The 220,722-nt window shown below is 40.3% G+C and overlaps 2 protein-coding genes across 3 annotated transcripts; one reads left to right on the forward strand and one right to left on the reverse strand.

The window, feature by feature from the left end:
- Positions 1-5,965: 5,965 nt before the first annotated feature.
- stx (ubiquitin-like domain-containing protein stuxnet) lies at positions 5,966-138,771 on the forward strand. 2 transcript variants are annotated; one of them, XM_019041819.2, is made up of 7 exons: positions 5,966-6,399; positions 38,025-38,112; positions 55,549-55,605; positions 69,224-70,279; positions 127,917-128,004; positions 130,809-131,081; positions 137,719-138,771. In XM_019041819.2, exons 1-7 carry the CDS (start codon positions 6,164-6,166, stop codon positions 138,006-138,008), a joined length of 2,088 nt encoding a protein of 695 aa, XP_018897364.2. In that variant the 5' UTR covers positions 5,966-6,163; the 3' UTR covers positions 138,009-138,771. The 2 variants fall into 2 exon arrangements, with proteins under 2 accessions (XP_018897364.2, XP_018897365.2); XM_019041820.2 differs by lacking the exon at positions 38,025-38,112 and having other exon boundaries at positions 6,269-6,399.
- Positions 138,772-160,496: 21,725 nt separating this feature from the next.
- LOC109030723 (uncharacterized) lies at positions 160,497-218,808 on the reverse strand. Its single transcript, XM_019041821.2, has 6 exons — positions 218,551-218,808; positions 203,762-203,867; positions 172,511-172,649; positions 167,507-167,649; positions 166,819-166,992; positions 160,497-163,585 (listed from the first exon to the last, which is right to left on the reverse strand). The coding sequence occupies exons 2-6, from the start codon at positions 203,856-203,858 to the stop codon at positions 163,335-163,337; spliced, it is 804 nt and encodes a 267-aa protein (XP_018897366.2). The 5' UTR covers positions 203,859-203,867; positions 218,551-218,808; the 3' UTR covers positions 160,497-163,334.
- Positions 218,809-220,722: the final 1,914 nt, after the last annotated feature.

A 220,722-nucleotide genomic window follows, 5' to 3' on the forward strand; every position in this document is an offset into this window, starting at 1 on the left:
TTCCTTGCTAAGGTGTTCCTTTCCCTGATAGCTTGATCCGTCCTTCCATCCTGGGTCAACCGCACTCCCAAGTACTTGAAGTGCTCGCAGCATTTGATCTGCTGCCCATCCTCCAACTCAATGCTTTGCTGATCACCACCAAAAGTCATCTTCTCAGATTTGGATATGCTGACTTCCAAACCCCACTTCCGATATTCTTCTACTAACTTGCGCATCATGTACTCCGCGTCTTCTTGATCTTGAGCAACCACCACCTGGTCATCAGCAAAGCACAGAGTGAACAGAGTTTCAAGATCACCCAAGGGGACACCCATACCAGAACACTTCCTTTTCCATTCCTTTAGCACACATTCGAGGTAAATTTTAAATAATGTTGGCGACAAACAACATCCCTGTTTTAAACCCTTAGTCACATAAAATCCCGCTGACAACCCCCCATGATACTTAATTTTGGTAAAACTCCCTTTATAAAATCGCTTGACAGCATCGATCAACCCCCCGTTAAAATTCGATTTTTCCAAGGCCTCCCAAAGTTTCACCAACGGCACACTGTCATACGCTTTCTGGAGATCCACGAAAATTAAATGCAGCTCCTGAGCTACGGCCATTTTCTTCTCAATGACCTGGACAATAACAAAGAGGTGATCTATCGTAGACCTGCCAGCTCTAAAACCAGCCTGCTCCTCTGCTTCGTGATCCTGCCATTCGTCCTCGATCTTCGCTTTCAGTATCTTCCCGTACATTTTGCTTATTGTCCCGGTCACTGAGAGCCCCCGGTAGTTGTTACAGTCGTCCTTCCTTCCCTTCTTTTTGTAGATGGCCTTGATCCAGGACTCCTTCCACTCCCTTGGTACCTCGTCACCCCTGATGCATTGCTGCATCAGTTTCCTGAGGCACTCAGAGCTTGGCAGTCCCGTACTTGACCAACTCAACAGGAATCCCGCCAGGACCCGGCGCTTTATCATTAATTAGCTCTTTAACCGCTTTAATTATGTCACAAGTGTGAATCTCCAAGTTGTTCATTCTTCCGTTGTCCGTGCTGCTGTCTCGAAACTCTGGGCGCCTTTCCGTCAAAAGATCTTTAAAATGATCCTCCAGTTTTTTAAGTGATATCGGAGAAACGATGTCGCGCTTCATGTCTCTACGTAAACCTTTAATTAACTTCCAGCTCTCAGCACTTTCTCTCCCCCCTAGGTAGGTGTTAATTCTAGAACAGTTCTTCCCAAGCTTCATTCTTCTTCCGTGTTATGAGGCTCCTAACTTTAGACTGAGCTTTCCTGTAAGCAACTTTATCTTCAGCCTTTTTAGACGACAGAAATATAAGATGTTTTTGCCTCTTGAGATTTATCTCGTCTTCAATTTCTTCATCCCACCAGTAAGGATGCTGCTTTTTATTACTGGTTTTGCAAATACCTAGGCTTCTTTAGCTGCAGAGTGGATACAATCTTTAATGAAATGATATTGCTCTTCAGTGGTACCCGAAAGCCCATCCCCCAACTTCTCATCCAAGCGTTTCCGATACAGAGCCTTGACACTAGGGTGCTGCAAACTTTCGATGTTGTATCTTACCTCACGCTCTTGCATCCCCTGTCCCTGCTGTTGTTCAGGCACTGGTTCTACATCCTTAGTTCCTTTAACGGGAAACGCTATATCTGCTCGGAGGAAATGATGGTCACTGCCGCAGGAGAGTCCCCTGCACACTCTAACTTGCTGCAATTTCAGCTTAGTAGAGTGCTTAACAATCACATAATCGATGATGGATTTCAATCCTCGCGTTGGCTGGACCCAGGTATATACTTATGGATGTCTTTGTGTTGAAAAAGCCATTCAAAATTCTCATCTCAGTTTGAGAACAAATTGAGATGAGCCGATCACCGTTATCATTAACAGCATCCTCCCCAAACGGTCCAACAACTTTACAGTTTACTCGTCGTCCCGTTCTGCTGTTCAAATCACCCATAAGTATGACTTCCCTGCCAGCACCAACGTTCAGAATTTCATCATTCAGATCTTCAAAAAATTGGTCCTTACACGCGACAGTGGCATCATCATTTACACCGTACACTCCAAGCAGCGTGATCTTATGTCCGTATAGGTTGAGGTTCATTCTGATAAGTCGCTGGTTGACGGCCTCCCAGGTGCCCACAAACTTACGTAGGCTTTTCCGCATGAGTATTGCTACTCCTTGCTGAGCACGCTGATCTTTGGCCACGCCGCTGTAGAATAGATCATAGTCACCGTAATTCTCTGACCCGTGCCCTTTCTTCTTGGTTTCAGTAAGAACAGCGACATCCACTTCAAGCTTCTGGATCTCCGATATCACTTCCGGTAGCTTATTCGAAATGCCTTGGACATTCCACGTCCCAAATATCAATGTCCGTTTTCTTAATTTTTGTCGACGTGTCCGTTTGTTTCCAGTGGTACCGAGGCTTGTTACGTTAGGTCTTTTGTCAGTGAAACCTTTTACAAGTACCGGGGAGTCAGCCCGATGACTCAACCCCCAACCTGGAGGACCAGGGTTTGATTTTGGAGTTGCCTCTCCTAGACAGGTTGCTTTCACTTCAGCTCAGAGCCCTGTCTGCCCTTCTAGCAAGTGGTTCATACGCCCAGAGGCCGGTGACCATCTCCACTATCCCCTTTAAGGCAGGGGCTACCAGCTGGGGTCCGCAGGATTGCTATACCTGTGACAACAGTCCCCCATACGGTAGCCCAGTGGCCATACTCTCTTAATATAGGTACTCTACCCGCTTTTATTCTCTTGGTCAGGGACCAGTTCTATAGGACCCTGGACTCCCGTAAGAGTCAATGTAAAAATTCGTGAGCAGGTACTAGTGCTGCTGTCTCGCGTAGGATCCTCGCAACTCACTGCTGTTATCAGTTGTTGGACTTCATTAAAATCCGTAGGATCGCGTATAACTGCAAAAAATCGAATTTTTCACCGTACTACTTCACGGAAAAGTATCGAAAGGGGTCGAAAAACGCCAAAAATAGACTCATTTTTCAAAAATTTAGCCGCCTTATGTGTTATTTTTCAATCTTCGGCTTAACCTCACTTTTGGAGCAGGCGATGGATGAGTCGAGGTTCGGGGGGAAGGATCCACTGAGTTGACTAGGATCCTACGCGAGAATGCGCTGCAATCACCCGCTCACAACAGAACGGCGTCCTATAGAACTCGTCCCTGTCTTGGTCCACGTCCGCGCCTCCACACCCGACTCTAATAGAGTACCTGTATAGGGAGAGTAGCGACAGATCTGAAACTCCGAAAGTCCATCAGGCCTTCACCGATGCCTCCGCGAATAAAGGTAGGGCCCAAAAGGGCAGCCAACCTATGAATTTCGAATGTCCAGAGCGATTTACAAATACAATTGTTACGAACCGTCGTTTAGAAAGCATGTATTTGGTTTACTTTTTGCATAAATTTACTTATTTTTGCGAAAGAACGCTCATTTATGTACATTCTTAGCCATCTTGGTTAGAATTGAAATCTGTAGGCTGGCAGTGAAATTTTGTGTGTTAGAAGTTGCTCAGAAGGGTGGCTGCACTTTTGGGCCCTAAGCCCTCCATGAACCGATCTGTCGCTACTCTCCCTATACAGGTACTCTAGACTCTAAGGACCCTGGACTCCCGTAAGAGTCAATGTAAAATTCGTGAGCAGGTACTAGTGCTGCTATCTCGCGTAGGATCTACGCAACTCACTGCTGTTATCAGTTGTTGGACTTCATTAAAATCCGTAGGATCGCGTATAACTGCAAAAAATCGAATTTTTCACCGTACTTCAACATGTGGCGAGTCTACCCTTGTTGTAAGGAGTCGAAAAACGCCAAAAATATACTTATTTTTCAAGAATTCAGCCGCCTTATGTGTTATTTTTCAATCTCCGGCTTAACCTCACTTTTGGAGCGGGCGATGGATGAGTCGAGGCCGCACAGATTAGTCCAGATCGCTAACATCGGCGGAGGAGCGTGAGTAGTTTTGTGAGCGCCATTGGCGGGAAAATCCATGGGCATTTAAAACTAGGAACCAAAACTGAAATTTTGGCTATTTTCAGCAGATTTTCGGCGGGAGAATACTTCTTTTTCAGATTTTTGTGGGATGAAACGTTCCGAAGAATTCAAGAATTAGTTTCTCAGTAGAATTTATGTGGTTCAATATTTCCAGATTAAATAATTAAGGTGGAAATAAATAAAGAAGGAGAATTAATTAAAATACGAGTAAACAAGGCTAAAAATTATTGAAACACTAAAAGGTAAGACGTTTCGAGCTGCTTCCAGCTCATTTTCAGCTGCAAAAACACATAAAAACAAGTAAAAAATTGAGTGGCGACCTGACCTCAGTCGTTATCACGTAACCACTCATAACAACGGCTGGGGTCAGGTCGCCACTCAATTTTTTACTTGTTTTTGCAGCTGAAAATGAGCTGGTAGCAGCTCGAAACGTCCTGCCTTTAAGTGTTTCAATAATTTTTAGCCTTGTTTACCCGTATTTTAATTAATTCTCCTTCTTTATTCGTATAATCGGGCTATGTTTTTGTGCTTTATCGGTGGAAATAAACAAATCAGAGTTCATCAGTATACTGAGTAGATAACATTATTGAAAAAATTTGCAGATTATAATATATCATATTTTTGAAGTTTAAAGCCTTAGAAACCGAAAATTAAAGCAAAATCCTGCCAAAATGAGACTTTTGGTTCCTAGTTTTGAATTCCCGCCAGGCCCCCATGAGAGCAGTTAATTGCTACCAACTGTTGTAAGAATATTGGAACAGAATACTTAGCATAACAGTACTTGATAAAATCTTATTTGATCAAAAACCATTATTACACATTACTATTTATACTTTTTTCAAGCTTTATAATCAGATTCAATAGGAAATTTCTCTCGATCTGGTCAAGTTCTTTCACTACTGGTAGTGCCATCAATTTTCTAAAGTTGCCTAACCTGTAGCAAAAATTACTCACGCTTCTGAAGCATTGGCTAGATTGGATGTTAGCGATCTGGACTAATCTGTGCTAGAGTCCCTTTATAACCCAGAGTTAAGACAACTCGATTATCAGCTGACTGGCAGCCGGCCTTGGCTGGCCATGGAGGCCGAAACGAGTGCACTCAAACGAACGATATTGAGGGATAAGGATAAGGAATCCTCCGATGTCTGTCATCCAAAAACAACAACATCAACAAAAACTGATCAAAACCTTAAAATTAGATTGATTAGTGGATAATTTCTTAATATATTTTCATTTTGGTGCGATTAAAATAACAATTCACTCTTGATAAACCACAATTTAGTTATATTTTCATTACTTTTGTTCACATTCGAGGTACCGCCATCTTGGTGCACTCGTTTCGGCCTCCATGAGCGAGAACCAATCAGAATTGGATTTTTTTTTAGGCCACTTTCAGCCTAACCAAAAGTGAGTTGTCTTAACTCTGGGTTATAAAGGGACTCTAATCTGTGCGAGGCCGTAACTAGTCAGTTCTGTGACGTCAAGCTAGTAGATATTTACCGAAAACAACAAGCAGCTCCGGGTCATCAGTGCATCGATGAGTGAGGCAGTCGCTGCGTGGACCAATCAGAGTGGCTCTCGATCGGCCGAGGTTGCGCGAGCCCGTTTGAATCTGAGTGGAGTAACGATTTTCGGTATTACGCATTCATTTCCTCGATATTTAGACAATGTCACAAATGAACTAGTTAGTTTTCTAAAGTGAAATTTCATCTTCTTTCTAAACGGTTCTTATGAAATTTTGCGTCAGATCAACCCTGAAAGAGATATCGGCGAGAAATCATCGCGCGGCAAGCGTTCTCCCATAAGAACGCGTGTTAAACCGCGGCCGAGTTTCATCTACTAGTGTGACGTCACAGAATCGTAGTTACGGCCTCGGGGGGAAGGATCCTCTGAGTTGACTAGGATCCTACGCGAGAATGCGCTGCAATCACCCGCTCACAACAGAACGGCGTCCTACTCTATTTCCAATGAGTTTCAGTTGAGTGACGAGTCTCCGCGGGAGAGCACTGTGCGATGCGCGAGTGCGTTGTCGACTCTGATGTGGGCCGAATTATCAGCGTTTTCTCGAGGTTCCCATCTGTGACTATAGTCGTTTCTTCTTTCGCGTGGTGATAAACTTAGTGGTTGTTATTCAAAGTGTCGTGTGATTTCTCGTACGATGGAAAGTAGCGAATGCAATGTTACGTCTGAAAGTACTCAAAACGTCAGTGATGAAAATAGCGCTTCCGACTCAGGGTGTGGCTGTAGTTCAATCACGATATCAGTCTCTCCCACGACTGGGGGACAGTTCGATTTAGCCGTCACTAAAAATGACACCATCGAAAATATCAAAAGAGTTATCTCAAAGCGACTGAAAGTGTCGAAGGAAAGGATATGCTTGCTGTATAGAGAAAGGTGCGTTCGTCCTCACTTTCTTTTCCGTCCATCGTCTACTTTCGCGGGAGCATCTCCTCATATACTGTGTCATTTTTTTATCCACATGAAGAAAAGGCTTCAAATTCTACGTTGTCAATTGCATCTCTACTTGAGTGGTATCACTTAGTCTGAGATGCATCATCATGACCTCCCAAGGCATTTATTCATCGGCATGGGTTGCACCAATTCCTACGAAGTCAGGTGGTATTGGATATGCCTGGTTCTCAATATTTTATCTTGAAGTGTTCCGAAATACTGTCATAGAATAAATGGACTCCATCAACAGAAGCGAAAGCTCTGATAGAACCAATGTTAACATTTTTCTTCCCAGGGTCGGTCAATCTTCTTCCTTAAGGGCTTTTTTATCCGAACTGCAGAGGAACGGTGTTGAACGCAGCACTTTCTTAACCCGTTCCACTGGCGCGTTCCAGTGGCACGCTTGGACCAGTCTCGCAAGGTGGGTTGAGGCTGCGGTTAGGCCAATTGAACCAGCCCAACTTGGAAAGATCCCGATCCATCGCGTTCCACGGATAGAAAAAGCTGCTTAATGAAACCTGCTTTGAGGGTAACCTTCAAATACAAAGCTGGAAAGGAACATACATTTTTAAGCAACTTTACAATACTTTTCGGAATTTCTGGTAACTAACAGGGTGTCTAGCATCAGGGAAAACTGGAAAATATCAGGAATTTTGGCGGATCAGGAAAAAATCGGACGTTTTATCAGGAATTTTTCTTACGCGATGCTCCTCAGTGGAGAAGTCTTAAGTACTGCTTTTTGCCCACCGTGTCAAGAGTCGTTGCACCGTCTTTGTTTCCAATCATTTCTCACCGGTAGCGCTCATGTCGCATAGGTATAGTGAAGGCCTCATTGCAATGTCGCCGTCTTTGTGAAATCAAAATTTTCCGTCCATCTTCAGCGCCTGTATTTTATTTGAAATAGTTTATATCAGTCTTTTTTTTTAAATGTGCCCTGTACTCCAACAAATCACTATTTTGATCAAAGTCATGAAATCATTTTTATTTTGTTAGCATTTTGTGCAAGGACACCACACAATGGAATCTATCGACAGTTGGCAGTAGTATCTTACGTTAGGAATCTTTCCGACTGGCGACTTGGGCGGTCAACCGTTGGAATTCGGCAGTTTACCCCGAATCTCCACCGCGGCGGTGCATGTTCGGGGATTGAGCACCTCAACGTTTTCCTCTAAACAACTAAGAAGGCGGCGCATATTGCGCGGGTGTTTTGAATTTACGGATCGCGGGCAAGATCCACACCTTGAGCGGACTTGAAGCAACCACGTACTTAATTAGCATTTACATTTAAATGTTTTTTCATGTTAATATTAATTCCTGATAGTCGAATCAAGGAAGTTTTCTCCCGTTAGGACAAAAGCTGCAATGTCGCCGTTTATCATTGCATTATAGGAGAGAAAAAGTAGCAGCCAGAAGTATGAGTCATGAGCGACAATCCTCAGCATCCATTCCTTCTTTTCAGAGATTTTTTGTCATCACTTATCAGAGATGCAAAATGAAATTTAACATGATATGAAAGTTCACAGATTTCTGAGGAGGAGTGTACACCACCCGTAAAATTTATCTTAAAATAAAATTAAGAGTTTGACTCTCATTTTGTTAAATATTGAGATTTTACTGATTCCACGGCCTACTGAGCCTATTGCAGAAGTTCCACTTTCATGAAATTTTACCGTATATGAAATTGCATGCGATTTTGCATCTCTGTTCATTATGGAGCCCATTTAGCAGGCTATCAAGACTGAGGCTGCTTTAAAAATGTAAATGGTGCAAGCAAGAAAGGGGTTGGGCCTCCAGGAGGAACATATTTTTTCAAATTAAAATTTATCACAAGGGTGAAAATTCTCACACATCAGGCAAATAGGGATTGTCCCCTCCCCCTTATTCAGTGAGAGTACTAAAATTTTTCTGGGACAATTTTGGTCAATTTCACTGTGAAGTGTGAGTGTCAGCAGCGCCCAACTCCCTCCCCGCAGGCACAAGACCTCTCCAGTTAGATTCCCCGGGTCCAGCTGAAATAGCACAGCTACATTTAATCATTCAATCTAATCTTTCAAATCTACGTTTAGTTGTACGTTTATGGTAGACTTCAGACTTCGATACTTGTCTGTTACGCATTTGCAAACATTTGTTTTTTTTTGTAACTGTCTTCCAAACACCAGCGTCATTGTCCGGTGGATTTTCCATCAGAGTCTACACACTTAGACTCATCACTGACCAATTTCTCCGGAATATCTAGCATAAATGGTAAAAATGTAGATTTCGCTTTGCAGATAAAGTAGCTGGGGGCCTAAGAAAAAAATGTTCACTTATGTTGCATCTCTGTAGCAACGTCAATGAGCTCTAAAGAAGTTCAATTTTCTCTCTGTATTCCGGCTGTTTATCTCATGTAATTAATTGTTCTTTAAATAATATTCTATCTTTATTATAAGTATAATTTATTTTTATTGTTGACTCAACAAAATGGTGACCCCGACGTGATAAAATATATATAATAAAATACAATTGAAGAAAAGTTATTGACAAGGTTATGTGTAAAAAATTCGTATCATCATATGAAATTGTTCAGTGCAGTTAGTGTGCGCTTCCACTCAATAATTTCATTGATTATGGGTTGCAAGTTCATGTAGTTAGCGTGCGCTTCCATGACTTGCAAAAGAGACCTTTTGAGGATTTAAAACCTTTGCAGTTAGCGTGCGCTTCCAAAGGGTTAAATCCTAACCTTAAATTCTATAATCCTTGCAGTTGGCGTGCGCCTCCAAGGTACAATACTACAGTCCTATTTATTACTGGAGTTAATACCATGCAGTTAGCGTGCGCTTCCATGGTTTAAATCCTGACAGAACATTGTGCTCCGAAGGGACAGTGGCAATTTATGCCTATTAAATTTGGTAGGTAGCGTTTCGCTCCCCCAAATCATGCAGACTCTACTTGCATAAGAAAAAAAAAAAATGTAATGGCCACATCGCTTAAACATTGCGGAGGACGCTCCATAAGACAATGTACAAACTTGAATTTCAACTTTCCTGAACAACAGCTGTTTTAGGCTGTGTTGCCATTCCATCATTTTAATGACATTTTATATGGTTGCAGAAGAAATTAAGCTATGGAAGAAGATGAAGGAAATTTGAGGTTGGCAAGCCTTGATAGCACTAAGCGACAGCTGGAACTTCAATTACAATGTTTCAAGCATGTTTTGGAGCAAGACTCAATAGATGTAGACGCTTTGAAAACCAGATTTGAATCCTCAAAGGGAATTCTAACTCAATATCTATGGGTATTTCAAGAATTAACTACAAAAAATCCAGCAGCATACCCGATTGATACTGTTTTAACATTTGAAAAACAATATTACGAAATTTTGGCTCAAGCAAACGCCTTTATAAATTCAGTGGATCCTAGATCTAATATGCCAGGTACTAGTTTGGAAAATCAATCTGTCGCAAGTCCATTCCCGGTAACTGACCAGTATATGATGAAATCATACTTAAAACCACCTAAAATTCCAACTTTTGATGGTAAAAAGAGTGAATGGCCTGCATTCATACCAGTGTTTAACTCCTTAGTGCATAACTAGGGAGCTACGCCCCCTGGCCGCTACGCGGCCCAACCCCCTGAAGGCGCTCCGCGCCACCAATGGGCCGCTTCGCAGCCCTATTTTTACCCTTCTATCAGTGTTAGTTTTATTTTTCCCCTAAAAAATTACGATATGAGGTATACTTTACTTTCAGAATTAAATAAGTTTTGGTTTTGATGGATTAAGAATTGTTTTTTTTAAGTCAAAATGACGCGTTTTGGAATGACTGCTTGATGAAATATTGCAGTAAAACAACGTACCATGTTAATCAGGTAATAATTAAGGTAGTCAGGAGTTGGGGATCGAGCCCACACCGTGATCATAGTGAAGGCATCTGACGTCTTAGACGACTCGGCCACCGCTCAAATGAAGATAAGTGGCGCGAATCTTACGGAGATAAGTGTAGAGCTGATGCGCAGGCTACACAGCTACTGCGCAACCTCCTTAACCACTGCGCATCCTCCCGCGCATAGCGGTAGCAGCACCGAAGCATTCTGTAAACTCACTCACTTTTATAACGTGATTTTAAAAAAACCTGGGTCCTTTTTCCAAAATCTGATTAAAGCGGGCTCATCTAGGGCCTATTACCTGTCGATTTACGCAAAAATCATGGAAATCGGCCCGGTAGAACGCTCAAACGGACTGTGACAAAAAGTATAAATTTACATTGTTTAAATGGGAGAATTTGCAACTTTACCACGTAATATAAAAAAACCTGGGCCATATTTTGAAAATCTGAAAAGAGTTGGCTTATCTAGAGACAATTGCCCGTCGATAGCCGCAAAAATCATGAAAATCGGCCCGGTAGAACGCTGGAACTAAGCGTTACCAGTTCCGCAAAATTAGGAGGTCTTGGAGCTTATAGTATAGATAATACTGCTTTGTCAAATATCTTGAAGTTTCATTACTTAAAAATATCTTTGTCTGGTAAAGCACTTGATTTAATAAAACATTTGAAATTCGTAGAAAACAATTATGCAGCAGCATTAAATACACTGAAGGAAAAATATGAAGACAAAAAAGCTTTGTTAAATGTATACATGAAAAGTTTACTAGATTTTGATGATCCATTTCAATGCAGAATGGACCACTAGACAAGGTACGAATTTAAGCGATCTGATACATGTTTCTTAACCAGAATTTCACGTAGAAAACGATTCACACAACGAAAATTGCGGAAACCAACTCCTAACGAAGATATTAACGTTTTTATTTCACACTAGCAGGAAACCCGTGCTACGCACAGGAAAACCCCACCATCAGCAATCACTGTGATTAGTGATCAGATACTAATTGTATTTCTGAATTATTATCTACTATTTCAAGATTGGCGAGACGCACTGGTTTGATTAAAAAGTAGAGATTAGTAGTATGCTGCTATTTTGGTCCGTTCTGCAATAAGCTCACATGATAATTATAATAATAAAAAATACCCAATCAAAAGTTGGTTATTTTCATGAAGATTTGTTACTTTTGTCAGTTCAATGTTCAATTGAAGTTGGCTGGTGAGTTTCAGCAGCGAAAATTACGGGATTTAGCCAGCGGTTTCGTTTAATTCACAGCAATGGCGGGTGTGTCATCTACACCGCGGAGAAAACTTGATTTTTCCAGGGATTTTGGACAACAAATTAGAAATTACACGATAATCACCACGGTATCACGGCAAATACGTCGTGTTCCTAGCGAATTTTCAAGATCATTACAATTGCGCGTTATTCACATCAATATCGTGGCATACACGCGAATTTCTGACTCAATTAAGACTACGTAAATGTGCGCATAAAACTCATAAACATCTGTTACTTGAGATGGGCGAAAACGTATGATTTTCCTTCAATTTTGTATGATACCACATAGCTACTCCGGAGTTCAAATAGTTGCTCGCTTCAATTCTGCTTGTTAAAAGTGACGAATTGGAAGAATCCAATCTAAATTTCACGAGAACTATGGGATGTAACCATCGGTTTCCCTATATAAGATTTAATGTTTTGAAATTATAAAAAAAAAAAAAAGAGCATTAGCGATGATTTAAAATTTTGCAAGTAAGACTCATGTGTTTCGGTTCCACGATCGGAGTCAAATATTGATGAAATGCGCGCGAAACCTCCGCTTCTCCTCCGATTGAAGCGTTGCACACCGTCTTTATGTTCCATTTTTATTTATTTATTTTATTAATGAAGCCAAGCAACAGCTTCTCTCAAAATTTCCCGAGAATTTGCCTTAATCATTTCAAAACAAGATAAAAGTAACAGAAAGTAACCCCAGGCGTTGTGAAGACTACTTAAATCACAACAATTTTTTTTACTTTCGAACTTGAGCAGGTAAATTTTCTCAAAAAATAAAAAAACAAAACGAAACGAAAGGTTCCGCGGAGCACATTTTTCACTAATCTTGCAAAAAAAGAAACGGAAGGAAACTCGAACCAATCGCGAAAATTGCGAACCAATGCCGTAGAATGAAGAGACTACGCCAGTCTCTTTATTCTATGCCGATGCATAGACAGATTTTCCAAATTTTCACATCCCTGAGAGAGTAGCCCGGCAACGGATGCACGAGTCGGAGCTCGCAACAATCATGGCGCGGCGTTTCCAACAGCGCGACGCCGAACTCGTTCCATCTTCCTCGCACTCGTTGGACGCTTAACCCCTTCCATCTTCCTCGCACCCGTTGCGCGTACCAGAAGAACACGCGTAAAATTTATCAGCTGTCTTCCAGCGCGAGCGGCGGAACTTGCTCCATCTCGCTCGCACTCTCTCTCGCACCCGTTGTCCTTACGGGAAAATCGACACACGCGGACCGCGATATCCCGCGAACCGGCGGGCGGATCGCGAAATCCTCCCTTATCCGGCGCCTCGGGGTAGAGAGGGATCCCAGTGCGGAATCTCAGGGTCACACGGCCTCCCGTTCACGAGATCCGCTGATACGTGAGTGAGTCAGTCAGTCAGTGAGTGAGTCAATCAACGTGAAGTCTGCTTTATTAGTATAGACTAGCAGGAAACCCGTGCTACGCACAGGAAAACCCCACCATCAGCAATCACTGTGATTAGTGATCAGTTACTAATTGTGTTTCTGAATTATTATCTACCATTTCAAAATTGGCGAGACGCACTGGTTTGATTAAAAAGTTGATATTAGTAGTATGCTGCTAGTTTGGTCTGTTCTGCAATAAGCTCACATGATAATTATAATAATCAAAAATTCTCAATTCATTCTCAAGTTGGTTATTTTCATAAAGATTTGTTACTTTTGTCAGTTCAGTGTTTAATTGAAGTTAGCTGGTGAGTTTCAGCCGCGAAATAATTACGGGATTTAACCAGCGGTTTCGTTTAATTCACAGCAATGGCGGGTTTGTCATCTACATCGCGGAGAAAACTTGATTTTTCCTGGGCTTTTGTAAAACAAATTAGAAATTACACGATAATCACCACGGTATCACGGCAAATACGTCGTGTTCCTAGCGAATTTTTAAGATCATTACAATTGCGCGTTATTTACATCAATATCGTGGCATACACGCGAATCTCTGACTCAATCAAGATTACGTAAATGTGCGCATGAAACTCATAAACATCTGTTACTTGAGATGGGCGAAAACGTATGATTTTCCTTCAATTTTGTATGATACCACATACCCACTCCGGAGTTCAAATAGTTGCTCGCTTCAATTCTGCTTGTTAAAAGTGACGAATTGGAAGAATCCAATCTTAATTTCACGAGAACCATATGGGATGTAACCATCGGTTTCCCTATATAAGATTTAATGTTTTGAAATAAAAAAAAAAAAAAAAAAAAAAAAAAAAAAAAAAGAGCATTAGCGATGATTTAAAATTTTGCAAGTAAGACTCATGTGTTTTGGTTAAACTATGATAGAAACAGAAAGCAGGTGAAGAATGTCGAAGCGATGTTCTAGTTTTGCTCCGCTGTCAGCACCGCGTCTGCAGGCGCACTGCGCAGTGTGACCGAGCCGTCATCACAGTATAGAACGCCTTCAATCTAGCAAGCGGCAATTTGGACATCTTCCGTGGTGAAATAGTTGTATCAAGAGCGCCCTCCACGATCGGAGTCAAATATTGATGAAATGCGCGCGAAACCCCCGCTTCTCCTCCGATTGAAGCGTTGCACACCGTCTTTATGTTCCATTATGATTTATTTATTTTATTTTTGAAGCCAAGCAACAGCTTCTCTCAAAATTTCCCGAGAATTTGCCTTAATTATTTCAAAACAGAAGATAAAAGTAACAAAAAGTAACCCTAGGCGACGTGAAGCCTAAATCACAACAATTTTCTTACTTTCGAACTTGAGCAGGTAAATTTTTTCAAAAAAAAAAAAAAAAAAAAAAAAAAAAAAAACGAAACGAAAGGTTCCGCGGAGCACATTTTTCACTAATCTTGCAAAAAAACGGAAGAAAACTCGAACCAATGCGCGAACCAATCGCGAAAATCGCGAACCAATGTCATAGAATGAAGAGACTACGTCAGTCACTTTATTCTATGCCGATGCATAGACAGATTTTCCAGATTTTCACATCCCTGAGAGAGTAGCCCGGCAACGGATGCACGAGTCGGAGCTCGCAACAATCATGGCGCGGCGTTTCCAACAGCGCGACGCCGAACTCGTTCCATCTTCCTCGCACTCGTTGGACGCTTAACCCCTTCCATCTTCCTCGCACCCGTTGCGCGTACCAGAAGAACACGCGTAAAATTTATCAGCTGTCTTCCAGCGCGAGCGGCGGAACTTGCTCCATCTCGCTCGCACTCTCTCTCGCACCCGTTGTCCTTACGGGAAAATCGACACACGCGGACCGCGATATCCCGCGAACCGGCGGGCGGATCGCGAAATCCTCCCTTATCCGGCGCCTCGGGGTAGAGAGGGATCCCAGTGCGGAATCTCAGGGTCACACGGCCTCCCGTTCACGAGATCCGCTGATACGTGAGTGAGTCAGTCAGTCAGTGAGTGAGTCAATCAACGTGAAGTCTGCTTTATTAGTATAGACTAGCAGGAAACCCGTGCTACGCACAGGAAAACCCCACCATCAGCAATCACTGTGATTAGTGATCAGTTACTAATTGTGTTTCTGAATTATTATCTACCATTTCAAAATTGGCGAGACGCACTGGTTTGATTAAAAAGTTGATATTAGTAGTATGCTGCTAGTTTGGTCTGTTCTGCAATAAGCTCACATGATAATTATAATAATCAAAAATTCTCAATTCATTCTCAAGTTGGTTATTTTCATAAAGATTTGTTACTTTTGTCAGTTCAGTGTTTAATTGAAGTTAGCTGGTGAGTTTCAGCCGCGAAATAATTACGGGATTTAACCAGCGGTTTCGTTTAATTCACAGCAATGGCGGGTTTGTCATCTACATCGCGGAGAAAACTTGATTTTTCCTGGGCTTTTGTAAAACAAATTAGAAATTACACGATAATCACCACGGTATCACGGCAAATACGTCGTGTTCCTAGCGAATTTTTAAGATCATTACAATTGCGCGTTATTTACATCAATATCGTGGCATACACGCGAATCTCTGACTCAATCAAGATTACGTAAATGTGCGCATGAAACTCATAAACATCTGTTACTTGAGATGGGCGAAAACGTATGATTTTCCTTCAATTTTGTATGATACCACATACCCACTCCGGAGTTCAAATAGTTGCTCGCTTCAATTCTGCTTGTTAAAAGTGACGAATTGGAAGAATCCAATCTTAATTTCACGAGAACCATATGGGATGTAACCATCGGTTTCCCTATATAAGATTTAATGTTTTGAAATAAAAAAAAAAAAAAAAAAAAAAAAAAAAAAAAGAGCATTAGCGATGATTTAAAATTTTGCAAGTAAGACTCATGTGTTTTGGTTAAACTATGATAGAAACAGAAAGCAGGTGAAGAATGTCGAAGCGATGTTCTAGTTTTGCTCCGCTGTCAGCACCGCGTCTGCAGGCGCACTGCGCAGTGTGACCGAGCCGTCATCACAGTATAGAACGCCTTCAATCTAGCAAGCGGCAATTTGGACATCTTCCGTGGTGAAATAGTTGTATCAAGAGCGCCCTCCACGATCGGAGTCAAATATTGATGAAATGCGCGCGAAACCCCCGCTTCTCCTCCGATTGAAGCGTTGCACACCGTCTTTATGTTCCATTATGATTTATTTATTTTATTTTTGAAGCCAAGCAACAGCTTCTCTCAAAATTTCCCGAGAATTTGCCTTAATTATTTCAAAACAGAAGATAAAAGTAACAAAAAGTAACCCTAGGCGACGTGAAGCCTAAATCACAACAATTTTCTTACTTTCGAACTTGAGCAGGTAAATTTTTTCAAAAAAAAAAAAAAAAAAAAAAAAAAAAAAAACGAAACGAAAGGTTCCGCGGAGCACATTTTTCACTAATCTTGCAAAAAAACGGAAGAAAACTCGAACCAATGCGCGAACCAATCGCGAAAATCGCGAACCAATGTCATAGAATGAAGAGACTACGTCAGTCACTTTATTCTATGCCGATGCATAGACAGATTTTCCAGATTGTCACATCTCTGAGAGAGTAGCCCGGCAACGGATGCACGAGTCGGAGCTCGCAAAAATCATGGCGCGGCGTTTCCAACAGCGCGACGCCGAACTCGTTCCATCCTCCTCGCACTCGTTGGACGCCGAACTCCTTCCATCTTCCTCGCACCCGTTGCGCGTACCAGAAGAACGTACGTAAAATTTATCAGCTGTCTTCCAGCGCGAGCCGCGGAAATCGCTCCATCTCGCTCGCACTCTCTCTCGCACCCGTTGTCCTTACGGGAAAATCGACCCACGCGGACCGCGATATCCCGCGAACCGGCGGGCGGATCGCGAAATCCTCCCTTATCCGGCGCCTCCGGTAGAGAGGGATCCCAGTGCGGAATCTCAGGGTCACACGGCCTCCCGTTCACGAGATCCGCTGATACGTGAGTCAGTCAGTCAGTCAGTGAGTGAGTCAATCAACGTGAAGTCTGCTTTATTAGTATAGATTGGTTACGAGGAATTTGAACTGCTCGCTCACAAGAAACTCAAAACTCTACGTGAGTCAAATCGCCCACTACAACGGTTTCAGCAAGCTTCTCAATCGAGCAATGTTCATTTCCCATCATGTGTTGTTCAAACTATTAGCAATTTGCTCTAACTGAGCCAAAGCGTCAAGATTGAGGTTGCCAGATTTTTATATCGCATAGACTGTCATGATAACTGTTGCATCTCTATAGCAACGTCAATGAGATATATAAAGAAGTTCAATTTATCAAATTCACTCTCTCTGTACTCCGGCTGTTTATCTCATGTAATTAATTGTTTTTTAAATAATATTCTATCTTTATTATAAGTATAATTTCTTTTTATTGTTGACTCAACAATAACGTTTAGCGCGCGATGTGAATCACGTAGAGCATTGAGTTTTTATGAGTGGGTGGTTTGAATTCACGCATTAAGAATCATTAAATATCTTCGTAAGGAGTTGATTTCGGTAATTTTCGTTGTGTGCATCGTGTTTTACGTACAATTTTGGTTAAGAAACATGTATAAGAATGCTGAAATTCGTACCTTATCTAGTGGTCCATTGACTCAAGATTGCGGGCAAAAGACGTTGAAAGAATCAACAATAAAATTACCCAGACATTAGAAGCGTTGGTAATAACGCTGGAAATAGATACGACAACGTGGGATCCTTTCATCATACATGTGGCAATGTCTCGTTTCGACAGACCAACACTGGCTGAATGGGAAAAAGTGACAGCACCGAAGGAGCTTCCAACTCGTAAGCAACTACTAGATTTTCTCAAAAAGCGTTCAAGAATTTTAGAAGCGGTCGAAACACATGGTTCAAAGAAATATGAACATACATCAAGCAAGGATAGCAGAGGCACGTATAAAAGACCAAGTAAAAAAGTACGACAAACGACGTATAAAAGTTGAAAAGAAAATCAACGACTTTCAATCTTGTACATGTCAATGACAAAATGAAAAAGTCAGAAGGAAGAAAATGTCAATACTGTGATGGACAACACAATCTTTACTCTTGCCTACGCTTCAGAAAGCTGACTTATCCAGACAGAATGACCATCGTAGAATCAGAAGGTGTATGTGCTTTATGTCTTCGACGCCATCCAGGCAGGTGCTCATCGAGTTACAAATGTGCTGAGTGTCAAAGCACCTCCCACAATTCTTTGCTGCATAAACCAGCAAATGGTACAAAACACATCAAGAATCAAGAATCAGCTTCCAAGAATTCTGGACCTTCAAAAACACTGTCAACGTCATCAGAGTCCAAATCGCAGCATGGTGGACCGGTGTTGTCTGACACCATATGACTATCAACGGTGCAAGTTCGAGTATTCCATGTCAATGAAGTAGTTGTATGCAAGGCATTGTTGGACAACGGCGCGCAGTCCTGCTCAATATCAAGCTCGCTTGTGCGTCAACTAAAATTAAAAACCGAACCATTTGAGTGCATGGTATACGGCATAGGCACAACCTATTCAGAAGAAAAGACCAGTATTATAATTGCACCATTGTGGGGCGAACTGCGATTTAAAATATCATGCGTCATACTGGATTCTCTTCCAATTGACTTGCCTCCTTACAACAAATTATCAAGATTATCAGAAAAAGTGAAAAATCTGAAACTAGCAGATCCAACCTTTGAGAAAGGCGGTTCAATTGACCTCATTCTTGGATCAGCTATATTTTGGAACTCTTTACTCGAAAACCGAATAGCATCCAACTTTACTCATCCTACATTACAAGAAACAATATTCGGATGGGTAGTGGGAGGCTCATGCAACTCTAATTCTGATCTGTTTGATTATGAGCATATGCAAGAAATGAATCAAATTCATGTAAAATTTGTTAAAGAAGCAGAAATTCATAAAAATTTGGAAAACTTTTGGAAATTAGAAGATATGAGAGATTTCGATGAAGCTGAAACTCATGTATGCGAGACACTATTCTCTGAAACCACTTACAAAAGTCCTGATAATCATTTTGTTGTCCAATTACCTCTCAAAGAAGATCCTAGTGTTTTAGGCAATTCAAAGAGATTAGCATTAAAACGTTTCTTCCTGATGGAGAAAAAGTTGCAGAGTAACAAAAAATTGAAGGATATGTACATTGACTTCATGAAAGAATACGAATCCTTGGGTCATATGGCAGAAATACCAACGGAACATGAAGACGATGAGCCTTCTTACTACATTCCACATCTTGGCGTCTTACGAGAAAATCGGCTTACAACCAAATTACGTGTTGTGTTCGATGCTTCCGCCAAAACAAGCACAGGGAAGTCTCTAAACGATATTTTACATGTCGGCCCAACGATTCAATCAACGTTATTCAGTATACTAATAAGATTCAGAGAGTATCCGGTGGTTGTTGCAGCAGACGTGACAAAAATGTACCGAATGGTTTTAATTCACCCTGATCACAGGAATATGCAAAGAATTTTTTGGAGGGAAAATCCAAGTCAACGAATCAAAACATATGTCTTGAACCAGTGGCGTGGCGTGAATTGCAATAAATCGATTGTTGTGTCATTTAAACCTATGGTAAAGAATCGATTATTAAGGTGTTCGCTGCGAACACCTTGTTTATCGATCCTTTTCCAAAGGTTTAAATGGCACAACAATCGATATATCGCAAAGCACGCCACGCCACTGTCTTGAACACTGTCACATACGGCACTTCCCCAGCACCATTTTTGGCCATCAGATCTCTACGAGAAACATCAAATGGATTTACTGCAACGCTACCCCTTGGAGCTTGCCACTTAAAAAAATCATTTTACGTTGATGATTTTTTAGGAAGTGGAAAAGACGAGAAGGAAGCGAAAGCAGTAAAAATAGAGACAGAGACAGTTGCATCCTCAGGAGGCAATTTTAAACTTCGAAAATGGACGTCAAACGTTCCTGCTATACTTACAGATGAACCTGAGCATGCTGAACCACTTTATATAAACGATAGTGAAGAAGTGAAAACTCTTGGTATTGAATGGCATCCAGTTCCGGATAAATTTTGGTTCTCTTCAGTGCCCAATTTATCAGCAAAAAATAGCAACACAAAACGCACAATTCTGTCAGAATCTTCTAAACTGTTCGATCCGCTAGGATTAGTCAGTCCAATAGTAATACGTGCAAGGTTGATAGTACAAAAAATTTGGCAAGAAAAATTAGAATGGGACCAAAATGTTCCAACTTCAATCAGTCAAGAATGGTCTATTGGTCTATGTCTTTTGAAGACATCCAGAATCTAAAAACATGCAAGATCCCTCGACACTTATTAACGTCTCCAGATAATCAAATCAGAATAATAAAGCGTTTGGAGCATGTATCTATGTTGCAACATTTGAAAGTAACAGTTCAAGAACTGAAGGAGCATCAAGACTCATTTGTTCAAAATCACGAGTTGCGCCATTAAAACCCCAGTCTTTGCCTCGATTGGAACTATGTGGAACTAAATAGTTGTCTGAACTAATGAAAAAAGTTATTGCATCATTAAAGTATAAGCCACACAAAGTATTTCTTTGGTCCGATTCATCAATCGCACTACACTGGATTGCCAACTGTCCATCAAAATGGCAACTCTTTGTAGCAAATACAGTGACAGAAATAAAAAAGATAATACGCGAAATACATGCCAATTGGAATCACGTATCGTCAACTGATAATCCTGCTGACTTAATTTCTAGAGGAACAACCGCCAAACAATTAATCAATGACTCCTTCTGGTGGGAAGGTCCGAATTTCATCAAATTGAACGAATCTATGTGGCCAAAACCAGCAGTAAAAATACCAGAAATGAAAAAAGTTACGTTGGTGGTATCCGTGCAAATCACTTTACCGTTTCCTTTATTCGTAAAATTTTCTGATTTAGAAAAAATTTTAAGAATTGTCAGCTACTGTTTACGATTCGTTTATAACGTACAAGAAAAAATTAAGAACAACAAAAGTGGAGCAGAAACTACTTGCAATCTTCGTACCGGACAACTCTCCTCAATTGAACTCCACGAGGCATTGAAATTTTGTGTGAAAGCAGTACAAAATGAATGTTTTCAAGAAGAAAAAAACCATTTATTGCATTCTAAAGAAAAATAATTTTTCAAATCAAGCACTATTAGAACGTTGCACCCGTTCATAGACGAAGAAAATATAATAAGAGTTGGTGGACATCTCCAAAAATCGAAACTTTCGTATGAGCAAAAACATCAAATGCTACTACCAAAAAATCACAGGTTTACAGGTCTAGTCTGTAATCTAGAGCATCGAAGACTTTTACATGCATCCCCGAAACTACTTTTATCCAGCGTAAGACAGCAGTTTTGGCCAGTTCATGGTCCAGCCTTAGCACAAAAAACAGTGTCAAAATGCATTACATGTAAAAGAGCGAATCCAAAAGAATTTTCCCAAATAATTGCACCTTTACCATCCGAAAGAGTAATTTACTCCACCTTTCACTTATGTAGGTCTAGATTACACTGGTTCAATATCAGTTAGAACTAGTGACAGACAGAATGCAGCAACAGTAAGAAGTTACATTGGAATCTTCGTCTGCTTCACAACAAAAGCAGTTCATCTTGAATTAATAAAGGATTTATCAACAAAATCATTCTTGAAAGCACTGCAAAGATTTGTGTACAGAAGAGGAATACCATCTTGCATATTTTCCGACAACGCAAAAACATTTGTTGGGGCGAAAAATGAAATGCAGAAAACCTTTGATAACAAGCTTCAAGATCCAGACATTATAAACTACTTGACCAAAAATCGAATCGACTGGAAGTTTAGCCCTCCACAATCACCACATCATAATGATCTAGCAGAAGCAGCAGTTCGACAATTTAAACAAATTTTCTTGAAAGTAACCAAAAATCACATTTTTGATAAAGAAGAAATTTCAACTTTAATAATTCAAATTGTAGGCATTTTAAATTCTCGACCATTAGTGCCATTGTCTTCATCTCCAGATTATTTTGAAGCATTGACGCCCGGCCACTTTTTAATCGGCAGAGCATTAGCAGCTATTCCTATACAAGAAGCTCTTCTTCGAATAGTAAAACACCCTTCTCCATTGGCCCACTATTCTGAATCAAAAAAAATGTTTGCAGACTTCTGGGAAAAATGGAGAACCGAATATCTAAATGAATTGCAAGTATTTAGAAAATGGCACTCTCAAACAAAAGACTTAAAAGTTGGAGAATTAGTTGTGGTCAAAGAAAAATTTCTTTCGCCCCTCTTTTGGAAATTAGCACGCGTAGAAAAATTACACCCAGGGTCAGATGGTAGAACTAGAGTTGTAACACTGCGAACTTCAAAGAAAACCTTCGTTCGAGCAGTGTCAGAAATTTGTTTATTGCCAGTATTTGAGAATCACTCATCTTGAAGTGTTTCACTTCAACCGCACCAGACTGTTGCATCTCTATAGCAACGTCAATGAGCTATAAGGAAGTTCAATTTATCAAATTCACCCTCTCTGTATTCCGGCTGTTTATAATCTTTATTATAAGTATAATTTATTTTTATTGTTGACTCAACAACTTATATTAACTTCTGTTAGGAGTCAATTGCCTGCATTAATTAGGGTTTAAGATCTTTACAAATCGAATATTATTGTAAGATTTCACAAGCAAACGCATCGTACGTTCAGCCTAATTGACTGCTAACCTTAAAAGAAGCATGTGGACTTTAGGTCTGGCTGTGTTATGAGAGGCTGCGCAACGGAATTAAATGATTCTCTTGAGATAAATTCCTTACCTCTGAACTAGAAAAGCCATTAATTCAGCTTTGTTCTGACCCCAACACGAATAAAACAATCCGCCCAACAGGCAGCAAGCGTCAAGAGATATTTATGCATTTATCCTCTCTGTTATTTGCACTTGGTCAGGAAAATACTGAAATAATGGTTCATACAGCTGAGAGCAATGGAATTTGTTGAATGTTCGATGTCTTTCGCAAATATTGACACATTACGGCAAGAGGCCGGTGTTACCTCTGATGCATCAACGAAGAGGTATCACAAACAACTCCGAAGTTAAAAGTTACAAGATCAAGCAGCGCTACTACATTTAAATTTGAGAATACTAGATATTCATAGCAATTAATCAGAAACGTTTGGAGACTTTTATACGTAAATTCCGGTGGAAAACCCACTTCATGAAGACATTAGAACAATGAACAAGTGGAGTGAAACAGTTGCAAAAATTGAACAAATACTTACGTTCGCGTAATGGTGAGCTTAGTTTATTGAGGCTAAAATGGAACGACTGAAACGATTTAAATTAAATTTATTAGGAATTATTATACTATAATCGATCAGCACACGATGCTTGGGCATGCGACCGAGCGTGAAAGTGGTAATGATAATTTCGTAAACAAATATGGCGGCATTCGGTCACAACGTTGAGAGTGCCGAACCCCCGAAAACGCACCGCCGCGGTGGAGATTCGAGGTAAACCGCCGAATTCCAACGGTTGACCGTCCTAGAGTCCCTTTATACTGAGAGTCAAGACAATTTGAATCCATTTCTGATTGGTTCCCGTATTTTAGGCCTCCACAGTGTCACAAACGGGAATAAAGATTACATTTTCACCGATTGCAAAGATTATAATCTGGAATGGACCAGGGAATTATGGGTTCGGCAAGGAACAAACGGAATGAGAGGAGGAACGGAGAAAGGCATTTGAGAATGGGCCGATCAAAGATTACGAAAAACGTTCAATTTCTGTAATCTTTATTCCCGTTTGTGACATCCATAAGCCGAATTGTCTTGACTCTCAGTATAAAGGGACTCTAGACCGTCCAAGTCGCCAGTCGGCAAAACCCCTTACTTTAGACATTTTTCCCTCTCAATTTTTATTAACCTCAAAACTCAGCCACAAATATTATACGGAATTTCGAAGTAGCCGGAAGTGTAGCTGGAAAGCTAGAGGTAACAAATACGAGTAATCATGTCTGGTTGATAGACGTTTACTTGCATTTTTATCTCTTTTTATTAGTTTCCAATCACAAGAACTTTATCAGAAAATTTAGTTTCCGCATGCATTTATGCAACAAGTATAGTTTTTATAAGAAAAATCAGGAATTTTCAAAATGATAAAATCAGGAATTTTTTATAAAATATTAGGAAAATATCAGGATTTTTCAAAATTAAAAAATACTTGATACCCTGAATAAGTATAAAATAATCTCTTTATATTCCTTAAACCGTACCTATGCATCCTTTATCATTTGACCTCTCCAGAACGTCGACATGCTGCAGGTGTAAACAGTACTTATTGAAGTTGCTTCCTATCGTTGACGTCAAAATGAGGGTGCCACACACAGGAGACATGAGGTGACCAAAAGTGAGGCTCTGGTGCACATGCAGTTCACATATTTGGAGCTTTTATACTAGAGTTTGGAGTCAAGTTAGCTGTGACACAGTGTCGGGTTGTTTACAGTCAATTTGAAAGTAGTAAATTTGTCAATTCTTCCCTTTGAAACTCTTCAAAAATGTCCTTAAATGATTTATTACACTCTAAATCAGTAAAACACCCCTTCAACTAAACACTAATTTGTGTTACTTTCGATGGTTTCACCTCTTGCAGTGAGAAACTGAATGGCTGAGTTTCTGAGCCTGCTCTTTGGTTTGTACAACGTCCTAAATGGATGATCTCAGTTATCAAAATCCTCTTTGACTGTGGATAGAGTGTAATTTTGTCTTGACAGCAATAGCACCATAGCCCTTCTCACACGATCAATCTGAGCTATCAATATGGCAAGGTCATGAATGCACACGCAGCTTTTTCTATCAATATGACTTTTTACTTCGTCACACGGTATCAATATGAACAGTTATACCAACTTTCAAATTTCGTATTTAGCATTCACGAAAAACAAGCTAGAATTTAAAAATTAAAAAGTCTCATAATGAGGGGAATACGGTCAAAATTTTAACAATGAAAGGCTCTAGAGTATCCTCATTTTACTGATATTTTTCAGATTAGTATAATAAAAATTACGTTCTCGAAGTTGGCAAACTTGGAAGCGTGCCATAAGGTCAATTACCGCTCTCTGATTACCGCGCGCATGCTTTGGATTTAAGGTTAGGTTACTTTTAAATTCTAAGTGAAAATTAATCCAATGAAATAAATAATCCTAATAGAGATGATTATGAAATTTTTTTAATACATTTTATTCAACCAAAGAACTCACATTTTATTCAACAACAACACAAGAAAACCCTGAACAGGCTCACACTAAAAGTACGACCAATCACAGCTCTTCGAGTCATCAATATAGAACGGCGGCGCTCTCCACGTCACGCTGCTAAGGCCTTGTCTCCACGGGACATTTTCTATGGAAGGTGATCTGTCCAGAAACCTAACTTCGTGAGAGAAAAAAAACTTGGCCAGCGAAAAGGAAACTTGGTCGGAGAAGAAAAAACTTGGCTTGGGAAAAAAAAAAACTTCGTAAGAGAAAAACAAGAATCTGGTAGAAGAGACATAGACTTCTGCTGAGAAAAATAAACTTGGTCAGAGAAAAAGAAACTTGTGTAGGGTGGATTGAAGGAAATAAGGCAGGTGCCCAGGTTTGAGGTTAGATTTTACCATGTTGCCAACAAGTCTTGAAAATTATTGTAATATATTGTCTTTTAATTATTGTATTGTAATGGTCTCGGGGATGGGGAAATAGCCCAACTCGCGATGATGTCTTGAATGCCCTAAGGTGGCGATCACCGGCAAGTACGCATGTACGCAACTGACCAATCCTTGACCGCGTGGCCGCCGCTATGTAGCGGCGCCCAAAAGCTCTAACCCTGACGCGGCACGCGCCAACCAAAACACCTGCCTGCGATCACCTCGGAAATACGCGATCTCTCACGTATGTCCGAGGTGCTCCTACGGCCTTGTCTCGACGGCGCAACTGTTGAGGGAAGCTGGCGCAACTGTTGAAGGAAGGAAGTGTCTCAAAAATGTTTCACTTATAAGAGAAACTTTCAAGGTCAGAAACCTGGAACCTCAACAGTTGTTTACCTTCTTAGTATTTTGAATTGATAAACGCTGGTTACACGTGAAGCGGGAGTTTATTACGGGTGTTTTATTCTGGAGCGGTTATTACTTAGAAATATTTGTATACATTTCAGTATTAATTTTATATTTTTGTTTGTAGCATATCACTACAGCAAGAAAATAAAATTTTATCGAATATATTCCAAATCTGTGTTATGACATTGTTTTTTGTTTTATACCTGGTCGAAATAACGCAAAATATTCACCTCCCGTTCATAATTATCAGTTCAGTTACCTCAATTGACATCGTTTAACCTAAAAATATTAATGTTGTTCAAATATTCCCGCCTAAAAGTCCCAGGAACACATGCCTGTGCGTCGAGACAGGGAACTTCGGTTGGTGCAACAAACTCGTAACAGTTGCGCCGTCGAGACAAGGCCTAACAGAGGCGTACTCTCAAGCTAGAGTGTGTCTCTGCTACAGTATTATTAATTTAATATATTTAAGTGCTGTTTTATGTACAGCACTTAAATATTACTAACTATATTACTTTATGTATAATATATTATTCTATCTCTCCTTCTCTATTGCTAATAAATGTTAAAGCCAATTTTCTTCTCCGACGAGAGAGATGGCGCGAATTGAAGTTTATGTAAGTTTACAGTTACACACCGCTTCTTCCTCTTCTTCCTGCACTTGTTAATAAATTAAAATTAAATAGACACTTGACAACATGATGAAATAACTGATGCGACCGTTGCCATCGTTGAGAACATAACCTCAAACCTGGACCCAGAAGAGTATTTTTCTCCCAACCAAGTTTCTTTTCCTCTGAAAAGTCATTTCCGCTCCGTACAAGTGTCTTTTCCTCCGTTGACCTTCCTCTTTCTCTAACCAAGTTTTTTTTTCCAAGCCAAGTACTTTCTTCTCCGACCAGGTTTCCTTTTCGCTAGCAAAGTTTTTTTTTTCTCTCACGAAGTTAGGTTTCTGGACGGATCACCTTCCATAGTTTTCATGGGATTTGTCCCAAGTTCGACTCGCAAGAATGAATCTTCTGGGATTTTTCCCAGTTACCGTCTCCACGGGACGAGGCTCATACGGTCCTGCGACTATTTTGCGTGGGAAGATAAATTGGTTAAAGTCGAGTATTTAACCGGGATTAAAATAATAATTGCACTCAATTGACAAAAGACACATTATTTTAACGAAACCAACATGAACAATGGAGTAATCGACAAAATATCGCACAATTCGTTCCTCTCTCAGCGGGTCCCAGGGGTACAAGGTCCAAACTTGGTACTGGGAAAAATATTGATTAACTCAATATTTTTCCCAACGTCGTAAGTGGGATTTTTCCTTGGGACAAATCCCGTGAAACGGCCCGTGGAGACAAGGCCTTGTGGGAGAGAATTTCGTTTTAAATTACGTTTTTATTTTAACTTTTCCCGAAAGGACTACGTGCAAAACGGGCCATTTGGGGCTCCGGGCGGATACCTTTGAGGCTTGCCCTATTCTTTCTCCAAACAATGCCCCATCTTTTCCCAAAGTTTCAAGCCCCCCAAAAATTTTAGGGAGACGCGGCGGGGGGGGGGGGGGGGGTCAAAGTTAAAAACCGGCAAAATTTTCGCGAATTTATTACTCGAAAACAAGAAGTTTTGGAAAACGCGGTTTAAACGAGAGCTTTCAGAAAATTGATAACATCATGGGGTTTTGTTAACTTCAGCTTGAGTTATCGCCTCCGAAGCGCCGAAACGCTCAAAAAAGACCCCTTATTTTTCTACGTTTGGGCCGATTTAAAAAAAGCCATTTTTTCATTTTGATGAAAAACTGATATGTTGTTCCTGACTCTCTGTAGCCCCTCTAGCTCTTTACCGCATGCTGGGGAAATATTTTGGTCGCAAGCTATAAGAGCGGAAAGGAGCGAAGGTCGGGAAAATCGGCTATTTTAAACAGCGCGCGCGGCGTTGATCGGAAGGAAAACGTCCCCTCCCATTCTGATCGGCGAATCACACTCCTTTGCGGACCTCGCATTGATGCCACATGTCTCCTGATCCGTCGCGGCGTGCAGTTTAAAATAGAGTCCCTTTATACCCAGAGTTAAGACAACTCGATTATCAGCTGACTGGCAGCCGGCCTTGGCTGGCCATGGAGGCCGAAACGAGTGCACCCAAACGAACGATATTGAGGGATAAGGATCAGGAATCCTGCGATGTCTGTCACACAAAAACAACAACATCAACAAATTGATCAATTAATAAGAAAATGGGATTGGTTTGTGAATAATTTCTTAATCTATTTTCATTTTGGACCGATGGAAATAACAATTTACTCTTGATAAACCACAATTAGGTAATATTTTCATTATTCTTGTTCACATTCGAGGTACCGCCATCTTGGTGCACTCGTTTCGGCCTCCATGAGCGAGAACCAATCAGAATTGGATTTTTTTTTAGGCCACTTTTAGCCGAACCAAAAGTGAGTTGTCTTAACTCTGGGTATAAAGGGACTCTAGTTTCTAACAGCCGATTTTCCCGACCTTCGCTCCTTTCCGCTCCTATAGCTTGCGACCAAAATATTTCCCCAGCATGAGGTAAAGAGCTAGAGGGGCTACAGAGAGACAGGAACAACATATCAGTTTTTCATCAAAATAAAAAAATGGCTTTTTTTAAAGCGGCCCAAACGTGAAAAAACAAGGGGTCTTTTTTGAGCGTTTCGGCGCTTCGGAGGCGATAACTCGAGCTGAAGTTGACAAAACCCTATGATGTTACACATTTTCTGAAAGCTCTCGTCACGCTGAATACGCTCGTTTAAGTAAACCGCGTTTTCCAAAACTTCTTGTTTTCGAGTAATAATTTCGCGAAAATTTTGCCGGTTTTTAACTTTGACCCCCCGCCGCATCTCCCCAATTTTTTTTTTTGGGGGGGGGGGGGGCTTGAAACTTTGGGAAAAGATGGGGCATTTTTAGGTGAATGAATAGGGCAAGTCTCAAAGGTATCCGTCCCGAGCCAAATAGCCCGTTTTGCACGTAGTCCTTTGGGGACTTGCCAACGTAATGTTGAACTGATTTTGACCTTACTGAGATAATGTGGAGGCAAATCTAGGGGAAGTTGGCTTATTTCGCGGGATAATTAAATGGCCTTAGAACTGACGTATTTGGGGGTCCGAACCTCCCCTCCCCCCTGTAACGAAGAATTTCATTCTTCGTTTTAAGTTTTCCCCCTTCTTTTCTAGACCAAAATAGCGACAAATGTGTCACGGCTTGGCGACACCGCGCCGCGACGCCCGGTGACGGTACATCAGCTGTTTGAATAATGAGAAGAAATGGAATACTGTTTCTCTCCTTTTTCTCTCCCGAAGATGCTCATTGGACTGCGAAATCAGGGTTTTCCGTAGATTTACCCAAAACGTAAAATTGTAAAAAAAATTCTAAACTACTATAAACTTCTGTAGGAAATTTTCCTACATCCATTTCTGTAAATTTTATATTTCAATTAATTTTTCTTGTAACAAAAGTTTTGCAACGAATGTCGAGATCATCTTCCAATATCTTCAAATCAATCTGTGGGCCTATAAGCCAAACATCGTTCATCACCCTTTCCTTTCCGGAGGGTCATCTCCTCTCTCCTCTCTCATCTATACTAATAAAGCAGACTTCACGTTGATTGACTCACTCACTGACTGACTGACTCACTCACGTATCAGCGGATCTCGTGAACGGGAGGCCGTGTGACCCTGAGATTCCGCACTGGGATCCCTCTCTACCGCGAGGCGCCGGATAAGGGAGGATTTCGCGATCCGCCCGCCGGTTCGCGGGATATCGCGGTCCGCGTGGGTCGATTTTTCCGTAAGGACATCGGGTGCGAGAGAGAGTGCGAGCGAGATGGAGCGATTTCCGCGTTTCGCGCTGAAAGACAGCTGATAAATTTTACGTGTGTTCTTCTGGTACGCGCAACGGGTGCGAGGAAGATGGAAGGAGTTAAGCGTCCAACGAGTGCGAGGAAGATGGAACGAGTTCGGCGTCGCGCTGTTGGAAACGCCGCGCCATGATTGTTGCGAGCTCCGACTCGTGCATCCGTTGCCGGGCTACTCTCTCAGGGATGTGAAAATCTGGAAAATCTGTCTATGCATCGGCATAGAATAAAGAGACTGACGTAGTCTCTTCATTCTATGACATTGGCTCGCGATTTTCGCGATTGGTTCGCGCATTCGTTTGAGTTTTCTTCCGTTTTTTGCAAGATTAGTGAAAAATGTGCTCCGCGGAACCTTTCGTTTTGTTTTGCTTTTTTTTGCTTTTTTTTTTTTTGAAAAAATTTACCTGCTCAAGTTCGAAAGTAAAAAAATTGTTGTGATTTAGTCTTCACGTCGCCTGGGGTTACTTTTTGTTACTTTTATCTTCTGTTTTGAAATGATTAAGGCAAATTCTCGGGAAATTTTTAGAGAATCTGTTGCTTGGCTTCAAAAATAAAATAAATAAATCATAATGGAACATAAAGACGGTGTGCAACGCTTCAATCGGAGGAGAAGCGGGGGTTTCGCGCGCATTTCATCAATATTTGACTCCGATCGTGGAGGGCGCTCTTGATACAACTATTTCACCACGGAAGATGTCCAAATTGCCGCTTGCTAGATTGAAGGCGTTCTATACTGTGATGACGGCTCGGTCACACTGCGCAGTGCGCCTGCAGACGCGGTGCTGACAGCGGAGCAAAACTAGAACATCGCTTCGACATTCTTCACCTGCTTTCTGTTTCTATCATAGTTTAACCAAAACACATGAGTCTTACTTGCAAAATTTTAAATCATCGCTAATGCTCTTTTCTTTTTTTTTTTTTTTTTTTTTTTTTATTTCAAAACATTAAATCTTATATAGGGAAACCGATGGTTACATCCCATATGGTTCTCGTGAAATTAAGATTGGATTCTTCCAATTCGTCACTTTTAACAAGCAGAATTGAAGCGAGCAACTATTTGAACTCCGGAGTGGGTATGTGGTATCATACAAAATTGAAGGAAAATCATACGTTTTCGCCCATCTCAAGTAACAGATGTTTATGAGTTTTATGCGCACATTTACGTAATCTTAATTGAGTCAGAGATTCGCGTGTATGCCACGATATTGATGTAAATAACGCGCAATTGTAATGATCTTAAAAATTCGCTAGGAACACGACGTATTTGCCGTGATACCGTGGTGATTATCGTGTAATTTCTAATTTGTTTTACAAAAGCCCAGGAAAAATCAAGTTTTCTCCGCGATGTAGATGACAAACCCGCCATTGCTGTGAATTAAACGAAACCGCTGGTTAAATCCCGTAATTATTTCGCGGCTGAAACTCACCAGCTAACTTCAATTAAACATTGAACTGACAAAAGTAACAAATCTTTATGAAAATAACCAACTTTTGATTGGGAATTTTTGATTATTATAATTATCATGTGAGCTTATTGCAGAACAGACCAAAATAGCAGCATACTACTAATATCAACTTTTTAATCAAACCAGTGCGTCTCGCCAATTTTGAAATAGTAGATAATAATTCAGAAACACAATTAGTAACTGATCACTAATCACAGTGATTGCTGATGGTGGGGTTTTCCTGTGCGTAGCACGGGTTTCCTGCTAGTCTTTTCTAAATCTTTCTCGACTTGAGGTGCACGTTAGTGAGTGGCATCTCGTCGAGCCCTCTGTCCATTCACTTTCCTCTTTTCTCTTCCCCTGTGCTGAGGTGCACGTTAGCGAGTAGCATCTCGCCCAGCTTCACTCCTCCTCTCCTCTTACATGTATCCTGGAATTTGAAGCCTTGAGGTGCACGTTAGTGAGTGGCATTTCGGCTTCCCTTTTGTTTCATTTCCAGAATTATGTATCGTAGATTATTACTATCATAATTTTGAGTGTAGGATCCTCACAAATTTAGCTAACGAAATGACATTTTTTCGAAAGTTTTTGTAAATAAACCAAGAACCCTAAATTTGAGACATAAGATTTTGATGATTCTTCCTTTTTCAAACTCATTTTAAAATTGGCGCCCGAATTCAGGATCCCGGCGAGCTCATTTCGGCACCTCCAGTAACGTTGGTAGATCTTATACCAGAGTACGTATTTGCCTCTGATGGCCTGGAGCTGCTTCGCAGAGAAGGGGGATTTGCCTCGTTACACCCCCTACCCCTTAAAATTAGTTCGAAGTGATTTCTGCAATTTTTACTTAAAAGCGAACACAATTTGGTAAATTTTTCCGTTTTACTTTTTTCTTTACGATAATTTGAACCGGAGTTATGATTTTTCGAAAATAGGGCAAATTTGACCTTTGACCTACCATAACTCGGTCAAAAATTAAGATATTGATCTGCGGTTTGCGCCAAAATTCTTAATTTTTTATGCTCTTTCGAATGAGGTATCCTCAAGATAGGGGTTGCTATTTGGAAAAAAAAGCTGCCCCCCCCCCCCCGAGGGGGAGACCAAAATTTTGATCCCCCCCTCCCCCCAAAGGATGGTCCCCTTTGAGATAGGTACATTCCCTTAGTTTCATTTCCCTAGCTCAATTCGTTCAAAAGTTAGGAGGGGTGGGACAGACGTTTGTTACACCCTGTATAAAAAACTTAGGTCCTATTTCCAAAATCTGATTAGATCGGGCTCATCTAGGGCCTATCACCTGTCAATACCCGCAAAAATCAAGGAAATCGGCTCAGTAGAACGCTTAAACGAATTATGACAAAAAACATAAATTAACATTATTTAAATGGGAGAATTCGCAACTTAACCACCTAATATGAAAAAAAACCTGGGTGATATTTTAAAAATCTGAATGGAGCGGGCTCATCTAGAGACAAATGCCCGTTGATAGCCGCAAAAATCATGAAAATCGTCCCAGTGGAATGCTGGAACTAAGCGTTACTAGTTATGGAAAATTAGGAGGTCTCGGAGCTTATAGTATGGATGCTCAAATACATAAACCAAAGAATTAAAATATTCAAGGTTTTTAAAGTGATGAATGGGAGTCAAGAGAAATCTCTTTTTTGCCTCTGAGAAGATACTAAAAAAGACCAAAATGAAATACGTCTTACGAGATCTTATTCTGCCATGAAGAGAGTCTCTGAAAATTGAAGGCCAAAATTTTGCGTGGTTGCCAATTCATTCAAAAACATTGGCAAAAATCGCTGAAAAGTCGATAAAAATCGTGTTTATTGAAGGCCAAAATTTTGCGTGGTTGCCAAGTCATTCAAAAACATTCGCAAAAATCGCTGAAAAGTCGATAAAAATCGTCTTTTTCTGTGTTCGCAAGGGCTCCACGGAGGCCTAAAAACATTCCCTGGCAGAAACATTTATTATCCCCTCATTTTCTACGATAAAGAGTCCAAAAATTGAAGGTGCGATTTTTTACATGCTTGTCAAGTCGGACAAAAAAATGCGAAAAACCAGTAGTAGCCAAAGTTGACGCTCAGATTAGGGCGGCGCAGCGCGGGCGCTGCCGTTTTTTGACCGAGAAGAACGATTCTGGATTCTGGAAGAAAATTCGGTCCTTTTCAAAATGGCGGCGGTCAAAACGGCGCCCTGGAGCGGTAAGAGTTTATATAGGCTGCTTATCGGTGGGTTTGCATTAAACTTGGTATCCGGGGGTATTTCGACACGAGAAAAGCGAATCTTTCATTGAATTTTTGAAAATCTGAATAACTGCAAAATGCGCCGAAAAAATGGCGGAAACTTTGTATTACGGACGTTTATGGTTGGAATTGCATGAAAATCGCGATCTCGTTGGTTTCTGGTTCGACAAAAATGACTCTCTTGCATTACATTTCTAAAATGTTTAATACTCTCAAAATCACGCCCAAGTTTCATTCGAATCCATCCGTAAACGTCCGTAATACCAAGTTTCCGCCATTTTTTCGGCGCAATTTTGAAGTCAGTCAGAATTTCAAAAATCCAATGATAGATTCGTTTTTCTTGTGCCGAAATACCCCCGGCTATCAAGTTTCATGCAAATCCACCGATAAGCAGCCTAAATATGTTGTTACCGGCCCACCTCGACGTTTTGACCGCCGCCAGAAAAAAATATTTTTTGATTTTGAAAAGGACAGAATTTTACGGAAAACTGATGCTAGAATAGTTTTTTTCGTCTCCAAAATATCCCCCGATACCAGATTTTGTCCCTATCCGTCAACAAAAAGAGGTGTCAAATTTCCGTCACTTTGAACGTTGACCGGCCGCCATTTTGTTAAAAATCAAGATTTTGATTGGCGATTTGCGCCAAATTTTTTCTTATCCATCCACTTCCGATTGATTAGTCACAAGGGGGGGGGGGGGGGGAGAGCTTGCCATTTGAAAAAACATTTTGGGTTCGTAGCTCCTCTTCGTGGGGGCCCTACAAGCAGCTAATATTGATCTATGAACAATGAACATCCCCAAAGTCTCGTTTCAAACTATTAATTTGGTACAATTTTAGAGAGGGTGGAAGGGACTTTTGGGACACCCTATATGACGCATTATATAACGCAATTGAAATCATAGGTTTCACCCGACACAAAGCACTTGCTGCTAATACCCAGGAGTGTTCCGTCTCCTGGTCCTTGATGCCACCTTTCAAAGAATTAAAAGCATTTTTTCAAAATCTGCAGCCCTTCATAGTGAGCTGTTAGTGTGATCGCGCGGAACGGAGTGCCCTTTTTTGTGCCTCGTATCCCTTGAATTTTGAGTTTAGTCCAAAGATCTTTTACGGACTTACGGCTCGGTCGCTCGGTGCTCAGCTCAGCCTAAAGCGTCCAGCCCACGTACAAACTGGGGCTTTCAAACTGGCACTAATTCTTCTATTTCTCAGCCATTTCTGCACGGAATGCCTTGAAAATTTCAAGATCTGATCTGTGATGTATCCCGAACACATCGGTTACCCTCAAAGATCGTCGGCCCGACGATCTTTGAAAGGCAACAGTCAACAGTTCCATCGATGAGCCTCTTTGAGGCCCCTAGTTTGTAGGTGGGCTGGACGCTTTAAAGAATGACCCAGGTTGTGCTTGATGTCTACTTTCAAAGAATTCATGGCATTTTTTCAAAAGTTAGTCTTTCAAAATGAGCTCTCTGTGTGATTTTGCTAAGAATCATGTTTGGCCTCTACTCCTTTCAAATTTTAGCGTACCCCAAAATCACTTGCCGCGCTTAAGGAGACCGTAGACATGGTCCCTCATGCAAATTATGAATGAAATTGAACGAATAGATTTTGAGATACGGCTGTACACAGATTTGGGGTACGCTGGACGGACGGACACACATTTTTTTCAAAGGTTCTTTTTACACCAGGCACCTTCAGACGCCTAGAGATGATGAATTTTCAACTTTTTTTTTTTTTTTTTTTTTTTTTTTTTTTTTTTTTTTTTTTTTTTTTTGATGACAATACTTCCTCTACCCGCCAGAGGAAAGTAAAAAACATTTAATACAATGGTATGTCCCAATATTTTGGTATGGGTGACAGACTCGGCCTTGCCAACATTCATGAAGTCGTTAATAGAGAAGCATTTTAGGTATCCATGAGGATGAAGGCGCATAAGAAGTGCAATAATACGGCAAGGTTAAGGAGCTTGAAAGTTGTAGTTATGTGTGAATACATGATGATTTCAAGAAGGGGCCCTCTTCTCGACAATTATCATTAATTGTTAATGCAGATGCAAGAGAGACGATAATCACCCTCTCACCTACCACCTGTATGTACGGCCGGCCTGCCTACTCCTTTTTTCCCCTTCAATTATTTTTTTTTTTTAAATTTTACGACGGTTTTTTGTATCTTTAAAGTAAAAAAATTCATTACAGTTTTCAGATGGACCTCTTTGATATCTCAACAAGGAGGTGTACTAAGGGTCGAGTAATGATCCGTGTCTTATAAGCGATGAGCCAGAAGGTTTCGAGGAAGTTTGCTTCAGGGTAGGCATATTTCAGGGAAGTTCGGCCGTTTTGAGTCACTCCTTTAAAGCGATGGATCAAAACATGTTCAAGGCCATCATACGCACCATCCATTTTTTTGGCATGAATGGACGGCTTATTTGAAGCAATAAATATTTGCCACATGGTTTACTTTTTACGCAAACTACTGCGTTGCCATATTCACTCGTTTACTTGCCCGGTACGATCATTTTACAGACCTAGAGGGCTGGAAAAAATAGAACTTCAATTTTTTTGTTATAGATGGACGGCAAAAATGAAGTACTAAATCTTTGCCACGCGGCATATGCTTTTAGGTAGATTTCGAAGAAATATCTACCTATTGCAGACGGTGCGACCTCGTAATTTTCGGGAATTTTCGCTCAAAGAGCATCGATCCTGAAGCCCTGAGTTTATATATATATATATATATATATATATATATATATATATATATATATATATGATCTAACGAACCTTTGCGACCGTTTTTTTTCCGGAACTATCCACACGATCAAAACGAAACTAAGCATGGTTCTTCACTGCTATGAGGTCTAGATCAAGTTTCATTTTTGGTGAAAATCGGCCCATCCCCTAGTTCAGTGACGTCAAGATCACTGGGGGATGATTTTCCGAACTCGTCCGATCTTAGTCGACGATACCTCAAAAAACTCGTCTCATCGTGACCTTCAAAACATCCTATATTAACCTACCCTCTAAAACCACCCCTTATCCAGAAAATATAAAGTTCAAGGGGGACGATTTTCCGACCTGTCAGGCTCAGTAGGCGCAACTGTTTTCATAGAAACGATTAGTCCAAATCTACCTCTCGTTTCCACTCTGGCTGGAAAGCGTTTTTTTTTTCGATCACATCGTTCGGCTCTAAAGAAGAAATTAGAGCGCTATCGTGAAATAAGCTGACCAATTGGTTCTTTGGTGACATGTCGAAAATACTTGAGCCCTTGGTATATTTTTAGCGCAACAATTATCACAAATGAAGCACAAAATATTTCCCTCAAATTTGAAATTATGAATGTCGGCCTACCAATTCACACACAGACAAACCAAGCAGCGCCAAGGTGGCTACACCTGTCCCCCGTATGTACATACGACAGGGTTGCCACAGTCAGGGAAAACCGGGAAAAGTGAGAGAATTTTAAAAAGTTAAGGAAAATCTGGAAATGTCAAGGAAAAATTGTCCAGTCACCTTTATTTCCTCTCTAGAATAGGTTTGACGTTTCGAACAACAAATATCGCCTGAAAACGATTTCAAAACATGTCTTTTTGAGCGTCTGACATACTCTCAGTTGTCAGGGAATTTCACCAGAATGGGTCAGGAAAATCGGGGAACTGTCAGGGAATTTCCTTTTCTAAATTCTGTGGCAGCCCCGATACGAGTTCTCCATAGCCTCATGTCTTTGCAAGCGACCACCGTGTGGTGCCTTGTATAGTAGGGTGGATTTGTATCGACTTTGAGAGGAGGAACGCGTATCATCAAAAAAAAGTCGCCAAATGGGCTCCATGTGAAGTGCAAAAAATTTCGTTGCATAAAATTGACCTCCTGCTACCGCAAATAAGCCTAAAAGGCCTTTTGGAATACCTCTTATTAAGTGTTCAAATAAATGTTTCCTTAAAGATGTTGACCCATTGTTGCCTTCCAGAGCAAAAATTTCATCCATTTTGACGTATCATGAACGAGTACAGCACAATTGACCCCATAAGTAGCCGGAAACGTCCCCCCCCCCCCCCCCCGCCCCATGGCGCATCTGCAATAATTTCTCCTACGATTACTTTTTTACGATTCCGAAGACGAAGACTTGCGCCGCTTTTAGACCTGTGTGTGTTAGAACAGGGTCAAATATTGTGCAATTTTGTAGGATATCATAAGTCTAAATGGACAGGCAAAGTGTGATAGTATCACTGTGCGAGCAGAAAGACTTGTATCAGAACCTGCTCCGTATCTCATAATTTGCTATTATCAAATTATAATCATAATATAATATAACATAATATAGTTGTAGTTTCCGATTTTCTCATTTTCCTCATAAATGATGCATTCCTCACGTTGTCGTTGTTTTTTTATTTTTTTTGTGCAGACAACTCCGAAATGGCACTGTCCATGAGAATCAATTAGTCGAAGGAAGTCGCTTAACCCTATTGCCTAGCGTCGAAACCGGTTTACTGGTAAGTTATTAGTTTTTCTATATCTACACATCAATAACCAAAAATCGATTATTTTTTCAGGTCAATAGAGTGCATATTTTATAGCAATATCTTTAAAATATTGCTGATTTCCAGGGAGGGGTCTAAAATTTGAGGCTTATTATGTACTTATGAAAATCAAGATGAAGAATATCACTGGAACAACAATGAAATGTACATGAAAAGTTCCCTCGGGAAAGATGTCATATCTTGCTGATAACCTGATTTTCATCTAATTTTGCACAATATTCTCTGCCAGAATTTTACCACAGGAGAACGCCTCATTTGCACGTCATTAATTTGCTTTGTCTACGAAACCAGAATTTTAATCATTGCACAAACCATCGCCACAACAGTTGTGAATTTTTCAAAAATTGATGTTAAAACATCAGTTTCTTAGCACGATTCAGCGTATTTCGCAAGGAAACTTTTCAAAGCTAGTTAACTGAGTATAAAGTGAAGAGTTTGGAGGGGACAGAATTTGGGGAGAGTTCTCACTCTGGAAGTTCTATCTGGGGGAACTTTAGATTTAGAGATTCCGGTTCCAGAGACTTTTTTTAAAAAAATTTTTTACATCTCTTTGTAGAGTTATTATGGCCATTTTGGAGACTTTAATTTTAGATACTTAATCTCAAAGGCTCTGCCTTGAAAAAACGCCCGGAAATAATACGTGTAAATCCTCGCGAACTTGTTTCTTTCTTGCTCCATTGCTGACTGTCTGGACATAAAAGAGTGTACCGAAATAAGAGCACATGTGAACTTTTTTCGATTTTAAGCTTTTTGGTGCGAAAAATTGTGTAGGAGTAAAGTCATACATTCAAGAAGTTTCACACCCAAACTCCGCCGAGTAGTGCTTCAAACAGTCCACGAAAGTCCGGGAAAATATCAATCAATTGGAAAAAGGGCACACATACATTTGGTTTTTGGTCATTCCTTATGATCAAGGGCAGAGGGCAGAGCGAGGAGAAGTGCGGCCACAACAGAGCTAGTAAGGGAAGGTCTCCCCCCTCCCCCCTCTAACCTCCACCACTACCCTACTCCTCTCAAAGTGTAAAATATTCAACAGATAGTGATCCCAGATGAATATCTTAACATTTTCTGTAATGAAAGGATAGTAACCTTTCAAATAGGTACCATTATTTACCATTGGGAGGGAAACCCCACTTCTTCCCTTCCCATCATCCACGACTTCCAGAAGCCCAAGCGTGGTGGAATATTGGGAATTCTCTCTGTTTCTTTTTGTAGATATCAATTTAACTGTCACACCTTCTTGTTTTCATTCAAACTTAATTAATCTTTTGCTGCTACTTACATTGACCAATGGAACCGTCTTTTTTCATTGAAGTACGTTGGCCTCATAATTCTTCCGGAAGTAATTAATAAGCTCTATTTCTATTAGAGCTTAAACCATGAAAGTTCATGCGTATCAATTTTTTCTATTAGAGCTTAAACCATGAAAGTTCATGCATACCAATTTTATATGATACCTTTTCCTCTCGAATTGTGCCGAAGTACGATCTAACATGATTCAAAAGTGGATTCTTCCATCTCTTGTAGTAAATAACACCAAAAAATTACTAGTATTAGTACTAGTATTACTTAGTAGTATCTTGAATTTTTTTTAGCACAGAGTCGCAATAATCCTAGCTAAAGCTGGGGAAAAAGTGATAAACTTGAAAAAGGGAATATCTCTACGTTCTTTCCCATTTTTTTAGGTGTCCATACTGAGGTGTCTCAAAAATTCTTTTCGAGCCGCCTTACTAATTATATAGGGTGTCCCAAAAGTCCCTTCCACCCCCTCTTAATTTTTTACGTAATCAATATTTTGAAACGAAATTTTGGGAATATTCATAGATCAATGTCAGCTACTTTGACGTCCCCCCCACCCATGGAGAGGGGAAATGGACCCCGAGTTTTTTGCTCAAATGGCAACCCTCCTTTAATTTGACACATCAATCGAAAGAAGATGAAAAACAATTTTTTTTTGGCGCAAACCGCAATTCAAAATCTTGATTTTTGACAAAATGGCGACCGGTCAAAATTACGGAAATAACGGAAATTAAACCTTTCTGTATTTGCCGACAGATTGAGACGGAACCTGGTATCTGTCAGTTTTTTGGGACGAGAAAAACGATTCTGGCATTAGTTTTTTTGGAAAGTTCTGTCCTTTCCAAAATGGCGGCGTTCAAAATGGTCACCTAGAGGGGTAACAGAATATTTAGGCTGCTAATCGGTGGGTTTGCATGAAACTTGGTAGCCGGGGGTATTTGAGCACGAGAAAAACGCATCTTTCATTGAATCCTTGAAATTCTGAATAACTTCAAAATCGCGAAAACTTGGTATTGTGGACGCTTACGGTTGCATTCGCATGAAACCCAGCCGCCATTTTGAATGTATTTAACAAATCGGGAATGTATATAACAATTTAATGTAATACGGGAGAGCCATTTTTATCAAAGCAGAAACCAATACATTTCCGAGTCTCATGCGAATCCAACCGTAAACGTCCGTACTACCAAGTTTCCGCCATTTTTCCGCCACCATGTTGAAATTTTTTCGAAATTTAAAAAATCCAACGGAAGATTCATCTTCCCTGTGCCGAAGTATCACCAGATACCAAGTTTCATGCAAATCCACCGACACGCAGTCTGAATATCCAATACCCTCTCAAGGTCGCCATTTTGAAAAGGACAGAATTTTTTAGAAAACTACTGTCAGAATCGTTATTCTCGTCCCAAAAACATCAAGGTTTCGTCCCAATTCGTTGACAAAAGCAGAGATGTCAAAATTCCGTTATATTGAACTTTGACCGGCCGCCATTTTGTCAAAAATCAAGCTTTGACTTGCGGTTTGCGCTAAAAATTGCCTTGTTTCATATTCTTTCGATTGATGTGTCACACGGGGGGGGGGGGGGGGGGGGGGGGTTGCCATTTAAAAAAAAATGTTGGGGTCCGTATCCCCCCCCCATGGGGAGAAAAATGATCTGTGAACATCCCCAAAGTTTCGTTTTAAAATATTAATTAGGTAATATCTTAGAGGAGGTGGAAGGGACTTTCAGGACACCCTGTATTGTGAAACTAGATACATTTACTACGTGGTAGCATTGTGTTTTGTGAAATCTAGGTAGTTGCTTGTCCCTCCTGAAAAATAGCAGTGTTTCACATGTGCCTTTTTTCCGGATGGTCCTCTATAGTAAGGTGGGCCGAAAGAAAATGTTTTTCTCGGAATAGTTTCGGCTAGTAGAGACATACTTCTAAGGTAAAATTGATTAACATTTTTCCTAATCTCCTTACAAAATTTTAATTTCTGGTGTCCCTAACTGAGAATTTTCTGTTGATTGTAATAAAAGAACACTACGAATCACTTCTATGACTTTTATTATCAAAAAGACACTCTCATATTTTATCATATAAAAACAGCTGATAAGATTATAGCCTACAATCCACCCCTTAATTGCAATCAGGTGTAGATAAGGCGCAGCTAATTTCGCGAAAAACAAAACCGACGATTTTGACACAATTATCCCCCCTGAAGTTCAACCCCTAATTTTAATCTTAAGTTCTCAAATTGTGGGGTTGGGATTCCCTTTGTCAAAATATCCGCTATTTGCGCATTCGTTGGCACATACTCGATTACAACTGTTTTGTTCTCTACCAATTCACGAATAAAATTATATTTGATGTCAATATGTTTCATCCGTCCATGATTAATTGGATTTTTAGCAGCATTGTCTTCTTTTACAATGATTTTTTCAACTGGTATTTTAAAAGAATTCATTAGACCTTTTAGCCACAAACCTTCACTAGTTGCTGTGCATAAAGTAACTTATTCAGCTTCTGTTGATGACAGAGCCACTGTTGTTTGTTTCTTGGTCGCCCATGAAACGCAATTTCCAAGAGAGAAAAAAATATATCCGGAAGTTGAGCGCTGGTCTACTTTATCATTACCCCAATCGGAGTCTGCATAACCTGTTAAGGGTGTAGCGTCATTTTGTTTGTAAATTAATTCATAATTTTCCGTATTTTTCAAATACCTCAAGACACGAGTCAAATGATGCCAGTGCAAAATTGTGGGATGACTCTGAAATCTACTGAGATAGTTTAAAGGGAAGCTCAAATCTGGGCGAGAGCCTAGCATTAAGTACATAAGTGATCCCAACAACTCTCTGTAAGGCTTATCAGTTTCTTCCTTGTCTAATTCTTTGCCTAGATTTATTTTTACCTCTATCGGCGTTTTCATGGGCTTACAATCTTTCATTCCATATTTAACTAATATACTGAGCAGATATTTATGTTGATTGATTGTCATAATTTTATCCCTTCTATTTCTGACAATGTGTAGCCCAAGGAAATTTTTCAATTCCCCCAAATCTGTCATTTTGAATTCTGAACTCAGAACATGTTTGAAGTCTTCCATCACTTTTAGACGATTACAAGCTAAGATTATATCGTCAACAGAAACTAGCAAGAAAAATTCGTAGTCTGTAGTAATGATAAAATACAAACAAGGGTCAAGCAGAGATCTTTGAAAATTCTGACCTATTAAAAATTGATGAAGCCGTTCATTCCATTTCCGGGAAGCTTTTTAGATCGTAGATAGAACGATTTAATTTACAAACAAGATGTGTGTCACCATCAGTAAAACCTAATGGTTGTTCCATATAAATTTCTTCGTCAATGAATTCATTTAAAAACGCAGTTTTAACATCCATGCTATGTAGTTCATAGTTTCTGTCATTAGCTACACTTAATAGTGTTCAAACAGTTTGCAATTTTACTACTGGAGAAAAGATTTCATCATAGTCTACTCCATGTATTTGTGAATAACCCTTAGCCACTAGCCTAGCCTTATATCTTTGTATGTTACCTAATTCATCGGTTTTTATGGTGAACACCCATTTGTTACCTATTATATGTCTACCCTGTGGCTTATCTATAAGGGTCCACGTCTCGTTTCCAGCCATAGAATTCATCTCTTCTTCCATCGCAGCCATCCATTTATCTTTATCGGGGGAGTTCATCGCTTGATTATAATTTTCTGGTACATTGTGAATTATATTTGCTGCTTGGAACGCAAAGACAGCAAAATCTTCTATCGGTCTTTTAACGTTATGCATCTTTCCTTCAATTTCCTTCATTTCTGTAGAACCTCTGTTATCTTGCTCTTCCTCGGTTGCTTTTATCGCCTTCAAAAACTGTTTCTTTACCGAGGACTCGTCGAACTTAATGTCTCTACTAAAAATAACTTTTTCATTTGCGAGATCCCATAATTTGTATCCGTGTTTTACATATCCTAAAAATATACATTTCGTTGATCTGGCATCTAATTTTGAGCTTTTTTGTTTAGGAACGTGTGCATAAGCTTCACAACCAAATATTCTAATGTGTCTAAGGTTTGGTTTACTGTTGTACCATATTTCTGCTGGTGTTTTATGATGTTCAAGCGCGCAAGTTGGTAATCTGTTTACTAAATAATTTGCAGTCAAAACTGCATCTCCCCAAAAGATTTTACCCATTTTTGAATTATGCAGTATGCATCTAGCTTTTTCTAGAATTGATCTATTTAGCCTCTCAGCAACTCCATTTTGTTGTGGAGTATAAGTCATGGAAGGAGTAATTCTAATCCCTTTATTGTTACAAAATTTTTTGAATTTTTCCGAGAGATACTCTTTTCCATTATCACAAATTAAATTTGAAATTTTAGACTGAAACTTAGAAGTAACTTCTGCTTCATATTTAACAAAAATATCATAGACTTCGCTTTTATGAGACATTAAATAAATTTGAGAAAAGTGACTGAAGTCATCAATAAAAGAAACAAAGTAACGTTTTCCATCATGTGTTTCTGGTGTTACTGGCCCAAAAATATCTGTATGAATTTTTTGTAAAATTCTTGTACTTCTTTTTGATGTCCCCTTTTCAAATGGTAGGCGAGTAAATTTTCCTGTCATGCAACTCTCACATAAGGTCTTAGAGGTCTGTTTGAAATCATTAATAGTTAAGTCTAACCCATCAGCCATATCGTGTCTGATCAATTTCTTTAAATTTTCGTCACTAGGGTGGCCTAACCTCGCATGCCACAAATCAGCCCTGCCTAGTGCACAGAAATGTTTCTCTTGGTTGCCCTTCACATTGGAGAAAATGAGTTTGTACATTCTACCTCGTAAGTTACCCGCGACCAGTAATTCGTTTTTACGCAAAATTTTTACATGATTTTTATGAAAAACAACATTCATACCTGCTTCAGTAATTTTAGGTACGGAGAGCAAATTTGCTCTTAAATTTGGAACAAGCAAAACATTTTGAATAGATAATACCTTTCCAGTATCAAGTGTAACAGAAATTGTGCCAATGTGAGATGCAGACAAAGTTTGATCATCCTTCGCAATTGCAATTGAGATGGGAGGATCCAGTTTTTCCAAAGTTGTAAACCACCTTTCATCATTGCACAAATGTTCTGTAGCCCCAGAATCGAGAATCCACGTCATGCCCACTTCTTCCTCATTGTTGAACGCACAAACAGATGAAGTGAACGCTACATCTTGACTGGAGTCGCTGTCTTGATCTTCTATATCAGATGAATGTTCTATCAACGTTGATCCATCTTGAGAAAGATGTACTTGATGTTTATGTTTTGATGAGTTTTTTCTTAGGTAGCAATCCGCCCATTTGTGACCTTTTTTCTTGCAAAATCCACATTTGTACACGTTTCCTTTACTCTGAAAAGCCGCCTCACTCGAACAGGAAGGTCCATTTGTCTCTGACATTTTTAGTTCGAAATTAAGGAGTTTTTCTTTGAAAAAAGATAAATTTAATTTTTCTTCGTCAACTGTTTCCAACGCAGTCAAAATTGAATCATAACTTTCAGGTAAAGACAATAAGAGGTGACTGACTTTTTCGTTCTCTGTGACGTTGCCTCCAGAATCTTTTAATTCTCGTATCAATGCATCATAACACAGGAAAAAATGATCCAATTTTTCATCGCCCAATTTGAGGTTAAGAATTTTCTTCCTACAATAAGTCTGAGACAGTATACCCTTCTTTTCGAACTTATTCTTCAAAGCCTCAAACATTTGAAATGCCGTTTCCTCGTCTCGCACATATTCCAACATATTATCGTGTAGGCTTTGAACCAGAAGGGATTTGCATTCCCGCTCCTTTTTTCTCTTTGTAGTTATAAGAGATGCAGAATCTTGTTCATTTTTTCTTTGAAGTAAATCATTGATATCGTTTTCTACATAAAGAAGTAGTTCTTTCTCTTCCAAAATCAGTTTCATACAAAACTTATAATCCGCTAAGTTTTTCCCATTGAAAATGGGAATTTTCATTTTTTCTAAATTCATACTTGACATTTTGAGGTTAAAACTTGTAGGTTAAATATAACTCACCAAAAAAAAACAATATAACTCCTAGAATTCGGAATTTTTTCGGAGAAAAACTCAAGAGCTGGAAAACGCCTTTCGAAACTCATGTTCTGGGCCCATAACCATTGTTGATTGTAATAAAAGAACACTACGAATCACTTCTATGACTTTTATTATCAAAAAGACACTCTCATATTTTATCATAAAAAAAAACAGCTGATAAGATTATAGCCTACATTTTCATTTGCATCCTCTCAAATTTCACCGTTTTTTGACGATTTTAGGATAGGTAGAAATCATATTTTATTCTTACCCTTTCGGGTTTATAAAGGGTATCCGTGAAAATTTCCAGTTTAAAATGTCCAACTATACAAATATCCAATAAATAATACCCACTGTTGTAATGTCCTCTTTTTAATGTCCATTGTCCACTGAGCAAAAATACCCATGTTATCTAATGGCCAAAGTACTAAAAAGTCCTGTAACTGGAAATGTCCCAATCCAGGTGTTCTAATGTCCAAAGTAATAAAATGACATTTAACTGCAAATGTTCACAGTATTTCAAACGGCTTTATCAAAAGGATTCAAAGCATTGTTTTGGCGCACCACGTGAACGTTTGGAGATTCATTGACCACCGCAAAGCCCAAGAGCACGACATTGAATAACTCGTCGTCCAAATGAGTGGTGGTCATGATCAGATAAAGCACCCGATTAGCTGTAAAGCATCACAAATCAGCAAAGAGCGGAAAACATCGTTCAGAACCATGAAACATATAAAGAAGACGACAACATTGACATTTATTTGAGAGCATTGACAAATCTGTTAATGAAGCCTGCTGTGGAACGTACTGACGAGGAGGGAAACCCCTAATTATGTCAATGTTAGAGTCAAAGTTGTTCACTCTGGGCAAAATCAGTTAAATGCCATTTTAGCGTTATGAATATTAGATTCGGAGATTGATGACGGTAACATACGGAACTGTTCAAACATGTTTTTAAGGACCTCTTAAAAGGGAGTGATATATCTCCGCGGGGACAATTTTTCGTGCAATTTTACCATGCGCATCGTCATTCTCGTATGGAAAACCTCAGGAATCGACTTTTCGCAGGCAAATCCCTCCCGAGCTTGACTGACTCTTTCCTAATGTTTTGTATATATTTATAGCGTCGGCTGACGCTTATCGGCATTATGCGCGTGTGTATGATTGCTGCAGTTGTGTTTGATGAGTTTTTTGTTCACCTTACACTAGGTTTTGTTTAGTTGTAGCACTTGCCTTTTAGTCCAGGCAAATAAGCCAAAAAAGGGGCCATTCCCTGCAAAAATTCCGGGTAGCAATGTTTTCATCAATTCCTATGTAATTTTTGACGCTAAATCCGAATGTCAACTTTGCACCAAAAAATTTGGACCGGAAAGTTGCCAAATTTGGCAAAAATGGCCTAAAATCGGCCTTTTTCCGGATTATGACCTGTAACTTGCCAAAAATTGATCTGACGATAAAATTAGTTATTTTCAGAAATAAAGCTTGTTAAATTTCCTATAAAAAAGTTCATATACACTTTCTTGCTCAAGGCAAAATCAAGCGCGCTGGCGGGCTCCAATTTTTGTGAAATGTGCGAAAATTGCGCACACTGTAATGTGTTGGGTTATCCTTATTATTTACATCAATTCATTTCACTAAGTGTAAATTATATCATCTTCACTTAATTTATCCAAAAATTACTCGTTAGACGATTAAAACAGGAGACATCGGGCAAAAACCGCGAAAAACACAATTTTTGCTCATTTTTCAAAGTTCGGAGCCCGCCAGCGCGCTTGATTTTGCCTTGAGCAAGAAAGTGTTTAGGAACTTCTTTGTAAGAAATTTAACGAGCTTTATTTCTGAAAACAACTAATTTTATCGTCAGATCAATTTTTGGCAAGTTACAGGCCATAATCCGGAAAAAAGGCCAATTTTAGGCCATTTTTGCCAAGTTTGGCAACTCTCCGGTCCGAATTTTTTGGTGCAAAGTTGAAATTCGGATTCAGCGTAAAAAATTACCCAGGAATCAACATAAACATTGCTACCTGGGATTTTTGCAGGCTCTTTTCCTTATTTGCCTGGACTATTCATATGTTTAGCTTGGCGGGGAGATATGTCGATCTCCGTGATAACTTACCTTCGACTTACTCCGTGGAACCCTAACCTGTGGAACGAATTCGCCCAAACTGCGCTCGTGTGGACAAGGGTAGGAACTTGTTATTATTTCCGTATAACTCATACCCCGATATCCATGTTCGTTGAATAAAACGCGAATTGCGCTCATATGGACAAGGGCAGGAACTTGTTATAATTTACCTAGTAGTTATTCTGTAAAATTTCAGTTCTTGGAACTAATTCACCCGAACTTCGCTCACGAGCGAAGTCCACATGGGACAAGGCCTAAAACTCGATTGTTTTCTGTTCAGTTGTAAGTACCGCAAGTTGTCAGCGCGACGGCAGGTTTTTCGGACGGTTGGCCTCCGTCGCACAGTGCCAGCTTGGCCCCTCCACTCGCGCCTCCCTCGAGTTACATGTAACGGTATCCCGATTCGGTACTCCAGCAACGTCTGCCCCAACCAGTCGCTCTCCCCTCCTCTCTCTCGGTCCATCGGCTCAGCTTCCCACTCCTGCCGTTCCCGGCCAGCACATTTTGTGTGAGACTCGCTCCTCGCCGAATAATTACTCATTGTATCCGCCGACATTACGATAATTACGGAATTGTGTCACTGGCACGTACGGTACGGTACGCAAGTGAAGTCGTTCATGTCCTCTATTTTTCCTTCTCCAGACTTAGGCTTTCTATCGAGTCGAAGGCCGCCCCTATTACCTTTTCTGGCACACTTTAACATCGTGTAACAACAAAACTTTTAAGGGATTTCTTGGGAATTCTACGGCTTGTATGACACATTTTATGGTCCAGATGACATTCTCGGCGCTAGTAAGACATTTTTGATGGTGTTAGCGGCCGTCTCAAGCTAAAACGGGTGTTACCTGACACCGGAGTTAGCGCCGTCCTGACACTGAGAGATAAAATCAGCCCTAAGAGTCCTAACTTCTGGCTCAAATGGGCCACTAGACGAACATTGTTTGCCTTCCCCGGGCGACATGAGCTAATGAGTGCGCTTCAAATCGGGCTGCGGCGTCCTAAAACTTAGGTTCTCGCAAATTTTTGCTTCTCAATCCCATCCGACAACTCTCTTAAATTTTGCAGCCATTAACAAGGCAAAAATGCGAAAAACAAATTAAAAGAGCTATTGTGACTCAGCAAGAACCTCATTTTTGGAATCTATGACCCAAAAAACCTACGCAGAGATACCTCACTTGAAGGTACGATTCCCTATTAAATATTTCATACCGCAATAGCAGTCATTTTGGTCGCCATGTTGAATTTTTTGTGCTTCAATGGTCCCATTCTAAGTTTTTCACCGCACAGGTGAAATTTATGACCCAAAAAACCTCTTGGTGGATTCCCTACCCAGTACCGGTAGGCATGTACCAACTGAAGTTCTGACCCTCTGGCGAACAGTTTTGAGGCAGTCTTGGATATGGGACATTCCTTTCAGGCCGGAGAGGGTTTCGAACCTCCAACTGGGAATTTATGACCATAGTCACATAAGAATGGACCAAAAATACGACATTAAAGACTAAGTCCAATTTTTCAACCCCCGAGCCCTCTGTTGGCCGCCATCTTCAATTTGGGGTGGTAGACGTAAATCTGAGTTTGACAACATCCAAATTCTTCTTCTACAAACGAAATGAAAAGTTTCGGACATTTTACTTCACTTGGGCTCTACTGGCAGTACATAAACCTCCCCGGACTAACGTATTAAAGTTGTAATTTTGATCGTTTTGATGTTAGAAAATCGCGCTTCTCGATGTGCTGCACCACTCCGATTGACTTGAAATTGTACCTGAAGCCCCTTGTACGTATTATTTAAGAGTTGAAAAAAATATTGTCTTATGCCCTTTTTTCAGTTCTTTTTCAATCGGCTGAAAGTAAAAAAAAAAAATAACATTTTACACATTTTCCTGAAATTTTTTAAGGTCCCAAGATAGTGACCTTGAATTTTTTCTGCAGGAACTACTCTGTATAACGTAAATTTTGTCAAAGGGGTACGTGCAAAACGGGCCATTTGGGGCTCCGGGCGGATACCTTTGAGGCTTGCCCTATTCATTCTCCAAACAATGCCCCATCATTTCCCAAAGTTTCAAGCCCCCCAAAAATTTTAGGGAGACGCGGCGGGGGGTCAAAATTAAAAACCGGCAAAATTTTCGCGAATACTACTCGAAAACAAGAAGTTTTGGAAAACGCGGTTTAAACGAGCGTATTCAGCGTGACGAGAGCTTTCAGAAAATGGATAACATCGTGGGGTTTTGTCAACTTCAGCTTGAGTTATCGCCTCCGAAGCGCCGAAACGCTCGAAAAGACCCCTTATTTTTCAACGTTTGGGCCGATTTAAAAAAAGCCATTTTTTCATTTTGATGAAAAACTGATATGTTGTTCCTGACTCTCTGTAGCCCTTCTATAGTCCAGGCAAACAAGGAAAAGAGCCTGCAAAAATCCCAGGTAGCTATGTTTTCATCGATTTCTATGTATTTTTTGACGCTGAATCCGAACTTCAACTTTGCGCCATTAAATTCGGACCGGAAAGTTGCCAAATTTGGCAAAAATGGCCTAAAATCGGACTTTTTTCCGGATTATGGCCTGTAACTTGCCAAAAATTGATCTAACGATAAAATTAGTTATTTTCAGAAATAAAGCCCGTTAAATTTCCTATAAAAAAGTTCCTATACACTTTTTTGCTCAAGGCAAAATCAAGCGCGCTCGCGGGCTCCGAACTTTGTAAAATGTGCGAAAATTGCGCATACTGTAATGTGTTGGGTTATCCTTATTATTTACATCAATTCATTTCACTAAGTATAAATTTTATCATCACCACTTAATTTGTCCAGAAATTACTCGTCGGACGATCAAAACAGGAGACATCGGGCAAAAACCGGAAAAACACAATTTTTGCTCATTTTTCAAAGTTCGGAGCCCGCCAGCGCGCTTGATTTTGCATTGAGCAAAAAAGTGTATAGGAACTTTTTTATAGGAAATTTAACGAGCTTTATTTCTGAAAATGACTACTTTTATCGTCAGATCAATTTTTGGCAAGTTACAGGTCATAATCCGGAAAAAAGGCCGATTTTAGGCCATTTTTGCCAAATTTGGCAACTTTCCGGTCCGAATTTAATAGTGCAAAGTTGAAATTCGGATTCAGCGTCAAAAATTACGAAGGAATCGCTGAAAGCATAACTACCCGGGATTTTTGCAAAAACCGCCAAAAAACGCAATTTTCGTTCATTTTTCGAAGTTCGGTGCCCGCCAGCGCGCTTAATTTTTCCTTGAGCAAAAAAGTGTATAGGAACTTGTTTATGGGAAATTTCACGAACTTTTTTTTTAAAACAACCAAATTGTCGTTAGATCAATTTTGGACAAGTCACAGGCCATAACCCGCAAAAAACCAAATTTTCGCTCATTTTTCAAAGTTTGGAGCCCGCGAGCGCGCTTGATTTTGCCTTGAGCTAAAAAGTGTTTAGGAACTTTTTTTATAGGAAATTTAACGAGCTTTATTCCTGAAAATAACTAATTTTATCGTTAGATCAATTTTTGGCAAGTTACAGGCCATAATCCGGAAAAAAGTCCGATTATAGGCCATTTTTGCCAAATTTGGCAACTTTCCGGTCCGAATTTAATGGCGCAAAGTTGAAATTCGGATTCAGCGTCAAAAAATACATAGGAATCGATGAAAACATTGCTACCCGGGATTTTTGCAGGCTATAGCCCTTTTCATGGCTTATTTGCCTGGACTACTAGCTCTTTACCGCATGCTGGGGAAATGTTTTCGTCGTAAGCTATAAGAGCGGAAAGGAGCGAAGGTCGGGAAAATCGGCTATTTTAAACTGCGCGCGGCGACGGACCAGGAGACATGTGGCAACAATGCGAGTTCGGCAGAGGGGTGTGATTCGCCGAACTGAGTGGGAGGGGACGTTTTCCTCCCGATCAACGCCGCGCCGCGACCAAAACATTTCCCCAGCATGCGGTAAAGAGCTGGAAGGGTTACAGAGAGTCAGAAACAACATATCAGTTTTTCATCAAAATAAAAAAATGGCTATTTTTTAAAAAGCCATTTTCTTGCCTTTGGCTTTGGCTTGGCTAAAAAAATGACCGAACGTGAAAAAAATAAGGGGCCTTTTTTGAGCGTTCCGGCGCTTCGGAGGCGATAACTCAAGCTGAAGTTGACAAAACCCCATGATGTTATCCATTTTCTGAAAGCTCTCGTCACGCTGAATACGCTCGTTTAAACCGCGTTTTCCAAAACTTCTTGGTTTTCGAGTAATAAATTCGCGAAAATTTTGCCGGTTTTTAACTTTGACCCCCCCCCCGCCGGGTCTCCCTAAAATTTTTGGGGGGCTTGAAACTTTGGGAAAAGATGGGGCATTGTTTGGAGAATGAATAGGGCAAGTCTCAAAGGTATCCGCCCGGAGCCCCAAATGGCCCGTTTTGCACGTACCCCTTTTGTTCAAATCAAGCACAAACTTCGGAAGATACGAATGAAAGCGTTAAAATACCCGAAAATAGTTCACAAAAAGGTGTATCTTTTTTTTTTTTGGGGAGGGGGGGGGGATTCCGGCGGATAGGATTGGGAAGCCAAAGTTACCCAAAATTTAAGTTTTAGGATCCCCTCGATGACTTCGGATACCCAAAGGAAAAATCCATGGACAGGGTAATTCTTTATGCTGATCTGGGGATACTCTTTTATTTTTTCGGAAAAAAAGAGATAAAAAGAATCATGGGAGGAAATACAGCGATATGTAATGCATTTAGGCTGTCTTTGCTCAACATAAACCGTATAAGTGAACCAATTTGGAGGTATTAATCATGCGAGGTTCGCCATCAATTTCCTCGGATGGGCAACAAATCCACGCGAATAATAATCTTATGTAACCGGCAAGTATCACTAAACTTTTATCAAGATCCACACTTTTATTTAGCCAATTGGCGATGTTTGAGACCAAACTACTTCAATTTTTGATCCGTAAGGAAATTAATGTCTTTCCATCCTACCTCAAAAAATGGCTCGGACAATTATCGTTCTGATTTTATGAAAAAGGGGACGCGGATATATATCCGACAAACAAGTGTTAGGAGAGTAGGTACACTCTGAAACTTTTCAAAACTCAGCGTCTGTCCCTTCGCAGTTTTCAGCTTGTTCTGCCCGAAGATCAGTTCCTCAGGGAAGCCTCATTTGAAGACAGTTAGCCTCCGATACTTTTTGCAATTTAATATACATGATTCAGTCAGTTAAAGGTTATCAACTGTCTAAGTCATAGCTAAAGAGCTGAGACGTTCATACTCCTGTGTGCGAGCTGGCAATTGATTTTTTGCTGCTATATATTCCTCGGTATGTCTAGCCCTGTCTAACAGGGCACATAATATAGGCACTAGCCGAGGGCTAGCAAATTTTGTAGAGAGGAAAGAGCGGTCAGAATATTGTATTTTTTTAAAGATACCGTTGCTCAGGTGTGATTTGAAGAAAATTAAATCTAACTTTCTCATTAATAGACAGAGACATCATTTTTTCACAATTTGCTGGGGATGCCCCCAAACCCCTCTTAGTGTCAAAGGTTTCCCGCTGAAACCATCAGGGGGGCAGCAAAATACTGATTGCTTCGGGTAGTAAAAAGTCAAATTCGGGCATTGCTTTCATGGGACAATAGGGTGCGGCTTATTTGTATGCTAAAAAAAAAGTTGGAAAAGTTCAGCTCCCCGGTTTCCAACAGGTGCCAATACATAAAAAAAAAAAATTCCTGTTAAGTTTCAGACCAATCGGAGCATTTTCAGAACCTCCGCCAAGGAAGTTTTTATCAAAAAATCGATTTTTTTACTTTTGCCTCTAAATAGCTCGCCCTGTAATCAAAAATGGCTTTTTTCTGCAAGAAAAACGCGTCGTAGCGAAAAAATGCTTATTTTCCAAATGAAAGTCCGTGAAATTTTACACGAGAATCATATTAGATATGACGACAAATTTTGAAAAAATCACCAATAAAATTCATCCATCGGGACAGATCTCCAAGCTCACAAAATTGTGCCTGCACTCCGATAGTATATGCAGAAAAAAAGAAAGTTGGCCACTCAAATAGGTTCTGGGGGTGATAAAACTACAAGTTGCACACTCTTGCAAGCAAATTTTCTTAATTTTTTCTTTTTTATCGAAATAAGTCCAAAAATACCACCCACTGCTCTCCTTGTAGCGCTTTAAGTAATAGAACCGGTTTTTACTATGAAGAGGGCCTTCAGAGAGAAAATATGGATACAAAAATTTAAAATGCCCAGAACACTAACCAATAAAGTTTTTTACGGTTAGATAAACTGCAAGCTTTCAAAATGTTTTAAAAAAAATTGCTATTACGGTCATAACGAAGTGTTAAAATGACAGACCTGCATATTTGCTAGGAACCATCCGGAATTTTTAAACGTTAGATTAAGGCTCTCTTATTAAGCCACGGGCCGTTAAGAGGCATATTGCGGGGTTGGCTCAAGCTATTTGTGTTTCGTTTTGTTTCAACTGATTCAAAGTAAACGTGATTGCTTATGCGCATCGGTTCAGACAATGATCAACAGATGCAAATCATTAAACCGCGCGTGAAAACTGACAAAACGATGACGTAACTCATCCGCTGACAAGCATTACCGTGTTCACTAAATAGACTGATTTACTTGCTTCATCATTCGATATGACCCTCAACCCTCGGTTCAAATGTAAACAAACACAGAACACTGTCCCTGATTCGCGCCATTTCGTGCCATTTCGCGCCATTTCGCGCTAATTCGCGACCTTCGCACCATAGTGGTAAAATGCGTCCAAGTGTTTCTTACAATTGAAAGTTCTTGTATTAAATGAGTCTTTAGTTAATTTATGACCGGCCAATGACTACATTTTAATAAATTAGCACAATTAACTCACTTTGAATCAGTTGAAACAAAACAAAACACAAATAGCTTGAGCCAACCCCGCAATATGCCTCTTAACGGCCCGTGGCTAAATAAGAGAGCCTTAATCTAACGTTTAAAAATTCCGGATGGTTCCTAGCAAATATGCAGGTCTGTCATTTTAACACTTCGTTATGACCGTAGTAGCAATTTTTTTTAAAACATTTTGAAAGCTTGCAGTTTATCTAACCGTAAAAAACTTTATTGGTTAGTGTTCTGGGCATTTTAAATTTTTGTATCCATATTTTCTCTCTGAAGGCCCTCTTCATAGTAAAAACCGGTTCTATTACTTAAAGCGCTACAAGGAGAGCAATGGGTGGTATTTTTGGACTTATTTCGATAAAAAAGAAAAAATTAAGAAAATTTGCTTGCAAGAGTGTACAACTTGTAGTTTTATCACCCCCAGAACCTATTTGAGTGGCCAACTTTCTTTATTTCTGCATATACTATCGGAGTGCAGGCACAATTTTGTGAGCTTGGAGATCTGTCCCGATGGATGAATTTTATTGGTGATTTTTTCAAAATTTGTCGTCATATCTAATATGATTCTCGTGTAAAATTTCACGGACTTTCATTTGGAAAATAAGCATTTTTTCGCTACGACGCGTTTTTCTTGCAGTAAAAAGCCATTTTTGATCACAGGGCGAGCTATTTAGAGGCAAAAGTAAAAAAATCGATTTTTTGATGAAAACTTCCTTGGCGGAGGTTCTGAAAATGCTCCGATTGGTCTGAAACTTTACAGGAATTTTTTTTTTTTTATGTATTGGCACCTATTGGAAACCGGGGAGCTGAACTTTTCCAACTTTTTTTTTAGCATACAAATAAGCCGCACCCTAATGGGACAATAATCCATAGCGATACCCCCAAAACCGGTAAGTTTATGCCACTCCCGGAAAAATACTCAGACAATGCCGCCCCAACGAGTTACGTTTAACACGCGCCGTCATTGTTTGTCAACTCACTTTTCTTAGATTCTTTTTTTCCTTTCTGTTCACAGACGCAGCGACCAGAACAAAGCGTCATGCAAGCTTTAGAAAGTTTAAACGACTCACAGGTAAGTCCAATATTTCATGTTAACGTTGCATGGAATGAGTAGTAGTAGTTAATAAACTAACTTCACAATCACTTTTCTTGTCTAAAAATTGCTCGGCCAGCAGGAGAAATTCTCCTGAATCTTACAACAGACAACTAGACAAAGCACGACTTTAAAAATTCTGCTGCATAATTCTCTCTCCAATTTGCACAACAAAAATTACTGAAAACAACATCCAACCAACATATTAATGTTTTTCTTTAGCAACGGTTACAATTTTGGATATCCCTATCACATGAAAAACCAAAGTCTAGCGTGCTATGCTATTTTGGCAGGATTTTTAGTGGAGCAGTTTGGGTCCCCCTCCCCCTACTCTGTGTTGTTCAAAGTGTGAACGTGCAACAGACCGTGAGCCGACAAGAGGTAACCCACTCCCTTGGGAATTTTGAAAATGGTGATATCCTTGAAGCTCTCTACTTGTCCAAAGAGGTTGTTCCAAAAACGCCAAATTTGCCCCTCCCCCCCTCCCCCTGGATTTGGCCCAAACTTTTCTCAGATGTTTAACTAGGTGTCCCTTATGTTTCGGCAAAATTTCAGCCCCCTTGGATAATATAGGGGCAGAGGGACAAAGTTGTAACTTTTTCAAAACTTTATAAATCTATATCTCGCGGACGGGTTGAGTATTAGTGTTGCAGTTTGCGCTAAAAAACGTTAACAAAATATTCTCTACAAGAATATCAATGCTTATCAGTCAAAAATAGATTTTTTCGATTTTGACGGCTTGACTTTTTTCGTTTTTCATCTCTCCTCTCCAGGTGATAGTCGCTACGTGAATAAAAACCTCTTGAGGCGATTCTCCATAGAATTTTGCATCTGCCCCCCTTTATTTGACCTCGGGGAAACGATTCGTTCCTGAGATATAACGATTTTTCTACGCGTTCCCGGTTACGCGCGCGCGGCATATCGGCGGCGCTCCATCCCGCGCGGGCGAAGGAGAGGTTGTTTCACCGCTAGGGCCTTATATTCATGCTGTAGTCTGTAATTATCGATATTTTTTTCTTCCCCCTCTAATAAATATATTTTTAATACTTCGTTATACAGCGTTGGTTCGTTTAAAAAAAATAGTGCTCAAACAGTTTGCGCTGCTTTAAAAAAGAAAGGAAGAAAAAAATAAGAAGAAGCGACAATTTCCTTACTTCGAGTTGACATCATTGTGAGAACCGTCACTGCTTGTATTCTCAGAGGTAGGTTTCAGGAGTGGAAAGTGACGATCCAAGAATGCAGATGGGCTTTTGAAATCTCCATCGTGGTCCCCGCAACTTAGGAACCACACTATGGCCAGAACATGCGCGCACGACGCTATTGTTCTTGCACCATTTTTGCAAGTACAAAAATTTCCAATCAATGATTCGAAGATAGTTTTACCTTCTAATTCAATATAATAAAAATGGAATAGACTTTTTGTGATTAGTGTCGTCAAAGAACCGCTTTCCGTAAAAGCAAAGCTCGAATCTTGACAGCCTACAGGATGGCTATAGAGCCCTGGCGGTGAAACAACCTATCCCTTGCCCGCGCAGGATGGAGCGCCGCCGATATGCCGCGCGCGCGTAACCGGGAACGCGTAGAAAAATCGTTATATCTCAAGAACGAATCGTTTCCCCGAGGTCAAATAAAGTATGGCAAATGCAGAATTATATGGAGAATCGCCTCAAGAGGTTTTTATTTACGTAGTAACAATCGCCTGGAGAGGAGAGACGAAAAACGAAAAAAAAAAATCGAAGCGTCAAAATTGAAAAAATCGATTTATGACTATGATAAATTACGCAACCGTCCCAACAGCATTAATATTCCTCTAGAGCATATGTATTTGTTGACGTTTTTTAGCGCAAACTGCAACACTTCTCGTACACTCAAACCGTCCGCGAGATATCGATTTATAAAGTTTTAAAAAAGTTGCAACTTTGTCCTCCTACCCCCTCCCCCTCAATTATGCAAGGGGGCTGAAATTTTGCCCAAGCAACGACCCAAAGTACAACATGTGAGCAAAGTTTGGGGCAAATCCAAACGGTGGGGCCAAGATTGGCGTGTTTGGAACAACCTCTCCCCCCCCCCCTAAAGCAAGAACCTTCCCGGAATTTCGGCTGCCTCAAATGTTTCCATTTTTCTCTTGGAAAGCTGACTTTTCAGCAAAACTTCATCAAACTGAGCCGAAGCTCCTAAAATTTTGATATGGCAAAATTTTGAGTGATATACGAGAAGGCACCCAAAAAAAACCGGAATTTTCCTGTGACTTGGCTATGGTAGAGAATATCCGAGTTCTACTGCTGGGAGGTGTAACTAGGAGCTATGAAGAGTCACTGGGTCTTTCAACGTCGCACGGTGGGAAAAAACAGACCTTGGGACGGCGTAAAATCTGTAACTCGGAGGGAGATGCATATTTTTGCTTCAAATTTTGCACAGATCTTCTTGACGGTATGCTTAGCTCATATACGAAAGATCAGGAATTTTGACTCTCGTTTTTGGCCTTAAAATAGCGGCCAAAATTCAAAATGGCGAATTGTTAAAAATCCGCGAGCTCAGCAACTTGCTCCAGAATTTTAATTTGGCAAGTGAGGTATCGATTCCTATGTAATTTTACTCGTAAAACTCGAATTCTTTTTCGAAAATTCGAAACAACCCACTGGGTGAGTCCAAGTTCGAAAAATAGGCCATTTTGAGGCAAATTTAGGTCAAAAATGAGTATCTCCAACAGATTTCAACAAAAATGATATGGTTTCATGGGTTACTTTCGTCAAGCATTTCTATCTACGACTAGAACACCACTCAAAATCATCCTCAGAAGTCTACTTTGGAATTTTGGCGCCAAAAATGGGCCTATTTGGGCCTAAAACCGGAAATTCGTCAATAAGGCCGTGTAGGGTATTGATTCTGTGGAATTTCGATCAAAATTACAAATTTGGTATTGAGACTAAACGAAAATCAAAATTTGGCCCATTTAACCAAACTCGAATGGTGCCAAAATTTTATTCATAATGCTGAAAATTTTAATAAATCACTTTCAGACGGTTAAGGAACGAATAACATCGAATACCACGTTCAAATACACACTTGTCTAAAGTAGAAGAAACCTCTCAACTAATAAACTCAACGTTTCTTGCTCCCAATTGCTTACCGACATTTTATGAGCCAAAATTGGGGAAAGAACAGGCCACTTAAGGTAAATATTGACTGGTTAATTTAACTGGAGCAAATGAGGTATCAATCAAATAGTTATTTTGAAGAATTCTCTTTGATTTTGAATGAAAGATATTGAAAAATTTACACGTGATTCCGTTAGGCCCATTCAAGCCCCGAAAGATCCAAAATATGCCTAAAAAATGACCAATTTGGGCCTGTTTTCCTTAGCTTTTAATAAGAAAAATATATAATTACGTATTAATTGTAAATAAATACCAAAACAATTCTCGGTAGATGTCAAAGACTGACTGAAAACTTGTATTAACCTCTTATGAGAAAATATACACTTTATCAGCTGACACTGACATTGTTGTCAGATGAACATTCTCCCGAGGGGGCGAAAGTGATTACAATTCATACACGACGTATTATAATTTATTGATATATATTTGTGGTTATCCATTTTATATGCTAATTATGCCACTGCTGCTACATGCATACAATGCCACTGTCTTACGGGCGTCCCTTGCAGTTGACATGTCACTGTCTTACGGGCGTCCCCTGCAGTTGAACAGTCCATTGTTTCAGAACTGATTTAGTCCCACGGAGATCAAAACGATCACTGCATGGAATCATTAGCCCACGGAGATCAAATAGATCACTGCATGGAATTTTTAGCCCACAGAGATCAAATCGAACACTGCATGGAATTATTAGCCCACGGAGATCAAATCGATCACTGCATGGAATTTTTATCCCATGGTGATCAAATCGATCACTGCATGAAATTAGATTTTTATGAACTTCATTATCCACAAGAAATACTGCCTCATTAAATACCTTAACCATATGAAAAACCATTGGATAAGAACATAGGCAAGGGAAAAAGAGTGCAGTGTACGGTTGAATTCTGATTTGTTTGATTCGGATACGCATTGACGGAATGATTGTTGTCGCCTTCTCCGAAGTTTTCCGATGTTAATCTGTTCTCTCCAATAAGCTCTGTCAGTTTGTCTCAAGTTCACCAGAAGATTGTTTGAAGTTGATGATTTATTTTCACATTAGACTTCAAATGTTTATGCTCTGGAGTACAGGAAGATTCGCTCAAAATGGTGCAGCATTTAATTAAATTATACTCTGATCATTTGATTTGGGTAAGCGATCACAGGTGATGATTTTTTATTCTTCTTGAGTAATCATTCCTGGCCAAATTAAATTGTTGCAGTGTGAGTGCACGCCTCCGTGCGGTTGTGAATGTTAAAGCACTCTCTGTTCTGCTCGTTATTCTAGACGGACTTCTTTTGCGTTTCTTTTCATCATCGTCTCTCATCTATTTGTTAATTTGTATATCAATGGAGGGTGGTGGCGGTTAGGTATAATACAGCAAAGTAGGCGATGAGCATTCAGTCAGGGTTTCATACAAGATTTCATGCATAGGATGTAGGATATACATATGACAACACAAGATGGACAGGAGAACATAGGACGGACGGGACAGCAGAGGATATGGATAGGCTCGGTTTAGTTCCTGCAGTATTTTTGCTCTTTGTTGATAGTATGTTGCCTGAAACAAGATGACAACAGAAACAGAAAAACGAACTATCTATTTTGCACACTGATATTAACTTGAGATCATAATGATATGTCTGATAATATCAGATAATTTAGTCCGTTTTGCTTCTACACCTAGTGTAAAATCCTATTTACGTTCTTTCTTATCCAGAGATGCCACTTACCTCCACAGCTAGAAATTATACCATGGGTAAGAATCGCTTTCAGCACTACTAATTGCCAATACGGGAATTTTAATACTTTTTGAACTTTACTCTGTGGCACATTCGATCAATAAGGATCAACACTCTTATTATGTAAACCACTGAACTCAGACTCGTTTGTCAACACTTTTCTTTTATTTCCCTATTTCAGCAGTATTTATTAGTCTTCCACAGTCTTTCAGCTCTAAATTTAATCTTTAAATAGTACCTCTTTAAATGTCTTTACTTTTTCTCACAAAGAATTTCTCAAGTCTTTCATCTCTATTCAAAAGGAGTATTAAAATTATAAATACATCATACATTTTGAATGATTTCCTTCCGCACCTAAAAGAAAATTCCAAATTTTTGGAAATTCGATTTCCAATTAGAGCGCTATTAAATCGATTTTTAGGTATGCCATAATAATTTACTGAGGAATTATTAATTTTGCATTATTTTCACCATGTGTTAAAATAGCTTATACTAATTAATCCGCAACGATGATAAATTAGGATTAGTTAAATCCATATATGTTAAACTTGCTTCATTTCTCCATTATGCTCGATTTTAAAACTCATACTCACAATCAGTCTCTGATCATAACCTCATTAACATCTTCTGCTCACTTAGGTCATACTTTTTCTTTTCATTCAGATTTATACTATTTTTTCGCATTTAGGTTATTTCTTCTTACTCAAATTTATACTTTTTTTTCTTTTTCTCACTCAGGTTGTAAATAGGATTCAAGCGTTCCTTTTGAGACGACTGTCTTTCGACGTTGTTGCCTATACCTGCTTCGTTGGGTCTTTATTGCCTAAATGCACTTCCGTTTAGATAGGCTTAGATGTGATTTTGTGGCAAATGTTGCAACTTACTTGGCAACAATGCCAACCTGAATGAAGGTTATACAATCGTTTAACATAGTTCAACAATACTTAAATCGTACGATGATTTGACTATAAAATATATAAAACTGAAATAATTTTAATAGTAGTTTTTCATACCATTTTCGGAAAGGTGGACAGGATAACAGGTTATAATATCATCCATTTTCAGGAGTTTCTGAACGAGTTCATACTATGTCATAATTCTATTCGGTGGGCTCAGGTGTTCGATTAAGTCCAGCTTGCCCTCTTAATGCACGTTTGAGATGATAGAATTTCGCAATTGTTGAAAAATGACTTGAAGCTCTGCCATACTCTTCATATCCCCCAGAAAAGCCTCTAGAGTTTTTAATTTGGTTTTTTTATTGTTGTTAGAAGCATCATTTTTTGTATTTTTGTCAGTTTTTTCTCTCTTTTCTTCCATTAGTGTCTTCAGACTTTTATCATTGTTTCGTAGAATCTTGTTTCAAATTCACTCAACTCATTTGGATTTACATCTGGTTTGATCATTTGAAGTTCAAAATTTGCTTGGGAAAATTGGGTAAAGATCTGCTTGGCTTTCTCATAACGAATGTTTCAGTTCGTCATGTTACTTAACGTTTACTTGTGCTACGAAGTTCTCAAGGCCTGACAGCTGATAGTCAAGATGAAGTTTTGTTGCCAAAAGGCTGGCTTTTTTCGCTTTTTGCATTGTTAGGTCGAATTACTGTCTGATATTTCCAAATTGAATCGTGGAATTCGGTCGATTGCTGCACGATTTTTAATAACAGAGGTATGTGGAGATCAATCGATCACTAGACTTACTTGGTATTGACACGGAGATCGAGCGATCACTGCATGTCTTAACCACGAGATGATAATTATCTTTTCAATTCGGCCGTATATTCCACTTTTGTGAAAACTTTTAATTTTCGTTGACGTCTTCTAAATTGCGCAGATGAAGATGACGTCGGGGTCACCATATTTTTCTTAGCTTTTAATAAGAAAAATATATAATTACGTAGTAATTGTAAATAAATACCAGAACAATTATCGGCAGATGTCAAAGACTGACTGAAAACTTGTATTAACCTCTTATGAGAAAATATACACTTTATCAGCTGACACTGACATTGTTGTCAGATGAACAGGCCTAAAACAGGAAATTCGCCATATTAACCATAAAGGGTATCGATTCTATGGTATTTTTCGATAAATTTGTAATTTTTGTCGAAAGATACCATAGAATCGATACCCTACGCGGCTTTATTGACGAATTTCCTGTCTTAGGCCCAAATAGGCCCATTTTTGGCGCCAAAATACCAAAGTAGACTTCTGAGGATGATTTTGCGTGGTGTTCTAGTCGTAGATAGAAATGCTTGACGAAAGTAACCCATGAAACCATACCATTTTTGTTGAAATCTGTCGGAGATACTCATTTTTGACCTAAATTTGCCTCAAAATGGCCTATTTTTCGAACTTGGACTCACCCAGTGGGTTGTTTCGAATTTTCGAAAAAGAATTCGAGTTTTACGAGTAAAATTACATAGGAATCGATACCTCACTTGCCAAATTAAAATTCTGGAGCAAGTTGCTGAGCTCGCGGATTTTTAACAATTCGCCGTTTTGAATTTTGGCCGCTATTTTGAGGCCAAAAACGAGAGTCAAAATTCCTGATCTTTCGTATACGAGCTAAGCATATCTTCAAGAAGATCTGTGCTAAATTTGAAGCAAAAATATGCATCTCCCTCCGATTTACAGATTTTACGCCGTCGCAGGGTCTGTTTTTTCCCTCTGAGCGTCGTAGCACACTTTTTTTCGTCTTGGCGAGCCCTCGCGTGAGGGATGTTCGCTCAGCTCGTCATTTTGTAAGATAGGTGATTTTCAGAGGCAATGCGTGGCTAACTCAGTCAATTTTTGGAGTGAATGTTGTAGGGAACATGCTTTACCTATAACATACGTGAGAATATGTTTTTCTTCGTTTTAAAGTGTGATTTATCGTTCGAACGTCGGCTGGAAGCCAAGCGTCCGTCACCTGCTAGAACGCTAAATGGGGGATCAATTCGGCAACACCGCGTTTCAGGCCTAAATTTTTCTCAGCAATGTTTTGAATATTTCTGTACTAGCTGTATACCCGCGCCTTGCGCGGTAGCTGTATCGATGTCGATACATTCATGATTATATTCGTTTTAAAGCTGTTTATTGTTGAAGGATAGTTGCGAGGCCCATTTATGATGGGCCCTTTGTAACTAAAGATACGAATGTTGGCAATATACAGGGTTATCCAAAAGTCACCTATCTCCCCTGTAACTTTTTCTCCTAATTGAGATAGAAGTTTGAAACTTTAGAAATGTTTCTAAATGTTTCCCCTAAGGGGGGGCGGGGGTTAACTTTTTTTTTCAAATGGCAACCCCCCTTTTGTGATACCTCATTTGAAATATATTAAAAAAAGAAAATTTTTGGCGCAAACCGCCGGTCAAAATGTTGATTTTTGACAAAATGGCGCCCGGTCATAGTTCAAAATGGCGGCAATTTGGAATCTCCGTTTTTTATCGACGGATTGGTCTGAAACTTAGAATCTCTTGGGTTTTCGGGACGAGAAAAATGACTCTGGCATTAGTTTTCCAGGAAAGTCAGTCCTTTTCAAAATGGCGACGGTTAAAATCGTGGCTTTGAGCGAGAAGTGGATATTTAGGCTGCTTATCGTTAGATTTGTATGAGACTTGGTATCCGGGGGTATTTCGGCACGGGAAGAACGAATCTCTCATTGAATTTTTGAAATGTCGAAAAACTTTAAGAGGTCGGCGAAAAAATTACGGGAAATCCATATCACAGCAGTTAACCGATGGATTTGCACGAAAGTCGATACTCTGGTGGTTTTTGGCTCGAAAAAAATTGAATCTTTCATTAGATTTTTGAAATACTAAACACTTTAACAATGGCGGCGGAAAAATCGGTGTTATGGCCGGTGATATGTATTTCCCTTAATTTTTTCGCCGCCCTTTTAAAGTTTTTTGAAAAAACAAGCCACACTGTCCAAACCGAATGTAAATCGGACAATTTTTCAGTGATTGGCAGAGGTTGAAACAATTTTTTCATGCTCTTTTCAAAAATTCCCCACGCCCGATGGAATTGCCGTCTCAAACCAAACTCTCCGCAAAAAAAATTCTCAAACATTGCACTTTCGATAAAAAATAAAATCTGCTGTACTCGAAATCTGGAGCACGCGGAGCCCTTTTTTGCGACATTAAAATTAGTTTTACCGAACATTTCCGAGGGGCGCTCATTGGTAGGAAGTAGTAAGTTTTAGACATGAATTATTATTTTTTTCCTCTGCAGCATAAGAAACCGTGTCCATGAAGAAACAGCTAAGTAGAAAAACAACGCACCGCGGAGAAACAGCGTTCCCAGAGGTATCACGGTCCAGCTCAAATCATTGAAACCCACACCGAAAAAGCTAATCCATTTGTTTTTCTACTTAGCTGTTTCTTCATGGACACGGTTTCTACTGCTTCAGAAAAAAGAATAAAAATTCTTGTCTAAAACTTACTACCCCCTTCCGATGAGCACCCCTCGGAAATGTTCCGTAAAACGAATATTAATGTCATAAAGAAGGGCTGCGCGTGCTCCATATTTCGAGTACGGCAGATTTTTTTGATGAGGGTTTAGACGGCAGCCTGCTGTGTGAGCCCAAGTAAACCTAACCTATATCAACTTCAAAACGTTACGGGTCCCTAACACTGGTTAGCCATTCTAGGGGTGTAGTTCGTTGTAGAAATGTCAGTCCTTTTCAAAATGGCGGCTTAGAGCGGGAAGTGGATATTTAGGTTGCTTATCGTCGGATTTGTATGAGACTTGGTATCCGGGGGTATTTCGGCACGAGAAAAACGAATCATTCATTGGATCCTTGAATTTTTTAAAAACTTTCAAATGGCGGCGAAAAAATGACCGAAAATCCATATCACGGATGTTCACCAATGGATTTTGCACAAAAGTCAATACTCAGGTGCTTTTGGCTCGAAAAAAATGAATCTTTCATTAGATTTTTTAAACACTGAATATCGTCAAAATGGTGGCGAAAAAATAACGGAAAATCCGCACCCACCATCGCCATTCGCTTTTTTTCCGCCATTTTGAAGTTTTTAAAAAATTCAAAAATCCAATGAAAGATTCGTTCTTCTCGTGCCGAAATACCCTCGGATACCAAGTCTCATACAAATCCAACGATAAGCTGCCCAAATATCCACTTCCCGCTCTAAGCCTCCATTTTAACCGCCGCCATTTTGAAAAGGACTGACATTTCTGGAAAACTAATGCCAGAATCGTTTTTCTCGTCCCGAAAAACCCGAGAGATTCTGAGTTTCAGACCAATCCGCCGATAAAAAACGGAGATTCCAAATTGCCGCCATTTTGAACTAAATGACATATGATACTATATGAATATGAACTATTTTGACCCTAAGCGACCGCACCGGCGCACCGGTATAAGACTTCTTGGTGTAATAAATAAAGTGACTCCCTGCTTTCAAATATTTCGTAAAGTTACTATTTTACCCTATGCTGTATTTTCGTTTTATTTTTTTTAAAATTATTATTATTATTATTTTTTTTAAAGACCCCGCACACTTCTCATGGGAATAAGCTGCACCATGAAGGATTGCCTTCTGACTTACGTCATTCGATTCTCCTCAAGATGCTGATCAAAAGTTATAATTGCGCCATCTTTCTACGATGCACCGTTTTCGCAAAAAAACCTATGAGAAGATTCAATTATTCGGTGATTAAATGCCAGAAAGATTCCTCATGTCAGTGCTCAATTGACAAGCGGCTGTGTGTCAACAAGGAAATCATAGGGACTCCCGCATAGGGTGGATCGAATTTTCGACTTTGAGAAAGGAAACGCGTATCTTCGAGAAAAAGTTGTCAAATGGGCCCCATACATATAAAGTACCCAAAATTTCGCCGATTTATTGAAGCCTTTAACAATTTTTACGTATCTCGCGTGAAATCGAAGTAGCACTAATTTTGTGAACAAGTCGGCAAAGCCATTCCGTTCTTGATAAATAAGCATTGAAAAGAGCTGTTTAGGAGAGACAGAAAGATCGAGATACAAGTCACTTCACTTCGAGTCACAGGAGCGAGATCGTAACGATAAGAAACTTGAGCGACAACTGATCACATTAGGTCAGCACTACAACTCCGAGGGTCGTGGATCGTCACTCATCTTATCTAACTTTCAAAGATTCTCCATAGCTGAAATCTCCCAAACACGGGATTTGCCAATGAGATTACGGCTGCATAGACACCGACCGGTACCGGCACCTTGCCGCCGCACGTCGCGCGTCGCGTCGGGTTTCCCTGGACCGACCGGCCTGCCCCAAACGGTCAAAGCGGGCACCACTTGGACGCAGCGCGACGAGCCGCGCGGTGCATCGCTCGAACGCCCTCTCCGCATGTTTGTGGGTCAACGGTTCGAAATACGCCAAAACGGACGAAATTTCGGCCCTTGGGGTCGTAATTCGGCAAAATCTGTAAGGATTGAGTAGTCACACTTATTTTTACGACATTACTGTAGATGGGCCATTCTGGAGGACGCTACCGCCTAATTATCGGGTGAGAACAGGCCAATTGTGCTTTACTCGTGCACGATACGTCAAAACGGACGAAATTTACGCCGTTTAGGGCAACAATTTGACAAAATCTGTAAGGAAACATGCGTTTGAACCTTTAATATAATATATTAAAAATTTAGACCTTTTAGGCCTTCATGCGGTACCCAGGGGGCCCATTTGACAACTTTTTCTCGAAGATACGCGTTTCCTTTCTCAAAGTCGAAAAATTCGATCCACCCTACTCCCGCACCGAGCGGCAGTCTTATCTCGGATTCCGCACGCCGTTTTGCTCGACCACCATCCAAATCAGATTCTTGAGGAGCATAAGAACAGGAAAGTCTGAACGTCTACCGGGCGAGTGCGGGAGGGAGATAGCCCCTGAGTCGGCAGGTACAGATAAGAAGACGGACACGCGCTACGTTTTTTCCTCATTCACGTCGGGCCTGTTCTCAAATGCTTTGTTCTCTTTTATTCATAGTCGCCGAATAATTGAATCTTCTCATGGGTTTTTTGCGAAAACGGTGCATCATAGAAAGTTGGCGCAATTATAACTTTTGATCAGCATCATGAGGAGAATCGAATGACATAAGTCAGGAGGCAATCCTTCATGGTACAGCTTCCCATAAGAGGTGTGCGGGGTCCTTTTCAATTTACGAATTTTTTCTGGTCCGGCAAAACTAGTTTTGCCTGGTCGTGTTCAGGCAAAATTGATAGCGCTCCGGCGGAACTAGTTTTACCTACTTTGTGCAGGCAAAGCTAGATTCCTCGGAAAAATACATTTTTGCGTAGGCTAAACTAGTGTTGCCTGGAATCGGGGTTTTCCGCTAACACACGTAGGGTGTACAAAAAGTTTTGCACACTTCCGGATTTTGAGCGGACGGAAGTAGCTATCAATTTGCAGTTTACGTGTGCTTAAAGTAGACGTAATTACCAATAAAACAAAACCAAGAACAACTCTCTAGCTTAAAAAATGACAGAGATACAGGGTTTTGAAAATGACATGTAGCGAGACCGCCTCCAGGATTTTTAGCTACAAAATTGTTTATCAACGGAAAAAGTTAAATGAGAATTGAGTGTTTTTATTGAAAAAACTTACAAAATCTTACGGAAATTGACGAACTTCAAGTTTCTTCATCGGATGACACGGATGACTCAACATTCGGCTGTTTTTCGAAGTATTTTCCACCATTTTGAACACAAAGCTTCAGCCGTTCTGCCCACTTCACAAGGATCGTCTTTTCGAAGTCCTCTTGACGGAGGGTTTTGAAGCATTTTTGAACAGCGGTTTTGATCTAGGCTATGGAATCAAACCGTGTGCCTCTCAGAAATTTCTTTAACTCAGGAAAGAGCCATTCCAAAGCCTAGATCAAAACCGCTGTTCAAAAATGCTTCAAAACCCTCCGTCAAGAGGACTTCGAAAAGACGATCCTTGTGAAGTGGGCAGAACGGCTGAAGCTTTGAGTTCAAAATGGTGGAAAATACTTCGAAAAACAGCCGAATGTTGAGTCATCCGTGTCATCCGATGAAGAAACTTGAAGTTCGTCAATTTCCGTAAGATTTTGTAAGTTTTTTCAATAAAAACACTCAATTCTCATTTAACTTTTTCCGTTGATAAACAATTTTGTAGCTAAAAATCCTGGAGGCGGTCTCGCTACATGTCATTTTCAAAACCCTGTATCTCTGTCATTTTTTAAGCTAGAGAGTTGTTCTTGGTTTTGTTTTATTGGTAATTACGTCTACTTTAAGCACACGTAAACTGCAAATTGATAGCTACTTCCGTCCGCTCAAAATCCGGAAGTGTGCAAAACTTTTTGAACACCCTATGTATATAGTAGTGCGAGGTCGGGCCATCAGTTTGCAGAAACTAGATTGTCTAACTTAGGGGATCCAATCCTCTAAACCTATTCCACTATATTCCTCAGCATCCGAATTGGCAGGTCAAATTCGAATTAAAATTATGAACTCATAAATTAGCAGACTGCAGCCAAGCTCTACTGCCTAGTAGCTGGTACTTGAAAGCATCCCTAAAATGGGAGGCTGTGGTCTGATGTCTTGTTAATCTGTTTATTTCAATCCAAATTCGACTCGCCAATTCGATTGGCGGGAAATGTAACCATATCTTCCTAGACCCGTTGGAACTGTTCAAGGATACTCCGTCAGCAGGCCTATTGAATATTTTAATTGACATTTTAGGTGTTTCGATGTTTAGAGATGGTTTTATTTTGGTTTGCAGGTAAACGACTTCTTGTCGGGGAAAGCTCCATTGAACCTAACGATGCGTTTAGGCGATCATATGATGCTGATCCAACTACAACTGTCGACTGTCATTCCTACCACCAGCTCCGGCACGAAGCGTTCCCTTTCAAAACCCAGCTCGAGCTCGGCCACTAAGAGCATCAAACTCCACCACAATAAATCCACCAAACTGATATCGATCGTGAACGATGAATCGCTGCTGAGTTCATCGTCGATCCTCGCCGCAGCCGGGACGAACCTATCGACGTCGATCGTGAATCAACTTACCAACCGATCCTCCAGCAACTCGGGTGGCCTAACCGAGGTTACCGAACTCGTGGATCCAGACGGATTCGCCCCCTCTCCTGTCTCAACAGCGCATTGCAATCCTACGAGTGCTGAAAAGTCCCTGAGCAAGCGAAATGTTGGTAGCCGTGGCAGTAGTCAAAACGAATCTAATAGTAGTGTAAAAATTAGTGATAGTGATAGTGGTAGCGTAAGTGACGCCAACAGTTTTTCTAGTAGAAGTATAAGCAGTATCTTGGCTGAGGCTCTCACTGAATCGTTAAGTTCGTCGGTTTTGCAACCGTGCGTCTCTTGTCCAGTATATTCGGATCCATCCATCTCACCTTCATTCTCCGTTAGTTCCGATGCTCGTTCGCCTGCCTCCCCGATCAGTTGTCCCGATGCGACTACCTCGAACATAAGCTCCCGCGGTTTTCCCAGTGATGTCAGACCTAGCTCCCCAGGTTCGCTCCCCTCACCGTGCTCTTCGACCACGACGTCCCCGTCGTCGACTCCTACAAACCCTGCGTCCCCGGGGTCTTCGGCTTCCTCCCCGTCATCGTCTCCCTCTTTGACGTTGGCTTCATCGTCGTCGTCGTCGTCAACTTCGTCTTCGTCTTCGTGCAGGTGTTATCCCTCCTCCTCGTCCGCCGCTTCGCCGAGGCCCACACTGGACACTCGGGCTTTAGTTGAAGCCTCAAGGAATCTAACGCAAACGCTAAAACAGCTGTCTTCAGAAGTTCTAACCTCGAAACCGGATCCTGCGGCGGTAAGTTATCATTAGTAGGTCAGTGCGCTAAGCGACACCAAGCTTTTCTCTTCAATTTTTACCCCCTTCCCCTCCCCCCTGCAACGAGGCAAATCCCCCTCCTCTATGGAGGAGGTCCAGGTCATCAGAGGCATATACGTCCCCAAGAAAAGATCTACCAACGTCACAGACTTGGGGGTACTGGATGCGCTCCGCGGGATCTTACATTCGGGCGCCAATGTTAAAATGAGCTTGAAAGGGGGAGAAAAACTAAAATGTTTTCTCAATTTTAGGATTCTTTGTTTAATTACAAAAGATGGAAGTCATGAGATCACAAAAGAACTTTAGGAAGAATGTCAACTCGTTAGCCAAGTTTGTGAGAATTCTAGGTTCCGGTTCTCAGAATAATAATAATAATTCACCATATATATCTGGCAATGAAATCAAATAAAGGGAAGTCGAAATGTTTCTAACTAACGTGCACTTCGAGGCTTTGGATCATACGCTAAGAAATTTATAACAATCGACGATAAGATCCTGGAAATGAAATAAAAATGATAGGGAAGCCGAAATGCTATTCACTAACGTGCACCTCGAGGCTTGAAATCCCAGGATACATGTGAGAGGAAGAGAGGAGCTGGGCGAGATGCGACTCACTAACGTGCACCTTAGCACGGAGGAATCGTAAAGATGAAAGTGAGTGGATAGAGAGCTGGACTAGATGGTACTCACTAACGTGTACCTAAAGTGTAGAGGGATTGAGAAAAGATGAGAAGGGAGAGAATGACAGGTGACCCTCTAGAAAGGAGAGGATGTAGAACAATATTTGGCTCTTAAGGCCACCAAATCGCTTTCAAGCCCTGTGAGTGAAATCTTCACATTTGTACTTAAAATTTCTATACATAGCATATACATTTTGACCAAATAGTTGCACATTTCAGCTTGGAAAAATTTTACCCAGGCGTTCCAATATTTAAAAGGGGTACGTTCAAAACGGGCCATTTGGGGCTCGGGGCGGATACCTTTGAGACTTGCCCTATTAAACCTCCAATCGTCCACCCAATCGTGAAGTAAGTTGAGGAATTGCAGGGTGAGCCCAAGAACTGCCTTTTTTATACCCCTTCTTGTATCAGAATTTGAATTTCTCGAGTTCCACCCTTCTCAGATGTACTTTTTATGGCCAGATTTGGATTCCTCGCTAAAAATTAGTCTTGAATCGAGTACATTTCATGCTCATGCATTATTTGTGAAGATCTATACAGGGTGTTAGAAGAGTCCCCTCCCCCCCCCCCATCTAACTTTTTACCTAATTGAGATAGAGATTTGAAACTTGGAGGATGTTCCTAGGTCAAAGGGAGCTACTTTTTGGCCCCCCTAAAATTTTGGGGGGCCCCCCTCTGAGGGGTAACGGACCCCAACTTTTTTTCAAATGGGAAGACCCCCTTTGTGATACCTCGTTCGAAAAAGCATAAAAAAAGAAATTTTTTCGCGCGAACCCGAAGTCATAATATTAAGCCGTCTCAAAATGGCGGCCGGTTTCAGGTTAGAATGGCCGAAAATTGGCATCTCGGCTATTTGCACATGGATTTGTTTGAAACTCGGTACCTTAGGGTATTTTCGCACAAAAAAAACGACTTGGACGTTAGATTTTTAAAAAAAAAACCCTAATTTTTCAAAATGGCGGCCGGTTAAGGTCCAAAATGGCCGAAAATTGACAAACTTGATTTTTTGCCGATGGATTCGCCTGAAACTTGATATCTGGGGGTATTTTTGGCACGAGAAAAACGAATTTGACGTTACAACTCAAGTTTGTCACTTTTCGGCCATATTGGACCTCAATCGGCCGCCATTTTGAAAAATTAGGGTTTTTTTTAAAAAATCTAACGTCAAATTCGTTTTTCTCGTGCGAAAATACCCTCAGATACCGAGTTTCAAACAAATCCATGTGCAAGTAGCCGAGATGCCAATTTTCGGCCATTTTAACCTGAAACCGGCCGCCATTTTGAGACGACTTAAGGTAATGACTTCGGGCTTGCGCGAAAAAATTTCTTTTTTTATGCTTTTTCGAACGAGGTATCACAATGGGGGTCTCCCCATTTGAAAAAAAAGTTGGGGTCCGTTACCCTTCCAAAGGGGGGCCCTCGAAAATTTTAGGGGGGCCAAAAAGTAGCTCCCTTTGACCTTGGAACATCCTCCAAGTTTCAAATCTCTATCTCAATTAGGTAAAAAGTTAGATGGGGGGGGGGACTTTTCTAACACCCTGCATACCTACATTTTGCGATAATGGTCCGGGGGCATACGTAACAAAACATATGTCCCGTGTGCAGGTTTGTGAAGGCATATTGTGTGATACGTCAATCTCTTCGTTTTGATGTCTAGAAAAAGAAAATCGATGATGGCCATCTCAAATTTCATACAAACCCCCCCCCCCAAAATCAAGATGGCAGCCAAAATGGCGGTTTTGGGGTAAAAAAATTTAAAGTTTGCAAATACGTCGTGTCGGGTATCGATTCTTATGTATTTTTGATCGTAGAGTCCGAATTTTCAGTCAAAAGTTAGCTCAAAGGTCATTTCCAGGCCAAAATCCAAGATGGCGTCCAAAAATACCTCTTACGGGTGATAATTTGCCTATTCGGGTCTACATGCATTGTGAGGTATCAATTATTAGGTTTTCAGGGTCGTAGAGTCCGGAAATGAGGTCCATTTTCCACTGCGGCCCTCAAGAAGCCCTAAAATCAAAGATGGCGCCCAAAATGGCCACCGGTCTTACGGATGAAACTCCCATTTAGCGCAGCTGTAACAAAAAATACGTTCAAAATTAAGTTTCTTGGGTCAAGAAGTTCGAATAGGAGATCAGATGTTTACTCCTACAAAAAATTAAGCCTCCGAATCGAAAATGGCTGCCGACATTGTTGCCAGTTAGAGGCGCAGACCGGTAAATGACTGATATTAAGGGATTTGCCAAAGGAGGGGTTTCGATAAGGGTCGTTGTTGGGCCCATACCCTGAAATTCTTCAATTCTACGATTGTTTGCTCATTTAAAGTCTAAATTTTGCGGAATGTATCATGATTTGGCCATTTTTGGTCTATTTAGGGGTCTAATACTGGCCAAAACAAGAGACCACAGGCCGATTTTGGCAAAAAATGCGGGTTTTTTGGCTTTCGACGCGCAGTTTCATAACGATCCCATCATTGGAAGAGCAAACTTTCCTTCAAGTACGTTCACTAAGGATGTAAGATAGTCACTTTTGCCAATTCTCGTTGACGGCAAACCTTGCGCTCACAGTCAAAACGATATTCTTAGAATTTTCTTGTTTTACATCATTATTTAAAATGGCATAAAAAGGGCGACTCATCTTAAACCAGAAATAGATTATACTTGGCCAAAAATGTACGCAGCTGCTCAAAACCTTCCTCCAAAAAGTTTATGGATTGAAGCCTCCCCCCCCCCCCCAAAAAAAAAGAAAAACCTGTGTTGCCACATTTTATTGCTTAACATCACAGAAAACCGCGTAATTATTTCAGTATTTGGAGGCTGTTCTTCGTCGAGCACATTCAGCAAAGTTCAAAACCCTCGATTTTTCATACGTTACGATCACATGATTAGTGATTATATACATGCAATTGTCCAACATTATTTTGTTTATTACATGTATGTATCTATAGAGACTCCCATCGTGGCGCGGCATTCCCGAAAAATCCGAGGTGGCCAAGGATTTCAGCCACTTTCTCAGAATATGCGCATTTTGAAATAAAGATGTAGGACTCGAATTACAGTATTCAGAGATGCCAGTAGATTATATTCTGTGTTAGTAATAATTGTTTTAAAATTTTGGGCTTGTAGTTGACCCATTATCTTACGAATTCTGTACACGATATTTGCGAACGAAGATGCATCTTTGAGTCATTGACCGTGATCCGAGATCCGAAAAAAAGTAAGCCATGTGTCAGAATCACGAGTTCTTAATGCTGATTTTTCACCACCCTGACAATCCCTGCCCCCACCATTCTCATTGCCTGCGATTGATCAGAATTCTGCTTCCTAAAAATAATTTGAAACCATTGGTTTCCCTCACTCCTGCCCAGCCTCCTCACCGCTTCCTCATCAGTTGCCTCATCGTCAGGTTCCCTGTCTCCTGCATCAGATCTCTTGTTTGGAGCTGCCATATCATAATTTTGGAGAAATGACGCATATTACCTAATCTAGCAAACGCTTGGTTTTTCTGGCTCAGACTTATGTCTGCAATGAGTGCTGCCGTGATAGTGACGAGAGCAGTAAGTGTCAAATTTTCGAAATCGAGTTTCCTTCAAATTTCGTCCAAATTCTTCTATATGAAATCACTGAAATTGCTGAAACAGCGAAATTCATCTTAATTATATCAAAACGAGACATATGAAAAAGCCGTAAGTGCGCAAAAAATGACGTAGTTTTAGGCAAGACAGCAGTAAGTGACACTGTTTCTCCAGAGAGCCATTGAAAACAGTGCTTTCAAGTAAAGCGCTGCCCTCTTCTGACAATTTCTAACTTGAAAATGAGTTTGTTGTGTATCCAAAACGCAACCATGAAAGCCTGCAGAAGATAGCACTTACCGCTGTATTGCTTAACAATAACCTAGCATGAAAATGAAAAATGCCTCTCTTATGAAATTGAAATAAAATCAGTCGATTTTTAATCATCCAACCCGATTTCTAGGAGTCTTTCGGACATTTTTAGTGGCAGTATGAAAACGAACGGTGGCTTCCTTCAATAAAATTTTCCGGTAAGAAGCTTCTGAGCCTGTTTTCTCAAAACTTCATTTTTGCACTTACTGCTCTCTTCGCTATCACGGCAGAGTGAGGCACCAAATGAGAGATGCAATATGAGCTCAGCAGTCGACGACTTTATCGCCCACTTTGCACAGGTAATACCTCCCGGATATGACCATGTTCTATGTCGTTTTGCCTTTTAACCAATATTACACTTTTTCTTGCAATGAATTTTTAGTTTTGCATAAGCTCAACATTCTCTGCGCGATGATAGTAGAAGTCTCATTTTCGTTCAATGTTGCATTTTTCTCGATTTTTATCGATGATATGTGGGAATGCCGCGCCACGATGGGAGTCTCTATAGATACATACATGTAATAAACAAAATAATGTTGGACAATTGCATGTATATAATCACTAATCATGTGATCGTAACGTATGAAAAATCGAGGGTTTTGAACTTTGCTGAATGTGCTCGACGAAGAACAGCCTCCAAATACTGAAATAATTACGCGGTTTTCTGTGATGTTAAGCAATAAAATGTGGCAACACAGGTTTTTCTTTTTTTTTGGGGGGGGGGGGAGGCTTCAATCCATAAACTTTTTGGAGGAAGGTTTTGAGCAGCTGCGTACATTTTTGGCCAAGTATAATCTATTTCTGGTTTAAGATGAGTCGCCCTTTTTATGCCATTTTAAATAATGATGTAAAACAAGAAAATTCTAAGAATATCGTTTTGACTGTGAGCGCAAGGTTTGCCGTCAACGAGAATTGGCAAAAGTGACTATCTTACATCCTTAGTGAACGTACTTGAAGGAAAGTTTGCTCTTCCAATGATGGGATCGTTATGAAACTGCGCGTCGAAAGCCAAAAAACCCGCATTTTTTGCCAAAATCGGCCTGTGGTCTCTTGTTTTGGCCAGTATTAGACCCCTAAATAGACCAAAAATGGCCAAATCATGATACATTCCGCAAAATTTAGACTTTAAATGAGCAAACAATCGTAGAATTGAAGAATTTCAGGGTATGGGCCCAACAACGACCCTTATCGAAACCCCTCCTTTGGCAAATCCCTTAATATCAGTCATTTACCGGTCTGCGCCTCTAACTGGCAACAATGTCGGCAGCCATTTTCGATTCGGAGGCTTAATTTTTTGTAGGAGTAAACATCTGATCTCCTATTCGAACTTCTTGACCCAAGAAACTTAATTTTGAACGTATTTTTTGTTACAGCTGCGCTAAATGGGAGTTTCATCCGTAAGACCGGTGGCCATTTTGGGCGCCATCTTTGATTTTAGGGCTTCTTGAGGGCCGCAGTGGAAAATGGACCTCATTTCCGGACTCTACGACCCTGAAAACCTAATAATTGATACCTCACAATGCATGTAGACCCGAATAGGCAAATTATCACCCGTAAGAGGTATTTTTGGACGCCATCTTGGATTTTGGCCTGGAAATGACCTTTGAGCTAACTTTTGACTGAAAATTCGGACTCTACGATCAAAAATACATAAGAATCGATACCCGACACGACGTATTTGCAAACTTTAAATTTTTTTACCCCAAAACCGCCATTTTGGCTGCCATCTTGATTTTGGGGGGGGGGGTTTGTATGAAATTTGAGATGGCCATCATCGATTTTCTTTTTCTAGACATCAAAACGAAGAGATTGACGTATCACACAATATGCCTTCACAAATCTGCACACGGGATCACGTATGCCCCCGGACTATAAAAGGCGTCATTTCCACCGTTACCAGCGACTTAAATGAAAATCGCAAATGGGTCATTGCACTTCAACTGTGCCTGGCTCGGAACCCGACCCCCTCCGATTTGGCTGAAAATTGGTGTACGTAAACATACCGTACTCAAAAATATGCGTATTCGATGTTTTAGAATCGTCCACGCCCAAAGCGTGCGAATACCGCCATTTTCCAGTTTATCGCTGGTAGCTTCGTGATTTAACTTGTTATGAATGCCACAATTGTCAAGAATTTAATTATTTTTTACTTCATTTAAATAACAATCTACAGTTTTGATCTCTTTAAAATGAATTTTGAAGATATCAAACAGCTTCAAAACTCGGAGATTTTCACTTTTAATGCGAAAACCGCAAAGAGCCTCCCAAAAAAGAGGCTGATTTTGGCCCCTTTTTAGGTATTCGATTCGACCATCAGACCAAGGTTTAAATGGAAGCTTATATCAACAGAAAACTGAGGAAAAAATTTCAAGGTGAGTATAGGAACCGTTTTCGAGTTGGGGGGGGGGGGGGGCAAAGGGGTCACAATCCGGCCTAATTTTTTGCTGTTTTCTTGTAGAATTGATGTATCGGCGGGGTTCTTATCATTGTTTACGCATGTGAAGCACATGGATTCCTACGTGTTTTTACTTGTAGAATCAATTTTTAACGTTGCCGAATCGATAATCTGATCAGTTAAATCGATTTTGAACGATTTTTCAAGGAAAATCGATGATGTTAATTTTCGATTCATGAATGAATAAGTGTACCTGAATAGACTGAAGCACACGTAACCCTATGTATTTTGACACGGAAAATTGATTTTTACCGTTGACAAGTCGATTTATCTATCTTTTGTATCGAATTTTTGCGATTTTTTACGGAAAATCGATGACTTTTCGGCATTTAAATCGGGTTTGCTCCATCCGAGATCGAAGATATGTACCCAACATGATTGGAGCACATCGACTCTTACGTATTTTTATACGTGGAATCGATCTATAACCTCGATAAGTCGATATAGCTATTGTATTGAATTTTTGCGATTTTTTGCGGAAAATCGATGGTTTATCGGGATTGAGATCGGTGTCCCTCCATCCAAGATCGGAGAAATGTACCCTTTATGATTGGAGCACATCAGTTCTTACGTAGGTATTTCTACACGTAGAATCAATTTTAAACGTCGACGAGTCGATATATCGATCTGACATACACAACTCCTCCACCGCCGCTCCTGATGGGGATGTTTCCTCGGAAGTCGGTCGCCGTCCGTACCACATCGGCACATCGGCCTCGCATTTTCGGCTTTTCCACTGTAAACAACGGTTCATACTACTTTCCCTTTCCCTTGATTCATTTATGTGCCCTATTACTATTACCCACGCGGTCTGTTTCATTTTCATGCGGCTGATTCTGTATTCAGAGCCTCTTTATTCAATCAGCAATCTCGGACTCCCGGTACGATCAAATATGGACACTACTTAAAAAACGGTCAACGGGGAGTTGTATTGTACCGGCTCTTTGGAACATTTGAACGAGGCCTGCTGGAAAGGTCTAAATTCTTGACCTAATGAGCCTTACGGCCCTTGAGTTGGGCTATTTCGAGGTCACTTATTTATTTACCCTTCGGTAAAATTTCGACTTTATTCAGGTTTATTACTAGGAGCGGTAGCGACCCCATCAAGCCTATAGAGATCTCCAACAAAAGTATCCAATTACGTTCATTTAAGAAAATAAAAATTAGAAATAAATATACATTACCTCTCACTATATTTCTCCCTATGAAAAATTTGCCCGTCTAGATGAATATTATAGTAGTAGAATCGCCTCTACTTATTATGTCTAGAAAACTTATGCTGTAAAAAAGAAAAAAAAAAGAAGTATCGCCGAATTATTTAAATCATTCATTTGCTTCCTGAATCTCTTTTTCAGAAGCAGGCGCGGAATGTTCCAGAATACTCCCGAAAAATTTGAGTTATATCGGCGAATGGTGGCGAAAATTCTTAAATCTTTTTACTGTGCGTAAAATGAGATAATGGCCTTTCTGATGGCACATAGAGTTTTTTCTTATAACGTTTCAAGTCGGTGAAAAAAGCAGGGAAACTTATTTTTTGTAAGCTCCTCGTATCTTGGGGTGATATCATTCCACTATGTTAGTACATTGCTTTTTTGTTTATCAATATGTAAATTAGTATTCCTCTGTGTCAATTGTACAACCCCCCCCCCCCCCACAGCATTTGACTGTCTCCTTAAATATGCGAGATTAAAAATTGCCGGTTTACCGACGAAATCCCGCAGAACGCAATCTCCAGGACGAAATCCCACGGCAGAGAAATCCCGGCCGACACAATCCTATATCAGTGGTAGGAAAAAATCCTGTTCAAACACAATAAGTTTTTTCAGATAGTGGTGAACAGAGGTCCAAGAACTACTTTCTGAAGCATAAATACTTTTCTGTGAAATTTTCACCTTTTTTTCGACATACAGGCGCTTTATCATCCCCCTCTTTCATTCGCTCTGTGTAACTAACTTAGAAGCGAAGATCTGTTCGATTTTTAGACATACGCACCCTTTGTAGACCTCTTGAGAGACCTTTAAACATATTTCTTCCTTTTCAAAATGACTATTGATTTGGACATACCATAGCTTATCTCAGGCAAACATAACCTTAATTTGTCTCGAAACTCAAAAATAAGAGACATCTAAAATGTAAACGCGATACAATTATTCGCGTAAGAGGATGTCCACATTGCGTATGAAAAATGTAAAACGCGATGAACTCGCAATACTCTGCTCTACGCTACTATTTTGAAGCTCCACTACGAATAAGACAAACGCAAACGAACACAATATGGAAATAAAGCGAGGGAAACGACGGCGCAGAGATACAACTATTCGTACTTGATGGACACCCGTGCTGCATCTGAAAAATTGAAGGCGCGATGACGCGAAGCGTGAGTTCTCAATGCTCTGCTATATGCTGTCAATGAAGTGTTGTTCGGATTCGGAAGAAAAGCTAAAAAGAGGCCCGAACACATCTCTCCTACCTTCGGCTTTGTTACTCACGTAGTGCTTGAAGCACCATTACGAATAAGATAGACGCAAACAAACACAATATGGAAATAAAGCGAGGGAAAGAATGCGCGTTTACGACGGCGCAGAGATACAACTATTCGTACTTAATGGACGTCCGTGCTGCATCTGACAAATTGAAGGCGCGATGACGCATAGTGTGAGCTCTTAATGCTCTGCTATGCGCTGTCAATGAGGTGTCGCTCAGATTCGGAAAAAAAGTTAAAAAATAGGCCTGAACACATCGCTCTCCCACCTTCGGCTGTGTTGATACTCATTCTTTCTTCTTTTTTCAAGTTCTTGTCTGATTCTTTTTTAGGATGGACTTGCAGACCCACGCCTTAAGCTCGTGTAAACCGCAGTGCTGGCTCGGTTCTCTTGGAAATAATGGTGCTTGGATGCGTCTAGTGGCTTTAATTAGTTATGTTTTCTTAAAGGACGACGGACCGGTCTTATGGGAAAAGTGGGCCCGGTTAAATCGGCTGGCGTTTTGATATGTTGTAAGTCTTAACCTACTGATCAAAAGTGTCAATGGGCATTTCTCCCTATCTCGAAGTTTTACCCCCCATTTTGGGGGTCAAAGTTGCCAATTCGGCGTATAATTGGCAGTTTTGACACCCGGGTTTATTGGTCGCCTATGAGATTCTTTGATGGTTTCTTGAGTCTTTTGTATCCTCTGAATAGGCTAGAGACCATCCGAACTCAAAAACTGACAATTTTGCCTTATGGGTAAGGGGGGGGGGGGGGTGTTCACGCCACCGATTTCAGAGTCGGCGAGCCGTATTAAACCGATTCTTTCGCCATGTTTTGGAGAATTTTTTATGCAAATGATTGCGACTGCATCTTGAAAGGTCGACTAAGATGCAGCTCAGAATATACCCCCGGGCGGGAAGGGGGGGGGGTGCGACCGAACTCGAGCAGCGTAACTGGCTTGCGCGGGTCGGATCAAACCTATCCTTCTATTATGTTTTGGAGAACTTTTTTGCAAGTGACTCAGGCTGCTTCTTGGAAGGTCTACTAAGATGCAGCTCAAAATATACCTGAAAAGCCGACCGAACTCGGGCAGCGAAACTAGCTCTCGCGAGTTGCATCAAACCGATGATTTTGTCATGTTTTGGAGTTTTTTTTCCATCCCAATGAAACAGACTGCATTTCGAAGTGTCGACTGAGATGGAGCACGGAATATGCTATGAGAAAGGAGGCTTCTCAATCCGCACCCTCCCTCGCAATAGGATCTCTCAGCATAGGTCAGTGTGGCACTGACACTAGTAGAGTGACACTTTTGAATGTGGCTAGGACGATTAAAACTTCATACCGTTTAACGCATCATTCAATTTTCAGCATATCCTGATGCATTTCAGAATTTCGACGAGGGGAGGGGTTATTTGCTTTTGAAATGAAAAAAAATTAAAAAGAAGAAATACATGACCTTGTTTTTTTCTTAGATTTTCTGATAACGTAAAAAAATCTCCGCGAGCTCGCCTCACTTTCTGCACTGAGAGCTTCCAGGATTTGATCCATTACTTATGGAGCTCCAGTAGAAAGAATGAAAAACCCAGAACTCGACAAATACCTTCAGAACTGGTTGCATTGCATATATTGCCTTTTTGGGAATGCTTTGCTTTCTTCCTTGCCTTTCTTGACATTCTACAAAACTGTTTAATGCTCGATAATAATGTGCGATTTCATTTAAAAAATGACCTAGATGATATATTTCTGAAATCAACCAACGTTATAAACGTCTCAGCCGTAGGAATCATCTGCACCATTAGCTTTTGCTTATAGAAATATTGGGCTCAGTCGGAAATGCGTGTCAGCTAAAACGACCCTCGGAATTATGTATGAGTGATGGTGGTGGTAAAAAATGCCACTATACTAGTGTCAGTGCCACACTGACCTATGCTGAGAGATCCTATTGCGAGGGAGGGTGCGGATTGAGAAGCCTCCTTTCTCATAGCATATTCCGTGCTCCATCTCAGTCGACACTTCGAAATGCAGTCTGTTTCATTGGGATGGAAAAAAAACTCCAAAACATGACAAAATCATCGGTTTGATGCAACTCGCGAGAGCTAGTTTCGCTGCCCGAGTTCGGTCGGCTTTTCAGGTATATTTTGAGCTGCATCTTAGTAGACCTTCCAAGAAGCAGCCTGAGTCACTTGCAAAAAAGTTCTCCAAAACATAATAGAAGGATAGGTTTGATCCGACCCGCGCAAGCCAGTTACGCTGCTCGAGTTCGGTCGCACCCCCCCCCCCCTTCCCGCCCGGGGGTATATTCTGAGCTGCATCTCAGTCGACCTTTCAAGATGCAGTCGCAATCATTTGCATAAAAAATTCTCCAAAACATGGCGAAAGAATCGGTTTAATACGGCTCGCCGACTCTGAAATCGGTGGCGTGAACACCCCCCCCCCCCTTACCCATAAGGCAAAATTGTCAGTTTTTGAGTTCGGATGGTCTCTAGCCTATTCAGAGGATACAAAAGACTCAAGAAACCATCAAAGAATCTCATAGGCGACCAATAAACCCGGGTGTCAAAACTGCCAATTATACGCCGAATTGGCAACTTTGACCCCCAAAATGGGGGGTAAAACTTCGAGATAGGGAGAAATGCCCATTGACACTTTTGATCAGTAGGTTAAGACCTACAACATATCAAAACGCCAGCCGATTTAACCGGGCCCACTTTTCCCATAAGACCGGTCCGTCGTCCTTTCAGAAGTCTCTCGGTTACTTCGATGCGTTCAGTTTTGAAATTTTTACTCTGTACGATAAATAAACTTTGAACCTGAAAATAGCGTAAACTTGTGCTGCTTTGCCAAAATTTTCCAAACCCTTCTCCAGTTCTCCACGTAGGGGATGCCCTATACCGGAAATGTCACATTACGCCCCTTGAACCAGCCAAGGGTCTACGCCCTCACATGCGAGCCAGTCCGACCCTGAAACGTATCATGGGTATTCCGTCTCTCTCCGATTTAAGTTTTCCAACCGCATACCCAAAAATGTATGCTCTCTGTAGGGGTTTACAAAGCAAATAACATTTAAGGTGCTTGGAGGACAAGACGCAGTTTTTGCTATAGAAAGACAAGATTGAAGTTCGAATATTACATGAATCCTAATGGCTCAGAGAAAGTTGATTGGACTTTTTGGTGCGTAAAAATTGGGTTTTGAGAGCAAACTATTCCAAGAATGTGTATGAAGTATAGTTTGAATTGAAATCATTAATATCTGTACTTCTGCCAAAATTGCACTTTTGCGTCTTGTTCTGAAAGTCCGTCATTTTAGTCTCTTTAGTAGACTCGTTTCTTTTCATGAAGCAGCTATCTAGGAATTTGTATGGTAAAGTCTAGGAGTTTACCGTGCCCGACTTTACTTCCATGTGAGCCGTGGAAAGCTTGCTATTATACCAAAATCGGGAACCATCTTGATGTGACGTTAATCTCTTTTGTCAGTGAAGCTACTCAACAACCAACGAGATGCATTTAAAATCGCGAACAAGCTTATCAACACGCCCATGATTGAATGTCACGCACACATAACTGCCGGAACATGAAATTTTATTAACTTTATTCTTATTCTTTTTTATTTCTTATGATAAACTTCTTTTTTTAAACCTAATTCAATTTCCCATATTGAATAGTCTGGATTTATTCTTGGCAAATTGCTCTGGTATGGTGCACACCTTGACGGTGTGATTATCGCATTCGATCAGGATGGTAAGATAATGCATATTAAAATTAAATGCATTTAGAGTATTTCTTAAAATTTAATTTTGAAAATTCCCGACGATTCAGGTTTTTAAATTGAAATATTTCCTATCATTTAATCTAATTGAAATACTTTCTATACTTTAAATTAAACTGGCATTATTTAGAACATTGTTCTTTCTGAAAAATTTCATGTGATATTTTACCATGATGTTAAATCTTTCATAAATTACGTCGTATCAGGCCGCTAGAGGCGAATTTACGTACCGAAACGAAAAAAGAAATTAGACTCTAATTGAAATTTTTTTGAAATTTCTTGGCCTTTTTCCCCCCGCGAAATGGTATGACCCAGCACCATTTCTCCACCTTGTTGCATACAGCTTGGGCTATTTTTTAGTGATTTTTTTTTTCTCAACGGTAATAGGTTAATATAACTAAAAGTAAATTAATGAAAAAATACAGCTGAATTATTAAAGAAATTGAGGCGGTCACGGAGTAAGGAGAGAAGGAGGAGATGGGAGAGTAATTGGACTGCATTTTGCAATTTGGAACTATAAATTCTGGCTGAACTGGAAAAACACTTATGTGCACAGGGAAACTAATGGCACGCACGTCGTTTTTAAACCGGGCTAGAATTTATAGTTCCAAATTGCAAAATGTAGTCCAATTTCGGTATAAGGGTAGCTGCCAAGTGGAAATGGAAAATGATACATCGAGACGTGGCGTGATGCGTGAACGTGGCTCGGGCCTCGCGGCGCGGCGCACTATGGTCCAATAGCCCGATTTAAGCGGCAGTAAATCGGAAAAATGAAGTTTGGAAAAAGTTCGATTTCAATACGTAGATCGATAGTACATACTGTAAAGAAGACTCCTGTAAAATATCATCTAGATTGAAACACTAATAAAGACGTGACAAGCCTGGGAAGTGCGGCGCGCGGAGCACTTTTGAGTACGCTTCCAGTTACCGAGCGGCAAGGCTGTGTTTAAGGGCTTGTTTTCGTTGTTTCACCGTAACTGAAAGTGTTTGGGTACTTGATGTACAAAATATAAGGTAATTTCTAGATGTTCCATGCTGAAACAATTCTTTTTTATCATGTCTAATGCTCTAGATTAACCCTTAGACATAGTCAGTTTTTTCAATAAAATCGCAAAAGTATGACCCAAAAAATATACTTTGCACCTCTGAGCACCTCGTAATTTTACTCGGAAGTTATTGTCATGACTCTAGACTACCTTTTAGTCTGAGTGGCAGAACCATAGTCCACCATAGCCTCAAGTTATTTCTCATGAAAAATGACGTTTTCGCGTTTCTTAGCAGTCACTACTATTAGCTATCATATGCCATTGACCCTGCATTTTATCATGTTCCATTCTCATATTCTATCAAAACAGATGCCTTAGAGCCTAAATTTACCCAGGCAGAATAATACGAGTTGATGGGGCTGATCGGAAGGAATTGAAACTTAAGCTCAAGAACAGCGAAGAATCGCCTCGGGAGGCCACTTTAAAGGTCCCGTAAAAGTTTTTTTTGACGTTTTACCATGTTTCAAACATATAATCTATCAGAAGGGATACATGTAGGCTCAAGTTTAGCTTGGCAGATGAAAACGCGTTCAAACGGTTGATCGGTGGGACTTGAAAGTAAGGCTCCCAAGCGATGAAATCGTCTTAGGAAGCTACTTTGAGGTCCCGCAAAAGTTTGTTTTTTGACGTTTACCCATGTATCAAACACATAGTCTATCAAAATGGATATATTTAAGCGTAAGTTCAGCTTGGCAGACGAAAACAAGTTCAAACGGCTGATCGGTGGAACTTGAAAGTAGGCCTCCGCAGCCATGAAACTTTGAAGTATTATCCTGAGCTGTCTTTTTCAAGTTCCCTTGACAGTAGTGTTCGACGAAGTTCTACTTTTAGCTTCTTATAGTCCATCCAATGTAAAATTTAATTGTGAAGCAAAAAAAAAAAAAAAAAAATTTCCTCCAAGTATCGAACCCGGGACCTAAGATTTACGGGTTAGACACGGTGTCCACTACACCACCGCGGTACCGTTGAGGCAATGCCTCAATTTAAGGTTTTTCGCAGATTATACCGTAGTTATAAAAAGTATAAAAATGTTACAAATTTATTTTTTTCTGAAAAATGTTAGCATATTTGCACTCAGCGACCCAAAAAACCTCTGAAAACTCATGTTGCAAGGTATAAACATACATATCTGAGTTAATGCCGCTTAAATCGGGCTATGGGACCATAGTGCGGCGCTGCGGGCAACGCAAGAAGGCCATGGATTCATGCGATCAGCGAACAGCGAAATAGGAAAAGGATAGGATGATCAGGAAAAGTAAAAGTAATGAATGACAAAATGTTTATTCCTCGTCTTGCCCCTCGACACCCTTGAGGCTTTGTCTTGCCTGTGCCGCACTCCCACAACAGGAGGCCGTAGCGGGACTGCCAACGGTCGAGGGACAGCGTTGCCGTTTTGAACATACATCTTCCGAAATAAGGTGCTGAGCGAATTAATTTTGCCTCAAACAACTCGCTCACAATGAACCTGATCAAGATATGTTGAAAGTGGTTAATTGATCTGTTCCTGGAGCGAGATCAAGATGACACGAAAATCAAAACCGGCTGCCGGGCGAGTTAGTTTTCACGGGAAAACCAACTCGCTCTTCGAGCATGCTAGATCCGCGCAGCTGCCTAATTAACCCTCCAGGCGAGTCCCTAGGAAGACCGCCGGCCAACTCGACCGAGGGTGGGTTATTTCCCGATCGGTCTTTTGTTTAGCTCGAAGAGTCCCGAGCGAATCCACACTGCTAGTAACTTGTCCCAGTGAGCGACTTAGAGTGAGTTAGTGATTTGATCCGGACCCCACTGTTTCTCCATCCGAGATAGTAGTATACATAGGTTGTCCCAAAAGTACTGCACGTTTTTATTGTATTTTCCGAAGAAAATACACTATTGCATTCTCCCATGATGTCGGACCCAGACCCGAGACCTTGTGGAGAGCACCGATCACGGGTCGTAGATCACGAAAATATATGCCATTCAAATTCATGTGTATATATATACAGGGTGATCCAGACCACCCGTCCACTATCTTTTTCTCGAAAACGGCGAAGAATTGAGCTTCGGGACCAAAACTTTTACGGGGAAATCGACTCCAAAGAATCGAATGAAAATATTTTCAGCCCCCCAAAAAGGCCCCTTGGGGAGAGCCCCCCCATTTCTCGCAATTTTCAAATAGGAAGGGTATGTTTTGACTTTGGATTCGGAATCTACGGTAAAAAATAAGAACATTTTATTCTTTGCTTATTTGCCCCAAACCCCCATTTTTTTGAGTTATGGGGCATTTTCGGGCCTTTTTGGGGCGATTTTCAATTCGATGCTGTAAGCGGCCAAATTATCCAAATTTCAAAGTCTAAAAATCCCCTGAGAGGAGAGGTCAATGCCTTTTTATTGATGTGCCACATGACCCCTCTTGCCCCAAAATTTTGAAGGCCACGACCCCTCAAAATTTTTGGGGCTTTGGAGGGCCGTAAGTCGAAAGTTTCAAATGGCAAGGGTATGTTTTGAATTCAGATTTGGATTCTACGCGAAAAGTTACACAGAATTGATATGGCGCATGGCCTGTTTTCTTTCCCCCTTATTTTCTCCAAAAATACAGGGCTTCTTATGGGGAAATGGGGTTCTACAGTAATTTGGAGCAAACAGGCCTTGCGCCATATCAATTCTACGTAACTTTTCGCGTAGAATCCAAATCTGAATTCAAAACACACCCTTGCCATTTGAAATTTTCGACTTACGGCCCTCCAAAGCCCCAAAATTTTTGGGGGGTCGTGGCTCTCAAAATGTTGAAGCAACAGGGGTCATGTGGCACATCAATAAAAAGGCATTGACCTCTCCTCTTAGGGGATTTTTAGAGTTTGAAATTTGGATAATTTGGCCGCTTACAGCATCGAATTGAAAATCGCCCCAAAAAGGCCCGAAAATGCCCCATAACTCTGAAAAATGGGGTTTTAGGGAAAAAGTGCAAAGAATAAAATGTTCTTATTTTTTACCGTAGATTCCGTATCCAAAGTCAAAACATACCCTTTCTATTTCAAAATTGCGAGAAACGGGGGGCTCCCCCCCAAACCACCCCCCCAAGGGGCCATTTTGGGGGGCTAAAAATATTTTCATTCGATTCTTTGGGGTCGACTTCCCCATCAAAGTTTTGGTCCCGAAGCTCAAGTCCCCTCCCCCCCTCTAACTTTGGACCTAATTGAGGTAGCGATTTGAAACTTAGAGGGTGTTCCTAGATCAAAGGGAGCTACTTTTTGACTCCCCCAAAATTTTGGGGGGGTTACGGACCCTAACTTTTTTTTTCAAATGGGAAGACCCCCTTTGTGATACCTCGTTCGAAAGAGCATAAATAAAGAAAATTTTTCGCGCGAACCCTAAGTCATTATCTCAAACCGTTTCAAAATGGCGGCCGGTCAAAGTTCAAAATGGCCGAAAATTGGCACCTCCGCTATTTGCACATGGATTTGCTTGAAACTCGGTATCTGGGGGTTTTTCGGCACGAGAAAAACGAATTTGACGTTAGATTTTGAAAAAAACCCTAATTTTTCAAAATGGCTGCCGGTTTAGGCTCAAAGTGGCCGAAAATTTGACAAACTCGATTTTTTGCCAATGAATTCACCTGAAATTCGGTATCTGTGGGTATTTTGACCCGAAAAGAACGAATTCGACGTTAGATTTTTAAACAAATCCTAATTTTTCAAAATGGCCGCCGATTAAAGTTCAAAATGGTCAACAATTGGCAACCTCGACTTTTTGCCGATGGATTCGCCTGAAACTTCGTGTTTGGGGGTATCTGGGAAGGAGACAAACCCAGATACCCCCAAACACGAAGTTTCAGGCGAATCCATCGGCAAAAAGTCGAGGTTGCCAATTGTTGACCATTTTGAACTTTAATCGGCGGCCATTTTGAAAAATTAGGATTTGTTTAAAAATCTAACGTCGAATTCGTTCTTTTCGGGTCAAAATACCCACAGATACCGAATTTCAGGTGAATTCATTGGCAAAAAATCGAGTTTGTCAAATTTTCGGCCACTTTGAGCCTAAACCGGCGGCCATTTTGAAAAATTAGGGTTTTTTTCAAAATCTAACGTCAAATTCGTTTTTCTCGTGCTCAAATACCCCCAGATACCGAGTTTCAAGCAAATCCATGTGCAAATAGCGGAGGTGCCAATTTTCGGCCATTTTGAACTTTGACCGGCCGCCATTTTGAAACGGTTTGAGATAATGACTTCGGGTTTGCGCGAAAAATTTTCTTTATTTATGCTCTTTCGAACGAGGTATCACAAAGGGGGTCTTCCCATTTGAAAAAAAAAGTTAGGGTCCGTAACCCCCCCAAGGGGGGCCCCCCAAAATTTCGGGGGAGTCAAAAAGTAGCTCCCTTTGATCTAGGAACACCCTCCAAGTTTCAAATCTCTACCTCAATTAGGTCAAAAGTTAGAGGGAGGGGAGGGAACTTTTCGAACACCCTGTATATGTATGTATTTCCGCCTTTTTAAGATTTTTCGATTTTTGAGTAGTCATATCTTTCTTACGTTGAAAGATATTTTGACCAATTTTTTTGCATTTAGGAGAGACTCATTAGAACTTTTATTCTGCGAAACAAAAATTGAAATTTGAGGCAATAGATTTTGAGGGGTGGGGCTCGAAAGTGGGGGGAGGTCAAATCTTGTCCACTCGATAACTCGAGCGAAAATGAATATTTTGAGCTGAAATTTTAATGGGCGGTAGTTCTCCCCTAGGACTGGTTTGGTATTGAATTTGAGCTAAATCGGCCGAGCCGTTTAAAAATGGTGAGCTTTGAAAGTTTTAGGCGAGGGGTGCGCGACATGAGGGGAGCCGGCCGGAGCAAGGCCGCACAGTGGGTCGGGGGAGAGTTTTTGGACAAGCTGATCGTCGCACAGTGGGTCAGGGGGAAGAAGTTTTTGGACAAAATTTTCGTCGCACAGTGGGTCCGGGGGAGGAAGTTTTTGGACAAAATTTTCGTCGGACAGTGGGTCAGGGGGAAGAAATTTTTGAACAAGCTTTTCGTCGCCTAGTGGTTCAGGGGAAGGAAGATTTTGGACAAACTGCGCGTCGCACAGTGGGTCAGGTGAAGAAAGTTTTTGGACGAACTGTTCGTCGCACAGCGGCCCAAGGAAAGGAAATATCTGGAAAAAAATTATCGATTACACAATGACTTACAGTCGTGCGATTTTATGACTACAAAAATCCCACTTCGGGAAATACACTTCCTTCCCGCGGTGGATGCGCGGGACACTTAAAAATAAGAAAAACTAGATGTGCAGATGACCCTGAAAGGACGCGCGCTTGCGCGCGTCCCGAGGGGGGGGGGGTTGAAGCCCCCTAAAAACCGGCGCGGAGCGAAGCGGAGCGCCGGTTTTATTGATTTGTTCGTTTTTTACTTTAATTCATCTCAGTTTATTTGTTTTTGGATGAACTGTTGCAGATATCAAAATGCGGTTTGTGTAGTCTTAAAGTCCGAGCAATTACTGATAAAACAAGACAAATTTGAGCTCTTTAAGTCAAACAATGACCAAGTAACGGTGTTTTGAAAATGACTTGTAGAGGTGACCCTCCAGGATTTTTGGCTTCTTTTCTGGAAAAAAAACAAAGAATTGAAGATTCAAGTGGTTTTATTAAATCAATTTTACTGAATCTTACCAAGAATACTGGCATTTACCCTCCCTTACTGGACGACTGGACATTAGTTTCCTTCACAAAATACCTTCCATCACTTGCCACACAGCGCCGCAACCGTTCTTCCCACTTCTTCAAACATGTTTTTTCGAATTATTCTTGCCTGATGCTGTTCTTTAAGAAAGTTTCAACAGCTCTTTTTATCTCGTTGATGGAGTTAAACTTCCTGCCTCTTCAGCCCTTTTTCAACGTAGAGAATAACCAAAAATCGCAGGGTGCGAGATCCGGGTTGATACCATGTTGCCAACTTCATTCGATCGTGACGAATTTTCTGTAGAATTTTTGATTAATCAAATCTTTGTTTTTTTCCAGGAAAGAAGCTAAAAATCCTGGAGGGGTCACCTCTACAAATAATTTTCAAAACACTGTAACTTGGTCTTTTTTGACTTAGAGAGCTCGAATTTGTCTTGTTTTATTGGTAACTAGCAGGAAACCCGTGCCACGCACAGGAAAACCCCACCATCAGCAATCACTGTGATTAGTGATCAGTTACTAATTGTGTTTCTGAATTATCGTCTACTATTTCAAAATTGGCGAGACACACTGGTTTGATAAAAAAGTAGAAATTAGTAGTATGCTGCTATTTTGGTCTGTTCTTCAGTAAGCTCATATGATAATTGTAATAATCAAAAATACCCAATCAAAAGTTGGTTCTTTTCATAAAGATTTGATACTTTTGTCAGTTCAATGTTTAATTGAAGTTAGCTGGTGAGTTTCAGCCGCGAAAATTACGGGATTTAACCAGCGGTTTCGTTTAATTCTCAGCAATGGCGGGTTTGTCATCTACATCGCGGAGAAAACTTGATTTTTCCAGGGATTTTGTAAAACAAATTAGAAATTACACGATATCACGGCAAATACGTCGTGTTCCTAGCGAATTTCTAAGATCATTATAATTAATTGCGAGTTATTCACATCAATATCGTGGCATACACGCGAATTTCTGACTCAATTAAGACTACGTAAATGTGCGCATAAAACTCATAAACATCTGTTGCTTGGGATGGGCGAAAACGTATGATTTTCCTTCAATTTTGTATGATACCACATACCCACTCCGGAGTTCAAATAGTTTCTCGCTTCATTTCAAGCAGGTGAAGAATGTCGGAGCGATGTTCTGTTTGCTCCGCTGTCGCTGTCAGCACCGCGACTACAGGCGCAGTGTGACCGAGCCGTCAGCACAGTATAGAACGCCTTCAATCTAGCAAGCGGCAATGTGCGCAGAGGAGACCAATGCCATAGAATAAAAAGACTACGTCAGTCTCTTTATTCTATGCCAATGAACAGACAGATTTTCCAGATTTTCACATCTCTGAGAGGGTAACCCGGCAACGGAGGCACGAGTCGGAGCTCGCAAAAATCATGGCGCGGCGTTTCCAACAGCGCGACGCAGAACTCGTTCCATCTTCCTCGCACTCGTTGGACGCCGAACTCCTTCCATCTTCCTCGCACCCGTTGCGCGCACCAGAAGAACACACGTAAAATTTATCAGCTGTCTTCGAGCGCGAGCCGCGGAAATCGCTCCATCTCGCTCGCACTCTCTCTCGCACCCGTTGTCCTTACGGGAAAATCGACCCGCGCGGACCGCGATATCCCGCGAACCGGCGGGCGGATCGCGAAATCCTCCCTTATCCGGCGCCTCGGGGTAGAGAGGGATCCCAGTGCGGAATCTCAGGGTCACACGGCCTCCCGTTCACGAGATCCGCTGATACGTGAGTGAGTCAGTCAGTCAGTCAGTCAGTGAGTGAGTCAATCAACGTGAAGTCTGCTTTATTAGTATAGATTGCTCGGTCTTTAAGATTACACAAACCGCATTTTAATATCTGCTACCGTTCAACCGTGCAGTACTTTTGACAACCTATGTATAAAAGTATAGTCATGTATGTTTACGACAACTTGGTTTAGTGATCGGACAAAACGATTTTTAACGGAATACCGATTGTTTTTTGCAACTGAAATCCTTTTGATTTTAATCAATGCGTAAATGAAGGAATGCATCGACACGTGAGTAAATGAATGACTACACTTACAAGGGGAGCTTTCCAAGTGTAACCGGAATTTCGAGTTGAAATTTCGCATGAAGATACTAGAGATGATTTTAGGGATGCCGTATTTTTTCGTTTTTTCGAATGGAGTCGGGAAAGCCCTCAAAAAAAGGGCTAAAGATGCGCTAGCGGCACAAGGTAAACGTAGGTGATAGAGGCTCTCCATCCTTACCAGTACCGCATGGCCAAACGGTAGCGTGCTCGCCTAGCAGGGGGGGGGTTGAAGGTTCGGATCTTGACTGCAGTTCGTAATTTTATTTTACTTTATGCTTGTTTATTTTTCACTTACTTTATTTTGCACCATTCTCTCCGCAAACCGACTTATGAGGTAGAACACGTAGTGACTGAAGATTTTTTACAAATGCTGATAATAACTCGAAGTTTCCTCGGATTGAAACGTTATATATAATTGAATAAACAAAACACTCTAAAACTCACCAAATCTCGTTGCCAAGCTGGATTTCCGGAGTATCAGTCAGATACAGATACAGATTCGACTGATACTTCGAAAATTCAGCTTGGCGACGAAATTTGGTGAGTTGTAGAGTTTTTGTTTAATCAATTATATATAACGTTTCAATCCAAGAAAAACTTCAAGTTTTTATCAGCATAGGTATTTAAAAATCTTCAGTCACTACGTGTTCTACCTCGTAAGTCGGTTTGCGGAGAGAATGGTGCAAAATAAAGTAAGTGAAAAATAAACAAGCATAAAGTAAAATAAAATTAAGATATGTAGTCAGGATCCGAACCTGCGACCTCCCGCCTACGAGGCGAGCACGCTACCGTTTGGCCATTCGGAATTGATAAGGATGGAGAGCCTCTATCACCTACGTTTACCTTGTGCCGCTAGCGCACGCGTTTTTTCTGCATCTTTAGCCCTTTTTTTGAGGGCTTTCCCGACCCCATTCGAAAAAACGAAAAAATACGGCATCCCTAAAATCATCTCTAGTATCTTTATGCGAAATTTCAACTCGAAATTCCGGTTACACTTGGGAAGCTCCCCTTGTTAGAATGATTTAAGAGGAGACAAACAAACATTTTTTATGGAGCAGTATGAGAATTTCAGACTAGCATATTTTACGGAAAACAAAACTGTCCCTCGAGTTGGGCGAATATGACCGATCGATATATCGACTCGTTGACGATTCTATTTGTAAAAATACGTAAGAACCTATGTGCTCCAATCATGATGGGTACATTTCTCCGATCTCGGATGGAGAAAAACCGATCTCAATACCGAAAAGTCATTTTCCGTAAAAAATTCGATGCAGCCAATCGATGAATCGACTCGTCAACGTTGAAAATCAATTCTACGTGTCATGATACGTAGGATTCGGTGTGCTATAGGTATGTCAAGTGCATTTATTTACTCATGAATGGAAAATAAACAATTTAAATCTCGAAAAATCATTAATTTTCCGTAAAAAATTGCTAAAAATCGATTTAACCGTTCCGTGCGTCGACTCGACAACTTCAAAAATCGACGTTGCGGCTGCATGTAAAAATACGTAGGAACCGATGTGCTTAACATGTATAAATAACGATAAGAACCCAGTAGATACATAAATTCAACAAATCAGAAAAAATTAGGCCGGATTTCGACCCCTTTGCCTTCCCGTAACTCAAAAACGGTTCCCATACTCGTCTTGAAATTATTACCTGGGGCTAAAATAAGCCCCTTTTTTGGGCGGCTTTTTGCATCCAAATATCAGGAAAAATATTTAGGAGTGAGGAAATTTAAAAATTTCAGACTCCGTGGCGGAAGAGCCCCGTGGGAAAGCCATTTATACGGGGAATGAAAATACGACACACAGAAGTTCATACTTCTCCCTGCAGAGCACTCAAGGTTAGAACTGGCAGCAAGAGATGAGCTGAGTTTCGAGTGGTTCAGTGGCTCACCGCTCGAGAAGCCGAAAGAAGGAACGTGTCGAGCCGGTGGCGCCGGCTCTCGATGAAAGACAGACATTCTGGCCTTAAAACTTACGAGTTCAATGGCGCTGCATCGTGTGCGAAAGGTTCGTGGGTCATAGTAAGCGGCCGTGGTGAGCACCGATGGGGGGGGGGGGGGGAGCACCTGGTATTCGAAGGCGGACTAGGACACGTCGCGCACTATGGTCCCATAGTCCGGTTTTAGCGGCATCAATAAATCAGATACGTATGTTTTATTCGCGCGACGTGAGCAAATAGGGGTTTTTTAGGTCCCTAAATTCTAATAAACCAATATTTTCCAAAGAAAAGGCACTTTTAATGTTACGGCGTTGGGTGATTTACCCTATTTAGTTACAAAATTTGGACTGAATCGATTTTGTTTAACTTGAGCTCAAATGTATCTACTCTGATAGACTATGTGTGTGAAACATGGCGAAACGTCACCGAAAAAACTTTAACGAGACTTTAAAGTGGCCTCCTCAAGCGTTTCTTCGCTATTCTTCAACACCAGTTGCAATTTCTTCTGATTAACCCCATCAACTCGTATTACTGTGCCAGGGCAAATTTAGGCTCTGTAATGCATCCGTTTTGATAGAATATGACAATGGAACATGATGAAATGCATGGTGAATGGCATATGATCGCTAAATAGTAGGAAGTGCTACGAGGACCGTTGAACAAAGACTGGGACTGGGTCTGCCAGACTGCCGACATCTTGACCACTGATAAGGCAAATGATTAGACATCTAATTGTGAATTTAAAGACCAGAATGCGTTAACTTATCGGTGCTAGATCGCTTGCAACAGTAATTTTAGTGTATTTTCCGAAGAAAATACACTATTTTTCTTAGAGTAAGATTTTCGCCTCTAAACGTTCGCGATGTCGACATTCCTTGAGCACCGATACGCAAAAAATTGTGTGTCCTGCTAAGGAAAACTGCCATGAAGACTTTCGCAGATCTCAAAAAAGCTGTCGAGGACTCAGTTATGGGCCGGATTCCGTGTTTTCGACGGTTCGATTGTTTTAGATAGGGCCGAAATGAGTGCGAATTGAAATAGGAGGTCTTAGTGCCCCCACATTCGTGATCACCGAGGTTGCGATCAATATACCAGACATCATTAAGCAGACTGATTTCCACACAGCATTTCAACAACTAGCTAATTATTATTTTTCTGTATCTGTCGGAAGTGCTCATACGATTACACAAGCTCACTTGAACTTGACACAGGTTTGTGCGCGATGGACACCAGGACCTTCTTGCAATGCGCACTCATTTCGTCCCTTTCTAAAACAATCGAACCATCGGAAACACGAGCTCCGGCCGATAAACGAGTCCCTGAAAGCTTTTGTGAGATTTGCGTAAGTCCCCAAAATCTTATTGCGTATCTTTGCACAGGTAATTCCGACATCGCGAAAGTTAAGAGGCGAAAATCTTACTCTACGCAAACAAATTGCTGTCGCAAGCGATCTAACACTGATCATTTCATGCATTTTGGTCTGTAAACTTACAATCAGATGTTTCATCACCTGCCTTATTAGTGATCAAGATATCATCACTTATCGGCAGTCTGGCAGGCCGAGTCCCAATATTTATTGAACGGCCCTCGCATAAACGCGAAAATGTCATTTTCATGAGAAATAACTTGAGGCGACGTTGGATGACGGATCTGCTATTTGGACCAGAAGGTAGTTTCGAGTCATGACAATTACTTTTGAGTAAAATTGAAAGGTGCGAAGTATATTTTTAGGTAGTACTTTTGCAATTATATTAAAAAACTTATTATATCCGAGGGTCAGTCTAGAGCAATAGATGATAGGAAAGAAAAGTTTCAGCACGTTACATCTTCAACATACCGTACATTTTGTGAATCAGGTGTCTAAACACTTTCAGGTACAGCGAAACAACATAAACAAACCACTCAACATAGCATGGTCGCTCGGTAACTGAGATCGTACTTAAAAAAAGCCCCGCGCGTCGCACTTCCTAGGCTTGTCACATCTTTATTAGTGATTCAATCGAAGTGATATTTCACAGGAGTCTCCTCTACAGTATGCACTATCGATCAACATCTTAAAATCGGACTTTCCCGATCTTCAACTTTTCGATTTACTGCCGCTTAAATCGGACTATGGGACCATGGTGCGTCGCCGCCACCGCCGTCGAAAGCAGCTCGGTTCGGAATGATGCCTGCTTGCATAATTTCCATCCGTGACATCACTCGAATGAGAGCGCCACCGCGGCTTGTTGTCTCGTGCTGCCGTGATGACGAAAAGAGCGGCAAATTCATAAATGAAGTTTTGAAAAAAAGGGCTCACAATCAGGCGCGTCTGAGAGGAAAATTTTAGTGAAAGGAGTCTCCGTTCTTTGTCACATTGCCCGAATGACTCTCGGAAAATTTTTCGATGAATAAAAAAACAGCGATTGATTGATGTTCAACGAATAGCGACGGATAAAAAATTGACTAATTTTATTTTGCACTGTACAAAGAGGGTATTTTTCATTTTCATGTCAGGCAGGACAGCGATAAGTGCTGTCCTCTGCATCTCTAGTAGCCAAAATACTAGTACCAGGTACCTATGAAGTGGACACCATATTTAATACATTATAACATCAATTTTATACAGTATCAAATACATACGCAGGGTGTCACAAAACTCCGTAAACACCACCTTCCCTCCCTCCCGATAATTTTGAATGGTTAGAAATAGAAATACGATACTTCGGGAATGTTTCTATCAAAGGGAACCATTTTCTGAGGGGGTCACAATTTTGGTCCTCCCTCAGAAGGACTGAAGAAGGGGGATCCCCGACTTATTTTTTTCAAATGGTAACCCCTACCTTGTAAAAGAAAAGAACATGGTCATGGAAAAGAACATTAAAAATTAAGAATTTTGGCGCAAATCGCAGGTCAATGTCTTAATTTTAGATTGAGTTAATGAATAAACGTATTGTTGAACTGATTTTGAACTTACCGAGGTAATGTTGAGGCAAAGTAATTTTCCAGTCTTATTTTTTTCTTTACGATAATTTGAACCGGAGCTATGATTTTTTGCAAGTAGATCATTTGACCTTTGACCTATCATAATTCGGTCAAAAATTAAGATATGGATCTGCGGTTTGCGCCAAAATTCTTAGTATTTTATCTACTTTCCAGTGATGTACCACAAGATAGGGGTTACCATTTGAAAAAAAAAGTTGGGGACCCTCGCGCCCCCTCCCCCTGAGGGAAGGGCAAAAATTTAGAACCCCCTAGAAGATGGTCCCCCTTGAGATAGAGACATTTCCAAATTTTCGTTTTTCTATCTCTAACCGTTCAAAACTTACCAGCGGGGTACGGACTTTTGGGACACCCTATATGCATTTTTAGGTATCTCTTCTTTTCTCTCGGCGGATGCAAACTCGGCAAAAGGAGTACGTGCAAAAAGGGCAATTTGGGGCTCGGGGCAGATACCTTTGAGACTTGCCCTATTCATTCTCCAAACAATGCTCCATCTTTTCCCAAAGTTTCAAGCCCCCCAAAAATTTTAGGGAGACGCGGCGGGGGGTCAAAGTTAAAAACCGGCAAAATTTTCGCGAATTTATTACTCGAAAACCTAGAAGATTTGAAAAATGCGGTTTAAACGAGCGTTTTCAGCGTTATGAGAGCTTTTAGAAAATGTATAACATCATGGGGTTTAGTCGACTTCAGCTCGAGTTAAAGCCTCCAAAGCGCTGGAACGCTCAAAAAAGACACCTTATTTTTTCACGTTCGGGTCGATTTAAAAAATAGCCATTTTTTTATTTTGATGGAAAACTGATATGTTGTTCCTGACTCTCTATAGCCCCTCTAGCTCTTTACCGCATGCTGGGGAAATGCTTTGGTCGCGAGTTGTAAGGGCGGAAAGGAGCGAAGGTCGGGAAAATCGGCCATTTTAAACTCTGCGCGCGGCGTTGATCGGAAGGAAAACGTTCCCTCCCACTATGTTCTGCGAATCACACTCCTCGGCCGAACTCGCATTCTTGGCACATGTCTCCTGGTCCGTCGCCGCGCGCAGTTTAAAATAGCCGATTTTTCCGACCTTCGCTCCTTTCGGCTCTCATAACTCGCGACCAAAACATTTCCCCAGCATACAGTAAAGAGCTAGAGGGGTACAGAGAGTCAGAAACAACATATCAGTCGTTCATCAAAATAAAAAAATGGCTATTTTTTAAAACGGCCCGAACGTGAAAAAATAAGGGGTCTTTTTTAAGCGTACCGGCGCTTCAGAGGCGATAACTCGAGCTAAAGTTGACAAAACCCTTTGATGTTATACATTTTCTGAAAGCTCTCGTCACGCTGGAAATGCTCGTTTATACCGCGTTTTTCAAAACTTCTTGGTTTTCGAAATTCGCGAAAATGTTGGTTTTTAACTTTGACCCTCCGCCGCATCTCCCTAAAATTTTTGGGGGGCTTAAAACTTTGGGAAATGATGGGGCATTGTTTGGTGAATGAATAGGGCAAATCTCAAAGGTAGGTATCTACCTCTAGTCCCAAATGGCACGTTTGCACGTACTCCTCTCTCCCCTCCTGGATTTTGAGCAATTTTCAATATGTTTTTCCTAACCATAGGATACGCCTTTCCACAAAATTTCAAGGCCGGACATTAATTCATTTCCGCGGGGGACACTGCAGGAGCCTCCCCGAAGATTGCGTTCACCACTCGAACTACCGGAAGAACCTCAAGCAATCGGGCGTCCCCTGGGCAACGACTAAGTCGGCCGATCCTGCAAACACCGAAGCACCAAAACCAAAGATGCCAGATCAGCTCCATACGGAGCCTTCAAAACGGCCTTTATCAAGGCCACCCCTTGTTACAACTTCATGCAATATCGAAGGCTTATCTGTAAATAAACAAATTTTACTGTCTGACATGTGCAATCGCAACAAATGTGATATCTTAGTGTTACAAGAAACCCATAGAGGACCAAATAGTCACAGACCAAAGATCCATGGAATGAAACTAGTCGTAGAAAGGCCCCACGAGCAGTATGGAAGCGCTATATTTGTTAGGCCAGACATTGACGTACGCTCCTGTGCCTTGACCTGCGTTGAGGATGTAGAAATTTTAACGATAGAGCTCCAATCCTGCACCGTCACATCAGTGTACAAACCACCCAATACAGCGTTCAAATTCCACGAACCAGATAACTTCCGCAATCAAAATGTTAACATCGTCTTGGGTGACTTCAACTGCCACAGTACAGCGTGGGGATACAACGAAACCAACGACGACGGTGAGAAACTGGAGAACTGGGTAGACCAAGTGAACCTCAAACTAATACACGATCCAAAATTGCCCGCATCATTTAATAGCGGACGCTGGAGACGAGGATACAACCCGGACAACATTTTTGTGTCTGACAGGATAGCTCAGCAAACAGTGAAACAAGTGGAAGAACCCATACCAAAATCTCAACACCGAGCAATAACCTGTTATATAACGGCAGCAATTAGACCAAACACGGTCCCGTTCAAAAGACGCTTCAACTTCAAGAAAGCTAACTGGGAACTTTTCACACGAGACCTGGATCAAGAAATCTCCAAAATAAAGCCCGAAATCCAATCGTATGGAGCATTCACAGAACTTGTAGGCAAAATCTCACGACAGCACCTACCCAGGGGATGTCGCACCCAATACGCACCCAATACCCAATACCCGCTAAACAACATCTCGAAGGAAGCCTTAGACAAATACGAAGAACTGTTTAACGAAGACCCATTCTCGGAAGATACAATCCAAGCAGGCGAGGACCTATTGCTCAGTATTTCTGAGTCGAGGAAGGAGAAGTGGTGCAACCTATTACAGGAAACCGATATGAAGCACAACAGCAGGAAAGCATGAAAACTAGTCAAAAGCCTCAGTGGCGACCCAACAAGCCCCCAGCATAAGTATGGAGATGTCACACCGAATCAAATAGCGCACCAACTGCTACTCAATGGAAGAACCAGGCGGAAGAAGAAGGACTGTAAAATCAGAAGAAAAATGGACGAAGAGAACAACTTCCTGGCGTGTCCATTCTCCATTCAAGAACTTCAGAGTGCCATCGAGGAAATGAAAATCAACAAGGCAGCCGGACTCGATGACATAAGACCTGAACAAATCAAACACTTCGGGCCTAAAACAAAAGCGTGGATACTCGCGGTAATAAATAGCTGTGTCCAAGAGATGCAAATTCCCAAACTCTGGAGAAAGTCTCGAGTTGTTGCCCTTCTGAAGCCTGGAAAAGACCCGACAGAAGCTAAAAACTTCCGGCCAATCTCCCTCCTATGCCAGCTATTCAAAGTCATGGAGCGAATGGTTCTGAAACGAATATCGGATCACGTGGATGAAGCCTTAATTCTAGGTGGCGGTAGCCACCCCGGCCCAATCCTAAAAAACTCCCCCTAAAAAATGACGACCAAAAAAGAAAAAAAAAAAAAAAAAAAAAAAAAAAGACGGGTGGCTGCTGCCTAACTAGATTTACACGAAACAACGCGACCGGGCTTTTCTGCACGGTTTGCGGTCCATTAAGCTCTCCTACTAATTAAGTCGGAGAGTAAACCCCAAAAACCCTATAATATTTGGGTAGAGTATGCTCAGCTCTACTCGTAATGCCCACCCTTTTTAAGTTTAGTTAAATATTAAAAAAGTAATTAAGCTTTAACGACAAATTTTGGACCCCAAAACATGACGATGACGGATTGACCAATCGCTGAGCAGATGAGCAGATTCGGGGCAGATTCTAGACCCGCGAAAACGCCCGGCCGCGGGAGATTTAATTCACTGACTTTACTGCATAACCGTAGAAAAAAACCCCATAAAAGTGTAGATATTTTGAATCAGCGTTAAATAAACTACAATTAATTTTTTGGAAATTTCGTATTGTTGAGGTGTAATCGAGAACAATTAATAATTAAGTCGTTTATTGCTGTTCTGAAATCGGATCTATTGGCATAGCTGTGGAGGTAAGGGTAGCATAAAACCCATCAAACTGGGTATAATTAGAATCTGTAAACTCCAAGGATTAAACCTTTGAAAAGTTTGCGAACTTATATGGGCGTCGAAAGGAGAATTTATTGAAAGAAGGAGCGGGTCCTTCAATTTTTCAAAACAGTTAGAATTTGATTTGAAAACAACTTGTAGAACCGCGCGATGGATGGTGAGCGCCGACTCCAGAAAAACTAAATTTCAGGTTATGCTACTGTTTTATTATGGCTTTAAATATTTAAATAACAAGGAAAAGGTACATTAATTGATGCGTGTTTCCATTTTATCGTAGCCGAAGATAACTGGATCCATTTCTATATAACACTTTTATGATTCCCGCACCCTTGACAAATTTAGTTGTCACAGTAAGTACTCGGATCAACCTGCCATTTCTTCCCAGCGGCCCTGATCTAGTGATCTTTTCAAGTAATCAAGTATTAATTGTTCATGAATGATTGATGATATCCCACTATAGTGAGTCCGAGATACTATTTCTCGTTAACAAGATTCAGCAACTTTTCACCAGAAAATCATCCTTTCCCTCAATACGATGATGTGTGTCTGGGATCTCAATCGGTGGGAATGAATCTGCGTTTCCACTTTCTACTAAAATTTTGCTAGCAGCCAGGCAGCCTACCTCCTCCGGAGTTGATGTGTGTTTTCTCAGTGTATCATGCAACTGGTGCCTAAAGCCTGTATGTTTTCATAGACTTGTGATACTTTATATTGGAAAACTGGTTAACGCATTCACCCATCAGTCGTGCGTATGTGTCTTCTAAAAGAAGCTACGCAGCACTCTGTCAATGAAATCAACTCAATGTCACAACATCCAAGATACTTGACTTCAAACATTACTGTTAATTTGATTATCAGCAAGTCTCCTTGATTCTGTGTCAGAAGTTGATTGAATCGTCTAATTTGCCTGTATTTGGATAAAATTCTTCAAATCAAGGTCTTTCATATTGACCTCTGCAGAAGGTATGTATCTGTATGCTACTATTTCATTGGTTTGATAAAATTGAAATGCTATAACTAATGCAGGATATCCTTGATGATAACCTCTCTATACATCGGCTAAAATTTGCAGTACCTGGAGACGTAAACTTGCCGTCACTGCTTACCACATATAGGAAATAATACAGAGCAGCTGTTCGATATAATACATCAGTGCCGCCTGACGTCTAGATTATCTGAGTCCTCGCCTGACAAATTTACCCACTATGAGAGTGCGACAGAAAATTAGCTGGTTCATTTGGCACGGAAAATGGATACAGGAATTAATTCTCTGGCACACCCTGAAAGTGAGTTAAAACTCATTAGATGTGGACTTTGGGTAGCCAGAACTGGCAGAATAATGAAAGCTATCGATTGAGACTGAGGCGACTAAAAATATTAGTTGTAATTAATATTTTGGGCTGCAACAGTATATCAACAGAGCATCTTCTTTGACAGAAAGTGGGCATTGAATGCCCGAGTTGAGAAATCTCTCATAAATACCTGCTTACTTTACCTGCCACTGTATTGATGTGAGAGTTACCTTAATCGGATGGTTGCAGAATCTCCCTGGCAATTCCCAGCATAGATATGATGGTGCTCCACATAATTAACTTACCGGCAGAATCATTCGCTCGATAGAATCGTATGAGAGGGATCACATAGCATAGGATATAAAATTTAGCCTTGAATATAGGTGATGTTTATACTTTAACCTCTGGTTCTCGGTCTACGGTACGAAAGGGACGGACTAATACAGAAGAACCATACATGACAAGTGGCTCCTAAGTTGTCATTTATTTGAGTCCTTAGCTGAAAAGTTCATGCCTGAAGGTGCGACAGAAAATGGACTGTTTTTTTCCATCCTTGAAAGTAAAACAAAGAATCAAAATTGTACTCTCCGTTTTACCCTTATAGTGCGTTGAAACTCAATTGCAGCCGACTCTGCATGACCAGAATTGGCAGATACAGACTCATAAAAATGAAATGTTATTGAAAGGAAAACCAAAAATTAAAGTGGTATTCTCTGTTGTACCCTGATAACGCACTGAAACTCAATCGCTGTTGACTCTGTATGACCAGCATTGGCAGATAAAGGCTCCTGAAAATGAAATGTTATCAAACTGTTTCATTACAGTTCAGAAGATTCATGCTATTGAGATCGAAATTTCAGTTGTGGTAACTGTAATTTTTGCTTGCGGAAGCATCAACTTTTACTGTTTATCTTTTCCAATGACGAGTGAACTGGTCACATTTCTCAAGATACAGAATGCCATAGCTTTAGAGGCATCTCTCATTAAACTAAAAATATTGATAAATACTTACTTTGCTTACTGTCTTTATGAGACGGTATCACGCGTTTGCAATTGGAGCTCGGAGAAATTGCGATTCGAATGGTCAAAGGACCTGGCAGGCATAACTAGGTATAAGCAGCGTAAATGATAGAGGTCCTGCACTGAGCTGCAGAATCTAGCTTGCATTCTATCATTAGTTCCAAGAATCCAAAAAAAAAATGTTGGATAATGTAAGACATAAAAGGTATCCCTTAACACAGGTGATGCCTCTAATGTAAATCCTGGTTTTGTGCCTACTGTACACAGGAGATGGAACATTACATAGAAGTCCTATATTAAGAGCAGCTCTGAAGTTGTTGATTATCAGGGTTCTTGCCTGACACATTCACCCACTTTGAAGGTGTGACAGTAAATAGACTGGTTAATTTTATCATTGAAAATAAACCCATTATTAGTTAAACTGGCACTCTCCCTTTCACCCTGTTGCGCGTTTAAAGTCAATGTGTCTTTGTGGACTCTAGTTGACCAGAATGGCCAAACGGAGAATCATAATGATGAAAGCTATAAAAGGATTTCATTGCAGCAGGCCGATTATTGAAAGTTTGAAGCAGTCTGATAAGAGATCGAAATGCGATATATTGCACGGTTAAGATAGGGCTGTCTTGCCTTGTCGTACTGACATAGTTTCAATAATCAGCATGCAGTTGAGAAAATTTATGTCATCACAACTAAAGTTTATTGTATACCATCTCCTTATGAACGGAAAGATTTAACGCAAGTACCAAGATGATTTCATATGATGTCTGGATAGGAATGCACATAGTAAACAAGTAAGTAGCAACTTTTCGTTTCAGGCACATTGTGCCCAAGCATTGTGCCCTCAGTAATCAGAGAATCATAAAAGAAAACTCACTCACAACGAAAAAGGTACCTAGAGAGAGAAGGAATCATGCAAAATCAAGAATGGTCACATTTGGAAGTATTATTCCTCGGGGCAGCATAAAATTGAAAATGTCTCGTGCGTACAATGAGAAAACCATTCAAGAAGTTATATTGTTATTAATTTCAGAAATAATATGACATAGAAAAAGAGACAGGAGCCAGGAGAAATTGAAATTGCAATGCTATTTTGCTCAAACCCGATTCAAAATTTCCAAACGAAACAATAACATAATTATCATAACCTGCATAACCTCTCTATGCATGCACTATCTACGACTTAGACTGCGCATTAGGAAATTTCGGCGAGACTAGAGTCCCTTCAGGCGGGACGATAGGCAACTCAGCAACACCCAGCAAGTCCGAGACCGAGACAATGGAAATGCCTGTCATGCCAGTGCCGTTGCCTGATACGGGTACTTTTCGTTCGTATATCCGGATGTATCCACTAAGCGGAAGGCGCGTCTTTACCCTGATTTACCCCGCTAGCTGTCTTACCTACCGCGCGACCTAGATTGCGTTATAAGTCAATGCGCTTTACTGTAGTTTCTATCGTTCGTAGCCAATGAGAATCAGGCATTACGTCAAGTGACCCAACTTTGTCACGATTTCAATACTGACCTGCGGTTTTTTTTCTGTGACGTACAGGATGTGCCAAAAATATGGATCCTTCCTTACTGATGTCTCGAGAACGATTACAGATTATTGACATGCGGTTTGAACGAAATTCCTTAAAAAAAGGTGGGCCGCTTTCGAGGGGGGGGGGGGGGGGGGTCGTTTCCTCTCTGCCTCGCGCCCGCGGGAACAACTTTTAAATTTAAAATGGGAACTCTCTTTGCCGGATACTTCGTAGAAGTCATACCAAAAATACGTGATATCCTTCCAAAAAAACAAAAATATGATTTTTGTACAAAATTTCGGCCCAATCCAAAAAATGTCACTAATTACCAAAAACAAAAAAAAAAAAAAAAAAAAAAAAAAACCAGGCACCCAAAAAATATGATGGCAGTACCGTTTGGATTCATCATATAAAAGGAAATGATATCAAAACGGCCCAATTTTCTCTTTCATGCCCATGCAATATACCAAACACCCCAACTTTTTTCACAAAAAAAGAAAAAAAATTAATAAATAAATAAATAAATACCTATAAGGTATGATGACCTGAACACGTTTATTGGATCCATCGATTTAAAGGAGTATGATATCAAATCGGCCCAACTTCTCTGAAATATGCCCATCTCGGATCAATAATTTTTTTGAGACCTTCCGACTCATCGCTGAGGAGACACTGATCATTACTTGACCCTTAGTATATATCCTTGTTTAGATGTCAAAGAGTTCCTTATGAGAACTGTAATGAATTTTTTTTCTTTGAAGAGATAAAATCAAAAAATCGTCATAAAATTGAAAAAAAAATTCGAAGAAAAAAAAAGGAATGGGCCGGCCGGCACGTACAAAAAAAAAAGGGGGGGAAATGTAGATACATTGGTATGCCCCAACATTTTGGCATGGGTGACCGACCCGGTCTTGCCAACATCCATGAAGTTGCTAAGAAAGAAGCATTGTAAGTAGGAGGCACATAATATTCGCAATAATACGCCAAGGTTCAGTAGTTTGTAAGGCCTTCTATCAGAAACAAACAAAGAATATGGCATTGCTTGAAAGTTGTTAAGTTGTTCACTCATGTGTGAATATCTTTCAGTCTATCTTTCAATGACGATTTCAAGAAGGACTGATCCTCCTTTTGACGATGATACTTGTTCATGTATATGTGAAAGAGAGACGATAATCACCCTATATTATCTACCACTTGTATGTACGGCCCGGCCGGCCCATTCCTTTTTTTTTCTTCGAATTTTTTTTTCAATTTTATGACGATTTTTTGATTTTATCTCTTCAAAGAAAAAAAATTCATTACAGTTCTCATAAGGAACTCTTTGACATCTAAACAAGGATATATACTAAGGGTCAAGTAATGATCAGTGTCTCCTCAGCGATGAGTCGGAAGGTCTCAAAAAAATTATTGATCCGAGATGGGCATATTTCAGAGAAGTTGGGCCGATTTGATATCATACTCCTTTAAATCGATGGATCCAATAAACGTGTTCAGGTCATCATACCTTATAGGTATTTATTTATTTATTTATTAATTTTTTTTTCTTTTTTTGTGAAAAAAGTTGGGGTGTTTGGTATATTGCATGGGCATGAAAGAGAAAATTGGGCCGTTTTGATATCATTTCCTTTTATATGATGAATCCAAACGGTACTGCCATCATATTTTTTGGGTGCCTGGTTTTTTTTTTTTTTTTTTTTTTTTTTTTGGTAATTAGTGACATTTTTTGGATTGGGCCGAAATTTTGTACAAAAATCATATTTTTGTTTTTTTGGAAGGATAAAAGAACAGGCAGGTTTCAGGCCTGGTCGTTCATGCTGCGGACAGATACTCAACTTGACCCAGCATATTAAAGACGGTTTCCAGAGGGGCGAGGTGACTGGGGTTGCCTTCCTGGACCTTAGTGCAGCCTACGACACGGTCAACCACAAGCTACTGACCAAAAAAGTGTATAGTGTAACGAAAGATTACACACTAGCCAAGTTCATTCAGTGCATGCTACAGAACAGACACTTCTTTGTCACCTTGCAAACGAAGAATAGCCGATGGAGGAGACAGAAGAACGGTCCCGCACAAAGTAGCGTTTTGGCCCCAATACTATTCAATATTTACACCAACGATCAGCCAGTTAACGAGTCCGTGCGAAGCTTCATTTATGCCGACGACACAGCAGTGGCTGCCCAAGGAAAGACATTCGAGGAGGTGGAGGAAAAACTCAACGCGGCCCTGGAAGAGCTTGCCGAGTACTATGAAGAAAACGACCTCAAGGCAAACCCCACAAAATCCCAAGTCTGCGCCTTTCACCTAAGGAACCGACAAGCTAACCGAAAACTTCGAGTAAGCTGGAAGGGGCAACAGCTAGAGCACTCAAATAACCCTAGATACTTAGGAGTAGTCCTGGATAGAACACTGACGTTCAAGGAGCATTGTCATAATACAAAGAAAAAAGTATTTGCTAGGAACAACATTGTGAGGAAATTGACAGGTTCGACATGGGGAGCCGAACCTCATGTTCTACGCACTACAGGGCTGGCACTCAGCATCTCGGCAGCGGAATACGCAGCACCAGTCTGGGGTAGATCTACACATGCCAAACAGGTGGATATCGCCGTAAACGAAACCGCACGCATTGCCACAGGATGCCTCAAACCAACACCTACTGAGGAACTGTACCCTATTATAGGGATAGCGCCACCTCCCATCCGAAGGCAGGTAGCCGCTGAAATTGAAAGAACCAAACAGAAGAATGACCCGAGACACCCCTTGCATGAGCATCAAAGACAACGGGTCCGCCTGAAATCTCGCAAGAGTTTCATTGATTGCACGGAAGAACTCTCCACAACCCCGAAAGAACGGCGACTGAACTTGTGGAAAAATTCAGTACCACACTCGAAGATAGAACCACTAGAGGAGGGATCTCTTGGCCTTAACCTGACCTTCGGGACGTGGAAGTCTCTTAATCGGTTACGAACAGCTGTAACACGGTGTAAATCAAACTTGCTGAGGTGGGGTTTCCCTGAGAACGAACTATGCGAGTGTGGGCAAAGCAAGACTACAACCACCTTCTAATCTGCCCTAACATGACTAAAACCTGCACAAGGGACGATATTTTTAGTGTAAATGACGAAGCAATCTATGTTGCAAATTATTGGTCAGGGAAAATCTAATTTAATCTTATTGGTGCTATCGGACACGGAAGAAGAAGAATTCATTTCCGCATGGCAGTGGTGCCAAGTTAAAAACCATTGAGTTCGCCATATCTTTTGAACGAAAAAAGATATTGAGATGCCGTTTGCGCTAAAATTCTTCAAAAATTGCGTTCTTTTGAAATATGTATTGTCATGAGAGGAGAGTTCAAGGTATTTGCAACGGCTGTATATATTAGCCGATGACGTCGGATTGCTAGTGTCATCGACTGGGCAATGTTTACATTGCTCAGGCGACGTCCTCGAGTAGTCTAACTTTCCGGACAATATATGAGCAGGGGAGGCACCGAGAAGAGAGACTGTCCAACTAGCTAGATCGCTCCTTAAGTCAGTTGGATCCAGCGATCCGTCGCTGTTGATGTTCCTGTGGTCCTGCGGTATTCGCAGTGCACTATAGCCTCCCGCGATATTCGCAGTGCAGGCCTTTACCTTAAAGCGTTCCATGAGTTTACAGCCAAAACCGAAACGACTAAATCATTCCATAACAGTATTCAATTTGGTCGTCAAGGTAATTTAAAATTGCAATATGAAGTGACGAATAATATTGCAAATATAAGTTAACAGATGAATAATTATCTATCAGATGACGCTTACGAGCTTCGTAGGTTACATGGTTACAATGTCGTAATATTAGTATCGAATCAACAATATCAGTGTGAAGTCCTTCTTTTTCAAGGAAGGCAAGAACCCATTGCCCAAATGCTTCTGAAATTTTTACCGAATACACTTAATAAAAAAAAATCCCACAAAAAATCAAGAAAAAGTACACCATAGTTTTTATCTCAGTAAAGAATAAATTAAGAACGAAAGTTTACATCGCTGAATCCTAGGTATACGCTGTCGGACTCAGTATTCGTAATAACTTAATTATTTTCTTTCTAAAAACCATTGACCGCGTGATTCACACTCTTGAATATGAATGAAAGTCACAAACAATATTAGTAAAATAGCACTTGGCATCGTCAAGAATGAATCGATACATCGATAGATAAACACGTGCGTGGGCGTCACTCAAAAGTGATAAAAATGTGTCCCCAGCGCTATTGGTTAACGAAAAGGACAGACCCGCGCCACAAAGCGATGCGCCCGCTTCACATCGACTCTCCCCCGCCAGTGATGTCTCCCGTCTGCGAGAGGTTAACGAAACGGAACCCATATTAAGGTGAATCTTCAGCTGTAGTTCAGAAAAAATCAGCCATGTCGCGCTGCTTAAATTCGACTCCGAAATCAGTGATTATTTAAGTATCACAATAGATATTTTAAATCCTAAGACCAATAAGTTCTTGCAGCATACGTCTGGAATGCATAGAAGCAAACGCGAGCTTTGAAAGTTTAATAATAAAAGCTATAAATTGATCCCAGTTTCTCTTATGGGATATCTGAAAGTGCGAGAGAGACAGCTCACGGTGGGAAAGAGATATCTGCAACTGCTGAGAGCGATCAATCGCGATTGGTTGCATCAAGGTAATCATGCTTAACCCTACTTTTTTCTGGGATCAAGTCTGAGAGCTTCAGAAATTACTATTCACGTCATTTTTAGTGTCAATAGGAAGAAGAACGTTATGGATAGAACTTATGACTTTTCGATTTAAACAGAAATTCCTTTAACTTTCTTAAAAGCTCAAAGACTCACGTGGAGCTGTACAGACTCTAACAGCGTGGACCAAAAAATCAAAACACAGCGGTGGCGCTCCCTGCGCGGAAAAATTTCGTACTACGCACTGCTGTAGATTCACCTTAACCTCAAACGAGAAATCGTGATATGAACAACGGCCGCGTGGCGATGGTAGGCAGGTTGGCTTCGTCGCCGCCATTTTCCCGTCTATGGCGCGTAGTTTCGAAGATTGTTGGCGGTAACGCACGGAACGGTTCAAGCATTAGTTTAAGGACCCTAAAAAGGAAGCGTTATATCTCCGCGGAGACAATGTTTCGTAAGATTTTACCGTGTGCATCGTTATTCTCGTACCGAAAACTGTAGGAATCGACCATCTGCAGGCAAATCCCTCCCGAGCTTAACTGGCTCATTCCTTTGATAATAAGCTGTCAAAGAGTGAATAGAATAATCTGTGTTTATGAGTATAAATTATGTTGAAGAAGGATTGGGCTGTTTTTAGACGTGCAGAGTGAAAAAAAGGTATACGAAAACTGTGAAAACTCTAGTAGTGACTCTAAGAGATCCAACGAATCATTATTACCTACTAAAGTATTCAGTCCATATCTGAGGCGTTAGAAGGAGGGGGGGGGGGGGGTTGAAGGCGGCTAGCATAGCAATATGACGAGTCGTGAAATGAAATCAAGTAGGTATTATTGAAGTCAGTGAAAAATCTACTTTTCTCCTTCTATTCAGCATGTTTGTTTATCACCAGAGGTGGACTGGCCCACCGGGAAATTGGGAAGTCCTCGGGTGGGCTGGTCGAAGGGAAGAAGAAAAAAAGAATGAAAGGAAATAAGAAAATCAAACAACAGGAGGACACTGGGAGATGGAAAGGACACTCGAGCACATTTCATCTCAGAAAAGATACTGTAGAGAAGGAGTGGACCGCACAGAATCTAAGAGGGCCGGCGGCCCAAAGTAGGATCTACCAAACTCAAATCGGCCCTTCGCAACTTCTTGAAACGATAAAAATGTTTGGTCGTGAAAATTAAAAGAGGACCGGCCACCGGTGGCCCAAATCATAATCCTCTACGTGACTGATCGGCCCAACAATAATGTGTGAGACGTTGGAAATTTTAGTCCATATCAATTTTAAAGTGGGCGGGAGGCCTAGATCATGATTTTTTTAATCAGACTGGCCCTTTGAGACCGGCGGTATGAGGCCAGAAATTTTGGGTCGTATCAGTTTTATAGTAGGCTGATGACCCGAATCATGTTTTTTGGTTTATCTGACCGACCCGCCCGAAATTTTGGGCCGTATCAGTCTAAAATTGGGCGGTTTGCTCAATCCTTGATTTTTTCACGAATTTGACCAGTCCTCCCAAAAAATGTATGGCGCTAAAGAGAAAAAACATGACTGCGATCATAATTATAATATCGTAAAAATTAAGAAAAGTATAATCTCATTTTGCGTTCCCTCCAAAAAGTATCACGCTCAATATCATGGACTGCACCAATTTGTATTGGGTTGACTTGTCAGTGGCCCAAGTCGCATTTATACATCCAACTCTGAGCGGCCCTTAAAAAATTTGCTTGACCGTCCAACTCCCAACTCGTTGTTTAACCATTGATCCAGTAGGTAGATCAACAGCTGAATGTTGAAGTCCCGAAAGTAAAAGCTTCCACCACGGCCAATGCCCAGATACCAGTAGAGGGTATCTTGTCTCTGGGCCACACTCTCACTATGAAGGTGGTCTAAAGGGACCTAGCTTCACGCATGGTTGCAGTGAGTTCTCACCCTTTCTCAGTTTATAATTTGTTTTTCGCACACTATGATGTTTTGCTATGATGGAGCAGTATTGGAGCTCTTGCCCATTTCAGTTTGCGATTTAAGTACTGATTCCTTTGTAAAATTCCGCCAAGACGGTGGTGCGATTGGTTTTCGCTGATATAAACTCCAGAACTACAAAATAGTTCTCAAAGTTGAAGCGTTGAAGCATTCCCACGCTATCCCGAGTGTCCACCTCTACATTAAGTTAAACTTTCTATGGAAAGATAGGGAGCAAATACATTAGCATGGTTCCCACTTCCTTTGAGGACTCCAAAAGTGAAAACACCACAGCCCTGCATACAGGATATCCCAACAGTCCCTTCCTCCCCCTCTAAAATTTATCTAATCAATATTTTGAGAAGAAACTTTGGGGATGTTCATCGATCAATGTTAGCTACTTTTGCTGCGAACCCCAACTTTTTTTTTCAAACAGCAACCCCCCCTTTGTGACACATTAACTGAAAGAAGATAAAAAAAGAAAATTTTTGGCGCAAACCGCTTTTCAAAATCTTAATTTTTGACAAAATGGCGGCCGGTCAAAGTTCAAAATAATGGACATTTGACATTTCCGTTTATTTGACGGATTGGGACGAAAACGGGTATCCGAAGGTTTTTTGGGACGAGGAAAACGATTCTGGCGGCATTAGTTTTCCGGACACCCTGTCCTTTTCAAAATGGCGGCGGTCAAAATGGCGGCCTGGAGCGGTAAGAGAATATTTAGGCTGTTTATCGGTGGATTTGCATGGAACTCTGTATTGGGGGGTATTTCGGCATGAGAAAAACGAATCTTTCATTAGATTTTTGAAATGCTAAATAACTTCAAAATGGCGCCAAAAAATGGCGGAAACTTGGAATTACAGACGTTTAGGGTTGGATTTGCATCAAACTCGGGTTTTTGTTGGTTTTGGATTCGCCAAGAATGACTCTTGCTTTAAATGTTTGAAATGTTGCCTACTTTCAAAATGGCGGCCGAGTTTCATGCAAATCCAACCCTAAACGTCTGTAATTCCAAGTTTCCGCCATTTTGAAGTTATTCAGCATTTCAAAAATCCAATGAAAGATTCGTTTTTCTCATGCCGAAATACTCCCCAATACCAAGTTCCAAGGAAATCCACCGATAAACAGCCTAAATATTCCCTTACCGCTGCAGGTCGCCATTTTGACCGCCGCCATTTTGAGAAGGACAGGGTGTCCGGAAAACTAATGCCGCCAGAATCATTTTCCTCGTCCCAAAAAACCTTCGGATACCAATTTTCGTCCCAATCCGTCAAAAAAATGGAAATGTCAAATTTCCATTATTTTGAATTATGACCGGCCGCCATTTTGTCTAAAATTAATTTTTGAAAAGCGGTTTGCGCCAAAAATTTTCTTTTTTTTATCTTCTTTCGATTGATGTGTCACAAAAGGGGGGGTTGCTTTTTGAAAAAAAAGTTGGGGTCCGCAGCCCCTCCCCACGGGGGGACCCGAAAATTTTGGGGGGACCCGAAAATTTTGGGTGGCCCCAAAAGAAGCTAACATTGATCGATGAACATCCCCAAAATTTGGTAAAATTTTAGAAGGGGTGGAAGGGATTTTTGGGACACCCTGTATGTACTTGCTTTCTATCTGGTCATGGAGAGTCTGATTTGATATAGCGCGGGAATCTGAAAGTGGCGTGGGATATCCCCTCCATTACGGCCCCAACGCAGAGATCTTTTTTGAGCTTTGGAGTTCATCTCTGAGAAAATCAGTGGCACCATATTTTTTCTCGCGAAATTTTACGCAAAAAAAACTACTGAAATCGCAAATCCCTCCCACGTGCAAGAGCTTTATTACACCTCGACACAAAACAACGCGCTAACAGTTTCTTTCCTCCAAAAATTAGCGTGCTTGAACGATTTCCAACACATATAACAGCCTGATTGAACACCGTATTTGCGTTTCTACAATCGAGATTGGTTAAAAGAAAGAAGAAGAAAAGCCTTCACCAATTTCTACAGCCCTCTCTAAATCCCCCGCAAGTGGCCTTGCAATCATGATCGCGTGATTGAGAACATGCTGTACCACTGGCTCCACGTTCAAACGGCAGTGATGATCCCCGTCACATTTACAACCAGAATATTTTCGTTCAGTGAGAACCGAGTCGAGAGTAATGCTAGCCGTGGCAATGCCATGAAGACAAACGGTCCGCGGGTTGAACATCAACCCATCCTCCCTCCCTCCAGGTTGTGCCCTTCGCGACTCACCGCTTGGAGTTATTACGCGGTAGCGCATCGACCACTAAAGAAGATCGGAGACGCTAGAATCAGTCGACTGACTGGAAGAAAACTGGGGTACCAGGCGGAGGGGGCGACCCTCGCCCGTTCCACGTCGCGAACTCTCGGAGAGAGGGGTCGGTTGGAGATCCTTGTAGGTTGCCGGCGATACCGCTAGACCGTCGACAGCGTGACGCCGACGGCGGGCGCGACCCACATCCGAAAGAAGGACACAGTCGCCGCACCGCACCGTATTTTACCGTATCGCTTACCGCTCTACCTCCACATCCGCCGCACGGTGGATCTAAACGTAGGAACGCCCAGCTTTTACGCGCCTCTACGTGATTGGCCCTAGAGATATCGTTGATTGATTCATATATATTAGCAGCTGACATTAATTGGCTACCAATATTAGACCTTGTCCACACGAGCCGAGTGTGGACGAATTACCTCCACGAACTTGGGTTTCGCGGAATAGCAGCTCAGCTATACCTGAGTTATCATAAGTTCCTGAAACATATTAGCCCGAATTTCCGCGAACCGCGCTCGTAAGGACAAGGTAATAAGTGCGTGTTCGAGCGGAAGTTTAATATTTTACAAAAATTATTTTCAGGTTTCGAGAATTTTTCTGGAAACAATTTAAAGACGAAATATACTATGGCGTAATCGGCTTTTAAATATTAAACTCTACTGGGCAGGAGAGTAATTGCGATGCTGAATGGGGTTCTCTGAAACCTGAGTATTTTCAAGGAGAATAAAAGAAGAATTTACAACGTCCTTGTGAAGAGAATTATAATTTACGGGAGTGAGGTGTGGGGACAATAGGAGAGGACCAAATTCGAAGGATAATCGAGGTGAATTTTTATCGAATGTCTGCTGGAATTTCGAAAAGGGAGCAAATCACAAAATGAAGAGGCGCATGAGATAATGAGGTGGAGAATGACATTGTGCATGATATTGGTTCCAGCTGTTGCTTTGGTCTGATATGGTCATGTGGGAAGGATTGATCGGTCGCCCGAGGAGATGGCGTGGACCTCGCGTGAAAGATTGGCTATTGGGAGTGAAGGAGGAAAATAGAAGATGTCCATTGTGTGATGATCCCTGAGAGAAGAGAAGGTAATAGCGATTGGGCGCAGAATGGGGAGCTGCTGTATAAAAGCGGCTATAAAACATTAACGGGAAACAAGATCAGAATCTATATCCCGGTAGTGAACGGTATATCCTAACATATGTAAGTAAATTTTGGCAGCTGAAGAAACGGACTCGGGATTTGCTAAGAGCAACGGGGATGGATTTGTGGTGGAGGTCAGCAGGAATTTCTAAAAGGAATCGAGTCCGCGATCAGATCATGATCGGATCATGGGAGCCGAATATGACATTATATTCGATGTTATGACCATACCGCTAGCATGGTATGGTCCTGTTAACTGGATGACTGTAGAAGGGCCGCCAAAGAAGATGCTTGATTAGGTTCTTCCTGGGAGGAGACGAAAAACGTAAGCGGGTGGAAGATTTTTTCCACTGTGCGTGAGATTCAAAGCGTTTCGCCAAGGACCACCAGACAGTGTAAGAAACTAAGGACTAGAATGTACTGTGTACATGTTTCTTCATGAAAATTTAACGTAAATCAAGTACAATGAACACAAAAAATTTCCAAGCCCATTTTGAACCAGGGCTGATCACTCCTCCTTCTTAAGTATGTGGTAGTTTGCAACCTCAAATTTAATTTTAGCTAATTATACATGTGTTTCTTTCAGCAGTTGGTAAGGAACAGTCATAGACACCGGCCGAAAGGTCCTACGGGAGTATTTTACATTTAGCCTTCTTTCCCTCCGATTACTCTTTGTACTCTTATCGGGGCTACCACAGTTCATATTTGTTGATATTATAAACGCGCGAACAGATTTTGTTCATCGTCGGTTGAGATGCACTCCAGCCACAAGCTTCCTTTGAGCTACCGTTTTGAACATTTCTGATGTGCGCACGATTGCACCAGCACAATGAGAAGCTGTAAATAGTTGCACCCGTGCGACTGGTACATAGGGAAAACAAAGGAGGTGGTCGCATTTCGGGAATCTTGGATTCTGTCGATGACGCACTTAAGTTGGTACGGACGATTTTTATCATCGATCATCTTGAAAATGGTGCCGTTTATGGAAAAAAAGTCATTCCATGTAGAGTGTTTGAAATTGTATGTTGGAGTTTTTTGCCAACGTGCGTTAAAAAAAAACTCCAACACACTGTATTACGACCCATGCGTCCACCGCAATCAATTTGTGTTTGAAATTATAGTTTAAGTTGATCGAAGCCAAAAAAAAACCCCCGAAGTTTTGGTCCGTTTTTCGTACTGTCTTATTTTGATGGAACTTGGTACGCTCATTCTCTCCAACAAACCTTTCAAAAAGTCATTAGTTTTAGTTGTTTTGACGATATGTTCAAAGAGGGTTATGCAAAACGGCCAAAAAGTGACCCCGCGGGGATTGTACGAAACTTTGTGGGATGATTGTATAGGTCATTTTGGGCCTGCATCTGGCTGCTTTTAGGCGAAAACCGCAGGGAAACAGCGTTGCCATTTTTTAAAGTCGTAACCTTCAAACACCCATAACTTTCGCAAAAATGCAGTTACAGAGCTCGTATTTATACCAAAAAATGCGGAAAATTTTGTTCTACCGACCAACGTAAAGGAAATTTTTATTTGAGTCCACTGTTGCCACGTTTTGGCCATTTTTTTAATTTTCATAATGATTAAAAATCACGTTATCGCCTAAAAGTGTGTTTGCAGTTGGTAGGGATTGAATAAAAACCTGTCGGAATTATTGTTCGTTCGATTCCGCATCCATTGATATGTTATACTTTTCTGAGAGGCTTAGGAAATTCAAGTTACAGCGATTTAAAAATTCGGCAACATGCCCGACGCCCGATTTTGACGCTCGTTAAGGTACGTTTCGCGACTCCGTGTTGAAGGAGAACGCCTAGATAAAACAAAATTCGAAGAGCCAGTTCATGTTTTACGCTTTTTTGAAACTTTCACGTCATTTTCAGAAATTCAAGTAGCGGCGGTGTTGCCGGTTTTCGATATTGTATCGAGATCAAGATCGATGGATCTAGGTCCCTTTCCAAAACTAATCATCAGACCGCTCGGGTGATTCGGTAGCCTTAAATTTCGATACCTCGTTACTGTCGGACACCAGTGCCATTGCAAAGAGATAGAAGAAACCATCGATTCGATAAATCGACAATTCCAACTACAGAATAAGGCTGGACGTGATTTAATGAGTGATACATTTTTTTTGTGATTGCGGCGGCGGTTTCCTTGAAAACTGGCAACCCCGCCTCTACGCGAATTCCGACGGAAATTAGGCGACGTTGTTAACATCATGTTGCAAATGGTCAGTTTAGGATAAACTATGTAGCTAGACGTGATTAAATGAGTGCTACTTTCAATTGTGATCGCAGCGGTGGTTTTCATTGAAAACCGGCAACACCGCCGCTACTTGAATTTCTAAAAATGACGTGAAAGTTTCAAAAAAGCGTAAAACATGAACTGGCTCTTCGAATTTTGTTTTATCTAGGCGTTCTCCTTCAACACGGAGTCGCGAAACGTACCTTAACGAGCATCAAAATCGGGCGTCGGGCGTGTTGCCGAATTTTTAAATCGCTGTAACTTGGATTCCCTAAGCCTCTTAGAAAAGTAAAACATATCAATGGATGCGGAATCGAACGAGCAATAATTCCGACAGGTTTTTATTCAATCCCCACCAACTGCAAACACACTTTTAGGCGATAACGTGATTTTTAATCATTATGAAAATTAAAAAAATGGCCAAAACGTGGCAACAGTGGACTCAAATAAAAATTTTCTTTACGTTGGTCGGTAGAACAAAATTTTCCGCATTTTTTGGTATAAATACGAGCTCTGTAACTGCATTTTTGCGAAAGTTATGGGTGTTTGAAGGTTACGACTTTAAAAAATGGCAACGCTGTTTCCCTGCGGTTTTCGCCTAAAAGCAGCCAGATGCAGGCCCAAAATGACCTATACAATCATCCCACAAAGTTTCGTACAATCCCCGCGGGGTCATTTTTTGGCCGTTTTGCATAACCCTCTTTTATGGGGGTTTGAAGTTTCTGCAAATTGCCAGTTTTCCTGAGGATGACCAACTGAAAAGGTCTACATTTCCGCCAATATTTCTCTTAGAACACTGGTCCTGGTGCCGTTTGAAAGCTCTTACGGTGTACTTTAAGGCAACATACAACTCATTATGACTGAACTCAAGGTTTTCTTTGGAAAAAATGTTTTGATTTAAATTGTTATTAACTCAAAAAAGCACACTTTTAAAGTTTTGAGAAAAATATGACCCGAGAGCTCGTGTACAACATTTCAGCCCGGAATCATGATGACATCATAAGTTACTCGTATGACTCAAAAACCGGCAAAAATTCAAAAATCAAACACGCGCTCGAAGATTAAAGACAGCCAACCCGAGTATCTGGTTTTCGGAAGCGGCCGGTCGGGGTTCAAACGCGCAGTTCTGCTGTGCTAAGGAAGAACGCCGTGTGAACCTCCAAGCGTTGCCATATTTCCCTTGATAAGACACGAATATCCTGGTAAACATATGAATATTTTTACTTCAATTTTTCAGATAATTTCGTTCGCAATCTATATATATATTTAACTAGGGGGCTACGCCCCCTGGCCGCTACGCGGCCCAGCCCCCTGAAGGCGCTCCGCGCCACCAATGGGCCGCTTCGCGGCCCTATTTTTACCTTCTATCAGTGTTAGTTTTATTTTTCCCCTAAAAAATTACGATATGAGGTATACCTACTTTACTTTCAGAATGAAATAATTTTTGGTCTTAATGAATAAAGAAAAAAAATGTTTTTGAAGTCAAAATGACGCGTTTTGGAATGACTGCTTGATGAAATATTGCAGTAAAACAACGAAAAATGATAATCAGGTGTCGGGGACCGAACCAACATCGTGATCTTAGTGGACACATCCGACATCTTAGACGACTCGGCCACCGCTCGTATGGTGATAATCGGCGTGAATCTTCTGTAGATAAGTATAGAGCTGATGCGCAGGCTACCCAGCTACTGCGCAACCTCCCGCGCATAGCGGTAGCAGTCCCGGAGAATTCCGTAAATTCACTCAATTTTATAACTTGATTTTAAAAAAACCTGGGCCCCATTTCCAAAATCTGATTAGAGCGGGCTCATCTAGGGCCTATTACCTGTCGATTTACGCAAAAATCATAGAAATCGGCCCGGTAGAACGCTCAAACGAACTATGACAAAAAGTATAAATTTACATTGTTTAAATGGGAGAATTCGCAACTTTACCACTTGATATAAAAAAACCTGGACCATATTTTGAAAATCTGAAAAGAGTTGGCTTATCTTGAGACAATTGCCCGTCGATAGCCGCAAAAATCATTAAAATCGGCCCGGTAGAACGCTGGAACTAAGCGTCACCAGTTACGCAAAATTAGGAGGTCTTGGAGCTTATATATTTAACTAGGGGGCTACGCCCCCTGGCCGCTACGCGGCCCAACCCCCTGAAGGCGCTCCGCGCCATCAATGGGCTGCTTCGCGGCCCTATTTTTACCCTCCTATCAGTGTTAGTTTTATTTTTCCCCTAAAAAATTACGATATGAGGTATACTTTAATTTTAAACTTTACTTAAAATTACTTTAAAATTAAAAGGACGCGTTTTGGAATGACTGCTTGATGAATTATTGCGGTAAAACAATGATCAACGATAGTCAGGTAATAATCAAGTTATCATGAGTCGGGAATCGAACCCACACCGAGTCCATAGTGGACGCATTTGACGTCTTAGATGACTCGGCCACCGCTGGACGTACGGACTGCAGCGCGAATCTTGTGTAGATAAGTGTAGAGCTGATGCGCAGGCTACACAGCTACTGCGCAACCTCCTTGACCACTGCGCATCCTCCCGCGCATAGCGGTAGCAGTCCCGGAGCATTCTGTAAACTCACTCACTTTTATAACGTGATTTTAAAAAAACCAGGGTCCTTTTTCCAAAATCTGATTACAGCGGGCTCATCTAGGGCCTATTACCCGTCGATTTACGCAAAAATCATGGAAATCGGCCCGGTAGAACGCTCAAACGAACTATGACAAAAAGTATAAATTTACATTGTTTAAATGGGAGAATTCGCAACTTTACCACGTAATATAAAAAAACCTGGGCCATATTTTGAAAATCTGAAAAAAGTTGGCTTATCTAGAGACAATTGCCCGTCGATAGCCGCAAAAATCATGAAAATCGGCCCGGTAGAACGCTGGAACTAAGCGTTACCAGTTTCGCAAAATTAGGAGGTCTTGGAGCTTTATATATTTAATATCCCAAGGCTTTTTTTGTCCTCCTTCACTTTGGACGGTGTGTCCTAATTCGATCTCGGAAACTACTGGACCGATTTTCCTCGGATTTGTTTTAAATGAAAGCTCTTAAGCTGTAAATGTGCAGGCACCCCTTGGTTTTTCGATTTGCGCGACCGATGCTGCAAAATTTACCTCGGTTTGATAACGACATATTTGCCTTTTTGCCGCTGGACAGTTTGTCCTAATTCGATCTTGGAAACTACTGGACCGATTTTCCTCGGATTTGTTTTAAATGAAAGCTCTTAAGCTGTAAATGTGCAGGCACCCCTTGGTTTTTCGATTTGCGCGACCGATGCTGCAAAATTTACCTCGGTTTGATAACGACATATTTGCCTTTTTGCCGCTGGACGAGTCATATGGTTGGGGGGCCTCCCACCCTTTGATTTTCCGTTTCCCTCTCCACGTAAGCCCATCCCTACCTACCGTTAACAGGTGTCACCTTTCTATTCTGGCATGGGTCCTGTGGCAGTATACCTCCCTTCCTTATGCCGTCTGACTCGGAACACCTGCTACGCATTTCGTCCGTCGCATTGCTCATAATCAGTTCTCGGTTTGTCCAGATTTCTTATTAGTGCGTCCGGAGTTTTGCCACTTGATTTTGTCTTTAGTTTTTTTTTACATGAAAATTACTTAATTTTGATGTGTATTTTTCAGAAGATAATTTTCCTTTTTACGGCAGCACAGGCTTTATTAATAGTTAACTATTCTACAGCAGCTCATGTGTTCTTCCAAGAGAATCGGTAATTAATCTTCACCCTTTCGCAGCGTTAAATTTCCACAAAGTGTTTTGATTTTTTTCCAGGATTGTTTTTTATTTTTCAAGGATGTTTCTTTTTCTAGAAGTAGGTGGTTATCATTATTAGTTTCTTCTTCTTTGTTTTTGAATTTATAATTTTGCCTTCAGGAAGTCCACTATTTACTCGTAGTAGCAAAATTTGGCTCGCTTTGCGAGCCAACATTCACTCGCGGAGCGAGTGACTGGGGGTCCAGGGGGCGAAGCCACCGGCTAGCGGCGCAAGCGAGCGTATCGAGCTGAAGCAGCTAGTTTCATCTAAAGTTCCTGAAAATTTCAAGGAAAAATGTGAATAACTTGCCCCAAAAATAAACATCTTATCGAAGGAAATTTGGCAACTCTCGAATGTTCATACGGCGTTCTTTCTTAGCACGGCAGAGTTGGTTTCCTGTACTGGGCACAGGGGACGCTGCGTATATGAGTGCAGGTTGCCTCGAGCTGAAACTGCGCTGCGCGTTGCAACCCCGACCGACCGCTTCCGAAAACAAGCAACTCGAGTCGACTGTCTTTAATCGCCGAGCGTATGTTCGGTCCATGCATTTTCGCTGATTTTTGGGTCATATGAGTAACTTATGATGTCATCATGATCCTGGGCTGAAATGTTGTACACCACCTCTCGGATCATATTTTATCAAAACTTTAAAAGTGTGCTTTTTTGTGTTATTATTCGGTGTTATTTTGAATTGGCGGATCCAGCAAATGGCAATACTGTCTTTCCTCCATTGAAACCTATGGAAATGTATCGATTCTTGGAGGGGCCAGGTGCACCGACAAGAATCGATTATTTAACACAAGTTTAAATGGAGGAAATCCGGTGTTACCAAATTGCTGGATCCGCCTCTGGTCAACGAGAGAACCTAATGGAGCAGCGCTGCATTGGAAAGTATTGGGTCGTTTTCTGGAGCTGCAACATCTAACAGTGCAGCACTTGTTACGACAACGGCGATCAATAGTCAATAAGCTACGCGTAGCTCCAGACAGACTTAATCAAATCAAAGAAGAAGTAGCAAAAGAGATGCAGAATATAGGAAGCAAACCCCAGGAAGTAACGCCCGCGAGTAATCAGCCACCTGCAGTCGTAGTGATAGCCGCACCTACAACTCTTCCCGTTCCAGGACGAAGGCGAACCAAGTGGACCAAAGAAATGAACGAGCACATAGTGCGCTGTTACTTCGAAATCACTCGGAACGAAACTACTGACCTACCCTATAGTGGAGATTTTCATAGAATGGTGCTTGAAAGGTTCCCTGAACTGAGGAGCAAGTCGATTCAGAACATATTGGACCAAAGGAGATCAATTTTTGCCAACAAACTTCTCTTTGAGGCTAACATAAATCGAATCAAGAGGGAGGACGCCAACAAACTGCAGCTTCTAGAATCGGAGAGAATGGAGCAAGGAAATTTGAGGGGTGCTACCCAAGTAGTGGCTAGTGCAGAGAGTTCGGCAGGATCCAGAGGAGTAGAGATACGTGCTGCATTTGCGCAGAAAAGAGCAAGAGCTGAAAACCCAACCAGTTCGTCTCCCAAAGTCACAGAGGTGTTAAAAAAGTTCCTGTCACAGTTCAAGCATCCAGAGCCTGCGAGTAGACCCAGACTCCCACGACTTTTCAATAAGCCGTTTACTGAAAAAATCATAGCTGAAATCAATGACATACTGAGGAACATCATTACTGGTGAGACGTCACTCCAAGAATTGCATACACACACTGCTTTTCCTAGGAGCTGCGACAGTTCTGTTCCTCAATCACCAGAAAATCGATGGATTACAAGAAGGCAGCGGTCGTGGCTAAAAGAATAGGAAAGCAGCATGGGAAGCCAGGATACAGAGGACAATCAAAGACCTCAGGAAAGACACAGGCATTCTTACCGAGCACTTAAGACCACACCTAAGCCAATAAGTCGAAAAGATGGGTAAAAAACTTCTTGAAAAGCTCAGGAGCGAGGATAATCTCACGGAAACAGATGTGTTAGATCTTCTAAAACAAAAATTACAAGTTCAAGCAGCGAAGCTAAAGAGGTACCAAAAGAGTAACTTGCGCCGGGAACAAATGGGTTATTCAAGAGAAGCCAAAGTGCATTTTACAGAAGTCTGCAGCCTAAAGGAGCAGATGAAAACATAGGGCACGACAAAACGCCTAGCATTGAAATCACCAGGGATTTCTGGCAAGATATATGGAGCAATCCAGTCAACCACAACAACTACGCAGAGTGGTTGGAGGAAGTTAAGTCCAAAGTTAACATCAAGGATGAAATGACAGAGCAAACGATAAGCGAAGCAGATGTTGAGGAAGCCCTTAAAAAATTGCTGAACTGGAAAGCCCCTGGCCCCGACAAGCTCCAAAATTTCTGGTTGAAATCCTTCAAATCGGCGCACCAGCAACTTGCTCGGTGTTTTGGAAAAACCCTTCAATGCTCGGAAGAGCTGCCAGCATTCCTAACAACTGGAATCACATTTTTAATACCCAAAACGAAGCGGTACTCAGATGACCCTGCAAAGTATCGGCCGATCACCTGTCTTCCCACAGTTTACAAGCTGTTAACGTCTGTAATTTCAGAGAAGATCTACAAACATCTTGAGCAGAATAAGTTACTAGAGGAAGAGCAGAAAGGATGTCGTGAAGGCTCAAGAGGGTGCAAAGAACAACTAACAATTGATGCAGTAATTACTAAGACCGCTATTAACATAAAGGCACCTCTTTTCTTGGCCTATATTGATTACCACAAGGCATTTGATAGCATTCCCCACTCCTGGTTGCTAGAGGTCCTCGAAATTTACGGTATCAATCCGAAACTCATACAATTCTTAGCACAAACTATGAAAAGCTGGAAAACCGAGCTCTGTCTAAACACACCCGGCCGACAGCTGAAAATAGGGACGATTGACATCAGGCGCGGCATCTTCCAGGGAGATTCCCTAAGTCCCCTGTGGTTCTGCCTAGCCTTGAGTCCACTGAGAAAGTTGCTTGGCAGTCTGAGGGTGGGGTGCAATTACGGAGATTGCAATATATCACACTTGCGGTACATGGATGATTTGAAATTGTTCTCCAGGCAAAAAGAGAACCTACACTTGATGTTAAATACAGTAGGAGAATTCAGTAGTGACATCCAGATGAAGTTCGGGCTCGATAAGTGTAAAACAAGCAGCATAGTCAAAGATGTTTGGTCAGCTCACGAAGGTTATGAGCCTGCGGGACAAGAAGGGAAAATAGAAGGTATGCTTGAGAATGATCAGTACAAGTACCTGGGGTACATGCAAGCGAGAGGAATCCAGCATAAAGATGCAAAACAACAAGTCTCTGATGATTATAAGCGAAGACTCAGGTCAATACTAAAATCTGAATTGTCCGCACGTAATATAGCGCTCGCGATCAATACGTATGCTACCTCACTGCTGACCTACACATTTGGCATTCTCAATTGGTCCAAAACTGAGCTTTACGCCCTGGACATTGCAACGAGGAGGGAATTCCGGAAGTATCGTGCTCATCACCCCAGAAGCTGTGTTGAAAGGTTCCACTTGCCGAGAGCGGAAGGGGGCAGAGGGATCCCAAGTGCGATGCGCAGACACCATCAGCAAGTTCAAAATCTAAGGAAGTACTTTCTTGACAAAGCCAAAGAAAGCAAGTTGCATCAGGTCATGGCGCGTGCAGATAAAAACATCACGCCTCTGAATTTGAAGGATCATACCTTCAACCCAGTAGAAACGCTCCCAACCACAGAACAAACAATCGAGCAGTGGAAGGCTAAGCTTCTTCATGGTCGGTACATTAAAAGACTCCATGAAGACTCAGAAATAGATAATAAAGCTTCGCAATCATGGTTGCACTCAGGAGGTTTATTCGTTGAAACAGAAGGGTTCATAGCTGCCATTCACGATCAAGTAGTTCCGACAAAATTGTATCAAAAACGGATAATGAAAGTAAGGGTCGACAACGTCATGTGTTGTTTTTGCGGAGCGAAAGAGAAAACCCTCGACCATATATTAGGTCTATGTTCCAACTTGGCACCAAAGCAATACCTTGAGCGGCATAATTCTGTGGCAAAGATAATTTATCAAGAACTGGCTAAAGAACACCTCAACGAAACGGACATGAAATCTTACTATGAGTTCGAACCTCCCCAGGTGAAAGAAAATGATATACAGGGTGGCCCAGACCTACCGCGCCAGGCCTTTTTTTCGGTTAATTTGGGTCGCTTGAAGTCCAGGATCGCGGGGATGAATAGGGAATCGACCCCGAGGAATCCGAATTTCATGGTCCCAGAGCCCCCCTGGCGCCCCTTGGGGGCTAAAAGGGGGTCGGTACTTCAAAAATCAAGGTTTATGTCAACATTTTGAAATTATTTCATCGGAATCAGAACGTACGGAAATTTTTAACTTAAATCGACACAAAGAAATCCAAAATCGGCCCATCCGTGTCCAAAATACGGGCCCCTAAAGGCGGGGGACGGAGCCCTTTTCCAAAAAAATCCAAGTTCGTCAAATTGACGTAGAGACTCGGAAAAAATGTGTATCCATGGGTAATCGACCCCAAGGAATCCGAATTTGAGGGTCCCGTTGTCCTCCCAGACATAGTGCTCACGTTGAAGGATACCAAAATTGCCTTTATAATTGACGTCGCTGTGCCGTTGGCAGTTAATACCCAGAGCGCTTACGCTGAGAAGATAAGCAAGTACATGCCTTTGGCAGACGAAATCAAGTGCCTCTGGAAATTGGAGCAACAGGGGAGATTCCTGTGAAGTTGTTTGATAGTCTTAGGAAGATCAACCTTAGAGAGATGCTGTACCAACAATTACAGAAAGCAGCTTTGCTAGGGAACTGCAGGATTGTAAGGCGAGTTCTGGGTGATGGATAGTTACAACTAATCGAAAAATTAACCTGCATTTCAACTTCAACTTTTAAATTTTTAACTTTAATCTTAAAGTTTTAACCCTAATTTTAAGTTTTTTATCCCAATGATAAAGTTTTAATCCCAATTTTCAATTTTTCACTCCTATTTTAAATTTTTAATCCCAATTTCAAATTTTTAACTTCAATTTTAAATTTAAGGACTCTCCTTTGCATTGAATTGCCGGCGGAGGACTAAATATCTGCCGGCCTCGAGCCGTGAATTGAGATGCGAGAACATAATAATACCAAAAATTCGAGTTCCCCGTCGGAAAGGACTATCGTTGGCCAAGTTTCACAAAAATCCGTCGAAAAATACCCCCTAAAACCTGAAATTTCGTCTATAATGCTGTGACGTCACGCGACAGTACGCGACAGGATTGAACCTGTTCAGCGCGGTTAGCGTAAACAACCGCGTATCCCCAATGCATTAGTATAGGGAGAAACAACTTTTCTTTGTCTTCGGCCTCAGCGGCATTTTTTCTAAATTTGATTTTTCAGGCATGTAGAGGTGGTTCTTAGCCTCATTTTTGCCAAGTTTGAAGGAAATTGCTCCGACAGTTTTTTTGTTAAGTGTTGATGAAATCTCGGTACAGTAGCTTTATATGATTAACTAATCGTGATTAGCTCGCTGACACGTCTAGCCGGGGAGTGCCCCTGGACCCCAGTTCGACGCCCGTGCTTCGCGACGAACTTGCGATTCGCTCCGCACAGTTTTTAACATTGATGAGGAGACAACATCTTTGTCTTAATCTTCTTTTTCACCAAGTTTTACAGAAATTGATGTTCTAGGAGTCCAGACCGCGTTTTCGTGCGGGGCCACCATCTTGGATTTGGAAATGTTGAAAATCTGACCAAAAATGCGAGTTTTCCGTCGAAATACACCTCCTAATACCGAATTTCACAAAAATCGATGGATCGGAAGCCGAGATAACAATTTAGACCACGTTCGCCATTTTTGAATTTTGAAAATCGGACCTAAAATTCTAATTTCCCGTCGAAATACACCTCCTAATACCGAATTTCACAAAAATCGATGGATCGGAAGCCAAGATAGCAATTTAGACCACGTTCGTCATCTTGGATTTTTGAATTTTGAAATTCAGACCTTAAATTCTAATTTCCCGTCGAAAAATACCCCTGGATACCGAGTTTCACGAAAATCGGTATAACAGGAGCCGACTTAGCATTTTAGGCCACGGCCGCCATCTTGGATTTTGAGATTTTGAAAATCCGACCAAAAATTCGAGATCCCCCGAGAAAAATACCCCCGCTTACCATTTTCCTCAAACATTCGTCGAAAAATACCTCCTAAAACCTTAAATTTCGTCTATAAGGCAGTGACGTCACGCAACAGGATTGAACCTGTTCGGCGCGATGCGCGTAAACAACCGCGTATCTCCAATGTAATACTATATGGAGAAATGACTTTTCGCTCTTGCGGGCATCCGAGGCAGCGGATTTGAATGGGAAAACCTAAAATATTAATAATCAGAATAAATAAAAATAAAGAGATAAATATAAAAACTCTGACTTTTATTTTATTATAATGATAAAAATTAATAAATTCAGTAGTTAGAAATTGCAATAAAGAGATATATAAAGAGACAATAAAAGAGTTTAAACACCAAAACTCAGAGATTCTTAATAATAAAATCAAGAAAATAGGAAATCATTTTAATCAACTCCTCATTACAATAGCTAAGCGTGTACCAATTTTAAAGGAAATCGCTTCGGCCAATTTTTATCTAGGGGGGGCAGAGTGAGTGGGAACAGCAGCTTTACATAGAGTAATACATATAGAGTAATGTATTGTGCGTCGAAAATGCTCTAGTGGATACCCAGGTGTAAAATGCTACGCGCAGTAACAGATTATTATTTTTTTTCTGTTGCAGGAGGTTACAAGTTCGCGTAGACGACAAGGAGCGATTATCGAAAGTATGCACCACCATGGAAAAGGTGTTTATTCGGGAACATTTTCAGGTTTGTCAAATACTCATTCAAGTCCGACCAATAACTGGCTTAGAGCTAACATACATGGTTCGTTTGACCTGTAAATGTAGTTGAAACGTACTTAATTTTCTTAAACCAGTCTAAATTTATCAACGTAACAAGCCATATCAATCAAAAAAACCCTGCCGCCCAGCTTTTTTGTAGTCTGCGCATTTATCGCAGCATGCGTGTATTTTCCGGAGAGTTTTCACATTTAATATTCCATCATTGAGACACGGGTCGATCATCAATTTCAGTTCAAAATATTCATTATTTCTCGAGTTTCCACGCAACCAATGCCCCCTCCCCCCCCCCCCATTAAAATATATATGGCCGCTTGCACAAACTTGTGAGCTGATTTGACTGAAATATTATAGGGAACTAGTCCTAGTAGGCTTCTAACTACCATTTAAATCTTAGCTTAAAATATTAATTTTTCCACGAGTTTTAGCGCGACTCTCCTCCCCCTTCTTACCCATAAAAACTGCTAACTGTCTTTTAGACGGGAATCGTAAGCCGATTTTGATAAAATTCGATCGGAAACCAGTATTGGTGCATCTACCAACAAAATTTCAGCTCAAAATATTAATTTTCACTCGAGTTACCGCGTAGACAAAATTAACTCCTCCCCCATGTTGGCCCCTTGCGGTACTAAAACTAATTAACGTATTCCAATTTTGTCTTAACAATTAAAAGGCACTGACTACACACGCTGAAAGTTTTGTTTCAAGAAACTCAGAAATTAACCGGCGCTTTAAGCTCAGAAAATTGAAAAAAGCTCACGTTCGTCGGTTGAAGTACATGAGTAATTCTCTACTCTTTTGACTATTCCTGTCACACATATCAATCAACAGAGTTCAGGTAAATTATCTTTAATGCAGAATAACTTTCTACGTCAGACGCATACTCGGAAAACATCATAGAACTAAACCTCTGTTTCCTAGCAGGCAGCAGAGAAGGGCAGAAAATCTCAACTCAGTCCGTATCACACAACTGAGGTTCCGCAACTCAAACGGCTATAGGATGCAGGAAACCGAAGCCAACCTACTTAAATTTAACATTTTTAGAATGTATGGACCTTCCACTTTGTATTTATTTAGTTTGTCCTAAGAATACTGACAATATTCCCGTCGTGAGACGAGGCAGGCTTGTCCAGGGACGAGTTCTATAGGACGCCGTTCTGTTGTGAGCGGGTGATTGCAGCGCATTCTCGTGTACTCGCGTAGGACCCTAGTAAACTCTGAGGATCCTTCCCCCCGAACCTTGACTCATCCATCGCCCGCTCCAAAAGTGAGGTTAAGCCGATTATTGAAAAATGTCACAAAATGCGGCTGAATTCTTGAAAGGTAAGTATATTTTTGGCGTTTTCCGACCCCTTTCGCCACGGGCGGGCCTGGTGCACTGAATGTAGAGGTGAAAAATTCGATTTTCGGCAGATATACGTGATCCTACGGATTTTTGTGAAGTCCAACAACTAGACTGCATTTTGAAATTTGGACCTATAAATTCTGGCTCATCTGAAAAAACACTTATGTGCATAGGGAAACTAATGGCACATACGTTGTTTTTAAACCGGGCTGGAATTTACAGGTCCAAATTGCAAAATGCAGTCCAACTGATATTAGCAGTGAGTGGCGAGGGTCCTTCGCGAGATAGCAGCACTAGTACCTGCTCATGAATTTTACATTGGCTCATACGGGAGTCCAGGGCCCTATAGAACTAGTCCCTGGCTTGTCACAAGGGTTTCATTTTAACTCGGTCCCCCTACTTGGAGACTTGGAGCCACTAGAGTACCTTTATAGACAGAGTATGGCCATTTCTTTTCCGGTTTTTCATTGGTCGCGTGAAAATAGGCTGATACGATGTTCTTACGGCCGTAAATAAACAAACAAGATGGCTGTTATCAGCAAGCAAGATTGAGGTTATGCACATCTTACATCCTCCTGTGATAAAGGTGAAAGGCGATTTAACAATGTTTTCATGCATTTTTCGTGTGCTATTCGTAGATATGCTAGTTTAAATTGTTACTGCCGCATAATTGAAATTTTTGTGAAATTTAGCTTCTTATCGATGTTAAGGTGAGCCGCCATCTTGTTTGTTTATTTACGGCCGTAAGAGCATCATGAAGCCTAAAAACTCGTTAACCAATCAAAAAGCGGAACACTTTTCCCGTAGTAAAAAGATACGAATGGCCATACTCTGTCTATAAAGGTACTCTAGGAGCCACCAGGGACGCTGTTTGTAAAAAACAAGTAGTTGTTGTTATTCAGTGTGATCCTCTTACCTCACCTAATATGTGCAAACGCCGTGATGACTGACAAGAAGGTGTTTAGGTATATTTTTTAAGTGTGAACGTTAAAATCATCCTGAACCAGCCCAACTCTGTCCCTGCATTATAATGAGGTAAACTTCAACAAAATTCAACTAGTTTTACATTTTTAACGTAACACATTTGTGTGTGTGAGGGGGTGTGTTGGGGTGTGTGTATGTGTGTGACAGAAAATGAATGGCACATATATTCATGATCTATGACTCAAGATCGGTGTTCCGTACACTGTCCCAGCTCCAAGTCCCACGATGAGGGAGATAGCAATAGTGGAGGTATTCCCTTCGGAAAATACACTAACAAGAAACAGGTTTAAAGAGGGGTAAAAGGTTTTGAAAGTTTTGTTTACTTGTAAAAGTTTTTTCTTTTTTTCATGAAAATCCTACAGACACCATGATTATTCTGTGCATGATTTGTTTTTTATTTCTTCTGCGAATTCGACTTAGAATTGACCATCCGCTTTTTTCAGGGACACTAAATCCAGCTCTACAAGATCGGTTTGGGCGGCCAAAAAGAGACATTAGTACAATCATCCACATCCTGAACGACCTGCTCTGTGCGACGCCGCAGTATCGTGCCTCTCGGAGTAGCAGTTCTTCTTTCTCCTCTTGTGCCTCCCCTTCTGCTTCCGCAGAGCCAACGGCTGCTGTAGGCTCCCCTTCTGCCTATGTCAAGACCTTTGCCCCCACCTCCACTCGCACAGATTCCTCTATCCCTTCAACAGTCATCACAGACCCAACTGGTAAGTGTAAAGGCTTAATCACCAAAAAAGAGGAAAAATCTCATCGAGAATATGAAACCTTATCACCAAATTATGTAGGTAATGTATTATGTAAAAATGAAAGTACCCGGTAAAATTTATCACCTTAATTCATATTAAGCGAAGTTATCATAATGTAACTCCTTCATCAGAACGCATAGCGCAGATTCCCGCCGTTACGTGTACACAATATCAGCGTATTATGTAAAAATGAAAGTACCCGGTAAAATTTATCACCTTAATTCATATTAAGCAAAGTTATCATAATGTAACTCCTTCATCAGAACGCATAGCGCAGATTCCCGCCGTTACGTGTACACAATATCAGCAATTTTAATCCTAAGAATGGGCATTTTTCTATGCAGACATGTCTCTGCGCTTGCGCATTCCCTTCAAAAAAGTTTGTTTTCATTGACTCACCAGGTTTTGGTTGTATTGGATGACGAAATTTTATTTTCTCACTTTGTTGCTCTTGGCGCTTAGCTTATTATGCGTCACACCTTAATATGCTGAAGTTCTCGGAATTTACTTGTGAATTTAGCATCCTGATTTTTGCCCCATTTTTACTAAAGCTGTCTCTTTTATCGCCATAACGATGTGCTTAAACAGCACTCTGATAGCAGCGATAGCTAAGCTATCCTGCAGCAACATATGGAGGTTAATAGATTGAAATTTTAATTCACATGGTGCTAATGCTGTCAAGACAAAATTACACTCCAGGCACAGTCAAAGAACACTTTGATTAATAAAAAGACTGGGTGATTATTAAGGCAGTTGCACAGACCAAACCCAAGGACATGCCCAATCCAAGAAGCAGGCTTAGAAACTCGGCGATTCAGTTTCTCACTGCAAGAGGTGGAACTATCGAAAGTTAGTCAAAAACGACCCACATTCGAGCACACCTACTTTCTCTGGCCCAATGGGAAACTCTTACATCGACCTTATAATTGCTTCCTCATCGATTCAAAATCGTATCACCGACTTAATAACCCACACCGAAGAAAATATGGGTTTTCATAATTCTATCACCTTCAAAATCAGCTCTGAATCAAACAGTCCAAACCCACCTCGCTCCAGGGAAGATTCTCACCAAGGATGGTGGCTCAAGAAGGAGAAATTCCAAGATTTCACCACCTATACTAAGCAAGCTGTAAAAAACGCAACCATCAACACTGTTCTTACTGCTCTTACTTGTCTGCAAATAATCACTCAAGCTTGTGACAAGACTTTCAAAATAAAAAACATCCATAACAGGAAAAAATCCATCCCTTGGTGGAATGATGACATACATCAACTCAAAAAAAAATGTTCGTCGACCAGGAGACTTATCACCCGAACAAAAAATAAAGAAGACAGAGATCGTCTTTTCAAAGAGCTCAGTTTGGACAAAAGGAATTTACGCTATGAGATTAAAAACGCAAAGAGACAACTATGGACTGGCTGGATAAACGAGCTAGATAAAGACATTTGGGGTCGTGCATACAAAATCAGGAAAAGAAAGCTAAAATCTCCCCCTACCCACGACCAAGCATCCCTTTCAGACCAGGAAGTTATAGCCGCCATCGATAAATTATTTCCAACTCATGAAAAATGTAACTGGCCACTTTTCGTACAAGAAGATTTCCCTGATATCACTATCGAAGAACTAGACAGAGCCCTCTCACGGTGCGCTTGAACTCACTTTAAATGTGACTTGAATGTACATCAAAAATTCAAGTTGGAGGTTGTAGTGGGGTACTCCCTGATGGGTTTTTGGGCAATTTCGAAATAGGTTTAATAATAGGTTTAATTAAATAATCGCATTTTTGTGGTGTTTTAGGGGTAAAATAGCAAAATTGGCCTTGGGACGACGAATTAAACTCTCCCTCATCCTTGCCCTGACCGATCTGAATTTTTAGTATGTTTTCACCTGGTATAAGATGTGACTTTTCTGAAATTTTCATGCCCATACACAATTTTTTGCCCCCGCAGCAGCGTCGCCAAGTTGCGGACTCCTAAATATCGAATTTGATGATAAAATGAAGGTTTCGAAGTGTGATTTCCATTCAAATTCAAAAATTCAAATCGTAGGTTGTAGTAGGGTACTGCCTGATGGGTTTTTGGCCGATTTCGAAATAGAGTGTTTGAGATTTTTGAAAAATAATTGAATTTTTGCGGTTTTTTAAGGGTAAAATAGCACACTGGGCACGGGGCGGCAAATTAAACCTCTTCTCTCTCATCCTTGCCGTGACCGATCTGAACTTGTAGTATGTATGAACCTGGTATAAGATGTGACTTTTCTGAAATTTTCATGCCCATACAAAATTTTTTGCCCCCCGCGGCAGCGTTGCCAAGTTGCAGACTCAATAATATCGAATTTGATGATAAAATGAAGGTTTCGAAGTGTGATTTCCTCCAAAATTTCACGAAAAATGTGCAATCTGAAAGTTTTCGATAAGAAAAAGCATATTTGAACAATTTAGAGTTGCAGCGTTGCCAGCTTCACGATTTAAAATTTATCAAAATGCTCTGAATCGCGTTGCAACCTCAAGGTCTGGATTGTTATTTCGTTCAGAATTGGTGAAAATTGGAAAAATGGCTCACCAGAAGATTTGGAGATGTGAACTTCTTTTTAACTCAGGCTCTAACTGGACACGGCGCTTTTATTAATTACCTCCATCGAATGAAAATATCATCATCCCCCTTTTGCCCGTACTGCCCAGATGCTCTTGACACTCCGTAACACTCTCTGTTCACGTGTGGAAAATTTACTTCTGAAAGAGACCTTTTAGAGACAGAAATAAAAAAGACATTTACCATCGATAATTTTCAAAATTGTTTATTAGAATCTAAAGATAGTTGGTTTAAAATTTGTACATACATAAAAACAGTCCTTAGCAACAAAAAAGAAATGATAGACAAACAAATCTATACCAATGCATGCCAACAGGCGGATTCCGGTGTCGCAAACCTAAACCCCCGCTGATTTCCAGTAACTCTTTTTTACTGTTTCTAATTTTCAGCTAAATTAGCTCTCAAACTATATCATAGTCCTATATTATTATTGTTCTCTAAATCCTTATTTGTCATTACTCACTGGGCTTTGGCCTAAATCCTTATTTACTCACTTTCATTGTAAGTATAATTTTGTAACTATTCTCAAGCGACAATAAAAAAAAAAAAAAAAAAAAACTATCGAAAGTACCACTTACGTTAAGTTGAAGGGGTGAATTACTGATTTAGAGAGTACTAAATCATTTTAGGATATTTTTGAAGAGATTTAAAGGAAGGTATTGGAGAATTTTCTTCTTTCAAATTGAGTGTAAACAATCTGCCATTGTATGAAAGCTTAACAGTAAACAGGATTGCCTACCAGAAAGTGATACACCAAATCGACTCGGAGTTCCTAATCAGTCATTTGAGTATGTTTTCGAAATGAAATTCACGAAGATTTCAAGATTCAAAATTGGAAATCAAGCTCCAAACAATTAACCCCTCAAACTAATTGAGCCATTCACTTCAAGTTGGAAATAAATGAAACAGATTCTTGAATAACTCATAGAGAGAAGAGTATTTTGTTTGAAATAGTTTTTAGTTCTAGAATCGAATGGTAGTATTGATGTATTGAATTGTTCGCGACGGAAAGTATTGATTAAGTCTCGAAAATTCCGTGTCAATACACACTCACACAGAAACCTTCTTCTGAGAAATCTTATGAAAATTCTTTCATACATCAAAAACATATTCAAGTCATGAAACTTCTCATTTAAATCCAGTTAAAACATGGCGGACCTTACTGCTTTTTCGATATTTTCGAAACTTTTGCATTACACTAACAGCTCGACCGAAAAGAAAGTTCTCTCCAGTTGGTAACTGGGAGAACAAAACTGTGCTTGCCTCTGATGATTCATTATACAGGGTGGGCATAAAGTAACTGAAAAGTGTCTATAACTTTGGAACAAAGAGAGATAATAGGGTTCCGGTTTGGACCATTGTTCATTGTGGCAAGGGGGTAACTTTTTCAGGGGGGCTCATTAATGGGGCCTCCCAAGGAAGAGGGGGGGGGGGCAACTCGAGATTTTCAAATGGCAACCCCCCTCTTTGTGATACATTGTTAGAAAGAGAATAAAAAACAAGAATGTTCGCGCAAACCGTAGATCAATCCGACTTTACGTTCCCGAGTTATTCGCGATTAAAGTTCAATGGACCACTAGACAAGGTACGACTTTAAGCAATCTGATACATGATCCCTAACCAGAATTTCACGTAGAACACGATTCGCACAACGAAAATTACTGAAACTAACTCCTAAAGAAGATATTAACGTTTTTATTTCACATTGGTTACGAAGAATTTGAACTGCCCGCTCACAAGAAACTCAAAGCTCTACGTGAGTCAAATTGCGCACTACAACGGTTTCAGCAAGCTTCTCAATCGAGCAATGTTCATTTCCCACCATGTGCTGTTCAAACTATTAGCAATTTGCTATAGCTAAGCCAAAGCGTCAAGATTGAGGTTGCCAGATTTTTATATCGCAGAAACTGTCATGATAACGTTTAGCGTGCGATGTGAGTCACGTAGAGCATTGAGTTTTCATGAGCGGGTGGTTTGAACTCACGCATCAAGAATAATTAAATATCTTCGTAAGGAGTTGTTTTCGGTAATTTTCGTTGTGCGTATCGTGTTCTACGTGAAATTTTGGTTAAGAAACATGTATCAGAATGCTGAAATTCGTACCTTGTCTAGTGGTCCATTTGGATTAATTTTCAGAAATTGATAAGTCCTGTTAGAAAAGTCGCAAAGAGGCCATCTGTTAAAATTCGTAGCACTACTATTTCATTCATGGCTACGGTATTGGAGTGCGTGCCTCTCATCAGTTGGAGGGGGGGGGGGGGGGGGGCTCGCTGAATTTTACATTATCGGCGTGCCGCCCCCCTCCCCCCCCCCCCCCCCCGCTTCAAAGTGCGCTAAGAGTCATGACATCGGCTGCCATTGTAGACACTGATTGCACTTTAAAACGGGAGAAAAACGCCGATACTGTAAAATTTTCAGGCAGCGAGGCCGCCCCCCCCCCCCCCCCCTGCCCGCGAACTGATGAGAAGCACGTCCTCCAATAACTTAGCTATGAATGCAATAGTAGTGCTACGAATTTTAACCCGTAGATTGCCTCTTTGAGACTTTCCTAACAGGACTTATCAATTTCTGAAAATTGATCCAAACTGAACTTCAATCGCGAATAACTCGGGAACGTAAAATCGGATTGATCTGCGGTTATCTTCCCTATAAGTAAAACTAAAAAAATAAATCTGCAGGAGAAGTTTGGGTATAGTTAGATTAGATTAGTTTATGTCAGGCCATGTACGGTTACATTAGGTAAGCAAGGTGAAAGGTAGGTAGGGTAAAGTCGGGGTAAGTTAAATTCTGTGGAAGTGGGTTAGGTCTTGTAAGGTAAAGTTGGGTAAGGTTACATTAAGTTAGGTTAGAATGAATTAGAGTAAATAACAGAAAAAGAACAAGCCTTGATTTCTGAAATATTTTTTAGAGGGAAGTTTTAAGTTTGACATTGTGATTGTTGACAACGTGATCATCTTTCATAGGAGTCAGAATTTTTATTTTTGGATGATCATGGTGTCAACAAAAACTTAGAAAAACTGTTTGTTGACAGCTCGATCACTGACACCATACTATGTAATCTAAACTTTGATAGCTCGTGCCTCGCGTACCAATAGTATTTCTGGGAGGTACAAGGTGTCAAAATGTAAGGAAAAGTACGACAAATAGAATGAACAGCTTTTCGTTCGAATCGAGAATCCGGCATTTGACGATGTACTAAGGGTTGAAAAAAAATTGGCCCTTAAGAAAGTGTGAAAAATGGCATCATTGTAATTTTAATTATCTTAACGATCAAATTGAATACATATTTCAAAAGAAAGTAATTTTTGAAGATTTTTAGCTCAAACCGCACTTCAATATCTTTTCGTTCGAAAGATATGGAACTCAATGGTTTTTAACTTGGCAACACTGCCACGCAGAAAGAAATTATTTTCAGGCCTTGAAATTTTGGGGAAAGGCGTATCCTATAGTAAGGAAGAACATAATGAAAATTGGTTAAAATCCAGGAGGGGGAAATTTTGCCGATTTTGCTTACACCCCTTCCTCGAAATTTTCACGGCCGTAAACGCATTTTCTGGCGGGTCCAAAAATCGGATATCGCGATTATCCGGCCGGATACGGATACCCGCTTAAATCTTATCCGGTCGGGGTCCGATATCCGGAATTCGGCTGAATAATCCCGATAATCGCCGGATACCCGGCCCAACTCTAGTTGTATTTGTATTTCAGTTACCTTGTCCCGTTTACTTGAAAACACTAAAAACCGAACCGGCAAGCTACTCTGCCTGTTCTCATGAAACCACCTTCAAATGTGCATGGGAATTTTTGGTGATGGGGGGAGGGGATAGTGACGGAAGCATTGTTACTGGAATATAGGTTTTACAAGTAATTCCTCGCTTTTGGAATTCTAATTTTGGCTTGCATGAATTTTTTGAATTTCAAAAAATTGAAATGAAACCTTGTGTCTTGGCAACTTCTGTTTCTATGATAGCTCTTCTTAAGGTAAAACTTTTCATCTTTGTTCCAGATGCGCTGACTGAATCCATAGCTGAGTCACTGGAAAACCAAGCAACCCGAGGGAAAATGGAACGTTTGAGAATGATTATGGAAGAACGAAGAGAACGTAGAAAAGCTAGACGTTCAGCTCCTTACAACAAAAACAATTCCTTAAATCCGTTAGATTCTGATCAGCAGCATACACATTGGTCAGCTAAGTCAGAAACACAAAGTGTTCTACCCGACCCGGATCCCACATTACCCTTGGAAGGTGAAGCTCCCGTATGTTCTGAATTATCACCAGAGCCTGTTGTTGCCTAGTTCCTTTCGTCAAGTCGAACATTTGTTCCAGATATTTTCTTTATTACCAACGCAAAATGATTACTTTACATGTTCGGGAGGGAGTCTCGATCATGCTTCATTGCTCTCATTGTGAGGAAAAAAAGAGGAAGAAAGAAAAACTGAGTTGAAATCAGTTGATCCTCATTTTATTGTCATGAAGTGCTCTCTTAAATTATGATTATTATTTTCCCAAACTTTCTTCAAAGTTTCCAAGAATGTGATCCCAGGGTGATAAAGGGTAAAGGTGAACTCAAGTTTAGCAGAGAGAAACTGAGCCACAATGTATTTGAACTAAGAAAAAGAGGTTAGAGGTTTAATTCCTCCTCAAGGCTTTATGTCAAAGAAGAATGATTTTAGAACCTTCTTTCACTTTCTAAGTATACTTTCTTGATCTCAAATTCTAACAAAAGAAAATATATAACTAGTTAAGCCCAAAACTACTTCTCAGCCACTTTACTTAATGATGTACTGAGCTTGAGAAAAGGAGAGAGGGCCTTCAAAACAAAACAAGAAGTGGTTCATCATGCTTATTAAACGTTGAAATTTCCTTGAAAAGTATTGCTCTTTTCATTTTTTTATTTTATAGTAGGGTTTCTCTTTTTTGAAAGTGATGTGTTAACATGTACTTGTTAGTGCCAAGTTAGTATGACTACCATCAGTTTATCATTGCCTCAATCCTATGAACATGGGCTGGGAAGAATGAAATTCTTGAAAAATAAACCAGTTTTCCAGCTAAAATAAAGGTGAGTATATTTATTACAATGCCTTTCCCAAGAGAACAGAGTTGGCCTGTTTCTAGAAAACTATTAAAACTATAACCTAAAACTGCTCGGAGATTTTACCAAGAACTTTCTAATGAGTCCTTGTTGAGTTCATTTGACCGTCAATTCTTTGTTTTATGTAGATTTTCTGGAAACGTACCAACATTAAAAAATGGTTTAAAAAATTCTCCAGAATCTTCCAGTCAATTTTCATTATCTACGGTCACTTTGTTTGGATACAACACCAGGAATTAAGTTGGCAACCTTGTAGTTGTTCAGAGTGATCCAAAACCCAGTTCTCCCCACCCCTTACCCCCCTCCTAGAAGTGTCCTTTCCACCCCCTCTAAACTTTTTACCTAATGAAGGTAAAGATTTGAAACTTGGGGGATGTCTTTAGGTCGAAGGGAGCTACTTTTTGACCCACATAAAATTTTCATGAGGCAACGGACCTAAATTTTTTTCGAATGGAAAGTTCCTCCCTTACACTACCTCGTTCACAAGAGTTTAAAAAAAGAGATTTCACTCAAACCCAAAGTCAATACCTCAAACCGTCTCAAAATGAAGGGCGGTTCAAGTTTAAAATGGTGAAAAATTGGCACTGCGATTTTTGGTTGATGAAATTACCCCAAATTCGATAACAGGAGGTATTTTAATACGAGAAAAACAAAGAGCCTCCCCAAAAAGGGTTGTTTTCTAGCCCCCTTTTGGATACCCGAGTTGGTCATCGGGACAAGGCTCAAATGAAAGCTTATGGTAAGACAAACTTCCAGGTAAAGTTTCAACTTGAAGTGACCCCTCGATTGGCCGTAGAGCGTTGCCAATTTTCTATTTATGTTTGCTAAAATCAAGGAATTCTGGACTATTAGTCCTCTGTATCCTAGTTAAACTGACTAGTAAACCCGAGTTGGTCAAGGAGATATGGCTCAAATAAAAACTTAAAGCCGACTGCACACATAGCAAATGTTGACCAGCAAGTGGCACATTGGTTACATCAGTGGCCGTGCAAACTGCGCGGCCCGCGCAGTTTGCAGTGATCAACATTCAACACAGCGGCACCGATGTGCCACTTGCAGGTCCCCATTTGCTATGTGTGAAATCGGCTTGTAGTAAGGTAAACTTCCAGGCAAAGTTTCAACTTGAATTGACACCTCGTTTAGGCTGTACAGCGATGCCAATTCCTCATGTTTTATGTGTTAAAATCAAGGAATTCTGGACTATTAGTCCAGTGCATCATAGTTGAACTGACTAGTACAAGCGAGTTGGTCGACAGGACAAGGCTCAAATGAAAGCTTATGGTAAACTTCCAGGCAAAGTTTCAACTTGAAGTGACGCCTCGTTTACGCTGTACAACGTTGCCAATTTTTCATTTTTCTGTGCAAAAATCAAGGAATTCTGGATCATTAGTCCAATGTATTATAATTAAGCAGACTTGTACGCCGGTCTACAGGCTAAACACTACCCTGAGATCGTATAGAAACGCAATTAAAGGCCATTGTGAACTTTCCGAAGCAGTGTTGCCAATTTTTTATTTATTTTTTTAACATAGAACAAGGGTATTTTTGAAATTTTTGACGGAAAACGTACCTTCATGGGCTATAACTATGACGAGAATGGGCTAATTCAATTTTTGGTATGAACGACAACTAAAGTCTGTGGCAGGAGGCTCAGGTTCTCTTCTCTGCTCCCAGGTTAGAGAAAACCATTGGAATCACGTTTCGTCTTCCAAAAATGAAGCTGAAAAATATCTTTGTTTAATCGTAAAAATGCCATAAAATGGTATCATTGGCTTACAAATTCATCTTCTCCTTTAAAAACCAATCCTATAATATTGTATGGTAATATTTTGCCCTCACCGTATGGTGACAGCACCTTAAAGTACAATTTTCGTCCCAAAAACTCAATAATATCGGCGTCTTACCGTAAAACAAATGTTCACAATTTGGCAACGTCGCTCTGAAAATTCTATTTTTGCCTTGAACAGTAGTCATGTACTATGCCATGGTGGTGTTCAGTCATCAGCATGGGAGAAGTGCCTTGAAAATTACGTTTGCCAAGCATTCTCTTGAGGAAATCTTTCATTCTTGTAAGAAATTAAAATAAAGTTGGCAACATTGCTTTAGGAGTTCAAATTTCTCCGTAAGTAAAGATCATTTACTATCGTATGGTCATGATTTTAGCCCATACTTGTCAAAGTTGTAATCGATGAAGGTACGTTTTCCGCCAAAAAATCTCGAAAATACCCTCATTTTATGTTTAAAAAAAAAAAAAAAAATACAAAATTGGCAAGACTGCTTCGAAAATTTCACAAGGGCCTTTAACTGCGTTTCTTTACGATCTCCGAGTATACCGACGCATAAGTCTGTTTGACTATGATGCACTGGACTTTCGTTCAGAATTCCTTGATTTTAGCACATAAAAATGAAAAATTGGCAACGTTGTACAGCCTACGAAGTGTCACTTCAAGTTAAAACTTTGCCTGGAAGCTTGCCTTACCATAAGCTTCCATTTGAGCCTTGTCCCGTTGACCAACTCGGGTATCCAAAAAAGAGGCTAAACTTGGTGAGGCTCTCTCCTAGACAAGATTTTTTTTTCGTTTAAAAACCGAAATTTCTAAACGGCGCACGGTGGATCGAAACCTGCAAAAAGTCGGACATGGGCGATTCTCACAAATAGTCATTTCATTGATGTAAATGTCTTCCCAAAGAGTTATATTTTATGATGCAGGTATTGGTTTTCAATTTTTGAACCCCAGTTTAACGCACACAGCCTCCTAAAGTGGCTCAGGCGGCACTCGAAAAATGTTGCCTCACTCGGGACAAACCGTTCGCCTGTTGGTATTTCCCTCCGATAGATTTATGACAATTTCTGACTAAAGTAGCTTGTCCTCCTCCTTAAGTAGAATATATTTCACTAATAACAATTTAAAATATCGCTATTTTTATAAGCGGTATTCTTGCTTAAAAGTACCCTCCTCAATACCGTAAAAATAATAATATAGCTAGACTTTTAACTAGCTATTTCAGCGTATTTCAGGGAAACCTTTGTATAGCAGTGTTAAGTGATCCCTGAAGATTCATTATCAAGAAAAATTGGCTGCCCCAAAGTGCCATTTTGGGAATAAAGCTTAAATGATTTTGAAAAAGTGAAGTTCATAAAATGGTGGCTCGAGAGAATTCGAATTTCACAGGCCTGTAGCGAATAAACACCGGGCATTTGATAGGTGATCTACATGTAATTTTTAGTGCTGAGTCCGAAAATGACCTTGGTTTTTCTCCTACACCCACCAATTTTCCGGAAAATTGAGATTTTCCACTTAAAATGGACTTTTCGGGAAATGTGATTTTCCGGAAAACTGGTGCATGGTAAAGAGAAACCAAGGTCATTTTCGAATCCAGGAGACAAAAATACATGAGAAAACATGCCTTGCGTGGTTAAAAAAATGTCCACGTTGTTTCAGATAACGGGGTTTTCCTCTCAAATGTCCTAATCGACGCATATGATACTAATCCGTTTGTTTTGCGTCTGAAAAGACGGGAAAATTATATCAAGTTGGTGTCTAATGGAGCATTTTTCATCTACTACTTGATGCTAAAGTCAAAAATGGCCTAAATTCTTTTCTATCTTCTAACTATTTCCCAAAAACTCGCGTTTTTTTGACATCGGATTTTTTTTTTTTTTTAAATGTTTAATTTCTTCGGAAAATTAGAAGTTAATAGAGAAAATTGAGGTAATTTGAGCTTCAGCAGCAATTATTAAGCCGAAGAAGCTCCATTAGATACCTAAGTATAAATAAAGGGAGTGTACAATGGTGACTCGCGGGGCCCTTAATTAGGAAGGCTCGGATAATACATGATTTGTGTTGATTGATGTGTATTTGATTTATATTTTTCTCTCATATTTTTCCCCCTTGTCATTTTCTTTTGTTAGAAAGCTAAAAAGGTGCCCAAGGAATGAAGGGGAAAGGAGATCCTCTGTTTTCCTCTCAACATTTTCGGATTTCTATTAATTCATTTCTTGGGGGAGAGGAGGGGGAATTGTAAAAGAGATGAGTAATATACGTTTTATATACGATATTTAAACATTTTACCGGAGAGAAAAGTCCATTGAACACTTAAAACTCCGATTGAAATGAGTGTAGAAAGTTTAAACTTATCTGTTGTTAAACAATATCTCTTTATTTATCTGAAATTGTGCCAAAATACATATCTAAACCCAATAATCAGGAAAATAGTCATCAAAAATGAAATCTGTGACGAAAAATACATAAGAAGCATGTATCCTGATTTGTTTTATGAGCGCAAACACTACGTAAAGGAGCAAACCAAGTCGCGTGATGTGCTATGTCCGGCCTGCCCTATGACTCGATCCACCGTGCGGCGGCCAAATAAAGTTTAAATGGCCGGAAATTGCCATTACAGTTTTTGGTTGATAAATTAACCCGAGACAGGCAGACCAACGATTCAATTCGCGAAGAGTGACAAATTCAAGATATTGCCAAATGGACCAAGATGCTCCGGAAAATGTGGTCAGAACATGTTGAGAGGATGGACGGAGAAAGGCTTGCCACGCTTTGTATAGTAGGACGACCTCATAGCCAAAGGCAACCTGGACCACCGCCCAAGGGATGGGCAACGAGCAGCCTTTCATCTCCAGAGGACCATTAAGTGATCTCACTCATCACCATCATATTTTACTATTTTATAGGCTAGACAAACAGGGTCACAGCCCTATTCAAAAGTTAGAAGAAGAAGAAGAATTAATCCGAGACTCGGTAACCAGGGGTATTTTGGCTTGGGGGAAACGAATTTATAGTTAAATTTTTGGAATAACCTATTTTTGGCCATCATGAACTTAAACTGGCCATTTGAAAAATTTCGGGTTCGTCCTCCAAAATCTAACATTAAATTCATTTTGCTCTCGTCAATATACCTTCCGTTACTGAGTTACGGGCAAATCTATCTACCAAAAACCGAGGTGCCAATTCTTGGCCATTTTAAACTTAAACTGGCAGTTGTTTTGAAACGGTTTGAGATATTGACTCCGGGTTTACGTGAAATCTCTTGTTGGAGAATTATTTCTAAATGTGACCTTTGAGGTTAAAAAATCATCTCAACTTGTGCTCGATAAAATTGTGGTCACCGAATTGGAAAACCTTCAATTTTTGAAATGAGTTCACTTTTCATTCCAAGTTCCTAGATTCGCAAGATTTTCCAGTTTTTCTAAAGGCATGTTCAGATTAGTGATTTTCAAGGTTATGTTTGGAGCAAGTTTTATTCGTTACATATTGCATTTTTAAGAGTTACAACCACATGGAGTTACAGTCAAGTTCCTCAACAATATCGACCAGTGTGCAAAGAGCAGAAAAGTTCAAATATATGCAATATTTTTCCACATTTTGTGAGGGCATGTGAAAATGTAACGTCCACAACAGAAAAGCTTTTAAGCTTGATGCCATTTAACGCAGGAGCCAGTTTAGAAGTTCATGTTTGGTAAACGATAAGATACTCAAGCAGTATCCGAACGTATTTAGATACTTCAGTTTTCATGTTATACAAAATGAAAAAGTGTAACGTCCACAATGTAGAGGACGTTACACGGCTCTAGCAAGAAATAATCTCACATTTAACTTGTTTGATAGGCTGTTATTATAAATTCAGGTACACTGTAGCAGCCCTATTATGTTTCAATTTATTTCTACGTATGAAGTGTGTTCAATTTTAAATTTAATTTCGGTAAAACGTTTTTCATTATTTTCTGAAATATTTTATAAATTTGTCCTGATGATGTGCATTTAAATGCAATTTAATCATTGATCATAACTACTTTTAGCTTCTCTTCAAGTTCAGCAACAATGTTATTGTGTCTGTCCTGCGGTTCCTGCTATAAAAGCGTTACTTTATTGCACACGCAGGGGCCTTTATTGGTAATGCTGCACATTGCTGCTATCTGTCGATCCCCGCGAAAATCCCTTTTTCGTGATTTTCTCAACATGTTATTAAGAAATATGTTCGTATGCAGTGAAATACACGGAGGAAATCTTCTCGGCTCTACCATCACCTTAGATACTTACTTAGGAAAATTTTCTCACAGCTATTCGTATTGAATTTCAGGAGAAATTCATGTACCGTTGTGACAGTTGGCTTTCCTACATCATGCTGTTACCTTTTAATTCAATTACTTCATAAACTGCGAGAGTTACAGCCTATTTTAGGTACAAACTTCTATGAGTGTAACGTCCGCAACACCATAAAAATTGCAATATTTTATCAAAATTATATAAACTTTATTTGAGATAGATACTTGATTGAAAAGGAGACTCATTGAGACGTTACCAGGGCCAACCAGAATATAGATGAAGTATATAGTTTCTATAAATATTAAAGTCATAGTAAGGTCCTCAAAAATGAGAGGTCTTTTTTGTAACGTCTGCAAAGGCCTTCTTTGACTTGTATCTTGCTTTGCATACGATCTTTTTAAACGAAAATTTGCAGCATTATTGAGTATACGGTGCGTTTCTCTGTGTTTAAAAAATTTTGAATTTTTCGGGCCGAGCAGACCAACTTATGGACAGTTTAATGCATAGAATGTAACATCCTCAACTAAAATAGTTCCCCTATTATAAGATTTTCGAATGAGGTAGCCCAAAGGGGGAGGGGGTCTTTCCATTAGAAAAAAAACTTTGGGTCCGTTGCCTCGCGAAAATCTTAGGTGGGGCCAAAAGTAGCTCCCCTTGACCTAGGTACATCCTCAAAGTTTCAAATCTTTACTTCAAGTAGGTAAAAAGTTAGAGAGTATGGAAGGGACTTTTGGATCACCCCGGTATAATTTTTCCGATGCTATCGTCTTAAAAACTGCCATTGTTTAGTCAAATATGAAAAAAAAAAAAAAAAATTAGTTAGACGGTGGTCGTTCTAAAATTTTAAGAGATCGATGAGCATGGTGAACCACTGTTCATTCTACGAGGGTCGTCCAGAAAGTAAGTTTATCTGTTCAATATCTCCTAAACTAAGGGAGGTAAAAAAAATGTATAAAAAGCGTCGAAAAGCCACATTTCTCAGCTCTTTAACGCACTGAAGAATTTTAAATTTGCTCTAATAGTACTCTAGAAAAGTGGGTTTTCTGAACCCACCACCTCTCCTCTAGGGTCCAAAGTTTTACGAAGCTTCATTCGCAAGTGAGCCGCTGTGTCTATCGCTTATGGCAAAAAAGTGGCTTAGAGGTGGTTGAAATACATGTAAAACATAAGTAAAGACTTTTCTTAAGTAGAAAATAGCAGGATTGACCGCGTTTACTTTGATTATTGGTGGCTTTGAACTGCAGTACATGGAAATGTTAAGCTATATATTTTGGAGTCGTAACGCTAAAGGTTTCGTGTCTGAATTGAGCTCTATTATTCGTTCTCTTGCCAAGAAGGGTGATCCTAGCTGCTCAAACTCAGCTGACTTCGAAGTAAACACGGCTAATCCTGCTATATCCCACTTAGGAAAAATCTTTACTTATGTTTTACATGTATTTCAACCACCTCTTAGCCACTTTTTTGCCGTAAGTGATAGACACAACGGCTCACTTGCGAATGAAGCTCAGTGAATTTGTGACCCGTGCGAAGAGGAGGTGGGTTCAGAAAAACCCACTTTTCTAGAGTCCTACTAAACCAAATTTAAAAAATCTATAGCGCGCTAAAGAACTGAGAGTAGTGGCTTTTCAACGCTTTTTACAGATTTTCATTACCTACCTTAGTTTAGGAGGTATTGAACAGGTAAACTTTCTTTCTCGATGACCCTCGTATAATTGGCACTCAACTAATTTTTTTGGAATTCAACATTTTTTTTCTTTTTGTATTTATATTACTTTCTGAAAGAAAATAATATATTGCTAAATTAGTAAAAACATTTCACTTATTCAGGGTTTTCGCTTGGTTCTTGGGTCAATCCATGTCAAATCAATCAAAAAAAGGCAAAAATCTTTTCGACCCCTTCCGATTTTGATGATTGGTGTACTTTTTACACTCGCTGAGAAATAGAAAAATGCAAATTTTTAGCCTCTCTATGCTACCGGGGGGGGGGGGGGGGGGGGTCGAAATTGTCTCCGAAATCTCCAAGTTGCGACACTTTTTTACCTTCAAAGTTTAGTATCTTCGGTTCTATCATGGTTACAGGGCTCAATTTTTTTTTTTTTTTTTTTTTTCAATTTGAAGCTCTTAGTATGTTCTGCTAGACTGCTGTGGTCAAAATTACTTACAAAAAAGATTTAGGGGTGCCTCCCCTAAATTAAGGGGAGGGGAGAGTGGACAAAATGGGGAGGATGGCATCCTTGGATTTGGGAACTGGGAGGCCTCCCCGGCAAATTTTTGAAAATTGGAACGTCTCGAGAAAATTTTTGAGCCATTATCAATGGCAAATTGAATGCAATTAAATATTACAGATGACAGAAATTTTGCTGACTTCTTTTAAACATATCATATCTTACTGTGGGTTTTAGTTCATTCAAAACATAACACTCTTAGGTTTTATTACCTTCCCTATGCCTTTTACCTCAAGACTAATTAGTATCTTGGGCTCTTGATTTTTTTTGGAAGAGGCCGAGCAGAATTGTGTGGAGGGCCGTCCCCCCCCCCCCAATTTCCACCCATTTCAGCCTCATTGTCCCTTATTTTTGAAATGTGAGAAAATTTCAGCTCCCCAAGTCTCAAAACGTGCTATGAGATGTAAAAAATAGGGAAAATTTTCTCCAAAAAATTAAAATTTTTTTTCACCGATCTCTCAAGCAGGGCGCCTTTGGTTCGTAATCGTAAAATTAAAAAAAAAAAAAACATGATCCCAACTCTCCAGTTCAAAAAGAGGGCTGAAGACAAGAATGAGATTGAAACATGAAAGCTCCGACTACACAGTGTCCTGAATGGTTGTAAGCAACTCTTCAACGATGATTTTGTATGTTTTCCCTCAAGAAGACTAATCCTTTCGTTAAAAAAGCGAAAGCAAGAGGTGTAGACACATGTGTCAAGCTGTCTGTATGAGAAAGAAAGATGTAAGCTTCAGGAATAGCCGGCGAAATTGGGTCGACAATGCTAAAAGGAGCCGAACCCACAGACGCGCCCGGTAAGCAGATTTACCTTTCCCCTGAAAATGGTATTTTACGGCCAAAGCCTCAGAGATCCGGTGAAATGACCAAAATTTTGGTCCGAAGAGTTAGGTTAGGTTAATTTCCAGCTGGGATGAATTATTCGCAACCCTGTGTTGGCAGCAAGAGGCTCGAGTTCACTGCAGGGTCTAAGAGGCGCGTCAGAGGGTGGTTACCGCGCCTCAACTGGCCGTTCTTTCGGCCAGACTCAACTTGCCGACTTTCCGGCTACGGATGCGACCGAACGGAAATTATTTTTCTAAAGCACCACAATTTGGATGATGTCCGTAGTGAAACGACACTGATTTTGTCAAGATACAAATTTTGACACGTGCGTCCTTTAGGGCGCTTGAGAGGTCGGTAAAAATTTTTTTTTTGAAAAAACGTTCCTTATTTTATTAAGTTCCCTCAAATTTCAAAAATAAATGACACCCTACCTATCTCCCCTTGTTTTCTACGCCTACAAAAGAGAGATCCGGGAGAAAAAGACTGAAATGATGCCCGAAAGTAATGTCAAACTTGAAGAAGACCCTTGAAAAGTTGTGACTAGTCGGAGGACTGCAATCCCTGGACTGCCGCCCACTTAGGGACGAAATCATCCATAAAACCTACGCTGCCCCCATAAATTTCACTCTTGATTCTCAACAAATTAAATGTTTGGTAGTCTTATTCCGTTGCTCTGAAAATCAACGAGGGCTTCCGCCGGATACGGCCCTTTCGTAAATAAACTGAGGATCGTTCGCGCCCATTTTTACATGAAAAATCTCATTTCTTTTCCCTATCGCCGACAAACTTGAAGATGACCCATGATAAGTCGGAGTCGACTAGTCGAAGAACCACAATCCCTGGACTGCCGTCCACTCTAAGGAGATGGACCAGTTCTCGTAGATTCTCTGGGCAATGGAAAAAGACTACAAAACCTTGAATTTGTAGAGAATCACAAGGGAAATTCAGAGGCGCAGCGGCGGTTTTATAGATGATTTTGTCTCTCAAGTGGGCGGCAGTCCCAGGATTGTGGTCCTCCGACAGGTTACAACTTTTCAAGGGTCCTCGTCAAGTTGGACATTACTTGCAGGCATGAACTAAGTCGATTGCTTCCGGGTTTCTCCTTTGTCAACGTGGAAAATAAGGGGCCCGTGGCAAAGGACGACATTTTCAATGAAAGAATCGGCACGGACGTTCATCAGTTCATTTGCGAAAATGCCGTATCCTGTGGAAGTCAACGTCGATTCTCTAACAACGGAAAAAGACTACAACACCTTGACCCTCAAAAGTGCAATTAAGGGGGGCAGCGGGGGTTTTATAGATACTTTTGGCCCCAAAGTGAGCGGTCGTCATGTATTTCTGGTATTCTAATAACTAGTCGTGTTTCTTAAGGGACCCTCGTCAAGTGTGGCAGATTTTCAGGCACCATTTAAGGTGAATATCCTGATTTCCCCCGCTCTGAAACGAAAAAAAAGGGGGGCAGGGGGTTGAGAGTAATACAACCTCTCCGTCAATTTACAGGCAGCTTCCGCGATTACATTTTCAAGAAGATGCACTCGGACTCGATGCTAATTCCGTAGCTCGGAGATTGGAGCTCTTTCGGACTCTTCGCATTTTAATGGAATTTTTTATTGAATTAGACCCCTCCCCCTCCCCGGTGGGGCCCGTGGTGGCTCCCACACGTGGGGGGCAAATGAAGATTTAAGTGTCACATGTGGAGTTTCTAAGGACTTTCTAAAAAGAGAAACGGTCAATCTATGAGCCGTCGAACCTACACTACTAAAGCCTTCGTCTCACGATCAAATGAACTCATCAAATGCAAGATGGCGGGTTCATCAACATTGACGGCCCGCTAACTTTTGATAGCAGACTTGCGCGAAAACCAGTCGCCATCTTGCATTTGATGACTATTTGATGAGTTCATTTGATCGTGGGACAAGGGCTTATATTATGAAATAAAGGTGCAGATCCCCCAGATAAACTTTGGGCGGATAACAATTGGCAGGAGGATCGGATTGACTCGCAGTTTCCGCCGATTTTTTTTTTTGGCCCTTGTCATTTTAAATTCTCAATTCGAAAACTGGAAAGTACCTCACAAAGTTTTTCCCTTGATATGAAGAAGAACGCCGAAAATTTAATATTCCTATTCCAATTTTACCTTTTACCCCTCGAAAATAAAAGCGGCAAATCTGTAATGGCAATGAGGACTTAAACAAAATAAAAATAATAAATTTAAAATAAAACCCAGAAAATAAAAGAAAACCTAAGATATATGAGTACGCCAATTTAATGACTACATAATTGTGTTAGATATTTTCGATTGAATTTGATGGTTTATTATGTAAAAAAGATCATGCCCACAATTTCGAACGTTTAAGTTTTAGTGGTCCTTTAAAATTTTGAACATTTGAAAAGAGCGGCAAATTCAGACAGCCTAAGCTTCTGATCAAAAAAAATCAGTTCATTGAAATACTTTGGCGCTTAAGATTTCTTGTGCGCCCCTCCCCCTCTCTACGATCAGTCTCTATCAGTGGCGTGGCGTGAATGATCGACTATCGACATCTCTCCATTTGAAGCTATGGTAAAGAATCGATTATTAAGGTGTTCGTTGCGAACACCCTGTCTATCGATCCTTTTCCATTGGTTTGAATGGCAGATCAATCGATACATCGCAAAGCACGCCACGCCACTAGTCTCTATCTTTTCTCAGCGACACTCGCCGAGACAGAATCGTCCTCAACTCTCAAACAGGATTTTGGATCGAGCAGCCGATTTATGCTTTTAATTTTTTACGCTTAAAAATTAAATTTTGCATCAGAAGAACTAAAAGAAGCTAAATGTAGTAGACTTCGTCATATGCTACTGTCAAGGGAACTTGAGAAAAACCGCCCAGGACAATACTTCAACATTTCATGGCTCCGGAGGCCTACTTTCAAGTTCCACCGATCGGCCGATTGAACTCGTTTTTGTCTGCCAAGCTGAACTTAAGCCATGATATATTTATTCTGATAGGCTATGTGTTTGAGCTATAGTAAAACGTCAAAAAAAAACTTTAACGGGACCTCAAAGTAGCCTCCTGAGGCGATTCTTCGCTGTTCTTGAGCACAAGTTTCAATTCCTCCCGATAAACCCCATCAACTCATATTATTCTGTCTGGGCAGATTTAGGCTCTAAGGCATCCGATTTGATAGAATATGACGATGGAACAAGATAATATGCGTGGCGAATGGCATATGATAGCTAATAGTAGTAAGTGCTAAGAAACGCAAAAACGTCATTTTTGATGAGAAATAATTTGAGCTTACGGTGGCTTACTGATCTGCCATTCAGACCAGAAAGAAGTCCTCAGTTATGACAACAACTTTCGGGTAAAATTATGAGGTCCAAAGTACATTTTAGGGTCCTGATTTTGCGATTTCATTAAAAAACTGACTATGTTTAAGGGTTTGTCCAGATCAATAGATATGACGAAAAAGAATAATTTCGGCATGTAACATCTTCAACATAGCCTATATTTTGTGAATCAGGTGCCCAAACACTTTCAGGTACAGCGAATCAACGTAAACAAACCCTTAAACACAGCACTGCCGCTCGATAACTGGGATCGTGCTGAGAAGTGCTCCGCGCGCCGCACCTCCTGTGCTTGTCATATCTTTATGAGTGCTTCGATCGAAGTGATATTTTACAGGACTCCTCTCCATAGTATGTACTATCGATCCACGTCTTAAAATCGAACTTTTTCCCAACTCCGTTTTTTTCAATTTATTGCCGCGTAAATCGGTCTAAGGGACCATAGTCCCTGTGGTTTGTGCCATTGGTTTTAATTTTTTACTATCTTTCCAACAACGTGGTTCCAACGTAGAGGGTTCCTATTTGTAATTCGAGAGTTGCCCTCCACCCAAAGCCCCCACCCCCACCAAGAGCGGAGGGTCACGACCTCCCCCAAAAAATCTGCCTACATCTATTTTGTCAAAACAGCATGTCAATATCGGGAACGATTCTGAAGAGATTAACAAGTTTATATGTATGTCCATCCTGTGTAAGGGTGCTCAAAAGAGGGGGGGGAGGGTCTCTAAAATTTTCTGACAATAAAAAAAGTCGGGCTTCTGAGTGTGCCTTATTAAAGAGAAGAGACCAAAAGTTCCAAAATGAGAAAATCGGCTTATTTTGGCCCTATGGATAATATTATACATAACGTAAGCAGGGATAGGTACAGGAAAAAGGACCACTTTAAAATCTCAAAAAAATTGATCCCCTCGTCGTTCCAAATTACGAACAGGAGATGCTCTTCAGGACTTATTTCTCAAGACCCTAAAATTTGAAGAAAAATCGAAGGATGCCATCCTCCCGTACATGCACTACATGCACTTACCCCCCCCCCCCCCCACCCAAGGGAAGACGGGAGAACTCCCGGACCAAGAAATTCGGATTCCTTAGGATCGATCCCCTATTACATCATGCGGTCCTGGACTTCATACGACCTAAATTAACCGAAAAAAGCCCTGATACAGTAGGTCTGGGCCACCCTGGAGAAAAATGTAGTTTTTGCATGTTCTACATTAAAATGCGTCTAATTGCTGATTGATTTATTGCTTAGGATTGCCTACAATAAGAGTATGAGAAGAAAAGTAAGTTTTTTAACTTCTGAACTCTCTCAGAATTGATGGACCTCAGAGAGACAATTTGTCACACACGTAATGCAAACTTTCCCATTTTTCAAAGAAAGAAAAAAGATAATTGAAAACAGATCACCAGCAGTTGAAGCAAAAACCCTTGGCTTCACTATATAATTTAATCAGATGTTTACATTCATAAAATTCGCTGAGTTTCCACTTTACCTTTACTGAGGCAAAACTCACTTCCAAAATCGGTCACACCCGTAAAGCAGCCTTTTAATTTTTTCTGAGGAATGGAACAAAGTAAAAACAATATCTGATAAACTGTAATGATCTAAAAAAAAAGTTCTTTCTGCTACTGCAGATAATTTCTCAATTAAATCCCAAGAAAGTGGCCAAATTCTTGTTTAAAGTTAAATTGTTGTCACACCCGTAACAATGGAATGACCCTTAGGCAATCCTGTTCGCTCCCGCAGGGTGTGGCAACCGCGCAGCGGTCTACTGCATCGTGGCGCCAAGCTCTAAGGATGTTCTTTAACGCGAAAAACACCCTATCTCACGCGTAAAGCGCTGATCGCATCCGGACCAGTCGTCGCTCATACGCTGAAACAGCAGTTTACAGCAACAGGGCCTGATGAGAGAAACCCAGGACTTCACAAACTCCTGGCTATCGCAAACCAGCCTTTCAACTTGTCAAGATACTTGGCATTTAATGAAGTAAGCAAGCAAATTTAGAATCCCCCAAAAGGGACTACAAACTCACTGTACGTCTCCAAAACATTGCGCTGTCGCGAAATTTTCGTTTCATTTTGATGAAATTTGGTTGTAGTTGGTTTGTACAGTACTTGTTATACTAACTGAGAAACTGACAATAGCAAATTTTCAGCTTCCTTATGCGATGGAGGCCTAATCTACGGGGATGTCTTTCCCCCAAAATCTCCAAGTTGCGACACTTTTTCACCTTCAAAATTCAATATTTTTGGTACTATTATAGCTACAGAGCTCCATTGTTTTTTTATTTGAAGCTCTTGGTATTTTCTACCAGACTGCTGCGGTCAAAATTAGTTAAAAACAATTTAGGGGTGCCTCCCCCAAATGGAGGGGAGGGGGGAGTGGGGACAAAATGGTAAGGATGGCGTCCTTCGATTTTTTCTTCAAATTTTAGGGTCTTCAGAAATAAGTCCTCAAGAGCATCTCCTGTTTGTAGTTTGGGACGATGATGGGATCAATTTTTTTAATAATTATTTCAATAATTGGATTTTAGTTTGCGATAAGATTTGTCCCTGAAAAAAATGGAAATCTCTTCAATTTCGTGATTTTTGTTAGAAGAAAAACCTGAAAGTCGATAAATTTTTCGAGGAGCTCGAACAACACAATTCGATTTTTGGCTAAAAAGATAATATTTTTACCCTACTTGAAGATACCGAAGATGACCATTCACTTTTCATATAACTTCCCTTCAACGGAGCCGTGCCAATGCATCTCAGGATTAACTGGAGACATTCGAAAAAAAGTTCTGAGTGGGCGTCAGACACCCAGACAAGCTTCACTGGTGAGGTAAAGCAATGCGAGCCGCCAATAGCAGATATCGACGGTGAAACTACCAAACCACGTATCTCGTTTGCGGTGTTTGAAAATCTACGCTCACATTTTATTTTTTTGAAGTAAACCAAATCAATACCATTCCTTGAAATTTTCTCCGAATTTCTCTTCTTGAATTTACTCCGCACAAAGAGGAAAAATCACAGACATTTTCAAGACTAGATGTTAAGTAGTTTTTCATTTAAAAAATAAAGTATGACAGGAAGTCTGCGACGCCGCAAACCGAGATACGTGGTTTGGTAGTTTCACCGTCGATATGTACCACTCCAGTCATTAATATAGCTGCGGCTCATCACGAATATTCTCATCAAGATTCTCTATGATCCTCAAAAAGAGCCTCGCCGGAATTACTAATTTCCTCCTGTCCAATTGAACGTTCTCATACGTTCCCACAACAACACATCATCTCTTGTTATCTTATTATACACTTAATCCACTAAATCTAGCTAAAATAAGGGTCTAATCTAGGACAAATTGGCACCAAGGTCTTAAATATTTTCATACTATAATGTATGTTCTTTAAAACTTAATTCAGTGTTAAGACCTCTTCAAAAGGTCTAACAATAAAATTGAATGATCATCTGTAAGTAAATTTCATGAAATTTAACATTTTCACTGTGTACCAGAATTTTTTTATTTCATGCATATTAATACGTAATAAAATAAGAAAAACCTTGGCTAAATTTTTTAAACATCCTCTTCCGATTCTTGTCAACAAGACCCACAGAACAAAATAAGGTGCATTTCTTACATACAATTGTACTGATTTTTGAATGGGAAGCATGGGATGATGAAAAAAATATTTGCAGCCTTTGAAACTATAAAAATCCGAGCCAAATCCTTGTTGGTTAAAAATGTGTAAATTCTGGATACTTCCAAAATTTGCTTCTCAATATGAGGCTGCTAAATGGAGCAGTGAAGAGAAATCGTTCTAGCAAGATTGGAATATGGGACCATGAGGAATTAAGGCAAAAATGTCGGCAATGAGTCACAGCTACATTAATGATAGCTACATATCTGCTATTCACAGCACATGCTGCTACGCCTAACCTGAAAAGAGTAGCTTGCTATCTGACATCACCTCAAAACCCGAATTCTTGGAATTTCGTGTGCTGTTCTAAACGCAAATTGGAAGGACCAAAAAGGCATAGTAATAATGAATTCATTCAAAGAGTTCATAGAAAAAATTTTAGTCCTATTGGTAACTCCAGCTTGGAAAATTCCCACTGTAATTGAATCGGCTCATGCGAAAACCGCTAATGTCCATTTTCTATAATTTTGAGAGAACTGCAAAAAACTGTAGGAGCCTTTAAAATGCGGAATTAAAAAATGTTCAGAAGTTAATTATTACAGGAGAGGATTGTAGAGAAGGATCCCTAACAGTTTCCAGCTCCTCCTCTGTCTGGGACGGAATAATTAAAAAGAAAAGACTCTGGACATTAGCGGTTTTTACCCTCAAATTTCCCGGAAAAGCCGATTTTACTAGGAAAAATGACCATTTTGGGGCATTTTCAGTGTTTTTCCGACTGCTATTCTCTGCATAATGTAGGTAAAATTTTTCGTAGCTACGAGATTCAATTATGCCGATGTCTTTTTAACTGATGAGTTCGGAAATGACCTTAATTTTTCCCGTTCACCTCCCAGTTTTCCGGGAAAGCAACTTTATCCAGGGAAAATGAGCGAATCCGACGCATATTTGTCATGCATGCAACGTATTTTTATAAATTTTCCCGGACCCGTGGTAGCATGTTACTCATGTATTTTGAGCTGCTAAATCCGAATATGATCTCGGTTTCTTTCTATCACGCTTCAGATTTCCGGTAAAGCCGAGTTTTCCGAGCCTAAAATTGTGTATTGTAAAAGCTTTGCCGGATCGAAGTGTATTCAAAATTCATTGTATGAATGTCTCCGAGATGTGATACCACGGTTCCTTTGTATTTTGATCTGTTGAATTCAAATGTGATCTCAGATTTTTTCGATCACCCATCATTTTTCCGGAAAAGTCGCTTTTCCTAGGAAAACGCTCTTTCAGATATTCTAGCGATGATTTTTCTGTTCTAAGGAGATTCAGAAATTCTCCGGTAGGAGATAACGAATTTCTAAGGTCATATTCGGGTTTTTCAGCTCAAATTACATGAGAATCGATGTATCACGCATGCGGAAAATGTTTTGATTTTCCCTGGAAGTGGGAACAGTCTGGAAAAGCTTTTGGCCCGGAAAAATCGAACCTTCTAGAAAGCGGGGGGGGGGGGGTTGTCAAAGATGAATGAAGGTCAAATTTAAATTCAGTGCCTCTCAATACAGCAAGAGAGACCTAAAGAGGATCTCGGAAAATTTCTGAAACTCCCTACAGCAGAAAAATCATCGCAAAAATATCTGAAAGAGCGTTGATACATCGATTCTCATGTAATTTGAGCTGAAAAACCCGAATATGACCTTAGAAATTCGTTATCTCCTACCGGAGAATTTCTGAATCTCCTTAGAACAGAAAAATCATCGCTAGAATATCTGAAAGAGCGTTTTCCTAGGAAAAGCGACTTTTCCGGAAAAACGATGGGTGATCGGAAAAATCTGGGATCATATTTGAATTCAACAGATCAAAATACAAAGGAACTTCGATGTATCACATGTCGGAGACATTCATAAAATGAATTTTGAATACACTTCAATCCGGCAAAGCTTTTACAATACACAATTTTAGGCTCGGAAAACTCGGCTTTACCGGAAATCTGAAGCGTGATAGAAAGAAACAGAGATCATATTCGGATTTAGCAGCTTAAAATACATGAGTAACATGCTACCACGGGTCCAGGAAAATTTATAAAAATACGTTGCATGCACGACAAATATGCGTTGGATTTGCTCATTTTCCCGGGATAAAGTTGCTTTCCCGGAAAACTGGGAGGTGAACGGGAAAAATTAAGGTCATTTCCGAACTCATCAGTTAAAAAGTCATCGGCATAATTGAATCTCGTAGCTACGAAAATTTTTACCTACATTATGCAGGGGATAGCAGTGGGAAAAACACCGAATATGCCCCAAAATGACCATTTTTCCGAGTAAAATCGGCTTTTCCGGAAAATTGGAGGGTAATGGAAAAAAACGGAGGTCATATTCGGATTCAGCGCCTTAGTATGCATAATGATCACTAATTTCGTCCAGGAGACATTTTTTTATTTTGGTTTGTTGTACAGTATAATGAGACATATAACGAAAGATGGACATTAACGGTTTTCTCATGATTCGGACCATGGCCCCCCCTGAAAAGGGCTTCAAACCTAAAGAACAATTATTTTCACTACATTAATGAGTGTGTCTGACCTCCGAGAGCATTTTAACCCTAAAATCTCAAAATTGAAAAAAAATGGACATTAGCGGTTTTCGCACGAGCCGATTCAATTAGAATGGATCCATCCACCCACACAGGGGGTTTTACAAAGTAGCAAATGGTCGAACAGATTCAATTATTAAGTATATGATATTTAAAAAGGTCTTAGTTTTACTCTGTGACATCCAATCGATTTAACCAGAGGAACTAGAGTCAAGTGATAAAAGTATATTAGATTAAAACACTTTTCAACCAAGGCAATAATACAGACACATTGATACAATGCAAGGAATGCTTGATTTTAAAAATAAATTAACAGGAATTTTAGGTCATTCTTAGAATCAGAACCTGAAAAGATATGACCGTGAAAAATCAAGAGGCTCCCCACCCCCCTCCCAGCAGAAAAATGTTTGGGCGCTGAAAAAATTCCTGATGAATAAGGTTGGGTGTAAAACTCAGGGTTGCAACCTTAACTCGTCGATTCTACTGGGAAATGACTTTCCGCACACATTAAAACAGATTTTTAACTTGCGATTTTAAGGTCAAGTCAACTCGCAGAAAAAATACTTTTTCCAAATGCTATATATCAGAATTACATTTGACGATTTGATGAGGAATCGATTCACTATAACCTCTCAGATTAGGTATTTGACTAAGTTCGGCTACATGGCGGTGCATTCCCTTGCCAGAATTTTAATGACCCCTCTGAGCCTGGAAGCAGAGACTGAGAAGGCTTTGCTAATCGGACGATGGGTCAAATAAAATCTGAAGTAAGCCTGCACGATTGCTATCCTCATGGTAATGACTAGACCTCTACAGAGGAAAATTTGCTCTTAGTAAGTGTTTTCCTTTGTGGTGAATATTTCTGTTTTACAAAAACAACATCAATGGCTTCAGTGTTATGTTGACACCTTGGTTCCTAATCTGAGAAGAGCTTTACACCTATTCTTGTACATGGTAGCACTGGCTTGCCAAGCTGCTACAGCCGCATGCCAAATTATCAGTCCAGTTCTCATTACCTCTTTGAAATTGGAAGGAGTGGATCAGAAGGCAACCCTGGGCTGATGGTTGGTCTAATTAGACTCGAAACACATCTGCAGTTGTCTTCCTTTAAGTAACAACTTGTATTATTCCAGACACCATAACTTAATTAGGTGAGGTTTTCTCTTCAGGGGCTTTTTCCCTCAGCAATGAGAACTTCTACTTTACAGTACCAGGCACCAATGGCTACGACAGAAAGTCAACATGTGGGTCTCTTAAACAAGTTCTCATTAATTTTTTTTAACATTCGGATTCTGCGGAGAAACATAAAGAGCGATTAAATGGATAGTATTAGATGAAAAAATTTCTAGAGAGATGATCTCATGTATATAAATCATAGATTAATACGTTGCCTCCCTTGCTGTCAGTGCTATCAATCAGAATTAAGCATTCCATAGGTACCACTCCGGTTGTTTTAATTAAATGCAGTTGCTAGGTTCTCACAAGGCCAACAGTAGTGTGCATATTTGCGGCTCCCGACTAGTATGACCTAAGTGGAAAACACACCACTGACTTATCGTTTTTTTTTGTGAGAGGGAGAGGGGCAGGAAGCTGCCCTAAGTGTGACAGAAAGGGACAGAACATTGCTAATCCTCTGGGATAAACGGGTGACTAGCAGGGGCCCCGGTGAAAAAAAGGTTCACCAGAGGCCACGCTGCTTGATTTGACAAGCGATTATAGGCTCACAGCTAAAGTAATTTTACATACGTACACAAAGTTTGAGTTGGATATGAGCAAATCTTGATAAGACAGTAAAAGAGCAAAAAGCACTGTGGCACTGGGGGATAGGTACTAAAACATCAGGGCTGGCAACGGGTTGATAGGGACCAATACTGTGACAGGTTTCCCCCATATGAGAAATAAATCCTCTGAAATGGGAGCAAGTAAAACTAATTTCATTGTTAATTACCATCAAATCCAGCACTTTACTTTCAACTTCAGGTGGGTGAAAACCACCCATATTCTGCTTAAGAAATTATACAACTATTTCATGACAACTGCTTCATTATGGGACACTGTTTTAAAGTGTTCCATACCGAAGTAAGTGAAATGTAGGTATATGCTACTCTCAACCCCTTTGACAGAAACGCAGCTCTTCATTCCCGCCGCTAGAGCCGTGGGGCGAGATATGAATTTTAACAGCTTTGCAGTTACAGCCCAAAATAAATAGGACTGTCGGCTATTGATTAAAATGAGCAAATATTGTGCAAGAAATTCGTTGAGTGAAAATTCATATACTTCTAGTGAGGTGGCTCTTTGTTAATTTTATCAATAGCAGACTATCATATTTTGACTGACTGGAAGAGACGTCAAGACTGGAAAGGTGCTGAAATTCAAATCTAGCGCCACGGTTCTTGCGCCGGGAACATAAAGGCGTCTTCCATTGTAAGCGGATGCGGAATTTTTTGTATTATATTACTCTCACCTAGTAGCATACTCAGTTTCCAGTTTAATGAAAGGAATGGAGGTTGACAATTGGTCGGATTGGCTTGATGGATGACGTATGAAATGGGTGCACATCCAAAAACTGGAAGCAGGTCTCGTCAGCCTCAGACTCACTTCCACTAGCATCCACTTTGCTGTGCAGAGGCTCGAATTCAAATGTTCATTGTACTTGAGGGCAAAGCTGCCGAAAGCAGGAACTGTTCATACAAAAATTGCTAAAAATTGAAGTACGGTTGCTCAAGGCTGGTTTCATTACCTTAAGAGTTTATATTTAGTTATTTATATTAAATTGCTCTATTTACGGTAATGTGAAAGAACCCTATGAAATCAATCATTTAAATCAGAAATAAAATAAAAAATGGTGTGCTAAGGAAACACATTGTAAGACGGATAAAATGTAATTAAGCTGCTAAAACAATATTAGTCTTTTTACTGAACGAAGACATTAGGAACATACCCAATTATAAAGTGTTCTTTCCACAAAGTATGTCATTAAAGTTGATAGAGGTTTCACTGTTTTTTATATATTTATTGACACCCTATCCATTATTATCGTAGTTAAGATTCAGATGAGGTTCAATAGTTTTTATCACAGAATAATGTGAATCACTAAATACAAAAAGAGCACAAATCCAGAAAACCAAATTGTTCAGGAGACACAAAAAACTGTTTATTTCGTGGTAGATATTTTTTGGAAAGTCGTTATGTTTAAAAAAAACCTGCGCGGAGCGAAGCCGAGCGCCGAAATTTTGACAGGACATCGACAGCTTAAAATTTCATCTGATCATGCCAGTTTTCAGGGTGGATTCATTTTACATTAATGAGCGACGATTCAGGGGATAAGGTTTCAAAAAGTTGGATATTATAACCAAAGGGCCACCCTAGCGTGACACATACACAAAGCTTGAAGGACTCCCAAAGTATTTAAAAAAAAGGGCCAGCCAACGATACAGAAACTGTAGATCGATGGTGGCTTACAAAAAAAGTACCCCTCATGAAGCGGTCGTTCAATAGGCGGGAGGAGAGTGGATTTGTCCAATTACTATTCTCGCCAAAATCGCAATAACATGGGACCTTACAGGAACTTTCACAGTAAAAGATTTAGCGCTGAAATTTTTAGAGTAGACTCACTTGAAGAATGGCTAGGTTTCATACCCGGACACAGCTTTTGAAACAGTTGGATCCGAATTTTATTTACGTGTTTATGTAGAAACATCCCCAAAAGAAACCAGGGAAACCAACAATCCTTGTCCTAACCTAATTGAAGCTTCTGATGTGTTATGAAATTCACCATGGGCATAGCATAGGATCACCTCTATCTATCAGTTTTAGATTGTTGGCATCGACCAAATTTCAATGGTATTTAATATGATGTTCATTACGACCTCTCGAGGAAGATGAGCATTTAAAATCAAGCTTTGGATGTTGCCGATCTCAAGAAAAGCAGAGCTGAAAAGTGAAATTTTCAGCCTCCTCACACGCACTATCTGATGGAGATGTGAGACTGATGCTAAAGAAATGTGGACGCTGTGCTGAATACTGTTATCATTTGAAGGAATTTGATTATTTTCGTCTGTTTTATCTCCCTGGCGGTTTGGAAACACGGTTTGGAAACAAAAGCTCTCCTTGATCATAGATAGAGTGTTACAAAGTTTCCACTACATATTTTGCATAGATACTGAAAATTGGCTTGAAATGGGCACATAGGTAGTTCACTAGGAAAGCTCTTTGTGCTCAGGAGGCCTTAAGCAGGCAGGTATCCAGGGGGGGCTTGGGGGGCTCAAGCCCCCCCCCCCCCCCTAACCAAAAAAAAGGGAGAAAAGAGGGAAGGAAAGTGGAGACAAAAGATGAAAAAGTGCGAGAAATGAAGAAGTTTGAGACCGTTGAAGTTATTCATCTCCTTTAATGTAGTCTTAAATGAAAACACCGTGTTCATTACTAAAATTTTCGTCAGCAAAGCCTCAAAATGCGTCCAAATAGAGTTGGAATTTCAAAAATTTTCCAGCTTTGTTGAATGTAACAAATCGAAAGTATTTTGTGTTAAAGTAAAAAAAAAAAAACATAATTTTTCTGCATAAATTCATGAAAAATCTATGTTACAGAAGCTTCAAAATGCGTCCAAAAAGAGTTAAAATTTCAAAAATGTTCAAGATTTTTTGAATGCATGTATTTTAAAAGTCTTTGTGGCTGAAAGTTCAAAAAGGAAACGTAATTTTTCTGCAGACACTGATGAAAAATCTGCGTCACGGAAGCCTCGAAATGCGTTCAAATAGTTAAAATTTCAAAAATTTTCTAGATGTATTGAATGCATATAATTCGAAAGTATTTTGTGTTAAAGTAAAAAATAGCATAATTTTTCTGCATAAATTTATGATAAATCTGTGTTACAGAAGCCTCGAAATGCGTCCAACTAGAGTTAAAATTGCACAAATTTTCATGATCTTTTTGAATGCATACATGCATTTTTTGCTGAAAGTTCAAAAAGGAAACGTAATTTTTCTGCAGACACTGATGAAAAATCTGCGTCACGGAAGCCTCGAAATGCGTTCAAATAGTTAAAATTTCAAAAATTTTCTAGATGTATTGAATGCATATAATTCGAAAGTATTTTGTGTTAAAGTAAAAAATAGCATAATTTTTCTGCATAAATTTATGATAAATCTGTGTTACAGAAGCCTCGAAATGCGTCCAACTAGAGTTAAAATTGCACAAATTTTCATGATCTTTTTGAATGCATACATGCATTTTTTGCTGAAAGTTCAAAAAGGAAACGTAATTTTTCTGCAGACATCGATGGAAAATCTGCGTAAGGGAAGCCTCGATGTGCGTCCAAATAGAATTATGATTGTAAATATTTTCAGGATCTTTTTGAATGCATAAATACATTTTTTGCTGAAAGTTCAAAAAGGAAACATAATTTTTCTGCAGACATCGATGGACAATCTGCGTCACGGAAGCCTCAGAACGCGTCTAATTAGATTGCAAAATTTTAAAATTTTCCAGGGGAGGACCCCCCTCTGGACTGGGGAGTATTCCGTACCCCCCAGACCCCCCGGTAGTACAGGGACCCCACAAGGCCCCCTTCCCCCGAAACAAAATCCTGGATACGTGCCTGGGCTTAAGGTACACCATTTCAAATAAATTGACTGTAGCTAGCACTGAGTTTCTTGGTATTCCAAATGTAGTTCCTTTACCAAATTTTTAAACTGTTCTTGGAGTCTACAGGACAGATAATGAGACAGAGAAAAAAATTCCAATAACGTGGAAAATAAGAAACGACAGCTTGGGGACTTCCCTTGTTTGAATTTGTTAAGCTGTGCTTAAAAATTTTCTTAGGATTATACCATGTAATACAATACTATAACCATCAAGACCCAAGAATATTATAGTTCAGCTCCAAAAATACAGCTAAGGTGGTATCACTTTGTCAGTGCGGTGCCTTAAAAGAGACTTGGAATCTTGAATTGAATTTTCTTTTTGAATTTCAGGTAGGATTGATTCGAAATTTTCTGTTTTGTTGGCAGTAAGGCTTTTGCTTGGTGATTTAACACGAAGTTCTTCCTTTTCAGGTTTTGCCCCTTTTAGTTTACTGGCTGCTTGCTGCTGCTGTTGTAAAAGAATCCATGTTTCTCCCAAAGCTTTGGCAAAATGATCATCCACTAAAAAAAAGCCAAAAGATCAAGAAAGAGAATATGAGATCGGTGGAGCGAATAATGTAAAACAGGCAATAAAGGTACAAGGGAACATAGGTATATTTAAAAGAGAACATCTGTCAAAAAGTATTCAGGACACTTTGATCCCTGGGGCAACACCACTAGCAAGCCACGAAAAGAACCAGTGCCCATTTATTACTTTGCATGTGCAGTATGGGACCATTAGGTGGGAATATTTCCAATTTAAAGGGGACAGCAGCCCAAAGTAGACATCCAGATTAAGGCGGAAATCAATAGCCAATACGACACAGAGACATGCCTAACCAGTCCAGATTGAAAATTCTGCCTCAACGCAGAGATGTGAGCGATTGAATTTTCAGGCTGTGATGTAATCATGATGTTTCAGCAGTCAATCTGTTTAGTCAGCGTACTTCTACGCACGAGTTTACGCGCTCCAATGGAACGATTCTATTACTATTTTCCACCCTTGATTTCCACTTCATTTCACCAAGTTTTTAAGATACTCAGTGTTGATCCATTTCGTTAGTTCAGCTTTAATAAATGAGATAGGAAAATGACAGAATGGAATAAATCAGCGATAAGGGGCAGGTGAAGTTCTTTGATTTCTAGAAACCGGGGGGCTCCTCAAGACTTTCTGAGAACGATGAGCTTTGAACTGAAATATCTTGAGCACCATTTTTCCAATTAATACATGTTTAAAGCTTATCTTCTGATTCTCTCCAAAATTGCCCAGAAATAACCTGCACCAAGGACTCACTGTTGCCGTTTGAGCGGTCGCTCAAACGTTGGTTGAGCGGTGTCATGGTGTCATGTTTTTCTTCAAAAGTATGTTGCATCCTAAGTATTATTCAATGCTCATGTGAATCACTGCCATCATCTGACTGTGTAAATCCCCCCTCCCCCAGCGAAATTGAGATCATGAGAACTTGAAGGTAATTGATTAATGATGAGCTGCGTTTGGGACTAGAAATGTGAATCCAGAGCCAGAGTGATGCAGGTTTTTCCAAATAAATAGGAAATAAAAATAATAATAATAAAAACCATGGCATAACGTTTGCAGGGTTGCCATCATTTATTTTTCTTCAAATTCCCTGATTTTCCCTGACTATTTTTGCTTCTCCCTGATTCCAAAATTTTCTAATTCCTTGACTTTCTCTAACCTTTAAACAAACATTCCACCTTTTTCTTCTTCTTAAATTATGCTAATTTTCGCTAAACTTAGGACGAAAATTTTCTTGCTTCGATGTCAAATGATAAATAAAGGCATTCAGTAGCAGGTTAAAATATAACAAACTTTAAAAATGACCAGAAGGGTAAACAGTTGAAATATCAGTGATAAATTTTAGTGATCAGTAGATGTGTCAAAAATTCCATGCCTCAGGCAATTCTTGGTCTTCTTAAATCCTCCAACTTTCCCGGTTTTCCAGACTGGCGGCAACTCTAAGTTTGGTTTGTCCTTTCCACCCTTTCCAATCATTTAATGATATAAGATGGACCAATAGATGAAAGGTTAAGTTGATTTTAGCTTGTTGATGGGAATAACATAAATTTTCAATTCATGGTGGGTACTGAAGTGAATAGGGGCTAAAAATTAATTTAGATTTTCTTATAAAGAACCCCGCACAGAGCATGGGCTCAGCGGCTCTCTATGAAAGTCGATGAAACTTTGATAGATTGATATGAAGTTCATAATTAAGGGAATGCCAAAAAATTAGCTCACTTTTGCGAGTAGAAGCCGAGATACTCGCGATTGAACCCGGACTATTTTCGGTGCGGCGGAGGTACATTCTCCGTGTCGTCTTACCTTGCTTGAGCACTTCCGCCAGGAAACCCCCTCTCCCCACGGTAGGTAACTATGATGTCGCATTGTTTACACTCACTCCTTTCCTTAGGACGCTCCGTTCGGGCTGTGCGATATGGAGTTCCCTGCTTCTCGCACCTCTCCCTTGCCGGCGCAGCCGGCCGGTTTAATCTGAAATGTAGTAGCTGAGACAGAAAGGACAGATGCGGGGAGAGGAAGGGAGTACGGCATTCGCACCGGCCGAGCGCATAAGCAAGCACCTATCTACACGTGAGTGACGTGAGGTCTGATTGAGAACGCCGAACAACGAGAAGAAAGGGGACTCGGAATGCTGCGGCATGATAGAAAATAGTCCAGATTCAATTGCAAATAAATCGGCTTCTACTCGCTAAAATGAGCTAATTTTTTGACTTTCCCTTAGTTATGAACTTTATATCAATCTATTAAAGTTTCATCGACTTCCATAGAGAGCTGCTGAGCCCATGCTCTGTGCGGGGTTCTTTGGCTATCTGACAGTGGTTTCTTTTTAACAATTGTTTTCATACTTCATTCTTTCTCAAAAGAACATAACTGATTTGAAGACTGGTAATGATCACGAGCAAAAACAGCAAACACCAAACTATCACACAAAACCTTCGTGAGAAACACCGTGGAAAGGCTGGATAGTACAGTAATGCTGTTTCAAATACTACCAGATCTCTTGACAAGTCCCACTTCTTGAATCATGAATGATTGAGTGCCTCACAGGACCCGCTACGTGATTCACAAATGCAGTATGCGCAAATAAGACTTGTGCCGCTCAACTTCTGAGCCACCGTAGCATGGATTAATATTAACTAATTGAACCCACAATCCTTTTAGCTTGTTTTTACACCTGGGAGATCTGATTCAAGAAAGACGGTTTTAAAATTCTCGTTTTCTCATTTTAAACGACACCCTAGTAAACACCCATTGTGTTTCCCCCATGATATTTCTCATCCGAAAATGAAAGAAAAAATTGGTCAAAGTCCTCAAACTTGAAAAAAATGGCCGTTTTATAGTGATACTTTGGCCTACATTTCGCAGTGAAGAACTACTATTTCTCAGACATAAAATCACTTATCTGCGTAGAGAAATGGCAAAAATTTTTCTTTTAAAGTGAGCTAGCTCCCTACTGCAGATCCTGCAGTGCAGAATGCAGCCCATTTGGCGGTGGCCATCAACACAAACAAACAAGGTATACAGCAAAAAAATCACTGATAAAGTGTATAGTAAATTCTTTACTACAAAAGGGTAGAGATTTACTAACTTTTTTGAAAAGATTTCATTGTGATGGATATTCATGAAAAAGTGAAAGAAAACAAAAAAGTATAAGATTGCTATACAACAGAATGTTCCTTCAAGAAAGAAAATAGGAATAGATCAAAATGGTACTCACCAGAAAGAGATGATGCTGAGACATCATTAGAGTCATCACCTGAGGCATCACTAATCCTACTCGAAGAGTTGCTTGGGCAGTTGGTTTGTTTTTCTGGAAAAACACTGCTATAATCTTTGCCTAATGATCGACGAAAGTGTTCATCGATTACTGGGTCGCACATGCCACCAGCATCTGCAAATGAGAGTAAGTTTTTAATTGCCGATTGCTAATTGTTAGTGGTGATATTGATTGAAAACGATTCAATCATAAATCTAAAGATCATGACATACTGAAATATAATCTAAGAATTTTATTTCATCTAAATTTCTAGCCAATGTCTGGGTACTACACTCTAGTGAGCATGGCTTTTGATAGAGCTTCCTGATTTTTTCACTGTGTCCCATCTTTTTAATGACTTTTATCAAATTTATTCAATATGAAAACAGAAGTGTTGAAATATCCTTCACCCTTACTGACATTATCTGCATGCTAAATATAATCTTTTGAGAACATAAGATATTTAGGTGTATTATTAATTATTGTTAATTATTAATTGTTTATTAATTGTTAATTATCGTTTATTATTAATTGTTGTTAATTATTTGAGTTATTTATTGACACAAGTCTACAAATCAAAATGAGTGTAGTCTATCCTTTAGAAGGACAAGAGAACAGTAAGCTAGTAGATCGCTTTCCTCTGACTTACCAGAGGCTGGAGAAGAGGAAGGAGATGATGCTATGATGACAGTTGGCCGATGTGCTGCAGCAATACTTTGGGAATAAGATGGGGGAGAACCCCTCATTTTTCTGCTCACAGACATGTCAAGAGGTAAAGACTCTCCATTCAAGCTGTTAGAGAAACGAAACCAATTGGGTTAGTTCAAAATTCAACGATGTTAGGTACTTATTTTTTTCCAAGGAAGAGAAAAGACCAAGTGGACAGCATTGACCGAGGACATCCTGTCTACATGGCATGCTGTATGCATTCCCTTATGCCTTGATTTTTTTACCGAAAACGTTTTATAGAGGAAGAGTTTATATCAGTGCGCTGAATTTTTCTCAACAAAATTTGTGTCCTAAGTAACTATTCTCAACTGAACTTAATACTGTTAATTTGTCAACTGAATTTTCTTATTTTTCATCTCCAATTCGACCCGCATTGAATTTGAATTTTCTCACGAAAAGAAAATTTGAATAGACTGACTATAAAGTAACCTTCGAACGCTAATACCGGTCTCATCAGCTGATTTTAGAAGATTTTACACGTCTTAAATGTGTCTCACACAAAATTTTAACTAAAATATATGTACCTAATTGTAGGATTATATTTTTCACCCTATCTACTGGTCTGTTTGAATACAACTCTATTTAAGCTTTTCTCAATTTTCTCTTCTTTGGTGTAGAAAAAGGGTACAGTGTATCCACTGCTAAAGGATATATTTGCAAAGCATGGAATGGTTAAAGATCTGTAAAAAAAATATTCATTCTAGGGAGGGCTACTTGAAACTTGAAACTTGAAATTAGGGTAAAAGGATTTTTTAAAAAAAAAAAAAAAAAATAGAGTTTGCGCCCTTCCGTTTTAGAAAATCTATTTAATGCATTGAAGCGTTTTCCATCAATTTTACAATTGATAGAGGAGTCATTGATATAAAAAATACCGAAAATTGTAGTAGGACCCACGTCGGATGATCCCTGAGCCGCAGGTATTTCATGTATAGCCAATGACCAGAAGTGAAGCTATAAAGGGGCAAGCCGGCCGGCTTCATGATGTCCGCGTGCTGGATGAGAGGTGTGATCCGTGTGACTAACGCAGAGAGTATAGAGGGTTAGAGGCCTGACTGGATCATAGAGAAAAAGAAGGAGGTGTTTGCATTTCGGGCATCTTGGATGACGTAGGACGGTACAACGAGTTTATCATCGATTTTCTTGGAAATTGAGTAATTTATGGAAAAAAGTCATTCTACAAAAAGTGCTTGAAATTATATCATGAGTTGATTTAAGCAAAAAAATCGGACATTATGGTCAGTTTTTCATACTTCGAATTCCGGATTTCACTGGCCAGGTTGTACCGACCTACGTCATAGGGTAAACAAACCTTAAGATGCAAACACCTCCTTTTTTTCCTCTATGCGACTGGATAGAGAAGAATTGAAACAGAAGTTGAGCCGTGAGCAAGAAGTTGCATGCGTTGGCGCGAGAGTGCGCGGCGAGCGGGATCCCCGTACTACAGCGCTGATTGGCCAAGCGAGAGTCGCGGAAGGGCGATGTATGAAAAATTGCCTACGTGAGGGTGGTCCGGCAACAACATACCCGCCGCCAGTCACTGGATAACAATAGAAAATGGTAGTTGCGTACGTTGCCAGCGAGCGCACTGCGAGCGTTTCTGTTTCAATTTCTTAGCATTGAGTTGGGCCTCTAACCTTCTATACTTTCTAGAATGACGGGAGCAGAGTGACTTGAAGTGGTGAGCTTGCGACTTGTATAGCCCTGGTTGAGACTGCATCGGCCAATCAGGAGCGAGCGCGGGATGCACTGCCAGAGGTGAGCGGTGATTGGCCGCCACAGTGCTTCCCTGCCGATGAGACGGAGTCTCTGTGGGTGGTTGGAGCAGTGAATGATGAAATTGGATGTTGGAGTGGTGAAAAAATTGGGAAAGGTGTGTAAGGTGGATGGAAAGTTGAGGAATGGCTGAGTGATGAGAAGGATAGAAGGTGAGTGTCAACGTGCCAGGGAGAGCCATTCGGATCGGGTGACATGCGCTCGAAGTGGTGTGAGTTTCATCTTTCCGCGCAAAGAGGTTGATGCTCGGGACAACCTCGCTGTGTTGCTGTGCTGTGTTCTGCTGCAACTTGCTGGAGCGTGTTGATTTGCGCGCCAGAGGGAGATGAAACGATGCGGTGATCCTGGATCTGTTCAATGCTCATGCTAGAATGATCAACATGACTGTTCCAGTGAAAGATTTGGGTGCTTAAGTACAGATGACTTGAGAGAAGGTTGAGCGTGTCCTTGAGGTGAGATGGCTTGAATGAAGTGAATCAGAAAGATGTTCGTATTCACGTCGGGAGTCATCAATACGACCAATGGCCAGAAGTGGTGCTCTGGGAAGTGGTGGCTCTAAGAAGGGCCGATGAAAGGGGCAAGCCGGCCGGCTATTCTGTTCGCCAAAAAAACTTGAGTCCCTTTATACCCAGAGTTAAGACAACTCACTTTTGGTTGGGCCAGGGTTAGGCTGAAAGTGGCCTAAAAAAAAAATCCAATTCTGATTGGTTCTCGCTCATGGAGGCCGAAACGAGTGCACCAAGATGGCGGTACCTTGAATGTGAACAAGAATAATGAAAATATTACCTAATTGTGGTTTATCAAGAGTAAATTGTTATTGCCATCGGTCCAAAATGAAAATAGATTAAGAAATTATTCATAAACCAATCTCATTTTCTTTTTAATTGATCAATTTGTTGATGTTGTTGTTTTTGTGTGACAGACATCGCAGGATTCCTGATCCTTATCCCTCAATATCGTTCGTTTGGGTGCACTCATTTCGGCCTCCATGGCCAGCCAAGGCCGGCTGCCAGTCAGCTGCTAATCGAGTTGTCTTAACTCTGGGTATAAAGGGACTCTAAAAAGAACAGGCAGTTTTCCATTTGAGTTAGGTAATCCAAACTAGTACTAAGTTGCATCTGACTATAAAAATATTTTGTTCTGTTTTTTGTTCAATGCTTTCAATTCAATATTTTTGATAGTAATTAATCAGTAAGGATGCTGCTGCTAAATTGAGGTTGTTGGTGGATTTAATCGTGCAACTTTTCATTTGGAGCAGATAAGTGTCGAGGTTTGTGTTGAATTGGTGGAGAAGCACACCATGTACCTATAAGCACGCTCTATATTCTTCTTTAGCAGGCATCCGCAAACTCATGTAAAAATCTGTACGCTGTTTCTGCATTAATTTTTAGATGGTGGGGAGTTCTCAAATCATTGATTGAAGTTAAGTCACCATTTTGCTACCGATTAGGACAACGATCAAACATACTTAAGGATATAATAAAATAAATATTCACCTTTTTGAGAGTATAATGCACAATATATTTTCAAACAATTAGGCACACATGAACAGGTTGCTATTGTTGCATTAATTGTCAACACAGCCAAAATTTTTAGGTTTGAAAGTTAAGAACTTTTAAAGCTATTTAACCGTGTATCATGCATGTTTTATGCCCTACTAGTGACAAGGAAAAGCTGATTTTTTTCAATTATACTCATATTAATTTTTAGGTTCAAGTATCAATATCTGCATTAGTAAAGCAAAAATGATAATTTTTATTTCTGTATATTTCTTCCCTCATTCCTAAATATGGCTATAAACAGAAAAAAAATGTTACGGGTGGGTCATGTTACAAGAGGGATATGGAGGATATACTGTGGACAGATCGAATCTTCATTGAGTACTGAACGCCTTGATTGGCAAGAGACAAACATATTTTCTACCAATGATGGAGAGGATTTACCTAAGTACTTAGTGCCGAACCCATACATAGTTACTTTTTGCCATGACCACCAAATTCAGGCTCAAATTTGCCGAAATAGTTCTTTTTAAGCCTGGTTTTGGGAGTTACGGCAGAAAATGATTATCAGAGGGTGCGCACTGAATACTCAAGCAGACACTCTCCATGAACGGTGGAGAACTTTTCCTTTTAAACTAAAGGGTGAATTAATGAAGAACTGATTCACCGGTCCTGTCATATGTACAGGAAAAAAATGAACCTGCTTATTGAGGCACATTTTGTTAGGAACAAAATCGATGCCTAAACACCTTTCTCTATTTTGCTGTATCTTCAAGATATTCTGTAAAAGCCTTAACCCCTTCTCCCCCCCCCTCCCGAATTGGCGGATTACCTCCAAGTATCGGTGACTTTTAAGAGACTAAACTGAATCCTAAAAAACAAAAATTGGGCTAGCCAGCAATTTTCTTTGAAATTTCCTATTGTACCTGGACTATTACTAGTTTTCAAATCAAGTTCAGAATGAATCTCTTTTTGATAGTTCAGTTTTCTTTAAACTCAGAACCACAAACAAAGTACGAAAGTTTTTGGTGGTGCTTTCCTAGTAGCTCCAATTTTTACAACAGCAAAATGTGTTGCGCGTGGAACCTTAGGACAAAACCACTGCTAAATCAAACTGGACTAGTTAATTGTACATGTTACATGGATAGCTATTTTTTTAAATCTAATTTCTTGTCAAAAATGTCTGTGGTTCGAAGATCATCATTTACTTAAATTGTTTCAAGGTTATCGCTCCGGGAATATACCTATTCTACATGTTCCGGGAAAGAAAGACTGGAAGTTTTGGGTGCATGAGTATTTGCAGAGGAGGAACTTGGGACTTCAGAGGAACTGAGTGTACTTTTCTGCTTTTCCTTTGTAATAATTAGAAGCTCTTGGTGTATTCGTCTGACGCCAAACGTAGCTGGTATTTTGATGATCGTCAATTATTCCGGTAATCGTCACTTCTTCCAATTATCATCGATTATCAATAAAGCGTCCCAAACGAAACCGATATCGTTCGAAACTGATATGATAGTCTTAATGTTGAGGTTCAATTCACAGGTCTATAGTTTCAAGCAGCAGGACCTTCCCCCTCTCCTGTCTTGTAAGCGTACACGAGCAAGAAAGGAGGTGACGACGAAATGGACGGAAATGGAAAGAAATGAACTTACTTAGCTTTATGGATGTGCGTCGGGTAATCGGGAGGAGGTGCCAGCTTGTGTCGTCTCTCTCGCCTCCATTTCCCACCAGTAGGTGCGGGTGCATTTACTGACGATTCTTTGCATTTTAATGACAATGACCTCGCTTCCTCTGGAACATACAAATAAAAAACCATGATTGGTGCTTTCAGTTTACTCCGGTTATTATGGCAAGAGATCCAGAGAGCGCTGTGGAAGCATACATATACAGGGTTATCCAAAAGTCACTGACCACCCCTGTAACTTTTTTCCAAATTGAGATAGAAGTTTGAAACATTGGGAATGTTCCTCGGTCCAAGATAGCAACTTTTTGGTCTCCCCAAAATTTTCTGGGGCGGGGGCTAACTTTTTTTTTCAAATGGCAACCCCCCCTTTGTGATACTTCATTCGAAAGATAATAAAAAAAGAAAATTTTTGGCGCAAACCGCAGGTCAAAATGTTCATTTTTGACAAAATGGCGGCCGGTCGAAGTTCAAAATGGCGGAAATTTGGCATCTCCGTTGTTTATTGACGGATTAGTGTGAAACTCGGAATCCTAGGGTTTTTTCAGATGAGAAAAACGATTCTGGCTTTAGTTTTCCAGAAAAGTCAGTCCTTTTCAAAATGGTGGCGATCAAAACGGCGGCCTAGAGCGGGAAGTGGATATTTAAGCTGCATATCGTTGGATTTGCAGGAAACTTGGTTTCTGGGGGTGTTTCGGCACGAGAAGAACGACTCTTTCATTGGATATCTGAAATTTTGACAAATTCCAAAATGGCGGCGGAAATATTGCGGGAAATCAGTTTTACGGCTCATTACGGACGGATTAGCATGAAATTATTTGATATTTCAAGAATCTAATGAAAAATTCCTTTTAATCCAGCCAAAAACCGCCAGGATATCGAATTTCATGCAAATCCATCGGTAAACAGCCGTAAAACTGATTTCCCGCAATTTTTCCGCCGCCATTTTGGAATTTGTCAAAATTTCGGATATCCAATGAAAGAGTCGTTCTTCTCGTGCCGAAACACCCCCAGAAACCAAGTTTCCTGCAAATCCAACGATATGCAGCCTAAATATCCACTTCCCGCTCTAGGCCGCCATTTTGACCGCCGCCATTTTGAAAAGGACTGACTTTTCTGGAATACCAATGTCAAAATCGTTTTTCTCATCTGAAAAAACCCCAGGATTCCGAGTTTCACACCAATCCGTCAATAAACAACGAAGATGCCAAATTTCCGCCATTTTGAACTTCGACCGGCCGCCATTATGTCAAAAATGAACATTTTGACCTGCGGTTTGCGCCAAAAATTTTCTTTTTTTATTATCTTTCGAATGAGGTATCACAAAGGGGGGGTTGCCATTTGAAAAAAAAAAGTTAGCCCCCGCCCCCCTTATAAGGGGAGCCGCCCCAGAAAATTTTGGGGGGCCAAAAAGTTGCTATCTTAGACCGAGGAACATTCCCAAAGTTTCAAACTTCTATCTCAATGTGGAAAAAAGTTACAGGGGTAGTCAGTGACTTTTGGATAACCCTGTATATAGATCGTCCAAAAAGTACCCGGACTGATTTGTAATTCAAGAACTAAGAGAGCTAGAGACTTGATCTTGGTCTCATTCGAAAGATCAGTTCAAAGGAGATCGACTTGGCCTTAGATCAACTTACTTGGTCAAAAATTGACAAAGTAATGGTAACTTGAGTGAAAAAAAAGTTGGGACCTCCTACCGTTCTTAATGGGAACACTCTCCCGTCGTACGTAGTTTCTAATATTGATGGCATTGGCACAGTTTAAGAGGAAACATGATGAGAAACTCAAAGTTACCTGGCAGTGCTGACCAGGTAGAAAATCGAAACAATAGAACGCAGCGGGACGTATTGGAACACGTCAGATTATGTCAAACACAATCGTCGGCCGACCACCCCGTTCGACTCTCCACGGCAATAATTGATGAAAGCTCGCATTCCAAGCACGGTTTACGCAGCAGTTTCAGAGTGATTTTGGTTACATTTTCGCAGATACTTTAAGATGAAGCTCCACAACTCAGAAAGAAACTCAGTATAGAATGAAGAACAACATTGTGTTCGATAAAATTGGGTTGCTGAAGAAAACGTTACGAGGCCAAAAATTTGAGTCAATCATCTATGAAATTATATATATATATATATATATATAAAGCGAACTTCATGAGTTGTTTAACCGTACATTTATTTATTTTAAACAAAAAATTTTTAATGCGACGTTTCGGTGCTTATTATTCGCACCATCTTCAGGCAGAGACTGAGGCGACAAAACAAGGAAAAACGAGAAATAAACACCTAGTCCTCCGACCCAACACGGTCAGGGAAGAGAGGAAAAGATAATTACAATCTAACGAACATTACAAACATTGTTGCCTGAGTTACAGCTATTAATAAATGGTCGACAAAACAAAGGGTAACAATTAAAAGGTATCAGTGCCTACCAAATAGTCCTCAAAATGGGAAAATTCCGTCCGTGAATTCAGAGCGTTGTTATTTTTGAGGATGCTTAACCCTTCTAAATTTAAACGGACCTGCTCATTTTTCTCTTGTTTTAGCACCCTGGTGTTATCATAATCAAATTGATGGTTTGTTTCTTTTACGTGCTGCTTAAGTGCCGTTTTTTCATGCTTATTAAACTTGTGTCCGTCAAGGCGCTTATGTACATACTGTGAAGTCTGCCCAATGTAGACCCCTGGGCACCCTTTGCATGGGATTTCATAAACCACGTCGGACATTTTCTCGTTTGGGATTTTGGTTTTTAGAGCTGATTTAAACCCTTTCAAATTACACTTATTTGTTGTTACTAGCGATAATCCAAATGGTTTTATTGCGGCACTTAATTTTTCAGAACATGAGGACAAATATGGTCCAACCACCGTCTCTTCTTTTTCCCTATTTTTGCGAGGGGGGAAACCGTTGTAGCAAGAATTTATTACCTCTGCAAAAATTGACTCGATAAGTGACCACGGGTAACAATTCTCAATCAACAATTGCTTTGCCTCTTTTATTTTGTCTTTTCTGAGCAAAGGATGTGTCAACAAACATACACGCGTTGCAAGATTTTTTACCACATTGATTTTTTGTGGAAGTGGTTGCACAGACAAAAAATTGAGATATCTACCAGAAAATATTGGTTTTTTAAACCATGACGTGATCAATTTCCTTCTGTTTTTTATGACAGTGACATCCAAGAAATTTAAAGAGTTGTTGACTTCACGCTCGAGTGTAAATTTGATATTGCTCGAAAAATTATTGAAAAAATGGAAAACATTGTCAAGATCATCTTTGTGACAGCATAAGATAATATCGTCTGCAAAACGTTTATAGAATAGCAATTTATAAGAGAACACTTGAAATAATTTTTCTTCAAAGTACTCCATTACCAGGTTGGCAACATTTGCGCTTACTGGTGACCCCATTGCCAAGCCGTTTATCTGCTTGAAGCATTCTTCGCCGAAAGTGAATACTGTTGACTCTAAACATGCTTTAATGCCGGCTAAAAATTGATCCTCTGGCAACGTTGTATGGGGAGCAATTGTCATCCATTTTTCTTTAATAACATCAAGGGCTAATTTTATCGAAATATTTGTGTACATAGACACAACGTCTAATGAAGCTAAAACAAAGTCATCAGGTACTGATTGGGTTTTGAGAAAATCTACGAATTCATAAACGAATTCATCTACGAATTCATTTTTTGTTTAAAATAAATAAATGTACGGTTAAACAACTCATGAAGTTCGCTTTATTAAACATAAAATAACCATGGAATTAGAATTTATATATATATATATATATATATATATATATATATATATATATAGGCCGTAGCCGTAGATACAATGGCCGAAACGTTTGCTTGTAAATGACACCTTATGCTTGATACTTAACAATCCTGTGTTGTCCTGATGTTAAGTAGAAAATAAAAAAAAAGTTTTTGGCTAATTAAGCTCAATGTTAATTCTAACCTCTATATATATTGGTATATATATACTAGCCGTTCTGGACGCGCAAAGCGCGTCCAGAAAGCGCGGCCAGTCAAGGGGCTGCCCCCCTGGACCCCCGATCACTCGCTACGCGAGTGACATTCGGCTCGCTCCGCGAGCTATTTTTCTCAGTGATTGAACATTTGATCACTAAGATGGATACATTTTGGAAACTCTGGAGGCAAAAATGATTTCGTCACAGAACCTTGTTGCCGGAGCGTGCCATCATTTGCACATGAATAGATGTGTGGGGATGAAGCGATGATGGGGATCGATCATTTCTCCAAAAACGCATTTGACTGGGACGTCATCCCATCGGGTGGCGGAAAAAGACAATCCATGAATCTCCTTCCGCGATTTGACTTGCTGAAGTAGCAAAAGTTCATCTTTACCTCTTAAGAAGATTATCGGTGGCGTAGGGGTCTAAAAACTGCTCAACGATAGTGTAGTTCGAGTTCCGAATCGCAGTGAGCCCACTCGTGTTGTTTTCTTATACTTTCATCGCATATAAATTTCTCTGATGTTTTTGTTTTATTCTCTCTGATTGCATATTAGTAATCATATCCTCATTTCATTTCCTTTCCTTTTTCCTTTTCTGTAGCATCTGTGTACATTCACAATTATTATTTTAAAATAGCTTTCCCCTAGTATACAATTGATGCTTCAAACGGAATCAATTGTTTTAATGACATTTCCGGCTAAATCATGGATTTTCCCGGGAAGGCAGCCTCTCGTCCCTCACGGACTCTACTGTTGCAAGATAAGTTGCTTTTTTAGCACTTTTCCCAATTCCAATCCATGTAAAATATTCACATTTATCGCACGATCTGGCAACCTCTCGAGTGAAATAGAAAAAGATGGAATCGCTGAAAGTCTGAATCCTTCGAAGTTTATATTAATGATATTGGTATATATACCATATATTCTCAGGATTCCATTTCATTCTACCTTTTTCTCGAGACAGGACAGTAGGGGAAGTGATTGATCGAAGCAGCAGACATTTCTTCCCCGCGCTGCATCCTTCCCCTAACATCCGACCACCCGACCGTTTTCCCACTCCTGTTCTCTGATCAGACCTGCCAACAGAACCATATGGACGTTGCTTTCCTTTTAGGACCAGAGCGTCGCGCTATTTCCAAATTCCAAAAATAGGTCCAGCATTTAGTGCTTCAATTGTGCTTAATTATTCTTCAAGTTTCAACTCATACCAAGGAAGGGTTCAAAAACTACAACCTACTTAAAAACGAAATGGTAAGCCAACTTCACGCCCAAAAGCCGTTTTTTTACTTTTGCGGGGAACTATAGATGCTAACAATTGTGCTTTGCCGCCAGCATTTACTGTTCCAATACTTCTTTCGATACCCGAAGAGATTTTTGAAATCTGGGCAACCATTCTCCCATCGAAGTCATGAAACCAGTAATAGTAAGCCGACTATACGCCCAAAAACCGGTTTTCTTTCTTTGGCGGGAAACTATTGATGCTGATAATTGTGCTTTGCAGCTACCATTTAGTGCTTCGATAGTTCTTTCAATACCTGAAAAGATTTTTGAAATCCGTTGATCCGTTCTCTTCCTAGGGCCGAAAAACCTTTCTTGGGACTACGACTTAAACCGCGTAAAGACAACTTTCTTAAAAATTGACGGAAACAATTGTGCTTTGCGGCCAGCATTTAGTGCTTCGATAGTTCTTTCAATATCTGAAAAGTGCATATAGAAATTGGAGCTTCGTAGGCACCTAGAATAAAATTTCCCTTCGAAAAAAAGAAAGTCGAATTTGTTAAGGACAATTATATCTATCTTCATGTAATTAATAGGTGAAATCTGGGAAGAAAACCCAATTCATGCGCGGCCGGATTTCGAATCTTCCGTTGTCCCAGATAGCCGCTGCTAAAGATCCGGAATTTTCGCGCGGGATCTTCAAACCGGGGCCGGATTGGCGCGATCGGGTGCCGGTATTTTGGCTCTGGCGAAGGAATGGATCAACGGATTTCAAAAATTCCTTCAAGGAACAGAAGGAACAATTGAAGCACTAAATGATAGACAGAAAGTACGATTGTTTCCGTCAATTTTTAAGAAAGTTGCTCCCAAGCGGTTTGAGTGGTATCTCAAAAAAAGGTTTTTCGGCTCTAGCAAGAGAACGGATCAACGGATTTCAAAAATCTTTTCAGATATTGAAAGAACTATTGAAGCACTAAATGCTGGCCGCAATCACAATTGTTAGCATCAATAGTTCCCTGCAAAAGTAAAAAAACGGTTTTTGGGCGTAAAGTTGGCTTACCATTTCGTTTTAGGCTGTAGGTTTTGAATCCTTTGGCGGTATGAGTTGAAACTTGAAGAACAATTAAGCACAATTAAAGCACTAAATGCTGGACCTATTTTTGGAATTTGTGCTTTATGTTGGCTAGCCAACTTCCGGTAGCTACCGGATGCCACATTTTTGAAGGCGGCAAATTTCGGACTTTCTTCTTCTTTTTTTTCTCTGAAAAAGGGAGGAAAGCATCACGGAAAATAAGAGGCAGGGGTTGTGGGGTATGATGATTATGGGCAATTCCAATTATTTTGGCAACACCCCAATTGATTCTGTGAGAAAAAAATGAGGGAAAAACTATTGGAAGGATTTGAAGAAGATCGAAGTTGGATCAACCTGCGCAGCATGCAGCAGTGTAGCACTGGCTTCCACTTCGAATCTATTCTACCTCCGGGTGAATCCCTCAATGAGGTAGTTGCATACAGCTGGGATTTTAAGTTCTTATCATCATTAATGTAAACTTCAAAGGATTCAAAATTTCAGTCAATTCCACCTTTTTCTATTTCACTCGAGAGGTTCCCAGATTGTGCGATAAATGTGAATATTTTACATGGATTTGAATTGGGAAAAGTGCTAAAAAAGCTAAATCATTACTTATGCAATCAATGAGAATAGAACACAAACATTTTTATGTGCAATGAAAGTATAAGAAAAAACACAAGTGGGCTCATTGCGATTCAGAACTCAAACTTCACTATCGTTGAGCAGTATTTAGACCCCTACGCCACCGATAATCTTCTTGAGAAGTAAAGATGAACTTTTACTACTTCAGCAAGTCAAATCGCGGAAGGAAATCCATGGATTGTCACTTTCCTCCACCCGATGAGACTGACGTCCCAGAGTCATTCCACGCCTAGGTAGCCCAGAAGGTATTTTTTTTTTTTTTTTTTTTCCCTTCAAATGACTCAAGAATATTTATTTTTGGACTCCTTAATACTTCTAATTTTCGGAAATATATGGGGTGTACCTTCATTTCGTTTTTTTTTCTCGCAATTTTTAAGTGTTTTGTAACCTTTTCGCCTAGCTTCATCCTACGGTAAAAAGAGTGACAGTTTGGCAAAACTGTTATCTGATGTTATCACCAAAACCAAATTTGGGTTTATGTTTACACTTGTCAAGAAACAGATAACATGCGCTCCTGAAAAGTTTCAACTTTAAAAAGTAATTACTATTTACTATATGTAACCTATGAGTCGAGTACAACTTCAGAGTATTTTTTCCAAATTTTTATCGCAACAAAATGGGTAAAAATGTGTTACAGATGTGACCAATAACACTGCGAGCGACCACCAAGCGATCTTGTGCACACTGGGAGAAAATTCCAACCCGATTAAACCGTTTCAAATCAGGAAATGGAAAATTAGAGGGGAAGAGGATAAGAAGGCTCTCCAGGAGACTTTTAGGTTACAGAACACTTACACTAGCAAAGAGAAGAGGACTGCGGAGGAGGTGACACAACTGATAACGAGAGAATGTAATAACATCCTGAAGAAGATGAAGATTACGCCGTCGGAAAAGAGAGAAGAGTATTGGTGGAATGAGGACATTGGAAAACTACATAGGAAATCAGTTACTTTAAGACGAAAATGGACCAGAATGATTGGCAAAGACGACCCAGACTTGGAAAGAACGAGAACGGAGTACGGACAAGCGAACAAGGAACTTAAGGAAGCCATCTCCAAGGCAAAAACGGAATCATGGAACAAAATACTAAATGAATTAGAAGAAAACCCTTGGGGAAAGGTTACAAAATCGTGAATAGCAAGATGGGACCAAGGAATCCAGCTGACGAATTAAGTACTGAAGAAAAACTTGAGGTAGTGAAAGAGCTCTTCCCGGAAAGACCATTGCCGTCCTTCGAAAGACCTGAAGTTGAGGATGAAATCCAACCTTTCACCAAAGGCGAGTTAGAAGAAGCACTGAGGACCACTAGAGACAAAAAAGCTCCAGGACCGGACGGACTCCCCCCGGAAGCGGTCAAAGCGTTTCTTGGTACTAACGTGGAAACGGGACTAGGAGTTTTCAACGAAGCCCTTACTTCGGGGTTTTTCCCGAAAATATGGAAGAAGGCTAACTTAATCCTACTACCAAAAGGAGTTAAAGGAAACAAAAAAACTTTCCGCCCAATCTGCTTAATAGATGTTATGGGAAAAATCCTGGAGAAACTAATTCTGCACAGACTCATAGCCGAGATTTTCATTTCAGAAAACCAGTTTGGTTTCGTGAAGGGGAAATCGACAGTAATGGCGATCAAGAAAGTAGTGGATTTTGCAAACAGAGCATGGGAAAGGGGACGTCCATCTGGGATCGTGATGCTTGACGTGAAGAACGCATTTAACACCGCACCGTGGGAAGGAATAATTGAAGCACTTAGGAAAAAAGGCGTATCAACTTATTTGCTCAGAATCCTCCAAGATTATTTCACGGAGCGTAATATCATAGTAGACGGAGAAGAAATCCAAACCTCGTGTGGAGTGCCCCAGGGTAGCTGTTTGTCGCCGTTCTTGTGGTTGGTCTACTATGATTTTGTGGTGGGGGGCGCCCTCCCGCAAAATAGTTTGTTGACCGCGTTTGCAGATGATGTCGCGGTCAGTGCCTGGGAAAAAACGATGTATGGACTTATCTGGAAATTACAGAGAGCAGTGGCTTACACCTTAGGAAGGATCTGGGAGCTCAGGCTGGAAACGGCGATAGAAAAAACGGAATTCTTAATTCTTAAGGCAAAGAAGGCAGATCGTAATGTAATAATAAAAGTGGACCAACTGGAAATCCAAGCTAAGGAACATGGCAAATACCTCGGTGTATGGCTGTCGGCGGGCTTGCATTTCAGAGAACATCTCAAAAGAACATGCGAAAAAGTGAAAAGGGTTGCTGGAAACCTGACTAGGATCATGCCAAATAATGGAGGACCGTCTGCAAGGAAAAGGAAGATTATCGCTTCGGTGGCCATTTCCATACTCTCGTATGCAGCTCCGGTTTGGGCGGACATTGTCAGGACGAAGACTTATGCTGGCTGGGTGAGGAAAACCTTCAGACTAATCAAGATCAAAGTGACAAGGGCCTACAGAACTGTGTCAGATGAGGCGCTAGACGTGCTAGCGAAAATCCCTCCCTTGGATTTACTTCTGCTCCAACATAAGACCAGATTTGACACGCAAGATCCGAAGATGGCTGAAGAAATGATGTATGATGCCTGGAAAGATAGATGGTACTCAAACACGGGGAAAGCTGAATGGACTCGAAAACTGATCCTGGACCTTGATTTGTGGATGAGGAGTGAGTTTGCAGAAGTAAATTTCGCGACAACTCAGTTGCTGACTGGCCATGGCTCTTCTGCGGCTTATCTACATCGCTTTAAGATCAAAGATTCTGATCAATGCACTCAATGTAGCCAACGTGATTCGGCGGAACACACGATGTACAACTGTGACAGATGGACTGCGGAAAGGCGGGAACTTGAGGGGGTTATTGGTCCCATCCCGCCCCCGGAAGAGCTAATGGGTGTGCTACTGGAGAGCAAAGGAAATTGGCTAGCATTTGAGCGATTCGCGACACGTGTTATGTCATGCAAACGTAAAGATGGACAATGAGATGGATAATGGATAACGGATGCCTCTAGTGGGCCAGAAACCCTCGGGTCTCTGGCCCTGTTTACCGCAAGCTATCCAATTGGGGATATCGGGTTCGACGCACCCGCGGAGCTGAGTCATGTGTAGGCTGCCCCCTTCTGGGGCCGCATAAGATCGGGTGCCTCGAGGGCTGAGCGAGACGTAGCTGGTCTGCCCTCCCTGCCCTCCAGTTCTCGGCTCCAGAGCCCTGCCGTGGGGTTGTCGCAGGGTTTGGCGCAAGCTGGGCCTAGGCTCTCCTCCTACGCCCTTGACTCCGGGTACAATGATGGCTTCGGCAGATCGGTCCCGGGGGATGGGGGGACCCTCCCTGAAGTGGGGGGGCCTGAGGGGCGCCGGCTAAACCGGGGCCGGGGTCGGGGACTGCCGTTCGAAGAGTGCCTTAGGGACGTCCGACGGGAGGATAGAGCGTCCGATGGGCCACACTTGCACGGGGTGTGGCCTGGAGGGGTCGTTTAGTGGGTACGGAACGCAGCGGCGTGCTTCACCCCCACATAACCGGGTCTTCCCATCTCTCAGCGGTCGGGTCGGTTAGGGGTCGCTTCGGCGGCTCTTCACCAGCTGATGGTCGTTGCCGTCCCGGTATTCGGTGGGCCCTTTTCATGAGGGGCGTCTTGGCGACCCTCATGATGGGGGCACTGTAGCGAATTTTTCCCCTCATCACAAAAAAAAAAAAAAAAAAAAAAAAAAAAAAAAAAAAAAAAAGATGTGACCAATGAGAAGAGGCTTTAATTATGCAGATGTTGCCTCCTTTCTAACTATTTTTTTATGCTTATCACGAGACATACACTCACATGCATAGTTAGAGGTTATGTTTACATCTAATGAGAAAGAGATGGCCAACATTTCTGCCATATTTAGTTTTTACAGTGAATACACCTTATCTCAAAATGACTTCAAACAGGACTCGTTAAACCTTCTCCAATTTGATTGAAATGTTTTTACTTTATTATAGATAGGATCTTGCGCTACATCTCCTCACAAAAAATGCAGTTTCATTATTTAAGAAGACTCAAAATTATCTAGGAGTCATACTGACACTGAGTGTGACTTGCGTCTTATAATAATAAATAGAAAATAAATAGTATTCTGAAAGAAGAGAGCATTAAATTGAAACATATTGTGAGAAGTTGAGGCACATATCCTTGAACAAGGCATAAATACCTATTAAGGAACACAAAAAACGAAAATAAAAAAATAAAAAATTAGATAAATAAAATAACATGACCTACCCAAGACACGGAATTCCTGATAATTTCTATTCTAGAGGCTAACACATACAGGGTGGCCCAGACCTACCGTGCCAGGGCTTTTTTTCGGTTAATTTAGGACATACATAATCCAGGACCACAGGATCGAATGGGGAATCAAACCTAAGGGGGGTTGAAGGAAGTAAATCATCAGCTTTACTTTACTTTAAATAACATTCTCAACATGAAAAATTAAATTACCCCAAGTGTGATAATTAATTCGATTTTTTGCATTTTTGGTACTTAGATGATTTTTCTCGATAATTTGGCAACGTAGATAAAAGTCATACTGGACATTACGAATTCATTTTTCGCGTTCTTTTCAAAAACGCACTTGATTTTGAGGACAAAGGAAGCTTTGCATGCAAAACATTGAAAAAAACCTTTTAAACTGAAAAAAATGGGTAAAAATGGCAACTATGGTCCTTAAATTCCTTCAAAACACATCGGAGATGGATCGGAGATCTGATAAATGGGAATATTTAACATGGGTTTGAACTGGAAAAAGTGCAGAAAAAGCAACTTATCTGGCAACAGTGGAGTCTGAGAGGGACAAGAGGCTGCCTTCCTGGGAAAACCCATGATTTAGCCGGAAGTCATTAATAAAACAAATTGGTTCCGTTTGAAGCATCAAATGTATACCAGGGAAAGCTAATTTAAAATAATAATTGCAAATGGACACAGATGCTACAAAAAAGAAAAAAATGAAAGGGAAAGGAAATGAAATGAGGATAGAATTACTCTGCAATCAGAGAGAATAAAAAAAAACCTTCAGAGAAAGAGCCTCGCCAAAAAGTGGTGTTTTTTCGCCCCTTTTTTTTTATACCCGAGTTGGTCAACCGGACAGTGCTCAAATGAAAGCCTATGGTAAGGCAAACTTCCATGCAAAGTTTCAACTTGAAGTGACCCCTGGTTTAGGCTGTACAGCGTTGCCAATTTTCCCGTTTCATGTGCTAAATACAAGGATATTTGACTATTAGTCCGGTGCATAAGTAGACTAGTACACCCAAGTTGGTCAACGGGACAAAGCTCAAACGAAAGCTCATGGTAAGGCAAACTTCCAGGAAAAGTTTCAACTTGAAGTGAAACCTCGTTTAGGCTGTACAGCGTTGCCAATTTTCCATTTTTATGCGCTAAACTCACGAAATACTGAATCGTCATGGTTCAACAGACTATAATACCCGAGTTGGTCAACGAGACAAGGCTCAAACGAAAGCTCATGGTAAGGCAAACTTCCAGGAAAAGTTTCAACTTGAAGTGAAACCTCGTTTAGGCTGTACAGCGTTGCCAATTTTCCATTTTTATGCGCTAAACTCACGAAATACTGAATCGTCATGGTTCAACAGACTATAATACCCGAGTTGGTCAACGAGACAAGGCTCAAACGAAAGCTCATGGTAAGGCAAACTTCCAGGAAAAGTTTCAACTTGAAGTGAAACCTCGTTTAGGCTGTACAGCGTCGCCAATTTTTCATTTTTATGCGCTGTACTCACGAAATACTGAATCATCATGGTTCAACAGACTATTATACCCGAGTTGGTCAACGAGACAAGGCTCAAACGAAAGCTCATGGTAAGGCAAACTTCCAGGAAAAGTTTCAACTTGAAGTGAAACCTCGTTTAGGCTGTACAGCGTCGCCAATTTTTCATTTTTATGCGCTGTACTCACGAAATACTGAATCATCATGGTTCAACAGACTATTATACCCGAGTTGGTCAACGGGACAGGGCTCAAACGAAAGCTCATGGTAAGGCAAACTTCCAGGAAAAGTTTCAACTTGAAGTGAAACCTCGTTTAGGCTGTACAGCGTCGCCAATTTTTCATTTTTATGCGCTGTACTCACGAAATACTGAATCATCATGGTTCAACAGACTATTATACCCGAGTTGGTCAACGAGACAAGGCTCAAACGAAAGCTCATGGTAAGGCAAACTTCCAGGAAAAGTTTCAACTTGAAGTGAAACCTCGTTTAGGCTGTACAGCGTCGCCAATTTTTCATTTTTATGCGCTGTACTCACGAAATACTGAATCATCATGGTTCAACAGACTATTATACCCGAGTTGGTCAACGAGACAAGGCTCAAACGAAAGCTCATGGTAAGGCAAACTTCCAGGAAAAGTTTCAACTTGAAGTGAAACCTCGTTTAGGCTGTACAGCGTCGCCAATTTTTCATTTTTATGCGCTGTACTCACGAAATACTGAATCATCATGGTTCAACAGACTATTATACCCGAGTTGGTCAACGAGACAAGGCTCAAACGAAAGCTTATGGTAAGGCAAACTTCCGGGAAAAGTTTCAACTTGAAGTGAAACCTCGTTTAGGCTGTACAGCGTTGCCAATTTTCCATTTTTATGTGCCAAAATGAAGGAATTCGGGACTAATAGTCCAATGCATCATAATTAAACAGACTAGTGCATCGGTCTACGAGCTGAATACTACCCTGAGAGCGAATAGAAGGGTAACTAAAGGCCATCGTGAACTTTTTGAAGCAGTGTTGCCAATTTATTATTAATTTTTTTAACATAAAATTGGGGTTTTTCCGAGATTTTTGGCGGAAAACGTACCTTCATGGGCTACAACTTTGATGAGTATGGGCTAAACATTACGACTCGATAGTAAATGAACGCTACAGACGGAGAAAATTGAATGAGCTTGTTAACCTGTTTCTAATTCTTGCATTTTCAGAAACTACATTGTCTCCTGGTCACGCAGTAATTTTTTCAGATTTTTCCGAGCCGTTTTTCCCTCCGAAAACGACTTTTGAAGTTCGAAATTTTAAAATGCCGCGTTTGTCCGCGCTTTAGCGGCAATTCAATATGGCGCCGGAATTACCCCCTGGCTTCTTGCCACACATTCGACCGGGCGCCGTCAGCGGGACCTCTACGCGTTCGAACATCGAGGCTAAATCAAAACAACCAACTGGCTGTTATCAATTTCACCTTTTGACAAAGATTTCTCTAGTTTTTGGCATATTTTCTGAACTGTTATTCGTTCAACTAAAATATCTAACCCTGCTTTACAAATATCTCGACCTGCAATCTCCTTTGAACGTTGGAAAATCTGAAAATATTGTCCAAATTTGTGCTAGTTTACTCAGTCATTTCAGTACACTGAGTTACTGAGTTTCCATGGTAGTGAAGTGAATTTGGGAATAATTCTTCTTGAAAATGTTGAGTGCATATGTTTTTGCAGTAGTTTTTGGTTAAACTTCAGAAACAACAACAGATTGGCCGATTAAATCCTGACACTGTTACTGACCATGCCGAAACTTCATGATGCGAAGCCTTGTTCTTTGTTTCGGAAAGTAAATATTTTGGAGAAAACTTCCTACTTCTCATTTACAGCAATCTAAATAGAATCAGTAATCGAATGTCCTTCCCTCAATGGCTCTCTTTAAAGAAATATCCACAATATATTACATGTATCACTTGTTTACTCTTAGGAAGCCACCCAAGACTAAATAGCCTTCGACAATTTTCTATTCTGGGACCGTTAACTTATTAAACTGTTCAGTGTTCCATAATTATCAACAGGTATATTGTGCACTGCTAGTGTGTGCCATTCTTTGATAGTTTGTTTCAATGCGAGATATAACATCAGTGATTTAATCTCCATTTCTCATCCACTCATATTTTATGTAATCGATCACATCCTCCACATGATTTCAATTCACTTTGAACCTGATTTTTTTTTGGTAAATAATGGCTCACTATGCTGAACGTTTTACCAGAAAGTCAGCTTTAAGTTACATTCTTCGACATGGAACTACACATAAATTTTGTGAAGATGCATGCCCTGACTCTGAATAAATGGATGTTATTAAAAATCCTGAAGATGAAAGGTGAGTAGCTAACTACTTTGTAAGTTCCCTTCTCAATTTCGATTACCTGTATGGTTTCTAATGGCGGATAATAAGAGTCGTCCAGAAAGTAAGTTTACCTGTTTAATATTTCCTAAACGAAGGTAGGTAGAGAAAATCTGTAATAAGTTTTGAAAAGTCACTACCGTCCCTAGTTCTCTATTACGCCGTAGATTTTTAAATTTGGCTTGATAGAACTCTAAAAACGTGGGATTCTCTGAACCCACCTCCTCTCCGCATGGGTTCAAAATTTTACGGAGCTTAATTCGCAAAGGAGCCTTCCTGTCTTTCGCTTATGGCAAGAAAGTGACTTAAAGGTGATTGAAATACGTGTGAAACATAAGTAAGGAGTATTCCTTGTTTCCAACAAGGAATTAGCAGGATTAGCCGTGTTTACTTCAAAATACGGGAAAATGTCCTTAAAAAAATGTGTTAAATGTCTTACATGTGTTTCAACCACCCCTAAGCCACTTTTTTGCCATGAGCGATAGACACAGTGGCTCATTGGCGAATGAGGCTCTGTAAAATTTTGGACCTGTGCGGAGAGGAGGTGGATTTAGAAAAACCCACTTTTCTAGAGTTCTATCAAGCCAAATTTAAAAATCTATGGCGCGTTAGAGAGCCCTGAATGGTGGCTTTTTTAAAGTTTATTATAGATTTTCTCGAAGTACCTATCTCAGTTTAGGATATATTGAACAGGTAAACTCATCTCTGGACGATCCTCGTAGTTGTTCTTCCCTCTTTCTTGCAAATTATTTATTGAAATGAAATACACAAGGCTCTATATCATAGAAATATCACTATGAAAAAGCAACTGAGTTTAAAAACTGAGACAAAAAAAAGATATCGATGACAGTAAAATGAGGTGAGAAAATCTACCAACTGTAGGCATCCACTTCACATTATTGCAATCACATGAATTAGGTGGCTGGAGTCTAGCGTATCCATCTGCATAATTGATTTTAAGGGTTTCCCTGGGTATACTGAAGGAAAATCTAGACAAATTTTCTTTGACTTATATTTTGATCAGTACCTTGACATTTCTGCTGTGAAATGGAGACCTCAGGTTTCCATGTCAATCCAGTGATAAGAGAGTACCTTGGTGTGCCTTCGAATTAACACTTGCTACATTTTTATGATTTTCAATTACTGGATATTACATTCATTGCACACCACAAACATTTTTTATGAGAAAACCACATATGTTCCAAAGTATTCAAAACAAGTCATGTGCATGTTGGAGCAAATTTACTTCCGTTCTAGTTTGAACATTATTGGTACGTACCTTTCAATTTCAGGATTTAACGGCTTTTGCCGAAGGGTCTGTTGGTGCCGGCACACACAGTTCCAGGGTAGAGTGGAGATCCATGTCGAAGGAAATTCCTTTGAACTGATTTTTTAGTAAATAAATGCTCAGATAACTGAAGCTTAATTTACTGCACTATCAGACTTCAAAGGGAGTTGGTCATGAGCAAATATACAGATTACTGACTTTAACACTCAAGAAAGGAGGAAAAATCGTAGAGTAAGTGCTTGGTATCAGATGTTCTAGCAGCATAATGCCCCTCCAATGTGAAGATTGTTTGCATACCCAATGGTTGCAAGTGCAAGAATCTATGTATAACCGCAGAAAATGTATCATTAGAAGAACACTTAAAAGTATATTTTGACTAACATGAACACTGTAAGAGTCGTGTGCAATGTTAATCCCAAATTCCCAACATCGAAAACACGGCGATTTCAACTGAAAAACAAGCCTTTAGATACTTAAGTGATAGGGACACACACATATGTATAACTAACACAGTTTTGGAAGCTATTTCCGGATTTTCCAACGTTTCAAGGAGATTGCAGGTCGAGATATTTGTAAAGCAGGGTTAGATATTTTAGTTGAACGAATAACAGTTCAGAAAATATGCCAAAAACTAGAGAAATCTTTGTCAAAAGGTGAAATTGATAACAGCCAGTTGGTTGTTTTGATTTAGCCTCGATGTTCGAACGCGTAGAGGTCCCGCTGACGGCGCCCGGTCGAATGTGTGGCAAGAAGCCAGGGGGTAATTCCGGCGCCATATTGAATTGCCGCTAAAGCGCGGACAAACGCGGCATTTTAAAATTTCGAACTTCAAAAGTCGTTTTCGGAGGGAAAAACGGCTCGGAAAAATCTGAAAAAATTACTGCGTGATCAGGAGACAATGTAGTTTCTGAAAATGCAAGAATTAGAAACAGGTTAACAAGCTCATTCCGAACGCAATGTTGCCAAGTATATTTTAATTTCTTACAAAAATTAAAGATTTTCTCACGTGAATGCCTCGATAAACGTAATTTCCAAGGCATTCATGTCATTCTGATGACTGAATATCACCATGGCATAGTACATGATTTCTGTTCAAGGCAAAAATGGAAAGTTCAGAGTAACGTGGCCAAATTGTGTGCATTTATTTTACGACGAGACGCCGATATTTTTGAGCTTTTCGTGCGAATAACCGTGCTTTCAGGTTCCTTCACCATACAAGGTAGGCAAACTATTACCATTCAATAATATCGGATTGATTTTTAAAAGAGAAGACGAATTTTTAAGTCTTTATTACCATTTTAAGGCATTTTTACGATAAAATGATGAGTTTTTCAGCTCCAATTTGAAGATATTTTTGAGAGGCAAAACGTGATTTTAGTGGTTTTCTCTTTTTGGGAGGCGTCTCGTCGTAAAATAAATGCACACAATTTGGCAACGTTACTCTGAACTTTCCATTTTTGCCTTGAACAGAAATCATGTACTATGCCATGGTGATATTCAGTCATCAGAATGACATGAATGCCTTGGAAATTACGTTTATCGAAGCATTCACGTGAGAAAATCTTTAATTTTTGTAAGAAATTAAAATATACTTGGCAACATTGCGTTCGGAATTCAATTTTCTCCGTCTGTAGCGTTCATTTACTATCGAGTCGTAATGTTTAGCCCATACTCATCAAAGTTGTAGCCCATGAAGGTACGTTTTCCGCCAAAAATCTCGGAAAAACCCTAATTTTATGTTAAAAAAATTAATAATAAATTGGCAACACTGCTTCAAAAAGTTCACGATGGCCTTTAGTTACCCTTCTATTCGCTCTCAGGGTAGTATTCAGCTCGTAGACCGATGCACTAGTCTGTTTAATTATGATGCATTGGACTATTAGTCCCGAATTCCTTCATTTTGGCACATAAAAATGGAAAATTGGCAACGCTGTACAGCCTAAACGAGGTTTCACTTCAAGTTGAAACTTTTCCCGGAAGTTTGCCTTACCATAAGCTTTCGTTTGAGCCTTGTCTCGTTGACCAACTCGGGTATAATAGTCTGTTGAACCATGATGATTCAGTATTTCGTGAGTACAGCGCATAAAAATGAAAAATTGGCGACGCTGTACAGCCTAAACGAGGTTTCACTTCAAGTTGAAACTTTTCCTGGAAGTTTGCCTTACCATGAGCTTTCGTTTGAGCCTTGTCTCGTTGACCAACTCGGGTATAATAGTCTGTTGAACCATGATGATTCAGTATTTCGTGAGTACAGCGCATAAAAATGAAAAATTGGCGACGCTGTACAGCCTAAACGAGGTTTCACTTCAAGTTGAAACTTTTCCTGGAAGTTTGCCTTACCATGAGCTTTCGTTTGAGCCTTGTCTCGTTGACCAACTCGGGTATAATAGTCTGTTGAACCATGATGATTCAGTATTTCGTGAGTACAGCGCATAAAAATGAAAAATTGGCGACGCTGTACAGCCTAAACGAGGTTTCACTTCAAGTTGAAACTTTTCCTGGAAGTTTGCCTTACCATGAGCTTTCGTTTGAGCCTTGTCCCGTTGACCAACTTGGGTGTACTAGTCTACTTATGCACCGGACTAATAGTCCAATATCGTTGATTTTAGCACATGAAACGGGAAAATTGGCAACGCTGTACAGCCTAAACCAGGGGTCACTTCAAGTTGAAACTTTGCATGGAAGTTTGCCTTACCATAGGCTTTCATTTGAGCACTGTCCGGTTGACTAACTCGGGTATAAAAAAAAGGGGCGAAACTTGGCGAGGCTCTTTATATGCAATGAAAGTATTAGCAAAAAACACAAGTGGGCTCTCAGCGATTCGGAACTCGAATTACACTATCATTGAGCAGTTTTTAGACTCCGACGCCACCGATAATCTACTTAGGAAGTAAAGATGAACTTATGCCCCCTCAGCGAGTCAAATTGCAGAAGAAGAGCCACAGATTGTCACTTTTCTCTACCCAATGGGACTGACGTCCCCGTCAAATGCGTTTTTGAAGATATGATCGATCCCCATCATCGCTTCATCTCCATATATTTATTAATGTGCAAATGAAGGCACGCTCCGATAACAAGGTTCTGTGACAAAATATTTTTGTCTTGAGAGACTCCAAAATGTATACATCCTAGTGATCAAATGTCCAACTACTCAGAAAAATGGCGAGCGAGCCGAAAGCCACTCGCGTAGCGAGTAATCGGGGGTCCAGGGGGTGCACCTCTTGGTTAGCCGTGAAGGACGCGCAAAGCGCGTTTAGAATGGCTAGTATATTTATAAAACAGGATGGATAGGGATAAAATACACTAGATAGGTATAAAAGTAAATATGTCCCATCCTTCAATATATGGATTTCAGTTTATCTTTCTTCGATATATCGTTCGAAATTAAACAGGATCGACATGGATGAAACGGGATGTATATTCATTAACCGGGATGAAAGGGAGGATATAGCTCTTTGTTTATCGATCTTTGATACATCGTTTGATATAAAGCAGAATAGATAGGGATAAAACGGGATCGTATTTTAAGAAAAGGGGTATAATTAGTGTGAAATGGGATTGATAAGGATTAAAAAGGATAGATAGGGATCAAATGGGGTATTCTTCATCGATCTTTGATATATGGTTCGATGTAAAGCAGGATAGACAAGGATAAAACTGGATGTATTAATATTAACCGGGATAAAATGTTGGAATTTTTAGAAAAGGGCAATAATTAGTTTGACACGGGATTGATAAGAATTAAACAGGATAGATAGGGATAAAATAGGGTATTTTTCATCGATCCTCGATATACTGTTCGATATAAAGCAGGATAGACAAGGGTAAAACTGGATGTATTGATATTAACCGGGATAAAATGTGAAACGGGATGGATAAGGATTCAACAGGATAGGTAGGGATAAAATAGGGTACTGTTTATTAATCTTCGATATATCGTTCAATATAAAGCAGGACAGAAGGGATAGAACGGGATGTATTGATTTTAACCGGGATGAAATGCAGGAATTTTAAGAAAAGAACAATAATCAGTATGAAATGGGATGGATAAGGATTAAACTGGATACATATGTCTGAAATAGGATATTGCTTATCGATTTTCGATACATCGTTCCATATAAAACGGGATAGACAGGGATAAAATGGGATGTATTGATATTAACCGGGTTAAATGATGGAATTTTGAGGAAAGGGAAATAATCTTCTTAGCAACCAAGGAGCCCAACCCCTCTGGACTGCCTTACCTAGCACCCAAGGAGCTGAACCACCAGGGGGCTGAAGAACTTCCCACAACCAAACACTTGGGGGGCTTCACACCAAACACAATATCAAACTCACCAAACACAGAAAACACATAAACACATAGAACACACAAAACACACCAAACAGACCGAACACATCAAACATACCAAACATATCAAACTCACCAAACACATGGAACAATCTGTGTCCATTTACAATTAATATTTTAAAATAGCTTTGAAAGTTTTTGACATTTCGGAAATGCAATGCGAAAGAGTCATTTTTGTCAAACCAAAAACCAACAGGACCACGAGTTTAATTCGAATCCAACCGTAGACGTCCGTAATACCAAGTTTCCGCCATTTTCCAGATGCAATAGGATCGATAGAGATAAACGGCATTCATCCCGTTTAATCTAGGTTCATCCTAATTCAGTTACATTCAACCTTGCAGTAACAATTGATTAAATTTTTTGATTATTTTAATTTTTTTATTTTGATTATTTTGATGATTTTAAATAGATTAAATTTCGAATGAATTAAATTTGTGGAAGTATGTGTCATTAATATAACAAACTAGGGGGCTACGCGGCCCAACCCCCTTGAAGGCGCTCCACGCCGTCAATGGGCCGCTTTGCGGCCCTATTTATACCCTTCTATCAATCTTGATCACGGAGATCGGTAGATCTCCCCGCCAAGCTAAAAATATAAATATAAGGAGAACAACCAAACAAAACCTCCCAGAGTAAGACCGGAAAACGCCTTCAAACGACTCTGCAGCAACCACACACACGCGGGGCGATAACCCGATAACCGTCGGTCGACGGTATACATTACAGAAAATATTAGGAATTGCCGATTTTCGCTGCTTTTTAACTTTTATCACCCCGTAGCAAAAAAACTACTCAAAGGATCATGTTTAAATTTGGCATGATGATTCCTCACGATTCAAAGGCCATACCTTTTGGTGTCTGATGTTTAAAAACTTATTATTAACGGAGATATGACGTTTTAAAGATTATAAAACGCCACCGGACTTCCTTCGTTAATTGCCGATTTTCGCTGCTTTTTAACTTTTATCACCCCGTAGCAAAAAAACTACTCAAAGGATCATGTTGAAATTTGGCATAATGATTCTTCAAGATTCAAAGGTCCCAATTTTTGGTGTCTGATGTTTCAAAACTTATTATTAACGGAGATATGACGTTTTAAAGATTATAAAACGCTACCGGACTTCCTTTGTTTTCTAGAACTCCAGGCCTGGTTATAGCTGCCGATTCTCATTGGTAGCGCGCTTTTGTTATCAAACCAAAACAAAAACACTTGAATAAACTCATTCAGTGTCAATAAAAGAACAATTTGGGAATTTATTCGGAATATATTAAAGTTTAGCGGCTTCTTTCATAAGTTCCCGGGTCATAAGTTATTTCTGACGCTAGAGTTCGCATGCCATTACGGCACGGCGGCCATTGGCCATTCGTGGTTATGTTATTGTTATCACAGGTGTTCAGTGTCAAGTGTCAATTATTGTCAAAAAACGTGTGAATTGTAATCGTTTTAAAGTTATTAATTCTTTTTCTCTGTAGTTCATATGTTGCTAAATGTGATTTAGTCCTAAATAATCATAGTTCAAGCACTTGAAGCTTCCACCGGACCCCAATCGTCTTTGAGGAAACAGCTGATACAGACTACACACCTAGAGCCCCTTTACCTATACCTACTGTTGCTATGCCTTGACTAAGCCTTTGTTTTCTCTTCCTTATTTTCATCATCATCATGTACCTTTATACCATCATGAATTCTGAGTGGAAATTTTCGGAAGTGCGTGGTTTATCTATTCTTCGGAAAAAGTTGATGGTGTAGCCACATCCAAACATCCGCGTCTCAATCTCAACTAGTTACTAGCCATAAAACCCCATGGTTTATTATTTCATTCCTACTGTACTATCTACATGTGATTTATAGGAAAGGAATATCTCTTTCTCTCAGGTAACTTATCAAGCATTATAAACGATACCCTCACTTGATTGTGATTCGCCGAGTTGGCAGCTGGTTTCCACAAGCGCAAGTTCTATCGAGTCAATGTTAAGCACTCGACACTTAGTCCAGGCAAATAAGCCATGAAAGGGGCTATAGCCTGCAAAAATCCCGGGTAGCAATGTTTTCATCGATTCCTACGTAATTTTTGACGCTGAATCCGAATTTCAACTTTGCGCCATTAAATTCGGACCGGAAAGTTGCCAAATTTGGCAAAAATGGCCTAAAATCGGCCTTTTTTTCCGGATTATGGCCTGTAACTTGCCAAAAATTGATCTGACGATAAAATTAGTTATTTTCAGAAATGAAGCTCGTTAAATTTCCTACAAATCAGTTCCTATACACTTTTTTGCTCAGGGCAAAATTAAGCGCGCTGGCGGGCTCCGAACTTTGTAAAATGTGCGAAAATTGCGCATACTGTAATGTGTTGGGTTATCCTTATTATTTACATCAATTCATTACACTAAGTGTAAATTTTATCATCTGCACTTAATTTGTCCAGAAATTACTCGTCGGACGATTAAAACAGGAGACATCGGGCAAAAACCGCGAAAAACACAATTTTCGCACATTTTACAAAGTTCGGAGCCCGCCAGCGCGCTTAATTTTGCCCTGAGCAAAAAAAGGTATAGAAACTGATTTGTAGGAAATTTAACGAGCTTTATTTCTGAAAATAACTAATTTTATCGTCAGATCAATTTTTGGCAAGTTACAGGCCATAATCCGGAAAAAAGGCCGATTTCAGGCCATTTTTGCCAAATTAGGCAACTTTCCGGTCCGAATTTAATGGCGCAAAGTTGAAATTCGGATTCAGCGTCAAAAATTACATAGGAATCGATGAAAACATTGCTACCCGGGATTTTTGCAAAAACCGCAAAAAAACGCGATTTTCGTTCATTTTTCGAAGTTCGGTGCCCGTCAGCGCGCTTAGTTTTGCCTTGAGCAAAAAAGTGTATAGAAACTTTTTCATGGGAAATTTAACGAACTTTTTTTTAAAACAACCAAATTGTCGTCAGATCAATTTTGGACGAGTCACAGGCCTTAACCCGCAAAAAACCAAATTTTCGCTCATTTATCAAAGTTTGGAGCCCGCCAGCGCGCTTAATTTTGCCCTGAGCAAAAAAATGTATAGGAACTGATTTGTAGGAAATTTAACGAGCTTCATTTCTGAAAATAACTAATTTTATCGTCAGATCAATTTTTGGCAAGTTACAGGCCATAATCCGGAAAAAAGGCCGATTTTAGGCCATTTTTGCCAAATTTGGCAACTTTCCGGTCCGAATTTAATGGCGCAAAGTTGAAATTCGAATTCAGCGTCAAAAATTACATAGGAATCGATGAAAACATTGCTACCCGGGATTTTTGCAGGCTCTTTTCCTTGTTTGCCTGGACTAACTGTATTAAACTGATTTGTGACTATGACGATGATATTCTTCTTCGTCTTCCAGATACTGAACATGATTTACTATTAGTTTTCAACGTGGCCTCTAAAATCATGAGCATTGTCTGCATTAAAAGTGTTTCGTATCGCTCATGAAAATTTGTCTTATTCTAGTAAGCGTTGCGTTGTTGAGCTCGCTGAGTGTATGTTTCTATAAAGCTCTTGTATTGTTTTTGTCACAACTCGCCAATGGTGCCATCTGTTACCATGTATTAACGTGTTATTAAGTGGTGCTGATTCAGAGCTGATCAGAAAATTACATTAGTCTCAACATGCGATGAGCAAGCTCTAACAGCATCAGGCGCAGAACTGATTGCAGGACTTTGTTATCATGATGCTTTTCTTTGGGTTGGTATATTAAGTGCTTAAACTTCTTTGAAATCAAGATGTGCGTGGTTTGATCCCGGCCCTAAGTTATTAAAGTGAACCCAGAATCTGTACTTGCTGAGTCATATTCGCTAATCCTATCTCGTCGCAGCAAAGGGACATGGTTTGAATGCTATTCTCATCAAGCGTCATATTCAAGAAATTACCAAGATCGCCAATTCTTAGCTGCCTTTTCAGAAAGCAATTTACCTTGTCAGTTTGTATAGGCAGCTAATGGCTGTCTCATTCAAAAATCATGGTTCTCCGCTGATTTGATATTCAAAAATTTGCGGAGACCATGGATTGATTGTCCACAGCTGTCAATTTCAACGCAACACATCAGCCTCTGAATTCTTTTATCCATATACGCTCTCATCCTTCAAATCTTCTACAATATTGCGTGGAAAGAGTTCAATTTCCTGTGAGTATTTATGACATCATGCTTTTCAACTTTCCCTCTTCCAGAGCACAGAGTTTTTCTTTTAAGCTCCTTGTCAACCTTGACTTGAAACATGCATTTTCGTTTGAGTACCTGCTTTGCTATAATAAGTTTGGTGAAGGTGCGCATAAGTTAAAAGTGATCTCTTTCCTTCTCCTCAGAAACATTTGAATTTCTCAATCAAATGATTTTTTTTGACATACAAAATTGATCTATGTTACTTCAGGATCTGTGAATAGACTATTCAAGTAGGTAATACTAATTTTTTCATTTAATTCTACCCTGCATTAAAAACATTTCTCATTAATTCGTTTCTTTTCTAGTTTTTATGGTAATTTTATTTTATTTTTTGAGGGTCAAGGTGCACAATGTCAAAGGATGCGTGTCCATATTTTTGTTAGTGTCCTTGTGCATGCTTTCAAATAGTTCAAGCAAATAGTTTTAGCAATACCAGGTACCCATGCTATCACTGGATTTTGCCTGATACATAAATTCTAATTTTCTCAAGGAGTTCATTTCTTTGGAGGCCCAAACCAGGACCCAACCCCTAACCAGTGGAAATTATTTTTAAGTATGTTCCTGTAAGACTCATTTCTCAGTTGTTGGGAATCTGAGATCCATTATTTATCCTTTCTTGGCTTCATTTGAATGAAAAAGTATGGCCACGTTTGATCCGATGTGTTAATTTTTGTGTTTTTTTTGTAGAGAGGCACCTAGAGATGAGAGGAAAGGATGGAGGAATAATGAGTTACTCAGAAATTTTTCTCACTAAAAAACCGAAAATTCAGTGTTGGGTAGTTTAACCACGGATCAATCAGAACTTACGTCGTTTTGGAATAGCGTGGCTCTCAAGTCATGTAAAAAAAAAAAAAAAAAAAACCTAGTTTGTAAATCTTACTTGAACAATAAAAATACAGGATCGGATGACTTAGCTCATTTAAAAAAAAATGCCCCTTAAGCCATTCTAGAACATTAACCGAAAGCCACGTACTTACGTATTTTCTTGTCAGAATGTACATAGGTTTATGAGGCAAAAAGCCTCAGGCCGCTCACATCCTTTTTGACGAAATAAGTGCGTAAATGACAATGAAGGCATAATTAAGTCGTCTCCAAAAGCGTGTCACTCAAGTCATTTCAGAAGCAAGACTGGAGTTCTCTTAAGTCTTTTTTGAAAAAGAAATAAGAATACAGCAGCTCAGTATGACTTGATGAATGATCGACAGCTCGGATAAAAGTGGACATCCATGACCTCTAGTCTCTCTTTAAAGGGAAATATAGCATAAATTTATGGAAATGTTTCTAGAAAAAGAAGGAGAATCAAGACAACGAGAAAAAATTTCCTTCTACGCTTTTTTTTCTCGCCCACCTGGTGAAAAAATTACAGCCAGAAAAAAGAATCATCACTTTTTTTAAAGTTTCCTCAGATCTCCCTAAAGGGGCGTCAGGACCTCCCTTACGAAAATCTCGAGACTTCCTCCAGCGATAGTCACTTGAGGAAAGTTGGAGGTGAAAGTTGGAGGTGATCCAAACGAGGTCTCGAATCGAGGAAGATGCTAAAATTCGGGCCAATATTTTTATTAAAAATTTGCTTTAAAAATGTCAAGAAATTACATTATATTTCATTAATTAGGTACCTTTCAAGTGCTCATCAATACCTATATACCCTATCAGACACTGCAGAAGTTTTCAAATCTCTCTTAGATTGAAAACGAAATAAAAGTAGGTATAAAAATCAGACTATTCTGCTCCTTTTATTTGTTGGGATCATTTATACGAAAAACTTCATGATATCACACCAAAAACACTTCCGTGTAAAAATGACCCGCCAAGCTAAAAATATAAATATTCGTCGCCTCAAAAGCAATGATACAGGGTTATTCAAAAGTTACGCACCACTGGCCATAACTTTAGTTCTAATTATGATATCGATTTGCGGTTTGTGGCGTCCTTCCTCATATCGAGGGGGAAACTTTTTGAGGTACTTTTCAGTTCTTCGACCCCCCAGGGGGAGGGGGGGCGGGGGGCAACTCAAAAATTTCAAATGGCAACCCCCATCATGTGATACATCGTTAGAAAGAGCATAAAAAAAGAAAATTTTTGGCGCAAACCGGAAGTCGATCTGACCCCCCTGTCAAAAGTTAGGGGGGTCCAAAGGTTATTTAGGGGGTCCGTACCTTCATTTTTTAGAGTAGCTTCGGCGGCTCTTGGACATACCGTTTCTCTTTTCAAAGAGTCCTCGAATACTCCAAGTCTGATACCGAAGTCTTCCAATTGCCCCCGGGCCACCAAAGCCCCCCCGTAGGGGGGGATGGGCCTGTTACAATGAAACATTGCATTAAAATGCGAAAAGTCACAGAAGAGCTTCAAACTTAGCATCAAATCCGAGTGGAACTTCTTGCCGATGTTAACGCAAACGCAGCCTGCGACTTTAAAGTGAGTTTTCAAAACTCTTAGCCCCCTGCCCCCCTCATTTTTGGTTGCAGAGCGGGTAAAAACCGGGAAATTCACTACAAATAATGCCCGAAACTAATGTCCAACTTGAGGAGGACCCTTGAAACGTTGCGATCAGTCGGAGAATTGGAATACAAGGACTGCCACCCCCTTAAAGTACGGAAACATCCAAAACACCCCCGCTGCCCCCCTCATTTTTCGTTGCGGAGCGGGTAAAAACCGGGAAAATCGCCAGAAATGATGCCCGAAACCACTGTAGAACTTGACGAGAACCCTTGAAACGTTGCGCTCAGTCGGAGAACTGCAACACAGGAACTGCCGCCCACTTTAAGGACGGAAACATCCATAAAACCCCCGCTGCCCCCCTCTTTTTTCGTTGCAGAGCTGGTAAGAACCGGTTCATCATTTCTGGCGATTTTCCCGGTTTTTACCCGCTCCGCAACGAAAAATGAGGGGGGCAGCGGGGGTGTTTTGGATGTTTCCGTACTTTAAGGGGGTGGCAGTCCTTGTATTCCAATGCTCCGACTGATCGCAACGTTTCAAGGGTCCTCCTCAAGTTGGACATTAGTTTCGGGCATTATTTGTAGTGAATTTCCCGGTTTTTACCCGCTCTGCAACCAAAAATGAGGGGGGCAGGGGGCTAAGAGTTTTGAAAACTCACTTTGAAGTCGCAGGCTGCGTTTGCGTTAACATCGGCAAGAAGTTCCACTCGGATTTGATGCTAAGTTTGAAGCTCTTCTGTGACTTTTCGCATTTTAATGCAATGTTTCATTGTAACAGGCCCATCCCCCCCTACGGGGGGGCTGTGGTGGCCCGGGGCGCGCCGCAGCGCAACGCGTCCATTTTGCCCCAAGTGTCTTTCCTTGCGCGCGCCTTTCTCGGGTGTTTTGCGGCTTTTGTGTTGCAGATACGACCAAACGGACGAAATTTTCGTTCTTAAGGACCGTAACTCGGCGTTTTCCACTAGAAAACAGTGTTATTTTGTCTAAAAACCTCAAATTTCAACCTGTGTCACTTAAGTCGTTTGAGCACCGGGTAAAAATTGTTTTAAAATTTTTTCCTTGCACAGGGCTTCTAATCTATCCACACATCAACTTTTAAGACCAGGACCTCCTTCGATTTCGAAAATTTAAAAAATAAGAAACACCCTAACGGACCCCCTAAATAACCTTTGGACCCCCCTAACTTTTGACAGGGGGTCAGATCGACTTCCGGTTTGCGCCAAAAATTTTCTTTTTTCATGCTCTTTCTAACGAAGTATCACATGATGGGGGTTGCCATTTGAAATTTTTGAGTTGCCCCCCGCCCCCCCTCCCCCTGGGGGGGATGAAGAACTGAAAAGTACCTCAAAAAGTTTCCCCCTCGATATGAGGAAGGACGCCACAAACCGCAAATCGATATCATAATTAGAACTAAAGTTATGGCCAGTGGTGCGTAACTTTTGAATAACCCTGTATCAAATGAAGTAGACGCCAAGCAAATTTCCTGATTATAAATTGTAAGTTTCTCCTCCCTTCAACATTATTACCGGAAAAACGAAAATTATGGACAAAAAAAAATAATTTAAAAAAACCGATACAAATTTATCATTTTTTTTGTACAATTGTACTACAAAAAAAGATGATAAATTTGTATCCCTTTTTTAAATTATTTTTTTTTGTCCATAATTTTCGTTTTTCCGGTAATAATGTTGAAGGGAGGAGAAACTTACAATTTATAATCAGGAAATTTGCTTGGCGTCTACTTCATTTGATATCATTGCTTTTGAGGCGACGAATATTTATATTTTTAGCTTGGCGGGTCATTTTTACACGGAAGTGTTTTTGGTGTGATTTTATTTTTTCCCGAAAAAATTACGATATGAGGTATACTTTACTTTTAGAATAAATAATTTTTGTTTTTGATGAATAAAAAAAAAAAAAAATTTGAAGTCAAAATAACGCGTTTTGCAATGACTGATTAATGAAACATTGCAGTAAAACAACGATTTATGATAATCAGGTCATATTTCAAAGTAGCTAAGGAGTCAGGAATCAAACCCACGTCTTGAAAAACGTAGGAATATCCGACGTCTTAGTCGACTCGGCCACCGCTCATCTTATAATGCCGAAAGCGAATCTTGTGTTCATAAGTAGAGCTGATGCGCAGGCTACTCAGCCACTGCACAGCCTCCTCGGCCACTGCGCATCCTCCTGCGCATAGCGACAGCAGTTCCGGAGCAAACAGTAAATTCGCTCAGTTTTATAACGTGATTGTAAAAAAACCTGGGTCCTATTTCCAAAATCTGAATAGAGCGGACTCATCTAGGGCCAATTACCTGTCGATAACAGCAAAAATCATGGAATTCGGCCCGGTAGAACGCTCAAACGAACTATGACAAAAAGTATAAATTTACATTGTTTAAATGGGAGAATTGGCAACTTTACCACGTGATATAAAAAAACCTGGACCATATTTTGAAAATCTGAAAAGAGTTGGCTTATCTAGAGACAATTGCCCGTCGATGGTCGCAAAAATCATGAAAATCGGCCCGGTAGAACGCTGGAACTAAGCGTTACCAGTTACGCAAAATTAGGAGGTCTCGGAGCTTATATATATGATATGCACATACTTTCTCAAATTAAATCAATCAAAAACATACATACATCACTAAATTTGGGAAATTATGCAATTACTGAAGGTAAGTTCTTAATTAAATTGATAATGAATTATTTGAATGGATAAACATCTAAAAGAACTTTAGTAGCATTATTGAAAATTACAACATTACACGTTGAAAATTAAAGGAATAGCTAAATTGATGAATAAGAGAGGTAAGTAAGAGCTACCGCGCAAGGCGCGGAGCTGCAATTGATCTGGTTGTACCCGTATTGGACGAAAAAACAATATTTAAAAAAATAAAGGATCAAAAACTAATGGGCCTCGCGACTATCCTTCAACGATAAACAGCTTTGAAACGAATATAATCATGAATGTATCGACATCGGTACAGCTACCGCGCAAGGCGCGGGTATACAGCTAGTAATCATGGAAATCGACCCAGTAGAACGTTCAAGACTCAAAAATTCAGCTTTAAAATCCAAAACCCATGACCACCGATCCATTTCCGGAAAAAGGGCACAAAACGGAAAATTTTTAAAAAATTCCTCCCACAATACTGAAAGAAGTGTAAGTTTTACCAATGATCGTTATTCATTCTAGGGTGTATGAACGTTGATATGAGTGCCCCAGTTCCGATGTATGTCATCATCAATGCTCAGAGAGTAAGAATGAAAACTTCAAATGCATTCTTCTCACAACGCGTTTTTTCGGTATATGCCCTTTTTCCGGAGAGCTCCTCAATTGGAAACGAAAGTTTATCCTTTTTCAGATATTCATGTAATAAGCGCTTGCTATTTACTCTTTGCTCATTTTTAGTCGGATAAAAATAGGGTGAGAAACGAGGGGGGTCAAGAGGATGCATGTACCTGACGATGGAGGAGGCACAACTTGGCAGTAGACTAAAAATGGGGTGGAGCGCTCAGTTTCCAGAAAGTTTCAATCGAAAACAGTGCAGAGCACTTGTTTCAAGACTGATTCCCAAGGAGATCTTTCTTTTTCTTTTCTGATGTTGGGGGCCGTACATTAATTACGTAAGGCGCCCGGGGGGGGGGGGGGGTGTTTCAGAGTCAAGAGATGCCTAGTGGCCAAGGTCCAGAGGGCTTAGTCTCTTGGCTAGCTGCTATCTTGTTACTGCTAGACGGCAAGGACGTCCAATCACATCGTTCCAATCCATCTTAATCTAATCCTGTTGTCCACCAGACGAATACATAATTTCAATAATTGGCCTGCTGATGCACATACAAAAGACAACAAATACAGTAAGTACTATGTTGAAGAAGTAAAACCTAGAAAATAAATAGCAACATCATGGATACAACACTCACCGTATGATGGAGGTAGACCTAGAATATTGTCCTGAACTGCTCGCATGGAGGCGGCTCTTGAAAGTACTTCTAAAGGCGACTCACTGGTGATGTCCATGATGAAATACTAAAATAAAATTAAATCAGTGCTTCATTTAGGTTATTATTCATGAGGAAATGGATATGGCTTGATATAAAATAAGACAAGAAAGGGCGGGGACGATTCTTGTCTTATTTTATATCTATGTCCTTGGGTTGCCATTGTGTACATTTATCTACTTACATGCCTTGATATATGTATGACAGATAGAATTTAGTGGACAAAAAACTTTTTGCTGTTAAAAAAAAAATTGGATTCTTTCAAAATAGGCAAGTGCCATCAGATGCTGTAAAACTTGGTTATACAGGGTGAGCGAAAAGTCCCCGACCCCCCCTCTAACTTTTGAACGAATTGAGCTAGGGAAATGAAACTTTGGGAATGTTCCTATCTTAAAGGGGACCATCTTTTGGGGGGGGGTCAAAATTTTTTTGAGGGGACCTTTTCCCCTCAGGGGGGGACGGGGGCCCCCCAACCTTTTTTTCTCAAATAGCAACCCCTATCTTGTGATACCTCATTCGAAAGAGCACAAAAAACTAAGAATTTTGGCGCAAACCGTAGATGAATATCTTAATTTTTGACCGAGTTATGATAAGTCAAAGGTCAAATTTGACCTATTTTCAAAAAATCATAACTCCGATTCAAATTATCGTAAAGAAAAAAAAAACGGGAAAATTTACCAAATTGTGTCCGTTTTTAAGTAAAAATTGCAAAAATCACTTCGATTTAATTTTAAGGGGGGGCTCGGACCCCCAAATACGTCAATTCAAAGGTCATTCAATTTTCCCGCGAAATAAGCCAATTTTCCCTGGATTTGCCTCCACATTATCTCAGTAAGGTCAAAATCAGTTCAACAGTACGTTGGCAAGTCCCCAAATTTCGGGAAAAGTTAAAAAAAACGAAATTTAAGGTAATTAAATTTGACCGTTTAAATATCATTTTTTTTTAACTTTTCCCGAAATTTGGGGACTTGCCAACGTAATGTTGAACTGATTTTGACCTTACTGAGATAATGTGGAGGCAAATCCACGGGAAATTGGCTTATTTCGCGGGAAAATTGAAAGACCTTTGAATTGACGTATTTGGGGGTCCGAGCCCCCCCTTAAAATTAAATCGAAGTGATTTTTGCAATTTTTACTTAAAAGCGGACACAATTTGGTAAATTTTCCCGTTTTTTTTTCTTTACGATAATTTGAATCGGAGTTATGATTTTTTGAAAATAGGTCAAATTTGACCTTTGACTTATCATAACTCGGTCAAAAATTAAGATATTCATCTACGGTTTGCGCCAAAATTCTTAGTTTTTTGTGCTCTTTCGAATGAGGTATCACAAGATAGGGGTTGCTATTTGAAAAAAAAAAGGTTGGGGGGCCCCCGTCCCCCCCCTGAGGGGAAAAGGTCCCCCCAAAAAAAATTTGACCCCCCCCCCAAAAGATGGTCCCCTTTAAGATAGGAACATTCCCAAAGTTTCATTTCCCTAGCTCAATTCGTTCAAAAGTTAGAGGGGGGGGGGGGGGTCGGGGACTTTTCGCTCACCCTGTAGGTTAATAGTTCAGAGCATCAAGAAAAACGGTGCGCTTTGGCAGTATAAAAAAATAAAACGAATTTGATAAGGTAATTATTGAATGGACCACTAGACAAGGTACGAATTTCAGCATTCTGATACATGTTTCTTAACCAAAATGTCACGTAAACCACGATGTGCACAACGAAAATTACTGAAGTCGACTCCTTACGAAGATAATTAATGATTCTTGATGCGTGAATTTAAACCACCCGCTCACGAAAACTCAATGCTCTACGTGATTCACATCGACGGCTAAATGTTATCATGACAGTCTGTGCGTGATGAAAATCTGGCAACCTCAATCTTGACGCTTTGGCCCAGCGATAGCAAATTGCTTATAGTTTAAACAACACATGGTGAGAAATGAACATTGCTCGATTGAGAAGCTTGCTGAAGCCGTTGTAGTGCGCGATTTGACTCACGTAGAGCTTTGAGTTTCTTGTGAGCGGGCAGTTCAATTTCCTCGTGACCAATGTGAAATAAAAACGTTAATATCTTCGTTAGGAGTTGGTTACAGTAAGTTTTGTTGCGCGAGTCGTCTTCTACGTGAAATTCTGGCTAGGAAACATGTATCAGATTGCTTAAATTCGTACCTTGTCTAGTGGTCCATTGTCACAAGATAAACAATAACAAGACAGCAATATAATATTCACTCTATTAAATTCACATTATTTTATTATACTGTCTAAGCACACTGTTTTTCCTGATGTTCGGAACCTATAGCAAAGTTTTACAGCATCTATCGGGTGTTTCAGACCACCCGTCCACTATCTTTTTCTCGAAAACGGCGGAAAATTGAGCTTCGGGACCAAAACTTTCACTGGGTGCATCGATCCCAAAGAATCAAAAGAAAATATTTTCAGCCCCCCAAAATTGCCCCTTGGTGGTGTTGGGGGGGGGGGGTGCCCCCCCCCCCGTTTCTGGCGATTTTCAAATACGAAGGGTATGTTCTGACTTCTTGAATTTTCTTGACTACGTGATTTCGGAATCTACGGCAAAAAATAAGAACATGTTGATCTTTGCATTTTATCCCTAAACCCCCATTTTTTAGAGTTGTGGGGCATTTTTGGGGCTATTTTCGATTCGATGCTGCAAGCGGCCAAATTATTCAAATTTCAAAATCTAAAAGTCTCCTAAGAGAGAAGGTATTGACCTTTCTATGGATGTACCGTATGACCCCTGTTGCTCCAAAATTTTGGGGGCTACGACCCCCCAAAAATTTTGGTGCTGTGGAGGCCCGTAAGTCGAAAAATTCAAAAGGCAAGGGTATGTTGTGACTTCAGATATGGATTCTACGCGAAAAGTTACATAGAATTGATATGGCGCATGGCCTGTTCGCTTCAAACTTTTTTTGCCCCTTATTTTCTCCAAAAATACACGCCTTCTCATGAAGAAATAGGGTTGTTCAGTAATTTGGAGCAAACAGGCCGTGCGCCATGACAATTCTACGTAACTTTTCACGAAGAATCCATATCTGAAGTCAAAACATACCCTTGCCATTTGAAATTTTCGACTTACGGGCCTCCAAAGCCCCAAAATTTTAGGCGGGTCGTGGCCCTTAAAATTTTGAAGCAACAGGGGTCATCTGGCACATCAATAAAAAGGTCATTGACCTCTCCTCTCAGGAGCCTTTTAGATTTTGAATAATTTGGCCGCTTGCAGCATCGAATTGAAAATAGCCTCAAAAATGCCCCGGAACTCAGAAACATGGGGGGTTAGGGATAAAGTGCAAAAATCAACATGCTCTTATTTTTTGCCGTAGATTCCGAATCCAAAGTCAGAACGTACCCTTCGTACTTGAAAATCGCCAGAGACGGGGGCCACCTCCCCCCCCCCCCCCAAACACCCCCAAGGGACAATTTTGGGGGGCTGAAAATATTTTCATTCGATTCTTTGGGGTCGATTTACTCCTAAAAGTTAGGATCCCAAAGCTAAATTTTCCGCCGTTTTCGAGAAAAAGATAATGGACGGGTGGTCTGAAACACTCGGTATAATGCCTCCAGAATGATAAATTTTCCGTTTTCTATTCTTTATTAAGCCATGGTCAAGTCAATAATCCGTATCTCTCATGTTGAATCTGGCAGGAGCCCTGGAGAATAACTCTGGTAAGTAGATAAAGTTAAAGCTTGTCTCAAAATCATGGGAATAACCCAGCCCGATCATTACTGCGCCCGAAAGAGACAGAGGCATTTACGGTGATTTGATGGGGAAAGGATTGTGTGTCAGAATGACATGCGATATATTATACCTACTAGCTTTGTTTTTACAGCAATTTAAAATCTTGTTGAATTTTGGGATCGCATGTCTGTTGTCTTGGGAATGAAGAACTTGGTGACCAAAAACCAAGTCAGCGTTAATAAAGGCAGGGGTTATTTAAGGGAAAAATATTACAAGTGATACTAGTATCAAAATTTCAGTCAAATTCGAAATTTATCCTTATAAAACCCTGTCTTCAATATGCTGAATATGTTAATCAAAGGGACGTAGGCAAAATCTACACCCCCCTCCACCGCATGGGTTTTGACCAATTTTCAATATGTTTCTCATTGGAATATTTTTCGACTTTTTAGTTACCCTCCTTCGGAGAATGTTAGATTTATTCTTTCCGTGCTTTTCATTTTTGGCCATGAAAATGGCTTCTGATGAATTTCAGGGAGCCTAAAGATCCATTGTTGCCATTTTTTGGGGTTATTGTCGACGGAAACCTGAAATCGTGTATATTTTTGGAAATAACGTGAAAAAGTACATCGATAATCATCTTTGTAACTTTTTATCAAGTTGCCAATTTTTTCGAGGAAAATCGTCCTATAGTACCAAAAATTGGATTAATTACCCCGTCGGAGGTTCTAAGAGGTGAATAATGACTTTCATGGAAATTGTGGGACACTGCCCTTGAAGTCTCTATTCTTGGGTATCTGGCCTGTGAGAGGCACCTGAGAGACTATCTGGAGTTGCTAACGTACCAATCCTAAAGTCACTAACGTAAGTCGATTATGTAATCCTTAGGTCGCTGACATAATCCGTAAGTGGCTAACATAATCCTAAAGTTGCTGACTTAATCCTAAAGTCCTATAGTCGCTAACATAAACCTAAACCTAACCTGACCTACCTAGGTACCATAACACGTTACAAAGCATTGATATCTTGCTAAATAGAAACTGAGATCAAAACTGATGGCAGGGCTGCATTATGCAGTCTTAAAGGAAGATGAATTCTTCCACACAGTTGTTAAGCACAGACATACTTTTGTCACTGCGGATATGACCCTTACAAATAACATGGAATCTAACAGGCAACCTCTTCGTTGCCGCCTAGCATGAGGAACCCTGTCAAAACGGCCCCGTGGGTTCCCATACGGATATCATGGGGACCAATGGGAACCCACAGGGTATTTAATGGAAACCAATTGGAGCCACAGGGATTTCATGGGGACCAATGGGAACCATGTGATCCAACCAGTGACCAAAAAGATCCCTCTGGGCAGACCAAGAGGGGCAATACGAATTACAAAGGGCACTTTGTCCAATTTTCAATTCCACCGCTCTCCTCCTCGTACCCTCCTAAAACGAAAGCTAAGGCAACCCTAGACTCCTCTTAAGTTCCTTATGTAAGTTATGGACGGCAAGAAGAATATTCTTGATCTACTTAGTTGAAAAACTAAAATGACACCAACATTTTTATAAAATTACTGCAGACCACCAGGGAAAAAAAACTAAAATTTTAAATATTTTTCGAACAATTTAGTGGATGATTTTGTACCACCTGGGTACAGAAAAATCTTGATTTTGAATTCTTTATGAAAAATGCCTGATGGTCTTATAATTAAACCTAGATAATTTGAACACATCTACAGAATGTTAAATTCATCCTGATTTCTATAAAATAGTGATGAAATTGGTTGTTCTCAAAATAATTACTTTAAATTCTGGAAAATAATAGCTAGGTAGGTACCTAATGATAATCTGGGTACATAGCTTTAACAAAGTGTTAGGTACAGCTTAATTAATGTCATTCAGGAACACATGAGATCCCCATGGGGACCTAATGAGAATTGGTGCAGGTTCCGATGGAGATAGACAAAACCCAAGGGGATGGATCCAAATCCGCTGGTTCTTGACTGCCTATCTCCATGGGAATCCGAGTCCATTTCCAGCGGGTCCCCGTGCGAATTTTTGACAGGGAAGGTGCAGAAGGAAAACCTTGCAGATCACCTCTGAGAATATTTGTGACATAGACACCATGCTAAATATCAGTCTAATGCAACCATGCACCCGAATGCAGAGGAATGCAGCCAGCCAATGTTGGGTGTTCGGACGAAGCCATCGATCAATGCTTATCGATGCAAAAGAGACGAGGGGACGAGACAAGTGCGACCGAGCCCATCTATAATGAGTCGGGGGCCAGGCCCAGGTCGCACGAATCGGTCCATTTCGAACCCCCATCACTCGATGAGCTCTGTAAAGGTTCACTTCTAAGGGTTTCAGAGCTCATCCGAGTACAGGCACAGTTCTCTAGAGCAAATTTTATCGATTAGCGATTAATTAATTGATTAATCGAATGCCTTTCGATTCGAACAATCAATAGATTAGTAAAATTTAGTTCAGTGATTCGACGGATTGTTTACCACAGATCGATTGAAAATTAAAAACTTCCTGGCTCCAAGGTCAAAAGTCTACAAATTATCAAAAAACCTGCTGAGTGAGAGCTGATATTTTATGGAAGAGCAGGATTTCAGGATAAAATACGGAAATAATTGTGTCGAAATTTGCTGAAATATCATCAAGAAGGTTCAGCAAGCATAATTTTGGGTTCTCTAATTCAGCACACTGATTTGCACAAAGACAAGAGACCCTCCACTGGTACTCTTGACCGCGCCGCCGAGTATCTCAACCTTCTCACCCTGTCACCCTCTATACATGCCTGGAATTTACATGATATGCATTATTTATGTACTCTTACCTTGTTTGCTATGCAAAATTCTGTTTTCAGTCAGTAAATTTTGATGCTTGAGCAATAGCCTGTGGACGAGGTATAACCAGAAGGGAAGGAAACGTATTTTGATGACACTTTAATTCTAATTACCGCCCTACATATTTGTGTGAGGCCGATTCACGGATTTCAAATAGATCAAAAATTTAAAAAAATAAGTCTTTTCCAGAACTTGTAAGACTTATAATCTTAGAGACAATTCCCAGATAAAATTTGGCGGCATCAAATTAGCACGTAAAAAGATAGCCCAAAATTTAAACGTGGACACGGGTAACACTTTGGAAGTCCACGAAGATGACATTACATGTGATTCATTGCGATTATTTCAATGCATTTGCATTTTTTGGGCGTCGCAACAAGGCCTTGGGGAATTTTTTTAGTATGAGTGATCTCCGTGCCCACTGTCCCTGTTTGACATCAATAGAATGCTGAAATCGAAAAAAGCCTCTTCTTACGCCATTTTTGAGCCAAAACTAGAAAATAAGGCCCCAAGTAACAGCAAATATATTCTTGATGGTGGATTCCTTTTACACCGCACAGTCTGGCCTCAGGAAGTGGAAATATTTGGAGATATTTTAGAAAATTACGTATCCTATGTCCTTCGGAATTTTGGTAGAAATTGTCTCATTATTTTAGACGGTTACTCACGTGATACAGCGTCAACAAGAAATGCGGCAAGAACCTAAAGGTGCGGTACATCAACGGTCAATGAAATTGCTTTTCATGAAGAAACGGAAGTAACTTTATTCCAAAAGCGGACAGAAATCAATAGCTGAATCGAATGCAAGGTTTTTTTCCAAAAACTATTCTGCTTTAATTTCACTGAATATTGCCGATTTTTGGGTCTATGCGCAGAGGCTATCGTCCTTATTTCCCTAAAAATTAGAAAAATTTTGACCTAATTGATACATATCGCATGCCAGTTCGACCACGTCACTTGAGCTTGACGAATCACCTTAAGCATGGAATGGGACCACATGCACCAGCAGACCTATTAGATAGTATATTAAAGATCATTTTGATCCACACTTAATTTTCCCAGCCCTCTTCCTTCCCCTCCTATACAGAGAGTTATTAGGGTCCATACTTCTAGGGGCTATTGTTCGTACATCACACAGAATACCGCACATTGAATATGTGTAAACTTATTCTCATTTAAAGTATTTAGAGAACGTTCCTTTTTTCCTATGTTAGGTCTCTCTACTTTGCTGTTAAATATTTGTTTATTTTTCCTCGTGTCCATGTGATACGCTCATTTGTTTCATTTCAAGTAGATGAGGTGCCATGATTGTTTTCTGTCTTTGACTGAAATACTTTCTGCTCTCTTTATGTATTCTGTTAAAACAAATTTTTGTAGTCATTTTCTTTGTTTTTTTTTTTTGTAACTTTTTCCTTCTTCCATTTAATTATATCGTGATATCATTCATTCTTAATTATCTACTGGATCCTTTGGTTAGCCGTGTCTGCGTGTATTCTGGTGCCATTTATTCACTGTACCGCCACTTTTGAGAAATTCCATTATAAAAATTGAACGAAGTAAAGAAAATAAACTATCCCACACTAATGATCCGTACATGCGTGTTGTACTGTAAGTATCACGGCGATTCCAGACACGCTCCCGGAGCTCCGGAGACCTCCCCTCCCTTCACCACCCCAGGTGCCCTACTATAATTTTCAGCCTGGTCAGTTACACATATGAGAAGGCTATAACTGGATTGCATTTTACAAAAAGGAACCACTAGCATTGCAATGATGCTAAGATTGTGCAACTTCACCCTTTGCAATAAAATTGCAGAAATTGTGAATAACTATGAAATTTAGATGGTAATTTTTGTCTTAAATTTACAGTTTTTAGCGAGTAAAATAGAAACTATTAAGGGATAACCGGTGTTTCATCCAAGACAAAAGAAGTTGCACAATCTTGGCAACATTGCAATGCTAGTGGTTCCTTTTTGCAAAATGCAATCCAACTGTAAGTATCATGGCGATTCCAGGCACGCTCCCGGAGCTCCGGAAACCTCCCCTCCCTTCACCACCCCAGGTGCCCTACTATAATTTACAGCCTAGCCAGTTGATAGTCCATACTTTAGTTGTGATGTATACCAATTTTCACGTTTCTTTCACGTTGCATACTCGAGTTAGGTGCCCTACTACAATTTTCGGCTCAGTCAGTTGATAGTCCATACTTTAATTTGAATTTAATTTAATTTCGTTTTAGTACAGAGGTATACACAGCTTATAGAGAAATAGGTAACAAAAAAAAAAAAAAAAAAAACAGAAAACGAAAATACGAGGGTCATCCAAAAAGTAAGGTTCCCTACCTTGTATCTTCGGAACGAAAAGAGATAAATCAAATCGGTAAAAACGTACATATTAGGCATACTCTAAGCTTTAAAACAAGCTCAAGTTTTTGAAAATCGGTTGAGGACTCCGCGAGAAAACTCAATTTTATTGAGACGACCTCCCGTCGTTGCGTGCCCACCTCCGAGGTCAGGATGCGCGGAGAGTCGCTTACTTCAGACTCGGCTTATCGCCTCTAAACATCAAATCAAAAATGAATTTGAAAGATTTCATTAATTAGGCCTTACCTTACTTTTTGAGATAGTCTCCGCATCTTTTTTGACATTTCTGGTATCATTACAGCAGCTTTTTCATGCCTTCCGCGTGGAGGGTCTCGTCTTGGCTCCAAAACCAGTCATTGTCAGCGCTCTGCACCTCTAAATCGGTTGGATATCGCTTTCCACAGTGGGAGTTTTTCATCTCAGGAATAGACGAAAGTCACCTGAGGCTAAATAAAGAGAGTACGGAGGATTGGGGAAAAATTTTACCACGAAAAGCAACTGATTTAGAGGTGCAGAGCGCTGACAATGACTGGTTTTGGAGCCAAGACGAGACCCTCCACGCGGAAGGCATGAAAAAGCTGCTGTAATGATGCCAGAAATGTCAAAAAAGATGCGGAGACTATCTCAAAAAGTAAGGTAAGGCCTAATTAATGAAATATTTTGAATTCATTTATGATTTGATGTTTAGAGGCGATAAGCCGAGTCTGAAGTAAGGCGACTCTCCGCGCATCCTGACCTCGGAGGTGGGCACGCGGCGACAGGAGGTCGTCTCAGTAAAATTGAGTTTTCTTGCGAATTCCTCAACCGATTTTCAAAAACTTGAGCTTGTTTTAAAGCTTAGAGTATGTATGATATGTACAATTTTACCGATTTAATTTATCCCTTTTCGTTCGGAAGATACAAGGTAGGGAACCTTACTTTTTGGATGACCCTCGTAAAACGTCCACTAATGACACTTGACCATTGTGTCAGGTGGAGCCTCTTTGTTTGAATTGATTTTGTTTCATTTTCCTCCTTTTTTGTCGCTTTTTCCCCTTCTATTTATTTTTTCCCCACTTCCCCCTTCCTTATCTCTCACGAAGAAAATGAAATTGCTGATTTAACAATTTTGTAGTCAAAACAAGTGTCCGACAAGTTTCAATGTAGATTGTACAGTAAAAAAATGCTAATTAAACCACTCTTATGGTTATATTAGCATTCCACTAATGTAAAATGGACAATGGGCCTGTTGCAAACTTTTGCTAGAGCAAAAATAAGAGTTGTTTCTTATAGATAATGCCTCAAAAATCACGATGAGCGCATCGGCAAAGTTTGAAATGCACACATAACTTCACAGTCTGCGTAAGAAATTTGCGGTTTTTTGAGCTTCCCGCTTCAAAAACGATACTACGGCACAGGTGAACATTTTGTAAGAGGAGTCGTTCCGTCGTCGGCAATAATCATCATGGCCGACGCCCATCCGCCAAAACACGTTTGAAGGGACGAGATAACACCTGAACTGGATTAGACCAGATAACAATCGGTGTGTTAACGTTCATATTTTCCACGCCCGAATTGGTTGACCTTGAACTCTCCTCGAATTACGCGCGGAACTGCGCGCAAGCGTCGGCCATGATGAATATCGCCGACGATGGAGCGACTCCTCTTACAAAATGTTCACCTGTGCCGTAGTATCGTTTTTGAAGCGGGAAGCTTAAAAAACGCTAATTTCTTACGCAGATTGTGAAATTATGAGTGCATTTCAGATTTTGCCGATGCGCTCATCGTGATTTTTGAGGCATTATCTACAAGAGACAACTCTTATTTTTGCTCTAGCAAAAGTTTGCAACAGGCCCAACTGTTCATTTTCTAAAAATTGTTCATTAATTATATGGGCTTTCAAGTGGCAAGCTATTTTTGAGAATGGCGCCGCATCTATAATCAGTTCCTTTAGTTGTTTCGGCAACTTATTACCTATATTTCTTTATTCCTGAGTTAAGGATGTTCTTACATGTCAATTCTAATTTACATTTTTCTGTTTTTAGTAGGTAACATGTCAGTATTTCCCCTCGTGGGTTATATTGGAATTTCAAATATTAGGCAATTTAAATTCTTGGAAAGGTATTTTAAAGTTTTCAGTTTCCATATATTCTCCAATTTTAGAATATTTGAATTTTGAAGATACATTTTTGAGTTGTGAAGAGTGGGACCAGGTGAGTTTTATTAGCAAGTCCCCAGAATGTAACACAGTGTTGTAGTAGACTGAACTAATCCATAATACACTACCTTCAAAAAGTGAGTAGAGGTACATTTCTAAGTTTTTTGAAGAAATATGTAGGGGAACCAAGATTCTTGTCAATCATTCTGATGTAGACATTCTATTTTAGATGCTGGTCTAGGTGAACTCCGAGGTATTTTGCCTCGGAAACTTTTTCAAGATTTTCACATTCGGAACAAACATTAGCTAAAAATTGGTCTACTTCTTTGATATTGCTATGAATGATGATTCTTAATATTTCATTAGGCTGGTCCAGGCTGTTTGCTGAAAAAGTGATGTATTTAGTTTTGGAAGCGTTCATTTTCAGGAGGTTATCTTCCAGCCAGTGGTAGATTTTTGAAATTTCCAATGATGCCTTTTTATGAGCCTCTTCCCAACTTCCTGCTGATACGAATAGAGCCGTGTCATCAGTAAACGAAAATACTCTGCCTTGGACACTTAAGTTAAATAACCCATTTACATATATAAGGAAGAGTAAGGGAGAGAGGACAGTTCCCTGAGGAAGACCTACTTCATAGGATGTCACTTTACTGGCAATATCACCCAATGTAACAATTTGCTTGCTGCCACTAATATAGCTTCGGAGCTATCTCACAGGGACTCCCCTCACTCTCATTTCCTCTGGCTTATTTATCAACTTATTGTGCGTAATAGTATCAAATGCCTTTTCTCTATCAAGCAGAATTAGCACAGGCTTATTATGTTTGTCGATTTCCAGCAGGATTTCAGTCACCAGATCTGCAACTGCGTTCTGAGTACTGACATTCTGACGGAAGCCATACATGGTGCTCCTAAAAAGGGTTTAAATCGAAGTCATTCGGGACTTAAAAACTTGAGCTGGAATGTCAAGAGGAGCACTACTTACCAGATACTAAAAACCACAATTTAGAAATCGGTTATCGAAGCTCCTGGAGAAATAATCGCGATTTTATGGGTTTTTAGTATGTTATTCTCCGATATGAGGTGAAAATTTCCTGAAATTTTCATGCGAAAAATCTGCAAAAAAATAAACTCGCTTGAGAGTCCGGGAGTCGTCTTTCGTCTGCAGAGGAATCGGAGGGCCTAAATCTAGGACCCTTCGCCTTGAGAAAACCCCCAGCAATTTATTTCTAAATGAAAAACTAAACCCCACGTCTTCAAATATGAAAAGGCTAGACATGCACAAACTGATAGCGTATCATATTATATTTGAATTAAAGTTGCTAAAGCGAATGAAAAAAACCAGCATTTGCAGTTGCAGCAAGATGCAGTACAGGTACATTCATCCAGAATAAATCAACGGTGTAAGTCGGCAATCACATAACTCGTTTGCGGTGTCTAAAAATCTCCGCCTCCATTTTATTTTTTTAAAGGAGAACAAATCAACATCATTCCTTGAAGTTTCTGCAGAATATTCTTGGCATAGAGAAGAAAAATCACGGCAGCTTTAAAGAATTGCTGTTGAGTAGTTTTCCGTTTAAAAAATAAAGTATGACAGGAAGTCTGCGACGTTGCAAACCGAGTTATGTGATTGCCAACTTACACCGTCGAAATGTAGTAAAACAGCAACAAGGCAATCTTACAGCTTTGAAGGGACAAATTAGTGAAACATTTCGTAAAATTACTCATAAATAAAGAAAATTCTGCAAGGTATCCCGTGCAAACGCCATCATTTTATAGTCAAATCCATAATTTTGAAGTTCAACATTTGGCAACGTCGAAACAGGAGTAAAAGAAATTTTCCAGTCATGAAAATTTCAAGGAATTTGCTACTTATACGACTACAAATTCAGATCAATTGATTAAAACATGGGCTCATGCCATCGTGTTGCCTGCAAGCCCTGGCAAGAACTACTTCGGCATTACACTTCTGGTGTATTTAATGTCTTTTTTTACGAATTTTTTTTGTAAATTTTACGTCTTTGTGCTACTACAGAAAAAAAACCCCATAAAATCGTGATTATTTCTCCAGAAACTCTGATAATCGATTTCGAAATTGTGGTTTTTAGTATCTGGCAGTGCTTCTCTTGACATTCCAGCTCAAATTTTTAAATCACGACCAACTTCGATTTAAACCCCTTTCAGGCGCACCGTGCATACTGATTGCTTGACAAAATTTTATGTTTTTAATTGTGATGTATACCAATTTTCACTTTACTAAGTGCTTGCATACTCGAGTTATGACTTTTGTCTGCCCTGCCCATAAGGTAACAGCTTTGTGGGCACCTTCGATGCAATTCCTGCCACCTCCAGGCGCACGGTATATACATGATAAGTAAGATGTGTGGCCGATCTGAACAGATTGCATTGAAATCCTTAACAATATTTTTTAACAGGTTGTTAACCTGTTCAGCATGCTGTTTTTTATGCCTGCGATGATAAGTGCAATCAGTGTTCTTTCAACATTTGAGCAAGCTTGTTGTATAAAGTGTGTTGTAAAGTTATGACACTTTCAAAGCCCGAGCACTGTCAAGTTTGGTCAGTAAATCGATTTTGAACTCAAGAGCTAGGCCATGTGATATTATTCGCAGACTTCAAACATTTTATGGGGTAAACGCAGTGAGCGATGGAAATGTCCGGAGATTGAGTGAATCTTTTCGCAAAGGAAGAACAGAAGTGCTTGATGAAGCCCGAGATCGCAAGCTAAGTGTGAACTATAGCGACTTAGTGCAATAAGTAAACGCTGTAAGATGCAATGCTCAACGAATGACACTTCACGAATCGCTTAAATAGTTACCTGAAATTTTTCGACCTGTCTTGCATTGAGCTGTTCAAGAATGGTTGAATTAACAAAAGAATGTGCCAGGTGGGTTCCAAAAATGCTGCCTTATCGAGCTCCTGGAGGTGACAGGAGACTCATCAAAGGCAGCGCGGGAAAAATGACCTCCTAAACATCCTGTTTATCCGATTATTAAAAACTTGCGCTTAAATTAAGGCTGAAAGTATGCCTCATGATCGATTCTAATTGGAATTTCTCTATCTTTAATAATTTTGAAATGAGAGCAAAACGCTTAAGACTTTTGGGATGACCCTTGTATTGTTCATCAGAACGGGTGAAGGGGTCGGTCAGACAGTAAAAATTTACTGACCCTCCTTTAAAGATCAGCCAATGTTGCATCTTTTTCATGTGGTTCAACTAACTCAAGCCATTTGTGAAGGCCTGCAATGGTATCTTGGCTTTAGAAAACTCCAGTTGCGTTGAAATTCTCAAAATCAAAGTTTTCCTCTTTAACTCAGACCATGCTTTATTAGGGAGATTAACCAGGGTTGAACCCCAGGTGGTAAAGTGTGTGCAATCATTTGCTTTCAATAGAAGAAACCTTGGAAAAATGTTAGCCGAGTAGTTCATTCATGGTTTAACATTAAGAGGTGTTTATTGATTACACTCAAACTCTTAAAATTATGAATACAAATTCAACGATTATTGGAAGGGGGAAACTGAGTGCAGCTGGCAATGGAGACTGAACGAAAGTTATAGAGAAGAGTGAACATATGTGAAAAATAAAATTCAAGGTTTGAAAAGCGTACCACGAAGAGGTGTAAATATATCAAAAAGTGTTGATAGAAGGCGATACTTACAATTGCCTGAAAATATTCGAGGAGCTGGTTAAGGATTTTAGCTTACGAATTGAACAAGTAGTCTAAATTGATCACGCGAACTAAATTTCTGGTTGCCCAAATTTGATAATAACTCTAGGTAGTGATAAGAGGAAATGCCGCAATACTACCGAACACAAGGCCTCTTTCACCTCTTTGACTTGACTATTACGCTCTTATTAGTGATCTTCATTGGCATGTTGGAATGTGTGGTATGAGAAGAATGGGGTGGGGAATGGAGTTGAACTCATGGATACATAGGCATGGACCAAGAGAATAAATAAGGACTCCCAACTCCCTATGCTAACCTGTGTTAAAAACCGTTAACGAGCGCTCGCAGCGAACCTGGCAGAGGGTGCGGTGAACTAACGCCACAGCGGTCCACGATCGTACCTCTAGAGTATGTTATTCCATGCAATGTTCTTTGTTTATCTATGATTTATTTATTTGTGTAGATACTTTAATACATTTTACTTTCGCAAACTAATGAAATTGTATAGATACATACCTTCTGCAGAGGTCAATGCGAAAGACTTTGATTTGAAGTATCTTATCAAAACACGAGCAAAGATGATTCAGTCAACTTCTGACGCAGAATCAAAGAGACTTGCTAATAATCAAATTAAAGGTAATGCTTGAAGTCAAGTATCTTTGATTTTGTGACACTCAGTTGATTTTTATCAGTACAACACTATTTCTCACTAAAAAGATTTCACTTAACAGAGAGGCGCCTTCGGCTAAAAGTACAATCCTGATTCCTGCTGCACACTACATACACACTTCCTTTGGCTTCCTCAACAGCAGTTGCTGCTGAGTAAAACGGTTAGAAATAACACTTCACATTAATACCAGTTTATGTACACGAAGACTGACGAAGATTGAAATGAAAATGGGAAACCTTTCACACTAAACTCTTCAAAACTGCAGGGCGACCACGAGGATACGAGGATCTAGAAACTTCTGAGCAGGGCTTCCGCGGTGAGAATTCAGATAATACGCGTTATGGAACGCAATGGAACGCCCCTCCCACTGATATAATACGCCCAATGGAACGCGTGTAAATTTTATAAAATACGCACGGGACGCACGTCTGGTCATATAATACGCCAATCAAACGCGAAGAATGCACCAATTCCAGAGAAATGTTTGCAAAATACGCCAACGCAACGTCATGACGTCATGACCTTGAGGTTAGAAACGTCACTGCTGAGCTCCAATTTCAAATTTTAAGCTTTAGATAATAAGTATTTTAATTGCTTAGGTCGTACGAGAAAATTACGCCGTTGTGAATGTAACATTCAAGTTGTATTTCAATTTTAGCCATGGTTGAAATTTGGAGAAAAAATGTTTTTTCAAGTAATAAGTATGAAGTCACCTAGTGTATGCAGTACAACCAAAAACGGATGCCATACATATATTGTAAGTAGTGAAGGGATCTTTCTCCCCTTACTAAGCAAAAGCTTCAAGGCCCAAAGTTACCTAATTATAAGAAATTTTGATAATTTGACCCATAGTATATAAGAAGGAACTTTCATTTAGGGTTAAACATGGGATCCAAAATGGCGGCAACAAAAAACAACCTCGTCACTGGTTACAATGTTGCTCAAAAGAGCCTGCCTATTGGTCAAGCAAGTCTGGTGTTGTCAAATCTCCGAGTATCAGAGGGAAAAAATACGAAAATACGCAATTTCAACATAAAATACGCTAATATACGCAAGACGCACAATGGAACGCGCGGCTTCATAAAATACGCACTGCGTCCTAAAATACGCAAAACGGAGGCCCTGCTTCTGAGCACTACTGAGTGATAAGCCTAAATAGGTGGTGCATGGAAATATAAACAGGAAGACCCAATCATCGGTTTAGTTCACTACACCCTCTGCCAGGGAGCGCTGATGTCAGCGCTAACCGGAGTTGGGGGTCCTTATTTATTATTCTCTTGGTCCATGACATAGGGTAAACTAGAGTACCTGTCCTGTATCCTGTATAGCGAGAGTCAGAGTACAGACGGATATGTATGGAACGTCGTTTGGGACTTTACTAAAACAGCACTCTCGCTCGTAAATGTGAAGACAGCGGTGAGACAATAATATTACGTCAGGAGGGACTTTAGCCTACGTCACCCAATATCGCGTTGCCAGTTGATATCATAAT

This window comes from Bemisia tabaci, chromosome 1 (genome assembly GCF_918797505.1).
Source record: "Bemisia tabaci chromosome 1, PGI_BMITA_v3".
NCBI lineage: Eukaryota > Metazoa > Arthropoda > Insecta > Hemiptera > Aleyrodidae > Bemisia > Bemisia tabaci.

What these genes read in the sequence shown, in the direction of transcription:
- stx (XM_019041819.2), top strand. Translation starts at nt 6,164, where the DNA reads ATGGAAAGTAGCGAATGCAATGTTACGTCTGAAAGTACTCAAAACGTC. An exon ending in TGCTTGCTGTATAGAGAAAG is followed by an intron (nt 6,400 to 38,024) that starts GTGCGTTCGTCC and finishes TTTTTTGTGCAG; the next exon opens with ACAACTCCGAAATGGCACTG. An exon ending in CGAAACCGGATCCTGCGGCG is followed by an intron (nt 70,280 to 127,916) that starts GTAAGTTATCAT and finishes TTTCTGTTGCAG; the next exon opens with GAGGTTACAAGTTCGCGTAG.
- LOC109030723 (XM_019041821.2), bottom strand. Translation starts at nt 203,858, where the DNA reads ATGGACATCACCAGTGAGTCGCCTTTAGAAGTACTTTCAAGAGCCGCC. An exon ending in ACGCACATCCATAAAGCTAA is followed by an intron (nt 167,650 to 172,510) that starts GTAAGTTCATTT and finishes TTTCTCTAACAG; the next exon opens with CTTGAATGGAGAGTCTTTAC. An exon ending in TTCCTCTTCTCCAGCCTCTG is followed by an intron (nt 166,993 to 167,506) that starts GTAAGTCAGAGG and finishes TCTCATTTGCAG; the next exon opens with ATGCTGGTGGCATGTGCGAC.